The 268,476-nt window shown below is 35.2% G+C and overlaps 3 protein-coding genes across 17 annotated transcripts; all 3 read left to right on the plus strand.

Moving 5' to 3' along the window:
* The first annotated feature begins 37,944 nt into the window (after window positions 1-37,944).
* On the plus strand, window positions 37,945-127,977 carry LOC141405657 (uncharacterized). 7 transcript variants are annotated; one of them, XM_073990381.1, is made up of 10 exons: window positions 37,945-38,037; window positions 119,315-119,595; window positions 121,972-122,192; window positions 122,274-122,446; window positions 123,628-124,368; window positions 124,727-124,960; window positions 125,034-125,475; window positions 125,535-126,563; window positions 126,631-126,951; window positions 127,024-127,977. In XM_073990381.1, the coding sequence occupies exons 3-10, from the start codon at window positions 122,150-122,152 to the stop codon at window positions 127,827-127,829; spliced, it is 3,789 nt and encodes a 1,262-aa protein (XP_073846482.1). In that variant the 5' UTR covers window positions 37,945-38,037; window positions 119,315-119,595; window positions 121,972-122,149; the 3' UTR covers window positions 127,830-127,977. The 7 variants fall into 7 exon arrangements, with proteins under 7 accessions (XP_073846482.1, XP_073846641.1, XP_073846901.1 ...); XM_073990540.1 differs by lacking the exon at window positions 119,315-119,595 and having other exon boundaries at window positions 37,945-38,065; window positions 121,925-122,192; XM_073990800.1 differs by lacking the exon at window positions 119,315-119,595 and having other exon boundaries at window positions 37,945-38,065.
* Window positions 127,978-134,791: 6,814 nt separating this feature from the next.
* On the plus strand, window positions 134,792-139,526 carry LOC141390292 (uncharacterized). The gene is made up of 7 exons (XM_073963206.1): window positions 134,792-135,168; window positions 135,222-135,394; window positions 135,591-136,331; window positions 136,392-136,628; window positions 136,692-138,162; window positions 138,216-138,536; window positions 138,595-139,526. Exons 1-7 carry the CDS (start codon window positions 135,078-135,080, stop codon window positions 139,398-139,400), a joined length of 3,840 nt encoding a protein of 1,279 aa, XP_073819307.1. The 5' UTR covers window positions 134,792-135,077; the 3' UTR covers window positions 139,401-139,526.
* Window positions 139,527-141,092: 1,566 nt separating this feature from the next.
* LOC141406446 (uncharacterized) lies at window positions 141,093-148,916 on the plus strand. 9 transcript variants are annotated; one of them, XM_073991945.1, is made up of 8 exons: window positions 141,093-141,292; window positions 143,805-144,337; window positions 144,400-144,572; window positions 144,635-145,372; window positions 145,428-145,661; window positions 145,725-147,692; window positions 147,754-148,231; window positions 148,304-148,916. In XM_073991945.1, the coding sequence occupies exons 2-8, from the start codon at window positions 144,298-144,300 to the stop codon at window positions 148,492-148,494; spliced, it is 3,822 nt and encodes a 1,273-aa protein (XP_073848046.1). In that variant the 5' UTR covers window positions 141,093-141,292; window positions 143,805-144,297; the 3' UTR covers window positions 148,495-148,916. The 9 variants fall into 9 exon arrangements, with proteins under 9 accessions (XP_073848046.1, XP_073848403.1, XP_073848137.1 ...); XM_073992302.1 differs by having other exon boundaries at window positions 141,119-141,324; window positions 144,094-144,337; XM_073992036.1 differs by having other exon boundaries at window positions 141,121-141,324; window positions 144,061-144,337.
* The last annotated feature ends 119,560 nt before the right edge of the window (window positions 148,917-268,476 follow it).

Raw genomic sequence — 268,476 nt, forward strand, 5'->3', positions numbered from 1 at the left:
ATCACATCACAGAAAATGGAATTTGCTGTGTACAGAAACACAACAGACAGTGTCAATATTGTGAGTTTTCGCACGGCGGACACACGCACATTAACTCATTTCGATTATTGAAACGATTGAGTCATTACTGCGAACAGTGTTGCGCAAGAAACAACTAAGTAGTCAGTGCTGAAAGTTTCTTGAGACTGTTTTAAAAATAAACATCTAACGACAAAATGAGTGGGAATAAATTGAAAAATAAGACATTGATTATTTTTTCCCTTTCGGAAAAATGCTTTATTTGGGTTGTGAGTTTTACAAGGAACACAATTTGTGCCACTGTATGTTGTTATGCATTTTACATACAATGGTGAATGATGCAAATATTCGTTGTAATTATGCAAATTTGCTATAATTACATCGCTGCAACCGATTGTTCACAGCAAATGCACATTTAAATGGTCTGGAAACCCGAACACCGGCAAAAAGAAAGGGTTCTGGGAAGGTAAAAGTCATATGCTAATATTGTATGTTTTGTAAATATTTGAAAACAATATGATTGAAATATAAATTGATTCGGGCATGGTTTGGACGATTATAACACAATTCAGGCAAAAATATTCAATTTCAATTTAAGAGAATCCCATCAGACGAAAACTCGCGTCAGTCAACCAAACCCCTCTCAACTTGAAACCAATTTAACTTCAGAGAACCGTGTGACAAGTATATTGCGTGTGCTTCCTATTCCCTCCGCATTGCGCAATGGTTGTCTGGTTGGTGGGTACGCCAGTCAATCAATATTATCCATGTCTCAAACATCAGATATAAATATGATCTTTAAAATGCTCAACGCCATCGGAGGGAATTCCTGTATAAAATGACAGAGGGAATGACGGACGGACGCACGGAAAGATGGCAAGACGGACGAAAAACAACAGTCATTTAACCCTTATTACAATCGAATTTGACAGCTGATTGACATTTCGTTGACAGTACATAAGCATTTGAGTTTTTATGATTTTGTTTATGGCGATGTTACCTCACGCTACTCACAAAATTGTGACGCACCACGTCAGATCACAGATGTCACTACATCGATTTTTTTGTTTTGTTTGAGTAGGGAACATTTTAAGGACATTTGGTTCTCCTTGTCGCTCGGAGTGGGATTATGGCTATAAACTGTGATGTGTTGCTAACAATGCTTACGATTGTGTGTTGATGATGCGAATTTAAGCGAAAGAATGGTCCCTTGTAATTGTTATTCATGCACACAAAAATCGCTTACAAGAATTATTTTTAAATTTTATTTCCCCTGTGGTCGTTGGGCGATATGAAATCTGTGAATTTGTAAAAAATGGCCTCCAGTGAACAACAGACACTGACTTTGAAAGGTTGTTTCTCTTTTAATAAAACATTGTTTGTTCTTTTGTTGCTGATAAGCGGCCTGAGCTTTGGCACTGCCACAGTCGGCAGCCAACAGCATGAAGCCAAGTGTAAATTTACAAAGCAGCAACACTACTGCCGCCACAAAGCAACAGCACCAAGAAAAACATGACGTCGATTCGGAACAACAATGAACAAACAATGCAAATGGAACGCCTACAAATTGTTTATCTTTCTTCGCATGAAAATACTCGCAAACAACAGCAATGGAAAATCGCAAAATAATATACAAAAAATTAAGGAAATCAGTTCGAGTTGTGACGAATATAGAATGCCCTAATCAGTATAATAGAATATAAATATTTGCAAATATAAATATTGTATATGGTTCTAGCTAATATGCATCTCAAACTGAGTGATTTGATTTTCGTTTCCGAAATAAATCTACAAATTTCTAAAGTATGTGTCGGGTCACAGAGTCATGAAGAGTAGGGCACGTCGCAATAATAAACCAGATCAAGACCAGGTATTTTGGTATTTACTCCATGGCGACAACTGAAACAATCAGCTTAGTTTACTTACCCAATTAAAGTCCAATTGACCCGGAAAAAATGATGCATACCAGCCAGTTAAAGAGCATTCATTGTATTCGCATGCATGCGAATAAGTGAGTATGTTTGTTTACGTGTGTGTCTGTATGATGTTTTTGCAAAGCAAAAGTTAAATATGCCTCAAATTTGAAAGAACTCTTGTTAGTATACATATATACATAATACATACACACACATTTACATGTGTATAACCATGAATGCTCATTTTCCTTGTGGAAGCTTTTCAACAATAAATTGTTTGCTAGCGGTGTTTTTGTTTATGAGTAGATGTGTTCTTGTAAAACGATTCACCAAAAAAGTTAACATAAACAGGAAGTGGGTGTTACAAAACATCATCGGCAACAACATCTTCTCATACTCCCATCTTGGAAGCCAATGGTAAGTAACATCACAAGGCTGGAGTGTAGGAGGCGACAGAAGCAACATCAACATGGTAGAACATGGCTGCAAGAAACATTGCCAACTCCGGCACATAAGGGACAATTTGCTTGCAACATAACACCAGGGAAGGGGTATTCAAGTAGATATGGCGTTTAGTTTTTGCTATTTTTACGCTTCGCCGATTGTGGTGGCAATTCCCTGGTGTTGAAAACACAGACAAAGGGTTAGTCCACGTTCGTTGTTGTCCATGGCAATGTGGTGAATTGCGTGTCAAAGTGCACTCCATTTTGCTGAGCTGTCGATAGGAGGCGAATCTAAAACAACGCTGCATTCCATTTCGTATGCACACAGTCTGCCAGGTATTTCTACACCACTCCCAATGACTCCGACAGGTGGATTCTTTCAGAAATGGCCGGCGAAGTACTTCAATCGACTTGAAATATTGCAACATAGGAAGGGGTAGGTAGCAGGCAAGATTGATTCATACTAAGCTATTTCCATACAACAAAAATTAAAAAAGGCAAACAATTGAAATTATAAGAATAAACTTGCAAAGCCGTTTGGAGTATGAAAGGTAATCAATATCGTAAAGAATTAAATATCCACACAGCTGTCTTCCATGAGCATTTTTATGGATAATGTTGACTTTCTATTTCAAATCTTTTGATTTCCTCTGTCCCAAGAAACAAAAACTTAACAAAATAAGATTTTGAGAATAAAGAATTTTATTTACATACATATTGGTCCTTGGCTTTGACAGCATTGTTCTGTGAACAAACAACGCAGATACAAAATTTGTTCTCTGGTATAAAAACCACAAATTATCGACAACACAATTTTACGATATTTTACTAAATTGTACCCTACCCACTAATTTTGAAAACCTCATTCAAATTAAGGGGGCACCAAGTAAGTATAGAGCTTTTTTGAAAGTTTACTGCACAATATGTAACTTATTCTCTAAGGTCTGATATAATGCTTCCAAAATTTTTGCTAGTTTTTTCGAACTTTTTGCTTTTTGGACTAAATATTATATGACTAGAAGGTTTAGAAGTACAGACAGATGGATGGCTTTCCTTAGGCTTAGGCTTGTTCACCCTTGGAGCTCCACCCACTACGAATATTATAAAGATCCGATAAAAATTGTGACTATAGCGTGGTTAGAAGGTTTAAAAGTACAGTTAAAAGAACAGACAGACATACATTTTTATAAATATGAAAATATTGACTTATAAAAATGCCAATTTTTAGTAGGTATCAAACATTTCATTCATATTATTATGTCGCTTTAAAAGACTGCTTCTTCTCTCTTTCTTCATTTACATCCCATTCCTTTCGGAAAATGCCATTATATTGAGAAATAACAACGAGTGATAAATCTGCAGTGCCTGCAGCAATGAAATGAAACAACAACACAACGCTTGTCTTGAATTTTATTTGTTGGGTGGTTGCATCATCCAGATCCTCCGTTCTTGCCAAAGAAGTGAGTATATCTGCGAGTCTGTTTCGTTTAGTAAATTTTAAGAATGTGCTAAGTAAATATTATGCAATATTCGAAGATAAATACACGGCTACATTCCATATGTTTATACATATACACTGATGTGCGAAATAATAGAGCCATAGTCGTTACATGGCATTAAACGTTAAAATAAGTTCTGGAAAGTGCGTTATGGCGCATTTTGGATTTTTATAATTAAACTAGCGGACCCGGTTCAAGCTTGGCAAGTGACTTTAATAAAATATCTTCAGAAATGTTGTTGCAATTTTAACATACCTCTAAAGAACTGATGACTCGAGGCATACGTTTATTCCATCTGCCGGAATAGTATAACTCGAAGTGTTTGTCTGAAATCTAAACGTGCATTGCTTCTTAAATCCTTCAATAACACTGTGCAGTGAAAATTTGCAGGGGTTCTGATGCATAAATTCGGTATTGTGGGAGACCATGGAAGACGAAAATACCTTTGGTTTCTTTGGGTCACTTCGTTTTTATACCCTCAGCCTTTAGGCTAAAGAGGGTATTTACACTTTGATACGACCAAAAATGTGCCTCATCGAAATAATGGTTTTAGACCCCAAGTATGTTTGTACGATATCCGTTTCAGACAATTTTGAGTAGATCTAGCAATGTCCGTCCGTCTGTCTGTCTGTCTGTCTGTCCGTCTGTCTGTCTGGCTGGCTGGTGCGCACGATAACTCTCGAACGGATCAATCGATTCGGTTCAAATTTTGGGTATCGAAATATTTTGTCTAGATTCGATTTAAGTTCGAAGATGGGCCATATAGGTCCACTCCTTCAGGTACCTCCCCCACAAATGGTCAAAAATTGTCGCAAAACTTGTGCGCACGATAACTCTTGTAGGGAATAACCGATTTGGTCCATACTTTGCACATCGTGTAATTTCTACCAAACTTAGATGAGGTTCGAATATGGACTCAATCGGTCCACTCCTTCGGGTACCTCCCGCACAAAATTTCGGAAAATTTCAGTTTAGGACCTGGTCTCGAATCGCTTTGATTTTTGTTTACTCAAGTTGTATTTGCTGTCCTCTTTACGACGCTGTAAGTTTCTTAGGGGCAAGTCCATACTTCCTCAGAAAATAGCCTGAAAGTTACAAAACAACCCTATGACACCGTGTGTAGTGGTTGGAGCTCATGATAACTCTCGAACGGACCTGCCGATTCGGTCCAAAATTTGGCTTTCGTAATATTTTGTCCAAACTTAGTTCAAGTTCAAAGATGGATTATATCGGTCCACTCCTTCCGGTACCTCCCCCACAAAAGTTCGAAAATGTTCGGATAACTCTTGAAGGAAGTAACGTGCGATAACTCTCGAAGGAAGTCACCGATTTGGTTCATACATTGCACATTATTAAATTTCTACCAGACTTAGATGAGGTTCCAATATGGACTTAATCGGTAAACTCCTTCGAGTACCTCCCACACAAAATTTCGGAAAAGTTCAGTTTAGGACCTGCTCTCGAATCGCCTTGGTTTTTGTTGTAACATTTTGTATTCACTGTCCCCTATACGAAGGTACAAGTTTCCTCAGGGGCAAGTCCATACTTCCTGAAAAATAGCCTGAAAGTTGAAAAACAAACCCTATGACACCATGTGTATGGGTGGAAGCGCAAGATAATTCTCGAACGGAAATGCCGATAGATAAGCGATATCGGTCCACTCCTTCAGGTACCTACCCCACAAAAGTTCAAAAATATTCGGAAAAATTGTGCGCACGATAACTCTTGATGGGAGTGACCGATTTGGTCCATACTTTACACATTCTCATAATATCTACCAGATATAGATCAGGTTCGAATATGGAATATGGAGTGGACAAATATCCACTCCATCCCGTACCTCCCACACAAAATTTCGGATAAGTTCACTTTAAGACCTGCTATTAAATCACTTTGATTTTTGTTGAAGCAACTTACATTCGCTGCCTCAATTACGATGGTAAAAGTTGTTTCAGGGGCAAGTCTGTACTTCTTAAGAAAACAGTCCGAAGGGTGTAAAAACCCCCTATGGCACCCCCATGGTCTATGTCGGTCCATTCCTTTAAGTACCTTTTCCGCAAAATTTTTGAACTTTAATCCTAATCAAGATTTTTGTCGGTTCATACGACCAAAATTTTGAAACCCCCTAAATACATAAGTTTTTTTGTGAAAAAAGTGTTTCAATTTGTACAGGCTGAGGGTATATCTCTGTCGGCAAAGCCGACTGATACTTTTTAACTTGTTTGTATTCATAAGGGTAAATATAGTGAAAACGGGGTTTCTTGGATTTTCAAATTAAAACGGACATAACTTCTTTTTTCCACAACGGACTTTTACAGCGTATTTTTAATTTAAAAGGTGAAAATCTTGTCTTTCGAACAAGCCGTAATTTTAAAAAAATCGGTTAACAAATGGTTGATTTATAGTGACTTAATTGTGACAAAAACGCATTAAAAACAGGAAAATGGTTTTCCTCGTGCTCTAGGCTGCGTAGAAGACACCGAACTGCAAAATTATTCACTTTTATCAAGAAGGAAATTTAGTTAGCTTTATAAAATGGGGAAAACCAATGAAATCGGTTGAAAAATGCTTGAGTTATGCCATCTTTAACGTTTTAACTTTGTGGTTTAACTCATAACTCAAGCATTTTTCAGCCGATTTCATTGGTTTTCCCCATTTTGTAAAGCTAACAAAATTTCCTTCTTGATAAAAGTAAATAATGTTTTTAATGCGTTTTTATCACATTTTAATCACTTTAACTTAACCATTTGTTACCCACACACTTTGATACGACCAAAAATGTGCCTTATCGAAATAATGGTTTTAGACCCCAAGTATGTTTGTACAATATCCGTTTCAGACAATTTTGAGTTGATTTAGCAATGTCCGTCCGTCTGTCTGTCTGTCTGTCCGTCTGTCTGTCTGGCTGGCTGGTGCGCACGATAACTCTCGAACGGATCAATCGATTCGGTTCAAACTTTGGGTATCGAAATAGTTTGTCCAGATTTGATTTAAGTTCGAAGATGGGCCATATCGGTCCACTCCTTCAGGTACCTCCCCCACAAAAGTTCAAAAATGTTCGGAAAAATTGTCCGCACGATAACTCTTGAAGGGAGTAACCGATTTGGTCCATATTTTGTACATCGTAAACATTCTACAAGAGGAAGATGAGGTTCCAATATGGACTCAATCGGCCCACTCCTTCGAGTACCCCCCACACAAAATTTCGGAAAAGTTCAGTTTAGAGCCGTCTCTCGAATCAGTGTGATTTTTGTTTTAGCAACTTGTATTCACTGCCCTCCATACGACGGTACAAATTTCATTAGGGGCAAGTCCATACTTCCTGAGAAAATAGGCTGAACGTTGTAAAAAACCCCTTTGACACCGTGTGAGGTGGTTGGAGCGCAAAATAACTCTAGAACGGATCTGCCGATTTGGTCCAAAATTTGGCCTTAATAATATTTTGTCCAAACATAGTCTAAGTTTGAAGATAAGCTATATCGGTCCACTCCTTCAGGTACCTCCCCCACAAAAGTTCAAAAATGTTCGGAAAATTTGTTCATACGGTAACTCTTAAAGAGAGTGGCCGAATTGGTCCATACTTTACACATCCTAATATATCTACTAGATATAGATCAGGTTCAAATATGGACTGTATTTGTCCAATCCATCCGGTACCTCCCACACAAAATTTCGGATAAGTTCACTTTAAGACCTGCTATCGAATCACTTTGATTTTTGTTGAAGCAACTTGCATTCGCTGCCTCAATTACGATGGTAAACGTTTTTTCAGGGCAAGTCCATACTTCTTGAGTAAACATCCCGAAGTGTGTAAAAACCCCATATGGCACCATATGTAGTGGCTGAAGATCCACTTCCATAATGGTCGATGTAGATTCATTCCTTTTAGTATCTCCTCAGCAAAATTATTGATCCCTAATTCTAATGAACATTTTTGTCGGTTCAAATTCCCAACATTTATGAAAACCCCTAAATACATACATACGTTTTTTTGGGAAAAAATTGTTTCAATATATACAAGCTGAGGGTATATCTCTGTCGGCAAAGCCGACTGATACTTTTTTACTTGTTTAAAAAGACATGATTTTCACCTTTTAAATAAAAAATAAGCTGTAAAAGTCCGTTGTGGAAAAAAGAAGTTATGTCTGCTTTAAGTTGAAAATCCAAGAAACCGCGTTTTTCACTACATTTGCCGTTAAAAAATCAAAAAAGGAAGTGACCCAAAGAAACCAAATGTATTTTCGTCTTCCATGGACTCCCACGAAACTGAATATATGCATCAGAACTCAGTGGAAGCTATATCTATCGATATGTTGCCTTCTAATCTAAACACTTGCTTTCCAATAAGATCGTTATGCATAACATCTAGCAGTTCCATTGATTTGTCACATATTTAATAAAGTGGGAGTGGTGGGGTCTTGAGGCCACAAATAAGTGCCTCGGGTCGGAGACACAACCACCATTGTCTATCGAATTAATTTTCGAACTCCTCTCCGCCGAAATTCAACAAAATATATAGTTTATTTTCACCAGGTGACATCTCTTTACATCATCTGGAAATTACATTAAAATCGGTCCAGAAGTTTTGGAGATACAACATACTTAAAAAAGGCATGATCCTAAATAAGTGTCTCGGGTCGGAGACACAATGTGGCCCCAGCCCGTGACAAAAATACTAAAATCGATGTCTACAAATTATGATTGTAACTATTCAAATCTATCAAAGGCACATCAAATTTTAGTATTCCGGCTTTCTTTTTACAAATTCTAACGCTACTTGCTAAAGCAGAGCCACAGAAGTGAGTGAAATTTTCATTAACGTAGTGACAAGTTACAAGTGATGTCACAAAAAAGTAATGTGTAAAATTAAGGTAAGAAATGGAAGTTAATGATATTGTTATTGTTTTTAATTGATAACATCATAAAGTTGCATCTTTATTTTGAAGTAAAATTGATCTCTTTTGAAATGTATTTTGTGAGTGTTTTTTATTAAATACTGTGAAAAGAAATAGACTGTTAGTACCTTGGATCCTCGCGGATTCTCACATTATTTTTATTTAAATGTTCGTGGAAGTGTCCAGAATTAGAAAAAAAATATCTCGTTTGCCGATAGTTGCCGAGCGGTGTTTTGTAAATGTTTAGTATAGGGTTTTTGGGTGTTTTCAATCAATCGGTGTTGTTGTATTACATTATGTTTCGATCTTATTTTATAAAAAAATTATGTTTTTAGGTGAAAGTGTGTTTTCACATTTGTATGTGATGGACGGTATTCGAAGAAATTGTAGCAAACCTTCAGGTGGATGTTGCGGGATATGAGTTCTCTAAGTTGTCAGATCGTATACACTATCTCTGCAAAGGAATTTCAAAAATCTTTATACAGAACAAAAAATTGATAAACATCATGCAAATTGGCTTGCTACATTATTATTTTTGAAACATACATGCCACTTCAATAATTATCTGCCATTGAAAATAAAAACGCCTGCCGTAAATTGAAGCTCCACACAGAAAACTAAACAACGTAGAATGGTTAAATGGGCAACCAGGACCACCTGTGTGATCTTGTTTACTGTTTATATATCCTGGTACATTTAAAGTCGATCTAAGAACTCTCCTAATCGAGTATTAATTGTAGTAGATCCGAACCCATCCTCGCGAACTAAATACTCATAAAACATCTTAGTTTCCAGATATTCCCTGTCTGAGACCTATAGGACATTGTTTACATCTAATATAATCTGGTACGCCTTGGTCCATATGTTAACCTTTCTAGTAAGAATATTCTGTGCCTCATATTGTTGACACTTGTTATCAGTTAATCATTCATAAAATGTCATGATTTTTACAAACGTTTTTGCAAAAAATTTAGGCCAAATACTTAAATTTGCCAGGGATTATCCCGGTACATGCTCTGAAATTTTTAGGAAAATCGGTTCAGTAGTTTCAGAGATATAACATATCGACGCCTCCAAACAATAGTATGCTAAGTCGACTTAGCATGTTTTCAAGTTCTTTACATTTTTATATTTAACGTCCTTTAACTTAAGTTCTGTCAAATTTTGCTAATGATCGGACAATCCGAACAGAAGTTATAAACAAATATTTACTTAGCATAGTACTGAAGGTCAATGAAATTTCCAAACTTTAAGAGCTTGTCCTGCAAAACTCGCTTTTCAGAATTAGCGAACTATTATTTGGAGGTGTCGAACGTCCTTTAACTTAAATTCTGTCTAATTTTGGTAATGATCGGTCAATCCGAACAGAAGTTATAAACAAATATTGACAAATATTTACTTAGCATAATACTGAAGTTCAAAAAAATTTCCAAACTTTGAGAGCTTCACCTGCAAAACTCACTTTTTAGACTTAGCTTAGGTGTCGATATTTAAAGAGGAGATGTGATCGAGTCTTTAGGCCCCAAATAGGTACTTAGGGTCGGAGATTCAACTACCATTGCCTCGCAAATTAATTTTCTCACCGATACGTTCGCCAGTTTTCCTAAAATAGCGTTTTTAAAAAATAGGACATAGGAGAGGTTCCCTGCCCCTCCGAAATTCAACAAAACATATATCCTATTTTCACCACGGCCCTCCTTGTACATTCTCTGAAATTTTCAGGAAAATCGGGTTAGTAGTTTTGTATATACATATAACATATTTAAAAAGTGGGCGTGGGCCTCTATTTAAGTTTTCGTCGAATTTTTTTGGCAAGTTCTCTATGGATTTGTAGTCTAGAGGACTTCAATGGGTGATCCGATATACATAGGAGTCAAATATAGTAACATGTTATTAATATATATAGTCGAATGCCTTTTATCTCTGCCCGTATGTTACGTAAACCTTTGGTATTAGCCTCATTCCTCTAGGCTAGGGTCGGAGCGGTGTGGTTCGAAGGCTGGAAGTTCGGAGAGAGGAAGTTCATAGGGGATTGTTTTGGACGTCCGTATGTTTTTCAAAAATAGCGTTTAAAAAATTCAACAAGATACACTAGAGGTCATCTGAATAGGTTTGATTTTTTTTCTTTTTAAGTGTTAAGGTATCTTCTGATGTGTTTGTATTGCAGATCCATACTACTTACTTTTTGAGAGTCCTATACTTTGCCAACATTCCCAAGAAAAAACTTGACGGTGTTGCCATATTTTCGGAAAATATCACAATTATAATAAAAAATGTACAAAAAAGTGTCCAATTTTTGCGATCATCAGAATAGGTTTGAATCAAATAAAATTGAAAAATTGTACTACGCATGCAAATATTGCGCAGTTTTTTGGTATAGTTTAGTAAAATGGAACATTCTGATAAATCTTACAACAAAGTTGACCCGCTTTATTAGGAACGTGGTTTCAATTCTCAACCTGGAAAAGTTTCCAAGAACTTTCAGATAAAATCAAGAAATATTCCAACAAAAACGTTTTATAAACCTGCTTTAAATGACTTTTTGATTTCGTTAGATCTCTTCTGAGCTTCGAAAATTGTCTGAAAGCAAATACGAAGTGTTGCCATATTATTATAAAAGTCGGCGATATCATGCCCCTTTGACTTAAGTTTGATTTACAATTTTCTACTTTATTGTCGTCGAAGAAACATTCTTCCAGACCAATTTTCGAACATTTATGATACATGTGGTCAACTATGGTGGATTTGTGAGCATGATAATACTTAAATTTGTACTGCAAGGATAGTTAAAAAATGAGACTTGAACTAAAATACCAACTATTTTCAATGACCTTTCCAATTTATCGATCATAATAATATGGCAACACTTCGTATTTGCTTTCAGACAATTTTCGAAGCTCAGAAGAGATCTAACGAAATCAAAAAGTCATTTAAAGCAGGTTTATAAAACGTTTTTGTTGGAATATTTCTTGATTTTATCTGAAAGTTCTTGGTTACTTTTCCAGGTTGAGAATTGAACCCACGTTCCTAATAAAGCGAGTCAACTTTGTTGTAAGATTTATCAGAATGTTCCATTTTACTAAACTATACCAAAAAACTGCGCAATATTTGCATGCGTAGTACAATTTTTCAATTTTATTTGATTCAAACCTATTCTGATGATCGCAAAAATTGGACACTTTTTTGTACATTTTTTATTATAATTGGGATATTTTCCGAAAATATGGCAACACCGTCAAGTTTTTTCTTGGGAATGTTGGCATGGTATAGGACTCTCAAAAAGTAAATAGTATGGATCTGTAATACAAACACATCAGAAGATACCTTAACATATAAAAAGAAAAAAATTCAAACCTATTCAGATGACCGCTAGTGTATATAGCCTATTTTCACCACGGTTCTTCCCTGTACATTCTCTCAAATTTTCAGGAATATCGGTTCAGTAGTTTTACATATGTAACATATTTAAAAAAGTGCGTGTTCTAAAATTGCGTTTTCAACAAAATATGTTGTCTATTTTCACCACGGGTACTCCCTGTACATTCTCTGAAATTTTCAGGAAAATCGGTTCAGCCGTTTTTGAGTCTATAAGGAAAATACAAACATGCACACGTTGTCTTTTATATATAAGACTAGCAAATGCCCGCTACTTCGTATGCGGAAAGGGAACAAAATATATATATATATATATATTAACAATATTTAATACGGGAATGGTGAATACTGGAGATTCTGTTGTACTAAGACCTATTTTTATTGCCAATATTTTCTCGATTGTGGTCAGAATTAAAAAAAAAAATTGCCGTATCGCATCCCTGCACAGCTACCATATTTTTTATTTCGAATTTAGAAAACAACGTATCATATTTTTTTTACCCCTTCACTAACACAGCATTCCCTTGCAGTACGAATTTCCAAACACTAAACTTTATCACACCCCTTCGCAACAACAATAACTCACATTCACAATTCAAGGTTCTAGCTTTAGCGGTTTCGCCCAGAAGCCGAATAGGTCCGTTAAATTTTCGGCATTCAAAATGGCCATAAAATTCCACGTTTTCGTATATCCCCATATAACGGTACCTCTCGACTTAGTGTATTTTAAAAGAAGAACAAATCTATATTGTCCAATTTTCTTTAAATTTGGACATTGAATACTCAGAGAATATAAAAGTTTTATTTAAAAAGTGTCCACTTCAATCCACGTTTATTAGAAGAGATATTTTGAAGATTTAGAGTATTTTGAAGATATTCTGCACATTTTCTAACCGAAATTCGGAATTTGTGGCATGAAAGGTTAGAAAAACTTTTTTACAACAAATTTTACTTAATATGCACGGGTTTGTCAACCGTATATAACGGAATATCACAAACGAGATATCACAAAGCTACATATCCCAGATTGGGAAAATACAGCAGCAAATAGAGAGGATTGGAGATTTTTTCTTAGTTCGGCTTATGGAACAAATGTTCTGTAAAAGGCCAGCTAAGTAAATATAACGGAATATTAGTTTAGAGGCATTTCAATTTAGACATTTTTATTATCAGGGGGTAAATACTTTCTAGTTAACAAAATTGTCGCATTGGACCACGTTTTCAAATTAACATACCAAAGCGGTCAGAACAAACAACATTTTTTGAAAAGATAATTAACGTTTGACTACTTAATTTCAGTACATTATATAGAAACTCCTTGGCGTTAACATCAATCGAACAATATCCAGTACAATTTTTCAAACTCAGAACTTTGTCTCAAATTTTAGAGTGATCTTCATAACAAATATTTTTCCATTTCATATTTTTGTACAAATAGCGTATTTCCAAATTATATAATCCCAGCATTGTTCCTACACCCAACACTAAATTTAGTACCTTAACTGTTTACACAATACCAAAATGGTTTTGGTACCAACATGTTACTCAACTTTTCGTACACATAGGTAAACGTTTCAAAAATTACTTCCTTATATTCAACATATATCCTAACCCTAATTCACTTTTCCAGCTTTACCAGTTCCCCTGAAACCCATATGAGGACTATTTAGTACTTTTTGTATAAATAAGTACGAATTTTCAAAATCTCCTCCCTACTTCCACTCTAAACACCAATTGCTAATGTAATACCGAATTTCAAAATTCCAGTTCTACCCTTTACAAAATCACAAATTGAACAAAATTCCATACCATATAGCAAATACCAAAAGGTACCAATTTTGTACCATTTAGCGCTTTTCGTACACGATTTCCCAAAATGTACTTTCATATCTCAGCTCTATCCGTTCACCTAAACCCGAATTATAGCCAATGTAGTTCCATTTAGCACTTTTCCATATGCACGAATTTCCAAAACTACCTCAATCCTACACTCCAACAATAATCTGTTCACGCAAATACAAATTATTGCGAATTTCGTACCATTTAGTACTACTTCGTGCACATTAGTACGATTTTCCAAAGCTACCTCCATACCTCAATTCTATATTCAAACTTAATTCCAAATTTCAGGATTCCAGCTCTTCAAATCCAAATCATACTAAACTCACTACCATTTAGGACTTTTCGACCTTTGGTACATCTTTCTTACTCTTCATAAGTGACCCCCATTCCAAATTTCAGGATTCCGGCCCTATTCGTTAACCCATACCCAAATTGTACTATATTTAGTACCATTTAGTATTTTTCGTATAATTTTAATTCGAATTTCCAAAAACCTTTCTTTTTTACTCTCCATCAGTGACCTTCATTCCAAATTTCAAGATTCCAGCTCTATCCGTTCACCCGAACCCAAATTGTACTAAACTTACTACCATTTATTACTTTTCGTACACTTATAGTTCGAATTCCAAAAACCTTTACTTTTTACTCTTCATCAGTGACCCTCATTCCAAATTTCAGGATTCCAGCTCTATCCGTTCACCCAAATCCAAATTGTACTAAATTTAGTACCATTTAGTACTTTTCGTGTACTTTTAGTTCTAATTTCTAAAAACCTTTCTTTGTTACTCTCCATCAGTGACCCTCATTACAAATTTCAGGATTCCAGCTCAATCCGTTCACCCAAATCCAAATTGTACTAATTTAGTACCACTTAGAACTTTTCGTGCACTTATAATTCGAATTTCCAAAAACCTTTCTTTCTTACTCTCCACCAGTGACCCTAATTTAAAATTTCAGGATTCTAGCTCCGTTTCAGGATTCTAGCTCCGTTCACCCAAATCCAAATTGTACTAAATTTAGTACCATTTAGTACTTTTCGTACCCGTGTAGTTCGAATTTCCAAAAACCCTTTGGTACATCTTTCTATCTCTCCATCAATTACCCTCATTCCAAATTTCAGAATTCTAGCTCTTTCCGTTTGCCTAATACAAAGGGTACCATATTTAGTACCTTTTAGTACTTTTCGTACACTTCTAGGTCGAATTTCCAAACACCCAGCCTTATCTCACCCCTACACACCAACAGCAACCTACACCCAAAATTTCAACTTTCTAGCTTCAGCGGTTTCGTCTGGGCGCTGATGAATCAGTCAGTCAATCAGTCACTCACTCACCTCACTACTCTTTTATATATATAGACTAGCTGACCCGGTCCGCGTTGCTGGCCCGTTGTTTGGGTTCTCCTTGTAAACGTTAGTTATCTATCCAGTATTGATACACCCATAATTAGGCATCCCTCTAGAAACTTGATAATATAAATCAATGTTTTGACATAAATTCCATATAATGGTATCCCCCAAATTTAAGATATAAAATCTCTTTTATTATACCCTTCACCATAAATCGACATTTTAAAGCACTTTGTGACCCACATATTATTGTCGGTGCACGTCAATTGACATTGCTATACATTGGATTGTTGGCCTCGGTTGGGGTCGTAATTATTACTGCAAAGAATTGTTGGTATAGGTCCACGTTTTGATATAGCTCCCATAGAACGGTACCGACTGATTTTCGCTATTTTTGAGGATTTAACATCATTATCACACCGAAATGGCTGAAATCTGGTTTTAATATATTTTAAAGAGGAGGGCATAAATATTCGTATCGACCGAAAGACACGCCTTTTTATTTGCGCTCGGTATGTAACAGTAATAGGTTCACGTTTTGATATAGCTCCCATAAAACAGTACCTCCCGATTTTCGATAGTTCAGAGATATAGCCTCTGTTCAGTATACGTCCTCGTTTTGATATAGCTCCCATAGAACGGTGGCGCCTGATTTTCGCTATTTTTGGTGGATTTAAACTCATTCAGGCCGATCGAACGCAACGCTTTTTTTCTTCGCGCTCTATATGCAATATTGGTAAAATACCCCTCAGCGCAATGTATGTTCCTTTGGGATATGTATGGCAACATTTATATAATTCATAAAAAAATTACTTCTATAAATTGTAGTTGTTATTATCGAGATTTTGCTGTATTTAAAAAATGTATCTTTACCTAGCTATTCCAAGGACTGAAATCAATGCTCATGAAGTTTCACTTCCCACATTTTGAGATTTTATCCGTAATTATAATGTTTCCAAAAATCGAACACGATAGCGGTATTCTGATTCCAATGATGATATTGTATTGTATATCAATAACTTTGTATGATTTCCAATGGATCTTTCTGGAATTTCGATCTTGTGACATCTCAAGTTATCCGGATTTTACTGTATTCCAAAATGTGGAGTTGATCGCGCTGTCCCACTTATTGTTTAGTGTTCAGCGTTTATAGCGTTTTTTACGCATGCTTACAAAATTATGTATATTATCTGAAATAATAAATGTTTGCAAATTTTGTGATGACCGCGATATTTCATTTTCGCGATATTTCACTTCCGCGAAGACCATTCAGGGTCAAGACAGTAATTACAGTAGTATTGCAAACAATCTGTAAACAATACGTTCAAAAATATAATGGACTTCAGATTTAAAAAAAAAAAAAAAAAATTGAAGGAGAACCTCCGGTCACTACACTTAGCCGTATTAAAATAGCTCGCGACCGCGCTATCCCATTTGTTCAAGCTAGTGTTTACATCATTTTTGTGTCACGCTTACTAAAATTATGTATATTAATTGAAATAATACATTTTTGAAAACTTTGTGATGACCGCGATCATTCAGGGAAAACATTCTGTAAACAATACGTTCAAAAATATCAAAGATTTCAGATTTTCTTAAAAACATTGTGGGGGAGGACCACCGGTCACTACTCTTAGCCGTATAAAAACAGCTTACGACAGTTCTAATTAATTGAAATAATACATTTTTGAAAATTTTGGGATGACCGCGATTTTCACTTCCGCGACGACCATTCAGGGTCAAGACTGTAATTACCATAGCATTGCAAACAATTTGTAAACAATATATTAAAACGTATCTTGAATTTCGCGGTTTTCTTAAAAAAATTGTGGGGAGGACCACCGGTCACTACACTTAGCGGGATAAGAAAAATAGATTACGACCTATTCTCAGACCTAAAAACTCCACATACAAAATTTCATAAGATTTCCCAATCGATTTTTCGGAATTTCTATATAGTGACATCTCAAGTCATCGGGATTTTACTGTATTCCAAAATATGGCGTTGACCGCGTTATCCCACATATTGAAGCCAGTGTTTTATCGGTTTTGTAGTCACGCTTACTAAAATTAGGTATATTATCTGAAATAATAAATTTTTGAATAATTTGGGATGACCGCGATATTTCACTTCCGCGACGACCATTCAAAAAAATATATAGCCTATTTTCACCACCAGTGTTCCCAGTACATTATCTGAAATTTTCAAGAAAATCTATTCAGCCGTTTTTGAGTCTATTCGGAACATACAAACAAACAAACATACTAACATACACACATTGCCTTTTATATATTAGATGATAGTTTCCCATAAATAAAATGCAATCAACATTTGTCCAATTTCGGGTTCAATGTTGTAGGGAAGAGATATGATCGGGCCTGTAAAAAGGTGTGAAAAATAATAGAGCCAACTGAAGTTAACGAGAAAATATCTTAAGAACATTTTAATTTTACCATTAAAATCTTAGTAAAAAAGTTAGTTATCCTCCTTAGCATTGTTCTATATATGTTATATCAGCACCACTATTTACACTTTAGACTCCGGAGTATGCCCGGACTCATAAATAAAGAAAATGGCCTATAAGGACCTCAAATATACCGAAATTGTGTTATAATATTTTTAATTGTGAATGGAATTGGCTTTGGGAATTGAAATCTTACCGGAAAAAAATATTGGGTATAAATTTATCCTTACATTAATTATTAACCAGTTTGAATGAATCATAAGGATGAAAAAGCTATTTTAAGGATTCGATTTTTTAAGTAAACAAAATATGGTAATCTTGTCATTTCTTGAGCTAAAAATATTTTTCATGCTAATATGGAACATTTTTAGAAAAGTGGTATTTCGCTACGCCACATGAGGGGAATCTGAATATGTTTTGACGGCAGTCAATAGTACTTTTACCAAAAAATTCTTAAAAAAATGCATTTCAATTTTTAATTTATGAAATGATATGAATTTAGTGTCCCTAATTAACTGGTCACCACTGTATGTTCAATAATAACCGGGAAATGAGAAATGGTGTTTATTCTGCAAAGAAACGAAATATATTGAAAATGTTCCATGGAGTAAAACGAAACAAACTCGAGATACAAAGACTGCTTCTTCATTGGATGCAAAGAAAGAAACTAAAAACAACAACAAAAATTGTCAGTAAGCTGTCGGCCAAAATAATTTAACAATGTTTTTATTTTTTATAAAAACTTTTGATTCACAAATTTACTGATTTCTCTCGGTAACGGTATAATATGTTAGATCATCGAAGTACATTTAAAGAAAATTCCAATAAAATACCATCCCTTACGACTTTATAACAGAATATAAGTAGTAGAACACCAAATTCCCCAACACAATAGAGCGTGTTTTACGGTCGTCTTATCAAAGCATGAGATAGAAATTGAAAAATTATAACATTCACAAAAATAATAAACAGGCTCCAATATTTCAATAGCACTGATCCTGACCAATTTAGTTTTAACGTACAAAAAATAACGAAATACGAATTTTCAAAGTATAAAATAAACATTGAATTTTTATACGAAGTCCTATTTGGGAGAGATTCATTGAAATGCCTCTATAATTAGACAACTAAATGTTTTCAAAATATAACATCGTTAATAATTTAATATTAATTACTTAATTGTGGTAATAAACTGATGCAAAATGACTTTGCTTTGGGTACGAGGTAAATCTAATTTCAAAATATTAACTAAATTCTACAAAATGTATTATTCTTCCCTATCAAATGAAAATTCGATTGAAATAGAAACCCAAATGTTTTAAGGATTATTTAGATTTTTGTGCACACTGGTTTTATTTTGCACGATAATAGTAACGGGTACTTTCAGACTGCGTACGAGTTCCCTACCAACTCGTCTGCTTTCCTGATAACTACACTCTCTGCTTAAAGGACGCTTCCGGTCTCGTTAAGCTTACATGCGTTGTTAATGTCCTTGAGTTTATTCTTTTCAATAAGTAAATTGATTTTTTACATAAAAATTTACACCCGAATTTTATATTATTCCATCGCTACAATCGCTTTAAAATGTCCCCAGTTTAATTTAAAATATACATTCAAAATATATTTAACCACAAAACAACACAATTGTGTCATTTAGCAGTTTTCAGTCGACTGCGTCTAGATACCCATTTAATATTGAAAACGCAAAACACAAAGACCCAAAATGCATTCATTAGGGTCAATTAAATGTGTTGAAGTTGCACAAACAATGGTTGCAACTGCAGCATTTGACTTGATTTATGTTCGAAAGCTGAGCACTTGAACGATTCGGTCGGTAAGTGATTTTGCATAAAACAAAATAAATGAATGGCCCACCGAAAGAAGGAAAACCTACTCGTTTATGGCCTTCGATGGAATAATGCTGCCAGTGATAATGACCACTAGATAAAGGGACCATAAATCAATGGCAACTGAAACACAAAACAAAATGCCGCATTGAATGCTTAGCACCAATTTTGATTCTCATTCCCATTGGCAAGCGTAGCTTTTATCGTTCTGCCACCTGTCAGTCGACATTAATTGCATTTAATTGCATTGTCAACATTTCCTACTGTTGATTAAATTCAACAGCGTTCAACATTTGATCACTAACTGCACGCCGAATGTCACAACTCCTCAAGAAAATCATTTGTCTCGGCCATAATTGCAGGCAGCACATTTAAGAGGCTGTGGCTTTGATGATAAAACTTCGAGATGAAAGCGATTCCATAGATTCTGCTGGCAAATTCGGAGGGAGAGCATGTGTTCTGTTGCTGTCGCTGTTGCCACTACTCTTAAGGGCAAATGAAGCGTAATTTGGCATATCGGATGTCTTAATTAAGAACGAATATGCGCTGCACTCCTTACATAATTAACAAAATGTGTTGTCGCATATTTTTCTTATGGATGCCAAAGAACATGGGACTGCAGCGTTCGCCGACGGGCTGGCTAATGGTTGTAGATGGAAATGCGATTGTAGCAATGCATGTTGCGATAATTTGCATATTTTCACATGTCAGTCTGTTCGCTGACAATTAAGTACAGAAGACTGAACTAGAGAACATCAATTTCCCGATATTAAAATGTAATATATATTTCGAAAGATGTGTTGGATTGCTGTTCCAAATGTAAGTGTAGACCGTATTAAACAAAAAAAGAGAATGTCATAATTAAATATTCACGACAGATTTAATTTACCTACACACCCAAATATTCAGAGAATTTATTATCCTTATAGTTAGCTTAAATATGATTCGAAAAACTAAATTGAAGATATAAAGCTATAATGCAGCATAGCCTACAAAGCAAACGAATGCATTTCCTGTAGGACACCCTCTACAAATTTAGAACAAATGCACCAAGTTTGTACGAATTTCTATCTAATTGTGTAGCAAGTTGTTCAAATAACAAACTCAATAGGATAAATTCGTATGGGTGATGTAAACGGGAAATAATTAGCTGAAAGTGTAATCATTATAAATATATCGAATCGTATTCTATGAGGCGTATATATACATGACATTGCCTTATCTCACCTCATTGGTAACCCAATGACAGCGCCCTTTTCTTGGAAATCTAGCAAATCTTACCATAAAACAGAGTCGTCTTAACTTGAATTATGTTTGTACCTCATTACCTGTTACTTGTTCTTCATAAATGCCTTGTAATGATTTGTCATTAGGTTAACACCAAAGCTGCATACCAACCAACGAGCCAGAAGACAAACCACCGACCGACCGACAAAATAACAACCATCAGCATATGTTTATCACTCACTGAGTAACAACATTCTTGTTAACAAGAACAATAACTGAAATCGTCGGACACACAGACATGGAAAAGTGGCAAGTGTCATTAATTCTGTATGCATGACACCTTCTGGCCCGTCAATAACACAAAGAGATCGCTTCTTTAGCCTTTAATACTTCGAAAAAAACAAAAAAAAAGACGAAACCCCAAAAGTTAAGCCGAGGAACTGAAGCCAATTAACCAAGAGTATCCTTTATAAGCCACAAAGGCGGCGGTTAACTTCAAAAAACCATTAGGCTTGTTAGATTCGACAACCACAACCACAACAGTAACAACAATAACAAAATAACCATACAACAAAACACAGTGATTATTAAGGCCATTTGAGGAACAAAATGTAAGCTAATAAATAATCATGGCAACCGAAACACACGAGACGTGAGACTCAACTCATCCATCTTTTCTATTCGCCCCAACCTTTACCCCAACCCAACGATCAGTTCAGTTCGAGGAAATCATTGACCAGGCTGGGTCGCATCAACATCGATAGCGAATAGTGTACATGGCCAGTGGCGATAAAGGGAAGTGACTCGCCTCTTTTTTATATCAAAGGTTTGAACTATGACTTTATTAATGTTAAAAATGCGGCTTAATATCAAACGGGACTATGCTGACTTGCATAGTCATTGCCTACATCACCTCCACAGAATGCTTGACTAGCTGGTCGACCGACCGACCGTAAGGCCGACCTTTTGTGATTAAAGAGACATTTAACACATGGGCTTTTTGATACATTTGCTGCAAGTCGTCGATCGAAATCGTCCCATTAGTTAATAACCGCACTCAACTCCATTTATTTATGAAAACATGACTTGTTTAAAAGCAGCCATACCGATGTTATGCAGTGCATGTCCGTCCCATCATCAGCTGCAACGCAGCTATGACAACAGCAACACTAAACAAAAGAAAGCGGATGTGTTCACTTTCTAATGGTGTTGCTGGGCAGGAAACTGCCATCCAATCCCAAAGGGAGTTGAGTCTTCTAATTAAGTAATTATTGGAGGTAATTGAGTGGTCTATCAGCAATACATCAGGAATTAAATCAAATGAATATTAATTCGGGATGTAGATTTGGATGTTTGCTTTATTCGTTAGCGTCCACAATAGGGACGACGCGTCATTCACCCCTTGTTTTGTTGTCCAACAACGGTTGTAGAGGCATTTTAGCTAATGGCATTTTAATTAAGTGAAATTTAAAGAAACATCATCAGCCATCCATCCATCTACTCGTGCACTGTTGAATTCATTCAAGAACTCGCATATTAGTAAATGTGATACGAAAATAAAGTCGTGTATCTAATTTATCACAACACTCTGGCCAATTTTCGCATCTCTACATAGACACTCACCCTATAGAGGCGCATACATGGTTTATACTGGGAGTCGATGGGGATGTATGTTGGTTGTTGAATGTTGCAAAAGCTTTGTACGCAATAAATTCACTTCAAAACGTATTAAAATTTCATTAAAGTCATTAGAATTAAGCAATAACTCTAAGCAGCACTAACACGAAATGTAACAAATCGGTACAAAACATCAGCATGTTGCTGCAAAAACGTTTACAAAAGGCCACTTATCTGAGCCAGACAGTCAGCCATATGATGGGTAGATACATATATGCATATGTATTTTTCTACACGTATGTATGTATATTCGAATGGGTATATTCCAATAAATAATAAATTGGATCGACCACATACTCACACTTCCGATGATGTATGCCATGAAAAACTATGTTCGGCCAAAAACCACTTTATGAACTAAGGTAGTATAAAAAGGAAATGGCATCTATTTAGTACAGACTACGGAAATAAATGAACTTTTCTAAAGAGCTCATAATAGTAACTAATCGGTTCTGAACTTCCAATGAATTGTATTTGTATATCTAATATTTCTAGTTATCCTTGTACCGTAGTCTTTTCAAACCTTATACCAAAATGTAACTCAATCCGTACTTTTACTACTTTTGGAATTTTAATCATTGAAAAAGCAAACGATCGGGCAGTAATTGTTTGAGAATTCAGTGTATGTAATTATCGGCAACAGAAATACTTCTGTTCAACGTTCAAATAAATTGATGAAAAAATCAATTTATAAAAAATCGTTGATTTGGTTGGACCTGCTCTATTAAAAACACATGAGTATGCCGCAGAGTGTATGCAACATCATTGTTATGGCAATTTCATATTGCAAATTATGCCATATTGTCTGGTCTCGTGGAGTGTGGATTTTACCACACAGTTGCCCTGGGTCTGTGAAACCGACAGCATGTATGAATTGTACAAATGACGAGTCAAAAGCCCTAATAGACGAAAAGTCAGTCCATCACAACACTTATGTACACTAATTGTACTAGTTGTATGTATATTAGGATTATAACTTTTCAAAAATACCACACCACTTTAGACATGAAAAAATATTGAGAAATGTGGTGTCTCGTAAAATAGTTCCTAAAATTTTTTAATACTTTTTGTATTATTTTTTTTTAATCAAACCAGAAAAGAAGAAAAGATTTAAGAAGTCTATTCTGGTGCAGAATTTTTTCAGCAAATCGATCAAGAAACGGGTTTTTATTGTCAGGATATTATTTCCCACATGGTGTTTTTTCGGTTATAACCCTAATGCATAAATGTGTGTACATTGTTTCAGTGTACGATGCTGCCAGTTGCACATTTTTTCTGCCAGCGTACGACTAGAAATAAATCTGGACTACTTTGCCAAAGTTGACTTTCCCTGTCACACATAGTACATACATACATATATTCAATTCGTGAAGGATTTCAAAATACGTAATTTCATAATTTGAAGAATAAAATTATTGAGTTAATGTTTTTTCAATGACCAATGCATTTCTCCACTATTCATGGAATAGATATATTTTTATATTCATTACCGACGAATAAAAAAAATCATTTGTACACAGCGCGCATTTCAGATTTAGTAATGTATTTGCTTTGCCTGTATCGAAAGACAGATTCGAATAAAAATAGTTTTTATTTCTATTTTACTGCCGCCGCCCCAGCGGGTCACTTATTGAATCTGCTACCGCTGCTGTGAGACAGACAAGATGATGCCATAAGACTTTTCAATTGCTACGTAAAATGTAAACACGAAGGGGAAACCACATGTTGATAACATTTGCAGTGGCACAGACCTTCGGTGCTGGTATCTTTGATTCGGATTCAAATTGGACACTAAAAGTGATATGAATATGAATTCTTTGGATTTCTTTTAGTCGAATATTTAGCTTAGTTTTTGGGTTGTAAATGATTAAAAAAACAAATAGGTATGTTTTAAAAAATTGCAATATTCTCAGGAAAGCAGAAATTATTTTTGTAATATGTATCTACTAAAGTTCGTTGATTTGTATCATTTTTATTTGAGAAAAAAGGGTCAGTAAAAACGTTTTTTTAACAAGAACATTTAATTTTTATTTAATTGAATTAATTGAGATATCATGACCTAAGGAGTTTGTATTGAAAAAGTGATATCTAGCGAAGTCCACAGGAAATATTTATTATGTTTTGGTTATTAAAAAAATATCTACCCTATTTCTACATATTGATTTAAATATATTTTGTGATACAAATAGTGAATATTTTTAATAAACTTGAAAATAAATTGAATTTTCAAAGCGTAGCTCAAGACGTTCAACCTTTTCCAAAAACGAACTTTTGTTAAATCTCATAACAAATACAACAACGAAGTACCTATTAAACAATTTTGAACGAGTCAACTACAGTCAGATGTAAGCGAATGTGGTTTGATTTGATTTTATACATTCTTCGGTAATAAATATCTCTCTGAATACACTATGCAACACTGAAAAATGCAAACAACTTCTAGTATTCATTTTCTGAGAGTACATATTGGGACTACAAGAAATCTATTTGGGTTTTGTCCTATCAGATCCATTTCGTATTTTATGGTCTCATCTCGCGATTTCACCACATTATTGACATACTTATTAAATGGTCGTTGAAGAATATACTAAAATAAATGTGATAGACTCATGTGACAACAATGTAATATTCTGAAGAGTTGTATATTACATTCCAGCGAAAACATTAAGAAAAAATTATCATTTTTGGAGATATGTTGAGAAATGTAGACAAATTTTGGAATTTTTAGATATATTATTACATTTGAGGTAATAAATGTAGTTTTTCGGGTTTATTATTTCTCCAAATATTTATTGTTGCGCTTATCTACAAATTTCCTTCAAAGGTCAGAAGAAGTTTCGCATTGGTGTCAGGGATATATACATATATAGCCCCGAATTGCTTTAAAAGTTCAATATTTAACCATGGTGGTTAAATATTCAAATTATTTGCACAAGATTACCTTAAAAATGTTATACAGTGGTGTCCTAATTGTTAAGATTTAAGTACCAATAACCAAGCTAGCAAGCTCCCGCTAAGGGATTTTATATACATATACATACATTTTTACGCCCTTGAAAATGTTGCTATGCCAAAATTATTGATCATATGAGTTATCTTAATATGACTAAGCGGCAACATAACATTTTGGCTATCCACACACATAGGAACATACATACATACATAATTAGTGCATCCCATCAGACTATCAAAATTCATATGGAATTCATGAAAATATTTGATATGTCGTTGCTTATATTTCAGAATATTTCGTTATACAAAAACATGTCTAGCCTATCTCTTAGCCAATTTTCTTCCGGCCAATAGTTTTGCATTGACAGACGAAACAAATTCTTTGTTAATATTCCACTTTGCCATGGATTTCGAACAGACGATGAGGCAGACAATTGTATTCAATATACAATTCGTGTTTTTGGCAAGAACACGACAAACAGTGTGAAACAGGCATAGCATTGTTGCAATGCATTGAAATTGCAGGTCCCCCACTTCTGTTCTCAAGACTACTGAGAACACTGAAATGATTGATGTTTTCTTGATGACTTCATACGCGGGACTTTATTTTTGGAGCATGTGCCGCTGGGGAGATGAAGCTGAATGACTGCGGTGCAATTTGCCATTCGAGTTCCAAGAATAATATGACTTAATTAGTCAATGCTTTGGAGTGGGTCGTATTCTTCTGCTAGACATTAGGAGCATCATTAAAAAGTGTCGCTATCATGAAATTTTACGCAGTATGCGTATCATTGCAAATGTGTGTTTGTTATTGTTCCTTTCTAATTGGAATTTCTTGGAAAAATTGGGAATATTGTTGGATTTCAAATAATGCAAATTCATATTTTGAAAATACAAATTCTCTCAGTTAACGATTTTTTTGCCAATCAGAGACTGACGTGTCAATTATGACATTTGGGTGTTTTGATTAATTCCATAACATACAGTGTGCGGGATAACTTTCAAAACTTTGAATGTAATTTTAAGTTTTTTACTATAACGATTAACAATTGCCACTTATTAATTAATTTATATATTGGGGGAATGTTTAGTAAATAAAGTATTTGAAAAAATAACATCATCACATACATCTAAACACGAATTTGGACCGACATTTTGATGAAATTTGGAAAATGTGACGCAATTTGGAATAGAAAAAAAAAATACCCCAAATTAGGTGTAGTGTATCACATAGTCAGTCGACCTGTATCCTTTGCTTACTGGTTATTTTCTTATTTTAGTTCAATCAATCCAGTTCTTTGATTAAACGTCTATTGATTTACATTAAGCAATTTTACTTGTCGCAATTGTTATTGATTTTCGAATAGATTTACAAACTTTTAATTATCTCAAAGCTAAACGTGATAATTACATTAAAATTACATTTAAATGTTAAAATCCGATTTATAGTAAAAATCAGTGTGTAGTAATGGCCGTAAGTGCAATAATTTGTTTTCTATTTAAAGTTTCCATTATTTTTTCCCCACACTGTATTTCCTACATGCATATGATATCATCGATAAGTTTCTTATTGGTATGATCATCCATCATATGAAACAGACATTTAGTATTGACACATTTAGGTGTTGTATTCGGTTTCCAGAAACTCAGTTTCTCTGAAAACAGAGCAAACAATACGCTTGATTGACAAACTAAAGCTACATTTCATTAAGTTTGAAATTTTTCTGTTCTGTTTGATTCACCATTCAAATTTTTGAGCGCCACAGTTATGAACTTTACACATGAAAACAGAGTCTGCATAAAATACTGCTAAAAAACGTCAAAGTATTATGATCATTATTCCCTACGTCTTCCTCCAACACTGGGTTTCGGTTAAAATTATGGAATGGTGAAGAAAACTGTATGCGTTACTAATTTCTTAGTGATTTTACGTGAATGAGTTTGCGTCATTTTTGCTACAGAAAGCATGTTAAAACAAGCATATACGTTGTGTTCCAGAATCAAAAGTTCTAGTTTTCAAATGTTTTCCACAAAAGGGTTCCCATGCCCCAAAATGTTGCAAAACGTTCACTTCTCTTTAAACAACAATTTATGCTGAATAGAGACCTATTAAAATATTTTTTTAAAAAAATTAACGCTTAAGATAGTATACTCAAACTGTATTGTGAGTGGTCTCTGCCATTAAAAAATAATATATAATGAAATTTCAGTTTTTGTTTCCGAAATGTGTCATAATTAAATTCTATACCATCCCCCTTTTCAAAAAATATCGCCACTAATGGATTATTGCAACGACAATATTATAGAGGAGCCCGTTTTGTGCTATATTGCTATTTTTTATGCAGTGTCTTCCTTGTCGTTTCGGAGATGTTTGTGGGAATGTATGTATGTATGTTACGGTGCTGTGTTTCATTTTTATATATGCTCTGGAATTATCGCTGAAAGCTGTTTCCACGGAGCACCGATTTGGTTGTATCAAGTGATATTCCCATTGAGATTTCTTGGAGATTGATTCTATGTCTGTGCTAAGTTTATCGTCATCCATTTGAATTTAATGGAACAACCCGATTCTGTCTAAAGAGGCAACTTTATTGCAATTTTATATGTCAACTGAACAATTTCACAAAAATAACACTTCAAAAGTACCTCCGCGCGACCTTTGGACACAAATCACCAACTAATTAAGTAAGCTGCTTCATGATTGACAAGGCAATTCACAGAACTACACGCACACACTTTATTGAAGACACATCAACACATTCGAAATTCACTCTCCGGGGAGCCATCAAATTCATCAAGTCCTCACCCTGTCCAAGCAAGGCGTTTTATTTTTGTATCACCAATGAAAAATTATTTCCAAAGCAATTCTAAAAAGGTGAAATGTGTATTCAAATGCCGTGCGGTATGCGGAATGTGGAGGGGTAGAGGTGACACAAAGTTGCCTTAAATTAAATTGACAGTAAACAAGAACTTGGCAAGATCGCACAAACGACCAGACATTCTCCAACTCTTGATGTATGGCAAATACGCCCCAAAATACCCCCCTTCATCACTTTGTCCGCCTTGTCATGCAAATCCAGGCGGCCAATAGCAGTGATGTTCACTAGAAGATTCAATGAAAGCAACTCGTTCACCGTGTACTCGAGTAACGCCCATTTTCGACACCAACATGGAATGATATTCCCACTGATCGTACGGAGACTAGACATTTCAACCAACAGTCCATTATTTTGGCATATTTCAGTTCATCTACATTCCTTTGCGCTGTATTTGTTTTTTTTTCGAGGGGCAACTCTGAGGGCGATGATCTTCTGCTGTAGTCAACAGCTCTCGCCGTCGTCAACACATCTGGATCTGGTGGGGGAATGGGCGTTTCTTGTACTTCGAATTACATGTTCTTCGTCGTAAATTACCACATTGTTGACAGTAGTCGGTGGCGGCTTTTAACCACATTTATGTCGGATTGTCATTTAAAATCCCATTAAGTGTTGCTCACCCAAACACTGGCATAGATTCAATGGAACAGAGAGCTGAAAATGAAAAATTATGGAAATATTTAAGAATTAATAAATGTGTGAACAAGATTTGGTTGTTTTGCTACCAACGATTTATGATTGTTTCGGGTGTTCCCATATGACCTCAAACAACAAGAGTTGATTGGGTGTGTACAGTGGCCCAGAATCAGTTTATTTTCCATATTGACGAAGACAACAATAAACAATTTATAGGGAGTCAATTTTTGTTTTTAAACACATACATCATTCCTTTCTTTATATAGGTAAACATTTTATATAGGCAAGCAAAAAATTCCGTTGCAGTACGCTAAGTACAATAAATTTATTTGTTATTTTAGTTAATTTGCTTAAATACAAGTGGTCATTTTTTAGACATTTTTTGTATATTTCAAATCAAATTTTGTTCTTTGGGACCCACCACTATTGACCCCTAGATGGAACTTACGTCAGTGTGGTGGTTAGATAACAGGATTGCTGTCTAATATATAATTGGGTTCCTTTATTTCCTTGCTGTATTTGTAAATAACTACATTTACTTTCCATGCTACAAAATGTCGCAGTCATGGTAAAGAATTTTTCACATCATGATAGAGAAATTCCAACAATTTAAATTGATGCCGATTATTATGATGTACGGGGTTTTGAAGTTTTTCTGTTAAATTTGTTCCAAAGTAATGTAATACCTCGAAATACTGCTCGTACATATTTGCATATGTCGATTCTGTAAAAATCAACAAAAGCTATTTCTTAAGATCATTGATATTTTTTCTTAATACAAATTTTGTAGTTGTAGCCAAAACTATCCGTCTTTCCATTATAAATTAACCGAAAAGTCTTACGTTTCCAATAATGACAGTGTATGTATGTGCTATATCTCCGGTAAGTTATCGTGTATATCAACTTATGTACAGTCACGAAAACAATATTTCGTTAAAATAGGCTAAGTTTATTTGCAATTTATAAATAAGAATTACCTGTTATTTTTAGGTGACAATAAATGTATTGCAAAGGGAAATTTTTAAAGTCATTATGCATTTTTATGACTTATGCGGCTAATAATGGATTAACAGTATTGAATGTTATAAAGTTCAGTGATAAAAAGCCGTAATGGAGGCTTCATACAGGTAAAAAACGCTTGAGAACATATTAACAATAAACAATGACGAATCGGCCACAGACAAGTAAGCAAAGAATAATTATTTGACTCAATATGTATTGTCGAGTAACGGACAAATGCAAAACCGTCAGATTTTGGCTTTGAAAACATCAAAATACCTCTGGAAAGTGTAGGGAAAAATAGACCCTCAGTGCAATATTTAGAAACGACCTACAGCAGAGCAGTATTTCCTCGGAATAGTATTGGAATGGCTTCATTTTTACCAAATGGATAGATATTATCCTCTATTATTATCCTCTACGATAATAATAAATCCCAAAAAATGTGTAAAATCCAAAAAAAAGTGAGAAAAGGCTATAGTCGGTACGGGGCCGACTATGTAATACCCTACACCACTACCTCTGTGCATAATCTTTTCACTCTAAAACATTTATTTTATGGAGACACGACAGTTTTCATATATCTGGCTTTTATACCAAATGACTTAAGGCGAACTGAACCAAAATAATTAATATTTAATTTTATATTTGACTACATACTATCGACATCACCAACATCGATATGCTTCTATTTCTGTGAGAAAATTTTGTGATGATCCGATCAAAATTCCGACCTTTAGTGTGATTGCAGAAAAAGTGGAAAAAGGGATGTATTACCGGCTATTGCGATATATCTATTATTTGACCACCTACGCCAACCTTTTAAAGATGGGATTTTCTACTTTCTTAGTCAGGCGTTGGTTTTAGATGAACCCCAACCAAAGGTGTGATATTCATTATTATTATTAAAATCGCAAAAATGAAAAGTTGGGTTCTATTAGCGACTATTGTGATATCTTCGTTGTTTGACCACCTACAATAACCTACGTTACATCATTGTAAAGGTGATATTTTCTACTTTCCTTTCTTTTTATATACCCCTTATAGACGCTGAGATATTTGCTTTGGAATAAAATGTTGACTATTTCTCCAAATAAATTTTTTGCTCATTCCGACCCCTAAATATTATCCGACCATCACCAAAATCAATAGGCTTCTTCCTCTGTGAGAACCCCATTAACCCTCAAAATTTCGTTACGATCCGATCAAAATTGCGACCTGTAGCGTGATTTCCAAAAAATGGATAAATAGGATGTATTACCGATTATTGCGTTGGTCACCTACGCCGACCTAGTTTGCATCATTTTAAATATGGAATTTTCTACTTTTATAGTCAGGCTTTGCTTTTGGAAAGTCCCCAACCAAAGCTGTGATATTCGTCATTATAATTAAAATCGCAAAAATGAAAAATTGGGTTTTATTTGCGACTATTGTGATATCTTCGTTGTTTGATCACCTACGAGAACCTACTTAACATCATTAGAAAGGTGATATTTTCTACTTTCATTGTCAGGTTTGGTATATATATTGGTATACCCCTTATAGATGCTGAGATATTCGCTTTGTAAAAAACGTTGTCTTTTTTTCCAAATAAGTTTTTTGCCCATTCCGACCCCTAAATATTATCCGACCATCACCAAAATCAATAGGCTTCTTCCCCTCCGGGGCCCCCATCAACATTACAAGGTTTAGATGGACAAACGGACGGACACACATAGCCAGATCGACTCAGCTCGTCGAGACATTCATTTTGGTATGTATAAGTATGGGTCTACGACCATTATTTCGACGCGTTACAAACTTTTTGGCCAAAACCAACTTTTAATACCCTCCCGACATAGTGGTCTAGGGTACAAAAACATAATATATGGAAATTAAACCCCTACTGGAGAAGCTGGAAAACCCTATGTTTGGGTACTATATTTTACACCAAGCAAAATAGTAATCGAAAACGAGTTCACGGACATAATAATGATTAGAAAAACATCCCCACTGACATCATTAGGAAATATTTAATAGTCATTATTCTGGATGTCACTAAAAGGGATCGAAAAAGCTCCAACATGTTCAACTACCACCATTTCAAAGGCCAGATCATGGCATAAAAATCTTATTTGTGTAAATTGCTGATGTAATATAACAACACTAAACTTATAAATACCTCGGGCTAAAAGCCTAATATCAACACTTATAAAATGTGTGGATCCATTTTAAGAAAAAAAACTCGAAAAAGATCCTCCAACGAAAGATTAAGATTTACTAAACATTGGGGAACCAGTACCCTTAGAGTGTAACATACCGAACCTTAATTTTGGTTTAACTAAGCTCATTAAAGCTTAAATAAATGTCCAAAGTGGGTAGACAACTCATTAAGGAACACAACTTTAGTAATTTTCCAAGAAACCATAGATTTGGTAATTTTTGTAAAACATTTATTGTCACCCCCATGTAGCAGGTAATTCTTATTTTTGATCGTATTAGCCTCTTTTAACGGAATATTGTATTGAGGACCAATAGCAAGAGATTAGCACAAAAAACCGGACGGTTTTTACATAATTTGTTGCCATAAAAGTCCAAGATTTATCTTGGTCCCTCCTTCATCTCAAGTGGACACTGACCTCCCCGTGGTGTCACCTGGGGTAGCTGCCTTTAACATCCGTTAAAGGTAGTGAGCTTAAATGTGCCGCGCGTTCACCCTTGGATGCTTGGGTTTTGGTGAAAAAACAAAAGAAAAGAAAAACAAATCTCTCAAAAGTTGACGACCCCCGCAAACGTTTTAAGGACCATGATCTGCGAATCTGCACCTGGAATGTTCGCACTCTTTATAGAAAAGGTGCAGTTTACGTATTGGCAGATGTACTTGAAAAGTATAGGGCCGACATTACTGCCATACAGGAAATACGATGGAATGGGAAAGGCGTCACAACAACACGCTCATGCTCCCACTGAAGACAAGGACTAACAGACCAAAGATATATTTTATGAGTGCTTAGACGAAACATATGACCGTTGTCCTGCCCATGACATTAAAATTATTCTAGGCGATTTTAATGTCAAATTGGACAGGAAAATATCTTCGGCCCAACAGTCGGAAAATTCAGTCTCCACAGTGAAACATCTGACAATGGTATGAGGATGATAGACTTCGCGCCGGCAAAAAACATGGTAGTTAGCAGCAGCAGATTTCAACATATCGACATCCATAAGGGCACCTGGCTGTCTCCAGATCATAAAACAAGAAATCAAATTGATCACGTTGTGATAGATGGAAGACATTCATCGAGCGTGTTGGATGTGCGTTGGTTCCGAGGAGCAAACATAGACTCGGACCACTACCTTGTTGCAGCCAAGGTACGCACCCGGTTAAACGTAGCAAAAAAAGTACGAACAGACACAACACGAAAGTTAGACATCGGTAACCTGCAATCACAACAGATAGCCACAGCATATTCCACTCAACTAGCCCAATTGCTTAATCAAAGCACTCCTCATCCCGATAACATATCAGCGTAATGGCAAAGCATTGCCCACTCCATGCAATCAGCCGCAAAATCCATACTTGGATACCAGAGACCTCCACCAAGGAATCCATGGTATGATCAGGAGTGTCGTGCTGCCACCGAAGAGAAAAATGCGGCATATAGGGCTACTTTACAATCCGTAGCAACGCGTAGCGCACGAGAGAGACACAGGGAGAAAAAGGAGAGAGGAGAAACGTCATTTCAGCAGGAAAAAAAAAGCGGTGGAGAAGCGGGAGTGTGAAGAAATCGAGATATACAGGAGCCAGAATGAAGTCCGAAAAGACCAGCAAAGTAATTTGGTAACAGATACAGATAGTGTGCTCAGGATATGGAAAGAACATTTTTCAAAACTGTTGGTATCCAATAACAGCGAAGACGACGAAGATACCACAGTCCCAATCCCAGAAGATGGTATTGAATGTATACCGCCCAGCCAAGATAAGGTAAAGACAGCAATAAATCGGCTGAAGAATAACAAGGCAGCAGGAGCCGATGGCTTACCAGCCGAGCTGTTCAAAACCGGAGGCGACACGCTGATAAGGTGTATTCATCAGCTGTTAGCACCACCTGGCAGGAAGAACGAGTACCCGACGATTGGAACCTGAGTATCCTGTGCCCCGTCCACAAGAAAGGAGATAAGAATGTATGCTCTAACTATAGGGGCATAAGTCTACTCCCTATTGCCTACAAGATCGTGTCAGGGATATTGTGCGAACGACTAAAGCCTATGGTCAACGAGATAATTGGGCCCTACCAATGCGGCTTTAGACCTGGCAAGTCCACCATTGACCAGATATTTACTCTGCGGCAAATCCTGGAGAAGACCCAAGAGATGCAGATCGACACCTACCACCTTTTTGTCGATTATAAAGCAGCCTTCGGCAGCCCGCTGCGTTCAAAGGTATCCCAAGCCATGTCTGAAAGCTCATCCGGCTTTGTAAAATGACTTTAACTGACACGAGATCCTCAGTTAAATTAGGAAGGAACCTCTCCGAAGAGTTTTGTACCAAAAGAGGTTTCAGACAAGGAGACGGCCTTTCGTGTGATCTCTGGCAAAATCTACACCAATAGCCACATGTTACTTGCTTATGCTGATGATATAGACATAATGGGACGATCAGTAAAAGGAGTAACTGATACCTTTATGAAGGTCGACGGAAAATGTGCTAAAGTGGGTCTGGAGGTATACGGTGAGAAGACCAAGTTGATGGTGTCGACGCGCAATGCGCCCATTGAGCTCGGACAACCTGTGAAAGTTGGTTCCTATAATTTTGAGGTAGTAAAAGACTTCATCTACCTCGGCACCTGCGTAAACACAACAAACAACATAAGTTGTAAATTAAAAAAAAAAAAGAATTGTATTGGCCAACAGATGCTACTTTGGTTTAAGTAAGCAGTTTAAAAACAAAGCCACATCTCGTCAAACAAAAATAACACTGTACAAAATACTGATACTACCCGACGTCGCATGAACCAGGAGCTGTATCTGCTATACAACAACATCAGTACAGTTAAACGTATCGAGATACTGCGATTGCGTTGGCTAGGCCATATCATAAGAATGGGCGAAGATGAATCCGCTAAAAAGGCGTATAAATACGAACCGCTTGGCGGTGCACGCAGAGTTGGCAGGCCAAGGAATATATGGCGGAAACAGAGTGCGAAGCAACAAATAAAGAGAATTGGAGATTTTTTCTTAGTTCGGCCTATGCACGGTGGTCGAAAGCACTGATCTAGCGGCGCGAAATTCATAACTTGCAAACGAATTGAGATACGTCAGTGAAATTTTGCACAAACTCATCTTGAACCTGTGGGTAATAATGGGCCAAATATGAACAATATCGGCTAATGTTTTGGTATAGCCCCCATATAACGCTACCTTCCGATTTTCGGTGTTTTGAGGATTTAAGCCACAATTTCGTAGCAAATTAGCTGTAATTTGGTACTTAGGGTTCCTAGTGGTCATAAAATATTTCCACCAAAAATTATGAACATAGGTCCACGTTTTGATATAGCCCCCTTGTAACCGTACCTCCCAATTTAAGGTATTTTGAGTATCATGACCACATTTTTAATTCAACTTGGCTGTAATTTTGCATTCCGTGTTCTCACTGCGTATAAAATCTTCTTCCAAAACATTTTCAATACGGATTTATGTTTCGATGTAGCCCCTTTGATGGTACCCCCGATTCGCTGAATTTTTACTTGTTATCCCATATTTAATAACATATGTATTTAGCTATAATATGGTGTTATAGTGTCTCCGGGGGTAGAACTCCTCCCTGCCAACATTTCTCAAGATAGGTCCATATTTTGATTTAGCTCCCATACAAATGCACAGCTAAATTTGTATGAATTTCATGCAAGATCCCTTATTTTAAAAGTGCAGTCATCAAAAGATTTGCAAATATTTGCAGCCCGAATGTGGTTATTCAGTATCCAGAGAGTCCAATTTCATTCCCCAAGAAATAATCGGACCTAAGTTCGGCCAAGTTTACAAGATGCACTCTATGGAACAAGCGCGTACAACCCATAAAAACACTAAAAAATTAAATTTTTTGAAAATTTATTGCTATATAACTAAGTACCTCCTGACCCCAAACTAATTTTTATAGCTTAAATCACACCCTCTGCTATTAATTAAAAATACATCTTGTCCATTTTCATTACGAATTTATTTAACATTTAAACAAATATGAAGTTAACTTTTTTGCAACAATTTTGCAAATCGATACAATGGAAAATATTTCGCAATTTTATAGTTCGATTTTTTTACTTTTGCGCCGCTAGATCAGTGGTTTTGACCAGTGTGCTATGGAGCAAATATTCTGTAATGGGCCAGCTAAGTAAGTAAGTAAGTGGTGTAGGGTATCACATGGTCGGCCAGGTCCGACTATGTTCAATGTTCATGGAAGATCTTCAATGTTCATTAAAATGGACATTAAAAATTTTTAGGAATGAATATGGGTTTTTAGAATGTTTCAGAGCTGGATAGAATTTCTGAAACACTTAACCAAGTTAACATTTTCAACCACACGAATTTGCTTAGAATTTTAAAGTGCCCTCGAAATTTGTTTTGAATTTATTTATGACTGGCAAATATTTTTGTTTATCTGTGTTTATTTTTAGTGAAATCGTCAATCGTATGGCTCGAGTATTCAGTGTCTTTCAGCAATTGAAGTTCCTCAAATACATTTATGTTTAACAAGTTCATATTGTCATTGTAAATGAATCAGTCTGTATGTGATTGTGGGAGTACATTGGGAGTCCCCATAGATATATTCTATTAACGCCAAGTTGAATAATACACTTTGCAACAGCCGAAAGACTTTGATCTCTGACTCTTAAATTTTTCATTAAAAAGTTTACAAAAGAAAGATTTTCGTTTCAATGGAAAATTGCTAAAGCGGCTTATTTGGCACGTGTGACCCAATCGATGAATGGAAATTATCTCTCCAGTTTATGACTTCTTGAAGTTCATCTTTCACACAAACTTGTCGTCATTATTATTACCGTCGTAGCCTTCCTTCATCATCACAATTCATATTGTTGTCGTTATGTATTGACATTGTCTCCTTTGCACTCTCGCACTCTGTTGTCTTTGCAGCTCCTTTACGGACGGACGGATGAATGAAGCTCAGGGTGTTGCTTTGTTGTGAAGTGTCAATGTTGGCATCGTCTTTACATTCGTCTCGTATTTATTTAAATAAACCGTTGGCCATTGTATTGTTGCAGAGCCGTGGTGTTGCAGCGTTGTGCTGGTGACAGGTCTTCCTTTTTGATATGTTTATTATTGTGTGAAATTATCATTCAGAAATTGTTTGCATTTCAATAAAAAACAATTATCCCCCATTTTGATTTTTAACAATGAACTCGACAATCTCTGCTCGCCAGATGACAAACGCTTTTGTTCAATCATTCTCGATCTCGCTCTCCATGCCTGTCTCTCTTTCGCCTAGACGATATCGTCGTGCCGGGATGGGTGATGAGGATGATATGAAGTGGATGGGTGTCACAGGATGTCATATAGGATTAAATCGTTCACAAATGTTCGAGTGTCTGAGTGGAAATGACATTGAGTGTATGTCAATGATAATGTCGTTTTACCTCCCACACCATGTCACCCGGAATCTCGAATTGTTTGGTTCCCATACTTTTATGAGTGTGTGTACGTAGAATAGACAAACATCCAAATACGTTTACAAATTATTTATTAACAAGTACGTAGGTACTCGTCGTTTAATAAGAGGCTGTTTACATGATTCCGAAATCCCGTTTATACAAAAATAATACATATTCAAAAATGATTTATCGTACATTCACATACATATAGCAGCACGCATACATACAGGCAGCATATTCATTTCTTAAATCGGTGGGAGATGAAAAAAAATGTATAAATCAATTTAGTGCTTAGATAAATATTCAACAGAATGTTTTATAAATCCATTTAAGTGAAAAATATTCATCAGCCTCCTTTTAAGCAATCGAATGTTGCACAGTGAGTGGAAGTGCGAAACAAATCAGAAGTAACAGTTAAAGTTAAAATAAATAAGTGAAAAAGTATCAGTCGGCTTTGCCAACAGAGATATTCCCTCAGCTTGTGTGAATTGAAACGTCCAGTTATTGGCAATATCGAATCTATGGATTTCGGATTTTGTGGGCCTTTTTGGAATTTGCCGACAAAAAATATATTGGGTTTGAAGCTCGAAAGTGTTGCGGAAGATGTACTTGAATGAATGGATCGACGTAGTCCATTGTGGAAGTGGATCTTATTTTGGGAGTCATTCCATTTGATAGATATTGTACCCAACAGTCATTTCAGTTGGTCTGAAAAACGTAATATTGGGCGTTTTTTTTCGGGCAATTTTCTCAGAAAGTATGCACTTGGCCCTAAAAAAATTGTACCGTAGAAATGGCATCGAATTAAAGGTTTTTTCAACAAAGATCAAAGCGATTCGATAGCAGCCCTAAACTGTATTTTTTTCGAAATTTTGTGTGAGTGGTACCCGAAGGAGTTGACATATGTAACCGATTTTCGAACATGATCTATGTCTCGTAGAAATATAACGATGTGAAAAGTATGGACCAAATCGGTTACTACCTTCGAGAGTTATCACGTGCACCATTTTAGTGAATAGTGTTGAACTTTGGTGGGAGAGGTACCTAGAAGAGTGGACCGATATGGCCCATTTAGAACTTGATTTAAGTTTGAACAAAATATTACGACTGCCAAATTCTGGCCCGAATCGGTTTATCCGTCCGAGAGTCATCGTGCGCTTCAGTCACTACACGAATATTTAGAGGGTAATTTTTCAGGAAGTATTGACTTGCCACTGAAAAAAACTTATAACGTCGTAATGGGGGCTGTGAATACAAGATGTTACAACACAAATCAAAACAATTCAAGAGGAGGTCTTAAACTACACCTTTAAGAAATTTTGTGTGGGAGGTACCCCAAGGAGTGGACTTATATAATCCATATTCGAACTTGATCTATGTCTGCTAGAAATATTACGATGTGCAAAGTATGAACCTAATCGGTTAGTTCCTTTCGAGAGTTTCGTAGCCCTTTTTGTACATTTGAAATTGCCGGCAAAATGTGGATTAGGATTAAAGTTCAAAAGTGTTGCGTAGGAGGTGCTTCAAGAAGCGGATCCTATTTTGGGAGTCATATCTTTTCGGTTGATATGGCGCCCACTAGTCATTTCGGTGGGTCATCATATAGCTTTTTACCAGTATGCCAGGAAGCATGGAAATGTCCACGGAAAACATAATATCGCTGTAAACAGGACCACAACGAACGACATCGGTGTACATTTCCAAAGGATCTTCGAACAGACACTAAACTGCACTTAGGCACAAATGTTGAACTTCTGTGGGGTGGGTACCCTAAGGAGAGGACCGATATGAGCCATTTTAGAAGTTAAACTAAATATTGACAAAATATTACGAGATCCATAGTTTGGACCAAATTGGTTGCCCCGTTCAAGAGATATCGTGCCTATCATCGAACTGAAACTAAGTTTGGACAAGATATGACGAAGGCCATATTTGGGACAAAATCGGTTGATCAGTTCGAGAGTTATCGTGCTCTCCAGCCATTACCTATGGTGTCATAGGGTTTTTTACACCTTTCGGCTGTTTTCTCAAAAAGTATGAGCTTACCCCTGAAAAAACTTTTACCGTCATAATGGAGGCAGCGAATACAAGTTGCATCAACAAAAATCAAAGGAATTCGAGAGAAGGTCTTAAAGTGAACTTTTCCGAAATTTTGTGTGAGATGTACCCGAAGGAGTGGACAAATATAGCCCATATTCGAACCTGATCTATATCTGGTAGATATATTAGGATGTGAAAATTATGGACCAAATCGGTCAGTCTCTCCCAGAGTTATTGTGCGCACAATATTTCCGAACATTTTCGAACTTTTAGGTGGAGGTGCCTGATGGGGTGGACCGATATGGCTTATCTTCGAACTTAAACTAAGTTTGTATAAAATATTACGAAGGCCAAATTTTGGACTGAATCGGCCGATCCGTTCGAAATTTATCATGCTCTCCAGCCACTACATATGGTGCCATAGGGGGTTTTGAAACTTTCACGCAATTTTCTCAGGAAGTGTGGACTTGCCCTTGATGGAATACAAGTTCTTGTTACAAAAATCAAAGCTATTCGAGAGCTGGTTCTAAATTGAAATTTTCCGAAATTTTGTAAGGGAGGTACCCGAAGGGGTGGGCCGATTGAGTCCATATGGGAACCTCATCTAAGTTTGATAGAAATTTAACGATGTGCAAAGTGTGGGCCAAATATGTTACTCGCGTCAAGAGCTATCGTGAGCATACATTTTCCGAACTTTTTTGAACTTTTGTGGGGGAGGTACCGGAAGGAGTGGACCGAACTTAAATTAAGTTTGGACAAAATATTACGATATCCAAAATTTTGTTCGAATCGGTTGATCCGTTTGAGAGCTATGGTGCGCGCCGGCCAGCCAGACGGATATGCCTAAATCAACTCCAAGTTGTCTGAAACGATTTAGTCCAAACATACTTGGGGTCTAAAACCATTATTTCGAGGAGGCACATTTTGCTTCGTTAGCATAAATGCTGGTATAAACAGTGCAACAGTTATAATTCAAAAAATGCTAATGTAAGTTTATTGAAAGCACAATTGAAAAATCTGACCCGAATTATGGCAACATCTTAATCTGTTATTTTTGTGTTTTACTAATTAGGGTTATACCTCGAATCTCTGAACGCAACCTGGTGGCAAGGGTTAAAATTACCGTTTTGCACACTGATTGTGTTCGATTCCCTGACCAGTTAACATTACATTTTTCCACGTTGGTTATAAACACCTCAGCATATTTCTAGTCAGAGTTTCTGAGTATTTAACTGCTCTATTAAGTGGTGCCCGAGGTGTGTCCCAAATTTCAGATACATAAAGCTTACACTGTGCTACAGGGAAAATTTGCAGGGGTTCTGATGCATAAATTCGGTATTGTGGGTGTCCATGGAAGACGAAAATACCTTTGGGTCACTTCGTTTTTTGATTTTATAACGGTAAATGTAGTAAAAAACGGTGTTTCTTGGATTTTCAACTTAAAACGGTTATAACTTTTTTCCACAATGGACTTTTACAGCTTATTTTTTATTTAACAAGTATAAAAGTATCAGTCGGCTTTGCCGACAGAGATATACCCTCAGCCTGTGTATAATGAAACAATTTTTTCCCAAAATACGTATGTATTTAGGGGGTTTTAAAATTTTTTGGGCGTTTGAACAGACAAAAATGATGATTAGGATTAAAGATCAAAAGTTTTGCGGAGGAGATACTAAAAGGAATGAATCGACATTGACCATTATGGATGTGGATCTCCAGCCACAACATATGGTGCCATAGGGGGTTTTTACACTCATCGGGATGTTTGCTCAAGAAGTATGGACTTGCCCCTAAAAACTTTTACCATCGTAAATGAGGCAGCGAATGCAAGTTTTCAAATTCTCCGAACATTTTTGAACTTTTGTGGGGGAGGTACATGAAGGAGTGGACCGATATAGCTTATCTTCAAACTTAAACTATGTTTGGACAAAATATTACTAAGGCCAAATTTTGGACCGAATCGGCAGATCCGTTGTAGAGTTATCTTGCGCTCCAATCACCTCACACGGTGTCATAGGGGTTTTTTGCAACTTTCAAGCTATTTTCTCAGGAAGTATGGACTTGCCCCTGATGAAACTTGTAGCGTCGTATGGAGGGCAGTGAATACAATTTGCTAAAACAAAAATCAAAGCGATTCGAGAGATGGCCCTAAACTGAACTTTTGCGAAATTTTGTGTGGGAGGTACCCAAAGGAGTGGACCTATTGATACCATATTGGAACCTCATATTACTCTGGTAGAAAGATTACCCTATACAAAGTATGGACCAAATCGGTTACTCCCTTCAAGAGTTATCGTGCGCACAAACTTTCCGAACATTTTCGAACTTTTGTGGGGGAGGTATCGGAAGGAGTGGGCCGATGTAGCTCATCTTCGAACTTAAAGTAAGTTTGGGTAAAATATTACGAAAGCCAAAATTTGAACCGAATCGGTTCATCCGTTCGAGAGTTATCGTGCGCTCCAGCCAGCAGGACAGACAGACAGACCGACAGACAGACGGACGGACATGGCTAGATCGACTCCAAATTGTCTGAAACACATTTCGTCCAAACATACTTGGGGTCTAAAACCATTATTTCGATGAGGCACATTTTCACCGTATCAAAGTGTATATGGTAAATTTCAAATTTCCTTTACAATTACATAGAAAAAAAATTAAAAACTTTTTTGGCGAGCACATCCGCCATTTTTGGTACATGGGTTAAGAAAAAAATCGTGGTTTCAAATCTATTCGCGTTCATAAAATTGGATGCTGCACTCAAAAGTTATATGCGGTTTTACTCTCTTGTAAAAAAAAATATTTAAAAATTCCTATTGAGTTGTAATAAGAACATGTATATATGAATCGTTAGCAGAATGTGATATCTATCCGTAGATGCTAAAATAGTTGCTAAATTTATTTTTATTTTCGCGGTAAATCAAAAAATATTGAAGAAATCTTGGAATAAATTTTATTTATTCTAAATCAAAGTCCAAAAAATCTCTAAAAAAATAATTTAAAAATACGTACAGAATCTAGACAACGCGTAGAAAAATGTGAGACCAAAATTATAAAGATCGCGTTTATAACTTGCATATTACAGCAACAACAAAGAACGGAAACTTATTGTTGGAAATTATTTCAAAAATATATTTTTGGTTAAATACGAAAAATTTGAAAAATAAATGTTGGGAGTTATTCTATTATTTCGCTAAATTTTGATCCAAATCCTGAAGTATTTTGCTTTAACTTCTACGAGAAAAGTAATTAGTCATCGTGAAAGTATATTTGCTTTCTGTGATAAGCTATAGAAATAAGAAGTAGAGAGTAATATTGAAATTACAACCAAAGAAAAAACACAAAAATTAAAAGGCGTGTAATTCGCGAATCCGTTGAAATCAGTTGGGGTGCATGTGCTTTTCGGATACAGTGAGTCCATGTCTATCAATATGCATGGATTTTCCCATGTTTCATTCAGCGGCCAAAGTGTGCCATCAGTTGCATCTTACTATTCAAAAAACCTTCAAGTGGGCAAAAATTACGCGATGTGCATATGATTATAAGGTGCATCCGATTTCAATGGCCACCTATTAAAAATACGTCAATATAAATTATTTTAGACAGATTCGCCAAGAACTGCGGATGTGCCACCGCATTCTATTTTGGGATAAATAGGGATATTACTCCTGAATCTTTGTAATTTGTGACACACCTTTTTGGCAAATATTATAATCGCGTATAAAGGATTACATTTATGCAAAAATAATCCATGAAAATCGCGTTTCAATTCGCGGAATTGTCAAAATATATTTTTGCAGATTTTCCTACTTTCAAGGTATCTATATCCGGCGTTTTAGTGGATGGATTTGACCGCGGAAGAGCTCATTAGATCCGGCACGTAAAAAAACTAAAATCACGCGGGGTTCAGGGGTACCTGTACGACAGTTGTAAATTTTAAAGCCAAAAAATAGGTTTTTTCAGAAAATTTACGGACCAAATTTTCGCCTTTGGACTTCTATTACTAGGAAGCTGTACGGAGCACACTCATGAGATATACATCGAACGACGTGGAATCGCGATTTCTACAATCCTATAAACTAGTTTCGATTATTATCTAGTTGCACCATCTAATTATAAGAAAAATTCGAAAAGCACTGAAATCAAAACTTCAAAATGTCAGCATCGATTTTAGGGGGATACAGTGTATATATCGAAAAGTCATACACTAGAACCATATTGCCTAAGGGGTATTCTTTAGTTCTTTCTTTGAGCATAGGTTTGAATTTTCCGTGGTTTGGCCAGAAATCAAGAAAGAACACAAAAAAACTTGTAAACTTCAACACATTTTTCCCATTTTTTTTATATTACCACCAGCGCAGCTTCCACGAAAATTATTTGTTATGGTCCATATTATGAGATCATAGCTAAAACACTTCAATATATATAAATGTATTCATATTTTATAAAATATATTAACAGTTCGCGACTTATTAAATGGTGAACCTCAACTTCAACGATTGTAAAACTTTTTTGAATATTACCATATACCCTCCTTAGCCTAAAGGCTGAGGGTATAAAAAGTGAAAAAATCATGTCTCTCGAACAAGCCAAAATTTTTAAAAAGGTTTATTTCAATAACATTGTATGGTTAGAAATATAAATTGTTTGGTCTGTTTTCCAGTTAATATTCATGAACCTTTTTTCAGAGAAGTCCAGAAAAGTTCCGAAATTTTTGTGGAGTTTTATGGTTTTAACAACGCTATAGTCTTCAAATCAAGCTGTCACAAATTAAAGTTGACCCAAAGGTCTACACGCAAGTGAAATATAAACCTGAACTTATCGATAACATCCTTTTTTCCTATATTTACCAACAATTAATTGACCAATTGTTTGTATATATGTGTATTAACTTTCTATTACAAACATGGAATCTGAATTAAAAAACATCTTAAAAATGTTGAGATTACAGGATTCCTACCATATGGCAATAAGCAGAGACAGCTTGTTGTGACTCTCATTCTTTTAAGACATTCCTATGCAGGCAATTGTCAAATGGCGGAAATATCCACAGGACATATGATTAGCAACATTTTCAAATAACAATAAATTCTAGCATTTTTTCGAAATTTAATTCTTTAAAGAACCGACAATGCACCGGTGTCTCAGGGATTAGATTTCGATTTGAATTACGTTGTGGACAGAGTGAAGTGGTGTCCTCTCAGCTCGTCACTCATGCATTTAATGCATACGGTTCATGAATGTAATTTCTGCCTCAAGCTTGTTGTTGTCCAATCCACTCTTGAACATTTAAACAAGCGGCAGTGACACAAGGATAATCCTGCTTGCAGCTTGTTATGAGTATTTGTGTATATTGTTTGATGAGCTGACATTGATGCTGTTGACATTGGTACGTTGCTTTGAACAGCATTACCTGAATTTTCTGACTAGGATATGCCCAACGTGCCAACGAACCAAAGACTTTACTTAGTCTGAGAAGCAGGAATCTCTAATTTACAAAGATATACACACATACTTTGAAATTTCTGAATGTGAACATGTGTGTTCAGAGGTATGTATGACATGTATCGAAACGAAGAGTCTGTACACACTAGTAAGAGACCATTGATTATCGCCTCCGGACACTATACGTTCGATTGACAATATTTCCAAAATAATTACTAGTGTTGTGGTTGTATGTATGGAAATAGCATCTGTTTAATTCCTTGCCAATGTAGGGATCCCCAATGATAGACCCGTCATCAAATTTGTGGGAATAACTTTCTGTGTTGATTAACAGCAGCAAAGCAAGTTCTTTTGTGGTTCCATGAATTTTCACACATTTCCTCGATAGGTGGGTGCCCATTTATTTTCCTATGAATTGTGAGGGGCGTCATGTTTAAAAGCTGAGTTCATACCTACAGACATCAGAAGTCGTTGTAAAATCGTATGCATAAATCCATTATACATATGATGTAGATTTGTATGTGTGTGGCGATATGTGAATATACCTTGACTACAATTTTTTCTAATTAATGACCTCGGCAGGAGAGTAAATATTTAAGAGAACTTCCCGAAAATCTCTCACATTGTGTTTTGTGACGTTTGTTTATTTGCACAATAACTCTGGCTGGCACAGATGGCCTGCCTTCGCGTGAGTTTGTTTTTCCAAGATTTATTTGCGTTCGCATAGAGATGTTATTTTGTGTTGGTTGTATTTGTTTATGTTTTTCTTATGCATTTCCCGGCGCATGTGTGACTTTTGGTTAAACCAACGATTATTTGCAGGGAATAAACAAAGGAGGGAACATCAAGGGTCTAATCATACGATTTAATACCAGTGAAGATAAGACTTTGTAAATTCTGTATAATCTCATAATTGGTAAATAATATGCGTAGAGTATTTAGTTTTATTCGATTAAAATTACCAAAAACTCATTAGAGCAAAACGACTATTGCTGTACATCTAACATTATACCACTTATTCCAACATCATAGGTAGTGAATTAAAGCTAAGACAGTTTTCTTTAATACGTATTGACAAATTTTATTGATATTCGTGATTACAACTTAAAATGCAAAAATTCTCTTATATTTAACCACCTACAGCAAATCATCTCTTATCGTACGATGTGTTACAAACTTTTAACCAAAAGCAAGTATTTATGTAGGGTATTAACTTTGTAGTAAAATGTAGATCTTATTTACGTTAGTGTTTTTAATTCAGTCAGCAACGTTCCCGACAGGGTTAATATCACAATCCTTTTTTGTAGATAGCTAACTATTTTATAATTTCTATAGTAAAATTGTATTAACCATTATTCCAATTTTTACTTGTTAAATTTAGAATTAAATTAAATTTTAAAATCATTTATGAAATAAACATGAACACTCCATTACAATTGTATAATCCACATTTGAAACAGCTTTATGGAAAACTCTATTAAAAATTCTTGCCGCCCGTTTTAATGTATTTCTTCAGGTTACGATGAACTGCAACTAGAGTTTGGGGTCGGGAATTCCCGCCCCGATAATTTGTAATTCTCGATAATTCGTAACTAACTGCGGGTCTCATTTAAATTGGTTTTTTTTTCTGGAATTCGAAGTTTGTATAAATTTCTATGTTTGACGCGCCCTTCATCATATCGGTGATCTAAAATATAGAATCGGACAGCCCTCTTCGATATTAAGGAAGCTTTTGATGGTCGGGGGTAACAGATATCTTATACAGCCTCCGCAAATTGGTCAGAAAGAATTGGTTTTATACATATAGATGTCCTTGAACAGCTGCCATATACCCAGCAAAATTAAATGGAAGTGATTCCATGTGAAATCATGAGTTCACTGGTTCTTTTGCATGAGTGCGAAAGGAGTCGTGAAAGATCCGATCTTTTTCTTCGAATTTTCATGAGTGCAATTGAAGTCGTGAAAGATCCGATCTTTTTCATCGAATTTTCATGAGTGCAATAGAAGTCGTGGAAGATCCGATCTTTTTCATCGAATTTTCATGAGTGAAATTGAAGTGGTGAAAGATCCGATCTTTGTCATAATATTGTCATGAGTTTAAATAAATTGATAAGTACCCGCACAATAAATTATCCAACACTTATGTACCCGAATAATTGTGTACTTGCAGAAGTAATTGTTAAAATGAAAATAAAAGTCAGATGAAAGTGATCGATAGTGGCAAAATTTATATATTTTAATTAAAAATTCAATGTAAATTGATATAAAACAAAAGAAAAATATATGTATTTTGTGTTTGGAAACCTGTTTCGTTTTGTGGAAATTAAAAAGAAGTATAAACCACAAGCTCCACCAGCCGACCAACACCGATTTAATATGTTTTTAATAATGTATCGAGCTGCAATTATTGGGTTGGTTGGGCCATGTTAACAGGATGGATAAAGATGCCACCGGCATATGAATACGAGCCATTTTACCTTACGCCACCCGATGGAAGAACAAAACTCCAATGGAAAGACCAAGTTGAATATGATGTCACAAAACATTGTATCCAAAAATGGAGAAGCATAGTAGAAGATTGGTGCATTTGGAAATATATTCTTAGTTCGGATTATGTAACAACATGTTCTGTTTAGAATAAAAGCCATCTAAATAAGTATAAATGGGACCACCAAAACATGGTAATGATGAGCCTGATGCGAGATTTACACATAATTTACCGAATACACTGTGCGACAAGGTTTCTGTGCGGTGGACAATTCCTTTTGGAGATGAAAGCCCTTATTGAGTAAATTAAGAACCCAAAAGGAAATTATCCCCATAGGTCAAGTTTCTGAGATATAGCGCGATGAATTTTTTGAATTTTCGCCTATGATGCTTGAGAAAATAGTTTTATATCTCTGTTTGCCGTTATTGTAGCTTCGTTTTGAGATTACATGTCTTCAGTCAAATCGAATGGCGAATCTTTTTGTAGAACATTTCATTCTTCTAACTCAATTCCTTTCATGTCCTTTTCGTCCTTTCTTTCTTGAACCGTAGTAAAAGTACCACAAGATGAGATTTTACAGCATCCAAATATTCCACAAAAATGTTGCTCAGAGAATTTTAGGTACGGTTCTCATTGACAACTAATCGATATTGTCACGTTTTCATTGTCTTTTTTGACATTTACCCGGTTTTTGTTCAGAAAAAAACTATGTTTTGTTTTTCTGTATATTCGTTTTTTGTTATGTATTGGTAGGTAGACATACCCATTGGTTATCACTTATATTGACATCTGGGATGTATCTGAAATATTTACCATATATAGCTCCCGATATGCTGAACACGTTAATGACAAATTTTCTTGGAGAATAGATCCGGTTATCTTATATTTTGAACCGGATATAGCGATATAAAACCCGGATTTTGTACCGATTTTGAGTAACCGATTAAGCTTATATGTATACCATTAGAAAGCTAATAAAATTGCCAATCAGGGAAAATAATTTTTTTGACAGCATCTTACCTGAGTTCGGTGCTAAAACAAAAAACCTGTATTCTTGAACCGTGTTTAAGGAAAAATATCACTGCGCGTAATTATGAAGATAAAAGCTTGGTGGGTGAAATATTCTTTTTGCCGATGAAAGTCGATGAAGTTAATATTTTGAACCCGGAAGGACAGTTATGCCATAGGTCAAACTTCTGAGTTATAGCGAAATGGAATTTATGTTACGGGTTTATTGTCGTGCTCTTAAAGTTCATCAAGAATGTATGCATCACGCCATAACTGAACAAAAACCGGGTAAATGTCAAAAAAGACAATGAAAACGTTACAATATTGATTAGATGTCAATGAGAACCGTACCTAAAATTCTCTGAGCAACATTTTTGTGGAATATTTGGATGCTGTAAAATCGCATCTTGTGGTACTTTTACTACAGTTCAAGAAAGAAAGGACGAAAAGGACATGAAAGGAATTGAGTTAGAAGAATGAAATGTTCCACAAAAAGATTCGCCATTCGATTTTACTGCAGACATGTAATCTCAAAACGAAGCTAAAATAACGGCAAACAGAGATATAAAGCTATTTTCTCAAGCATCATAGCCGAAAATTCAAAAAATTCATCGCGCGATATCCCAGAAACTTGACCTATGGGGAAAATTTCCTTTTGGGTTCTTAATATACTCAATAAGGGCTTTCATCTCCAAAAGGAATTTTCCACCGCACAGACCTTGAGTTCCAATTTGTGGCACAGTGATATTGGAAAAACGGAACCTCAAATTGAAAGAAATATCTTGCAGTCATCGGAAGAGATAAATATGATATTGCAGATTAATATAATATATAATTTTGAAAATTACATACAAAATAAAGAAAAATAACATCTGGCGATACAAATCATCTGTGCATTGTATTCTTATTAATTCAACAAATTACATAATTGTATTGCAAATTTTTTTTATGATTGGCGAAAATCCGAATCCAAAGCATTGGTGCAAGAAGCCATGACAATGAATTGGTGGTAGAAGCCATGACAATGAACTGGTGCAAGATGCTATGATGATGAACTGATGAAAGATGCTATGACAATGAACTGGTGCAAAATGCTATGACAATGAATTGGTGAAAGTGTGTGTCTCTCCCTTGTAAATGTCATTGGTGATTCAACTAATTTTTCACCTATGACATGTCACTTGCACCGATGATTCAACTCATGATTTGTCATCGATAATTTTGCTGTGTAATATTTATCGGTGCTAGTTTACCCTTAATATTGTTCATAATAGATAACTAATGATACAACTGTATATAGAAGGATTAGGTATTTCATTTTTGTTTTGCACTCTGTCACGTCTATGCCCCACAAATTCGATTTCCCATAGTCGCGGGAATTAGAAATGTTCATTCCCGATTTCCCGAGAATGACAAATGTCGGGAATTCCCGAACTCTAACTGCAACCGAATTTCTTTTCTCAAATCAATGTTACTACTGTTTGCTTCTACGGTGTGGCATATCTCTGTAAATATGTATACATACATAAAGTTAGTCAACTAAATTATTGCAAAATCAAAATTATTGCAAAATTTGAAGTAAAACAGCGTTTTATTGGTATTAATAAATAACATTATTAATATATAAGTTAACTGTTTAATCCTTACACATGTTCATTAATAAAATAAAATAAAAAATTAGACAAATTCCACTCAACATTTTCCTAAAATGAACAAAGAGAAAAACAACTCATTCCTTGTACTGTCAAATATTTTTTTTGCACATCTTTTTCAATCTTATGCCAAGTTTACACTTGCGCTCTAAAATCCACTGGATTTCACGAAATCCTGAAATACATCCCGGTGTTTACACTTATTTTTTTATTGATTTCAAACATATCACAATGATCAAGGTAGATGCATATGCGCAGCTGATCGAACATGAATTTTCAAAACAAGTTGTTGTAAATTGAATTAGTCATAAAAAATATACGACAATATAGAACTTTACAACTTTATTTCGAAAACTATCGTAAAATTATCTATATATCGTATTAATTGTGTATAGTAATAACAAATGAAAAAATAAAAAATGATTTTGAGGCATCATAATAATAAATTTTGATAGATAAAAGTTGTGTTCAGAACTTGCAGCAGTTTTCCCGTTTAGTGCTAAAAATGCGTTCCCGTACTCCGAAGTTTAGCAAGACTTGCGCTTCTCTTTAAACAAAAACAGCGCCGAATAACACCCTATTCTCCTGTTTTTTGCCGTACAATTTTGGCATAGTAGAAACTAGCAACATGTTCATTATCATCTAAATACGATAGCTGATACGTTGATTTGCTGCAGTTTTTGCAATTTCCGTAATTTTTTCGTTCCATTATTTTTTAAGAAATTTGTATGGGGAATCAATTTTTGACAATTCGCTCTTTTTTCTAACATGGCATTGTGGCAAAGTAATTTAATATTTTTTTCACATTGTTTACAAATTTTGATACTAAAATTCTTTGTTGCATCAATTGACCATCTACCTTGTTTATTGTGATACGTGAAAAGTGTTGCAACTTTTGGTACTTTTTCAGGCAATAACAGGGTTGTATATCATGTGTACTGCGATTTCGATGTTGATTTCCCTGAAATCACGAAATGAGATGATTTCATTTTTGTATTCGAAATCATGATAATTTTTGCTTGATTCCGCGCGAAATCACGAAACGCCTTCGAAATCACGAAAAGACGCCGAATGTAAACCAAACATTACACGGTATTTCTGGAAAAGTTGATATTAATATTTCCTATGCCCACCTCGAGCTTCTATTACAGCCTATAAAGGTTTGGGAATTGAATAACATAATTTCGGAATATATATATCAATGGCATTTTTTCATCCTTCTCTAACGAATTTTATTAAGTTGGTCCTATTATTGGGCGACCTTTTCCCGACTTTTTTCGTCAGATGGACGCATTATTTTTTGATGGGGTTAATATCTTTGGCGCTTTGGCGCAGTGGTACAACAACCAGGTCCTATATAAAAAAGTTTAATGTACAGGGTCGTTATCTTGGTATTATTTATATTACATTTTGTTTCAATGTTCAGGGTCAAAAAACCAAAAATTTTTGACGTTGTTGGTTAAATCATTTTTAAAAACATCCCAATAAAACCCCTTTGTCATTGTTTATTCCAAAATTCGGATGTTACCAATGCCTCTGCTTCATATACTATCCCATACCATAACTGACAGTTTTCCGAACCTTACGGTATGCATACAATTTTTGTTTTCCAGGGCTTTGAGAGATTTTCGGAATACTTTTTGGGATCCATCGTGACAGTATAACATAATATTCGTTTCATCAGAATATATAACGTCATCCATACAACAGAGGATGTGAAATATTCTCTGTACCAAATCTGAACTGCTTCTCTATATTTTGCTGGGAGAGCAATGTCTTTTTCCTAGCATTCAGTTTGAGCCTTTCTTGTCTCTCGGCGCGGTATATGATTTTGCACTCCGTTCTTAACTTACAATAGGTGATTTCAGCGATTCCCGGGCGGATTTACCATTTTTATATTTGGAATAGGCCAAATGTATAACATTTTCCGAGCAGCGTTTACCGGTCATTGGGGTTTTCCGAATATACCGCATTTGTTGCACGCTGCTAATGACAGCACATTATGAAGCGTCAAGAGATTATATCACAATACACCGTAAAGGTCATAAAAAGCATTAATTACAAAAAATTGAGGGGAATTGCGCGATGTTATTGTACGTTCATTTATTTTGCAATTATTTAGTTGACACCAAAAAAATCAGATATCTGTACATTTTGCCTGTTGTTTTCGTTATTTCCCAGAGAATTTCTTATGGTAATTCCTAATTGAAAATCATAATTTCGAAAAAGGAAAATTTAGTTGACTAACTGTAAGTTTTTAATTGTTTGTCAGTGGCCTAATTTATATAGGCATTTATTTTATACTCACCTGGAAATATATTTCACAAATCGCCATTTGCTTCTTTGTTACTGGTAATAAAAATGTAAATTGTCTCTTATTAGAGAAACTGTGAGAAAAAAACTGAAAATATAAAACGAAACGAATAGAAATTTAGCTAAATATTATTTACACATAACAACTTTTTTGAGGACTTAATCTACACTATCGAACCAAACAAAACATAATAATATGCTCTTATAAAAATAGATATTTATTCTGATAAAGTCAATTAGTGCAACATGTTTTTAATGTCAGTTCTATCAACAAACAAACATTTCTTATGCGGAGATAGATTGTTAAGAACTTTTCCACCCTTTCGCTTTTTTCCGGCCCCAGGTGCACTGCAAAAATCTTATGCAGCCCAACAATTCATTCCCTTACTATTGTTGTTTGTATATCGAATGCAGTAGAAATTTGTATTAACTTAATTATGTGGCTCGGTAATTAAAAGTTCGTTTACATATTAGTTCACCTAGATATAGATCAGCGTTTTATTTCTGTTTCAAATTCTTGGAATTTCATTTCCATTCCATGGAGAAAAACAAACCAAAAAAGTATTCCTCGGAAAATACATCATCCATCCACAAAACAGAAAAAAGAAATTCCATAAAAATTACGCTCAAATAAAAACGAACTAAAATACCATAAAATCCACAATTAACAGAGTGTCAGTTGTATAAAAAGTGGAATCTCCTCCGTAAACAAAAACACACACACTCACTGTATATAAATATATTTGTAAAACATTTCGGGTGAACATTTTTTGATGATAACGCAGAATGCCATGATGATAACTGAACGACAGTGCTCTGTTGTTTGTCTTTGCATGAATACCATGGAGTGGGGGGAAAGCAACCTGAACATAGGAGAAAAGGTAATGAATGAAATGATGAAAAACATTTTAACCATTTTAATGGCCAACTTAACGAGGTTCTGACCCTACAAACGACGACATCAGGTGTAAGTATTAAACGACCAAATTAGTGAAATTAGTACAACTACCAATATTAACATTCTTGTGTTACGACCATATACACATGCAGACATACATATGTTTGTACATACATCATATGCGGAGTTCGTATTTCGTATCGGATTAGACCGGCTCATGTTTAGAAGAGTTTAAAAAAGGCGACATAGAAGAAAAGTTGAGCAGCGAAGTCCGTACGTTCAGCAATATTTAGTCTGCATGTTTTAATTTAATAATGTTAGCATTCAAAATCAATTTATATTCAGACTTATGACAAATAGTAGTACTTTAATCACTTATTCGATGAATCATTACGAAACTTTTGTGAAATATCCATATTTGTGCCAGTGGATCTAATCTTTTAAACAATTATATTGTACCTGTATAGGGGATCACGAGAGTTTGCCTTAGATAAAACTTGAGCCCCCCTAAGGTATGCTCGTGAGCTGAAACGTTTGTGGATCGTAAAATTAGCTATAAAATATTTAATATCTTTCCATGAGTGTCCACGTTTTTGATGAATATATGTATGTATGTATATTGATTTACGTTGGTTTTTATATTTGTTGTAAGTTTCAGAAGTAATGATCATTACATTTTTTCAAGCTAAATACGTTTGGAAATCTCTTTGGTAAAAAGCTGAAATGCCTTAAAAATATGGAGCAAACCACGTATGTGCTACGCGTCTCAATTAGAAGGAAATTGAGGTGTTCATAGCATCACAACATGCCGTTAAATTCTTTGATGATATCGCGTTTCCTGCGTGGACAATGGTCAGATGTGCTGCCCTGAATGTTTTATGTCCCCCGGGTAATTAAGTCGTATTTTCATAAGTGAAGCTAGTAAATTTTTTATTTCCCGTGCAAGAGTGTATGCTGGAATATTTGATAAGTTAGATTTGCAAGCAAGTGAATGCTAATAATAATTTTACGATTTGGTTGAAATATGACAAAGCGTTAACAACATATCACAGTATGAATAAAACAAATTTTACCTAGCGAGTTTTCACACCTCAGCGTATTTCTATTTTTTTATCCTTACAGAATCGCTAAAGTATGACGTATGACATATTATCCTCAGGACATTTACTTCTTGCGTTCACACCAGTAAAAAGGCAGTAAAATTATTTGTCTTTATTGTCTGTGGGGGAAGATATGGCACATTTTTATTTCGGTAAATATGACATTGATGGCTCGTCTGAATTAGGTCCACGTATAGGTGAATATGTTGTGCAAACACTTGCTGAATTTATCATATTGTAGAAAAAAATTATCAAATAATGTTTTCTTATATAAAACATCAAATGGTATGTATCAATCAAAAGTCATTTTATTATGGCAAAGATTGGACTGAACCGACTTTTGGCATCCATTGAAACAGCAAAAAATAGCTACATAATTGTGGCGACATGCCCTTGTTTAAATAATAGGTTAGTAAGGAGATTTGTAATAAGTTTTGTTTGCTGGTATACAATTATGCTCATGAATTATATAATACTTATTTCTGTTGCAGCTGTATGTTTCAATAGGAGAATTGTTTAGATATTACGAGTACGATACTTATTTGGGAATCTTGCTCCCCTTGTTCACAATAGTAATAATAACAATGTTCATAATCAGGATAGTAATTATGCTGCTAATGCTTAGATTGTACATACATTATTTTACAGCATCCTTTTATGTGACCCGATGCCCACCCATCAATGTCTTAAATTTCTATCAAAAAGAACTTTAGCTAATTCAATTTTATGCTCCAAATGACTTGTTCGTTTTCAGCTTTAGTCTTTGTCTTACAGCTACACTCGTCGATTCTCTAATACAGTACCACTGACTGCAATAGCTGCAATAATTTCTGAATGTTTACGTACATATTTTTAGTGCTCGGCAGGAGTGTTGTTTACAATTAAGGAAACTCTTGAGTAAATGAGAATGACAAGAACTTTTAAGCAAACTCTTCGATGTCAGGACCCACAAATACCACTACGGGCCTGGGGCTACATATAACATGAGAGCGTATGTGTGTGTTTTGCGTTTGTGCGTGTGAATGCGAGTTTGTATGTTTATGTTGTTCTTTCCCATTCTAGTTTGTCAGGCATTTCATTGTCTGCACACAATGGATATTTACTCCCCATTTCTTGATGTACAAGGATATAATCGGTTGTTCATGTTGCCAGGATAATGCAGTTTTAAGGAAATTATGGAGAAAATTAATGTTGACAAATTGTTGTTTTAAATTCAGACTAAAACTACTTACATACATAAATACTTCCTACAAGGGCAAACAACTTTACATACATATTTCAATTTATGCTTACACACACATATACCGCCTGAAACATATTAAAACACTGATATGTAGCACATGTATTGCCGAGGTGATTAATTTAATAAAATAAAATTATTTTCTTTTGTTCAGATGCCTTGTTCGGGGGAGAGTGGGTAAACATTGCAGAATAAAATTATTATTGATTAATAATCCCAAGGCATGATGGATACGAAGGGTGAATTGTTGTGAGCATCAGATTAAATTTAGATTCAGTAGAATTGACATTTGTAGATGGAGAAAAATGCTTGGTTTAGAAGGCTTAATGTGCAATAGATCATTTCTGCCAAATACAAGAATACCATCGATCATTAGCATTCGTACAGACTACTTCCATTATAAAGAATAAACCAGAGCCTACCCCTTAGAAGATGTTCATCACAAGCAAGGTTAATAACAAAACAACAAGTGAGATAATTCCCTTCAATACTGACAAGAAATTAAATGAACAATGTGCCACAAGTCAAAATCATATATTCAAACTGTAGCTTATTTTTAATAAAAATTATGATAGATTAAAAAAATACATTCTGTGAAAGAAATATACATTTATCATTAAAGACAACTGTAGTGCGATTCTCTAACTCATTTTTTGAGTTACCGACAATTGTCGGTAACATTAAAATGCTTATAAATTCGGTAATTAACGATATTTTTCGGTAAGTTAGCGACCAAAAGAAAGTAGTGGTAAAGTTCTACAGATAGCAACAGTGCTGTCAACTTTTATTTGAACTTTTCATTCATAATTTTGCGTTTTAATTTTACCGATATTTGTCGGTAACTCAAAAAATGAGTTAGAGAATCGCACTACTGAAATAGTTTCGATTCGACAAATCGGTTTCCAGCACATACTAGTTTATTTTCAAAATAAAATAAAGTTCATAGAGAAACAATAAACATGTATTGCTGAGATCCATGTACTTGCATGTACTACTATCTTGCTTTGCATGCTAAACCATTATGACAGCACAATTTCATTATGAATAGTATTTTTCTGGAATAGTATTTTCTTACATCATTAGCTAATATTTCATTTTAACACAAGTGAAGTGCAAAATAATTATTTAAAATATTATATTATATTAATATCAATATTTAAAAGAATATTTCCTAGCACGGACAACGCATTTAATGTAACTCATCACCTTTCACAAAAACCTATATTTTGCAAGTTTAAACATAAGTTACACTTGGTGGAACATACCAAGTAAATGAACATCGAATCGAATGAATTGTAGGAAAAAAGTATGTGACAACAAAAATTAAAGATTAGGGTAATAGTATAGTAGGGTAATATTAGGCAGCTCCGCCATTGGTGCGTCTTCGCCAGAAGCAATTTTATTGTTGCTTCATAAAGATTGTCCAAGGCAAGTTGTGAGTTGATAGAAGATCTACAACGTTCCCTTTGATTACCTACATAACATCAATAAAATCGGCGTTAACTAAGGCACACCAGTGGTGAAGCTGCGCCATGTTGCCCTACATGATGATATATGTACATATGTACGAGTGGTATAGAAAACTTAACTGTACCGCCTATTATATATCTCCACTGTCATATATATAATTGTTCCACAAACATCCCAGGCGGGACAAGGGAGACTTCTCTCATATCAATGAGTGCACCCCGATTCATATTAGCTCAATGATATGGGACCTACTGTTTATCGCCGAGTCCGAACGGCGTGTCCTAAGACACCACTTGTAGAGAAGTTTTACATGGCTGAAATACTCAGGAAATGTCGCCAACATTGCTGAGGGGTATTTCGCCACCGTTGAAAATTTGATGTTGCCAAGCCGGGGAATCGAACCCACGACCTTCTGCGTCCAAGGCGGGTGTGCATACCATTGCACCACGGTGGCATCCTCACCGACTCTCATATACTGTCCAATTTTTTATAATTACTCTTAACTCACCACCACGTACTGTAGAGAACTGCTTAAAACTTGCAGTTATTTTCGGCTTATTTGTGAATATCTACAATTTATTTTAAGTGTCTGTTTGCAGTTTTGCAGGATTTATTTAAATATTCATTTATTTGCTTTTACTGTAAACATCCTGTCAGAGATAAGAAATTAATTTATTAATATTTAATCTTTGTGTTAAAGTGTGGTTTACAAACCACACAACCAAACATCACATTTGATGATTGCAATGTGTGAATCGCAAATAATACAAATCTTAGAGCAATAGTAGTAGCTACAGTAGAAGTTTTGGCAGTGGTAGTTTGTTTATTTATTTATATGCTATGTATTTACATATTTGTTTATAACCTCACAACTTTGCGTAAATTTAAGGATAGAACAAAATCACACCGCCACAACAACATTTAATGGCAACTCAAGAGGATAATCAAGGATATCTGAAACTTTGTGTACATCAGTAAATTGATTTGTACAATTACAAAAATCTATGTCAATATTTTACAAGACATGGCACAAACAAACAATGACACTCCTTTTAAATCAATAATCAAGTCATTTCAAAATCACAGCTATTCAGCACGGACAACAATACGACAAATAAGTTAGCTACTAATTCTAGTATTCGCACCATTAGCCAATAAACGTTGGAGATATAAAGTCTAGGCAATCTGGTAAAAATTCCACTTGAACTCCACACTCACTTTCGCAAACTATAAGTGTTTTTTCGTGTAAGTATTGTTTAAATACAAGACCATTCATCATCACAGGACTACTTTCGAAGAGGTGGTATTTACAATAAAATGACGGCACGCGTGTTCGATATTTTGGCGATAAGCGGCAAAAAGGAAAGCATATACGCACTCCCCAAAGGGAAGCAATCATATCTGCAAAATGCGTGAGATCTCAAGCAAAGGAAGATTGAAGTGCAGCCAACAGAGTATGGTTGTGACCAACACTTTGCTGATCCATGAGTGTGAATTGCTTCCGCCATTCTTGTTTTGTACAAGCATAAGATTCTCAACAGCAAAACAAATATGTTTTCCTAAAAGCATTTCCAAACTTCCTTCTGCCTGGGAACTATCAAAATGGCAAACAAATCAAATTCGTTGACAACAAGCCAACCACTATTTGCGGCAGTAGTCCAGCGAAACAAAACGAAAACGTCATATGACAATTGGTGACAACAATTGGCAATGGGAAAAAAGAAAAAAAAACTACCCTAACTTACAATCAAAGTGCATTAAAAATATGGGAACCCATGTCTCTTATCTCCTCAAAACATATTGAGGAGCTAAATGTGATGGTTACAAATGCCATTTACGATAAGGTATACCACACATTATCCACTTTTGTGTAGTTCAATCGAAAGTGGCAAAACAATGCATTTTTTATTTTCTAAACTGAATTCGCATAAGGACACAATAACGAAACTAAAAATAAGATTTTCTATAGCACACACTTTTCGTGACCATTCATGCATTGAAGTTATCAGATAAAAAAACACTGCTTTGCCGAAGTATTGTTTCGTGTTGAGCAGTCAAAGTTTACAAGAGTTTTGGATATCGTTCAATATTGGAGTACTGATATCTTGCTGGAAACATTTAAAGCCAACGTCAATGTCTTTTGTCGTAAATATAATTAAATAAACACATAACTACCTCAATTCTGTGGAAAACAATGCGATATCATAAAACATTCTGAACCGAAAACAGAACGACATAGCAATTAAATCGGTGTAAATTTCGGTATACATTACCAATGACATGTATCGGCACCATATCTGGCGAGCCCAATGGACAACATTTATACTAAAGCTAGTAAAATTTGTATTATCCTTTTTTTGGGTTTGAAGCTTATAAGACATCGCAATAATAGTACAGTCAATTTGCCAAGCGATTAGTAATCTTAAACTTACCGAACGTGCTTTTCGTAGAAAATGTGTAAAATTTAGCTGCACTTTTATTGCAGGTTGTATTAAAGCGTTAACGGATCTCAATAACAAATTACACCCAGACTTCGCTTTGTGTTGTTTTCTATTCATATTCAATGTGCTTAGTTTGATTTTCGATGTTGCGTTGTTTTTGGTTCGAAGCTTCCTTTTTTAAAGTGGGGTTAAAACTGTATCAGTTTTAGAAAAAGTTCCATAAGTTTTTCCGAATCATTTGAGAAGCTTTAACCCTCGTGCATGCATAGTGGTTGTCGTTAAATGGTTCCGTTCTATAGATATCTTTAAACAAAATTGAACTGACAAATCTTGTTTTTGACTGAAAAAGGATTTTTAAAGTTTGCCAGACATTTGTTCCAAATATACATTTTTATTTATTTATAGAATTATATGTGGCCTATACGAAAAAATGTAAGGAAGTACACAAATAACTCAAGAATTTATCAAAAATGTTCAAAATGTATAAATCCAGGGTTACTGGTATATTGGGGCCATATTAGAATAGAATTTTAGCAGATGTAGCAAAGCCATGAAAAGCTATCGGTGTTTTCAATTTTCTTAGTTTTTTTGTATTTGACATGACTTTGAAATTAAAAAATGTTAAAAAAACTACCTTTGTAAAATGATCTAAAATATTGCCGCATTTTATTTTTAAAGTAGAAGATTTTCATATATAACTTAATAAAGGCAGTCATAAAAGAAAAAAAAATTGTTTTTTGTGGTTATGCCTAATGTGGTGTAGTATTAGTTATCTTGCTTATGCGCGTTTTTCCTTGAGGGAGGATAATTACTATTTTTTATAGTTTATTTATATTTTAGGTTTAGCTTAATGCGTACATACATATATTGTAATTTTTTTTATTTATGGGCCCCATCGCCTCAAATTACATGTGAAATAAATGAAATGAAATGAAATGAAATATTTCTGATATTTTTGGCCTTTTATTGTTCATAGTGCTTGAAATAAATTTTTCACAAAAATATAAAGACTGGATTATTTTAATTTAGTTAGCTTCATCAACCTATTTACCTTATAACTAAATAGTGCATTTTTCAGAATTATCCATACTACCTTAAACAATACTTGAGAAGCTTGATAACGTGACAGAACAAATGGTGTGGAATTTCACACACTAAAACGCTATTTTTGTAAAACTTACGAACGTATCGTTTAAAGAATAAATGTGCGAGGCAACGGTGGTTGAATCTCCGACCCTAGGTACTTATTTAGGGCCTAAAGACCCGACCACTACTGACCCGATTTTCCTGAAAACCTCAGAGAATGTACAGGGGGTGACCCCTATTGAAAATAGGATATATATTTTTTAAATTTCGGCGGTAGGGGGTACATCCCCTAGGCCTATTTTTGTAAATCGTGCGAACTTATCTGTTTGAAAATGAAGTTGCAATGGTAGTTGTGTCGCCCACCCTAGGTCCTTATCTGGGACCAAAAGTCCCGACCATACCTTTTTTAAATATGTTGTATCTCCAAAACTTCTGAAGCGATTTTCATGTAATTTTCAGATGACAGGGATGTCCCCTGGTGAAAATAAGCTATATATTTTGTTGAATTTCGGAGGAGTGGGTTACCTCTGTGCCTTATTTTTTAAATGCGCTATATACGTAAAACTTACAAACGTGTCCGTTTCCCCGACCCTGGGTACATATTCCAGCCATAAGACACGACCACTCCCACTTTCTTACATATGTTACAAATCAATAGAAATACCAGATGTTATGCATACGGACTTATTGGAAAGCAAATGTTTAGATTAGAAGGCAACATATCGACAGCTATAGCTTCATCAGGTATATAAGACACATTATAAGAAGTTGCCACTGAACATTCATTTGAAGGGCATATGGAATATTAAATAGAAGTTCACAGCTGTAACGAATGTAAAATTTCCCGAAAAGCTTTAGGTCGATTCTTGAAGAATTTAAGAAGCAATTCACGTTTGGATTTCAGATAAACACTTCCAGTTATACTACTCCAGCAGATGAAATAAATTCATGCCTCAAGTCTTCAGTTCTTTAGCGGTATGTTAAAATTGCATATCGACACCAACATTTCTGAAGACTTTTATTTATAGTCACTTGTTGATCCCTACTAATTAGCGATGCAAGAAAAATATACAGTATAGTCTCGATAATCCAAACACTCGTTAATTAGAGTTTTGGTGTATTCGGGGGCCTATAGTAAAATTGTACGACAAATAATTTTGTAGAATATTTTGGTCTGATACGATCACATGTTAAAGGAGTTTTTAAACGATTTTGAAAAAAGAGACCAAAAAGACTCGTTTAGTGATTCGCATGTGGGTTAATTTTTTTCATAAAAAGATACCCGCATTGTTGTCAGTAATATTGCCAAAGACACTTTATACCTAAAATGCAAGGATTCCGAGGAATCTGATGTCGAATATTTCAAAACCTGTAGAAATGGGCGGAACTTGTCACGCCTATTTAGGTTACTTCCCGACGTAAACTTTCAAAACGCCGATACACGTGTCTTCTTTTTTTCGGTCTTCTTTTATAATCTGGCCGAATTATCTTGTAATTATTTTTTGTGTTGTACAGTGTAATTTTCCCATAGTTCAACCATTTATGACTGGCTATGAAAATCAAGAGTATTTAAAACCTAGGGTTGGTTAGCCTAGTTCTCCGAAAAATCGATGCTGCGTGTTCTTTTCCTCTAAAAGAAATAGCTCATTAGGCCTGTGATTAGTGAGAAAGTCCTTTGGGACATACAATGTATTCCAAGGTTAGTTTACTTATAAATATTTTAATTATTTAAAGCGTTGGGATTAATAGCTTAGTTTTTATTTGGGATTTTTAGCTAAACGATGAAACGAGTAGAAATCTTCATTCCTATGCACAGTGTCCGATTTTCCGAAAAACCTGGCCAAAACTCTAAAAATGAATGGATTTTGACCTAACCTTTGGTTCTTATGTTTTTCGGGCCGCTGATTACATTTTTGATATTATTTAACCCTCAGGCGGTCATTTAAGGCGTCTTTTTGGTCCCTCCTCCTATAAAATGTGATCTTATCGGATCAAAATATTCTACAACTTTCTTCGCCATCAATTTTTACTATAGGTCCTAGAATACACCAAAACTCTATATCTTACCTTAACTCCAGAAATATCCAAATTACAAAAACATTTTAGGGTTAATGTCGTACTCCATCAAAGTTTTGGCAAAATTGTCATACAAAGCATCATTTTAGAAGAATGGCGTCAAAGACAAAAATGTTCTCAGCTAAATTTCACTATAAGTCACCAAAGAAATGATATCTCTATTTGCATCACATACCAAGGAAATATTGGTATCAATTTGCCAAAAAACCAAGAAACTAAAATATGGAAGCTTGCACCACAATTTCTACAGTTTTGGAAATATTTGAGTTAAGATCACTTGGAATCCTTGCACTTTAGGTGTATAATGTCTTTGGCAACTTTACTGAAAAGAATGCAAGGAATATTTGTCTTAAAAAAATTAATCCTTGTGCGAGTCATAAAAGGGGTCCTTTTGGTCCCTTTTTCCACAAATCTTTAAAATCTCCTATAAAATGTGGTCGGATCAGACCAAAATATTCTAGAAATTTGTTCGCCATAAAATTTTACTATAGGTCTTAAAATATATCAGAACTCCAAATTATGCCCAAACGCCAGGAAGTGACCCTATACTATATTCTGACATTCTGAATGAAAGAAAATCTGTATATACCTGCAAGACAAAATATCGCATAAAAACGAAAAGTGCAAATATGTGCAGGATGTTTCGATGGAAATTGGTAAAAAACCCTTCCTTTTTTATGAAATGATAAATTACACGGCCCAACTCGATCTTACTCACAACTATTTTCATAATTTATTGTGAAAATTGATCTTGAAAAAAATTAACAAGTACGGACATCAATTATTAAAGAACGCACAATTCATTGGCGACACTGAACATCTTAAATACGTTTCACATACCATTCATTACAATTACAAAAAGAAAATATTTAATAACCGTTGTTTATTTTGCATATTATCATCGATTTATAAACAAATTAAATATTAAAAAAAAAAAAAAAATTCCAAATAGGGTCACTTCGACCTGCCTTATACCCACTTATTAAACAAGAAATGTATATATTTTTTCATAACTACACGCACTGGAATCCTATAAACAATATCTGAACCTTTTTAGTGTAAATTGATATTTTTTTCGATTTTTGGCCAGGTTTTTTTTTTTGAAAATCGGACACTGTGCTATGGCTAGAAAAAAATCCTACAAAAATGTATGTAAATCGGGTAAGATTTTGATATTGCCCCAATAGTATATTTGAAAAATGTGGGCCCCAGAATACAGCGTTATATTAAAATCCGAGCAGATTTTCACAATTTTGTGTAGGATTACTTTTTTCTTTTTCTTTTTTCTCTTCGATTGGACAATAAATGTGGCCATAGAAATTACTATGGAAACTTTGAGGCCCCAGTGCCACGTGTTAACATATTCCGATTGTGCTCAAACTTTTGCAATCGTAAAATCTAACAAAACTAAACACTTTAGGGGGTGCAGCATAAAAAAAGTCTGACATCTATTTTTTTCTTTGAGTTAAAACCAGTTTAATGTATATGGATTACGATGTTTTATCCTTAAAAAAAAAACTACGAATTTTCGATTGTTTGAGTGGAGTATTCCCCCATTGGCTCAACTTCGTTTATTACCCTCTATTACAGAGAGTAATGTTTTTCAAAACGAACTGACAGTGTTGCAAAATTTTACTGATCGCTACCAATATCATGAGATTGAACTTCAACAATAAACAAAACAAACAAAAAACTACGAATAAATATTCAGTAGTTGTTGATGGTCGCAAGCTGCGATATTTGCTTAATATGCATTTGCTTACCTTATATGTCAGGTCATTATCTAGTAAAAAGCCGTTATTAATGATTTAAATGTACAAAACTATGTGGTGTCCTGATTATCAAGATTATACTGTAATTAACTTAAGAAAAGGTAATATAAAACTGTTTCAACGGCCAGCAAAGCGGACCGGTACGGCTAGCTCTTCTTAAAAATTGTATCATTTTACATTTCGATCACCTAATTTTCAATATGCCAACTGAATATTCACTTCCCAACTTAAAAAATATTATTGCACAAAGCCGGATATAAGTGCATAATCCATCTGTTGCTAGCTAACTAGTTAGATATGAGTGCCTTGTTCCTACTAATGATCAAGGTGAGTTGTCTTAGTGGTCTATACAAAACCTCAAGTAAACGAGCAGTAACTCATTCTGTTTTCATGGTATTTTATGCAATTTTGACACAACAAAATTAGAAGAAACTTTTTCAACACCTAACCATTCTTTATAAATCTTAAAATACATATTCTTTTTTTACTTAAAATAACGCTATTGTTTGCAAATAAATGTTTGGTCAAAAATTTAAAATCATATTTTTTATAGTGAAAAATTCGGTAATTTTTTTCACCAGGTCGGCCGAAGAAGGGGGGGTTTATTGTCAGACGAATAATCTTCACATGGTTAATCCACAACATTCGACTAATATTCTCAACAAGCCTTGAACTTATTATGATTAACTCGAAGTCTTTAAAATTCAAAACAAGTTAGAAATCCAATGTTTTTTATTTATTATCAATTTATACAATGTAATTACGCGCCAAGTAATGAATATTACCACAGAGAATGCATTACCAGTTATCCTCTTTGTGAACTCTAATTTCCTGCTGTAATTTCCGCAGTTTTTAATAAAATTATCAAAATTAAATAATTCATTAACTTCTAATATGACATTCCTGTTGCATTTATGAACTTTAATAAGTATGTTCCTGTGCCACATCGTTACCCCTACTGCGCTTCATCACGAAACCATGACATTCATTGTACGACACAATATCATCATTGCTGACAGTCAACATTAACAATGACACATTAAACAAATAACTTACTCGCAGCAGTAACAACAGTTTAAAATGCTACACTTTCTCGTTTACTCAACATTGTGCGTACTCGTCGCACACACCAGTGGCAAGCTGACGGAGGGAAGGATAGGCATACGGACAGACAGCTGGCTGGATAGACTGATAGATACTCTTACTTGTACTGGCTGTTAAAAACATCTCATATTGCATAAACACAACAATACAAACATTTGACAAGTACTTGTCAGATTTATGACAGACATGGTACTCGTGGGACGTTTGGGGCCGAAACAAGTCTCTTAGTGATGCATAGTACAAGAGTACACCGTTACCGCTCCCAACCCGACGCCCCCGGCATGCAAAGTACAAAAGGACTTGTACAGGATGATGATAATGGCAAAGTACGAAAATAACAGTCAGCGTGTTTATACAGCACAAGAAAATGTAATATTTCAAGCAATTTCAGTGACTGGTGTTCACATCCAAGGATACTGGGGTGCGTTTTAAGGATGATAAATTGAAGTAACTCCTCACACAAGTGTTTGAACAAGTCAGTGTTTTAATGAAATAATCCTGAGAAGATCTTCCCCAATCCCAGACAATATGCAGTTATTTGCAGCACTTCTCCTGGATGCAACATTTCATTTCGTCAAAAACAACAGCAACAACAACTATCACTTTGCAGCGAATTAATTGTGTTTTGGCTTTCAATGTAATAGGATTTTGAAAGGATACTCAAATGTTTGTTTGCTACTTGTCAGTTTGGGGTTCTTTGCAGTATGGGGCTGAAGTTCAGATGAATATCTTTCATCATGAACTTAACTTGGGATCATTTTGATGATTTGCAATACTCAGTGTGAATGAGTCTTTTTGCCAAATCTGCACTTGGGGCAAAATCTACTAGACAAATTTGATGCTGGTTGCCTGCAACTACGAAGAAAAACCGTTATGTAGAAAAATGCAATTGCACCCTCTTGAATTCCCATAACAGCGTACCGTTCCATCACTAGTAATTAATACAGATACTTCACTACGTCGTCGGACACAGTGTCATCAAAATCAGACCGATCCATAAATAGATGGAAAAGTTCCAGATAGACGTTTCGAACGTGCTTCTTTGTTATTTTTGTCATAAAAATTCATCATTAGAAATCATTAGACTTATGATATGTAATAATTACACCTGTGATGATGATGATTAACCCCCTGTTTTTGTAAAAAATTTTATTCTTCTCACACAAATTGTCAAAATTTGTAGATCGATTTTCTCGCCTCAGCGCAAATGTAGAGCTCTGATTTTTAAAGGTGGAATTCTTAACTATATATGGAACGGGTCTACGAAAAATTAGTTCCGTATGTCATCTGGGGGCTGAGCTATGGATGCCTGAATTATTACGAGTATAGACGAACGAACAAAAAATAGTTCAAAAACAGGGGGTAAATAAGATTTAAATAAAACAAGTAAGAAAGTATAGGTCGGCTTTGCCGACAGAGATTTTTTTCCAAAAAAAAAGAAATGTATGGGCGTATGAACCGACAGAAATATGGATAGCATTAAAGCTCAAAAATTTGTGGGGGATATCGATAGATAGGACTTTTGTACCCTACTAGCCTACGAAAAGCATAATATCGGGCCACTAGGGAAACCTTCAGTAAAAATGTCCAAAGGATCCTCGAACAGACCCTCAACTACAAAAATGTGTTGAACATTTGTATGAGTGGTACTCCAAGTATTGGACCGATAGGGCCTAACGTTGAACGTTGAGCTTGGACAAAAAATTTCGAGATCGAAAATTTGGACCAAATCGGTTGCTACGTTTGTGAGATATTGCGCTTATAATTTTAGCAAATATTTTCAAACAATTGCACCCTCTTGAATTCCCATAACAGCGTACCGTTCCATCACTAGTAATTAATACAGATACTTCACTACGTCGTCGGACACAGTGTCATCAAAATCAGACCGATCCATAAATAGATGGAAAAGTTCCAGATAGACGTTTCGAACGTGCTTCTTTGTTATTTTTGTCATAAAAATTCATCATTAGAAATCATTAGACTTATGATATGTAATAATTACACCTGTGATGATGATGATTAACCCCCTGTTTTTGTAAAAAATTTTATTCTTCTCACACAAATTGTCAAAATTTGTAGATCGATTTTCTCGCCTCAGCGCAAATGTAGAGCTCTGATTTTTAAAGGTGGAATTCTTAACTATATATGGAACGGGTCTACGAAAAATTAGTTCCGTATGTCATCTGGGGGCTGAGCTATGGATGCCTGAATTATTACGAGTATAGACGAACGAACAAAAAATAGTTCAAAAACAGGGGGTAAATAAGATTTAAATAAAACAAGTAAGAAAGTATAGGTCGGCTTTGCCGACAGAGATTTTTTTCCAAAAAAAAAGAAATGTATGGGCGTATGAACCGACAGAAATATGGATAGCATTAAAGCTCAAAAATTTGTGGGGGATATCGATAGATAGGACTTTTGTACCCTACTAGCCTACGAAAAGCATAATATCGGGCCACTAGGGAAACCTTCAGTAAAAATGTCCAAAGGATCCTCGAACAGACCCTCAACTACAAAAATGTGTTGAACATTTGTATGAGTGGTACTCCAAGTATTGGACCGATAGGGCCTAACGTTGAACGTTGAGCTTGGACAAAAAATTTCGAGATCGAAAATTTGGACCAAATCGGTTGCTACGTTTGTGAGATATTGCGCTTATAATTTTAGCAAATATTTTCAAACATTTGTGGGAGAGGTATCGGAAGCAGTGGACCTATAATCACTACCATCGAATTTCATCTAATATTCGAAGAAATATTACGATATCCAAAGTGGGGACGAACGTAGTATTCGGTTCGAGCTCTACAACCACTACATATGGAGCCATAGGGTTTTTTTTACAACTTTCGGGCTGTTTTCTCAAGAAGTGATTCGAATTTTTCCGAACATTTTTGAACTTTTTTGGGGGAGTGGACCGAAATGGCTTATCTTCGAACTTAAACTAAGTTTGCACAAAATATTACGAAGGTCACAGTTTGGACCGACTCAGTAGATCCGTTCGAGAGTTCTCTTGCGCTCCAACCACTACACACGGTGTCATAGGGGGTTTTTTGCACCTTTAAGGCTAGTTTCTCAGGAAGTGTGGACTTGCCCCTGATAAAACTTGTGCCGTCGTATGTGGGGCAGTGAATACAAGTTGCTACAACCAAAATCACAGCGATTCGAGAGCAGGTCCTAAACTGAACTTTTCCGAAATTTTGTGTGGGAGGTACCCGAAAGGGTGGACCGATTGAGTCAATATTTGAACCTCATATTACTCTGGTAGAAATAGAAAGTTTACGCTATACAAAGTAGGGACCAAATCGGTCACTCCCTTCAAGAGTTATCGTGCGCACAAACTTTCCGAACATTTTCGAACTTTTGTGGGGGAGGTACCGGAAGGAGTCGACCGACGTAGCTCATCTTCGAACTTAAACTAAGTTTGGGCAAAATATTACGAATAAATAAAATAAAATATTACGGTCACTCCTTCCGGTACCTCCCCCACAAAAGTTCGACAATGTTCGGAAAATTTGTGCGCACGATAACTCTTGAATGGAGTAACCGATTTGGTCCATACTTCTTAATATATCTACCAGATATAGATCAGGTTTGATTTCTCCACTCCATCCGGTACCTCCCACACAAAATTTCGGATAAGTTTACCTTAAGACCTGATATCGGATCGCTTTGATTTTTGTTGAAGCAACTTGCATTCGCTGCCTCAATTACGATGGTAAAAGTTGTTTTAGGGGCAAGTCCATACTTCTTGAGCGAACAGCCCGAAGGGTGCAAAAACCCCCTATGGCACACCCATGGTCTTTGTCGGTCCATTCCTTTAAGTACCTCCTCCCAAAAACTTTTGAACTTTAATCCTACTCAAGATTTTTGTCGGTTCATACGCCCAACATTTTGAAACCCCCTAAATACATAAGTTTTTTGGGAAAAAAGTGTTTCAATTTACACAGGCTGATACTTTTTTTACTTGTTTTATTTACATTTTCTTATTCGTCCATGTCATTCGTTATGCCCTACATACATACTGTTCATATTTACGATATTTAACACACGGCCGTTGTTACATGTTATATTTTGCTATTGGTTGAGCAGATAGCTAAATTAAGGGGGGGGCCGTCTTAAGTTCACATTTGAGTTTTAAGTTTAATTTTAAGAATTTCCAAATGTCTTTATTTTGAGTTTTTAACTCTTACCTATAACAAAAAGATAACTTTATATGATGGAGTCGGATTTGTTCATGATTCCGAAGGTAATTTCCAATACCACGAAAAGTAAATCATATAAAATCAAGTGTCCAATTTTTTCCTATATATTGGCTTTTTCCTCAGGAGTTCCATGAAACTTTAAGATGATGTAAAATATATATTCCACATTGTTTCTGCTGCATTTTACGAAAATTAGTCTTCTTATTGATATACAATTGGTACAACTGGAAAAAAAGAGTGACTTCTCATTCGACGAAAAACTGACTAGAATATTTGCTTGCCAGAATTTAGTGGATTAATTGGATCAAAAAAGTTCTCAATATTCATTTTGTAATCAATGTAAAGATAAAAATAGTAGAGATCAAATGATATTAAATATCCTCTTCATCGTCATGTAAGTGACTATAAAATAGTTTTACCTTATATGTTTTTTTTTTTTGATGATACAACATTCGGAGCCCGGAGTAGAGTTATTTTTTTTCCTGCTCAGACTTCGGTACCGACTCCACGGAAATTGCTCGACTCTGGGTCATAGACTCCGACTTCGAAAACCTGGTATTTATTTATATCCTTTTATATGCAACGAATGGGGTGCCACCGTGGTGCAGTGGTATGTACCCGCCTTGCACGCTAAAGGTCGTGGGTTCGATTCCCAGGCCAGGCAACATCAAATCTTCAACGTTGGCAAAATACCTCTCAGTGACGTTGGCGACATTTCCTGAGTATTTCGGCCATGTAAAACTTCTCTACAAGTGGTTTCTTAGGACACGCCGTTCGGACTCGGCAATAAACAGGTCCATGGGTCCATATCATTGAGCTAATGTGAATCGGCGTGCACTCATTGATATGAGAGAAGTCCCCCTTATCCCATCTGGAATGTTTGTGGAACAATTATTATATGCAACGAATCACAAACATTATTAGATTTTTTACCTTTATCAAAAAAAAAACCCCGATTCCCTGAATTGTAACCACTGTTATATCAACATGAAACCAATGTTTATTGAAGCTCTTCATTTTATCTTCTTTATATGGGCAAGCAATCTCTTGAAGTGGATAATAAGAAGCATTTGGCCTAAAGTGAAAATAGCAATAGAATCTTTGCGCTTTATGAGCTTAATTCAAGTAAAATTTCCTCTCCAACCACTTACCGCCACAACAAAAATCGGACATAGCTATATCAATACTTCATATTCAATTAGCATTCCATAAAAGTCAAATTTTGTTGCACTTCATTCGGGTTAAAGGAAAGTGGAACATACATACGTATGCATGTATATTACCGGATGAAGCTAGTCTTAATAAAAATGTTTTGCATAATTTAGCAAGACCTTAACCAAAGCTATTCGGAAAAAATAACCGCACATACGTATATGTTCTGACGAAGGAGCAGAGGAGGAAAACTTAATTAAATTCAAATCGAAAAAAATCTTAAATGTCAAGAATGTCATACATGTATACACATAGTTCATATACAGTTGTGTGTATGTGGTGTGTACACACAGCGATATACATGGGCAACAGGAATACACACAATTATCCTTGTAAAATAAAAAAGAAAATATTTGTCCTGCCATAAAAGACACTTGCCAACACACACCAACACACTTTATTATCTATCACCACTTTACCCCTCCCCTAAACCTTGACGTAAAGCCAAAGCGGCATTAAGTCATTTTATAAGCTAAAGGAATTTCTCGTTTTTGTCTCTTCTGGCTCATGGAATTTTGATGATTTTATGCAATGTTCTTGATGTTGTTGCTATTCTAAATTGTGTCCTTGTTATTGTAATCGTATTTGTTGTAAAATCTTATCTCAAGCTTTACAGTAGCTATCTGATACTAGAATTTGAACTTAATAACATAGTCACTTTGGAAAATAGCAACAGGCCAAGGCTTTTCGAATATTCAAATATGTTCATTATGGAGGAAAAGAAAATATAAATATTTCTCAAAAAAAAAAAAAATATTTCTCAAGTTAGGTAGGAAGAGGAAGAGAGCAAAAAATAAATAAATCGTCTTTAATGTTTAATGTGATTCCACTGAACTAAATTTTTTTGCCAAATATCAATAATCGTCCCCATGTACTATTGTGGATGCATACATTTTCGAATTAACAGGTACATGACATGGCTTGGCGCTTTTTGCAGCACATTTTCATGCGCTCCGACCAATTATCGAAGCACTTTTTCCACTCCGATTAAGACATCTCCAAAACATGATTTTTCGTTCATGCATAATTTTTTCATTGTAGTGAGAGTTTATAAAGGGTGGTTTAGTATCCCAACGCCCAAACCCATGGATATTAACTTTCTCATAGCTGGACGTAATATTGGGTTTTTAAGGATATTTACCCCAAGACTCTTCCACAAGTTCCACCAAGTTGTCCGCGTTGCCCTACCCAACTATTCAGTATCCTATCCTGTGGACGCACCCAATATCATTTGGCCAGGATACAATTATAAATCTAATATACCTTTATATTACTACTTTATATCCCTTACGACAATCATCTATAGGAACATTGCTATATAACAGAGACACGTAAATATTCAGCTTGATCATGAATATCAGCTCCCCGTGAGTTTTCTCACTCTCTCCTTTAAACAGTATGACATAAAATACCACGAAAACAACATGAATTAAGTACTTTATAATTTAAAAATGTTCTGAAGAATTGCAGAGAACATTATTTTGAAGATATTTGAAAATGCTACTTGGTTGGTACTTGGTCCCAATAGTTTAGTTGCTACTGAGAAGAATTCCAGAAATTATGTAAAATATTTGATCGATTTTGATGCACTAAGTGCAGTTTTGCCTAGTTCCTCTGTTGCTGAAGTTTATAACGCTAAACTGCTACTAGTTTGTGACATAAAGCAACGATCATCGCAAACCACGGTTGTGTTAGCCTGGTTTAGATGAAGCCATAAAATCCAAACTAGGTCTAAGAACACAAAACCCAACAAACACAGAAAAAAGGACACCCCGAACATTTTAATTAAAAGTTTCATCACTATATTTTTGTCGCATGTCGATAAAATATTACAAACATATTAGGAAATAGTTATCAAACATGAAAATGTCACTAGAAAGCGACCGATAAACAATTTCAATCAAAAAAATTTGTTGAAGTTTTTTAATCAATATTTGTTGTTATAATGGTTTTCAACGTTTGTGACATGGTTCCCGCTCTTAAGAGCGAGAGAAAATAATTTTTTATGGCACAAAGAGATTTTCCGCTACAACAATGCGCGGTGTTTGTGTGTGTCGTTGCTATGTTTACTTCAAAGCAGTATGAGACATTGTGAGTTTTGTGAGCGAATTGTTTTGTTCTGTTTCGATAATGTAAGACAGGGCTGCTCACAATTGTATTTAAGAGAAGTCTATATTTTCGTTTTTAATGAGTTTTCATTAGATATTTTACATTTTTAAAGCATAATTGTAATTCTAAAAAAATTATGATGAATTAATTCAAATATTACAAAAAACTTCTATATATTGCTGGATTTTACGGTAGCGTAAAGCCGTGAGCAGCAATAATGTAACAAATATTTATTTTTTAACCAACAGTTTGGGCGCAATGTGTTTAAGACAGCATTCGGCACACAACAACAATTTGAGCAAACACTGTTGTCAGTACATGGTTTTTCAATTAGTGAGTGGAGAGAGAAGCTCTCTTTGCATGCTCGCGAGTAAAGAGGTGCCGCATTCTGGTTTAAGATGTTTGTTCTGCGCGGATCGAAAGTGTGAAAATAAATCAGTGTCTGTGTGTACAATAATGGTGCTTATACAATCTATGATTGGAACCAAATTTTGAAATTTAATCCAAAAATCGGAAAAAGGAGAATGGGAATATTTCATTGAACGGAGAGGCAATCGTATGGTAATACTATTTTAAATATTTGAAATGTGATGTACCTGTTTATTACATTTTATTCCAGATGCCCTCCTTTCGCGGATGATTTTTAATTTGACACGAGAATTTGATTTATTTCACAACTAACGAGAAGCGTTAAACGATGTTTCTGTATTTTATAGTTAAAATTGTTTTATTTGTTTTCTTCTATTTAAACTCAAGTGTGACGCAATATTATTACTTTCGTTATAAATTGTTCAATTCCGTTTTTCTTTCTTTTGTTATTTCTTGTACGATTTATAATTGTGTCGGATGTTGCCTTTATGTTTGGCATTTTTATACATTTCAATAAAAGAAACAACCACTAACATTTATTAATTCGTGTGTATGTATCTATTTATTGTGGCTTTTGGGTTTGTATTTAAAAAAATCAACAAAATAAATGTAAATATGAACATATTTTTATCGACATTTACTTCGATATTTAACAAACTTTTTTATATATGTGACAATTTTTTTTATCAAATAAAAATTAAAAATTCGATAAACCAGTTTGTTAATATGAAAAATATTTTATCGATTGAAAAAAATAAAATTTAATAAAATTCTTAGTTAATATGAGAATTGCTTTATAAAAATAAGTTCTAAAGAAACTGCAATTTTTTTATCGACGATTGTCAATATGAACATTACTCTTATCGGCAAAAAATCAATTATTTTTTTATTAAATTGGTGCAATTTTTTTCTGTAAAGGTTTATGTAATCTCAATATAAACATTCTTTTCTTTTATTTTTGTCGAAAGATGCAATAAAATTTAACTTTAAAATAAGGCAGAATTGATTTAACAAGCCTCACTCCATCCATCACTCAATGATTGACCACATAAATGTGCCAAACTAAATTTCCAATATATTTTCAGACAAAGCCTATCTAACCGGACTTGTGCCTAATATTGTGGCCAGAATTTGTAACAATAGATGTTAATATTCATTGACACAGACATACTTACAAACTAGATGCGTACATATGTATGTAAATATACATATGTACATATTATTATACTCCTGGTTGCATGTCCATATTACTACTATTATTTTGATTTACACTTATGTACATTTCCATTCAGGACATACTTGTAAACAAACAACATTTCAACCTGCTGAAGATTTCTCCTGTTCCCAGACGAGATGTTTGCCAATATGTACTTCTCACATTGTAGAAATATTGATTAGTAAAGTCGAAGTCTAATTGAGTGGTCAGTCGACCACACAAATACACACATTAGACATATCATTGGAAGAGGATTGACTACCTAATGGCGAGAGTAGAAGTGACTTAACCAGACAAGCCGATAAACAATTTTACTAGAAATTACATTTATCAATAATAGGAAGAAACAATGATTAATTCTAAAACTATTTACAGTATGTCGGGAGCACTTGACGTATTCGTAAAGTGCCGATTTCCCCAAAAACTGGGTCAGAAATCTAAATATAAATGGACTTTGGCCTAACCTTGGGAACTTATTTTTGGGTCGATTATTTCATATTTCTTAACTCTCATGCTAGTCATTAAAGGAGTATTGATGATCCCCTTTTCCAAAAATTATTAAAATCTCCTATAAAATGGATATTCTACAAATTTGTTTGTCATACAATTTGTCTATAATTTCGAGAATACATAAAAGGTCTACATTTTACCTAAACGCCAGGAAGTGTCCTTTAACTATATTCTGGCATTCTGAATCAACGAAAATGCAGCTATTGAACCAAATAACTATTTTTTGTTTGAAAACAATATGCAGCGGACAATTTTGAACGACATTTACAAGAATTTAGGGTACATTTTTTATTTTTTTTTTTTCGATTTATTGCCAGAGTAAATTTTCAATACAATTCGTCTGTTAATTTCAGAGATTCACCGTTTTCTTAAGAAGCTACATTGAGGAGGTATACCGTCCTTCCTCTACTAAAGGGAATACAATCTAACTTACAATCTGTTATCTGGCCTACAGAATCTGCACACAAAATGTTGTATCAAATTCTAACCGTTTTGGAGCTAACATTATGGTAAGAGACTTATGCAGTAGTCAATTAATGAACATAGAGTCTGTTTTACTTCTTAACATTCACTTTTCTCATACTTCAAAACTTACTCAAATTTAAAACCTGTCTCCTACTCGATGTTCGTATGTTTGTAAGATATGTACATGTTTGGTAAATATTGATTGAATGTTCTTTTTAGTTAAATAAGTTTCCTAATTTGATTTTATAGATATTTTTCAATTTCTTCAACCCTTTATTGTGTTTGCAAAGAGAGTTCGGTATTTGTGTGGTGTACAGTTAGCTGCAACAACATTCACTAGCACTCAGTGCATGAGTGCCAACTTAACAACTTTTGTTTGGCAATATATAAAATATTCTTTGGCCAATGTCCACAAGTCATCCGATGAAGTTATTCTGTCCGTAGTAGTAAATGAACAAATACCTACAAACACAAAAACAAAGACATTGATCAGCAATTATAAAAATGAAATTTGTACAAAACTGAAGAAATTACATATTTACCAAATCTATATTGATTTAGGAGTAACAATTACATACAAAACGGCAATCATGGTAGGAATCTTGGAATTTTGAAATGCGTACGAGTACATCAGTCAAAAACGAAATGGTTAAAGTAATTGTAGTTGCCAAATACAGATGTATGTACAAATGTATCTATGTACAATATTTTAAATGCATACAACACCAACATACATACATAGTATTACCTTCATTTATACCCCCATCCACACCAGAAAATGGTAACAAGATGAATACTCTAATCAGTCACTTTTAACCAAATCAAATTTGGCCACCTTTAAAAGACATACTGTAGAAGATGTTTGGCAGGTAATGGTGTTTTTTGCAAAGGTTGTCGACTGGATACCTTCATTGTTATAACTTTACAACATTGTTAGGAATAATTACATTAGAAATAGCTGTCTTTGTAAGCGAAATTTCATTTAGACTTCAGGCAACATAAGAGATGTTAATGGCTTTCAACAGTGACTGCAGCACTAGGGGAATTCTTAAGATTGGGATTGATGTGAGAAGTACTCCCATGCGGAAGAGTTTGGCTTGTTAGGTGGATTTGATTGAAAATAGTCATATTGATATAATTTAAAATTGTTCAGTCTTCGAATTTGGCAATGAAAACGTCTTTTCAATTTATTGTTGCACACCAAAGCTGACACGAAAACCAATCTGATCTTCTCGTACTTTGTACAGACTATATTTGTGTTTGTAGGATATATATTTTTTCATATGCGTCCTTCCCTGCGAGCATATGTAAACTGACAGTCTAACATCCAACATATTTTGCTGTCATACACGTTGCAGTTTTTTATTCAAACAGCGTATATTAGGGTGTTGTTAATATCATCCATCAAGGTACATTGTGTAAGATAGTGACACATTGTAAACATTTTTAAACAAGGCGAATACAAAATAACAAGCATTTATTACAGGATAGTCTTCAAAAATCGCTACGTGAATTTTAATTTTTTTGTTACCTAAATGACATTAAATTGAAAAATGTAGAAGCTATTGGTCCAGTTTTAATTATCTATATACATATATATCTCGAAAAACACAATATATAACCACAATACCTTAAATGTTTAGGAACATTTTGCAAAGTAATTTTACATAATCACCTGATAAAAACAATAACCAGGGGTATAATATTACCATTCGTTTTTGGTATGTATATGTCGAAAAAATCAATATACCCCAATATACGCTGAAATGTAGACGAATAGCTATGAACAAAAGCTTCATTAGTTACTATCATTGTACCTGAAAATGTACACGAATATGAATACCTTTCAGATGCGAGTACATTACCTTAAATGTAAACCTATGACAGTTATACGAAGCGCCAAAATCTTCCCGCTTGGTGCTTCGCGCTGAAATAAAAAGGACCTGCTTTGCTCGGAGGTGATAGAACGTTGGAGGTGTTATAACAATTTACCTACCTTTCCTTTTGATTTTCATTCAAGAAAGTAATTTTACTCATGTACCCATGCTCCAACTACCACCAAGACACACGAGTGGTAGTGTCACTGAAGTAGAATAGAAACACACGCATTATTATTATTGTAGAGCTTCATGTCATTACAGACATGATTGTTATAGGGCTTTGTCAGTCATTGAAGAAGACGAGTATCATGAATACATGCGATGAGTTGGTTTTTTTATGTGCCTTTATATTTCATAATTAAATTTGGAATAGAAATTTCGTATATGACACATAAAAAAGTACTTTGCACAAGAATAGATGGAATACGTAAATAATAATATATAAATAACATACATATTTAGTTAAAAATAGCACAATATATTTCACATTCAACTTAAGTAGGTAAATTAGTTATTTAAGAATAATATGAATAGACTAATATTGTGATGAAAGGATCCTGAAAGGATACTAATTCTGTAAAATACGGTACTAATTTTGAAAAGTCCAATCCAAAACCTACGAAATTACCCTACGAATGAAGAAATCTGGTCAACATGTTGCGTGTATATGCTAGATTAAGTATATAGGATCCGAATTCCAGAGAAATTTATGATATTTTTCCGAATAAGGTAGGACTTACGTAGAAAATATTGTAAAGGTTAATATATTTTTTTTGAAAAAAATATAACTTTTTATAATTTTGTTGTCAACATATTAAATATGTACATTAGGGCTATAACCAAAAAAATACCACCACATAGCCGTGTAGAGCATGGAAAACTATTATGAAACACGGTGTCAATTTTTCTCTATCGCGAAAAAAGTTTCCGCACCAAATGCATTGAAGTTCTGTAATGCATTTTGTTAATTTTATCTGTCATAAGAACATATTTGCTTTTCATTAAAATTTTTATTTTTTTGTAATCTATTTTAAAATCATTATCAAAGCGTTCTGGACTAATTTGTTCACAAATCGCGCCATTTCGCGAAAGTTACAGGCTGTTTTTGTTGACTTTGCTTGTGAGAATCGTATTTGTTTTCTACAAAAATACAACACCAGTACCATGTGGGGAATTTTGTCCTAATAATGAAAACGCGTTTCTAAGATCGATTCGGTGAAAAAAGTCTCCGCACCAACTTTGATTACTAAAACCCTTTTGATGCTTTTTCTACTTATAATTTTAAATTTGCTTTGTTTGAATAAATATTTATAAAAAAATACAAAAACAGCCTGTAGCTTTCGCGAATTCGTTGCAAATGACCCCATATTCTCTTGTCCGATAGGTTAAAAAAATATAAACATAAAATTCACGAGTTTATAAAGAAAAACCAAAAATTGCAATAGTGTCAAAAAATCCTAATATGGTCCGAAATGGCGCGATTTGAAATCTAATTGGTCCAGAACGCATTGATAATGATTTTAAATTAGATTACAAAAAAATAAAAATTTTAATGAAAAGCAAATATGTTGTTACGACAGATAAAATTAAAAAATGCATTACAGAACTTCAATGCATTTGGTGCGGAAACTTTTTTCGCGGTAGAGAAAAATTGACACCGTATTTCATAATAGTTTTTCATGCTCTACACGGCTATGCGGTGGTATTTTTGATATTTGCAAAAAAGTGCAAAAAGTTATATCCCTAATGTACATATGTACATATATTTCAAAAACAAAAGCTGCTATTAACTCCAAGTATTTTTAATTGCCTGAACCTATTCCGTTGTTCAAGAATAAGGTTACACAGAAAGTGAATTCCCCTACATTTGTTGTTGCTGCAAAAATATGTATTTTCGTCATGATTTTGTTTGTTGAAAGTTCCATTCCTTTTGATTTGTTTTGAACCACACAAAAGACAAAATGAAAAACTCAAAGCAATTCTTAGTAAATAATTTATTTTTCGCAGAATGTCGTATTAAGCTTACACGACGCGCCTGAAGAAGATTTGGCGGATTCTGAAATAGATGAGAAAAATAAACAAAAAAAACAGAAAATTCTATATCTCAAAAACGGTAAAACCTATGAAAATATCATAAAAGCCAATCTTGTAGGAAATTTTTACTGCTACAACATTTTTTCAAATCCCATTTCGACCAAACAAAATCGTGAACACCTAAAAAACCCTAAAAGTGTGAACTTTGACCACGATTTATTTAAAAAGCGCTCCGGCGTTTTTTTTTTTTTTTTGTTTTCTTATCTGTAAACATTGTAGTTTCAGAATCCGCAAAAACTTAAAAGATGGCTCAGGCGCGCCGTGTTTAACATTATTCACATTTATTTAAATAAAAAATATTTTCATTTATATTTTTGTAATGCAACAATGTATTTTCACAGCAAATTTAGTTACCAGCTGGTCTTACTGGATGACCTTATAGATGGGCCCTAGGTCTAGTCCTATTGTAGGGAAGTAATACAACAAAAACAAAATAGAAAAATTACTTGGTTCATTCGTGAATTTGGCCGATGCCAAATTTATTCCTTTTTTAATTTTATTACACAATTTCATCTCTAGAACGTACAAAGAAATTTAGCCTGTAGAGGCATTTATTGCTGTATTAGTACGCACAATTTTATACACTTACGAAATGATTGAAAAAAAATCAAAAAATGCAGTGTGATAAACAAACCAGGCTATTCCATATTGGTCAATTACTACGACTTCTTTATGAACTAACTTCGAAACAAAAAAGTTTTCATCAGTCAATTATTGGTGATATGCAAATGAAACGACGTGTTTTACTGTGTGTGTTATATGAAGGCTCCTCGAATGAAACCCATAGACAAACGAAGGAATGTTGAAGAGAGACAAACAGAAAAAGGATACATCCTGGAAGTCAAACATGTTACAAATCGACATATTGACAAGTCAAATGGAGTTAACAACTTTTGGGGTTTTGGGCTGTAAATCATGTCCATGACAGACAACAGAGCCATATATGTATACATACATACATATGTACATATGCATGAGTGGCACCACATTCTTTTTGGTCAATAACGCACTATTAGAAATGTTGTCCCAAACGGGAAAACTATAACAGAGTAGGAAAAGTATTTTCCAAAATGTTTGTTTTCACCATTTCCATTCACTCGCTACATCATTCAGTCGCAAAGGTCCAATGGTCAGCAATCATCTTGCCACAATATAAACTACCAAATGTAAACGGACAATTTGCATATTTCTTAATTCACTAGAGATTTGGTTTACAATTCCTTGCTTTTGATAAGGTCAACATAAGGGGAATTGTTGTTAAGCACTCCTTTTGTGATTTTCTAAAGTTTTTAAATACCAAAAGATAAAACATTATACAACCAATAGTTCAAAGTTTGAAGAAAAATCACGGTCTCAATTTAGAATGGTCTTAATTAGGGTGATGGATATGCATCACCTACTAAGCGGACAGCGGAATCCTTTGCAAATGTATATATGGTTAAGATGGTCGTAGAGGAAATCTTAGACAGAAACTGGTTTTATCACAAAATAAAACGAATTAGGCAAGGATTGTTTGCATATTTTGCATATCGTGCATATTTTGTCATATTTGCATAAAATGAGGATATGCAAATCCATATGCAAAAAGATATACAAGGATTTGTGGTCTAAAAATTCCACCGAAATGGCTGAAATGTGGTATTAAGTCTTCGTTAGGCGTATACAACTTTACACCTGAAATTTGTCCGCATGGGTGCACGTCTTCATATAGCCTGAAATTTGTCCGCATGGGTGCACGTCTTCATATTGTGGCCTTAATATCCCTCCGAAATGGCTGATATAGGTCCACGTCTTAATATAGCCCCCATAGAAAGGTTCCTCTGGATTTCTGGTATTTTGAAGGTTGTGACCTCAATATCCCTCCGAAATTGCTGAAATTTGGTATTAAGTCTTCCCTGGAGGTATAAAACTTTCCACCTGAAATTTGTCGGTATAGGTTCTCGTCTTCATATAGCCCCCATAGAACGGTACATCCGGATTTCTGGTATTTAGAAGGTTGTTGCCTCAACATCCCTCCGAAATGGGTGAAATTTGGTATTAAGTCTTCCTGCGGTGTATAAAACTTTACACCTGAAGTTTGTCGGTATAGGTCCACGTCTTCATATAGCTCCCATAGTACGGTGCCTCCCGATTCCCGATATTTTGAAGGTTGTGGCCTAAAATGGCTGAAATTTGGTATTAAGTCTTCCTTGATGGTAAACAACTTTCCACATAAAATTTGTTGGTTTAGGTTCAGGCCTTCATATAGCGCCCACAGAACGATACCTCCCGATTTTCGGTATTTTGAAGGTTGAGGCTGTGGTTATACATTTCTCTATTTTATTGACTTGTCTGAAAAGAATTTTAAACAGAAAAATTGTACATACAAAAATGTTTGTACCTATTATTGAAATATTTGTTTTTTAAAGATTTTTTCTTATAATCAGAATCAAAACCGCCATAACTTTTGCGCGCAATAACCAAAATTAGCATTTCCAGCAGATTTGAGATTGGGAATTTTTTCTCAATCCATGTACCAAAAATCGTTCATGTAATTTCAAAAAAAAATATATATTTTTTAAATGGAATATAAAAAAGTATCCACTTATTATTATTATTTCGATGAGGCACATTTTAGTCGTATCAAATGTGCCTAATCGAAATAACGGTTTTAGATCCCAAGTATGTTTGGACAAAATTCATTTCAGACAACTTGGAGTCGATTTAGCCATGTCCGTCCTTCCATATGTCTGTCTGTCTGGCTGGACTCTCGAACGAATCAACCGATTCGAACCAAATTTTGGGTATCGTAATATTTTGCCCAAACTTAGTTTAAGTTCGAATATCGGCCATATCGGTTCTTTCCGGTCCCCACAAAAGTTCAAATATTATCTGTAAAATGGTGTAAACGATAACTCTCGAAGGCAGCAATAGATTTGGTCCAAACTTCGCATCGTATTATTCATTCAAGATATAGTTCGAGTTCAAATATGGACTATATCGGTCTACTCCTTCGGGTTTCAGTAGGTTGTCGTTGCGGCTCCCTTTGCGACGGTAAATTTTTTTTCTTGCGCAGGTCCATACTTCCTGAGATATTACTAAAAATCTTTCCTATATATCAATGATTTGGTGTAGCACCACATTACGGTACCTACAGATTTTAAAGCAAACTCGTGATACAAAATCAATATATTTTATATACCGCATAATTATTGTTAGTTGTTTTTTTTCTGTGGCTGAGGGTATATCTCGATACTTTCTTACTTGTTGTTATATACTCTCAATTTTAAACAATTTTTTGTCTCTATTGAAAAATATAAAATTTTGACCTACTACCTTTTTGTTGAACAGGTGCGATATATACAAATTATGTTATTTAAAGATATATTATAAAATGTAAGGTACCTCCCGATGCCAGGGATTTTTAACTTCTCGGCAAAAAAGTGGACATAGGTTCACGTTTTGAAATAGCCCCCATAGAACAGTACCGTTATTTTGAAGTTTTCAGCTTAAATTTTCATAGTGGTCAAACAACTTCTGGATCATCGGTCTACGTTTTCGTATAGACCCCACATAACGAGGTCGACCGATTTCCGGTATTTTGGAGTTTTTTTCCTCTTACCTAATTTGGCATTTAGGGTTCTTGGTGATTAAAAAGGCAAACGTTTTGAAATAGCTTCCATATAATTGTACCACTTGATATCAGGTTTTTTCAGGGCGAACTAAACGCTTTTTACTTGTTATTAATCCACCATTATCTTCTGGGATAATAACAAACATACCTATATTAATTTATTTCTTTTTCTACTTAAAGGTGCTATTTTGTTAGTCCGCCAGTAGTAGCTTCTTAGCTAAATGCAAACTTTTAATCAAATAAAATTAGTTTGCTTACTCTGAATATAGTGATAGAGAGTGAGAACACGAAGCAAAGTAACCGATAACAGAATTTGTTATTTTGTTTTAAGAACGTTTTGTTCTACTGCCTTAGAAGCAAAAAAACTAGGATTATATCGCATTCTTTTCCATGAGCAGTTGTCAATAAGAAGACACAGACACACGTTTCCAAGAACATCTGAGAATTTTATTTATTGGAACATTTGTTCCTGCATTCCAAACAAACAATTCCAAACAAACTATTTTTAATCGTATGAACGAGAGAAGTAAGTTTTTTCTTAAGAATTTACGGTTTCGAGAAACCACCGCAACCACAAATTGGACGAAGACAATGGCGGTGGCGAGTTGAAGCTAAATTATACGGCTAACGTCGAAAATATCACGCAAATAAATGACTTAAGGAAGATGCCACGCCGCCTGTGTATCTCCGCTCTCATATATTAGATGCATAACTAGCCCTTACCGCTTTGAACCGCATAAACAACAGCCCAATGGAAATTGCTATCGAAACAAGTATAATTCCAAATCTTTCCTTTGTTGAATATTTCGTTCATCCTAGTGTTCTTCAATATTTTTATACCCTCCACCATAATATGGAGGGTATAATTAAATTTGTCATTCCGTTTGTAATACATCGAAATATTCATTGGAGACCTTATAAAATATATATATTTTTGATCAGGGTAAAATTCTAAGTCGATATAATCATGTCCGTCTGTTGAAATCAAGATACAGCTCGCAGTTTTTAAGATAGAGCTTTGTAATTTGGTATGGAAGTTTCTATTACTCCTAGGATATTTGGTATTGCAAATGGACTATATCGGTCCACGTTTTGATATAGCCCCCATACTACGGTACCACCCGATTTTCGGTATTTGGAAGGTTTTAGCCTCGTTATCACACCATAATTGCTGAAATTTGGTACTTAGTCTTCGTTGGTGGTATAAAACTTTCCCCCCGAATTTTGTCGGTATAGTTCCACGCCTTCATATATCCCCCATATAACGGTACCTCCCGATTTTCGGTATTTTGAAGGTTGTGGCCACAATAATGCACCCAAATGGCTGAAATTTGGGGTATTAAACTTCCCCCCCCAGAAATTTGTCGGTATAGGTCCACCCTTTATATAGCCACCATAGAACGGTACCTCCCGATTTTCGGTATTTTGAAGATTGTGGCCTCGGGGTTAAAACTTTCCCCCAGAAATTTGTTGGTACGGGACCATGCCTTAATATAGCTCCCATAGAATGGTACCTCCCGATTTTCGACATTTTGAAGATTGTGGCTGCAATAATCCATCGAAGTGGCTGAAATTTGGTATTTGGTCGTAGTTAGTGGTATAAAACTTTTCCCCAGAAATTTGTCGGTACAGATCCATGTCTTAATATAGCGCCCATAGAGCGGAATTTCTGAATGAAATTTGGAATTTTGTCTTCTTCATAAACGAAAGGAAACTACTTGTTCCATTTTACTTCAATGCAACTCGTGGTGGAGGGTATAACAAGTTCGGCCCGGCCGAACTTAACGCCGTTCTTACTTGTTTATTTAAACATGGATATTAAACTGGATTTATTTTTAATATTGTGCAGCACTTTGAAAGCAGCAATTAAAATTTTTACATTTCATGTATTGGCAAGATCATTTTTCTAAAGCATGACTTTAAGATTAAACTTGGCCATGAACTTACATAAGTAATCTTAGTGCGGACTAGAGTTGGGCAATCTAGTTCTTAGTTCACTGTCCTAGTTTCAAAACGTATGAATAACGTCATACAATTGACCTTGCGCATTTTGGTAATAAATACATAGATAAATTAGACAGTTTTTATATCAAATTGTTATTTTCTGAATATCAAAATTTCAGCCACAACTAAACGACTTCACGATATATAGAAAATCACCAAGGTTCATTGGATATTCCAGAACTTCTACCATTTTATGTCACGTATTGTATAGAATTCCTTAGGATGAAAACATTGCATGTCTTTTTCTTTACTTTTCTTGGACAAAAAGTTTGATTGAAATTTTATGGGATTTGTCAGAGGAAATCATTGTAAGCTCTTTATTAACCAACGCTTAAATGGTTTTAGTGCTAATTGCGGTGTGTGTGACCAGACCAACAGTGAAATCGCCCGCTTGTATCTGGACCAGTCCAATACGCATTCACAATGAGTTGTCTAATTAAATGAAAACTTTCGACCGGAGGAGACAATTGTTTTGTGCCATTCCAAGCAGCAAAAAGACAGAGTGGGTGTTCTTTCTCTTGGTTCAACAGGACAACTTAATTCCACTCTAAGTTGTTCCATCTAATTTCTTTTAATAGGTACTCCAACATTCAGCACACACACTCACCCTCAATTACCTAAAGCTGACAGTCAGACAGACGGAAGATAAATATAAAAGCTTAGATACAGTGCAGTGCTGTTATCTCCATAAACACAAATTAAATTATGGCCCTAAGCAAGAGGTAAGTTGAGACAACAAAAAATCCGAATTACTTTACAGAGAAATGGGTGGTACGATTGCTTTTACAGCTTTATCATCATAGACGCCTACACTCGCAACCCTTTTTTAGAAAATTTGCAACCTGCAGCGCAAGAAAATAAGTGGCAGCTGTCATTAGCAGGCAAAGTAGACAACAAAATCCGAAATTGAATCTAATGCTTGTGGAGGAATAACGGGGAGATTTTTATATGTTAAATCCAATACAAAACAAGTCTACTCCATCTAAATTGTATAGTATCTTTTAAAACGGAAGATATATTCAGAACGGGAAATAGAGGTTGATATTCGGGTACCTATTTACACAATTTCAAATGCCTCTCTACTTCTCATTGTGATTAGAGTATAAAATTCCGATATGCCAACATTGTTATATGGTATTGATTTACAATGGCCAATTACAATTGCCGCAGCTTTCAGGAATTACGATGTGAGGTCCCACCCTTACGTAAAAATATTGCGATTTAAGACAGTTATGTTTGTCCAGTGTAAACCTCGACTTGTTCTATTCTGATGTCTTAAATGAAATTTCTTAAATCGTATTTGCATATGCAATGTACAATAATCATATAATTGCCGACTTAATCTTTCTAAAAACGATTAGGGTTGATTTAATTCACAAACCACGGATATGGATACCGCATGAGCCGTTCATAACTTCAAAATATGTTTCAAGTGTTATCATTACTTATTCAAGATAAGCTTAAAAAGCATATTTTTGCTTGTAAACACAATAAAGTATCCTTCTGCAACAAACAGGTATACTCATACACTCAAACATTTATACGAGGGGAACAATGTTTACTGCTAAACTGAAGGTGTGGGCTTGTGCGTATCAACAAAGAATAACAAACACTTTGCTTGAGCATATGTCCTTGTCATTTACATGTATGCACGTTCAAGTTTACAAAGACCAAAGGAAATACTCAGCCCTCAAGGTAAATATTTTCCACATTTAAATTCGAGCATTGCTTCTCCCACACCTAAACGAATTGCGATACATGTACGGGGGGCTTCCTACTCCACTTCTGCAAACATCTCCCGGGTGCAATAAAGTAACGTCAAACAGCATTTCCCAGTGACAAACTACCAAAATAAACTTCTTATTCTTTATGTATATACATATGTACATATGTATGTATATACTACACACATATGTGGGTAGGAATCATTATTCCTTTGTACACTGAGAGTCAAGATAGAATTCTTTTATTTATGTCAGTTGCAACTAGTCATGTTGCCACACAGATTTAAACGTTTGACACAATGTATATTTATGTACATATAAAGTACCCCGAAATCAACTTCGCTTCATACTATGAATAATTGTACAGAGTCGGGCCGAAAAGCATATTGTGAGAAGTGATCATATCAATGACCAGATGCAATTTGTAGATCAGTGATTTCCTTTTTATACCCTAGTCCGAACATAGTGTCGACTATAGTGCGTCACTACTTTATACGGAGAAGATATCCTCTTCCAAAATATTGAAAATATGAGTATGTGGCCTGTATTTTCTGAGGGGTTTAGGATGTTGGCTGGCCTTGGCCTTGAACTCAGGTATTCTCGAATCATTGTCCCACGTGATACCCATTGTACATACTTATACACAGTTGGCTAACTAACTGTATACTTACAAAAAAGCTAATGACGGTCTACTACTATAAAAAGTTAAGCTGTAAAATCAGCCTCTTTCGACTTGAAATATAACTTCAGAATTCAAATGCACTCATCCCATTATGGTAAATATATTTTAGCCATTTCTAATAATAAGACAATGGAATTTAAACCTATTGGTTATATAATTATGATAATACAATACAACAATCAGTAGTTGCCGGTAATTCTGTATATCAAAGAATGAAAATAAAAGTAGTCATGACTTTTTGACTGAAAAAATCGGTAAAATGAAATTTCTTATAATTTCGATAATTAACGATATTTTTCAGTAAGTTAGCAATCAAAAAAGTAGTCGTTTAGTTCTGCATATAGCAAGAGTTCTGTAATCTTTTATTAAAACATTTTATTCATAATTTTGCGATTTAATTTTAACGATTTTTGTCGGTAGCTTAAAAATGAGTTAGAGAATCTTAAAAATCTACAAAAAAGCTGTTAATCCCAACGTTTTAAATGTTTAAAACATTTCTAGATAAAATATCATTGGAATACATTACACAGTTCCAAGGGACTTTCTCACTGATCGGAAACTTAATGAACTAATTCCTTTAGAGGAAAGGAACAACAAACATAGATTTAAGGGAACTAGGCTACCCAACACTAGGTTTAAAATAGTGTTGCTTATCATAGTCAGCCATCAATGGATGAAGGGTAGAAAAATCATTTGACAGATTAAAAAGTTAATTCCATATTGAATGTATAACTGAGTCAACAGTGGCTGTGGACCGAAAACTTTGAAAAACTTAATTATTACACCAATTTCTATTGCTAAGAACCAAAATGTCATGGAAATAAATAAGAAACTAATGCTCAAGATAGTAAACAATATCGATGTTCGGATTATCGAGATACAATGTAAAAAAATTCTAGTGTCCGGATTATCTAGATTATATTGTAGTATGGGAAATGTAGTGCACGGGCAAAATAATTAAAATAACATAAATGTTTTATTTTTATGTTTATATATTATGATCGAACTAGAGGTTAACAACTTTTTTAAAGAAACAACACAGAAAATTCTAACTGAATTGTAAATGTATTTTATCATTTGAAAGACCATTGTTTGGCATTTATTTTTTAAGGTTTATGTCTATCAAATGTTGGCCGCGCCTACGTCTTAAGTGCAGTACACATTGTCAGTTTTGAATGAAAATTTTTTGCAATTATCGATAACTGTCCAACTGTCCAACCGTCCAGCAACCACAAAATATTTTGTGGTTGCATGATGAATGACAAAAATGAACGGCCACACTAGGAAGCAAAAACAAAGCTGTCATTCAAAACTGACAATGTGTACCCAGCTTTAGAGGTCTGTCCGTAGAGTCCAATTTTCGCTGAATCATTTGAATATGTCTACTGGTAACTGACGAATGACACGCGTGATGTTTTGCACCAAGGCCTAAATCGAAGCGGGAGTTGTCCGCATACACTTTAGATTTTACATATCCCCACAGAAAAAGTCTAACGGTGCGATATCACGCGATCTTGGTGGTCAATCGACCGTCCCAAAACCAGAAATTGTCTGCTCATCGAGGTGTTCTCTTAACAAATTCATTGATACCATGTGGGGAAGAAGCGTTGTCTTCTTGAAACCAACATGTCGCCGAGATCACGAGCTTCATTGTCAGGCATCAAATAGTCGGTATCATGGTCGCCATTGAAGGTTACGTTCTCACCGACATAAGTTTTGAAGAAATATGGGCAAATGATTCTACCATTGTTTTTTCCGGATGAAGTGACACCTCTTGAATCTCTTTAGGTTGCTCTTCAATCAAATGCTGCTACTTTCCTTGTTTACATACCCAGAAATGAGCCTCATAGCTGAACAAAATTTGTCTCGAAACACATTTTTAAAAAAACGTGATTTTTCGTAATAAAGTTGAACGATTTGTAAACATTGTTCAGTCGTAAGTTTTTCCACGATAAAATGCCAAACAATACTAAACAAAAAAAAAACTTGACAGCATAACATGACTCACATGTGATCTGTCACAAAACTTCTACTGAAAAAAGTACCTCTAGTTGGATCAACCGTTGCATGCATACATATTTCTCACAGTGCATATTACTTCAAGAAACATTATGACTTGTTTGTTATTGGTGTGTGCTGGAGGACAATCATACATTTCCTTTAAAATTCACCATGAAGTGTTGCTCGCGTTAGCCTTCTTTTTTACCGCTTCAACACTATGAACACTTATGCATGTACAGTTTGACAACTAAATGTTTACAAACGATGCAACAATGAATCGATTTTCAATTAAAAATTAAAATAAGAAAATGTATCAATGAACTTAGTTTTTCACATAACCGTTGCCATGTCTGTTTAAGACAACACCAAAGCAAAAACTAGGACAGTATTAATAGCAATAGTCCAGAACTATATCTCTTTCAGTCCATACTCCTGATATTAACAATACCGAACATTTATGGGTATGCTTTTAAAACAAATTCCGAAGCATTTGCAAGGTCCAGTTGATTATCAATGTTTGCATTAAGGTTATGATTTTTTTGACCTTATTTCAAAATATCTATTAATATCTAAAATAAAATTCTTAAAAACATATTTCCTGTTGCACAAATGAATGATCTTTTGACTATTATTGACTATAATAACTTTTATTACATTTATATATTGAAAAAGGTCCCGCACAAACCACTTTTAATTGATATGACATATGCAATAAAATTATATATGATATGAAATAATATGTATGTAATGATATGACGATAAATTTATTTACAAAAGGTAATGTATTTTGGTTATGTCGTGGGGCTCCAAAGCTTATTTTTAGTTAACTATCTGCTCATAGTGACTTCAAAAGTTTAACAAAAAAGCTCATATAGAAAAATCTTCAAATGACTATTTGTGTGAGCTTTTTATCGAATCACCTTATAATTAAGATTTTATCCAATCTTAGGAAAAACTCATAATAATATGATACAGGGATACGATAAAAAAGTCATATTAAGCATTAAGACTAACTCATGCAGAAATACTGGGTAGGACTAGAGGGTTGTGAATTTTGCAAACATTTAGTTTCAGACCAACAAAAAAATTAATGGTTTACTCTGTCTTATTTTAAAAACATTGTTTTTATTATAAAGACAAAATCAATTTGGTTTGTTTTATTCGACCTTTATAATTGCTTGAAATGAAATAAATTGATCAAGCTCGCAATCTAGATTTGATAAATTTTTATTGATATTTCGCAATTACATTGAATTGAATTATGAATAATTCTGATGATGCAATTCAATGTAATTGCGAAATATCGATAAAAAAAGATATTTTATCAAATTTAGAACTCGAGCTTGATAGATTTATTTCATTTCAAATCATAAAGACAAAACAATGTGAAATAATAAATAGATTATGCTATGATTTGTAAAAATAAAATTGCGTTTCATCACAAATCGTGAAATATTATATCATTTGCAGACATTTAGTTGTTAAACTGTATGTATGTGAGGTGGGCATGTATGCGTTTTGACATGATTTTCACAGTGGCCCAATCAGACTATTGTACTTGTGTGCATTTTGTATTGGGGAAATATCCATGGATGGAAATTTTCGTTGACGAAATAATTTGAGCCATTCAGAAAGAAATTAACTACTCTCTCCTTATCTCTTACAAATGTCTTCTTCGCATCGGAAGCGAAAGAGACGCTTTGTTTATATCCAGAAATAGGATGTTAGTTTCAGTAATATTTCTTTACAATACACAACCATAGAGAAATAGATTTATAATCTTATCAAAAATTTTGTATTTGTAAAATATTGTGTCGTAACATTTAGATATGTAATTTGAGTATCTAACATGATATTGTAACCCGAATAATGTTTCCATTACCCTGACCTTTATTTGTGTCATTCGCATGTATATTGTATATTCCCAATTTTGACAGTTAGCGAAAAAATATGCAACAAGCAGAACACTTCCGTATGAGAACAATTAAACCACTGTACATTACTTACTCCACTTGCTGTCATTGTTATGGCGTGTAGTTGGTGTTTTATTGCGTTACTCATTTCTCCCAGGGTACATGAATGGAAACAATGACAACAGCACATATAAACTTGTACTTGATAAGGATTTCTTACGCTATGGACATCTCCATCCTCCATCCACATGTTGTTGTGTGGTGACTACCTTCCTCCAATATAGTTCTTCCGCATTATTCGCCATGAATATTTACTTGCATCCGTATGAATACATACGAAGTGTATTTATATATGCATATGACCGGGTATAGGTGAACATCTGTGTATGTGTGAGGAAAAACACTTGATTCGTTACCCCCACCCTAATGACAACCAGCAAAAAGTACTAACGAACACGAAAAACGGAACATTTCACATAAAAATGACTCGACATTTCAAGTTGTTGGTCATAATTTATTTAAGCCATGGCATAAACTTGAGTGCACACGTACATATAATGTTCTGAGTTACACTCTTCCCATGCCAAATGCCTGGCAACTAACGGTTCGCTCAAGTATGAAATGATAAGTTTTTTCAATGCTCCTTGGCGGCTTCGAAGTCTGACTGCGGAAAATCGGCACACAAATACGAATAAAATACCATTTTGAGCCAAGTAAAATTTGCAGACTAACTTGTGACGGGACGACACGTTGCCGATTGATTTTTAGACAGTTCTATAGCAAAAATGCCTGCCCGAGGTAAGGTATGGCAACAATGAAACTTCATATGAATTTTATGAGAGTAAACAAGAACCGAGATATTTTTAATTATCCCAACCATAAAACGTTGGTAGACCTGAACGTAAATCTTTAAAGTAATGAAAATAAGCCCCAAACTGCCAATATTGTTGTTATTACCAATGTTGTTGTTGTTATTTTTATGCTATTTGTTAGCCCCCAAAATGCCTTTAAAAATAAACATCGAACTGCTGTGGCTGCTGTTTTGTTTCTGACGCAGTTGTTGTTATTGTTGGTGTTGTTTTATTTTATTAATAATAAACTTTTTGCCTTGGAAGTTTCCCGCAAGTAGTGTGGCCCAACATCCCTCCATAAAGACCAAAACAGAAGATCTTATTCGAAATGCTAAACGACCACATGGCAAACAAAATTTTAATCAAACTCTATGCATAGAAGTTTGTAGGTGTGTGTGTATACGACAGATACACAAACACACAGTCGCACAAATACAATTTCACAAGTACTCGCCTTCATGATATGAGTGTTAAATAAAATAAACATAAAAACCTGAAAGATCAAGCGAATAACAAACAAACCAAAAACCCCAAACCAAATATACGGACGGACGCACGCTTTCAAAGGCTCTGTGCAAATGTCGGTAATGAAACTGAAAGCACTGCAAAGAGTTGTTATGAAACGGGACGTACCTAACAGGGACTGTCCCATAGGTATTTACTAAAGAACATCATCCATTTTGAAAATATTTTCTCCCATACATGAATTAACCCCAGAGCGACCCAAGATCCATATTCATGCCTCGGCCGGTACAAACTTGAGAGCATACACATAAGGCCAAATAACAACAAGTTGTTAGCTACAGGGTGTGGTAATATTAAACTCATAAAAAACACAAACAAATTCAATAATTCAATAAAACTGCCTCCTCAGAAAGCAATAAATGGAGAGCTGCTTAAAACATCTTATAAAATATGCTCATAGTTCGAAATGCTCCCCATTAAGGTAGTGACATGAGGTACACCTTGTCCTTAGAGTTAGCTACTCTGCAAGCAGTGCAAAGTACTCGTTTCAGATTACACCCATCACTTAACATCCCCTGTGATTTTGCTAGCACTCAACCAAATTAAATGAAATTACTACAAAACAGAAATCATAAAATTTATCTTTAAAAGAAAATCTGCAGAGTGCTTGCTTCTCTTTTACATGTCAACCCACCTTGCTGATGTAGGACAATCCCCACCCTTAACACCCAAACTATACACAGACACACACTCAATCGTATCCACTATTCAAAGTAAATGACCACAGAGCTTTTTATACTCAGCATCTCAGTTGGACAAAGAACACAATGTGTGATTCGAGTTTACACATTCCCGAGGTGCTAATTTCAGCATAATAACCCCAAACTCAAGTACGTGATGTAGGCAAATGACGCAATTTATATGCACCCATCAGCCCACCAGATAGCAAAGACCACCACCACCATTGTCTCTACCAGCAACAGTATTTACCTCTTCCTCCAGTTGTTCTATCATCCATCCGTTGTGTATCATCCCCATTTTTCTCGAAGGAAGCTTTTATGAGTATTTATTTATAGAAAGACAGCAACAAACCTAATTACACGTTGGCCAAATATTTAACGAATATATCAGGATTCAAGTATCTAATTACGTTTAATCAGGACAACTCCAGGCTACGGTATATAGATAGTTTCTCATACATACATAATAATTATGGTTTTTACTGGAAATACACAACCCACACACACTCATTTGCTCACGTGTGTCAATGGTTTATGTAATTCGGTAATTAGTAAATGGGCTCATCCTGAATTGTTCTATTACCTGTGGGAAATTTTCTACAGTTTTAGAAAAAAATGGAATCGAAGAACAGCTAAGTCTTAATAAAACAATATTCAATTTTATTTAAATCTTTTCGACCTTTTGGATTTTTATTTATGTTTTTTAAGACTTCATATAAGGTCTTCGTACTCAATGAAAATAAGGGCTATTTATTTCATTTTTATATCCCAGGTACACTGCTCGAAACAATTGATCTAGCAGCGCGAAAGTCAAAAAATCAAACTATAAAATTGAGAAATGTTTTCCATTGTATCCATTACAGACGGTGATTAATATTTTGTTTTTACTTTGTTGTTGTAAATATTATCTCAGCTTTCACTAGCTAATACAAAAAACTTTGCTGCCACAGATTTTAAGAAAATTGTTGCAAAATCAAACTTCATATTTGTTCAATTGGTAAATAAATCTTCTATATATATAAAAGAGCAGTGAGGTGAGGTATTCACTGACTGATTCATCAACGCCCAGACGAAACGGCTGAAGCTAGAAACTTGAAATTTTGGGTGTAGGTTGCTGTTGTTGTGTAGGGGTGAGATAAGGCTGGGATTTTGGAAATTCGACCTAGAAGTGTACGAAAAGTACTAAAAGGTACTAAATATGGTACCCTTTGTATTAGGCAAACGGTAAGAGCTAGAATTCTGAAATTTGGAATGAGGGTCACTAATGGAGAGTTAGAAAGATGTACCAAAGGGTTATTGGAAATTCGAACTATAAGTGTACGAAAAGTACTAAAATTTACAAAATTTAGTACCAATTGTATATTTTGAACGGATATAGCTAGAATCATGAAATTTGGTATGGAAATCAAGGTTGGGAAGTGGTGTTGATGTAATTAAATGTTTTTGGAAAATCGTACTAATGTGTACGAAAAGTACTAAATGATACTAAATTTAGTACAAATTATATTTGGGTGAACGGATAGAACTGGAATTAAGATTACTGTTGAAGTGTATGATAGAGACATGAGGGTGATTTTGGAAATTCGTACTTATGTGTACGAAAATTACTAAATGGTACTAAATTTAGTACAATTTGGATTTGTGTGAACGGATGGAGCTGGAATCCTGAAATTTGAAATTACGGTCAATTGTGGAGAGTAACGAAGAAAACTTTTTGGAAATTCGAACTATAAGTGCACGAATAGTATTAAATGGTACTAAATTTAGTACAATTTGGATTTGGGTGAATGGATAGAGCTGCAATACAGACATTTGGAATGAGGGTCACTGATAAAGAGTAACAATGAAAGGTTTTCGGAAATTCCAACTATAAGGGTACGAAAAGTACTAAATGGCACTAAATTTAGTACAATTTTGATTTGGGTGAACGGATTGAGCTGGAATACAGACATTTGGAATGGGGGTTACCGATGAAGAGTAACAATGAAAGGTTTTTGTAAACTCGAACTATAAGGGTACGAAAAGTACTAAATGGTACTAAACTTTGTACAATTTGGATTTGGATGAACGGATAGAGCTGGAATCCTGAAATTTTAAATTAGGGTCAGTGGTGGAGAGTAACAAAGAAAGTTTTTTGTAAATTCGAACTATAAGTGCACGAAAAGTTCTAAATGGTACTAAATTTAGTACAATTTGGATTTGGGTGAACGGATTGAGCTTGAATCCTGAAATTTGTAATGAGGGTCACTGATGGAGAGTAACAAAGAAAGGTTTTTAGAAATTCGAGCTATAAGTGCACGAAAAGTACTAAATGATACTAAATTTAGTACAATTTGGATTTTGGTGAACGGATAGATCTGGAATCTTGAAATTTCGAATGAGAATCACTGTTGAAGAGTAAAAATGAAAGGTTTTTGGAATTCGAACTAAACTTATACGAAAAGTACTAAATATAGTACAATTTAGATATGGGTTAACGAATAGGGCCGGAATCCTGAAATTTGTAATGGGGGTCACTGATTAAGAGTAAGAAAGATGTACCAAAGGTCGAAAAGTCCTAAATGGTAGTGAGTTTAGTATGATTTGGATTTGAAGAGCTGGAATCCTGAAATTTGGAATTAAGATTACTGTTAGAATATAGAATTGAGATATGGAGGTAGCTTTGGAAAACCATACTAATGTGCACGAAGTAGTACTAAATGGTACGAAATTCGCTATAATTTGTATTTGCGTGAACTGTTCGAGTGAGGATTGAGGTAGTTTTGGAAATTCATACTTATGGAAAAGTGCTAAATGGAACTACATTGGCTATAAATTGGGGTTAGGTGAACGGATAGAGCTGAGTACGAAAAGTGCTAAATGGTTCAAAATTTGGTACCTTTTGGTATTTGCTATATGGTAGAGAATTTTGTACAATTTGTGACTTTGTAAAGGGTAGAACTGGAATTTTGAAATTCGGTACTAGATTAGCAATTGGTGTTTAGAGTGGAGGTAGGGAGGAGGTTTTGAAAATTCGTACTTATTTATACAAAAAGTACTAAATAGTACTATAATGGGTTTCAGGAGAACAGATAAATCTGGAAAAGTGAATTGGGGTTAGGATATATGTTGAATATAAGGAAGTAATATTTTAAAATACACTAAGTCGAGAGCTACCGTTATATGGGGATATACGAAAACGTGGATTTTTGTGGTCATTTTGGATTTTTATGGCCATTTTGAATGCCGAAAATTTAACGGACCTATTCGGGTCCTGGGCGAAACCGCTAAAGCTAGAACCTTGCATTGTAAATGTGCGTGATTGTTGTTGTGAAGGCGTGAGATAAAGTTTAGTGTTTGGAAATTCGTACTGGAAGGGAATGCTGTGTTAGTGAAGGGTTAAAACAGGAGTCAAATCTGAAATTTGCAATATGATACGTAGTTTTGGAAATTCGAAATAAAAAATATGGTAGTTGTGTAGGGATGTGATACTTCAGATTTTTTTTGTAAATTCTGACTACAATCGAAAAAAATATTGGTAATAAAAATACGTCTTAGTACAACAGAATCTCCAGTATTCACCATTCCCGTATTAAATATTGTTTATATATATTTTGTTCCCTTTCCGCATACGAAGTAGCGGGCATTTGCTAGTTCTTAATAAAACTAAACAGAGTTTATTTTTAATTAATAGAGGAGGGTGTAAACTAAATGAAAAAAATTGTTTGGTGTCTGGAGGTACATGCCCAGCAAAAATTCGGATCCATTAGTCATTACGTAACCCATTACAAAGTAATGTAAACAAGCTTCTTTTTCCCATTACAAGTAATCTGAAAAGTAATGGGATACTTCTAAAAAAAATTACAAGGCAAACCTACTTACTTTGCTCCTCACTAAGTAATGAGGACGGTGGCACAGTGAGTGTGTGTCCGACTATAAATCCTAGGGTTGTGTGTTCAACGCTCACTGTCGGCACGCGAGTTTTTTTAATTAAAAAATAACAGTTCGTGGTGCACATGTGCACTGCACATTTAAGCTCTTAAGCAACCCTTAACGTTTGTGTGCGTGGCATAGTATGTAGTGTCTTTGGCTAGAAATCAGAGGGTTCGTGTGTTCAACTCGCACAGCGAGCGAAGTAAAATAAAGTAAAATAAAAGTAAGAAGTGCGATGAAATTAAAAAAATCTCTACATCAACTGTTCTAAAAATAGAATTTTTTTCAACTTACTTTTCAACATATAGTGGCCACAGAATAACTAGTTATTCTGGTGGTCATAAAATAACTACAAAATGAGTGCGACATGCCCTTGTAAAAATAATGGGGAAGAAAGGGGGTTTGCGAGTAGTTACGGCTGCCAAAAATCCCTTACAAAACCCATGATTTTGGGAGGACTTTTTTCTGGGTAGTTATATAGCAATAAATTTTCAAAAATTATTATTTTTCTTGTATTTTTAGTGTAATATACTTTTGTTAAATGGAGCGTAACTACAAAAGTTCTCTAATGGCCAGTCCAATTCTTTTTCGACAAATTAAATTGGTTGGCTGGCTGATAAATGCAAATACCAAAAATCGGTACAGTTATATGGGGGCTATATCAAAACGTTGACCTATGTTCACAATTTTTGGTAGAGAATATGTATAACCAACCTCCAATGCCAAAATTCAGCTCATTTGGTCTGAAAATGTTGACAAAATCCCCAAAATACGAAATATTGGAAGGTATCGTTATATGGTGGCAATATCAAAAAGTATACCTAATACCCTATACCCTATACCATAATTCTTGGTGGAGAATGTTTGTGACCACTGGGAACTCCAAATACCAAAATTACACCTAATTTGGGCGGAAAATGTAGATTAAATCCCCCAAGATACTGAAAATCGGGAGGTACCTAAAAAGGGGCCGATACCCAAATTTGGATCTGCTTCCACAATTTTGTGGAAAGGTTTAGCGACCGCTAGAAACTCTAAGTACAAACTTGCAACGTATTTGAAAGGAAATGATTGCTTAAATCCTCAAAATATCCAATATCAGAAGGTACCGTTATATGGGGCTATACCAAAGTCGACGAGTCGTATTTTTAATATTTTTTTAATAAAAAAATATCCCTGAAGATGTTGGAAAATCCCAAGGAAACGTCGGATAGCAAAATAAAATAGTATAAGACGAAGTCTTAAACAATCATAAATATTCAATTAAATTCAATGTCCAATATTCTACATATATATTGGTCCAATGCATGATGAAAAAGTGTTATCGGGCGCCTGGAGTTTCTGATTCTTGGGATTGTACTGAGCAAAAAAGTCAACTAGACCATATGTCTACGGTGAAAATCGAGCCCCCGGATTTTGACTTGAAGTTTTTTTCCAAGGATTTTTGGATATTTTGGCATATAACAGCCAAACCACTGAGCTTTGAACGATCCAACACAAAGACAACAATTGTAGCCAAGACAATAATAAAGAACTCTCTAGTACATCGCAAAAGCATTGGAATGCTCCTTCAGACAGTTATGGTCTCGAGAAGGTGCACATTTTTCGGAAAATATCGATAAATGACACTGTGCTACAAAATGGGACTCAAATTCAGTGGGTAGAAAATTCCTTTTGGAGATGAAAGCCCTTGGTAAGTGTACTAAGAACCCGAAAGAAAATTTTCACTATAGGTCATGTTTCCGATATATCGCGTGATTAATGGTTTAATTTTGGCCCCTAATTTGCGTGAAAATAGCTTTATATCTCTGTTAAGCATTATTGTAGCTTCATTTTGAGTTTACATGTCTTCAGTCAAATCGAATGGTGAATCTTTTTGTAGAATATTTCATCCTTCTAACTCAATTCCTTCCATGTCCTTTTCGTCCTTTATTTTTTGAACCGTAGTAAAAGTACCACAAGATGAGATTTTACAGCATCCAAATATTCTACAAAAATGTTGTTCAGAAGATTTTATGTACGGTTCTCATTGATGACCAATCGATATTTCCCCGTTTTCATGGTCCTTTTTAACATTTACCCGTATTTTGTTGAGAAAACTATGTTTTGTTTTTATGTATATTCGTTATTGGTCTGTGGTGCATCTGAAATACTTACCATAAATAGCTCTTGTAATGACGAACACGTTAATAACAAATTTTATTGAAGGATAGACCCGGTTATCTAAATTTTTGAACCGGATATTCTGATATCAAAACTGATTTTGGAACCGGTTTTAAGTAACCGATTAATCGTATATGTATATCATTGGAAAGCTAATAAAATGGTCAATCAAATGACAGCAAGTAGCTGATTACATGATTACATCTTTGTTGGTTCCGAAGCTAGAACAAAAAACCGCTTTCTTAAACCGATTTTTTATCAAAATTTTTTTATCAAAATCGGTTTAAGAAAGCGTTTTTTTTTTTGTTCTAAATTCGGAACCAACAAAGTTGTAATCAAGTAATCAGCTACTTGCTGTCATTTGATTGACCATTTTATTAGCTTTCCAATGATAAACATATACGATTAATCGGTTACTTAAAACCGGTTCCAAAACCAGTTTTGATATCAGAATATCCGGTTCAAAAATTTAGATAACCGGATTTATCCTTCAATAAAATTTGTTATTAACGTGTTCGTCATTACAAGAGCTATTTATGGTAAGTATTTCAGATGCACCACAGACCAATAACGAATATACATAAAAACAAAACATAGTTTTCTCAACAAAATACGGGTAAATGTTAAAAAGGACCATGAAAACGGGGAAATATCGATTGGTCATCAATGAGAACCGTACATAAAATCTTCTGAACAACATTTTTGTAGAATATTTGGATGCTGTAAAATCTCATCTTGTGGTACTTTTACTACGGTTCAAAAAATAAAGGACGAAAAGGACATGGAAGGAATTGAGTTAGAAGGATGAAATATTCTACAAAAAGATTCACCATTCGATTTGACTGAAGACATGTAAACTCAAAATGAAGCTATAATAATGCTTAACAGAGATATAAAGCTATTTTCACGCAAATTAAGGGGCCAAAATTAAACCATTAATCACGCGATATGTCGGAAACATGACCTATAGTGAAAATTTTCTTTCGGGTTCTTAGTACACTTACCAAGGGCTTTCATCTCCAAAAGGAATTTTCTACCCACTGAATTTGAGTCCCATTTTGTAGCACAGTGTCATTTATCGATATTTTCCGAAAAATGTGCACCTTCTCGAGGCCATAACTGTCCGAAGGAGCATTCCGATGCTTTTGCGATGTACTAGAGAGTTCTTTATTATTGTCTTGGCTACAATTGTTGTCTTTGTGTTGGATCGAAAAGCTCAGTGGTTTGGCTGTTATATGCCAAAATATCCAAAAATCCTTGGAAAAAAACTTCAAGTCAAAATCCGGGGGCTCGATTTTCACCGTAGACATATGGTCTAGTTGACTTTTTTGCTCAGTACAATCCCAAGAATCCGAAACTCCAGGCGCCCGTGATGGTGTTCAAATCGCCCCACTCTAATGATTATTACGTAGTGTTTATCCAAATGATCATTGAGAACCCTGCAAAATTTCATGGAAGTGGTTATGAATTCCATGAATGATAAGCAGAATTGGGGAAACATTCGATCTTTTCTTCAGTATTATAACAAATTCCACGAATTCTAAATACAATTCGTGAAACATCGGATATTTTCTTCAACATTTGAACCAATTCGATGAATTCAATAAGAATACCTTTGTTTTTATTTGGTTGTTTAATTGAAAATGTAGAATTGTTATTCCATACTTTACTTTTAGAAGTTAAAGATAAAGAAAAGTTAGGAATGATGACATCCCAAACGGTTAGTGAAAATACTATTCTAGAATTAGAATAGATTACACGCTGAAAATTAATTGCATATGTTGGGGGTCAGAAGATGCTTCAATAGCATCTTTATCATCGTACATTTTGCTGGGATATTTTACATAGACCCCTATTGTGATGATAATAATATCAAATAGTATTATGTTAGTATTCATCAGCGTCAGCGATCAATTCTGTATAGCATTCATGGAATTGGCTCAAATGTTGAAGAAATTATCGGATCTTTCACGACTCCATTGAACCAGTGCAAAAAAACCATTGAAATGATGGCATTGACATGAGCATGCAGGAACAAGTGAGTGAGGACTATAGGAGAGACGGGCCGATTATGTGATTTTTCTTTCTTTTGTTTTCTTAAGGTGTGACCCCCACATGTAAAACCCAAAAAGTTAATTTTTCATGATTTTTTTCCAATAAAAACTACCAAATTTTTTGGTAGATTTTTTTTATCTGAAAGAACGAGAACATCCTAATCTTGTGTCTTTTATTATTTTTTTTTTTTTTTCAAAAATATTATGTCATTTTGTGGCAAATGGTCGTCCACGAAATCCTTTTTTGTGAAAGCATTTCCAGTGCCCACAAAATTGCATGACAATCGGTTCATTACCGATTTCAATATGTTATTTGGAGAAAAACATGTTGTGAGTTTCTATGTTGCAAAGTAAACACAACAAATTGTTCCCTTCGAAAGTTCATATCTCAGGCAATATTGTTCTGATCGAAAATTTTACCACATATTCTATGCTACATCAACTTTAAAATAAAACAATACATTTTTTCGATTTTCTGAAATTTACAAGTGGGGGTCACCCTTTAATAAACCTTGTAGAAGAACGATCGAATGTAACGTAGACATTAGGAATGCACATATCAAAAGGTTTACGTTGACATCGGCAGTATTCTTGACAGCTGTTACCATATAACTGGAATCAACAAATGCGCTTCGCAGTCATAAATTAAAAATATCAACATTATTTATTAAATAATAGCAAAATACCCGCTACTTCGTAAGCGGAAAATGAATAATATACAAATAAACAATATTTAATATGGAGAATACTGAAAATTTTGATGTACTAATACCTATTTGAAATGATATTTAATTTCTTTCAAGTACTGCTCGCATACGTTTTGTTCGAATTTCAAAAGAAAAGACCTCTACATTTCAACAGCGGCCTACATTTTAAATTCCAGTCCATGTTTTATTAGAACGATATGGGTATTTTGAAAATTGTATCCACATTTTCCAACCGAATTTTGGAATTTATGATATCAAAATGTAGAAAACCATTATTCAGGTCTCAGTTAATTTTTGAGACCTTTTATTTTAGGCCTTTTTTCTCAGGTTGTAAAAACCTTCTTGTAAAGCATTAGCCGCATAGATCTACCTTTTCAAATGAATTACTATAACGTTTAGAATAGACAACAAAGGTAAAAACAATTTTGTTGAAAAGGTACGTTTGACTGGTTGATTTCAGTACATTATTTAGAAACCGAATTCGTGTTAACCTAGAAACAATAGTACATTATTCAGTAAATTTTTTAAAATCCAGGACATTAGCTCAAATGTCAATGGCATTACATGTAGAAACCTTCCATACATTTAAAGGCGGATCCAATCTCAACAGTTATCCTCATAACAAATTTCATTTATCGATTCACCCAATACCAGTGCTTCAATATATAGTATTATTTAATACTTCTAGTACACTTATTACAGTACACCTCTAACAACGAACCTGACAAATCAATAATATTTCAGAATTTCACTTCTATTCCTTAGCCCAATACCAAATTTATTGCAATTTTGTACTTTTCACGCACTAATGATATAATTCCATCTTACATTTCGTACTGCTCAACAAATCATCCAGCCCTCAGCCTAATTTAGAGTTTGTATGCATTTAGAGTTTGTATGACGTAGGGGATGAAAGATACCAAGCAACGGTCCTGACCGGTTTTAACATGGCAAAGCCCAGGATTTATCTTGGTCCCTCTTTCATCTCAAGTGGACACTGGCCTCCCCGTGGTGTCACCTGGGGAACTGCCTTTAACACCCGTTAAAGGTAGTGAGCTAACATGTGCCGCGCGTCCTCCCATAAGAACGCTAAAAACTTGGATTTGGGCGTCGGGTTAGTAACCCTCCCCTAAAAAAAACAGGATACTATGAAAAAACGAAAGAAAAGAAAAACAACCCCCTCTAAAGTTGACGAACACCGCAAACGTTTTAAGGACCATGATCTGCGAATCTGCACCTAGAATGTTCGCACTCTTTATAGAGAAGGTGCAGTCTTCACATTGGCAGACGTACTTGAAAAGTACAAGGCCGATATTACTGCCATACAGGAAATACGATGGATTGGGAAAGACGTCACAACAACACCTAAAGGTGACGCACTGTATTATAGCTGCCATGACGTAAAGCATGAGTTTGGTTGCGGATTTTTAGTTAGTCGGAGACTAAAACATCTGGTATTCAGCTTCACTCCAGTGAATGAAAGACTTGCTGCAATTCGAATAAAAGCTAAATTCTTCAACATCAGCTTTATTTGCGCCCATGCTCCCACTGAAGAAAAGGACGAACAGACCAAAGATATATTTTACGAGCGCTTAGAAGAAACATATGACAGTTGCCCTGCCCATGACATTAAAATCATTCTAGGCGATTTTAATGCCAAAATTGGAAAGGAGAATATCTTTGGCCCAACAGTCGGGAAATTCAGCCTCCACAGTGAAACATCTGACAATGGTATGAGGCTGATAGACTTTGCAGCTGCAAAAAACATGGTAGTTAGCAGTACCAGATTTAATCATCTCGATATTCATAAGGGCACCTGGCTGTTTCCAGATCAGAAAACAAGAAATCAAATTGATCATGTTGTGATAGATGGAAGACATTCATCGAGCGTGTTGGATGTACGATCGTTCCGAGGCGCAAACATTGATTCGGACCACTACCTTGTTGCAGCAAAGGTACGCTCCCGCTTAAACGTAGCAAACAAAGTACGAACAGACACAACACGAAAGTTAGACATCGGTAAGCTGCAATCACAACAGATAGCCACAGCATATTCCACTCAACTAGCCCAATTGCTTAATCAAAGCACTCCTCATCCCGATAACATATCAGCGCAATGGCAAAGCATTGCCCACTCCTTGCAAACAGCCGCAAAATCCATACTTGGATACCAGAGGCCTCCGCCAAGTAATCCATGGTATGATCAGGAGTGTCGTGCTGCCACCGAAGAACTGATACAGATAGTGTACTCAGGATATGGAAAGAACATTTTTCAAAACTGTTGGTAGCCAATAGCAGCGAAGACGACGAAGATACCACAGTCCCAATCCCAGAAGATGGTATAGAATGTATACCGCCCAGCCAAGATGAGGTAAAGACAGCAATAAATCGGCTGAAGAATAATAAGGCAGCAGGAGCCGATGGCTTACCAGCCGAGCTGTTCAAAACCGGAGGCGACACGCTGATAAGGTGTATGCATCAGCTAGTTAGCACCATCTGGCAGGAAGAACGCGTACCCGACGATTGGAACCTGAGCATCCTATGTCCCGTCCACAAGAAAGGAGATAAGACTGTATGCTCAAACTATAGGGGCATAAGTCTTCTCCCTATTGCCTATAAGATAGTGTCAGGGATATTGTGCGAACGACTAAAGCCAATGATCAACGAAATAATTAGACCATACCAATGTGGCTTTAGACCTGGCAAGTCCACCATTGACCAGATATTTACCCTGCGGCAAATCCCAGAGAAGACCCAAGAGATGCAGATCGACACCAACCACCTTTTTGTCGATTATAAAGCAGCCTTCGACAGGTCGCTGTGTTCAAAAGTATTCCAAGCCATGTCTGAATTTGGTATCCCCGCAAAGCTCATCCGTCTTTGCAAAATGACTTTAACTGACACGAGGTCAGGTCGAGGAAAGAACCTCTCCGAAGAGTTTGGTACCAAAAGAGGTTTCAGACAAGGAGACAGCCTTTCGTGTGATCTCTTTAACATCCTGCTGGAAAAGGTTATACGAGAGGCAAACGTCAAAAGAAGTGGCACAATCTACACCAATAGCCACATGTGACTTGCTTATGCTGATGATATAGACATCATAGGCCGATCAGTAAAAGAAGTAACTGATACCTTTATGAAGGTCGAAGGAGAATCTGCTAAAGTGGGTCTGGCGGTAAACGGTGAGAAGACCAAATTGATGGTGTCCACGCGCAATGCGTCCATTGAGCTCGGACCGACTGTTGAAGTTGGTTCCTTTAATATTGAGGTAGTAAAAGACTTCGTCTACCTCGGCACCTCCGTAAACACAACAAACGACATCAGTTGTGAAATAAAAAGAAGAATTATATTGGCCAACAGATGCTACTTTGGTTTAAGTAAGCAGTTCAAAAACAAAGCCACATCTCGTCAAACAAAAATAACGCTCTACAAAACACTGATACTACCCGTGCTGATGTATGGCTCCGAAGCCTGGGTACTTGCGCAAGCAGACATGGCAGTGCTTGGTGTGTTTGAGAGAAAAATTCTTCGAAAGATCTACGGACCAATCTGCGTTGACGGTGAATATCGACGTCGCATGAACCACGAGCTGTATCTGCTGTACAACGACATCAATATTGTTAAACGTATCGAGATGCAGCGATTGCGTTGGCTAGGCCATATCATAAGAATGAGCGATTATGACACCGCTAAAAAGGTGTATAAACACGGACCGCTTGGCGGTGCACGCAGAATTGGCAGGCCAAGGAATAGATGGCGCAAACAAGTGGATGATGAGATGAAAAGGCGCAGTATTCCAGAAAGCGAAGCAACAAATAGAGAGAATTGGAGATCTTTTCTTAGTTCGGCCTATAGAACAAATGTTCTGTAATGGGCCAGCTAAGTAAGTAAGTATGCATTTCAAAAAATCCGTATCTAAACACAATCCCTCATACAACAATTCGAAATTTCACCTATATCCCATCATGCAACGCCAAACTGGTACCATATTTAGTACTTATAGTATGTATAAGTTTCAAAAATTACTTCCTTTTATCCAAAACAATGTCCCAACCGCGATTTAGTACTTTCCGTACCCATAAGTAAGAATTTCCAAAACTATCTCAATCCTTCACTCCATCAGTAATCTTACCAAATTGTACCAAATTTGGTACCATTTAGTATTTTTCGTACACAGAAGTACGAATTTCCAAAACTACCCACATATCTCAATCGTACACTTCAACGGTAATCTAAATTCCAAATTTCAAGTTTTCAGCTCTATCCGTTCACCCAAATTGTACCAAATTTAGTACCATTTAGTACTACTCGTACACATAAGTACGAACTTCCAAAATCATTTCCTTATATCAACGCCACTTCCCAACCTTGATTACCATACCAAATATGAAGATTGTAGGTATATCCGCTCAAAATATACAATTGGTACCAAATTTACTAACTTTTCGTACACTTATAGGTCGATTTTCCAAAAGCAGTTTGGTACATCTTGCTAACTCTCCATCAGTTACCCTCATTCCAAATTTCAGAATTCTAGCTCTTCCCTTTTGCCTAATACGAATGGTACCATATTTAGTACCTTTTAGTACTTTTCGTACCCTTCTAGGTCGAATTTCCAAAAACCCAGCCTTATCTCACCCCTACACACCGACAGCAACCCACAGTCAAAATTTCAGCTTTCTAGCTTCAGCGGTTTCGTCTGGGCTATGATATGTCAGTCACTCACTATGCTCTTTTATATATAGATAGATTATTTCACCAGGATTTTACAAATGAAAAGAATATTTTCAGTTTTAAAATTGCGTTGCTATAATGGCCATTAAGGAATTCTCTAACTAATTTTTTGGCTACCGACAAAAATTGGTAAAATTAAAATACTTATAATTTCTGTAGTTAACGAAATTTGTTGGTAATTTAGCAACCAAAATAGAGTTGTCGCTAAGTTCTTCTAAATTTTAGTAGCTAAAATCATATAATACGGAAATACAAGTTTTTGTTGTGTACATGAAACTGTCGAATTTGTTGCCATAACTTCTTTCTGGCATTAACAATTAAAATCTGACTACTTGCGTGTCACCACAAAAACCTAATTATTAAAAGCGACAGAACGTGATTTGACGCATTTTTGAGTTATTGAAATCAAGAAGACATATCTTCCTAACAAACTGCACCTGCTGCATATCATGACATTGCCATGGGAACCAATTGTTTAGATTTGTTAGTTGCTCTGTTGCTTCCAGCCACTAAAATGTATTGTATGTAAATCATTCATCCAAATAAAAGCATATCAGTTTTTATTGTAACATTTCTATTATTCGAAATGAAATTGGATCAAAGCAAACAAATAAAAATGTTAATAACCACTAACTAACCAATCGAACTCCCGACCCCTCATGCAAGTTCACGAAATGTAGAGCAATTCGCCTAATTGCAACAAACACGCGAATCTTGTCACCCAAGCGTGAAACCAGTTAATAAAGCCAACAATGTCAAACCCCAAATGTGTGATGCAATGGGGTTACGCTGGCTTTGGAAGCAGAAACAATAAATGCGGCAATGACCAAATGTGCAGCAGACACACAACACAGCAGTTGGTTAAGCTCACATATTGAATTCTTTGTAGAGTTCTGATGCATGGAGTGCGTCTTGACAACAAAGCAATATATTCAAGGGAATGTTTCTGCTTTTTGGGAAATCGTGTGACAACTTTTAGTGAATTGGAAATTGGTTTTGTCTAATAAAATAATTAACTTTTCTGGCGGAGTTGGCAACAAAAAGAATTATGGGTATGGGATGTTTAACCCACAACATCTGACAAGTGTTTCTTTCGTCTGGTTATTTATTTATTTTTGTGATTGAACCATAGGGATAGAGAAATAGTTGCCTACTCGGATTTTAATACAAGTACCAATCTAATATTTAGTTTCTAAATTTTAGGTTAATAATAAAAAATTGTGACACATTTAAAAAAACATAAAGTATAAAACGTAGACTTATCGGGACGAAAAGAATGCAGATAAATTATAGGGTCCTACTACATATGGTAAGTTTTCCACGTTTTATGATTGTTTTTTTTTTTTAACTGCCTGTGTTTTTAAAGCAAAATGTGCGTCACTTTAACGTTACATTACGTTTATCCTAAAACGTATAGACTTGAAGAAAATACGTATAAAACCAGGGATACCAACTGTTCCGAGTTAAAAGGTACAGGTCTGTAGCGATTTTTACCTAGGAAAAGTTGACATCCTTACTTAAACAGTGGTTATTGTAAATCAAAAATCACCAGAAGTAGCGGGAAAACCACCACCTTGGCATCCCTGTATAAAACATTCATTATATAAAAGATACTGTTTTCCTGTTTTGCTAACAAAACCGGACACCATTGCCACTCTTTTAGCAAATTTTCACATTGCGTTTTTGCTTCGTTATATTCGAAGCTCACGATAAATTATTTTCAAATTAAGATGACTTATCAAAGCCACAAATGAAGTGTTCACCCGGCGGAGAACTTCGATGTCTTGCCAAAACAAGATGCACTTTCATGCCGAAGATATTCATTGGTCACGGCACTCTCTCCTACTCCATGCCAAAAGTATCTGCAACTCGTGAATGTGTGAAGGCATGGCAATGCCAGACAAGCCAAAACAATTTTTCAACACATGCGACAATTAAGATTTCTGTCAGTTTCGTGGGCGAATGCTTAAATGGAATTGAAATAAGATATCACAAGGTTTAAATACACTGCGTGAGTGAGAATCAGTAGAAGTTGAATTCTTGTGAAGCAACCTTAACAAGGGATATGTATCAATATCAATGGATGTGATGATACTGCTATGGGCAGAATGAAATCCAAAGTGTAGGACGAAGTGTTCGGTCTGTTCAGAGAGTAGACAGCAAAATGCAAAATAATTAAAGTGCATACCCACGCATACACACACAGGGAAGTTGCAAGATGGTTGATAATATAACCATATACGAGGCAAGCATCATCGTATGCACCTGTCGTCTCTTGTGTCCTTCGAAATTCAATTCCCTAATGAAAAACTCCATTAAAATTTGGTCAAATATTTAAAATATAAATTTTAAAATTCTAAGCGTAAATAATTTGACCACCTACGCCAACATACTTTGCATCAAGGTGATTTTATAAGTTTTTCGCCAATTTCGACCGCTGAATTTTATCCCACCACCACCAAAATCAATAGGCTTCTTCCTCTCTGTGCCCCCTAAACAAGATCCGATCAAAACTGCGACTTGTAGCGTGATTACAAGGTTTAGATGGACAAGGAGCGACAGACGGACATCGACCATTATTTTGATGTGTTACAAACTTTTAGGCCAAAACACAAAAACTTCTAAAACCTTCCCCACAAAGTGACGTAGAGTATAAAGACACTGAACTAATGAACGTTCTTTTTAGTGACTTTTTACACGACAAAGTTTTACTATTAAATAAAAAAGCAATGCAACGGAGCATTTGCCTGTATATGTACGAGTATGAAACTTCTGGTACTAAAAAAATAGTTATGCCACTTGTCATGCACAAATCAAATGTCTGATTTGGTGCAGTTTCAAAAGAACCGAAACAAAATGTTAAACTCATCCTTAAGTAGCGTGCTGTACTCAGTGTAAACTGAACAACCTACTTCACTTGCATTCCTAACTAAATGCCTTGTCATGCAACTTTTTATACTTCTATAATATCCACAAGTTGTTATTTTAACTTTGTTTCTTGTGATCACACAAAACAGATAGTCAATTAATTGTCCTTCACATCAAAAGCATACAGTATTGGCATATTTTCTTTATTCTTTACTCCAAAGCTGCATAAATCTTGAGCGATGCGTTTATTGATAGGACACATAGTCGTGTTTGGAAACAACGTGGTGGGTCTGTTCTTTCGAACTTGAATGAGGAATTTGATGACTCAATTAAGGGGAATCTGGCCGTGAATAGTGCAATCACAAAACAGGTAAGTAAGTGACGAATCTAGTGAATGACGGTGTGCGACTTTTGTTCTCAATTTTCGATTTATAGTAAAGTTGATCTTAGTCACACATTTGCCAGATACACTGTATGACTAACAAGAATGCAATGCTTTTCAAAGTCACAAATTAATTTATTTTTACAAAAGCCAGAGGCAAGATGTTTCCAGGGAGAACTGATACATCATACACTCCGGTTCATCTGAATAGAACCAGCCAATATTTGTCTACAAATACCATTATATCTGACGAAAGGAGAGGAATTGTAAATTATAATTTTGTGGACATGTAGAGTATATAGTAGCCGATATTTTCAATACCTAACATGTTTCACATATGCGTCATAACGGTACTTTTTACTCGCTTTATGAAAAAATGTCAAAATATTAGCGTTTTTTAATGGTTCACCAGGATAGAACCACCCTAAGAATTTACACAAATCCTTTGTTAGATGTGGTAAACTTTAACAAAAAACTATTTATAATTATAAATAAATGCCGTGAGTGTTAATTGCTATCAAATATTGTGCAAAAATTTGTATTAGGGTCTTGAAATTTGATGAAAATCGATGATTAGAGCTCCAAAAAATATTTTTATGAAGAAATCGGTAGAAACAATTTATAAAGACAAAATTTTATACTGAATTATGTTCAAAATTTTCTATACTACAATGAATTTACAAAAAAGTCACATTTGATAGGTTTAAGAGTCCGAAGCAGAGGAAATATGGTAAAGATAACTCAAATTTCTACCTTTCCAATCCAAAATTTGTTATTTTATCTCAGGAAAGTGAATGCAAATCGATGGGTTCCACCCAGTTTCGTTGGCTGTGGACATCTAGAGGTCCAAAAAATAAAGAAAATTCCACAGCCGAACGCTCCATGTCACCATCAAGTCCTTGGAATTTCAAAAGGTTCTAAGACATTTGATGTGAAGAAACAGCTTAGCGATAGGGGAAGGCAGACGTTAATTTTTTCGAAAAGGGTTTAATTTTGATGGTTATGATGTTCACACATCTTTTCCTCATAGTATAAGTACCGAAAAAATATTTCTGATCCGTTATTATACAAAAAAGAGCGCCTATGTTTCTGTGCTTTCCATGTCATGCGATATCTTCTAAATCAAAGCCCTTGATGTTGACATGGAGCGTTTGGCGGTGGAATTTTCTTTATTTTTTGGACCTTTGGACCACAGCCAACGCAACTGGGTGGAACCCAGTCTGTAGACAATTATTGGTTGGTTCTATTCAGATGAACCGGAGTGTATGTTATTGTTACTGAATTTCTGTGATTTGATTCTGGTTGACCTTTTCTACTCTTACGAGTATATTTTATGAAAAAAGGGTTTACATCTTAACTATGTATTTATTATCTATTAAATGTATGTAAAGCGAATCAGTGTATTTAGTTGTTCACACCACTATTCTATTTAGTGAAAAATGTTAGGTGAAACCATATACTCTCATACATGCTGTATAATGTCATGGATTCAAAGTTAAGTCATGAATACGGTATCCAAACTTTGTCATTTTGTAAACTGGATTGACATTGTCAGTGACTTGAAATGGGTTCGATAAGACACATGAACTTGCCAAATTTAATGCGTTAAAGGATTATGTTTGTCATTATAACCAATAATTTTGTATTGGACACAAAAGATATGAGCCTGTGAAAACTTGTGAAGTCATGTCATACACACCTGCACTGTCAGCCAGAATTCATATGTCATTAGAATACGAGTATTTGGGGCTATTTAATACCTGATCTTCGCTTCTCCTGTGTATGCAAAGTCCATACATAAACGTAATAAATCTCTTGATTGGTAATATGTTCATTAGGTTTATGAAGTTTTTACAACCTCGTATCCCTATATCATATAATGTTAAGCTTTTACCTAAGATTACATAAATATTTACTTTTTAAGAAAAAAACCTCACGCACAAAATCATTTCATCATCAATCATTTTATACCCTACATCACACTGTGGCAAGGGGTATTATGTATGTATGTATTTGTACATTTGTTTGTAACATAGAAAAGGGAACGAGATAGGTTCATAGTTCCTTCTAGACATATAATACATAGAATTGTTTTCGGATATAGATAGCTACCATATATATTTTCGGCCGAATTCACGGGCTACATCAACGATTTTTGATATGTAGGTTAAGAAAAAAATTCCCAGTACGAATCTGGTCGCGAGACAATTTTTGGTTGTTGCGGACAAAAGTTATGGCGCTTTTATTTAGCTTTTTAAGAAAGAAAATATTATAAAAACGCTAATTATTTTAATGAGCACAATTGTTACAAAAAAGTCCTCTCGAAGCGACTTCAGCGAGTAGATTTCATAATACCAGCAAAATGTTACAAAGAATTCGCGGAATGTACATAAAATTGATCAATTATAGAATATAAGTCAACTTTTTTCAAAATTAAGGCCCATTTAGTGGTCATAAAATTACACAAAAAATTTTTGTGGATCAAAACTTCACGGCGAATCAAATGAGACTACAATCATACAGATTGGTGTTATAGTTTCGATGTTAAAGCCAAAATAAGCACATATTTTGGTCAAAAAAATAATTTTTTGTTTGAAAAAATATTTTTTCACATGCATTATGAGTAGAAAATATTGTAAAAATCTATATGAATACTTCCTTCATTTTGCTTAAATCTCTCAATAAAATAGACGGATTTTGCTTTATTGACATTCATATTAAAGCTTTCCCATTAGGGAAGGTAGTTGGGTTGATGAGGATATATCTCAAAGCTTCTGAAATGGAAGTAGAGGTCAAATAACCCATTTTAATTTATATGCATTTTAAAACACGTGTAAATCGCGTAATTATCAAAATCATTTTGTCCGCATGTGATTTTCATGTACAGCAAGACCATATCTATTAAGTTGTATATATTTTTTGAAATATAATTTGTACTCTAAGATGTAGCATCGGCTGCATCTTACCATTAAAAACCCTATAAAATATCGCTAATTTGCACAAAGTGCATACAATTTTTGTCCGCATCCGATTTCAGTGTCCACCATGAAAATCTACATCGATATATATATACTTCAAGGCGATCAATCAAGACCCGTGGATGTAGCATCACACACTGTTTTTTGGATAAAATGAATGTAGCTTCCTTATCAGTGAAGTTTTGAAATCTTTGTTTCCGCTAAAACGAAGATGCTGCGCTAGTTTTTTCATTGCAGTGGAAACGATCCACAGAAAACGCGATAAACTACGCGATATTTTCAAAAACAATTTTAGGTGATTTTTCTACTTTGGAATTTCTCGTAACTCGCGTTTTAGTAGATGGATTTTCACGAGGAATGATTTATTGGATCCGGAACGTAAAAAACTAAAATGTACAATAGAGTACGTGGTATTCTAGAGACAATTGCAAATTATACAATTGCAGACTATATTCACAATATACGTTTTAAATAACTCAGAATCGCAAGTACTACAATCCTATATATGATTTTTTGAAAAACATGTTTGCGGAAAGAAATTAATTAATTTTCAAATTAATTTTCAAAAAAACACTGTAAATCTGGCTTCAAAATGTGAGCATCATTTAATGGTAGAAGCAGTTCAAATTTTGAAAAGTAATACATTAGTGAGGTTATCCTTATTTAGTTTGCTTCTACTTTTACTTTGACAAGAAAATCGAGAGAAGTGTGGTTTACTCACAAATCGAGAGAAAACAAAAAAAGACATGTTGGCTTCGACCCATTTTTACCCACTTTCTATTATAAATATAGCCACAGCTTCTACGCAATATTTTTTGCCACTTCCAAAAACATTTCATTTTATCCACAAATATTTAATTTGTATAATATACAATCAAAAGTCGCGTGTTGTAAAAGGGTAAACCTTGGCTTCAGCTATGTTAAATTTTCAAAAATATTGGTGATATATATATATATATATATATATATATATATATATATATATATATATCGATTTCGATGAAATTTGGTATGTGTGACTGAATGCGGTCTAAAAATAAATGTGCCAAATTATATCGATGATATAATCGGTCCAGATTTGGATATAACTCCCATATATCTGTCCGATTTGGATGACATTTGGAATGTGTGACGGAATTTTGTCTAGTAATAAGTGTACCATATTATATCGAAATCAATTCAGATTTATATATATCTCCCATATACTACACATTCACAGTGGTGTAAGGTATCATATAGTCGGTCCCGCCCGACTTTGATCCTTTCCTTACTGGTTTATTTATGAGGATGTTTTACAATGTTGCAAACAGTCACTGTAACCAGAGAGCTTAACATAACCAAAATAGCTTGACCGTATCTATGTTTCTTACTAATTCCTATTCTTTATGAATATAATAAAATCCGTTTGAAACAATCACACGACATCTTCTTAACAAACTCATGTTTAAAAAACACCGCAAACATATTTTTGGTGACCTCGGATAACGAAAATCTGGCCGAAAATCGTAAAATGGGGTCCTGAGCTATATCTCAAACAAAAGCTGATAAAGAAAACTTGCTTCCAGATTTGAAAATAATTCGCCAATTTGACCGGTGTAATCAATTCCTATTCATTATGAACTCCATATCAGAATCCTAAAATATGCGTCTAAAATCCTCATCAAAATCAAGGGAAGTCTTCAAAAGCGTTTTATTTTAAACAAAACAAACTTTGATGTGTTGCTGGATTAAAAAGAACGGTGTGTAAGTACACCTTCAATTATCTTTTGGTTTTTGTTGAAACAGTAATAAGTGAACATTTTTTTATTTTTTGTATTTTTTTTTTTTTTAATCTATGTATTACTTTTTAAGATCATTTAAGCTCAAAAATGAATAAAAATCGAATGAAATGTCCAAATAATCTTTTTTTTCTTAATTTCTTATGTGGTGCCTTGTTCTCTGTGAGCAGGTCTGATTTATGGGAACAATTTATATTAAAATTAAGAGAAATTAGGAAAACTCTATTTCATCAAAAACGATTCCCTAGACACGGTGCGCCTTAACTAAATTTTCTGAAATAAAGAAAAATAAAAAAAATCGCCGGATCGATTTTTAAATAAATCGCGGTCAAACTTGACATTTTTAGGGGTTTTTTAGGTTTTCGCGATTTTGCTTGGAAACCGCAAGCCCTATCGAAATGGGATTAAAGAAAAGTGGAAATTATCTACAAGATTGATCTCAATGGATTTTTACAGGTTTTACCATTTTTGAGATTTAGAAGTTGAAATTGGGGCAATGTACCGACTGTATGGCCCCCTATTAAACAATGTCATGCAGGGTGCACCTTAACTAACTTTGAATGAAACCCGCTTACACCTGGGAAGTTTTAGCGGATTCTGAAACAGCAATGTTCATAGAAGAGAAAAATCCAAAAACAAGCAAAAAATCACTGGAAGGATTTTTAAATAAATCGCGGTCAAAGTTCACATTTTTAGGTTTATTTTAGGTTTCCGCGATTTAGCTTGGAAACCGCAACTCCTATCGAAATATGTCTGTAGCTGTGAAAATTCTCCAGAGGATTGACCGTTATGATTTGTTCCTTTGTTTTATCATTTTTGAGATATAGAACTTCAGGTAACATTTTTAGATTTTTTTGTTAGGCTTTCACGATTTGCTTAAGAACGGTAAGGCTTATGGAAATGGGACTAAAGAAAATCTTATAGCTGTAAAAATTTTCTATAAGTTTGGGTTTCGTAATTTTTTCCTAGGTTGTACCATTTTTGAGATATATATGTAAGTATAAGTTGGGAAATTGCAGTCATGACCTGATTTTATAAGGAGACGATATAGTCAGTAAATTGTCAAAATTTGAACTTCTATGTTTCAAAAATGGTAATATCTACGAAAACATCATAAAGGAAATCTTGTAGAAAATTTTCACTGCTACAACACTTTATTTAATCCCATTTCGATAGGGCTTGCGGTTTCCAAGCAAAATCGTGAAACCCTAAAAAATCCCTTAAAAATGACCGCGATTTATTTGAAAATCCCTCCGCGATTTTTTTTTTGTTTTTTTGATTTTTCTCATCTATGAACATTGTAGTTTCAGAAGCCGCAAAAACTACCCAGGTGTAAGCACCTTTCATTTAAATTTAGTTAAGGCGCACTGTGTAGATTAAACAATTAAGAAAAACAAGTAAACATACCCTCAGCCTGTGTGAATTGAATCACCCTTTTCCCAAAAACATATGTATTTAGGGGGTCTTCAAAATAGGGGGTCTTCAAATAAGATTTCAAAAGTTTTGCGGTGGAGGTACCTAGAGGAATGGACCGACATAGTCTATTTTGAAAGTCTGTCTTATGTTGGGAGTCATTCCTCCCGATAGGACCATTATATCAGGAAACATGGCCCACGAAAAACATCATATCGCTGCAAACAAGGCTACTAGGAGTACCTTCGGTAAATTGCCATAGGATTCTCACACACATCCTTAACCGCACTTAAATAAAAATGTTTACCATTTGTGTGGGTGATACCCTAGGGCAGTGTCGCCCATAATATTTCCATCAATACTAAAGCATGTTTGTATGCATGGATGAAAAAAACAACAACCACATGATATTCATCGTTTGTTTATGTACACGTACACTGTACGTGAGAGAGAGAAGCAAATGCAAAAACAACTCAGTGGGCGCCCACACTATACAAAGAAGCAAAGAAGCGCGCCCCTGCCCTAGGGAATTGACCGATAGAGCCCACTTGAAAACCTAAACCAAGTTTGAATAAAGTATTATGAGATCCAAAGTTTCGGCCAAATCGATTGCTCCGTTTATGAGATATTGCGCTCACCATTTTAGTGAATATTTTCGAACTTTTGTGGGGGAGGTACCGGAACGAGTGGACCTTTAAGCACCATCTTCGAATTTCATCTAATATTCGAAGAAATATTACGATATGCAAAGTGTGGATAATCGCAATATTCGGTTCGGGAGTTGTCCTGCGCACTAGCCAGCCAGACAGGCAGACGGACGGACATTGTTAAATCGACTCCAAATTGTCTGAAACGGATTTCGTGCAAACATTCTTGGGGTCTAAAACCATTATTTCGGTGAGACACATTTTGCCCGTATGAAAGTGTGTATAATTAAAAATATTCACTTATTTGTGTTTCAACAAAAACCGAAAGAGAATTGATGGGACAAATTTCCCCGTTCTGAGCAGAGCTGCCATAAATGAACAATTAATACATATGTAGATAGTCAAAATTACTCTTAAATACGTTTTAAGGGAAAAAATTAAACAGCCTTTTTTGTTGGCATTTTTTACGTTTTTTAATATTTTTAAGACACAGAGGGCATCTAAACAATTATAAAAAAAAAATTGTTTAAAAACAATAACAAAGCAATCCGTAAATGTTTATTTATGTTGTAACAACGAAAAAGAGAAACAAACCATAGCAACGCTGGCGTGCGAGAAAGCCCATCTATGAATTAATCAGGGCAATCATGAATAAATATTCCGTGCGGAATTTTTTCCCTTCCCCCAATTTTACAATTTTTAATTTCCATATTTATGTCCAAAAAGGGAATATTTTTGTCGATTCGGCGAAATATTCCATAATTAAGTGATTCTAGTAGGTTTTCAAGGTTTTTTTTTTTTAAATTATGTTCCGCGCGGAAAATTCCGAGGGAAATATTCATGGCTGCCCTGAATATGAAACAATTCTAAATATTGGTTTTTGCAATTCTTAAGTTGTCTAACTGTATGTACTTTTTTACGCACTCAAATTAAGAGAGAATAGGTTCGCTCTGTTTCTCTCTTCGTCTTCTCGTAAATAGTAATAGTCTCAGGGTGTTCAAAAAAAAAAACAAAAATGCTTTTTAGCATGTTTTGGTAAACTATTATCGCAAAAGAACAACAAAAATAAATATAAATGTTTTCTCATTACAATCGCAAACTTACACTTACGGTCAAAAATATGTCTACTCTTTAATAGACAGGCTGTAGAGTGAATGGAACAGCTTTAAAAAGGACTTTAAATATTTAATATTTATCAAGAAATAATTAAACAACAGTTCATTGCAAAAAAAAATGTTTAACATTCCAACATTATTCAAGTAAATGATTCGCGCATAGAGTTGGAGTACAATTGAGGATCACTATAGTATTTTTTTTATGAAACTATTTCAGAATAACTGTGCTTTTCTTAAAAAGCTGAATGAGTACCAGTTTGTTTTTTTAAGATGACAAAAATACAATTTCCTGAGTTCTGATTTTTTATATAACATTAGGCCATAACCGGAGAGGGTGTTTTAGAAAAATATTATATTCATATTGTTAATAATTTCAACATGGGATATGTAAAACAATATTTGTTTTTATATTTCAAACATAAGTCGTTTGTAAAAATTGTATCACTTTTACCTCTGACTGTTACGACGCTGGGACATTTGCGTGTATGTGTGCATAGATACAGCTGATATAAAACAATTTTGTAGAACACGCATATCAGTGCTGACAGTGGCCCAGAAAAATTATGAGAAGCCTAAGTGAAATATTTGAAAGATAACATATTTTTGTTGTTGTTACAAATGATTTTTTAAATAATAACAAAAAACAATATTTAACTACCGTAAATCATTGTTATTATGAATGAGTGATGAGTGATTACACTAAAGTTATTGTTCTTTTTTAACAGACTTTACTTTGGGACACCGTACCAAAATACATACTTTGGCAACTTCAGATGCCAAAAACTTGTTTGGCGGCAGTCTTAAAATCAATGTCTGCTGAGACTGACCATTTTGGAATAGTAAAACGTGAAACGTTCGTCTTGTTGTACTTAAAAAAAAAAGAGAAAAATAAAATACACAATTGAATATTCCGCACCTATAGCTTTTTCGTCGGTTGTGTAATTCATTCCAAAAGGAGAGCGTACGGTTGCCAAAATTCTTAGCATTGAATGCACGTGGAGCGTGGGTAATTTACATTAATTATGTCGAATAGAAGTAAACAACACAGAAAATGGAAGCAAAACAAAAATAATAAATCTGATCAGCTGAAATATATTTCGAGTTATGTGTGAATGAATGAAAGATGATTTATGAAAAAAAAAACAATAATTTGTTTAACGATAAAAATGTAAAAAACACTCATTCACTAGTGCCGGCGATTGGCAAAACACTAGCAAATAACTTATTGCTGAAAGAGCAAAATAAGCAAAGTACAGATTGCTTGCACAGTGACAAAATGCTTTAAAAATGTTTATTACATATTGATTACAAATCCACTATTAATTTATGGATATTGAAGTGTTTTACCTTTCTAACTTTTTTGGTTCTACAAGCGTTTGTATATGAGAACACACCAATACTTTGGAACGAAAATTCCTAGAAAGAAAAAAGTGAAATGACAAAATGTCAAGTAGTTTCCATTTCACATTCTTATGGAACAAGAATTCAGATCCAGGACCAAAGAAATATATACGCTTAATAACTTATACAGTGTGTAAAGCTCATATTCGAACACCGTTCAATAGTGAGCAAAATCGTTTTTATTACAGATTTGGCAGAAACAAATGTTATGCTTGGCTACACTTTTGTTGGGCTTAGTTTTGAATTATACAAAAATATGTTATTATTAAAAGTTTGGATAAGATATAGGGCCATTATTATATGCTTTCTTTTACTGTTGGATAGATTTGAAAAAGCAAAATAAACCAATTTGGAGGCTTTAAAAATATAAGTTTCACATTAAAAGTTAATGGTAAGAATGTCCTCCTTGAAAATTAATGATCACTTTTAATTTTAAGTTAACCAGTACGCTAGAAATCTGATCGTAAAATCCAAACTTTATAAAAAGAAGACTTATAATAATGGGGGATAGTCTAGTAAATTGTGTATAACACTCAAAACATCGTTATCGATATGAAAAAGTTAAAAATTAATGTCAATTGTCCAAAAAGTGACAATTATTTTTAAACATTTTCAATCTAATAAATTCTACATTTGAGTGTGCAAATGCGCAAATGCGATTAATAACAAGTTTACAAATTTTTGATGTTCGAATTGGAGTTTTGCATACTGTATTTTGAATAGATGATTAATGGACCCTAATGTTTTAAGAAATGTTATTGCGTGAACAAAATACAAACAGTGACTGTGCAAAATCTATAAGATAACATTCTATTGCTGCACATTGATATCGGAAAAAATATTTTTCCAAAGCTGCACAATTTACATTCTTTAATAAGGACAGTAATAGCACGTTTACATATAATCTGATTTAATAAACCAACTTGGTTTCAGATTCCATTATGTATACGTCAAATAAATGCTTATAAAGAAGGATAACCCGACAAAACTATAATATGTATAAGCAGGCTATAACAGTCGAAGTAGTAGTTTTCGCGCATAATAAGTAAAAATTAAACAACTTGTATCGATCTTCTTGATTCAATGAGGGAAAATTCAATGTTTAAAATAAATGCAAAGATATAAGTTACACATTTTTGGTAGCATAGTATCAAGGCACATTTATAGAAGGTAGAAGTGACAATCAGATGTTTTTTTTACTTTTTTTGTAAATTTGGTTTTCAAAATGTAATAGGGTCTACTCGTGAAATTTGAAACTTCGAAATTTGCTACCATAAAATACCACTTCTCATCATAAACGTCTAATAAAAATTACCTACGAGAGTTCTGAATGCGTTATATTAACATTTTGATTCAAATTTGTTCTATTTTAGATGATTTTCAAAATGTATTCATGTTTTTCCTGAAAAAAAAAATGTGGAAGACCCCATTATTCAATATTTATTTTTGACAATTGATTTTCAATAACAACTATATTGTTTTTGTAAATTTGTTAGTTGTTGTAATTCATGCACATACCTTATATGAATTTGCCTTGCATAGTATAATTACTACAAGGTAGGACAACGTGCTGATACATTTTCAAAAAAAGAACCACCTATTGCATATTTATTTATAGAAATTCTGACAGAGCAAATATTTTTCCTATTTTTTTCGAAACTACCCTAACTTCTAGATTATTGTACCATATTAAGTACTGTGTAATTACGAGCTATGTGTGTATAAACTATAATAAATTTGTTGCAAAGTATGTAGTTTTGCAGTTTTGCAAACAACGCAAAACGGTGAAATGGATGACGTGATGCATTGTAAATGGGAGACCGAAACTAAATGTACACATTCATTGCCACAAAGGAATACTATGTATTTTGAGTTTAGTTAATTTTGCGAATAAAATACCCAGTGTGCATTCATTTTCCGTTTGTTTACAACAGAAATGACATTTAAATTAAAAAAAAAAACTAAAGCTTGAAGTTTTTAGCTTTTAGTTGTTTAGTTTTGAAGTGAACGTTCAACAAGCAAGTACCAACGCAACTAACCAACATCCCATCGGTTTTGTGGCATTTTTGCGGCTAAAATATCTTTCAGATAATAACAACAAGTTCCAGCTATTGTAGCAAACGAAATCGCAAACCTGGTGCTTGCACTGAACAGTGAAGATGTCAACAACTACTTTTAAGATAAATGGTGTTCCATACACAGGTTTGTGCGATCAATGGTTTTGAGGAAACAACTTGCTGATGATTAAATTTTTTTGCGTTTGACAATTGTTTCCTTTTGTAGTGAATCTTTCAACGCTGGCTCCTGACATAACATTGAACACGTTCATCAGGGACCATGCTCAATTGACGGCAACGAAATTTATGTGCTTGGAAGGAGGATGTGGTGCTTGTGTTGTATCGGTCAAGGGTAAACATCCAGTTACGGGTGAAACGAAAACATGGGCAGTAAATTCGGTGAGTTTTCTTCTTTACATTATTTTTTTACCAATCTAACTAAAGACTTTTGTTGAATGTATCATGAAATGAATTTAAATCTTGTTTATTAAATCTACTATGCACCTCAACATGGTTAAATAGACCAAATTTCTTCGACTCCATCTCATATTAATTCGTATGATAAAAATCTCCATCGCTAATAAAGCGGTTAAATTTCATTCAAAATAATAGTATAAACATTTTAATGAAATCCTATATACAGAAACACATACAAATGCAAGTACTCGACATGCAATGCCGTTTCTCTAATTAAAAAGTCTGGTTGATATTTTTCAATTACTAAGAATCGAATTGATGTTATTATATTTGAATACAAATTGAAAATACGGAAAATTATAGAATAGAAGAAAACTGAATTATATAAACTTTCCTTTATATGTATATGATTTACGTACGTACATACGTACAAGGGAGACTTCTCTTATATCAGTGAGTGCACTCCGATTCATATTGGCTCAATGATATTAGGCCTACTTTTTATACAGAGGAGTCCGAACGGCGTATTTTTTATGGTTGAATTACTCAGGAAATCTAAGGCAATGCAACACTGAGGGGATTTGCAAACGCTTAAAATTTTGATGTTCTGGTCAGGTATTGAACCGCACACCATCTGAGTGAAGACGGCGGATGTGCTTATATGCACCACGGAGGATCACAAATAATTATGATTTGACTATGTTTGTTTTTAAAGCGTTATATTTCAAATGTAAATTACTTTGATGTATTAGAAATAAAACTTTAAAATTTGTGTTCCATACGCTTGATTTTATATTGAGCATATTGGAACACATTAACACCTGAATATTTCTAAATTTAAACGATAATTGGATCTGATGAAATTTCAAAAATGAAAATGTCAAAGTGATGTATGGAACACTTGTGCTTGCACCGAAACAAGTAATTTTTCGCAATTTAGAAAAAAATGTTAACGTTATTTGTGAGTTTTTTAATGATTTAGCTCAGGCATTCGCCTAAGCAAATTGAATTTGTAAACAATAACTACATACATATAAATTAATTGAGAATAGAAATAAAAATAGTAATTATTGTATTGGCGTAGTAAACTCTTATTGGCATACATACCCGCATGTGTACATATGTATGTATTACAGGGAATATCTAATATTTCATCATTTCAGTGTCTTACTCTGCTGAATACTTGCAGCGATTGGGAAATTACAACTTGTGAAGGAATTGGCAATAAACGTGATGGCTACCATCCGATACAAAAACGAATGGCCAAAATGCATGGAACCCAGTGTGGATTCTGTACACCAGGTTTTGTCATGAACATGTACAGCTTGTTGGAATCGAAAGGGGGCAAAGTGACCATGGAAGAAGTGGAAAATTCTTTTGGTGGTAATATCTGTCGCTGCACTGGTTATCGACCAATTTTAGATGCAATGAAATCCTTTGCCTCGGACAGTAACATAAAAGTACCCGAAGAGTGCCAGGATATTGAGGATCTCTCAACGAAGACATGCCCGAAAACAGGGCAAATGTGTGCGGGCTTATGCCACAAACCCTTACAAACTTTAAGCTACGACGATGGCAGCCAATGGTATTGGCCCAAAAATCTTGATGATTTGTTTGAAACTTTGTCAAAAATCGACTCTAATCAGGATTATATGCTTGTTGCTGGCAACACAGCCCATGGCGTTTATCGTCGATCAGAGTCGTTGAAACATTTTATTGATGTTAATGCAATCGCTGATTTGAAGAAACATGATTTGTCTAAAGATAAATTGACATTGGGTGGCAATCTTAGCCTCACAGAGGCAATGGATATATTTAAGGAGGCTTCGCAACAATCCGGATTTGAGTATTGTCAACAACTTTGGCATCATTTCGATTTGATAGCCAATGTTCCTGTACGAAATGTAAGTATCCACATATACATACATCGATATGAAGCCGTTGTTTCGTTACCGGTTTTGCTAGCATCAGTAGTTGTAGACAAAATAATAACGTCGATCAACTCAAATTGTTGCTTTCTAATATACATTCACCATTGATAAAACTACAGCCTTTTGGTGAATTGAAATCAAAAACAACAAAGGAAGCAATCAATTATTTTTATTTTGTTGGTCAGTGTAATGAGCTGGTAATGACAATGCTAATTAAGAGAAGCTTTAAAGTGAATATTCATAACTAATATTTCGCGTGTTGTAAAGTGATTTTGAAACAAACGTAATTAGTGGCGTAAATTAATGTCAAAAATTGTATCTTTACTGACAGACGGGCACATTAGCTGGCAACATTTATACCAAAAAGGAACATGAGGATTTCCCATCGGACATCTTCTTGACCTTTGAAGCACTAAACGCACAAGTAGTGGTAGGTTATTCAGGTGAGAAGCATGAAACGATTGCCTTATCTGAGTTCCTCAGGGACAAAACGGCGAAGACTGTAATCCTTTCATTCCAATTGCCAGCATATCCTAAGGAAAATTTCATTTTTAAATCATACAAGGTAAGTTAATATCCTTCAATTCTGTCTCAATTTTCCATCCGTCCCTACTGACACCTCATTTTCTGTTGAATAGATAATGCCACGTGCTCAAAATGCACACGCTTTTGTAAATGCCGCTTTTCTATTGGATGTCGAAATGTCTACCGGGAAGGTGAATAATTGTCGTATCTGCTTTGGCGGCATACGTGCTGAATTTGTCCATGCCTCAGCAGTAGAGGAGATTCTTAAGGGTCAGTGTTTCTATGACAAAGATGTTGTAGGAAAAGTTTTCTCCGAATTAGCACAGACGCTTCAGCCAAATGAAGTCTTACCCGATCCATCTCCGGATTATCGTCGCAAATTGGCATGCGGCCTCTTGTTGAAATTCCTCTTGGAGAGTGCACCTGAAGATAAAGTAAAACCGGAATATCGGAGTGGAGGTCCTATCTTGAAGAGGGAGCTATCATCGGGCATTCAGACTTTCGAAACTCAGAAAAAATATTACCCAGTTACCGAACCAGTTGGGAAAATAGAAGGTGGAGTAGACACACTCATTACAGCGAAATACTAATTTAAGCCTAATCTATTTGCACAGGTCTCATTCAGTGTTCCGGTGAAGCTACATACATGAACGACACCCTAACACCTCACAATGCTGTGTATTGTGCATTTGTTACTGCCACAAAGGTAGGCAGCACCATTGAACAGATCGACGCCTCTGAAGCTCTTCAGGTTCCCGGTGTTGTGGCTTTCTATTCGGCCAAGGATATACCTGGAACTAATACCTACGTTGACGAGGGTTTCGGTTATGAGAAAGAGGAAATATTCTGTTCGCAAACAGTCCGTTACTATGACCAGCCCTTAGGTATGATCGTGGCCTTGAGTAGTGACATTGCCAACCGCGCAGCTTCCAAAGTGAAAGTAATTTACTCCAAAGGGGCAGACTTGATAATGCCCACTCTACCAGACGTATTTGCAAATAATTGCATGGAACGAGTACACAGTATTAGCCCATCAAAACTAGAGGACATAAAGCTATCCGATGTAGCAGACATTTCTGGCAAGGGTATCTTCGAAATTGGTCTGCAATACCATTTTACAATGGAGCCACAGACTTGTGTGTCCGTACCATTTGAACAGGGACTTCAAGTGTGGGCCACAACACAATGGATGGATCACACACAAGCTGTGATTTCTAAAATGCTTCAAATAAAGGCAGCAGATGTGCAATTGAAAGTGAGACGTCTTGGCGGTGGGTATGGCAGTAAAATCACTCGAGGAAATCTTGTGGCCTGCGCTGCTTCTTTGGCTGCTTATAAACTAAATCGTCCCGCTAGATTTGTCCAAACCATTGAATCGATGATGAACTGCAATGGCAAACGATGGGGTTGTCGTTCCGACTACGAGTTCCACATTAAAGCTAATGGCAAAATTGTGGGTTTGAAAAATATTTTCTATGAAGACGCTGGTTGTACTTTGAATGAAAACCCCATTAAGGGTCATTCAACATTTTGTGCAAAGAATTGTTATGCATTCACATCAGACAACCTTAAGTTGGAGGGCAATGCCGTAGTGACTGACGCTACCAGTTCGACATGGTGCCGTGCCCCGGGATCAGTTGAAGGTGCGATCAAAAGTTATGTCCCTTCGTTTTTAAATCACTAATGTTTCTTCATGTCGACTCTTTATAGGCATTGCAATGATCGAAAATATCTTGGAACACATCGCATTCGAAGCTAACATAGATCCTGCTGATGCTCGCATGGTCAATATAGTGGATGGCAGCAAACTGAAAGAACTGTTACCTCGCTTCATTGCTTCTACCGAATATAGAAAGAGACGCCAGGAAATCGACGATTTCAATTCCAAAAATCGTTGGTTGAAAAAAGGTCTCGGTATTGCTATTATGGATTACCCCATCTTCTACTTTGGCCAGTATCCAGCCACCGTATCAATTTACCACACAGATGGCACGGTTGTTATTTCCCACGGAGGCATTGAAATGGGGCAAGGTAATTTAGAATGTTCACCCCCAGAAACCCCATTTCCCACTTCCTAATTTTTCTTTATTTTTTTTTGTCTAGGTATGAATACTAAAATAGCTCAGGTGGCCGCATATATATTGGGCATACCTTTAGAATTCATAAAAATCGAGTCAAGCGATACCATTAATGGTGCTAATTCCATGGTAACTGGCGGTGCTGTGGGTAGTGAAAGTTTGTGTTTTGCCGTACGTAAATGTTGCGAAGTACTGAACAACCGCTTGAAGCCTGTAAAGGAATCCTTGAAGAGCAAAGCTTCGTGGGTTGAGATCGTACAGACAGCTTGGGGTAAGAATATTAACTTGATTGCGAGTGACCACTACAAGAATGGTGACATGCAGAACTACCACATTTACGGCCTGGCTCTTACCGAAGTAGAGGTGGATATATTGACTGGCAATCATTTAATCAAACGAGTGGATATATTGGAGGATACTGGTGAAAGCTTGAGTCCCTACATTGATATTGGACAGATTGAAGGTGCTTTTGTAATGTGTCTGGGATACTGGCTAACCGAACAACTGGTCTATGATCGCCAAACCGGCCAGCTTATGACTAATCGCACATGGAATTACAAGCCACCCGGTGCTAAAGACATTCCCATAGATTTCCGTATTGAAATGTTGCAAGGTTCTGCAAATCCAGCCGGTTTTATGCGTTCAAAGGCCACGGGTGAGCCGCCTTGTTGCCTGGCCATAAGTGCCATTTTCGCTATCCAACATGCCATCCAATCGGCACGCAAAGATGCCGGTCTTAAGAGGGAATGGGTTCGTTTAGGTGCTCCCACAACGCCGGAAACAATTGTTTTGAACGCGGGCAATGAAATTTCTGCCTACGCATTGGAATAATTACATGCTCACTTAGGATAACATTTAGAATAGATACACAGTTGGTGACTGGGTTCATAGAATATATTTAATTAAATTAAAAAACAACTCAATTCGCACACAACTGTTTGTTAAACACTCGTTATAATAAAAAATTCCGTACATAATACACTGTTGTCTTTTTTAATTCGCCTAATGGAACAATAAGACTTTTGATTGATGTGACGATAATTTTTTGCAAAGATAAGAAAAAATCCTTATCTTATCTGATGACAAATCTATCATTCGCGATTACTACGTTACAAATGTTGTTTTAGGTCTTGTTTTATGTGTTTTTTTTAATGTTGGCAAAAATGTTCCCATATTCGTGTGGTTTTACTTTTACAGTCGATATCGCTTATAACGATTGTCAATGATAACGACATATTGGTTATAACGTCGAAATCCTACATGTACTGAATTCATACACTGAATGGCCAACACAAACAAATGTCGCCTTTAACGACTATTTTTTTTTGCCAAAAATTAATTAAGTTTGCTATCGGTTACAATCAGGGCATCGAAATTGAGCCATTTTTGGTTAGACTCCGACTCCAGCCCTTTTTTTCACGACTCTGACTCCATGTCCGGAGTCGACTCCGAAAATAAATTCCATGTAAGGTCAAATCCATCTACCAAATTGTGCCTGACGTATGTATCTTACATCGGAAAGTAGCAAAAAGGCATGTTATATTATTATAGATTAGATTAGTGGTTGTTGTATAACATCCATACATAATGTTTTCTTTTTACAGAATCCATAAAAAAGGTCCCACATCTGTCTATGTGACAAGAAAATGGGGCTCGGATAAGTTCAAAGAAAGTTAATCGGATGATATTCAGGAACTAATTATGAAAGTAATACCCCAGACAGACGGCAGCGTTAATTTGCATTAACTGCCTTAATTCAAATTAATTCGTGCATTATCCACATTCTTAATGCACAAAATCGAGCTGCATTTAAAAGGCATTTAGGTATTTCAATATGGCAATGCCGTAGAAGAGAGCCCATATTCATATGGAGGAGAGAACATATTCATGCTCTGAGACACAAGGAAAACAAAAAATACATTGCAAACAACAACAAAACAGCAATCAGCTGTTTCGTAAATGCAGAAACTGTCGTCTGTCAGGCCAAAATTAAATACTGTTATTAATGCAAATTAACGCTGCCGTCTGTCTAGGGTATAAGATTCAATTTGAGAAATTATGTTTGTTTTTTAATGTCATAAAAATAAAAATTTAACACACGACAACAAAATTAAATTGTGTTTTGTGGGGGCGTTAATGACAAATAGCAAGACATTGTCTGTAAAGCTGTCGTCGACGAAATTACGGGTTTTTTGTCTTACAAGTCGTCATCGACGACATCTTTGTTTACCTTGTCGTGCATTAATACTAGGACACTAGTGTGAAAAAGTCGTCAACGATCCCAAAGGGCTGTCTGCAAGGAGTCGTGAACGAATTGGAAATGTCGTGCACGATTCATGAATGTTGTCTTAAAGACACTTTCTATTGGGACTTTCTGAGTCGATTTAAGCATGTCCGTCTGTTTGTTCATGTATTTCTGTAAGCAAAGTACAGGTCGCTTTTATTATCCGATTCGAGTGAATATTGGGGAAAATATATGTATATATATATATATATATATATATATATATTGTTTTTGACTAAAGGACGAACACTATTTACTTTGGTAAAAATCGGTTCAGATTTCGATAACTCCGATATATATTTTTGCCCGATTTCAGGTATTTGGTGCACCAATCACGCTATGTATGTCCAATTTCATAAAATTTTAATTGTGTGACGGAATTTGGTTTAGAACAAAGTTTGGCATGTTATATTGATATCGGTTCAGATTTGGATATAGTTTCTATATATGTATGTTCACCCGATTTCATGTATTATATGCACCAAACAAGCAAATTCTGTCTAATTTAGGTCAAACTTGGAATATAACCAAGGGTTTGACTAGAAATAAATTTGCCCTATTAAATTGATTCTGATTTAGATATAACTCCAATATTGTTTTGCAATTATGCAATTAAAATACAATTTTTTGTGAGCATATCTACGATTTTTGGTATAGAGGTTAAGGAAAAAATTTGGTTTCAAATCCGTTCGCGTACATAAAATTGGCCGATGTGCGTAAAAGTTTTAGTGGTTTTTATTCTCATATATTTAAAAATGTCTTGTTTTCATGAGAAAATTAATACATAAATCGTTAACAGCTTTCCATATATATTTGTAGATGTTTAAGTACATATTTACAAAATTTATTTTTATTTTCGAGTTACTAGAACAAAAAAAAACATTTCTTAAACTGTTTTTAAGGGAAAATATATGGAGATCAAAGGCTGGGGGTCGAACAATTCTTTTTGGTGATGAAAGTCGATGAAGATAATATTACGAACCCAAACTTTTGAGTTATAGCGAAATGAATTCTTTCTTGACAAACTATACATACCTACACGACAAAAAACATAACGAAATTTGATCGCACCATAACTCAGAAGTTTGACCTACGGCATAGCTGTCCTTCCGGGTTCGTAATATTATCTTCATCGACTTTCATCGCCAAAAAGAATTGTTCGCCCCAAGCCTTTGATCTCCATATTTTTCCTTAAAAACGATTTAAGAAAACGGGTTTTTTGTTCTAGAACTGCCACTAACATAGTTTTCATAAGCGAATTAATTTAATTTGACTGACAACTCTATAAGCTTTTTAATGGTATACATATAAGTTTAATCGGTTACTTAAATCGGTTCAAAATCGGTTAATGTCGGAATATCCGGTTCAAAAATTGAGATAACCGGATGTAACCTACAAGAAAATTTGATATTAACGTGTTCGTCATTACAAGAGCTATTTGTCGTAAATATTTCAGAAGCACCCCAGATGCCTACATAAGCAATAACCAATTCTTATGCCTACATAACAAATAACGAATATACAGAAAAACAAAACATAGTTTAATTCTGAACCAAGTCCGAATAAATGTCAAAAATGACAATGAAAACGGGACAAAATCGATTAGTTGCCAAAGAGAACGTTACTTAAAATCTTCTGAGCAACATTTTTGTAGAATATTTGGATGCTGAAAAATCTCATCTTGTGGTACTTTCACTACGGTTCAAGAAATAAAGGACGAAAAGGATATGAAAGACAGTGAGTTAGAAGAATGAAATGTTCTACAAAAATATTCGCCAATTGATTTCACTGAAGACATGTCACCTCAAAACGCAAGAACGCCAAACAGAGATATGGAGCTATTTTCCCAAGTATTATAGGGAAAAAATCAAAAACTTCATCGCGCGATATCTCAGAAACTTGACCTATGGCGAAAATTTCCTTTTGGGTTCTTAGTATACTCATCAAAGGCTTTCATCTCCAAAAGAAATTTTCCACCCTCCAAAAATGCTGCTGCACAGTTTAATCAATTCAAATTTATTTTTCGTGTACGAATATAGGATTTTTATGTATTTCTTAATTAATTCATTTCGTAAGGTTATACAGGAGGCAAATTCGCCCTTTACTCTTTTCATCATGTCAAAATTTTTTGTAGCGAGAAATGCATCAGCAAAATTAGAACAATAAAATATTGTTGACAGACTTCAATGCAAAACACGACATAATGTACAACAAGACCAGGGAAAATGAAGACAAACCCCCAAAAAGCCAAAAAATGAGCCATGACTATTTTCACCTTTTTTGACATATGTAACTCAAAATGCGCAAAAAACGGCATGGTGTTTTAACGGAAGATCAAAGAGAACACTCAGGGGAAAAATACAAAAAAAAAATGCTCACGACCTTCTCGACACTCTTTTTTTCTATGCTTTAATACATTTCAAAATTGTGAAAAATTTGGACATATTTTGACGATTTTTTAGGCATATTTCTACAATAATTTCGTAAGAAAATTTTTTTCTAAAATATAAAGAAATACCTCTACTTCATACATCTATACTAAAATTGACAATTTTATATATTGAAAACTACGTTATCACCGTTCAAAACCACCCAAATTTGCGTTTTTTCAAAATATTTCTCAATTTTAACACAGTGCAACAAGAAAAGTAAACAACATACGGCTTTGCTATTTTGGATTGTGAGCTAGAATTTTGTACTCTTTAACCCTGTCAAGGCACATTATTAAAAAATTGTCTTTTAACTTTTCAATTAAGCGCCGTTTTTTGGAATTTTAACCCTACGTGCGTCGCACAGTGTTGCCGCTTCCATACAAATGTGGACAAAAATAGAAGGCGTTGACCTAGGTTGATGAATTTTTGCACAACTACTTATGAGGGCACAGGAATGAAAAATACCAACTTTGGTCCATATCGGTTCAGATTTGAATATAGCGCCCATATATATATTTTCCCGATTTTGCAATAACTCGGTCAATTTTAATCTAATAGCCTTCAAATTTAATATGTGATATTTTCTTAGGCTCCTGAGTAGTTTCACAAATTTTCGTAAAAATCGGTTCAGGTTTGGATATAGCTCCTATATATATCTTTCCCCGATTTTGCTATAAATCGCTCAGTTTTTGATGAATAGTCTTTAAATTTAACATGGGACGTTTCCCCAGGCCCCTTTTCAGTTTTACCGATTTTGATTTGATTTCGCAAAAATCAGTACCAATTTGGATATAGCCTCCATATATATCTTTCAACGATTTTGCTATAAATCGGTCAATTTTTGAAAAATAACCTTCAAATTTAGCATGGAATGTTTTCTTAGGCCTGTGCCCTCACAAGTACTTGTGCAAACATTCATCATCCCAGGTCAGCGATAAAACTGAACATGGGCCTGAGGAATCCCATGTTAAATTTGAAGGCTATTCATCAAAAATTGAGCGAATTATAGCAAAATCGGGGAAAGATATATATATGGGCTGTATCGAAATCTGATCCGATTTTTGCTAAAATCGGTGAAACTATTCAGGAGCCTAAGAAAATATCACATATTAAATTTGAAGGCTATTCGATTAAAATTGACCGAGTTATAGCAAAATCGGGGAAAGATATATATAGGGGCTATATCTAAATCTGAACCGATTGTTGTAAAAATCAGTGTAGCTACTCAGGGTCCAAAGAAAAGAACACATACTAAATTTGAAGGCTATTAGATCAAAATTGAAGGAGTTGTAGCAAAATCGGGAAAAGATATATATGGGGGCTATATAAAATCTGAACCGATATATCTCAGAAGGTTGCAGGGATGGGCAGAATGTTTTTACACATTTTGATTTGGAAGAGATGTCCAATTAACGGAAAACAGGAGCCAAGGTGGCAATAGGTGGCAATCAAAAGATCTGCTCTACTAAATATTAAGAATTTTAAATTTGTTTTATCAAATTTAAATTTTGATTTCTTGATAACAATACATTGCCCATATGCAGTTAATGTCACCTTTTTGTACTAAAACGTTATATTTATAGCCCACTCATCAAATCCCCATCCAAAACATTTAGTATTATCAACAAATTTTTGAGAAAATGTTATTTTGAATGACGTCTAATTTTCATATGAATATCGCCTTAGATCATCTGGGAAATATTTTTCATATTTAAAGAGCTATAACTTCATTATGGATGCAAATATCGACAAAATTCTTTCAGATTCCTTGTATCGGATGTGTTTACTGTAAGAAGAAAACATAAACATATGTAAAAGTTAACATCACATTTTTTGATTTTTGTCCAAGCGGCAACACTGTGCGTCGTTTACATGACTCTAGAGAAATGAGTAAAAACATTTTTAAGAATTTTTTTGTGTATTTTTGACCAATAAAATCGAATTATATAGCATAAAAGCAAAAAAAAATAACGATTCCTGTAGTGCGTTTCTGTAACTCATTTGTATAGTTACCGACAATAATCGGTAAAACTAAAATGCTTATAAATTCGGTAATTAACGATAATTTTCGGTAAATTAGCGACCAAAAGAAAGTAGTCGTAAACTTCTAACGATAGCAACAGTGTTGTCAACTTTTATTTGAACTTGTCATTCATAATTTTGCGTTTTAATTTTACCGACATTTGTCGTTAACTCAAAAAATGAGTTAGAGAATCGCACTACTGATCATGTTCTTGCGGATTACAAGTCTGTTTGAAAAACCTCTGTTTTCTACATTCGATAAAAACGATTATATGTATTTGTCATGAATCCCTAGAACAACAGAAGATCTTCTTTAAATTTGAGTGTTAATTAAATAGTGCCCTAAAATTGTATCTCTTACAAGAACTACATGTCTTTTCAGAGTAGAAGAATAGATTTTCTCTTAGAAGAGGATCATTTTATAAAAGACATTCTTTAAAAAACCATAAATGTTTTCTGAAAAACATTCAAAAAATTAGTAGTGCGATTTTATTAGTAGTGCGATTCCCTTATTTATTTTTTGAGTTACCGACAGAAACTGGTAAAATTAAAACGCAAAATTATGAATAAAAGGTTGATATAAAAGTTGACATGACACTTGCTATCGGTAGGACTTAGCGACATCTTTATATTTGTTATATTGGCTAAATTACTTGCTTAGCGAACTTATCTTTAAATCGAATTAAATTTTACAATAACAACATAACAAGATGGTTGTTATTGAAAGTAGTTCAGGGAAATATTCAGGAAATAACTACGGAAATTTACCATTGTATCTTAATTGCCAATTAATTAATTGGTTTCCATTTTAGCTTACCATAGACTTTATGTGATACTTTCTATACTTCATATCTTTACTGTGCGCCCTTTATAGAACAGATTAGAAATATATTTATTAAATTTATAATATTCTGCATAGACTCTAATGAATTTTGGTTAAAAAGTACACATTGTTTACTTTTCACAAATGTTACGAATTTTGGTTTGATGGGAATGCATTCTATCAAAACACTTAATTAGGGAATTATAATTATTTTTTATTGGAACAAATATAATTTATAAGAATGTAGCGAAGTCATATTGCCGTATCTAAATCACTGATCAGCGATTAAATGCTTATAATAGCTTAAGAACAAGTTTACTACGAGCTTAGTACGACAAAGCGTGTGTGGAAAAAATATATTTCTTGTTTTTTTTTTTTTTAATTTTATTTTGAAGAAGATTTTAAAATTGAATTTATCGAGTTTGTAATCATTGCGGATTTCAGTACTTGATTATTATTCTATTTGTTCACTTCTTAACGAACTGTGCACCAATACGCTTCTTAAAAGAACCTGGATTATGGGTAATGAAACAAGTAAACCTACATCACCAAATGCTGAGGATACCAACTCCTCCATTTCGTTTAAGATAAATGGAGTTTCTTATTCAGGTAATTTAGAGATGTGAGGCTTGGTATGAGAGAGTAATTTCTTATTGTTCTAGTGAACCCTTTGCAATTCGCTTCCGACACCACATTGAATACATTCATAAGAGATCATGCTCAGCTTACGGCCACTAAGTTTATGTGTTTGGAAGGAGGTTGTGGTGTTTGTGTAGTGACAATCAGAGGCAAACATCCAGTTACTGGAGAACTCAAAACATGGGCCAGCAATTCTGTAAGTACAATAGTGGAAATTGAATATATTCCTAACAATTCGTATGTCCCTTTAAAGGAGGGTTTTTGTCGTTTCCACTTTTGAGAATTCTGCTTTCACTTACGTGTACCCCTCAAAAACATGTTTTTTATGTTCGCAATGGAGAGCAAAATATATATTTTGTCCAAATCTCAATTTATTTTTGTATCTGTTGCAGTGCCTTACATTGCTAAACACCTGCAATGGATTAGAAATTATAACATGTGAAGGCATTGGCAATCAACGCGATGGTTATCACCCGATTCAAAAACGTTTGGCCACTATGAATGGTACTCAATGTGGATTTTGCACTCCAGGATTTGTTATGAGTATGTACAGTCTACTGGAATCCAAAAATGGCTATGCAACCATGGATGAAATTGAGAATTCTTTTGGAGGCAATATCTGCCGCTGCACTGGCTACAGGCCAATTTTAGATGCCATGAAATCCTTTGCCAGTGACAGTACAATTAGCATACCGGAAGAATGTCAAGACATTGAGGATCTGACGGAAAAGAAATGTCCCAAAAGTGGTGATCTTTGTGCTGGGCAATGTCACAATCCTTTTCAAACACTCAGCTATAACGACGGCACTCAATGGTATTGGCCCAAAAATCTTTCCGAAATATTTGAAATTTTTTCAATGTTGAGAGCTGACGCAGAGTTTATGCTTGTCGCTGGAAACACTGGCCACGGAGTTTATCGTAGGACTGAGTCCTTGCAGCACTACATTGATATCAATACAATTGCAGATTTGAAGAAATACAAAGTGTCAAAGGAGAATTTATCATTAGGTGCCAATCTCAGTCTCAGCGAAACCATGGAAATATTCCAGAAGGTCTCGAAACAACCAGGTTTCGAATATTGCGAACAACTGTTGAAACATTTCGATTTGATTGCAAATGTGCCCGTGCGAAACGTAAGTACTTACCAAATTGATTACTGTCGATTTCTGCCTAACACATCTAAATTCTTAAAGAGCGGGACATTGGCTGGAAATATTTCCATTAAAAAAATGCACCCTGAGTTTCCATCAGATATTTTTTTGACATTCAACGCATTAAATGTCCTGGTGAAAGTTGCGTCTGCCGCAGAAAAGCAAGAAACCATGTCTCTCTACAACTACACTTACACAAACAAGGCACCGAAAACGATCATCATAAGCTTCGAATTACCGGCGTATCCCAAGGAGAAGTTTATTTTCAAATCATATAAGGTATGTTGGCAAAAACAACAACAGATAACTACTAAATAAAATACTACAAACAATTACTACTAGATAATGCCACGGGCCCAAAATGCCCACGCGTATGTAAACGCCGCCTTTCTCTTGGAGTTGGAACCGAAAACGGACAAAGTACTTACTTCGCGTATATGTTTTGGTGGAATTAGGCCAAATTTCGTTCACGTCCCAACAATTGAAAGTATCTTAAGAGGGCGATGTTTCCATGACAAAAAAGTGGTGGAGGAAATATTTTCCGAAATGCAGAGTGCCATACAACCAGACGAAAGTCTTACGAACGCGTCACCGGACTATCGTCGTAAATTGGCTTCAGGTCTTTTGCTAAAATTCCTTTTGCTGACTGCCCCTGGAGATAAGGTAAAACCAGAATTCAGAAGTGGTGGCCCCACACTGAAGAGAGAGTTGTCATCGGGTATTCAAAGATTCGATACTAACAAAAACTTTTATCCTGTCACAAAAGCTGTTAAGAAAATTGAAGGTTTAATACAATGCTCCGGCGAGGCTAAATACATGAATGATACCCTTACATCTAGCAACACTGTCTATTGCGCCTTTGTAAGTGCTACCAAGGTAGGCTGCAACATTGAGATCATTGACGCGGCCGACGCTTTAAAAATCCCAGGAGTTATAGCCTTCTATTCGGCAAAGGATATACCGGGAATAAATTCATTCGTTGACCCAGCATTTCGTTATGAACCTGAAGAAATATTTTGCTCAGATTTGGTCAGATACTACGACCAGCCACTGGGTATGATTGTTGCCCTCAGTCCCGACATAGCTAATCGTGCCTGCACTAAAGTTAAAATTCTTTATTCCAAAAATGCAAATGTCGTTATGCCTACACTTGACGATGTCTTGACCAATAATCGGTTAGATCGAATCCACTGCTTACGACCTTCGGAACTGAAAGATATACAGCTCTCGCAGACGTCTGATATATCCAGCAAAGGTATTTTTGAAATGGGCTTGCAATACCACTTTACAATGGAACCGCAAACGTGTGTTGTAGTACCAGCAGAAGGAGGTCTACAAGTTTGGTCATCAACCCATTGGATGGATCACACGCAGGCTGCTATTGCAAAAGTGCTTGGTATTACGGCAGCTGCGGTTCAATTGAAGGTACCGCGCCTGGGTGGTACATATGGTTGCAAAACTACTAGAGGCAATGCTGTGGCATGTGCTGCCTCACTAGCCGCTTACAAACTAAATCGCCCGGCCCGATTTGTACAAACCATTGAATCCATGATGAATTGCAATGGCAAACGCTGGGCTTGCCGGTCGGACTACGAATTCCATGTAAAGGCTAATGGGAAAATAATTGGCTTAAGGAATACCTTCTATGAGGATGCTGGATATACTCTAAATGAAAATCCCGTTACATTGTTCGTCACACCACCCGCCAAAAACTGTTATGCCTTTGCAGCTGATAATTATAAACTGGAGGGCAATGCAGTGCTTACCGATGCCACAAGTTCCGCGTGGTGTCGAGCACCAGCCTCCCTTGAAGGTAACTATTCTCATGAGTACTTCTCCACTTAATTTCAATGCTCACACCCCTAGGTATTGCCATGATTGAGAACATTTTGGAACATATTGCATTTGAAGCCAACATTGATCCCGCCGATGCTCGTTTGATAAACATTGCAGAAGGCAACAAAATGAAGGAACTATTGCCATCATTTCTAGCATCCACAGAATATCGCGAAAGACGCAAAGAAATTGATGATTTCAATTTAGCGAATCGTTGGTTGAAAAGGGGAATTGGATTGGCCATTATGGACTTTCCTTTAGAGTATTCTAAGCAGTACAGTGCCACTGTGACCATATATCACATCGATGGCTCCGTGATTATTTCTCATGGTGGCATAGAGATGGGTCAAGGTAGGTGCTATTTGATGGGTCTACGATACATTTATCTGACTGAATATTCATCACGCAGGTTTGAATACTAAAGTAGCTCAAGTGGCCGCTTATGTCCTGGGCGTTCCGATGGATCTAATTAAAATTGAATCCAGCAATACTATTAACGGGGCAAATTCGGATGTAACCGCTTCATCTTTGGGCAGTGAGAGTCTGTGCTTTGCAGTTCGCAGTGCTTGCAATAAATTGAATGATCGTCTGAAACCTGTGAGAGATTCATTGAATACCGGTGCAAACTGGTTGGAAGTTGTTAGCGAAGCATGGCGTCGTTCCATTAATTTGATTGTTAGTGACCACTACAAAAGGGGAGACATGACGAATTATCACATTTACGGTTTAGCCCTTACCGAAGTGCAAGTAGATATTTTGACAGGCAACAACGTGATAAAACGTGTCGATATTCTAGAGGATGCTGGCCAAAGTCTAAGTCCATATGTGGACATAGGACAAATTGAGGGAGCTTTCGTAATGGGTCTCGGTTACTGGCTAAGCGAACAGTTGATCTACGACCGTCAAACCGGCCAACTTCTAACCAATCGAACATGGAATTATAAACCACCTGGCGCCAAAGACATTCCCATTGACTTTCGTGTGGAAATGTTAAAGGGTTCGTCAAATGCAGGAGGTTTTATGCGTTCCAAAGCGACTGGAGAGCCGCCTAGTTGTCTAGCGGTAAGTGTTATCTTTGCCCTACAACATGCTTTACAGTCAGCACGCAATGATGCTGGCCTGAAGAGGGAATGGTTGCGTTTAGGCGCTCCCACAACACCAGAAACAATTGTTTTGAGTGCCGGCCACGAAGTGTCATCGTTTTCTTTGGAATAAAATTGAAATGAATGTAATAACAAGTAATCAACAAGATAAGTAATAAATAACATATAATTCAATAAATAATGTATAATACAATAAATGTAATAAATTGATCCTAATAAAAGATGGGATTTAAAACTCGACCAGCTTTATACATATCTGTATTATTAATTTCAAGACAAAAAATGTCTATGTAAATAGAAATGCAAAACAATACATTATAAATGTTCTCAATAGAAAATTCCATATCAATATTAATATTGCATATAACTAAACTTTTTTTGTAATTTAATTTACGACATAAATGGAGTATACTAAATAAATATGTATGTATGTTTATATATCCCGAAGAAAAAGTCTTACAAAAAATTCATAACATATAAAAACTTCGATTTTAACATATTTAATAAAGTTTTTTTTGCCATGCACTAAAAGCTCAACAAGAATAAAATTATTAATTTCGCTATATATCATTTAATCAGCAGTCAGTTTTAATCAACGAATTAATTAATGACATAAGTTGAATCGGTTACTTATTTTTTTTTAAATGTCGGAATATCCAATTCCAAAATTTAGGTAACCGGATCTATATTCATAGGAAATTTTTATTAACTAAGACAATTGATGGTAAATATTTTATATTCTTTCTACATAACAAATACCGAAAATGCAGCAAAACAAAAAAAAAATTTTTTTTCTTAACAAGAACTAATTTATGGCAAAACTTTTTGGGTTCATAATATACTATTCGAAAAAGCTACACATTACTCTAAAGGAAGCAAGAAACGTGTTTTTAAGATACAAAAGATCGGTAAAATTTGTAGTTTTTATTAAAAAATCCCATCAACCAGAAGTGCCAAAAGTCCGACCCTGATTTTAACTTGGTTGAGTCCGAAGTAGAAAAATATTACAAGTATTACAATATAAGGCAACATTTGAGAAAGCGATGTCGTCTTGAATGGGACTTAAACTCCACAGTGACCCTCCATTTTTTGATGTACATATCGCTCATTTACTCAAAGAGAAACACATTTCAAAAAAGCTAGTTTCGAGAAAAACACTTCAATAGCGAACTTAACTATTGAAATTTGACATCCCAACTTAAAAAGATTATTACACAAAAACTAAAATAACTACTTGGTCTATAGTTTTAAAACAGCTAGCCAGATATCAGTGCTAAATTTCTGTTCAAGATCAAGCATGATTTGTATTGTTTTAGTGCTTCATAAACTCAAAAAACTGTTGTGTTGAATTATGCGAAGCTCGTAGTAAATGAGCTGTAACTCGTTGAGTTTTTGAAATATCAGCATGAAAATTTGACACAAGATAAAATAGAAGTCGTAGAAAAAATAGAAGTTGCTAACTCAGAAAACGCATTTTTTGACTTATGCCACTCTTTGAGTAAATGAGCGATATATATGCTTAATTGAAGCATGCTGTATGTTTATTTTCCAAATTGCAGATTTGATATGCCTCAAGAATGTTCTAATAAATATTATAAGCTTTGTGTAATTAAATTGTAAATATGTAGCTGCAAGTGTAAGTAGTGACTTGCGAATTTTCCTACTATGAATACAAATATTGTTTAGAATTTGTATAGCGTATCTGTGTTCTTAATTAACCGGACGATACCAGTATTTAGAGTGCACAACAAGTGTCGCGTTCAAAATAAACATTTTGACACTCCCATAGCAATAACATTGACATTCATTCAAGTTCTACCCACTCACGTTATCTCCATTAGTCTCTTGATAGTACCTCGAACGGATCTCACTTGCCGGTCAATTGTTTTGTTTAGAATTGGAATACAAAACACCGAATAAATGTGAAAATGTGATTAAAAACTATAAGTGGGAAGAGATGCCAGACTAGATGAAAAAGAAACTAATCTCAATCAATACATGTGTGTATGTTAAATACGTAGTGTTCCAATTTTTCTGTTAGTGATGATGATTTTTTAACAATTATTTACAAGTTAGCAATCAGCGTACTGATCCATTATTTTGATATGGGGAACTACATGTTTTATAAATAATTTTTTGCTGGGTAAATAACTTTTATTTTTTGTTACAAATATAACAAAAATCTCCCTTGCTATTGATTGTAATTGTCCCCGTCAGACTACTTTTAAGTGGTAACGTTGATTTTATTTCGGTTGATCGCGGGTTTCGTGCTACGCAAATATACCTACATTATACGCGTTTTATCATCACTATTAGAATGTAGGTGAAATATTAAACCAGACACATTTTAAACTAATCTATGCAATATTCCACCAATAAAACTTATCTTGACTTTGATTTTGTGACTTCTACACTTATATTAAACAGATAGTATTGTCATACGAGTAAATTTCTTCATAGTGTCAACACGGCTGCCAGATTTGACGATATTTGGTCAAAAATTGTTAAATGAAATTGAAATTATTGAAAAATGTACCATTTTTCGGCAAATTTATAAAGGACAAAAAGTTAAAATTTAAACAAAATAGTAGATTCTGTTATGCGACAAAACAATTAACTGCGTTAACTATTATATTGAGCTTTGTACAGAAATTTTAAAAGGTTAATAGATTTGATTTTGAAAACAATTTTATTTCATTTTGCGAACAAGAAAAAAAAAACAAAATTTGTTCTAAATCCAATTCTTTGCTTTTCCATCTTGTTCGCAAGGATGAAAATAAAAATAATAAAATTGTTTTTAAAATCAACTCGTGAACTAAAGTTTTTGGATTTTTAGGAAATGTTTGAAAATAATGAAGCGGATTTACTTCGCATTTGGAATATTTGATATGTAACATATACATATGCATGTTTTTCTTATAATAACAAAATTTTGAATGAAGACAATTATCGCATTCGTCAGCAAATAATGAACGTGTCAAGTAAATCTTAATAAAACGAAATATCGAAATTCTCTTCATTAGGATTCAATGTAGGGTACACTTAATGCCAAGGATTATTTGAAACTTAAACAATAAATTGTTTGACACATTGCACTATGGGACAAAGAACAGGTTTTGGGGCAACAAGTCACTGGAAACAGCTGGAGCTTTCAAATTTCATTTCGATGTTTGTAATGAGCATAAAAATACATCCTGTGCAATTTAGATATAATGCAATAGTAATTGTGACTTCTATCATAAATTGATGTTTTGGATGATGTTTTAGTTACTAAATTTAGAGATCTTGAACATAAAAGATTTCAATGCTCGAATAAGATTACTATCTAAGTCGAAGGTCACACTAGAGTGGTTTCATTGAAACTTTTAGGCATTTATAGATCGAGTTCCCCACTACAGCAACTTTATGATATCACTCTACTGTAAAACTCGACCTAGGAACCCTTGTTTTCATGAAATTGTTTCAATGAAACACTCTAGTGTGACCTTCGACAAATTTGACGACTTGTGTCATATTGACAAGTCCCATTCCCAGCCTAGCCCAAAACTTAAAAATATCCAAATGTTTAAGTGTCACCCTATTTATTAATATGTTATATAAGTTTTCGTTGCCATACGCACATACATTTTTTGCACATGTGGTATACAATATTACCTTCTACCACATATACAGTTGCGTTCAAAATAATAGGAGTGTCCATTCACTACCAACAACTAAAATATTGACAATTTTGGTCCTAAACTCAAATAAAAATATTTTTTATTGTCCTTTTTCTTCCACACTCCTATTTTTTTGAACACAATATTTGTAAACGATTTATAATGTTGGAGTAAATAGTAAATAATTTAAAATAAATTGCCATATTTCTGTTAATAAATTAACAGTTTGGGTGTTAACAATGTTAAACAAATACAAAATTGGCAAAATTTAGAAGTGTAACCATGTTTATTTGACCATTCCCTCGGTGTGTATGGGCACTCCTATTATTTTGAACACAGCTGTGTATAGTTTCGCGGATACGTAGAGTTCTATTCCAAAAAACATATAAACTACAAACATATAAACTAATTATGTTAACGGCGTTTTATTGTCCAGCAAAACAATTTTGTTCTTCTTGTGATTGAATTTTATAAAATTTTACAATGTAAGATGTACTGTCTTTGACAGCCCGGTATGTAATCATGAAGCGTTTCCAGGTTGAAATGTTTTTCTTATTATGTGGTCCAAAGTGCCAAGAATCTAATTCCGTTACTACTTTATTCAAATATAGGACTTGAAAAATAGACTCTTTGCCTCAGAATTAATTAAACATGACTTGTTAAAAGTGTTAAATCAAATATTTATTTAGAAAATGAATAACTTTTTCGTTTAATTTAATACTGATTTGAAGTAAAAAAATACTAACTTGAATATTTCTTTTAATTAAAAATATATTTAAATATAACCAAATGTGCGACTTTGCACCGAGATTTTTGAGGACATCTAACTGAGAAAAAAGAAACTATTCTCCTCCAAGCATAAATATTTGACCCCGCATCTGCATAAAATATTGATCCACTTTTGTTCATGGTGGTGCTATTATTGTTTTCGTAACTGTACATATGTATGTACGTACGTAGCTACGTAACACTCGACGAAATGCCATTATCAATTTTGCACTAATAAAACAAACCTAATATTTCCAAACAATACTTCTTTGTTATCTTGTGTGATATACTCATTGATACGACTATATGCCTCCCGCACTACTATTACTGAATAAATAAACTAAGCGGCACTTGATCGCGCACGATAACCAAACACAGTTACGTCTCTCCAGAACGCAAAAGTACTCATTCGACCAAGTCAGGAAGACATTTCCACATTTAGCGGTCATTCGTTACGGAGCACAGCTACACCAAAGTACCTACAGTTAGTTATCGCTTACGTTACATAAGAATCCATATAGAAATTGTGAAATTTCAAACGCTATTCTATTAACCGAAACCAAAAGCCATTAACACGACAATATGTCGACAAAGTTTTCCATAAACGGAAAAGCCTATAGCGGTGAGTATATGTTCGTCTAGTTTACAATGAAATTGGCTTCTAACAAGGACTATTTACCGCAGTCAATTTGGCGACGTTGCCTGCCGATATAACTTTGAATACTTTCATACGGGATTATGCGGGTCTTCCGGCTACCAAGTTTATGTGTCAGGAAGGTGGTTGTGGCGTTTGTGTTTGTACCGTGACAAGCAAGCATCCTGTCACCGGCGAGACAAGAACTAGAGCAGTGAATTCGGTAAGATTGACATTAGTTGTTCATAAATCGGGTTCTTTCATCAGGCCATTTCACACTTTCAGTGTTTAACTTTTCTGAACTCATGCGTGGACTGGGAGATCACTACATCCGAAGGTCTGGGCAATAAACGTGATGGATATCATCCCATTCAGAAGAGGTTGGCGAAAATGAACGGCACTCAATGCGGCTACTGCTCTCCAGGGTTTGTAATGAACATGTATGGCCTGTTGCAAGAGCGTAAAGGCAAGGTTACCATGGAGGAAGTGGAGAATGCATTCGGAGGCAACATTTGTCGCTGTACTGGCTACAGACCCATTTTGGATGCCATGAAATCATTTGCTGTGGACAGTAACATTGAAGTTCCTGAAGAATGTCGTGACATAGAAGATTTAAGCAAATGGATTTGCCCTAAGACCGGCCAGTCATGCAGTGGTTCCTGTAAGTCCAAATTACAGACCCTTACCTGCAGCAATGGTGAACAATGGTTTTGGCCAAAATCACTAGTAGAACTATTCTCCGTTCTGTCGCAATTCAAGGACGACAACTACATGCTTGTTTCCGGAAACACCGGTCACGGTGTGTACAGGCGTTCGTCACAAATCAATAAATTCGTTGACATGCACCTCCTCCACGAATTACAAGGGTACAAGATTTCACCAGATTCTTTGGAATTGGGAGCCAATATTAGTCTTTCCGACGCCATGGCTGCTCTTAGAGAAGCATCAACCGTTAAAGGATTTGAATACTGTTCAAGAGTATGGAGCCATTTCGATTTGATAGCCAATGTTCCTGTACGAAATGTAAGTATCCAACCCAGTCATTGTTATCACCTAACTGAGCCGGTCCCATTTCCAGATGGGAACTTTGGCTGGAAACTTGGCCCTTAAACACAAACATCCCGAATTCCCGTCTGATGTGTATGTGGTCTTTGAAGCTCTGGATGCCCATGTTGTTTTGCAAACTGCAGTCGACCGAGAGCAAACTGTGTCCATCTCGGAATACTTAAAAACTCCGATGAGCAGAAAAATCATTAAGTCGTTCGTTCTTAAACCTTACGACTCTAAAGAATACCTCTTCGAATCGTATAAGGTGAGTAGTGCAATAACAAAACGATGTTAACAGCAAATCATCAACAGATTATCATCATTACAGATTATGCCCAGGGCACAGAACGCTCACGCTTATGTTAATGCCGCTTTTCTGATCCAAGTGCAAAAACCCGACTTTGTTGTTAAGTCTGCGCGAATTTCATACGGTGGATTGTGTTCGGAATTTGCCAGAGCTGGAAATTTAGAAAAGAGTTTGTTGAATAAACCCCTTTTCCAAACGGAAAGCCTTCGATGCGCCTTTGCTGCTCTCGGCGGCGAAATAAAAGCAAATGTGGTCTTGCCTGAGCCATCCCCTGAATATAGGATTAAATTGGCACATGGCCTTTTCTACAAATTCTTATTGGCCCATGCACCTGCAGGTAATATTCATGAGTCATTCAGCTCCGGTGGTAGTATTCTAAAGAGACCTGTATCTACGGCAAAGCAGACATTTGAAGTCAACGACAGTTGTTTGCCCCTGAAGAAGCCCACAGTGAAGCACGAAGGTTTACTGCAATGCTCCGGAGAAGCTATGTTTTCGAATGATCTGCCACCTCAGGGCCAACAATTGTGGGCAGCTTTCTTCACGGCTAAGAAAATTGGTGCTAAAGTTGCGAAAATAAACGCCGATAAAGCTCTAAATTTACCTGGTGTTATAGCAGTTTTTACCGCCAAAGACGTACCCCCCGGAGGCAATCGCATCTCCATTAAGGACAATTTCTTCTTCATGGAAGATGAACAGCTATTTCTAGATGGAGAAATTAGATACTACGGCCAACCAGTCGGTATTGTGGTAGCTGAAACGAACGCTCTGGCAAACAGAGCTGCTGGTATGGTGCAACTCACGTATGAGGGTGGCTCTAAAGAAGTGTTCTCCACCTTGAAGGAGGTACTGAATGCAGGAACAGCTTCAGACAGAATTCGTCATGAAATAAAATCAGAGTCTTCAGAAGCAGGTACATCAAAGGATACACAAAAAGCCAATGTCGATCCCTTCGATGTATGCGGCAAAGGCGAATTGGACATGGGTCTACAATATCACTTCTTTATGGAACCTCATACGACAGTGGCCGTGCCAACAGAGGGTGGTCTACAATTGTATTCGGCAACGCAATTTATGGACTTGACACAAGACATTGTTGCCAAGATGTTGGGTTTGCGCAATAACGATGTTCATGTGAAAACTCAACGTGTTGGTGGTGGTTATGGTGGCAAGGCAACTCGGTGCAACTTCATTGCCTGCGCTGCAGCCTTGGCCGCATATAAACTGAACAGACCAGTACGTTTCGTTCAGTCTATCGAATCAATGATGGAATCCTTTGGCAAACGCTGGCCTTGCCACATCGACTACGATTTCTATGTACGCAATTCAGGAAAAATAGTCAAATTGATTTCATCCTTCTACGAAGATGCCGGATTTAGTCCCAACGAGTCGCCAATGGGCCATACATTGCTGCTTTCGAAAAACTGTTACGAATTCACCAATGACAATTTCATCTTGGACGGCTACATGGTGCTCACTGACAGTCCATCCAACATAGCATGTAGGGCACCTGGTTCCGTCGAAGGTATCGCCCTAATTGAAAATATCATGGAGCACATTGCCTTCCAGTTGGGTATGGATCCCTTGGAGTTACGCATGGCCAACATAATTGCGGGCCACAAGATGTCTGAAATGCTACCAAAATTCATTGAATCGACAGATTACAAAAGGAGAAGAGCCGATATTTTGGACTTTAATAAAAACAATCGTTGGATAAAGAAAGGTCTTGGATTGGCTATCATGGAATATCACGTTGGCTACTTTGGACAATTTCCGGCCACAGTTGCCATTTACCATGGTGATGGCACCGTTGTTATCACCCACGGAGGCATCGAAATGGGTCAGGGTATGAACACCAAAATTGCTCAAGTTGCTGCTCACATTTTGGGTATTCCATTGGAGCTAATACGAGTCGAGGGTAGCAATACCATTAACGGTGCAAATGCTATGGTGACTGGTGGTTCCATTGGAAGTGAGGTTGTCTGCTTTGTAAGTTTAAAAACTAACCACAACTGTCATCTGTCATTAATATCATATCTTGTGTTCCTAGGCCGTTCGTAAGTGCTGCAACACCTTACTTGAAAGACTTCAACCGTTCAGGGAGGAATTGAAGGATCCTTCATGGCAAGACATCATTAATTTGGCTCACTTGCGTTGTACAAATCTAATTGCCAGCGATGGTTGCAAAGCTGGTGAAATGGACCCATACACAGTGTGTGGATTGGGTCTCACCGAAGTCGAGGTAGATATGTTGACTGGCAATTATTTGGTGAAGCGTGTTGATATTCTGCAAGATGCAGGGGAAAGTTTAAACCCCAACGTCGATATAGGCCAAGTTGAAGGTGCCTTTATTATGGGTCTTGGTTATTGGACCACTGAGCTTTGTGTAACCGATAAAGCAACAGGACAACTCATGACAAATCGTACATGGAATTACAAGCCACCCGGTGCCAAAGATATTCCCATCGACTTCCGAATTGAACTTTTGGCTAAGAGTCCTAATCAAGCTGGTTTTATGAGGTCCAAAGGTATGTCAAAGAATTGCGGATAATTTTAATTTCGAAAAAAAAACACAATGTATATTCTTATCGATTTTGTAGCTACTGGAGAACCTTCTATTTGCCTGGCCGTTAATGTTACATTTGCCCTGCAACAAGCCATACAATCAGCACGTGATGATGCTGGGCTAAAGAAAAAATGGATAGTTTTAAATGCTCCCATGACACCTGAATACATACTCTTGAATGCTGGCACCAATGTCGATATGATGACTCTTTCTAAGAAAAATTAGACGAAATTGTAGATATGCCTCTATAACATATGGACATATCGCTCATTTACTCAAAGAGTACCATATCTCAAACAAAACTCATTTTTCGATTGAAAAAAATCAACAAATAAGTTTTCAGGATATTATGAACCACTAAAAGAACTTTAAATCAACCTTAATCTAGCAGCATATAAATTAGCAATGATATCCGGTTAATATTATATGATAGGTGAAATATGAAGTTGTTGTAATTTTTGGTGTAATTAATAACCGTTTTACGATAGGAAGTCAAAAAAAAATTTTTTTTTTGAGTTATGACTCTCTTGAAGTAAATGAGCGTCATGTGAGGACATTATGTGAATTGTACATAAAAAAAGAGAAATAAGTGAAATATTTTTAACCTAACTACCCACAACAATAAAGAAAAACAATTTTGCACTTTACACTTTCTTGAAGCTACGGGACAATATAAACGAATTATAATATGAGGACAATGTAATTGTGTTTCACTCGCTTAACAATGCTAAGAAGTGAACCGTAAGCAAAATCGTGGTCGAACATAGATATCTTTGATCAAATCCAAGCCCTTATTTGTTTGTATTCAAAACAGTTGTATGGAAGAAATTTGAATTTATAATGATTTAGAGTTTTTTTCTTTAAAAGGGAATTTATGCGTGCTAAAACAGAGGTGCCTCTATTAGAAACTTTTCATGTACCTCGGAACTAATAGCCATGTAAGTAATATTATCTTCATGTAATCGTGTTGTAGATATCGTACATACGATTTCGATTACTTCCTTTTTAACTCTTCAAAACAACACCATTCTATATCCACGCTCATTCTACTTTTGGGAAAACAAACACAGTTGCATGAAGCTTGTTGTACGCCATAAATCACAAAAGCCCAAAGTGATACAAACAACACCCCAAAACATAATCGACAAATTCTATCGGCAAACAGTTAGTCTCGACTTGTACGTCCTATGCAGCAATGCGACAGACACGACTTATCCAATATGAATTGCGTAGTCGTTTAGCAGTCTTTTATATGCGTTTAGAACATTTTTGGCCGATGGGCATGCGCAGCAGCAGGAGAACTACACGCAAAAATCATGACAGGAAACAAACAAATAAATTGTCGCCAACCAAAGCAAAACCAGGTCCAATCATTGCCTTTGCTTTGTAAATGCAACCATTCATATTTACGTTTCCTCAATCGTCAAAACTTGAATGGAGAACACTCTTTGTCAAATAGAATAATTCATATGCAATTGATAAACGCCCGTAAACTATCAAGATACGAATGGCCGGAGGTGCCGAAACTGTCAAATTGTGTGTGAATTTATTGCCTTTTGTGGGCGCCCAACTACATGGCGGCATAGGTATACTTCGAAGCTTATTTATTATGAATATGCGAGTGAGTGACTGAAAGTCCCCTGTGTCGGCCAAACAGAGGTTTGGTGAAAAGTTGAAAACTGTGTTAGGTGGACATGTTAGAAATTGTATGACTATTTGTAATGTTATTTTATTTATTGTGAATGTGTTGTTTATTCATTTTAATAGATGTCGAATTTTATACATTATAGTGTAGATCGATACATAATAAAACAGGAGGCGAAGATGAAGACATTAAGTCAGATTTGTACTAAGGTGTAAAAAGCTGACGTTTCAGCAACAGAACTGTTGTGATAAATGAATGGACTAAAATTTGAGTAGCTCAAAAAGCAGGCAACCGAATTTGGTTTAATTAAAAGGCAATATTATTCCGAAATATTATATTAGGAGACGAATATTCGCTAGGAATGTATAGGGTATAAATTTCGATAATTTCGATAAGAAAAATTTACAACTACCTATTGGACCCATTTCTCGTTCTCTTAACTTTTTCACTTTTTTTTCAAATCATTTCTAAAGGATAGAGCGGTTAAAATCCTGAAATACCCTAAAATCGTTAGGTACCATTCAACGGAGGCTATATAAAACGTGACCTATTGTAACGTGGTTTTCTCGTTGGCTGGGGTAGGGCCAGTCGCGTCCAGGATCTCCATAAGGACCCACTAAACCTTGTGGAATTATAAGACTTGTATTCTCCCTTTCCTGGGGATTTAATTCAGAGTTTATTGATCAAAACACTAATTTACAATTACTGGGGAATAAATACGATAAGAATATGTTGCATGGTTATGAATCAATCGTTGGCGTGAAGGTGACCAGGAGAGCTGGGCTTCGTGATGAGTGGACGTATCAATACAGTGGCTATCCTTACTCTGGCGACTCGTCGGGATCGGTTGTTGTTGATTTGCTTGTAGGTTGCCGAAGTCTGTCGGTTTTCCCCGCTAGTTCGTAGATAGTCGGGAACCTGGTGTGACGGTAATCAGAATAACGGTTCGTGGATAATCGGGACGGGTTCTGTATATAATCAGGAGGGCGGTCAATGGACGTTCATGGGATCAACGATCGATGCAATCGGTGTACTCGGTGCGGCAGCCGATTGTTGAGTTCGGCAGGAGACTGCTGTTGTTCGGGAGCACGATGGCATCGGCAGTTGGTTGCTGGTGCTCTGATACACGATGGGTACAGCGTTCGGCTGCTAATGTTCGGGCGCACGATGAGTTCGGCAGTCGGATGTTGACGTTCGGGATAGCGGTGTGTTCGGCAGTCGGCTGCTGGTGTTCGGGAATTCAACGGGTCCGGTGTTCGGTTGGTGATGTTCGGCAACACGACGGGCTCGGCAGTCGGATGTTGATGTTCGGGAGCACGATGAATGTCGGCTTCGGCGCTCGGATGTGGATGTTCGGGAGTACGATGAATGTCGGCTTCGGCGCTCGGATGTGGATGTTCGGGAGTACGATGAATGTCGGCTTCGGCGCTCGGCTGTTGATGTTCGGGAGTATGATGAATGTCGGCTTCGGCGCTCGGATGTGGATGTTCGGGAGTACGATGAATGTCGGCTTCGGCGCTCGGATGTGGATGTTCGGGAGTACGATGAATGTCGGTTTCCGCGCTCGGATGTTGATGTTCGGGAATACGATGAAGTTCGGCTTCGGCGCTCGGCTGTTGATGTTCGGGAGTACGATGAATGTCGGCTTCGGCGCTCGGCTGTTGATGTTCGGGTGTTAGTCTAGGCTACGATCTAGTATCTACCATGCGCTACTGAGTACGAAACAGCTGACCCGAAGGCCCTGTGGAACAGCTGGCACGAATGCCCTGTGGAACTGCTGACCCGAAGGCCCAGTGGAACAGCTGACCCGAAGGCCCTGTGGAACAGCTGGCACGAATGTCCTGTGGAGCAGCTGACCCGAAGGCCCTGTGGAACAGCTGGCACGAATGCCCTGTGGAACAGCTGGCACGAATGCCCTGTGGAACAGCTGACCCGAAGGCCCTGTGGAACTGCTGACCTGAAGGTCCAGTGGAACTGCTGAACCGAAGGCCCAGTGGAACAGCTGACCGGAAGGTCCTGTGGAACTGCTGACCCGAAGGCCCAGTGGAAGAGCTGACCCGAAGGTCCTGTGGAACTGCTGACCCGAAGGCCCAGTGGAACAGCTGACCCGAAGGCCCTGTGGAACAGCTGGCACGAATGCCCTGTGGAACAGCTGACCCGAAGGTCCTGTGGAACTGCTGACCCGAAGGCCCAGTGGAACAGCTGAATCGAAGGCCCTGTGGAACTGCTGACACGAAGGCCCAGTGGAACAACTGATGCGAAGGTCCTGTGGAACTGCTGACCCGAAGGCCCAGTGGAACAGCTGACCCGAAGGCCCTGTGGATGTATCAGCCACCACAACTTAATGGGTAGCTCTCAAAAAGTATTACCAACACTAGGCACCGAGGCGTAAGTTGGCGGACTTAGAGCAACCTTCTGTTCCAGCCCGTGTAGCAAACTCCCTGCAGTAGTAAGCTCACCATTCTCAACCATTTCTGAAATACTTCAGTGACCTAAAGTATGAAGTAAATGAGAATTATTAGTCGTAAGCACTGACGGCGGTCGTTGTAAAGTTACACCGGAATGCACTTATCCTTTGCATTACTTGTTATCCCCGAAGCGGATGGGTCGTAATGATGTAATGTATGTTGCATATTGGAAGGCTGGTTCGGTATGGTAAAGGTAGTTGTTGTAGAATTATGTACGTGAACATTTTGTCAGGTTACACCATGCTGACAAATTTCTGGAGGAAAGTTAAGTAGCCTCAAAAAAGACTAAATATGTATTAATTTACAGCCATTTCTGCAGGATAATGCAGCTAAATCCTTAAAATCTCCCGAAAATCGGGCGGTACCGCTCTATGGGGGACAATCCAAAACGTGTACCAGTGCTGACACATTTCGGGTAAAAGTTTTGTAGGTCCAAATGGATCTCAATACCAATCTTCAACCATTTTTTCATACAAAAATGGTGAAATAAATCAATAAAACGGCAAATAAATCAATTTTATTTTACTTCTATACATATAGCTTAAGCGCCAGTGTTCGAAATTTCGAACACCACTTTCCGGGAAAACGAAAAATCGGAAAAATTTTTTGAGTTGATTTTTGACATCAGTGGGCCCTAATTACCCTAAAAAAGTGTTTTGTTTTTAAAAAATAAATAAAAAAATTGTGTCGGTACGATATGGATTAAGCTCTACAGTGTCATATGTATTTGTTTAAGCAAGGGGAAAATAATGTCAGCATTAACATCGACGCCTCAAACTTAGAGAAGTAAAAAATAAATTTACTCTCCATGTATAACGTAGCTGCTGGGGAAGACAAACTACCAGGTCATGGAGCAAATTCCTCATAAAGAGAATATTTTGTGCGGGAATATATATTTATGTTTTATAAACCAAATAGTTATATATCATTTTTATTTATAGAAACATTCTGTATAGGGAAGTTCGACTGTATAAGGATTTTATTAACTTTGCATTGATATTATCATAGACAAAATATTGCTCGAACTCTTACTGAAATATTAAAGGTTAAAGGGATCATATAAACCTGTAAATTAAATTATAAATCTTTAATTAAATGAAACTGAATATATTGGAGAATAATTCGTTTGTAATCAACGAAAAAGTTAGTCAGGATATGTGTCACGTAACACTAAAAAATGCAGTCGCCAAACAAATTGATGTTTTTTGTTTCGAACAAATTATAATGTTGAGATTTTTTATCATAAACGGAGTTTGATCTGCTCTTGAAATCGGAAACGCTTTTTGGTAACAAAAAAGTTGATCATACCCATGGAAGTAGCGGTACACGTAAGCTAATATATATGAAGAAATTTGCAAAGAGGTGCCTATTGGAAATTATAACAAGTAAGAAAAGCGTTAAGTTCGGTCGGGCCGAACTTTTATACCCTCCACCACAATTTCAGCCATTTCGGTGGATTAATGGGGCCACAACCTTCAAAATACCGAAATTCGGAAGGTACCGTTCTATGGGGGCTATATGATGGTGTGGACCTATACCTACAAATTTCTGGGGGAAAGTTTTATACGCCTAAAGAAGACTAAATACCAAATTTCAGCCATCTCGGTGTGATAATGAGGCTAAAACGTTCAAAATATCGAAAATCGGGAGATATTGTATTATGGGGGCTATATCAACACGTGGACCTATATAAACATTTTATGGTAGAAATGTTTCTTAGCCTCTGGAAACACAAAATACAAAGTTACAACCGATTCTTTGGTAAAATGGGTCTAATACATTCAAAATATATTAAAATGACGCGTACTTTATAAGGGGCCTTATGTGGGGGCTATACCGAAACGTGGACCTATATAACCCAACTTTGGTAGGAATGTTTTCTGGCCTCTGAAGACACAAAATACCAAATTACAACCAATTCTGTGGTCAAATGGGTATAATACATTAAAAATATATTAAAATGACGCGTACTTTATATGGGGCCTTATATGGGGGCTATACCAAAACGTGGACCTATATAACCCAATTTCGGTAGGAATATTTTTTGGCCTCTGTAGACACAAAGTACCAAATTAGAACCAATTCGGTGGTAAAATGGGCCAAATGTCTTAAAAATTCCTTAAAAGGACGACGCGTCATTTTGTATGGGGGCTATACGAAAGCGTGGACCTACATAGCCCGCTTTAAATACCAAAAGTCCTACGTACATATAATAGATTTTCCCAAAATTTCATCCACCTACGTCAATCCGTTCGGACGCTAGAGTGATTTCCACAGACGGACGGACATGGCTATATCGATGTAGAATTGCACGCTGATCAAGAATATATATAGTTTGTGGGGTCTACAATGATTATTTCGAGTAGTTACAAACGTAGTGACAAACTTAATATACCCCAATCCTATGGTGGAGGGTATAAAAATGTATGTGTGTAGATTGCAAAGTACTAATCATTATTATCAACAGTACCGTCCTCAATTTGGCTTTCTATTATAATAGAAAATCTTGGTGGTATTATTGACTAGAATGTCTTGGGAAATGCAATAAATTTTCTTCTGAAAAATTATTGCTCATATCGCCAACTAAACTTACAATATTCACAGATAAAGATATAGAAATATACGTTACATATATACATATTAATTGCAATTGTATCAATTTGTCGACTATTTTTTTCATCGAAATTATTTAATTGATGCCAATGGCAAGCAATTTGCTGTAGTTCCCATCGACATGGACTTAGAGTCGATGCTATCTGTTGTTCCATTCGACAACAGTCATGCAATCGAATGAAAGCGAAACAATTCAAAATCTGGCTAAAATAAACACAAACTGTAACAAATTAAATTAATAACTTTGAAAGCTCACAGGACAATATGTCCTGGCTAGTAGCAACACACCCCTCACATTTCACAAAGCACTTTATGCGAGTGAGAATCGTTTGTTTCGACATTATACTACTGCCCCTTTCACAAAGTGGGAGTAGGTCTGCGAAAGGGCGAACTTTCGTGGTTACCATTCATTGTCCCATTCAGAATGCTGTTGCATGCAAATAACTTCAGTCCAATGTATTAATTACAGAACGCCACAAGGAACGTACTGAATGTGCAGGACACATCGATCTACACTGGCTCCAGAAGCATTTAAGAATTTTTTTCATATTTAAGTTAAGTAACCAAGACATATGTATATTAAAATCTTAAGGGTCTTGGTACTTGAAAATTGTAAGTATTCGAAGAGTATTACTCTACATTTATTTAGGAAAAAATGTGGGGTGAAAATATTCTGTGTCCAACCACATCAGGCTACTTAGCTAGTTAATTAAACCATCAAAGTTAGTTTATGGTGGCGGTAGGAAAATAAGTTCAAAAAATAAAGATATTAAATCACTGTCACTCAACCAGCTAAAGCAATAAAATTCAGGACAATGTTAAAGGAGTGCGTGATCTGCCCTTGATGTTGGCTGTTATTACTACCGTGGTGTGGTCATTGCCAATAGCCGTTGGGGTTGTTGGTAAAAATGTTTGAAATTCAATTTAAATACACTCATTGTATTCATTCCCGTCGCCGTTGTTTTTGCGCGTATTGAAACATTGTGGACTATAAAGGACACAACAATATTTCATAAGAGGCAATAATTCCTGCCCTCATCTGGATTTATTTGAATGCGGATGAAGTAGAGTACATACATATTGGTTACATATGCACCCACACAGCCATACATTTGTGAATCCAGACACGCACTCTACCATACCAGTGCTGGATAGGACGAATGTACTTCACAGGATATATGAATGCATAGTGGCGAAATTATCGACATTGTGTAACGTATAACTCTGTAATTATGTAAACAAATTGAATTAATTACATTTTGTCTCGATCATCAATGCAAGGCGACAGTGGAACAATGCACTCACTCACCCATTCCCCCAATACGACAGCACTTTCAATCCCATAACAAAAGTTGTGTTTTTTATGATTCTTATTGTCATGGTCGTCAATGTAGAACCAGGGCGTTCCTACATGTGAGTTCAACAAAATAGGTAATAACGTTATAATATGTTTGTACTGATAGATAACTTACTCTACAAGCGGTAAATATTAATTAAAAAATTGGAAGCAATTCATTACCATGATGTAGGGCCATATATTTTTGCGATAAAACAGAAGGAACCTCATACAGATTACTTTACATTGAAAATTAAAGCATTTGCTACATAATCGATCATAATTGTATATCAAGAATTATTCCAATTGACAGAGTTAGCAGGGGGTGCCTGTGAGTTGCTTCGAAATTTACCAATGACAGTTTTTATCAACGGCAATTTTAAGAAAGAATGGAAATTGACGAAGGCCATCCCATTATTGAGAAGTTACATAAATTAAGGCAGACGTCCCTTTAAGAATTATACCATTAACTCATCATAACTATAATTATAGCCATAAATAAAATGTGGCCAAGAAAAAAATTGCATTATCGCTTTTTATTAGACCAAACAAAAGTTATCATTGTTGACTTCTCTTTTTGTATCAATTGGTGAAAACACGCAAAATATTCAATTTCATGATTGAATTATAATGCCTGATATTGGCTTATGACTTTTGAAATAATAAATCGTCTGTATGTTCGTCCGTTCGTATGTCTGTCCACTTGTTTGATTGTTTGCTACACGTACTGGAAATTAACAAATGCCAACCAATCGATCTACAGGCAAACATGTGAAAAGTTTTTTTTTTACTTTTTTCCTCATTTCCCCATTAAAGAAAAACAAATTTAAAAAACGAAAATTACAAAATAAACATTCAGTGACGTCTATCTCCACCTTGGGGAATGCATGGTCAGAATCCATTCCATTGGTTTGGCATTTAATCGGTTTAAAACAAAAGTATCGAAAAAAAACATTGTAACATTTTTTAATTACATTTTATGAGTTCGACAATAAAGACGTGACCGGATTTACATATGAGGGGACAGACAATGTTGCGACAAGAGGACCACACACGTTCACATCATACAGCAAATGTCATAAGAATATGAAAACACACAAACGCAGATATTTAAGTACATAGCAAGCAAATAGGTTCAAATCACTTAAAGGTGTGTTCGGGCTGCGGCTGCGGCTGCGGCTGTTGCTTATGTTTACTGTGTCCCTTCAAAATATGCCCTAAAATGTAATCTAATAATCTCAAGAGCAGCCACAACAAAAAACAACGTCACTGTGTGTGTATGTGAGTGCTCCCACAAGAACCACGGTGCTCCAAATGTTTGCCTCAACTACTTGGTGGCCATCACTTTGAAAAGTTTTTCGTTTGGAAAATTTCTAATTTCTATTGAAATTTGAAATATTCATTATTTACGATGAAAATCGGAGATGAAAACTGAAAAACAAACAAAACCAAACTGTCGACCCTCGAAAAATTGTTACAGTTTCGGGATTCGTGACGAGTGGATGATGATTCAATACTTTTTTCCATTACAACATTTCATAGAATGGATGCAGAGCAGCGTCTTAAGAGCGAGACGATATGGAGTGTGTCTGTTGCCTGTCATTGCTACTTGCTTGGAGTGCCACTCAATCAATCACTTTCCCTACTATATAGAGCCTCTGTGCAAATTGGGAGCATAACAAAACAAGGGGATCATAGAGATTGGGGCTAAACGACATATCCACAAATCACTGAATATAGCCAAAGGTAGGTAAAAAACATATGGCCTGCACCCCCACTTACGTTGTTATGTTCATGTACATTGCACGTTGTTTAGAAATTCTTTATTATAATTTCAATACAAAATGTTTCTATAAATTACACAAGTATGTGTGGATGATATTACAACTTGATAACCTTGTTTTACAGGTCGCCATTTTAAGCATAACCACGGAAGAAACCTTTTAATTTTTCTATAGGAAAACAGAGATAAATGTTAATTTTTTGTTGTCTCCGATGTATTGTTGGACTGCAGAATATGTGTTTATTTCAGTTTAACTCCATATTTTGTTGATTCAAATGTTTGAAAAAGAAAATAACAATGGATAATGAAATTGATTACTGCGAACGGAGGCAGATTTTATTTTTTTTAACGCACTGACAGCCTGCAAAATTTACTGATCGCTACCAGTATCATGATTTCATCCCGGAGAAGGGAATTAGCAATTGGCTTTTCAGTTTTTGAAATGATGATTTTTTCTAGTGAAACCCTGAACTCTTTAAGCATCGAGTATTCTCATCTTAATGAGAATGATGCTCAGTTTTCGGCTTCCAAAAAAAAAAAAAAAAAAAAAAAACACCACAACAAAATATTTGCAAGCTGACAGCACGATTCAATATGAACTTTCAGAAAATGCCTATTAGAAGTTGTTTGCAGTGTTAACAGTTTTTAAGGAATAGTTTCAACCTTTTTGGAAATAAAATGGTCATCTTCAAAAAAAAGGAGTAATTTCTGCAGGCGGATGAACATTGCTAAATCCATGTATAATTATATGTTTGTTGGTCTCAATAAAAATATATAGAAAACGTTTGCATACTTCAAATGCTTTTTGTGCAACATCCATTTCTTAAGTTAGGACACTGCATATGTAATTGTTGTTGTTGTTAAGTAATTGTTACTTGGCGTAAAAAATGTAAGTCATCGATGTTGTTACAGATTTGAATCTACATTGAATCAAAAAAGCTCGATAATGCCCAAAGAAAATAATAAGAAGCGCATAGCTGGCATTTCATATCAGAAATCAAATCAGATTAATTTTGTTTAAATTATTTGAAAAAAAAAACAAGTAAAAAAGTATCAGTCGGCTTTGCCGACAGAGATATACCCTCAGCCTGTGTATATTGAAACAATTTTTTTTTTTCAAAAAACCCATGTATGTATGGAGTTTTAAAAATTTTGGGCTTTTGAACTGACAAAAATGTTGATTAGGATTTAATATCAAAAGTTTTGCGGAGGTGATACTAAAAAGAATGGATCTCCAGCCACTACATATGGTACCATAGGGGTTTTTTAGAACTTCAGGGATGTTTGCTCAAGAAGTATGAACTTGCCCATGAAACAACCATCGCAATTGAGGCAGCAATGCAAGTTGCTTCAACAAAAATCAAAGTGATTCGAAAGCAGGTCTTAAAGTGAACATGCATCCGAAATTTTGAGTGGGAGGTACCGGATGGAGTGGACAAATATAGTCCATATTTGAACCTGATCTATATCTGGTAGATATATTAGGATGTGTACATGGACCAATTCGGCCACTCTCTTCAAGAGTTATCGTACGTACAATTTTTCCGCACATTTTTGAACTTTTGTGGGGGAGGTACCTGAAGGAGTGGACCGATATGGCCTATCTTCGAACTTAAACTATGTTTGGACAAAATATTACTAAGGCCAAACTTTGGACCGAATCGGCAGACCTGTTCGAGAGTTATTTTGCCCTCCAACCTCCTCACACGGTGTCATAGGGGTTTTTTTTGCAACTTTCAGGCTATTTTCTCAGGAAGTATGGGCTTGCCCCTGATGAAACTTATATCGTCGTATGGAGGGCAGTGAATACAAGTTGCTAAAGCAAAAATCAAAGCGATTCGAGAGATGTTCCTAAACTGAACTTTTCCAAAATTTTGTGTGGGAGGTACCCGATGGAGTGGACCGATTGAGTCATTATTAAAACCTGATCTAAGTCTGGTACACGCTCCACGATGGGCAAAGTATGGACCAAATCGGTTACACCCTTCAAGAGTTATCGTGCGTACAAATTTTCCGAACATTTTCGAACTTTTGTGGGGGAGGTACCGGAAGGAGTGGACCGATATAGCTCATCTTCGAACTTAAACTAAGTTTGGACAAAATATTACGAAAGCCAAAATTTGAACCGAATCGGTTCAACCCTTCGAGAGTTATCGTGCGCTCCAGCCAGCCAGACAGACAGACAGACGGACGGACATTGCTCAATCGACTCCAAATTGTCTGAAACACATTTCGTCCAAACATACTTGGGGTCTAAAACCATTATTTCGATGAGGCACATTTTGCCCGTATGAAAGTGTATATACCCTTCATAGCCTAAAGGCTGAGGGTATAAACAAGAAATATTCTCCCTCAACGCTAATTTGTGTTTTTATGTGTGCACAAGTGGCCTTCCATACAAGGGTATGCAGAATTGTCGAGCAAGTTGTTGAAATTTAATAATTGCAAGGCCGGTGAGATTATATCACCAGATGTGTTTATGTATTTGTGTGGTTGTTTTTAATAACCACAAAAAGCATCATCAGTGGTTTTTCATTCATCCACATACAAACACACCTATAAATATTTCAATCTTAACCAGATTGCAACCATAAGTAATTGTGTTGGTATGGTGATTACACGCCATCATGTGCTATGCGTACTATGCACATTAGGGTTATGAATTTTTGCCTTTTTATACCCTACACCACTATGTGGTATGGGGTATTATGTGTTAGTGCATTTGTATGTAACATACAAAAGGAAGCGAGATAGACCCATAGTTCCTTCTAGGGATATACATAGAATCACTTTCTGAGTCGATTTACGCATGTCCGTCTGTCTGTCTGTCCATGTATTTTTGTAAACAAAGTACAGGTCGCATTTGTTGACCGATTTCGCTGAAAATTGGGGAATACCATTTTTTTAGCCGTCGGAAGATCAAGTTCGAAGATTGGCTATATCGGTCCAAGTTTTGGTATAGCCCCCATATAACGGTACCTCCCGATTTAAGGTATTTTAAGGATCTTAGCCGCATTTGTTGCCCAAACCAGCTGAAATTTTACATTTGAGGTTCCCAATGGCCGCGAAATTGCTCCACTAAAAATTGTCAAGATAGGTCCACGGTTCGGTATAGTCCCCATATAACGATACCTCCCGATTTAAGGTATTTTATGGATCTTAGCCACATTTTTTGCCCAAACTAGCTGAAATTTTACATTTGAGGTTCTCAATAGCCGCGAAATTGCTCCACTAAAAATTGTCAAGATAGGTCCACGGTTCGGTATAGTCCCCATATAACGATACCTCCCGATTTAAGGTATTTTAGGGATCTTAGCCACATTTTTTGCTTGAACTAGCTGAAATTTTACATATGTGGTTCCCAGTGGCCACGAAATTTCGCCACTTAAATTGAGCCAAATTATATCGAAATCGGTTCAGATTTGGATATAGCTCCCATATATATGTTCGCCCGATTTCACGTATTTGCTACACCAAACACGCTATATACGTCCGATTTTGATGAAATTTGGAATGTTTGACTGAATTCGGTCTAGAAATAAGTGTGCCAAATTATATCGAAATCGGTTCCGATTTGGATATAGCTCCCATATATATTTTCGGCCGATTTCACGTATTTTCTGTACCAAACACGCTATATATTTCCGATTTCGATGAAATTTGGAATGTGTGACCGAATTCAGCCTAGAAATAAATGTGCCAAATTATATCGAAATCGGTTCAGATTTGGATATAGCACCCATATATATTTTCGGCCGATTTCGTGTATTTTCAGCTCCAAACACGATATATAAGTCCGATTTCAATGATATTTGGAATGTGTGACTGAATTCGGTCTGGAAATAAATGTGCCAAATTATATCAAAATCGGTTAAGATCTGGATATAGCTCCGATTTATATTTTACATATTCACAGTGGTGATCCTTTCCTTACTGGTTTCTAATAAGTTATTTCTTGTAGCAGAATGAGTGAACTTTTGCCTATTAATGACCAAATTAATGTTTATTCCATTGAAGTATTAAAATTGGTCACACACAAACCACTTTCTACTGATATGATATATGAAATAATATTACATATGATATGAAATGATTTACATATATGTGTATGCGTTAAATATACAAAACAAATAAACAATATATAATATAGAATGGTGGAAACATTTTGTGTGCTAATACGTACCACTTTTGTTCGATTTTCGTCACGCCTACACATCAAGAGCAATCCACATTTTTTGAAATAGTTTAATTGAGGTTCTCAGCGCAAGTACGGCCTAACCCAACAACCGCCATCCTCATTTCCAGCACTATCTGTTCCCCCAGAACCAATTATAGAACTATTTAGTAGTTTACATGTAAATAGATAAATACGAACCTCCTCCTATTATTTCAAAATTCCCTTTACACAATAACAAATTGTACCAAATCCTTATTTACAACTTTTCGTATATTTATGGCACAAATTTCTTAAATCGGACGTTATAAGCAAATGGTAACAGTAATCTTAATTCCAAATCTCATGAATCTAGATCTATCCGTTCATCCAATACAAAATTGTACCATACATGGAACCATTTCGTACCCCTAAGTGTACCTAATTCCACATATTAGGATTCGAGCGCTATAATTTCACCCAAATCCTAATTGTACAAAATGTACAGTATTTTTTGCTTACCTGCACAATCAAAAATTGCACGACTTCTTTGCAGCAATCCCCAAAATGCAGGAAGCTTAAATTCGCTTACCTGCCCAACAAGGCCGATATCTTCAATATTACTTACGTGCATATGATGTGCAGCTATAAGCAATGTTGAAATAATAAAGTGAGAGACATTTCAAGTTCGGGAGAGAAAACGAAACAATATTTTCCAATTCATTATTTTTTCTTGTGTTGTATTTGTTTTGCACACTTCTTATCAGTACAAAATCAGAGTGGTTGAATTTTATCCATGTTTTGAGTTCGCAAAAAATTAAAATTTTTTTCTTGTGCAGATATATGTAACTTTTACAGCCAAATTGAAGTAATATCACCAAAATTTTGATGCAGCTATGCCGAAAATGCAGCTAATGAATGTGCACTAAAACATAATATATTGAACGGAATCTAGAGAATAATTTGCTTAAACAGATTTTTGGTCAGGTAACGCCAAAATGCATCTATGAATAATGCAGGTAACCAGAAATTACTGTAGTACTTTTTGTAAGCATAAGTACGCATTTCCAAAACTAACCCCAACAGTAATATTAACTCCAAAATTCAAGATTCTAGCTCTAACCGTTCGCTCAAATCCAAGTTGTACCAAATATAGTACCGTTTAGTACTTTTCGTACATATAAGTACGAATTACCAAAACTTTCTCAATCCTACACCCCATCAGTAATCTTAATTCCAAACTTCAAGATTCCAGCTCTAGCCGTTCGCTCAAATCCAAATTGAACCAAATTTAGTACTTTTCGTACTCATAAGTACGAATTTCCAAAACTACTTCCATATCTCAATCCTACACTCCAACAGTAATATTAATTCCAAATTTCTTAATTCTAGCTCTACCCGTTCGCTCAAATCCAAGTTGTACCAAATTTAGTACCGTTTAATAGTTTTCGTACATATAAGTACGAATTTCCAAAACTTCTTCAATCCTACACCCCAACAGTAATCTTAATTCCAAACTTCAAGATTCCAGCTCTAGCCTTTCGCTCAAATCCAAATTGTACCAAATTTAGTACTTTTCGTACTCATAAGTACGAATTTCAAAAACTACTTCCATATCTCAATCGTACACTCCAACAGTAATCTTAATTCCAAATTTCTTGATTCCAACTCTATCCGTTCGCTCAAATCCAAATTGTACCAAATTTAGTACTATTTAGTACTTTTCCTACCCATAACTAAAAATTTCCAAAATTTTATCAATCCTACAATTCAACAGCTATTTTAATTCCAAACTTGAGGATGGCAGCTACATCAGATCACCGAAATCCAAATTGTACCAAATTTAGTACCATTTAGTACTTTTCGTACCCATAAGTACAAATTTTCAAAACTACCTCAGTGCTATGTTCAAACAATAAGCTTAATTCAGAATTTCAGGATTCCAGAAATATCCTTCATCCAAATGCAAACTGTACCAAATTTGGTACCATTTAGTACTTTCGTACCCATGAGTACGAATTTCTAGAACTACCTCAATCCTACAAGCCAACAGTAATCTTAATTCCAAAATTAAGGATTACAGCTGCATCCAATCACCGTAATCCAAATTGTACCAAATTCGATACCATTTAGTACTTTTCGTATCCAAAGTACGAATTTGCAAACCTTCCTCTTTCAACACTCCAACAGTAACCGTATTTCCGAATTTCAGGATTCCAAATGTATCCGATCACATAAATTACAATTTGGTACCATTTAGTACTTATCGTACCCATAACTAAAAATTTCAAAAACTTCATCAATCCTATTTACCAACAGTAATCCTTATTCCGAATCTCGGGATTCCAGCTATATCTGTTCACCCAAATCCAAATTGTACCAGATTTGGTACCATTTAGTACTTTTCGTACACATACATAAGTATAAATTTTCAAAGCTACCTCAGTGCTATGTTCAAACAATAAGCTTAATTCCGAATTTCAGAATTCCAGATACATCCGATAACTCAAATCCAAATTTGGTACCATTTAGTACTATTCGTATCCATAGTACGAATTTCTAAACCTACCTCTATCAACACTCCAATATCAATTTTAATTCCGAATTTCACGATTCCAAATGTATCCTATCACTCAAATCCAAATTGTACCAAATTTAGTACTATTTAGTACTTTTCCTACCCATAACTACAAATTTCCAAAACTTTATCAATCCTACACTCCAATAGTACTCCTTATTCCAAATCTCGGAATTTCAGCTATATACGTTCACCCAAATCCAAATTGTACCAAATTTGGTACTATTTAGTACTATTCGTACCCAAGAGTACGAATATCCACAACGACCTCAATCCTACACGCCAACAGTAATCTTAATTCCAAATTTCAGAATTACAGCTGCATCAGATTACCGTAATCCAAATTGTACCAAATTTAGTACCATTTAGTACTTTTTGTTCCCATAGGTCCGAATTTCCAAACCTACCTCTATCCAGCACTCCAAAAGTGATCTTAATTTCGAATTTCAGGATTCCAAATGTATCTGATCACCCAAATCCAAATTGTACCAAATTTGGTACCATTTAGTACTTTTCGTTGCTATAAGTACGAATTTCCAAAAGTATCCCAATCCCACCCTCCAATAGTAATCTTAATTCCAAATTTCACTATTCCAGCTCTATCCGATCACTTAAATTCATTTTGTACCAAATTTGGTACCATTTAGTACTTTTCGTACCCAAAAGTACGAATTTCCAAAATACCTCTATCCTACACCCCGACTGTAATCCTAATTCCAAATTTCAGGGTTCCAGCTCCATCCGTTCCCCCAAATCCAAATTGTACCTTATTTGGTACTATTTAGTACCTTTCGTACCCATATGTACGAATTTCGAAAACTACCTCCATATCTCAAACCTACGCTCCAACAGTAATAGTAATTCCAAATTTCAGAATTCCAACTTTATCGGTTCGCCCAAATTCAAATTGTACCAAATTTAGTACCATTTAGTACTATTCGTACACATAAGTACACATTTTCAAAACCACCTCCTTATATCAACTCATCTTCTAAACCTTGATTTTCATTCCAAATTTCAAGATTTTAGATCTATCCGTTCACGTAATACCAAATAGTACTAAATTTAGTAACTTTTAGTACTTGTCGTACACTTATAATTCGAATTTCCAAAAACCATTTGGTACACCTTTCTAACTCTCCATCAGTGAACCTCATTCCAAATTTCAGAATTGTAGCTCTACGCGTTTGCCAAATACAAAGGGTACCATATTTAGTACCTTTTAGTACAGTTCTAGTTCGAATTTCCAAAAATCCAGCCTTATCCGACACCTTCGGACCAAGAGTGACCCTCACCCAAAATTTCAAGATTCTCCGTTTAGTCTGGGCGTTGGTTATCAGTCAGTCAGTCAGTGAGTCAGTGAGTCATCATTACTGAACTCTTTTATAAGTATAGATGATATGATTATAAAAGTTTGTAACAATTTGTACACATTGTTACCGAAAGTTGTAGGTACACAGTACTTCATTGATAACTAATTGCAAATTTTTGCTGGAGAATTTTTTTTCCAGCAAGAACTTACAAGTAAACAGGCACACATAACATTAGTTAGAAAAGAAAGGTTATGTCGTAAGACTCTAAAGCTCATTTTCAGTAATACATACATTTATTATTCCAAAGTGCTGATTAATACAGATTTTAAAATCATTTTGTGCGGAAGTTTTTTCGTCGAATCCCTTTATAATTAAGATGTTATCTAATCATAGGTAGAAGGTCATCAAAATATGATACACGGATATGGGGTTGTAAAAAAGTCATAACCCTAATGCACAAGCATACAGTAGTAGCACACATCCTGAGGTCATTGAACAATGAAAAGCAATGGCATTAAATAATTCTCTCTTCCCTTTGTCGATTGCACTACAGTACAATAACTAACGTGGAGCCACAACCGAAAAATAATCCATTCTCGTTCTCTTTCATCCATGAATTCCCTGCTAATGATTGATCGATTGAAGCCTTTATCCATGACCCTGTCTGTTTCCGCATTGTTGTGCCTCACACGGTGTCATCTCATGTTAAATGGACTATTCATAATAAGTTTTATACGCAAATGATTGTGAATTAACTCATAATGAGGCGATTAATGTGTCGTTTAAGTTGCGGACAAACATCAACAAAAGCACACTGAAAAACAGCTAGCCAATGAAAATATGTGGAGTGTAAATCAGCCACATTTTTAACATATTTTAGTGGTTTAGTGACATATGTATATAACTGTAAAAATTAGCTGATTGTTTTAGGAGAATTAACTGTGAACATAGGAGACTTCTCTCATATCATATTAGCTCAGTAGTATGGGATCTCTTTTTATCGTCGCGTCGAAATACTCAGAAATGTCACCTATATTATGCTGAAAAGTACGTAACCTTTTGAGACAACTATATATAGGAATATTGTAAGATTACCGATAATATTTAAACTGCTATGAAAACAATATGTGAAATATAATATTTTTTCTTCATTACACTGCTCAACAAAATTGAAAAAGTTAAATGTTTCAACCGAAATTTTTGTTGTTTCTAAATGTATTAGTTCGAAAAATCCACAAAAAAATTTTGTTTGTATCCGAAAATAACGAAATTCTGGGTAAAACTCGTAAAAACGATTTTGAGCTATATCTCAAGAACAAGGGCTGATGGAGAAAAACCGAGACCGGATTTGAAAATAACTCGCCGATTTCAATTAGAAACGATAAAAAATTCGGTTGAAACAAAAGTCGTGTTGACCACTGTTATATAGACCCACCTTGTGTGAATAATGTATAATGCTGGTAATGTTCTTGCCTTTATCATCAGTATGAGTGTAAAGGCTTAAGACTGAACAATGTTTCCAAATCGTTCAACTTTATTACGAAAATTCACGTTCTTTGAGTAAAGTGTTTCGAGCCAAATTGTCTTCAGCTATGAGGCCCATTTCCGGCTTAATGGGTATGTACACAAGAACACATTTGGTTTAAACGCACCATAAAGCGATTCAAGAGGTGAGGTATGTCCGGTGGTAGGTATCAGCCCATATTTCTTCAAAAATTCTGTCCGTGAGAACGTAATCTTCAATGGCGACCATGACAGCCGAATATTTGATGCCTGAAAATGAAGCTCGTAATCTCGGTTATTAAGAGAAGAGTTCGATGAGCAGACAATTTCAGGTTTTTGGACGGTCGATTGGCCACCAAGATCGTGCGATATCACACAGTTAGACTTTTTCCTGTGGGGATATAAGTAAAGTCTAAAGTGTATGCGGACAACGCCACATTGGCATTGGGGCAAAACATCACGCGTGCAATTCGTCAGTTACCAGTCGAAATGTTCGAATGATTCAGCGAAAATTGGACTCTACGGACAGACCGTCTAAGACGTAGACGCGGCCAACATTTGATAGACATACGTAAACCTAAAAAAATAAATGCCAAAGAATGTTATTTCAAATGATAATAAACATTTCCCATTCAATTAGAATTTTCTGTGTTTCTTTAAAAAGGTTGGGAACATCACCCTTTATATGTATATCCATAACCCAGTACATACATATAAGGTGAGTGCAGAGGCATACCTTATTAAAGGTAATTTTACAACAGATGTTAGTGGCGGGGGCCACCGTGGTGCAATGGTTAGCACGTCCGCCTTGCACTCAGAAGGTCTGCGGTTCGAATCCCAGGCCAAGCAACATCAAATTTTCAACGGTGGCAAAATTCCCCCTCAGTAATGCTTGGCGACATTTCCTGAGTATTTAAGCCATGGAAAAACTTCTCTACAAGTGGTGTCGTAAGACACGCCGTTCGGACTCGGCAATAAAAAGTAGGTCCCATATCATTGAGCCAATATGAATCGGCGTGCACTCATTGATATGAGAGAAGTCTCCCTTGTCCCATCTGGGATGTTTGTGGAACAATTATTATTATTATTATTATTATTATTATTATTATTATTATTATTATTATTATTATTATTATTATTATTATTATTATTATTATTATTATTATTATTATTATTATTATTATTATTATTATTATTATTATTATTATTATTATTATTATTATTATTATTATTATTATTATTATTATTACTATTATTATTATTATTATTATTATTATTATTATTATTATTATTATTATTATTATTATTATTATTATTATTATTATTATTATTATTATTATTATTATTATTATTATTATTATTATTATTATTATTATTATTATTATTATTATTATTATTATTATTATTATTATTATTATTATTATTATTATTATTATTATTATTATTATTATTATTATTATTATTATTATTATTATTATTATTATTATTATTATTATTATTATTATTATTATTATTATTATTATTATTATTATTATTATTATTATTATTATTATTATTATTATTATTATTATTATTATTATTATTATTATTATTATTATTATTATTATTATTATTATTATTATTATTATTATTATTATTATTATTATTATTATTATTATTATTATTATTATTATTATTATTATTATTATTATTATTATTATTATTATTATTATTATTATTATTATTATTATTATTATTATTATTATTATTATTATTATTATTATTATTATTATTATTATTATTATTATTATTATTATTATTATTATTATTATTATTATTATTATTATTATTATTATTATTATTATTATTATTATTATTATTATTATTATTATTATTATTATTATTATTATTATTATTATTATTATTATTATTATTATTATTATTATTATTATTATTATTATTATTATTATTATTATTATTATTATTATTATTATTATTATTATTATTATTATTATTATTATTATTATTATTATTATTATTATTATTATTATTATTATTATTATTATTATTATTATTATTATTATTATTATTATTATTATTATTATTATTATTATTATTATTATTATTATTATTATTATTATTATTATTATTATTATTATTATTATTATTATTATTATTATTATTATTATTATTATTATTATTATTATTATTATTATTATTATTATTATACCCTACACCACTATCTGGGGAGGGTATTATAAGTTGGTTTTGGCCAAAAAGTTTGTAACGCATCGAAATAATGGTCCTAGACCCATACTTATATATACCAAAATGAATGTCTCGACGAGCTGAGTCGATCTGGCTATGTGTGTCCGTCCGTCAGTCCGTCCGTCCGTCCGTCTGTCCGTCTGTCCATCTAAACCTTGTAATCACGCTACAGGTCGCAATTTTGATCGGATGGTCACGAAATTTTGCATGTTGATGGGGGTCCCGGAGGGGAAGAAGCCTATTGATTTTGGTGATGGTCGGATAATATTTAGGGGTCGGAATGGGCAAAAACTTAGGTGGATAAAAAGACAACGTTTTTTTCCAAAGCGAATATCTCAGCTTCTATATGGGGTGTACCAAAAGCAAAACCTGACAATTAAAGTAGAAAATATCACCTTTCTAATGATGTAAAGTAGGTGCTCGTAGGTGATCAAACAACGAAGATATCACAATAGTAGCAAATAAAACCCCAATTTTAATTTTTGCGATTTTAATTATATTGACGAATATCACAGTTTTAGTTGTAAACTTTCTATGACTATGAAAATAGAAGATCCCGTCTTTACAATGATGCAAACTTGGTCGGCGTAGGTAACCAAATGACGGAGATATCGCAATAGTCGGTAATACATCCAATTTTTCTATTTCTTTGAAAATCACGCTACAGGTCGCAATTTTGATCGGATCGTCACAAAAATTTGAGGGTTAATAGGGGTCTCACAGATGAAGAAGCCTATTGATTTTGGTGATGGTCCGATAATATTTAGGGGTCGGAATGAGCAAACACTTATTTGGAGAAAAGTCAACATTTTATTTCAAAGCCAATATCTCTGTTTCTTTAAAAAGCATATCAAAAGCAAAACTGGGCAAGGAAAGTAGAAAATATCACCTTTACAACGATGTAAAGTAGGTTATCGTAGGTGGTCAAATAGCAGAGATATGGCAATAGTCGATAATGCATCCCATTTTCCGATTTTTTTGTAATCACGCTACAGGTCGCAATTTTGATCGGATCGTCACGAAATTTTGGGGGTTAATGGGGGTCCCACAGAGAAGGAAGCCTACTGATTTTAATGATGGTCGGATAATATTCAGGGGTCGGAATGGGCAAAAACTTATTTGGAGAAAAGGTCTACGTTTCAAAGCCAATATCTCTGTTTATTTAAGAGGTATATCAAAAGCAAAACCTGGCAAGGAAAGTACAAAATATCACCTTCACAACGACGTAAAGTAGGTTGTCGTAGCTGCTCAAACAACAGAGATATCGCAATAGTCGGTAATGCATTTTCTGATTTGTTTGTAATCAAGCTACAGGTCGCAATTTTGATCGGATCGTCACGAATTTTTTGGGAGTGGATGCGGGTCCCACAGAGGAAGAAGCCTATTTAGTTTGGTGATGGTCGGATAATATTCAGGAGTCGGAATAAGCGAAAAGCTTATGTGGAGGAAAGTCAACGTTTTTTTCTTATGCGAATATCTCCGCTTCTGGTTGGAGTATTCCAAAAGGAATACCCGTCAATGGATGCAAAGTATGTTGGCGTAAGTAAGCAAACCGAGATATTGCAAAATTCAGTAATAAACCCAATTTTTCCATGTTTAGTAATCACGCTACAAGTTGGAATTTTGATCGGATAGTGACGAAATTTTTGGGGGTAGATGGGGGCCCCACCGAGGAAGAAGCCTATTGATTTTGGTGATAGTCGGATAATATTTAGGGGTCGGAATGGGGAAAAACTCATTTGGAGACAAATTCAAAGTTTTATTCTTTGAAAATATATCGGCTTCTAGTAGTGGTATTCCAACGGCAAAACTTGTCAATGGAAGAAGAAAATATTACCTTTACATTGGTGTAAAGCAGGTTGGCGAAGGTGGTCAAACAAGGGAGATACCACAATAGTCGGTAATGCATCCAATTCTTCCATTTTTTGCAATGAAGCTATAGGTCGTAATTTTGATCGGATGGTCACGAAATTTTGGTTGCTTATGGGGGTCCCAGAGAGAAAGAGGCATATTATTTTTGGTGGTAGTCGGATTATATTCCCTAAGAGAAATGTTTACCAGTGAAAAGCTTATGCACAGGAGTAGTGGTGTAGGGTATCACATGGTCGGCCCCACCCCGACTATAGCCTTTGCTCACTTGTTATTATTATTATTATTATTATTATTATTATTATTATTATTATTATTATTATTATTATTATTATTATTATTATTATTATTATTATTATTATTATTATTATTATTATTATTATTATTATTATTATTATTATTATTATTATTATTATTATTATTATTATTATTATTATTATTATTATTATTATTATTATTATTATTATTATTATTATTATTATTATTATTATTATTATTATTATTATTATTATTATTATTATTATTATTATTATTATTATTATTATTATTATTATTATTATTATTATTATTATTATTATTATTATTATTATTATTATTATTATTATTATTATTATTATTATTATTATTATTATTATTATTATTATTATTATTATTATTATTATTATTATTATTATTATTATTATTATTATTATTATTATTATTATTATTATTATTATTATTATTATTATTATTATTATTATTATTATTATTATTATTATTATTATTATTATTATTATTATTATTATTATTATTATTATTATTATTATTATTATTATTATTATTATTATTATTATTATTATTATTATTATTATTATTATTATTATTATTATTATTATTATTATTATTATTATTATTATTATTATTATTATTATTATTATTATTATTATTATTATTATTATTATTATTATTATTATTATTATTATTATTATTATTATTATTATTATTATTATTATTATTATTATTATTATTATTATTATTATTATTATTATTATTATTATTATTATTATTATTATTATTATTATTATTATTATTATTATTATTATTATTATTATTATTATTATTATTATTATTATTATTATTATTATTATTATTATTATTATTATTATTATTATTATTATTATTATTATTATTATTATTATTATTATTATTATTATTATTATTATTATTATTATCATTATTATTATTATTATTATTATTATTATTATTATTATTATTATTATTATTATTATTATTATTATTATTATTATTATTATTATTATTATTATTATTATTATTATTATTATTATTATTATTATTATTATTATTATTATTATTATTATTATTATTATTATTATTATTATTATTATTATTATTATTATTATTATTATTATTATTATTATTATTATTATTATTATTATTATTATTATTATTATTATTATTATTATTATTATTATTATTATTATTATTATTATTATTATTATTATTATTATTATTATTATTATTATTATTATTATTATTATTATTATTATTATTATTATTATTATTATTATTATTATTATTATTATTATTATTATTATTATTATTATTATTATTATTATTATTATTATTATTATTATTATTATTATTATTATTATTATTATTATTATTATTATTATTATTATTATTATTATTATTATTATTATTATTATTATTATTATTATTATTATTATTATTATTATTATTATTATTATTATTATTATTATTATTATTATTATTATTATTATTATTATTATTATTATTATTATTATTATTATTATTATTATTATTATTATTAGTTGTTTGTAATTGAAATGTTATCAAAATTTGTGAGTTTTGTTCGTTTGGAGTTATATCACGGCACTCTACAAATCAATATACGAACCTATTAATTTAATAAAAATGACATAATGCAGAAAATAATTTGTTATATATTTAATGGTTACAAAAAGTAGAAAAACACGTTAATCAAAAGCATTCGCTCAATTTTTAGCATATACAGTATAGTCTCCATAATCCGGACACTACATGTTTCGGCGATGTCCGGATTATCGAAATGTCCGGATTACCGATTAGATACAAAAACAGATAATTTTGTAAGTTGAAATCATTACTAGATAATAATTTGACATCTTAGGTAAACGAACTCCAGCGTAATGAAGGTGACTTTTCCAGTGTACTTCAGAAGTCTAAAACTTCTCTACAATTGGTGTATATTTATTCATAGATTTTTTTCAAGGATATACACTTCGTAGCCCATGTGTCCATGGGACATGATCCTCTTACGACTTGAGACATAACTTCAGAATTCAAATTTACATTATGGTAAATATATTTTCGCCATTTCTATAAACATCAGCAACTGACTTTATCTCTTCGTCGAAACCAAAAAAGGTATTGTTTTATATAAAAGTTATAGCCTTCGAATAAGACAATATGGAATTTAAATCTATTGGATACATAATTACGAAAATACAATACAACAATCCGTAGTAGCCGGTGATTTTGTGTATCAAAGAATGAAAATAAAAAGGAGTCATAGAATCTTTTTAATAATTTATTGAAATTTCTATACAGGTAGTGCGATTCTCTAATTAATTTTTTGCGTTACCGACAAAATTCTCTAAAATAGTCTTAAGTTCTGCCTATAGCAGGAGTGCTGCAGAGTCTAAAAACGAAGCTATTAACCCCAACGCTTTAAATGCTTTAAATATTTCTAGATTAAATATCCTTGGAATACATTACATGCTCACAAGGGACTTTCTCACTAATCAGAAGGCTAATGAACTAATTCCTTTAGAGGAAAGGAATACGCAACATCGACTTTTAAGGGAACTAGGTTACCCAACACTAGGTTTAGAATACTGTTGATTATCCTAGTCAGCCATCAATGGTTGAACGATAGAAAAGTCATTCGACAGATTCAGATAGTTAATTTCATATTGAGTCAACAGTGGCTACCCAGCAAAATATTCGATGCCAAGGATGTTATTGAATCATGGGTGCAAGTGATCTGGCATGTCATCTTTTTAGCATTTTCATTCATGAATTTTATATGAGCGTGACCACCATAAGATGACATTAATTTTGGGATCTTAAGATGACATTCATTGTCGGATCCTAAGCATGTCATTTTGACCAACGCTTTGACATGTCACTTTCACCAACCCTCTGGCATGTCTTGTTTGGAAAATGGAAAATTCTGTATGGAAATATGATTTTCATTACAAACCAAACTCTTTATTAATTCAAACTAATTCATGAAATAATAATAACTAGAACTAATTTATCAGCATAAATTTACACCCAAAATTTAAATTTAATCACCGCCGCTGCACCGCAACAGAGTTTACTTCGTCCACTCTCAGCCACTGATTTTGTTTCATCTTACAAAACCTTTTCTATTATCTTCTCATCACCAGTTCAGATTTTGACATGGACTCCAACAGCACTCATTTAATTTGTAATTTTGTAATTTTATAACAACAATTTTGGAAATGTATACTCTTTTGTTTTGATGTCGCTACTTGTAGGGATGTACAAATCGACTAGTTTGTTTGTTTGTAGTGATCTGTACAAATGACTCAAATGCTGATGAAAATATGGGACCTTTCACGACTTCCTTTGCATGGGTTTAAATGCTAATGAAAAGATCCGATCTTTGACGACTTGCTTTGAACCAATGCAAAATATGCCATAAAACACGTCATCGCATAGAACCCCTTCTTTCAAATTTTGCTGGGTAGCCAAAAGGACGGGATGTGAACCGAAAACTTTGAAAAACTTATTTTTTCTTATTTATACACAAATTGCTATTGCTAAGAACGAAAATTTCAATGAAATAAATAATAATCTTATGCTCAAGATACATGCATAAGTTCCCACAACATCCCCGAAGGGACAAGGGAGACTTATCTCATATACATATAAGCATATGATTTATTCAATTACACTGTACAACTCTGAAAATGCCAACAAGTTATAGTATGCATTGTTTGAAAGTACATATTGAGACTACAAAAACACTAGTTGGGTTTTGTCTTGTCAGATCCAGTTTGGATTTTATGGCCCGATGTAAACCGGTCTAAAACTACATTTTTTGCACTTATCTCAGAAACGAATAGGAATTTTGCCTTGCAGTCCTTTGTTGCCCTAAAGTAGTAGAAATTAAGTGTTGAACAGACACTTAGGAAATACTCCATGTAGCGCATCAAAATGATAAAATATAGAAAATTTAACATAATTTCTGGTCAGTAGCTGCTAAACTATTGGGAGTTAAACGAAGTAACCTGTTGAAAAAATCACCCAAGAAATGTGAAATCTTCGGAGCAGTCTGAAATTCGTATTTTATGTTGTTTCTTTCAAGAACACGCATATCAAACAGTGTTCACGACATATTTATTAAATTGTCCTTGAAAAAATTAGTAAAAACGTGATAGAGGCATGCCATTGTTGTGGGATGTTCATTTTTGCAAAAGATAACATTGGGTGCCACCATAATGCAATGATATGCACACCCGCAATGAACGTAAACAAACAAAACGATTCCCGTACCAATCACACAAAGCCACAAACTTTACAGCTTCTCTGAATCGTTTCATTCTCATAACCAAAACAAAACCATAAACTTTTCAATGTAAAACCATGGAAACCGTACGATTGCTGGAATGCAACATCATCTATGCTTTGCCGAGTTGTTTCATTCACCACGGAAACAAAAAGAATTTTTGGGAAATGTTTGCCATGTATTATGGTCAATGACACCCTCAGGTACACACACACACACACACATGTGATTGCTTAACAACCCTATAAACTAACATTAACATAACACAGTGAACATTTTATCAACCACCAAACGTTTTTGATTTATTCACATGTGTTTAGTACTTGCTCTTGTGGAGTTGAGTACTTTTCGCTTTTTGTTTTGTTCGCACTCACGAATTTAAACAAAACGGAACTAAACAGCGAACTCCGCCAGTGTGGGTTATGTTTCGTTTTGTATTGTTCCTATGGAAAATACGAAACGATACGATTGGAAATGTTATTTAAAGTATTTTTACGTACGATGCACACCCGCCTTGCGCGCTGAAGGTGGTGGGTTCGATTCCCCGGCCAGTCAACATCAAATTTTCAACGGTGGCAAAATATCCCTCAGTAATGTTGGCGACATTTCCTGAGTATTTCTGCCATGTAAAACTTCTCTACAAAGTGGTGTCTTAAGACACGCCGTTCGGACTCGGCGATAAACAGTAGGTCCCTTAACATTGAGCTAATATGAATCGGGGTGCACTCATTGCTATGAGAGAAGTCTCCCTTGTCCTGTATGGGATGTTTGTGGAACAATTATTATTTTTATATAACATTAAGAAAATTGTATACAAATTATGGAATTTTTAGATAAATTATAAAATTTGAGGCAATAAGTACAGTTTTTTTTAAGTTCAATATTTCTTTAAATATTTTCTTTTTAATCTTATCTATATGTTTGCTTCAGAATTCCGGAGAACCGATTTGGTTTCAATGATATAGCCACGAAATGCAATGCCATAAAATGCTAGCTGGATCTGACACAACAAAATTATTAACAGCTTCAACACAGAAAAGATCATCTTTTAATAGAAGACAGTTTGTTTTCAAGACTCATATACCATTTTTCTTACCTACTGGTAAGATCAGCTGGTCGTTTCAGACTTGTGGGTGTTCCCATACATACATATATAATAACAAAATACATACACAGTATTCCACATACATATACAATAGTCCATCACTACTTTGCTCTGACAATTTAACATTTCAAAAAGGTTATATCTATCTCAAAGCTATATATATAGCTCACAGAATATATTTTCAAATGTGTATATGTACATTCATAATAACATGCATGCCTTTTTTATTACCTTTTATGGCTCAAGACGAAATTTAGCATTTTCATCTATCCATCGCACCACCCATGACTGGCAGTATGTTAAACCATATTTGCAATATGAACTTGAACTTGACACCGGTTGTTTGAAGGGTGTTTTGTTGTAATGTCACATGTCCCTGCTGTATGTTAACAAGGCCAATTTGCGTTCTTCCTTCCACCCATTCGGCCCAGTCACACTGGTTCATTCATATCAGTTGCTAAACCCATCCAGCCAGAAGAAATGCCGCCAGTCCGACCATGTCCTTATCTATTCCTTTGTAATTTGCATTTCACAACTACTGGCATGCATTCGTGTGCTAAGCTTTTATAGTTGCGATTGTGATGGGGTTGTGGCGTTTCGTTGTTTGATTTACGTTCCCAACATTAGCCTTAGCCTTTCTACTATTTGGCTACGTCATCATAACCACGATTATCTCGCTTGTCTAGACAATATGGTGCAGACTACGCGCCCTGAGTTAAACGCTTAAAAATGCTTACTTTGACTTGGATTTGAATTCAAATTTGCCGCTTGCGTTGTAGTATTTTGGCCATAAAAGAACAGTTGGTTATCTTATGTGTGTGTAATGACATCGAATAGAAAGAAGGTTTCTCTCTGTTTTGCTTAATTAATGTAAATTGAATGGAATTGCAATGTTCAGTGAATACATATAAATTATTGTGAATACATGATAATTATTGTATATACAGAACAGCTAATCCCATACATGTCAAAAAGCTGATGGTCTGATGGCGGCCTTAATGGTCAAAACATATGCAACTGGGCCATATCGCATGCAAAAATCTTCAATATTTTGTAAAATATCATTTTTAATATGATTTAAATTATTTGGTGTAAAACTGATATCAGTCATACGTACATCATAGTGGGAGTGACGGGTCTAGGGCCAGGTCAGGCAATTAGGCGCCCGTGTTCAACCCATTGAAAAAGCATGCACTCACACAATGACGCCCCGTAAAGTATGCAATAGAAAAGTATGGTGCCTGACACTGGTCTAGGGTAGGGGCACGAGCGTGGGTGCTAAGGTCAGAAACTTAGGAAATAATAGAAATTTCTTCACATTTAAATTTTGGATTTAATAAAATTCATAGTCCATAATGCAGTTATTAACAAAAGTCAGAAGTCTGGGTGTGAAAAACATGTGAGCGTAGGGTTTGGACCCGTATCGATATGAGTACTACTGATCTATTGACGTTATAACGGGCAATATCATTGGAAATTCGGGATTCTATAAAGGCAAAAAGTTTTAGAAAGCCCGTCAGATGATAATTTGCCGCACTTATTTTGTATATACACATTTCCGGGAAGAGCACAGGCTTCCCAAGAAATTTTAAGACGTTTTATGTATTTTTAATTTTTTTATAATACTTGTTGGATATCGTGTCAAAACTTTTTATTATACCCTATACCACAATGTGGAAAAGGGTATTATATGTTTGTTTTGGTAAAACTTCATGTAACACCGCGAAATATTCGTCGGAGACCCCCAATGTGGTATACCAATCTTCATATTTCGACGAGATAAAGCGATTTTGAGATGTGTCTCCGTCCGTCTGTCTGTCTATTATAAATTGTGAACACGCTACAGACCGCAATTATGGACCGCTCGTCACGAAATTGTATGGAGGTCGGGTTCAGGCCAGAATAGATCCCTATTCTTATTGGTGATGATCGTGAAATATTTAGCGGGTGAAATGGACCAAAAACGTAATATATATCCAATTTTCTAGCGGCTCTGTAGGTCTCAATAATAGTCCGATCAACGCGTAATTTTAAATAAGGTAAGAGTATCGGAAAATTTTTAATTTACAGCTTATATCTTAATTCCTGGAAGTGACCTTCCGGACAAGTGAGATATACTTGAAAGTGGAACGCTTGACCTTTCAATTGATGCCAATTATGTTGGTGTGCAGGATCAGATAACAGAGTTACAGCCTAATATATTCCGTTATTTGTTTGTAGTGTAATAATAAACTCGCTAGAAGTCGCCATTTTACATCAAATTTTGCACCGGGTAAGAGTATAGGTCGAAAAAGATGCCTACAATTTTGAATACTGATCTGATATTCTTTAGCGGGTGAAATGGACCATTACTTTTGTATGAAAAATATAAACATTTTATTTTTGGTCGATATTTTAATTCCTTGAGGACATCTATACTTATAAAAGAGTTCAGTAATGATGTCTCACTGACTCACTGATTCACTGACTCACTGATTCACTGACTCACTGACTGACTGACTGATAATCAACGCCCAGACTAAACGGCTAAAGCTAGGATCTTGAAATTTTGGGTGAGGGACAATCTTGGTCCGAAGGTGTCAGATAAGGCTGGGTTTTTGGAAATTCGAACTAGAACTGTACTAAAAGTACTAAAAGGTACTAAATATGGTACCCTTTGTATTAGGCAAACGCGAAGAGCTAGAATTCTGAAATTTGGAATGAGGTTCACTGATGGAGAGTTAGAAAGGTGTACCAAATGGTTTTTGGAAATTCGAACTATAAGTGTACGAAAAGTACTAAAAGTTACTAAATTTAGTACTATTTGGTATTACGTGAACGGATAGAGCTAAAATCTTGAAATTTGGAATGAAAATCAAGGTTTAGAAGATGAGTTGATATAAGGAGGTGGTTTTGAAAATGTGTACTCATGTGTACGAATAGTACTAAATGGTACTAAATTTGGTACAATTTGAATTTGGGCGAACCGATAAGGTTGGAATTTTGAAATTTGGAATTACTATTACTGTTGGAGCGTAGGTTTGAGATAGGGAGGTAGTTTTCGAAATTTGTATATATGGGTACGAAAGGTACTAAATAGTACCAAATAAGGTACAATTTGGATTTGGGGGAACGGATGGAGCTGGAATCCTGAAATTTAGAATTAGGATTACAGTCGGGGTGTAGGATAGAAGTACTTTGGAAATTCGTATTTTTGGGTACGAAAAGTACTAAATGGTACCAAATTTGGTACAATATGAATTTAAGTGATCGGATAGAGCTGGAATAGTGAAATTTGGAATTAAGATTACTATTGGAGTGTGGGATTGGGATACTTTTGGAAATTCGTACTTATGGCAACGAAAAGTACTAAATGGTACCAAATTTGGTACGATTTGGATTTGGGTGATCAGATACATTTGGAATCCTGAAATTCGAAATTAAGATTACTTTTGGAGTGCTGGATAGAGGTAGGTTTGGAAATTCGGACCTATGGGAACAAAAAGTACTAAATGGTACTAAATTTGGTACAATTTAGATTACGGTAATCTGATGCAGCTGAAATTCTGAAATTTGGAATTAAGATTACTGTTGGCGTGTAGGATTGAGGTAGTAGTGGATATTCGTACTCTTGGGTACGAATAGTACTAAATAGTACCAAATTTGGTACAATTTGGATTTGGGTGAACGAATATAGCTGAAATTCTGAGATTTGGAATAAGGAGTACTATTGGAGTGTAGGATTGATAATGTTTTGGAAATTTTTAGTTATGGGTTGGAAAAGTACTAAATAGTACTAAATTTGGTACAATTTAGATTTCAATGATGGGATGCATTTGGAATCGTGAAATTCGGAATAAAAATTGCTGTTGGAGTATCGATAGAGGTAGGTTTGGAAATTCGTACTTTGAATACGAATAGTACTAAATGGTACCAAATTTGGATTTGAGTTATCGGATGTATCTGGAATTCTGAAATTCGGAATTAAGCTTATTGTTTGCATAGCACTGAGGTAGTTTTGAAAATTTGTACTTATGTGTACGAAAAGTACTAAATGGTACCAAATCTGGTACAATTTGGATTTGGGTGAACGGATATAGCTGGAATCCCGAGATTCGGAATAAGGATTACTGTTGGTAAGTAGGATTGATGAAGTTTTTGAAATTTTTAGTTATGGGTACGATAAGTTCTAAATGGTACCAAATTTTAATTTATGTGATACATTTGGAATCCTAAAATTCGGAATTACGATTACTGTTGGAGTGTTGAAAGAGGAAGGTTTCGAAATTCGTACTTTGGATACGAAAAGTACTAAATGGTATCAAATTTGGTACAATTTGGATTACGGTGATCGGATGCAGCTGTAATCCTGAAATTTGGAATTAAGATTACTATTGGCATGTAGGATTGAGGTAGTTGTAGAAATTCGTATTCATGGGTACGAAAGTACTAAATGGTACCAAATTTGGTACAGTTTGCATTTGGGTGAACGGATATAGCTGGAAACCCGAGATTTGGAATAAGGAGTACTGTTGGAGTGTAATTGATAAAGTTTTTGGAAATTTGAAGTTATGGGTAGGAAAAGTACTAAATTTGGTACAATTTGGATTTCAGTGATAGGATACATTTGGTATCGTGAAATTCGGAATTAAAATTGATGTTGGAGTGTTGATAGAGGTAGGTTTAGAAATTCGTACTATGGATACGAATAGTACTAAATTGTACCAAATTTGGATTTGAGTTATCGGATATATCTGGAATCCTGAAATTCGGATTTAAGCTTATTGTTTGAACATAGCACTGAGGAAGTTTTGAAAAATTTGTACTTATGGGTACGAAAAGTACTAAATGGTACTAAATTTGATACAATTTGGATTTCGGTGATCTGATGTAGCTACCATCCTCATGTTTGGCATTAAAATACCTGTTGAACTGAGGATTGATAAAATTTTCGAAATTATTAGTTATGGGTAGGAAAAGTACTAAATTTGGTACAATTTGGATTTGAGCGAACGGATAGAGTTGGAATCAAGAAATTTGGAATTAAGATTACTGTTGGAGTGTAGGATCGAGATATGGAAGTAGTTTTGGAAATTCGTACTTATGAGTACGAAAAGTACTAAATTTGGTTCAATTTGGATTTGAGCGAACGGCTAGAGCTGGAATCTTGAAGTTTGGAATTAAGATTACTGTTGGGGTGTAGGATTGAGGAAGTTTTGGAAATTCGTACTTATATGTACGAAAAGTACTAAACGGTACTATATTTGGTACAACTTGGATTTGAGCGAACGGTTAGAGCTGGAATCTTGAATTTTGGAGTTAATATTACTGTTGGGGTTAGTTTTGGAAATGCGTACTTATGCTTACAAAAAGTACTACATTTTGTACAATTAGGATTTGGGTGAAATTATAGCGCTCGAATCCTAAAATGTGGAATTAGGTACACTTAGGGGTACGAAATGGCTCCATGTATGGTACAATTTTGTATTGGATGAACGGATAGATCTGGATTCGTGAGATTTGGAATTAAGTTTACTGTTGTCATTTGCTTATAACGTCCGATTTAAGAAATATGTGTCGTAAATATACGAAAAGTTGTAAATGGCACAGGATTTGGTACAATTTGTTATTGTGTAAAGGGAATTTTAAAATAATATGAGGAGGTTCGTATTTATGTATTTACATGTAAAGTAATAAATAGTTCTATAATTGGTTTTGGGGGGAACAGATAGAGCTGGAAATAAGGATGGCGGTTGTTGGGTTAGGCCGTATTTGCGCTGAGAACCTCAATTAAAATATCTCAAAAAATGTTGATTGCTCTTGATGTGTAGCGAAATCGAACTAAAGTGGTACGTATTAGTACACAAAATGTTTCCACCATTCTATATTATATATTGTTTATTTGTGTTGTATATTTAACGCATACGAAGTAGCGGGCACTTTGCTAGTACATATATATTTCGCAAAGTAGCCTACATATGGAAAAAAACTACTGACCTTTCCTCTGATGTAAATTGCAATAAAGTGATTGCTAGATAACGGGCCTACTGCCTAATATATAATGGGTTCTGTGCAGAGAACCACATTTTTATCCCATTCTACTTATTGTCTCTCCAAAAGTTTATGTAATACCACGAAATATTCGTCCTAGACCCCTTATTTGGTATGCCGAAATTCATATCTCGACGATTTAGCGATTAAAAATTGTAAACAAGCTTAAGGCCGCAATAATGGACCGATTGTAACGAATTTGTTAAGGCGGTTGGGTTCGGGCCAGAATAGAAATGATTAGTTTTTGGTGATGATCGTGAAATGTTCAGGGGATGAAATGGACCAAAACAAAATTTTAACCAATTTTGTAGCGTCTCTGTAAGTCAAAATAAAAACCCGCAACATTTTAAACAAAGTTTGAGTTTATGATGAAGAAGAAGCGTACAAACCAATGTGAAGATCAGATAATACTTGGTGGGTTAAATGGACCGAAACTTTTGTGTGAAATTGGTAAAAATTTCAATAACGTAGCGGTTAAACAACGGAAGTAGTAGTACTACATAAGTGGGTTTCATTACATTTTAGTTTGTGTGAACTAAATTTTCCTTTCCTGCTACAAAAATGTCTTTGTCAAGCTAGATAACTTTTTGGTTTTGGTCATAAGTATTATGCATTACATCTCTGATATTTGATAATTAAATTTTCACAATCATTGAAAAGAAGTTCAATGGATATCCCATGGTCGGCTCCGTCCGACTATAGACTTTTCTTACTTGTTTTCTTATACTTGAAGCATTGAATAATAATCACGGTGCTCTTGAATCAAATTTAAATGGAAGGTGCTTACACCTGGGAAGTTTTTGCGGATTCTGAAACTACAATGTTCATAGATGAGAAAAATCAAAAAACCAAAAAATCCGCCGGAGCGCTTTTTAAATAAATCGCAATTCAAGTTGACATTTATAGGGGTTGTTTAGGTTTTTGCGATTTTGCTTGGAAACCGCAAGTCCTATCAGAATGGAAATAAAGTAGATGTTGTAGCTATCAAAATTCTCTACAAGATTGACCTTAATGGTATTTTCGTAGACTTTACAACTATTGAGATATAGAAGTTGAAATTGGGACAATTCAAATTCAATTCAATTCTGTATTGTCTCCTTAGAAAACAATGTCATGACTGCAATTTCCCAACTTAAACTTATATATCTAAAAAATGGAAGAACCTATGAAAAATTACATAAGCCAGTCTTGTAGAGAACTTTCCCAGCTATAAGATTTTCTCAGGTCCCATGTCGATAAGACTTGCCGTATTCATGCAAAATCGCGAAACCCTAACAAAAAAACCTAAAAATGTAAACTGAGCTTCTTTATCTAAAAAATGGTACAGCCTAAGAACAAATCATAAACGTCAATCCTGTAGAGAATTTTCACAGCTACAACATTTTCTTTAGCTCCGTTTCGATTGGACGTGCGGTTTCCAAACGATTTTTTCTTGTTTTTGGATTTTTCTCATCTATGAACATTGCTGTTTTAGAATTCACAAAACCTTCCCTTGTGTAAGCGGTTTTCATTACAAGTTAGTTAAGGCGCACCCTTCATGGCAGTGTTTTATATGGGGTAGATACAGTTAGTACATTGTCCCAATTTGAACTTCAATATCTCAAAAATGGTAAGACCTACGAAAATACCGTAAAGGTCAATCTTGTAGAGAATTTTAATGGCTACAACATTTTCTTCAGTCTCATTTTGATAGGTCTTGCGGTTTCTAAGCAAAATCGTGAAAACCTAAACAACCCCTAAAAATGTCAACTTGAACCGCGATTTATTTAAAAAGCGCTCCGGCGATTTTTTTGTTTTTTGATTTTTCTCATCTATGAACATTGTAGTTTCAGAATCCGCAAAAACTTCCCAGGTGTAAGCACCTTCCATTTAAATTTGATTCAACAGCACCGTGTAATTGCAAAAAAATACCTTAATTCTTTTTCAAAAAAATACTTTACAGACATTTTTCTAAAACGTGCAATTTTGTTGCAAATGTATTGACCACCACTGTATATATGAACAACTCACTACTATCACGACTTTAAAGCTATTTAGGGTACATCCTTTCCTTGGAGACAATTGGACGCTCTTATCCACAAACCCCCTCTTGACGATTGTTTATAAAATTGGTCTTTGTTTTTATATCCTCCACCATAATATGGAGGGTATAATTAAATTTGTCATTCCGTTTGTAACACATCGAAATATTCATCGGAAACCCTATAAAGTATATATATTCTTGATCAGGGTAAAATTTTAAGTTCATATAACCATTTCCGCCTGTCCGTCCGTCTGTTGAAATCAAGATACAGCTCGCAATTTTTAAGATAGAGCTTTGTAATTCAGTATAGAAGTTTTTATTAGTTTTTATTACTCGTAGGATGTTTGGTATTGCAAATAGGCTATATCGGTCCACGTTTTGATATAGCCCCCATGAACGGTACCACCCGATTTTCGGTATTTTTAAGGTTTTAGCCTCATTATCACATCGAAATGGATGAAATTTGGTACTTAGTCTTCGTTGGGGGAACAAAACTTTCCCCCAGAAATTTGTCTGTATGGTTCCACGCCTTCATATAGCCCCATTGAACGTACCTCCCGATTTTTGGTGTTTTGAAGGTTGTGTCCTCAATATTTCTCAGAATTGGTTGAAATTTGGTATTTGGTCTTCGCTGGGGGTATAAAACTTTCCCCCAGAAACTTGTCGGTACTTGCCCGCCCCTTAGTATAGCCCCTATAGAATGGTACCTCCCTACTTCCGATATTTTGAAGGTTGTGGCCTCAATATTCCAGAGAAATGGCTGACATTTGGTAATTGGTCTTTATTTGGGGTATTAAACGTTCCATATGAAATTTGTTGGTAAATGTCCACACCTTCGTATAGCCCCCATAGAACGGTACCTCCCGATGTTCGGCATTTTAAAGATTTTAGCCTCATTATCACACCGAAAGGTCTGAAAATTGGCACTTAGTCTTCGTTGGGGGCATACAATTTTCTTCCAGAACTGTGTCGGTATAGGTCCACGCATTCATATAGCCCCCATAGAACGGTACCTACCGATTTTGGGTATTTTGAAGGCAAGAGCAACCCACCGAAATGGCTGAAATTTGGTATATAGTCTTTGTTGAAGGTAAAATCATTTCTGACTGAAGTTCGTTGATATAGGTCCACGTTTCGATATACCCCCATAGAACGGTACCTCCCGATTTTGTAATTCTGAAGGTTGTGATGTCAATATCCCACCGATAGGTCGAAATTTTTATTTAGTCTTCCATGAGTTTATAAAATATTGCAGAAGAGAATTACCATAGAAGCGTACCTCTTGATTTCCGGTATTTTGCAGGTTTTTTTCTCCAGAAATTTGTAGGTATATCTCGACGTTTTGATTTCGGTATTTTGAAGGTTAGCCACATTGTTTTACCGAACTTGCTGACATTTGGTATTTAGTCTTCTTCATAAATGAAAGAAAGGTAAAGCCCCGGTTACACTTTACCGGATTAACCCAGTGGGTTTGGGTTTCAAATGTCAATTCCATAGCGAAAACCTCAAATAAATCCTCATGAAGTGGGTTAACCCGGAAAAAACTCTAATGTAACCGTACTATAATTGTTCCATTTTACTTCAACACAACTCGTGGTAGAGTGTATAACAAGTTCGGCCTGGCCAAACTTAACGCCTTCTTACTTGTTTCTCTTATTTATGACATTGACTTACCAAGACAAATTTGTTGTGGTCTATAAATTTTTTGCGGTCAATGATTGCAAAAACCCAATTTTTGAAAACTGAAAGCGACTAGCATATCGCAAATTTATGAGTTGTTCGAAACTTAAACAGGTTCATAGTAATGGCCCACAAGCCTCTCGTTTTGGGCCAGCATCAAATTACTAAATAGAAAATAAATGACTTTGAAAGAGCAACAAAAAAAACAACAAGGGGAAGTAGCGTCTCCCTTTGCCAATTTGGCCAAATGAAACGTAACTTAGTTCTTACTATTGCTACTGTGTGTGTATGTGTGTGCGTTTCGATGTGTGTACATCTTTAGCCGTATTTATGTTTCAAGTCTTTAATAATATGTATCTAATTTCATGGACCATTAGTGTGTTATGTTACAGGCGGCGGAACATAACACCATCTTTAGTGCTGGAGCAGACCAGACAAAACCCACCCAGCAAGACGTTAGCTTTTGGCCATGAACTGATAGGTCAGCAGCTAGCAATGATGGTTTTCGTGGCCAGGGGGTGGAGACTTTGAACTAAACCACATTGGTATAGCAGTTTACAACACAGCACGGCTAACTGTGATAGCCAATTATGAAAAATTATATTTGTCCTAAACTTTTGTGGCAACTTTAAGTGGGCCTGTACCATAGCTACAACAGCCTTCACTTACCTTTTGAACATGTTGTAATCATGACGTGTGATGTTGTTGCCACTAAAGCTTTTTCGTCCGTAGGCCACCGAAACATGTCGTGTCTTTGTCCAAAAGGCAATTGTGGGCTTGTCCACCGAACCTACACTCGAAACCAGCAACAAAACGTTTGCGATTAAATGCAAATCTTACTCTGGGACAAATTGTTTTCGGTTTCTGTTTTCTTGTGTGGACAGACACAAGTGCATCTTGCGTAGACCAACGTTAATGGCAAAAACTGTCAACAGAACGTTTGATATGACTTCAGCAAAAGCAGTATGCGGTACTGTGATTCTATGTGATGTCGTATAAATAGTCGATAGTAAATGTCAGAGATGTCAATACCCATGTGCCGGTCTGCCGCAGTGACAGCTATTGCTAGTTCGCTTGACTGCACTTCGCACCAATCCTGCTGACCCAGGCGAAAAAGTAAATATTGATAAATGGCATGCTGGCAGAGACATATCGATGATATTTCACCAGTTTAAATGTACATGACCAGCGATCGTTACCCTCCATAGGCGAAGGGTTTTGGTGTGAAACTGAGGCCAGGTCGGAGGCAACAGTAGTTGTGGTGGTGAAAGCAGGTGATTGCATGCTAATGAAGCTTTATTTTCTGATTTATGGATATTTTTGCCATTGCAAGTGGAGCCCAGCGTCACTGGGCACTAGACCCTTTCACAAGATATCCTGACATATGCAACAATCCCCAGCAGAAAGAAGCCTCTGCTGGTGGGCTAAAGCAAAAAAGTCGTCTGTGTCATTTGTGTTAATTCCGCCACAACACTTCCGGGCCCACAATCAATAAACATTAAGTTCGTTCATGTGCGCTCCCCCTCCATCCATCGACAACCGAGCAGAGTAAATTAAACAAAAAATATTGAAAAAACAATCATTGGAAATCATTGCCGACATAAAAACAACGAGTTCCCGGACTACGAGGCCAGTTGGCCGGTATCCTTTATGTGGTCGGTCGGTAATAATCATCACCAGCATCAGTGAAAACCGCACACAATGCAAAATTATCATCACAATTCACGATTTATTTCAATGATTACACGAAAAACAAAAACAAACTCATGCACGCAAATACAGCGACAGGCTAACAATGCGCCGGCATTGTACTCCCAGGATGCAGCAACACTTGCAACAAAAGCAATCAAAGTGTCCAGAAAACCCTTTGTGAATATGGTTGCCACACGGAAACGGAAACCAACACTCATTCGTACACGCACGCTCGTCCTCAGTGCTGGGCTGTCGTGTGCGTGCATTAAGCAGCCAGCCGGCTAACCCACAACACATGGGACCTTCGGTACAACGCCGTAATAACAGCCAAACAGCATTTAAGCCAACCTCCATCAGATGTGTTCGGGGGACACCACGACCACCGCCACCTGCGGATTGTAGAGCAAATATGAGTAATTATAATTTTAAATATGGCTTCGATTCTACTCCGAACTTTAAAACTTCTTTCGTGGGAACAAGTGGCAACATTAAAGCCGTCAAGCGAAAAGGCCGTCATTTTGTTTATTTGGAAGATCCTATCAGTGAAGAAATCTTTGAGATTACCGTGCACAAGTGCAACTGATGGATTAAATTCCCATTAGTTTGAGTTGGGCGTTTGTGTTCTCCGTTGTTGTTTCTTTTTTATTTTATTTGTGCATTTATTCATTTGTCCTCGCTCATCTCCTAGCTGGATTCCAATTCAACTGCATCACTGAAGTGGAAATAAATAATATGGCGACTATGAATGCCGGCTGAATGCTGTTATGGAAATGAAATTTTATGTTCATCTGTATAAAATATCGTCGAATAGTTGTGGGACACACACACACACACACGTGTGTATATGTGTATGTTGGAGCCAATGTCTGTGTGGCTTGTAGTCGTCGTCGAAGGTAGCATGTGGAGAGTGTGGATAGGACTTGGATCCCAGCGTTTGTTGCAATTCCTCTGAGCAGGACATACATTTAATTTCCGTTTTTGATATTGAATGAGGAAAAAATTGATACCGGCATATACATACATACATGCTTAAATACAAACGTATTCAAGCAGAACAGGTTGCGATTGTTCAATTATAGAGATAGAGAGGTGCAAATTTTTTTAAACAAATTCGAGAGTTATCATACGATTATGTTTTCCTTCTTATTCGGAACTTTAAGACATATGATAGAGAATATACAGGTTTGCAAGTCTAAAATATTCTACTAACAGTTATTCTTGCCATAAAATACCTCCTAATGAATGTATGAAAATCCATAAAGGTAAATCAAACTTCGTCTTAGGCGGAGAGAATGGTCATTAGATAACAATGTAGTACATAAAAACTTTCTAACATAAATAAAAATTCGAATTGTTTTATGTGTTTCTGCAACAACTTTTGTTAGATGAATCAAACAGAAAAGTTAAATAATTACAAATAAAACAAATACAACTTTGAACTTGTCAATAATTGCTTTACCTTGCGATTCTATAGCACTATAGATCTTTTTTAAGACAAGGATATTGACAATAACCACTGCAGGGACTATCTTAAACCCCACCGTCAATATAAAATGCGCCACAAACTTTTCACCGGGCATCGTGCAGCATATTTTATACGTCGAGAATGTAAAATAAACAAGCAAAAATGTACATACCGATGTACAGATGCACATACAATCAGTCATAATCAAAGGCAAACATATTTACAAATGTAATGTCTTTAAAAGAATATCGGAATGAAAGCGGCTATTAAAGTGCTTTTCATTTATTGAACATTTCATTTTCACAACCAATCATGCCGAGTACCAGGGGCAATGATAACAATCATCCGACAACGATTCAGTTTTAATTACAACCATATTGCATCTGACAAACAGCAATATCATCATGACACATCCACACGGCAGGGGCCAGCTATGGTGCTCCACTCTAAAATTTAATATTCAATATTTGACAATATCCAAATAAATCGAATTTAAATATTGCCAGTTATGATACTTCTGTGCAAACACCCCGAAATTCGAGCAGAATTTTCCAACTGGATAAAACAGACAGCAATTTAAGCCTGCAAACCGCCAATCTCACACCACCGACACCCACTAAATGAGCTTCTGCCATAGAATAGCGCGACAGGAAACAACTACACCAATTCGGGTATTTTTTTTTTTTTTTTTTTTTTGTTTCAATTCCCTATTAGAAAGGCAGGCTGTTGGGTAAAGGGATTTGGTATGACGTTCTCGTACAACGTTTGGTGATACAGCTATCTCTGAATCACATCGCACTGTGGCTGCAGCAACTGCAATGCCAACAATATCACCAGCTACAACTACTGACAAGGCAATGCAAAGCAATGCCACGCCACGCATAAATTTAAATGCCGAGCACATTTTCAACACTATCGCACAGACACTATCACAGACTTTGGCAATCACCAACGGCATCCGCATCAGCATCAACATCAGTAACACTTCAGAAGATTTAACATTGCATAAAAATTGGAAAAAGGATCAACAAAAAGACGACGAATGGCAGCATATATTCATCATTCACCAAGTTTAAGTTTTTGGAACTGGCTTGGCCCAGCCACTATTGCCCTACCAGGACAACTACAATATTCACTTTGCATGGAATCCTTTTGCGGGTACATTTCGATTTGAACGTATGCTCGCTCGTTGCAGGTTCATGACAGTCGGTATCGCTCGATGAACAAATCAAATGACAGGGAAATAACATCATTTTGTGTTTTTGTTCCTTGCCACTTTTATACAAATTCAGCACCTTTTTCGCTAAAGGGTGTTAAATTATGTGACAGAATGTTATTTTGGAAAAGATTTGCGGTGGCTGTGATAAGTGCAAGTTTCAACTTTGACATGAAATCCTGATGTGGTGGGAGAGGAAGGCTTCACAAAGGTTTTACCACACGAAAACATTGACGGTCATGTTTGAGGTTGAGTATTTCAAATCCTTCGTGACACAAAGGATAATTATTGGTATCCCTTTTTTGGTATCTAGCCGAGAGCAGAATTTACGTCAACCAAACGATTGTTCAGATGACAGAAAAGGGATTTGTTCAACTATTTGCCAATTTATTTTAGTTACGACAACGTTTGTAGTGCTGATAAACTATTTCAACAATCTCGTAGCAGAGTTCATTGTGTTTTACGAACATCGAATCTAAATATAAATGATGTGTCCAAAATTTTAGTTTCTTTTCTTGGTGTTTATTATAAAAATCTTTAACAAATTTACAAAGTCAATTCCAATGAGGAATCCATTAGATTGTCAAATAGTTTCCAAGGAACATGGAATTTATCAACTTATATATATGTCCAAATGTATTTTCTCATTACATATTTACAAAAATGAAATGTTTACATTAATGGATACATTCGTACATCAAACAATGTAATTTGTATAAAACTGCCGAGGAATATGTATTATTCTACTTTTGTTGATTACATAAAGCCAATGTATGTAGATTTAACAAACATTACACTGTGCAACATTTTTAAGGTGATCTTGCGCAAACAATTCGAACTGAGGATTTTTTGAAAGTGGAGACCCAAACGACAAGAAACCCTAGTTGGGTTTTGTTGTGTCAGATCCAGCTCGGATTTTTTGGCCCCATCCAAACATGGTTAAATTCTGAGTTTTTAAAGAGATTCGGGGCTATATCTCTGAAACCAATGCGAATCTTCTTCTGACCTCTGAAGCAAATTTGTAGATAAGGACAAGAATAAAATATTTGGAGAAATAATGAACTCGAAATACTACATTTATTGCCTCAAATTTCAAAATATATGGAAAAATTACACAATTTTTATACATTTCGCTCCGTATCTCCAAAACCGTTAATATTTGTCTGAATATTTTCTTTTGGAAAAATATTCCCTGGAATGTAATACACAACTCTTCAGAACATGTCATTGTTGTAAAATGCCTCTATTCCGTTGTTTTCAGTACATTTTTCAACGACGATTTAATAAAAATGTCAATAATGTAGTGAAATCCGAAATACGAGAATAAACTGTTGGTGTGAACTGTGTTTAAAATACGTGTTGTAAAAGATATGAAACAACATGAAGTAAGCATTTTAGAGTTTCAGAATATTCTAAAGAATTGTTGAGAACTTTTGCAAAAGGTTTCTTGGTTCAACTCCCAATAGTTTAGCAGATACTGACCAGAATTTCAGCAATTATGTACAATTTTCTATATTTTATCGATGCCCTAAATGGAGTTTTTCTTATGGAGATGGAGTTTTTCTTAAGTTCTACTAGTTTAGGGCTACAATATTGCTAAAGACAGCAAGGCGAAATTCCTATTCGTTTCTGAGATAAAGGCCTGATAATTGCAAAAAAGTGTAGATTAAGTCCGGTTTAGAGGAACTGGATCTGACAGGACAAAACCCTACTAGGCAAAATTTCGTAACTATTGCGCTACAATTTTGATCTATAGCGGGTTTATGATTACACTACAAACAAATAACTGGATATATTAATCTGTAACTCTGTTATCTGACCATATACACCAACACAATCGGCATCAATAGAAAGGTCAAGCGTTCCTCTTCCAAGTATAGCTTACTTGCCCGGAATGTCTTTTCCAGGAATAAAAATATAAGTAAAGATACAAATTTTCACAATTTTCACACTATCTCAAATTGAGATAGTTAGTTAAAATTTTGAGGCGATCGGACTATTATTGGGACCGACAGATCAGCTACAAAATCTGACAAAAATTATGTTTTTGGTCCATTTCACCAGCTAAATATTTCACGATCATCACCAATAACAATAGGTGTCTGATATGAACCCGACCTCCATGCAAAATTTCGTGATGATCGGTCCATAATTGCGGCCTGGAGTTTGATTACAATTTATAATGTACAGACGGACGGAAGGACAGACACATATCTCAAAATCGCTTTATCTCGTCGAGATATGATGATTGGTATACCACATTGGGGGTATCCGACGAATATTTCGCGGTGTTACACGTATTTTTACCAAAACAAACTTATAATACCCTTTCCACATAATGGTGTAGGGTATAAATATGTTTTCAAATTTATTTTGTGAGTTAGTTGAAGAAAATGTAGGAAAAATAGGTCGCAGTTATTCATCATCACAATAATCACTTCCCGAATACACACTAACATCTTGCGGAAGATATGGAAGGCTTTCAAATAAATTTTGGGTTCCTTTAAATGGAGAATAATTTTGAAGGAAAACTGTATCGGGTAATATACTTTTTGAAATGCGTGTAAATCGCGAAATCCTCAAAATCACTTGATGCTCATGCGGTTCCCCGATAAAACGAAATGTTTCCTTTTCGTTTGTATACGAGTACATGTACCAAGTTTTACTTTGGCGGCTGCGATGTAGCATCGTCTACAGTTTAGTGTACATACACTAAAGTGCATACACTTTTTATGCGCATCTGATTTCACTATCAACTGCGAAAAAATTCACGGATCTAAACCTATTTCAATAAAATCTATCAAGAACCGTTTATTTTTGGGATAAATCGGATACTGCTCCCATTCCACAAAATTTTTTAAACCGATGTTTTCGCAAGAACGCGAGTGATGTGTCAGTTTCTTCATTGAAATGGAAACGATCCACAGAAAACGCGATTTAGTCCCCCATATATTCAAAAACATTTTTCGCAAAATTTTGAGTTTTTGCAGTAGCCGTTTCCGCTTTTTTAGTGGATGGATTTTCACGATCTATGATTTATATGAGACGGACCGCCGAAAAACTAAAATATAGCGGGGTACTAGCATACTCAAAAGGATATTGTAAATACTGTATTCAAAAAATAGGTTTTTCAGAAAAAAATAACACTAGATTTTGGCCTTTGGCAGTCGATTACTGTAATGCTGTGTCATTATACTTATCAAATTATGCGTTACCGCGAGTACTTTAATCCTATGATTGGTTTTTTGAAATTCCCGTGAGCGCGTCCAAGTTAAATAAAAAATACAAAAAACACCTAAAATCCGGTTTCAAAATGTCAGCATCCATAAAAGGTGGATGCAGTGGAAATTTTGAAAAGTGGTACATAAGAAGTGTAATCTTCATTTTGTATTCTTCTACTTTTGCTTTGGACAGATGTCCGTCATTTGAATAGTTTAACCAGCAATCGAATAGCAACGTAAAAAACCTCGCGTTGAAGCTAGTGTTTTTGCCAATGTTTATTCAGTTACGCTGTCTTAACTTGCACGCAAATTAAATTTTTTGCTACATTTTGAGCTTTGTTCAAAAACACTTTACTTGATCAAGTAATAGTCATAGTTACTGGTAAACTACAATAGTTCGCTTATAATAGTGCAAACCTTGGCTTCATGGAAACTAATTTTTTTTGTCCTTCACTCATATACACTTTCATACGGGCAAAATGTGCCTCATCGAAATAATGGTTTAGACCCCAAGTATTTTTGGACGAAATCCGTTTCATACAATTTCGAGTCGATTTAGCAATGTCCGTGGTCTGGCTGGGTGGTGCGCACGATAACTCTCGAACGGATGAACCGATTTGGTTCAAAATTAGCTTTCGCAATATTTTGTCCAAACTTAGGTTAAATTCGAAGATGGATTATATCGGTCCACTCCTTCCGGTACCACCCCCCAAAAGTTCGAAAATGTTCGGAAAAATTGTACGCACGATAACTCTTGAAGGGAGGGACCGATTTGGTCCATACTTTACACATCGTGAAAATTCTACTAGACATAGATGAGGTTCCAATATGGACACTATCGACCCACTCCTTTGGGTACCTGTCACACAAAATTTAGGACAAGTTCAGTTTAGGACCTGCTTTAGACTAGCTTTGATTTCTTTTGAAGCAACTTGCAATCGCCGTCTCAATTACGACGCTAAACGTTTTTTCAGAAAGTTGTAAAAAACCCCTACGGCACCATATGTAGTAGCTGGAAAGCACAATAACTCTAGAACTGATCAACCGATTTTGTCTAAAATTTGGCCTTCGTCATATTTTGTCCAAACTTAGTTTAACTTCAAAAATGGCCCATATCAGTCCTCTCCTTAGAATACCTCCCCCACAAAAGTTCAACATTTGTGTCCACGTGCAGTTTAGGGTCTGTTCGAAGATCCTTTGGAAATTTATACCGATGATGTTCTTTATGGTCCTGTTTACAGTCATATTATGTTTTCCGTGGACAAGTCCATGCTTCCTGGGATACTGGGGTCCAACAGTTGTACGATAACCCACTGAAATTACTAGTGGGCGCAATATCCATAGAAAATATATGACTCCAAAATAGGATCAACTTCCGTAGTGCACTATTTCGGTCCATTCCCTCCTCCGCAACACTTTTGAACTTTAATCCTAATACACATTTTTGTCGGCAAGTTCAAATGTCCAAAAAGGGCAACAAAATTCTGAAAAGACCCTAAATACATTGGATCTGTCCGTATATGAAAGTTCCAATTCACATAGGCTGAGGGTATATCTCTGTCGGCAAAACCGACTGATATTTTTTTACTTGTTCAATAGTAATTCAAAATTTATTTTTAGTAATAACTATTTCAATTAAACCAATGAAAAAAATGTATTTATCATCGCTTGTGGTTCTCTCTACTGTGAGCAAACTAAGATCCAAATATCTTTATTTTCTGTTTTTATTTGCTTCACAATTCAATGCAATAATATTTTAAAGTCGTATTAGAATAACTGTGGAAAATACCATCTCAGGGAAATGCATTCATCAATTTGTTTAACAAATGGGATTTAGCACTCACTATTGTGGCAACTATATTTTCCATTTGACTGGCGTAGAACAACTTAACTACTCTCCTGTAATAGTGGCAACTGCACTGAAATTGCATCAGACACCATAATAATGTTGTGAACTTTCCTCCTAGTAGAGACATTTAGACGGAGTTCCGTTAAAAGACTTCAGACAAATGCCTTGAATGGTGGAACTTGAGCTGAAAAATGTCATGTCAAACAAGTGTCATCTTTTGTTGCACTCATCATATTTGCCACTTTGCGTACATACATATGTATGTATGGATGTACATACGTATGTACGACTGGCTGAATGTTTTCCCTCCACAATGCCATTGTTTCAGAGACTCTGTTGTGTTACGTGTCAGATAGAAGGAATCATTCCAAATATATGTATGTACAATGTACATACATGGTAATGTGAATGCATCTTATAAAACCAAGAAGTCTGTGTCAAATTTTGTTAATATGAATGAACATATTTTTGTATAAGTATCTGTGTACATAAGTCGAGAGCAAAAGTGCATTTTTATACGAGAAAAATGTATCCAAAACAAGTAAAAAAGTATCAGTCGGCTTTGCCGACAGAGATTTACCATCATCCTGTGTGAATTAAAACGCCCATCTATTTTCAATATCGAATCTGCGGATTACGGATTCTGTGTACCGTCGTAATGGGGGCTGTGAACACAAGATGTTACAACAAAAATCAAAATGATTAGAGAACAGGTCCTAAACTGAACTTCTCCGAAATTTTGTGTGGAGGTACCCGAAGGAGTTGGTCGATAGGGTCCATATTGGAACCTCATCTATATCTAGTAAAAAATTCACGATGTGTAAAGTATGAACCAAATTGGTTACTACCTTTAAGAGTTATCGTTCGCACAATTTTCCGAATATTTTCGAACTTTAGTAGGGGAGGTACCTGAAGCAGTGGACCGATATGGCCTATCTTCGAACTTAAACAAGTTTCTACAATATATAATGAAGGCCAAACTTTGTATCAAGTCGGTTCATCCGTTCCAGAGTTATCGTGCGCACCAGCCAGCCAGACAGACGGACATTGCTAAATCGACTCCAAATTGTCTGAAACGGATTTCGTCCAAACATATTTTAGGTCTGAACTATTATTTCGATGAGGCACATTTTGCCCGTAAGAAAGTGTATATACCCTCGTTAGCATAAATGCTGAGGGTATAAAAAATGACATAACTTAGTATTGTTCTGTTCTGTTCTGTTTTTTTTTTTTGCAGATTTTAAATTTAAGCTAATAGCATGTGCCCGCTACTTAGCGAAAAGTTGTCATTTATAGAATATAGGATGCAAACAGACCCTCTTCATACATAACGAAATTTGAAAAAATTATTCAAATTACAAAATTCGATTCTTAACCTTCCCAATATCAACGATACAACATTACTACTTTCGGCACCCCTATGGCCGGTTTCTGTAACACGATTCGAATTACTAACTGTTATGTACAATTTTTTGTTTGTTTGAAAACAAAAATGAGTTTAAACATTTTTCAAAAAAAAAAAAGACAGAAACAGTGGTCTTATTGAAACAGGTCATTCGAGTAGAGAAGTTTTTTTCATGTTAACCTATTACGCTCAGAGTATTTAGTATCACTAATTACAAAATTTGCCAATCCTTCACTCCAACAGTAATCTAAATTCCTAATTTCAGGATTTAAGCTCCATCCATTTATGCACATTGTACTAAATTTGATACCATTTAGTACTTATCGTGCCCATAAGTACGAAATTCCAAAACTACCTCAATCCTAAATTTCAACAGTAATCTTAATTTCAAATTTCAAAATTACAGCTCCATCCCATTACCCAAATTTCCAAAACTACCTAAAACCTACAATCTAACAGTAATCTTAATTCCAAATCTCACGATTCCAGCTATACCCGGTCGCCCAAACCCAAATTTGACCAAAATTAGTACTTTTTGTATCCATAAGTACGAATTCCCAAAACTACCTCAAGTCTACAATCCAACAGTAATTTTAATTCCAAACCCCAAATTTAGTACCATTTTGTACTTTTCGTACCCATAAGTAGGAATTTCCAAAACTACCCAGAAAAATTTTATGGAAGTGGTTCCATGAGATCCCATGATTTCACTGGATCTTTTGCATTGGTTCAAATGAAGTCGTGAAAGATTCGATCTTTTCATCAGCATTTGAAACCATTCGAAGGAAGTCGTGAAAGATCCGATCGTTTCATCAGCATTTGAACCAATTCAAAGGAAGTCGTGGTAGATCCGATCTTTTCCTTAGCATTTGAACCCATTCCATCGATCCAATAGAGATGCATTTTGTGTTTTTATTTTTACACATGTATATATTCTTTTATTTATCTAAATATGTACGTTTAAAGCAATGTAAGATTTATTATGCTAGGAAGTCCCAATCATTGGGCTAAAAGTAGAGTCGGACTGCACTCTTTGGTATTAGTCGTGTTCCTTTACGTGCCTGAGGTTACCAGTTTTTACCCGCAAAGTGTTTCCTTACTTTTAAAAGCATACAATTTATATGAGAGCAGTTCACCACTTTTACCATTTTTGCAACAATTACCATTTTTAAAAGTAAAGGAACATAACAATTATAAAAGTTTCCTTGCCTGCTCTAGAGAACCATGCTCAACAAGTCGATTTGTAGATCCCTACAAAACAACAAAAAATTCCAAAACGTCGTAAAATAAAATTCACGAAATAGTAATCTGCAGTTGGAGTCAATGTCGAAATCTGCACTGCACTGATGGGAAGTAAAATCCTTTTGTAAGATGAATCAAAACCTGTTGCGGACACCACCCCCACGACACACGGCTCCTTTTCAATTGCCCTACCAATCCTGCTAAGAAACTTAAGTTTGCAGCTTTGTGGTTACAAACCATTAGATTAAGCAGAAAAATGAGAATACAAACATATTAACTATTGTTACAACAACGAGAAGAAACTGCAATTATAGATGTAAACTTTATGATGATAAATAAATTATAGTTATTTCATTAATTCCTTTGAATTAATAAAATAAAAAGATTAAAATCATTTTTCAATACAGCATTTTCCATTTTCCTAACAAGACGTGAAAATTACATGCCAAAAGGTTGGTGAAAATGACATGCCAAAGATTAGTGAAAATGCTATTCTTGGGAATTGGTTAAGATGGCATGCCAAAGGATTGGTATAGATGCCATGCCAAAGAATTCTTGAAGATGCCATTCCATCGAGTTAGTAAAGATGACATGCTTAGGATCTGAAAATGAATTGCATCTTTTGGGGGTCACGCTCTTGTAAAAAGAATGAGTGAAGATGCTGAAAAAATGACATTCCATTTCACTTGCACCCATTCTTGAATAGCATCTTTGGCATCGAACATTTTGCGGGGTACCTCAAACCTACCACCCAACAGTAATCTTAATTACAAATTTCAGGATTCAAGCTCTATCCGTTCACACAAATCCAAATTGTACCAAATTTAGTACTTTTTGTACCCATAAGCACGAATCTCCAAAACTACATTAATCCTAAATTCCAACAGTAATCTTAATTCCAAATTTCAGAATTCCTGATGTAGCCGTTCGTCCAAATCCAAATTGTACCAAATTTAGTACCATTTAGTACTTTTCTTAAACATATGTATGAATTTCCAAAACTACCTCTATATCTCAATCCTACACTCAAACAGTAATCTTAATTCAAAAGTTCAGGATTCCAACTCTATCCGTTCATCCAAATTCAAGTCGTAACAAATTTAGTACCATTTAGTTCTTTTCGTACACATGTGTATACATTTCCAAAATCACCCCTTATATCAAACCTACATCACAACCTTATTTCTCATTCCAAATTTCAAGCTTTTAGCTCCGTTCATATAATACAAAATAAAACTAAATTTAGTACATTTCGTACATTTTTAGTTCGTGTCCGTTGGTACATCTATCATACACTCCATCAGTGACCCTCAGTCCAAATTTCAAAGTTCTAGCTCTACCGGTTCGCCAAATACAAACGGTACCATATTTAGTACCTTTTAGTACTTTTCATACTGATCCTCACCCAAAATTTCAAGATTCTAGCTTCAGCCGTTTCGTCTGGGCGTTGATGAATCATAAATTCAGTCAGTCAGTGAGTCAATCACTTTACTCTTTTATTAATATACAGTCAACCAAAAAAGTCTACATACACCCTATAAATTTCGAATTTTAAGAGTAATAGTACGATTATATATAACCGGATTTAACACACGCACTGGGTTTCAAATGTCAATTTCATTGCTTATATTTCAAATAAATCCTCATAAAGAAGGTTAACCCTGCAAAAGGCCCTAATATAAACATTTTTATGAAAATCCAAATACTTAGTTCTATTTCATATCCCTAATGGACAAAATTAAATACAACAAAAATATATTCCATAATACGAATAACGGTAAATTCTAAAAAATTAATAATGAAAAAGTGTGCATACACCCCAATGAAATATTGAGAGTACCGTAAAATTTATGGAATAAGCAATACAAATTTTTCATTTTATTGCTTTATCGAACGTCTTTGCTTGTCCATGATATCTTTTTGACAAACTAGGAACATATTTGTGGATTAATTGCCTTTGTTTAACTTCAGACTTCGCGTATAGCTCGTTAAAGCGGACCTTTGCAAATTTCTTTGAGTTTTTCAGTCTTGCAGTTTATAAAACCCGAGAAAATACAGCGGGACTAATAATTTTGAGATCCTACAGCGCTTCGAAGTTGTTATTGTGGATAATATATTCTCCTGAGCTTCACTAAATATACGAATTCCTGAGTTTTCTCATAAATTTTATAGTTCTCACAGCAAATTCCCTGCAGACGCCTTGGAATTGCCTTGTAATAAGGTCTGATATAACTTTTGGACCTTAATATACAACATTATTCTATGAAGCCGCTCCTTCCAAAGCATCAAAATAAAATCACCACCAAAGAATGCATGAAATTGGTATAAAATTTGCACTGTTGACTACTATGGTCTCGTATTATGATAGTTAGGGTCATTTAAGCCCTATAAATGACGCATAATTTTACATTGCTGATTCAATGGATGCTCGAGGATTGTACAAGACCTTAGTTCAAGGTAATTCCAAGGCTTCTGCATGTAATTGGCTCTTGGAATGCTGTGAAACCTATATACTTTATGAGAAAAGTCCGCAATTCGAACATTCTGCGATGTTCAGGAGCATGTAATGTCCACAAGGACAACTTCAAAGCGCTCTAGAATCTCAAAATTGTCAGTCCTACTCTGACCTGAAATAACGGCAATTAATCCACAAATATGTTCCTATTTTGCCTAAAAGATATCGTGTACAACCAGAGGCATTCGCTAAAGCAAGAAAATGTAAAATTTGTATTGCTTATTCCATAAATGTTACGGTAATATCCATATTTCATTGGGGTGTATGTACACTTTTTCCCTATTATATTTTGAATTTTTTTTATAGAATTTACCGTTTTTCGTATTATGGAGTATATTTTTGTTTTACTTAATATTGTTTATTAGGGATATGAAATATAACTACACGCAAAAAAAAATCGGCCTCTCTAACATATGTCCCAAACATATTTTGCAGCAAACATATATATGTTTGGGTCTGCAAACAAATATATGTTTGGGTGGAAACAAATATATGTTTGGGTGGAAACAAATATATGTTTGGGTGCAAACATATATATGTTTGGGTGCAAACATATATATGTTTGGGTGCAAAGATATTTATGTTTGGGTGCAAAGATATTTATGTTTGGGTGCAAAGATATATATGTTTGGGTGGAAACAATTTTATGTTTGGGTGCAAACATTTTATATGTTTGGGTGCAAAAAAATACAAACCCAAAAGGCAAAAAAAAAAACAAACACATGCACCAGTGGGCGCTTACTGAGAGCAAGGGAGCGAAAATTCAATGTAAAACACTTTGAAATGTGTGCTCACCTGCTCTCAGTAAGAACTCACTGGCTATCTCTATAGTATACACACAAATGTTGAGGTTGTTTATTGAAGGCAAAAGAACAACAAACGCATAGGTACATACAAAATTCCAAAGAAATACATAACACACTTTAATAAAAGAAAAACTGATTGAAATAATTTGTAAATAGTCACACTTTTAAAAAGGAAAAATATATAGAAACGTAGTTGAACGCTTCTCCTTAGTTGTGAAATAAAACAAATTGTCCTCATAGTTGAAATCATCAGCGGGGAATCGGCATCTAGAATCAAATGATTATGTAATGTAATAAATAAATATGGATATGCCATATTTCAAATATACATAAGTATGTATGTAATTACCAATATTAAATGCGATTTCTTCCTTGTCCAGTAAAATAATTCCATTCAACTTTCCTATTCAATTATAAAATGTATTGGGCATTTAATTTACTAAAAACACAATTTCTTTAAGAAAACACAAAATACTGATTCACTCACTTTACCGTCTTGACTCTACAAAGGCAACTAAAACACTGAAGAAAGAAAGAAATATAATTCATATCATTTCTTCTTCGTTGGTTAACAACAACAAAACAAGAAACACACGAGTTTGACGCATACATGCCACCAAAGCCCCCTTCTTCGCTTCTACGTCTTCCATTATACAATACACACAACTCTTTATTATAAAGCAGCATTCCACAGCCGCGAGAGCACTGTTATTACTCTCGTTGACAAACATCCTCTCTCCACCCATGAAAAAAATGTTCTAACATAAAAAGTATGTTTTACCCAAACATATCAAATTGAGATATGTTACAAAATGTTGCAAACATATATTTGTTTGGATCCAAACATATTTCTAACATAAATTTTTCTGCGTGTATGTACTTGGATTTTCATAAAAACGCTTCCTTACCCTTAAAACTCGAGATTTATATGATGTATGTAGACTTTTTTGGTTGAGTGTAGATTATCCATTTATTACCATGGAGTTTTGCATTTTTGTCTTCAGTAAAAAAGTCAATTGCCTGCAAGTGTATCAATCAATATACACATAAATTATTGTACAGAAAATTAAAACTAAAATCAAAATACGTATTATAAAGAAAACATAATAAAAAGGCTTTTATAATTTCGACCTAAATAAGCCGCTTTCCTTCCCACGTTCCAAAAAGTAAACAATAATTTTTATGCGATTGTTCCGATAATTTTGCGGTTCAGTATAGGGTCTTTCATAATTACAATTACCTAAATCTTTGATTATAAACTTAAAGTTGTGACGTAAATGCCACACACTTTACGGATTACAGTCTTTCGATTGCTATTTCTGATGACCTTGTACTTGTCAGATAATATTTATTTGTCGCCTTATATTGTTTCATATCATTAATACGCATTGGTTGCAGGACTGCATACATACTTATGCGACAGACTGTATGCACATATGCCAATCACACTCAGTTGTCGCTAATGCATTAACCTGCCACTTGAACATTTAATTCAAGATATGTATTTAGATTAAGATCTATTCTCCAACGAAGGCATACACACATATAACTCATTTTCAAGTCTGGGTGAATTTTCATCCCAGGTACAAACTACAAATCAATTTTACAACACGTTTAAGTTGAGACGCAAACAATCATCACTTTTAAGCCTCACAAGAATTAACTACAATGTGTACCGTTAGGCTGTACTAACGAAATCCCTATCGTTTTATGCAAGAAGCATTACTGCCGTGGCCCAACCAAGATTTGGCCAAGTACAAACATAAAACTTGCCTTTTTGTTATTACAAATATTTTTTGGTGTTTTTATGACAGTGCTTTCCCTCCGCATCTCTTCATTGTTTAACTTGGCCTTCGATGGTGGGGCGAAAACTTCCTAAGCCTGCTGCATGCATTTAACTTTATAATCCTTTTCCCGAAACTTTTCACTTTTATGAAACACAGAAAAAGTGTGTGCGAGTACAACAACAATAAAAAAGTTAACAACATTCAACGACCGCATGCGCACCATAAATTTAATGTCCTTCTGCCCAGAGGCGATAAAGTTCTTTTTTTTTTTGGGTTTTACAAAGGAAGAATAACGAACGTAAAATTCTTTGGTAAACTACTTAGGAAGACCAACTGAACTGAAGCATGAGTTTATGTGTGTATGTGTGTGTATCTAGACGAATATCCACCAAATACAACTACACACATACTCCTTTCGTTTGAGAATAAAATTCATAGCAATGTGGGGTATGGTGGGAAAAACAAACATTCTTTATCCCAAAACCAAAAAATCAGAGCACTGGGGACTCCATATTCACCTGGACAAACATTTAGTTTTTAGCTTTTAACTACACTTGTGAGACGGGCTGAGAACGACTGGTTTATTAGACAACGGCACGTCCATCGGTAATCCATCATCCTTAGTCGAGCAGCAGATTTGAGGTATTTGTTGTCCTTGGCAAAATTGTCATGTTTTTGAAATTGGCTTTGGAACTCTTCATTGGTGTGGGACCAGGCAATGACACGCGTGCCATCACAGGACGTGTTGTCTTAAAGTCTCATAAGTGCCAAATGTTGCAGTTTATTTATGAAATCTCCTTCCATCGCAAATTCCACATAAATGATGTGCAGCCAATGGCATTATTGCTGCAGATTTTTTTAAACAAATATTCCAAGCAAACAATTGTCATTAATGGTGCAAAAAAATGCCACTTAGGAGTTAAAAATACTGAAAACCATAAGAATAGATTACCTCTATATGAACAGCTTTGTATAAGGATAGTCTAGCACCGCAGTACTAGACGAAATGACTTCACACTGCTGGTCATCTCCGTATACAACACCCTCTGAGTTGCATTGAATAAAAACGTCTCAACAAAAAAACAACTTTGAGAAAATGTGTTTTTCTTTTCAAATACTTCGAATGAACTTTGACCTTAGTTTGAAGTCAACCCATAATGGGGCATTGTTTTAGTTTTATGGCAAACATTTTCCTATTTTTCAAGACACCCCCTGACGGTTGTCTCTATGCTATCCAAATGGTGAAGGGAAGATGAGAATTCTTTATGCCACCATCAAAGTGATGTAGTGGACTTCTACTACACTACACATAACTAGTGTAGTTATGAGTCCGAAAATGGAAAGTGTCCAAAATAAAAACTTTATTCCGCATTAAATTCTATGCTTTCGCATTGTAGAGACCCGAAGTGTTTTGGCGTGAGTATAGATCCAAATGTTAATGGCTGAGCTTACGTTTGGAGTTTCGTAATATTTTATTGCTTAGCGAAATAGTTTCACTTAGCATTAAGGTATGGGAGGAACAATGTCCAGTTGTGTTATGATGCCATAACTTTTCAAGAGCATAACATAAGATAATGGCTAAAGTTTGTTACGGCTACCCAAGTGTGTGTCTAACTAAGGGCGAATGTGTGTCTGTGCATGTAATTGCTGATACGATTTCACATAAGAAACAAAAGAGGAATTTTTAATCTAAAAACTTATATTGATCCATAAAGGAAATAACTTGAATGCCATCATATAAAATGTCCCAGAATTCACTGCATTTTTAAACGACAGTACTTATATTCGGTCAATTTGAATTTAATTCAAATTGTTTTCTTCTTGAGATTGAAAATTGAATAAACTTTCGAATGAGACTTTTGTTGAATTTTGGTGAGCTATGGTATGAATATATATTAGCGCTATAACAAAAAAAAAAAAAAACCAAAAAAAACGAAAAAACGGACGATTCGGTCAAAAAAAGTTCTCGCGTTGAAACCGATTTCTAATTGGTTTTCTTTATAAAAAAATTTCATTATATGTAATTATTTTTATTTTTTTAACAAACACATTTGCTTTATTTGACTTGAAATAAATGCTTAAAACATCACGATTTGACGAAAAAAAGTGCATTAAACTTATGCAGAATTTTCCGATATCGGAGATTATATTCAATTTCAGTAAAGAAATAGCTTATTTACAAACTATTTCCCGTCGTAATGAAAAATTATGAGAAATAATTGCAATCGAAAACCATGCAAATGGGCGCGAAAACTTTTTAACCGTAAAGGAAAAGTAACAACATATAACTTAATGTTTTCCATGCTCTTCACGTCGCAGTCGATTTTACCATTTCCGTCTGTCTGTGTGGCTAGAGCCTCACTATAGCTGTCGAAATTTGCATCGTAAAATATAAAATGGATTTCTGTATATACATTAATTAAAGCAGCATCCAGCAGAAAGAGGCAGACGTGCCCTTAATGAGAGTAACAACAGAACAACCACCATTCAGTCTTCGTTCAGAAGTCAATGAAGAAGGTTCTGCTGCCGCTTGTTTTAATGATTTTTTATTTTAGCAATGCATTAACGCACACGCTGTTTGTGGAGAGAGAGTCGTATGCGTGAGACCGAAAACAATGCGTTTGTATTAGTGCCGATACCTGAATTAAAGTGTCCCAAAAAACAAAATTTCGTTTTTTTTACTCCTTTTATGGCGGTCAGTTAACTTTAACCCGTGCCAACTTAGCGATCTTTGTTTTCATAGTAATTTGTATGGGGCCAAAGGTACATTTTCACGAAAATTCTCTAAAGGTCGTAATTAGGGCCGCCCAATCGATGAAAAAACTTTACCAGTTTATATTGTGGCTAAAAATGATTTATACAAAAATGTATGACGACCGGTTAAGGATAACACGTGCGCCTTGACTGATCTTTATTTCCATAGTACTTTGTATGGGGGCCAAAAGCAAATTTTCAGGAAATCGCTCCATGTGGCCAGAACGAATCCTATAGAAATTTGTGAAAATCGGGTCAGATTTTAATATAAATCGGAATACAATGAGAAGTCAGAGAAGTCTCCCTTGTGATTTTGTCCAAACTTACCCTCGGGTACCTCCCCCACAAATGTTCAAAATATTTCTCTAAAATGGTACATACTGTGCACCTCGTAATATTTCTACCAGACATAGATCAGGTTCATATGGACTATATCGATTCACTCATTCGGATACCCTCCACACCAGCTCCTCTCGAATCGTTTTGATTTTTTGCAACGGGTTATCTTCGAGGCCCCTATTATGACGGTACAAGGTTTTACATGACAAAATAGACCGAAAGCTGTAAAAAAGCAAGTGTAGTGGCTGGTGCGCCCGAACCCTTTCGAACCCGACCCTCCGTTAGTCCAATCATTGCATCTCGTAATATTTCTGCGAATCTTAGATAAAGTTTGAAAAAGTTCCAAATGATCTAAAATCAGGTAATTTTTTGTCCAAACTTAGGGTACACAAACGTTCAACATTTTTGTTCGACGATCATTTGGGATGTTTTACCTTAGGTACTCCTTGTGGTACTGTTTACAGCGATACTATGTTTTTCATGGGCTCTACATTATACGTTGACCAACAGAAATGACTGCTATGGACGATATCTATCGAAAGGAATGACTCCCAAAATAAAATCTACTTCCACAGTGGACTATACCGGTCCATTCCTTGAGGAATCTCCTCCACAACACTACCTAGCTTTAATCCATATCCATATTTTTGTCTGCAAATGTAAAAACAAAAAAAAAACATTGTTCCACAACATCCCATACGGGACAAGGGAGACTTCTCTCATATCAATGAGTGCACCCCAATTCATATTTAGCTCAATGATATGGGACCTACTGTTTTTCGCCGAGTCCGAACGGCGTGTCTTAAGACACCACTTGTGGAGAAGTTTTTTCAAGGCTGAAATACTCAGGAAATGTCGCCAACATTACTGAGGGGTATTTTGCCACCGTTGAAAAATGTTTGATGTTGCCTTGCCGGGGAATCGAACCCCCGACCTTCTGCGTGCAAGGCGGGCGTGCATACCATTGCACCACGGAGGCACCCGCAAATGTATACGCCCAAAATGATGATTAGGGAAAAGGATGTTTGTTGTATAGCCAGCATTCGAACTATCTATACGAGGGCAGTTCGGAAACTTCTTAGCCTAGCACAAAAAGCGCGGTATAAACAGAAAAAAGTTAAGTGTTTTGGAAACTTCCATCTCTGTTATGAACACATGTTAAATTTTGTTTCGATCTGGCAACTCTTTCATATAGAAACAGGTGTTCAAAAAAGACGCATTCGCAATTTTTTTACAATGGAAAAATTAGAAATGCGTGCTGTCATTAAATATTTACATAAAAAAGGTTTATCGGGACAAGAATTTCATAATGATATGGTGAATGTGTTAGGTGAAAGTGCTCCTTCATATGCAACAGTAAAAAATTGGGTTGCTGAATTTAAACGTGGTCGTACAAGCATTGAAGATGAGCCACGTAGTGGACGTCCAAAAACAGCAACAACAACAGAAATTGTAGCCAAAGTGCATGATATGGTATTAAATAACGAATAAAAGTGCGTGAAATTGCTAATATCATGGGCATCTCAAATGATGGAGTCCATTTAATTTTGCATGAAGAACTACAGATGAAAAAGCTTTCCGCAAGATGGGTGCCGCATTTGTTAACACTCGATCAAAAACGCATAAGAATGAACATTTCTCAAGCTTGTTTGGATCGTTTTGAGCGAAATAAAATGGATTTTAAGCGTCGTTTCATAACTGTTGATGAGACATGGATCCACCACTATACTCCAGAGACAAAAGAACAATCTAAACAATGGACTGAAGCTGGAAGAAGTGCCCCAAAGAAGGCAAAAACAATTCAATCGGCTGGTAAGGTTATGGCAACGGTTTTTTGGGACTTCAAAGGTATTTTATTGATTGACTATCTGCAAAAGGGTAAAACAGTAAAAGCAATATTTTTAAGCTCTATATTTACTTTTAACTTTATTACAAATAGTTTTTATCTTAAAACTAGTGAATTTTATGTTACCAGAACCCATCAACCCCAGTGTCCAAAGCAATATATTCCGCGTCAGCTTAAATTTAGGACTCGATTAACTAATTTACAATGAACCTAATCAATGGTGCGGCTCCGTCTAACTATTTCTTTAAATTAGGACATTCATCCATTATTTGAAAATAACAGAATAGTAGAACTTCTCTATACATTATCAGGTCCATGGGAATAAATATTTCAAAACGATCCGTGCTGGTCACGGTACTGGCCTTAAAATAAACTGCATAAATGTATGAACAAATTTAGGTCTTTTGCAGACAGAGTATCTACAAAGAGTCTTCTATACATGCAATACTTTCTATAGGTCGTCTACAAAAGGAATACCTTCTGAAAGCCTTTTACAAATATAATCCTTTCAGATGTATTTGACAACTTAAGCACTCAGATGTATTTGACAACTTAAGCACTAACTAACTAATGCCTAGTATTCATTTCTGCAGCTAAATTAATTGTCTGCAAATGTTAAACATAGTCTTCCCAATCGATTTTTGGCTAAAATGCACGCAACCACTGAAAATCGGCATAACAAAGTTTTTGGACCATTGTAAAAATGTGCAATATGTTCAGATTTGAAATAAAAAACACAGCATTGCAACAACATCAAGGTTGACACCCACACTATTTGGTAGGATTCGATGTGATGATGGTGGTGGTGGATGAAAATGCAAACAGGATGCTGTGATTAAAAAGCGCGACACATGGATTTGTTGTTATTTCGAATTATAGCGTTCTTATGGCAATATTTGTTTATGATTATTGTTTGCTTGCTGTCGATTTGTAGAACTGATGCCAGTGTCTGTGGCGAAATGTACCCGACATCTCCACCCCTTTTATTGTCGTACCATACCATAAACATATACATTGTAGAGTGTTGCCAATGTCAGTTGGCATCCCAATTCCGTAAACAAAATATAAACGTTTTACTGAAAGATGTGATATGACAATACAAGTCCGTACAAATGTCACCTTAAAAGAACACACTTAAAATTGAATACTGACTGAAAATTTCAAAAAAAAAATTGAAATTTGAGGTATAGGTATTTGATAGCTACAATGTGTGATAACATTGTCTTATGCCAGACTATGAAAATTTTCATGAAAATGTTTTGAGCTTATGGGTAAGAAGGGAGAAAGGGAGCTGCTTCACCTCCGCTTTCTCCTAAAAGCTAAAATATTTTCATGTGTTATTTTCAGTGTCTGGCACAAGAGATTTTCAAGTCGATCGGAATAAAATTGACTAATATATTAGAATTGAAAGTGTAGTATACTTTGTATTTTGTTGTGAAATAAAAAGCTTAAAGGTGTTTTTCTTGAAATATCATTTTGAAATCGGTGTTCTCTCTAGTATTTAAAATGATTTTAACATAAATGTTTCCTTCAACTCCATCCTTTATATAATTAATCATTGTTTTACAAATTTGCCTCATCCATGTACTATTCGGTCCTCCACGGCATTCGTGCGAAAGTTCATCATATTGTATTTGTAGTGTATGTTGTTCTTATTTTGACTTTACGTCCAAGACCTGATCTAAGAGGAAATTACTGGCATATGTATACATAGACCCACCAGTGTTTGACCAAAAGTTCTCTATGTTTTGGGACAGTCGTTTTTTAGTGTTAAAATTGCCATGCACTTCCACCGGTTTCTTTTGAGTTCGCTTTGCCCTAATCGCTAAGTACATCCTTGCCCAAAATAGTAAAACTAAATTCGAATAGTATACGACTTATTTTCTTTTTTATGCCATTTCAATTTGTTTTCATTTCGATAGTTTAACGATAGGTTGGCATCACTTTACGAATGTTAGTCTATCATTATCCTTTTATTCTACTCGAATGAAAACAGCGATTTGTATGAGAATTCTAACACATGAAATATGGAGATTCCCTAGTGATTGTGAATTACAGTGGCATACAAATGCCTGCATACATACGTATGTATGTACATTCATATATACATATCTATTTACCTTGTACTCATGAACAACTTTATCACGAAAACATTTATTTTGTGAAATAAATATTTGAAAACCTTTGATTTTTTTACCCTAAATTTAACTCGTTCTTCTTCTTCTTCTTTTCGCCCGTCCTGATATCAAAAGTAAGAAAGTGTTATTGTTCGATTTTGTCCGGGTATTTTTGTGGAAAAATATTTGTATTTATTCGTTAAATCACATTTGTTCGAATATGGATTCACACATTCATATACCCACCCGTTACCCGTAAGTCAGTGCCTGTGTACATTAGGGTTATGACTTTTTTACAACCTCATATCCCTGTATCATAGCGTGATGAGTTTTGCCATAAGATTACATAAAATCTTAATTATAAGGTGATTCGGTGAAAAAACCTCACGCACAAAATGATTTTAAAATTTGAATTTATCAAAATTATGGACAATTTTTTGAAGTCACTGAAAACAGATATATAATTGAAAATAAACTTTAGAGCCACATGAGATAATTAAAATGACATAAAATTTATTTCTCACTATTTTTCTTCAATTCTGAGAATCGTAAAAATGTCGTAAACGCTTTTATTCAAAAATATCAATTTTTAACAAAAAAACAAAAAATTTTAAATTTTTTCAAAATGACTTTTTTCGCGACTTTTTTAATATTTGAATGAAATAAACGTTATTATAGTTATTAGTAACGTTTATTTCATTATTTCATTATAGTTATTAGTAACGTTTATTTATTATAGTTATTAGTAGGCTTCCCTTCGGGGAACCTGTAACCCCTATAGGGCGCGTCCCCAGGTGGCGGATAGGGGAATGCTTCCCAGATATGGGTGGTAGGACGGAAATCAAATACGTCCCGCGGACCAACAGGTTGCTGCGTCTGTCCTTAAGTAAAGCGGCAGCAAACAGCGTCTGAACTCCATGAGGAGCGGCTGAAAACTAGATGGAAAACTGTAAACCCTTCAGAAGGCAACGGGAAACCCCTGGAGTACTATCCCATGAAAATCATGCAATTTATGAATATAAATAATGAACGGCCCTCAGTCTCCGGCCAAACGAGGGTGCTAAGAATCCCCGGAGGTAAAACAAAAAATAACCTGAATATTGGTACCTGGAACGTACGAAGCCTATATGAATCTGGAAAATTAGCTAACACCATTAATGAGATGAATAAACTGAATATTGATATACTTGGAGTTTGCGAAACATGGTGGCCTGATAATGGAGAATTTGCATCTCAAAACGTCAAAATATTTTACTCAGGAAACCTGAATAGAACTCATAGAAACGGAGTAGGTGTCATTTTAAAAAACCACATAGCACAATGCGTAACAGGATTTGTACCAAAATCTGACAGAGCAATGCTTATAAAGTTAGAAACAAAACCCTTAAAACTAAATATTATACAAGTATATGCGCCCACTGCAGACAAGAGCAAAGAAGAAGTGGAAGATTTTTACGAAGATGTAAAATACCTTATAAATATGACAAAACCCCATGATATAACTATCATCCAAGGAGACTTTAATGCCAAAGTTGGACAAGATATTGTACCAGGCATAACAGGCAAATTTGGACTAGGCGAGAGAAATGATAGAGGTGACAGACTTATTCAATTCTGTCAAGAATATGGGCTGAAAATTACAAATACAATGTTCTGCTTGCCAAAAAGAAGATTGTATACCTGGAAATCCCCTCAGGACAAACCAACAAATATAATACGGAACCAGATAGATTATATTTTGATCAATAAACGCTTTTCTTCATGTGTAATGAAGACATCCACATATCCAGGGGCAGATGTTCCATCGGATCATATCCTGTTAATGACAAAAATAAGAGCAAAATTGAAGAGAAACGCAAAGAGAAAAACACGTGGAAAACTCAATACTGGAAAACTGGAGGAACCAAGGGTAAGGACAAGAATGAGGGAGATCATTGATCAAGAATTTAGAAAAATTGAAGCTGCAGATAGTGAACAGATGTGGAATTCTGTTAAAAATACGCTAAAATCCATAGCGGACAATAATCTAGGAATCACAACAAAACCACAAAAGAATGAATGGATGACAAAGGAGATACTTGATCTGATGGAGGAACGTCGAAGACATAAAAATCGAAACTACGAATTATATTACGAATTAAATAGAGAAATACAATCCGCAATCAGAATTGCGAAAAATAATCTCATAAACAGGCAATGCCAGGAGATTGAAAGATTGCAACAATTAAATGACGATTTCAATCTTCACAAAAAGATCAAAGAAATGGCAGGTGTATACCGCAAATCAATACCTAAAATTCTATACAATAAGGAAAATGTACCTATTTTTGATATATCAGAAAAGATGATAATATGGAAGGAGTACATAAAGCTCCTTTTTGCCGACCAGAACCGATCAACATATGTGATGATGACGAATGAACCGCCAGAAGGAACATCTATAACCAAACAAGAAATTGAGTCAGCAGTAAAATCCTTAAAACTTAAAAAAGCATGTGGTCCTGATGAGATTCCATCGGAAATATTGAAGTTAATAGACGGAGATAACATTAATATCCTGAACAAGCTATTTAATTACATATATGAGACCGGGGAATACCCAAATGACTGGCTGAGATCAAAGTTTATAACTATACCAAAGAAAACACAGCCGAAACACTGCAGTGACTACAGACTTATCAGTCTAATGAGCCATGCATTGAAGATTTTCCTAAAAATAATTCATGGGCGAATATATGAGAAGTGTGAAAAAGTTATGGGTGCTTCCCAATTTGGTTTTAAGGAAGGCATGGGAACCCGCGAAGCTCTTTCTTCCCTACAAATCCTGGTTGAAAAATGCAAAGCTGTTCAAAAAGATGTATATATATGCTTTATTGATTACGAAAAGGCTTTCGATACAGTACAGCACGACAAGTTAATAGAGATTCTTACGTCCATTGGTATCGGGCAGAATGAAATTCGATGTATAAAAAGCTTGTATTGGCATCAGACTGCACATGTCGACGTAAACGGAGAATGCACGGAAGACATAGTAATATCAAAAGGTGTCAGACAAGGATGTATATTATCCCCCTTATTGTTCAATGTATACTCCGAAAGAATATTCCAAGAATCTATCAATGATGTCAAAAAAGGAATCCTGGTTAATGGTACTTTTCTCAACAATATTAGATATGCCGACGACACAACCATACTAGCCGATAGCATTGCAGGGCTGCAATACCTACTTACTAGACTAACAACGCACAGTGAAAGATATGGTCTAAAGATAAATATTAAAAAGACTAAGTACATGGTTATTTCCAAAGAAAATATGAGTAATCAAACACAATTAAAAATTAAAGATATGGACGTGGAAAGAGTACATAGCTTTAAATACCTCGGCGTCACAATAAATGACAAGTGGAACATTTCAAATGAAATAAGAAGCAGAATCGAAATGGCGAGAGAAGCTTTTGTAAAATACAAGAAAATTTTTTTAAGTCATGATATTACTATAAAGTCAAAACTAAGATATCTGAAAACATATGTATGGTCTGTTTTGCTATATGGAGTCGAAATGTGGACCCTGAAGGCAGTTGACATGAAAAAACTTGAAGCTTTCGAGATGTGGACTTACAGGCGAATTCTCAAAATACCATGGACCAAGTTTGTAACGAACGATGAAGTACTGCGAAGAATACACCAAGAAAAAGAGCTTATACGTACAATAAAGAAACGAAAAACAGCATATCTTGGACACATCATGCGAAACAGCAAATACAAACTACTCCAAAACATCATCCGATGCAGAATAGAAGGCAGACAGTCCAGGGGAAGAAAAGAGAAGTCTTGGATTAACAATATTCAGGAATGGACCGGCATAAATGATGCCTCAACTCTACTCAGCAGGTGCAGAAATCGACAATCTTTTGCTGAAATAATAAACAACTTATAAATACATATAATCACTTAATATAATGTAATATATTTTATGTAATTGCACTGATCGCCATAAATTCGTAAAACGAATAGGCAAATAAAGAAGAAGAAGTAGGCTTATATTTATTCATTCGTGCAACAAAAAATATTTTTTTTAAAAAAAACAATTTTTTTCATTTCATATATTTTTTCACAAAATTATTTTTTTAAAATCGATTTGTGCGTGAACTTTTTTTATATTTCAATCGAATAAACGATAGCATAGTGATTAATAGGCAAAAGTTTATTCATCCCTGCTACAGGAAATCATTTTTGAGGAAAAATGTCAAAAAGTCATAACCATAGTGTACATCTATTCATTCATTCTACAATCTTTTCCATCACATCTAGATCGAAATCGTGGTAGGATTGTAATGTATGGTAACATGGGGCGGCTTCGCCACTGGGGCGCCTTCGCCAGCGCCGATTTTCTTGATAATTATAACTGCTACAGAAATGCCGTTAAAGGGAAAATTGTGAGTTTAACGAAGATCTTTCATCTCCCAAAAATTGGCATTTCTATCAAATATATGATTGCTGACGAACGGGGTTTCATGTTTTTGGGGTATTGCGAAAAATATTCATGGTAGGAATATTTTGTGATATCTTGTATACCTTTTGTGATATCAAAATTATATTTTATACCGTTAATAGACAACTACTGAAGAATATAAATCCAAATAATTTGCATGATAAAAGTAATTATAAATGTCATTATATTCATATTATGAACTATGTAGGAGGTGGGGCGGCTACGCCATGATAGGGGTGTTGTGGGTTAATGTGAGGAATATGTCAGGTTTAACTTAAATTGTTTATGCTATTGATATACCAAGCTATAATGTGAAGTTGAAATCAAATATTGTGCTTAACCTATCTAATTTGGCAAAAATTTAATTTTTATGCCTAAATTCAAGGTACCTACTTCAGTTAACGGCTGGAATATGTTTCTTTTTGTAAATTTTAGAATCATTTTTGATTATTAAATAGAAAACAAGATCCTTTTATGCATAATGTTGATATTTCGGGAGGAAGTATGGTAAATGCCAGTTTAGAGTCCGTTGATATATGTCCTATGTCGATGGCGAAGCTACCCCATGGGTGGGGAGGTTTCGCCACTTTTTAGACATTTTGTAAATTCTCAAAAATAATATTTTAAAAACAAAAATATAATCATTTATATATCAAAACTTATAGTCAAGACATGCTAATATTCTTACCAAAAATAATATTTGGAAAAACTTTAATGATGTCGATATGAGAACATATTGAACAAAAACGTGGCGAAGGCGCCCCATGTTACCATACTTCTTCTTCAGTTTTTTTTTTCTCTGAGCAGTAGCAGCAGAAATGATGACAAAAGTCACCCCTTGCACCAAATTGATGAAATTTTCGCGACATTTGTTGCGTGAAATGGTTGTTGTTTGTTCTAACGCTCGTAGTTCGTACTTACAACCGCCACAGTATCACAGAATAAATAACAGAGTATTGTTATTGTATTCGAGCTTTGTTATTTTTATTATTTTTTTTTGGAAATAAAAGACGAAGGCCCGAGAACCTTTGCTTCTGTTTATTTTAGATAGACACAGGGGGAGGAGGACTAATTTTTTATTGCGTTTATGGAGTTGCCTCCTTAGTTCAATATGTCGCATTCATTGTTAGTGTTGCCTTTGTTTGTGTGTTTGTCAATCTGTTCAAATTTGGAGGGATTTGCGATTTGCAAAAGAAAAACAAAACAAAAGCGCGAGTAATTGTGATTTATCGAAGTGACAGCAACGCTAAAGTGAACATGTACAGAGGGTAGAGGACAAGTGTCATGCATTTGCACATTCGTGAATCCATGTTCACACACACACTAACTCAAGCATACAGAAGACAGTATATGCATGAATATTATATTTACTTTATAGATTTGTCTGCGGATGTTTTCATATTGACTTCCCACGAAATGTTGCGATAAACAAATGAAAACGATTTTTATTTTGCAAATTTCCCGTTAGACTCCATTAGATTGGCCTCTTTGTATTGATATTAAATACAAATTTAATTCAATTCTTTTTCTTTGTGAATGATATGAAATTCAAAATTTTGAGTCTGTACCAAGTGAATTCTCAAAGAAAGCAGCAGGATTTTAATAAATTGAGTTGTTTCATTTTCGTATTCAGATTGGGGGTTCAGTGTCCAGCTCACTATTTGCCGATAAGTTATCTTACAGTCGATTGAAAAAAATATAATGTGTGTCCGTGTTGAAAAGCTGATAAACATTATTAAGAAAATTGGTTCAGTAACACTTATTAAGAACAAGGACAAAACTAATAACTGATGTCATATACATACATACAAATCAACATGACGATATCCCAAAATGTAAGACAAACAGAGCCGTGACAACTAGTGCTGTAGTTTTAACTCAGATCTAAGAATCTATCGAGTAATGCCATGAGTGACATTCTGAGTTGGTAGTATACAATTGATAAAATTTATATTTCATATTTCTACAAGTCATCGTTTCTTCATTATTATAAATTTCCCCCATATCAACAAAAATGTATCTTTATATTTAAAAACCAATAAGGCAAGGATCAAAGTCGGGCGGGGCCGACTATATGATATTCTACACCACCGTGAATATGTTTAATATATACGGGAAATATATCCAAATATCGAGCGATTTCGATATTTATAATTTGGCACATCTACATGTGTCTAGAAATATGTATAAATTCCGTTACACATACCAAATTCCATTGAAGTGCAACATAGGTAGCGTGTTTCGTGCATCAAATACATTAAATCGGCTGAAAATATATATGACAGTTATATCCAAATCAGAACCGATTTCAATAAAATTTAGCACATTTATTTCTAGATCAAATTTCGCCACACATTCCAAATTATATCAAAATTGGACTTATATAGCGCGTTTGGTGCATCGAATACTCTCAAATATGGGAGCCAGGGACGTACGCAGGATTTCATTTCGGGGGGGGCCCAACTTGACCAAAAATCATGAAAATTAAATATGTTGTGTATCGTTATGTAAAGCTATTTTAAAGTTTTTTTTACGATTTTATGCATATTCAATATTGCCACAAAGTTAGAATTGAAATTAACCATATCAGACCACGTTCGTTATAGTCCCCATACAGAAGTTTTTAACCAAATTCTCCAAGGAAAATTTCAAATGAATACTGCCCAGAATTCAACCACATTAGCTCTTATTTGGCATTTTGGGTTCAAAAGCTTTCGAAAGATTTTCTATAATTCGAGGCTATTAGAATAATTTTTAAAAATATCGTCAGTAATATGGATTTTGGAAATCCTTTTGGTGGAAGAACTTCCATGCAAAAAGTGCGAATATGTCGAATAGATATATACAGTGTTTGGAGGATATAAACAGTTCGACTCGAACATAACGCCGTTTCTTCTTTAAAGTACATATATTATACACTAACTTCAGGGCAATTAAACAAGTTTTGTATTATTGTAAGAAAATAATATTCTTTACTATTTTACCAGAAGTGATATAGTCAGTGAAAACCAACTGAAAATTTAGAAAATTATATTAAAACAAGTAAGAGCAGGCTATAGTCGGACAGGCCGACCATGTGATACCCTATACCACTATAGATTTGCAATATCTTTCCTCCATGGATAAAGATATAACCTGTACATTACAAATTTTACCAATTTTCACACAAAAGTTTTGGTCCATTTAACCCGCTAAATATTATCTGATATTCATGTTGGTTTGCACACGCCTTCTCCATCATAAACTTAACCTTTGTTTAAAATTTCGCGCCGATCGAACTATTATTGCGACCTACAGAGCGGCTACAAAATCGACCAAAAATTTTGTTTTTGGTCCATTTCATCCCTTTAACATTTCACGATCATCGCCAAAAACTAATCAGTTCTATTCTCGTACAACCCCGACCTTCATACTAAATTTCGTGACAATCGGTCCATAATTGCGGCCTGTAGCTTGATTACAATTTTTAATGGACGGACAGACGGACGGACGGACGGACGGACACACATAGCTAAATCGCTTTATCTCGTCGAGATATGAAGTTTGGTATACCACATGAGGGGTCTACGACGAATATTTCGCGGCGTTACATGAATTTTTGGGAAAACAAACTTATTATACCCTTTTCCACATTGTGGTATAGGGTATAAAAAGAAAAAAAAATCAGGAGCCAGGCGATGCAATCTACGACTCATAGACTCCGAATCTTACTCGCAGTACTGTTTGAGACTTCGCAAACACATGATAGAAAAAATATCTCTAAAAAAGCTCGGCGACATTTTAGCTAAATCCTGAAAAAATAGAATAAGTCGAAAAATTCGATCTGATACATCAATGGTTTCCAACGACCAATCCCTTCTGTCGGCACAGCGGAGGCAAAATTATGAAAATTCATAACTTTTGTTTTCTGGAAAACAAGAAAAAGTAACCGTCGGGTTTGCCTTAGCTGAGACTTTTATATAGACTGATCGAATACGGGCTGCATAGCCAAATTTTTTTCTGTAAATGGTAGCCAGGAAGTTTCAGAATTTCGTCTCCTTTTTTGACGTATAAACTTTTTGACAATAATTTCGAAAAATTTGGGGTGTACAACTTCTCGATTGTTGGCGTTATGCTAAAAAATCTGACTTCGGTGAAAGCGCAAAAGTTTTGCACTTTTGTACAGACTATACCTGAAAGAATCGACTGATGAAGTCCATTTTGGAAGTGGACTTAATTTTGGAAGTCCATTTAGTTGGTCGGCGTAAGATTTAGAGCTTTTGGACCAATCCTGACAAAACCGTGGACTCACCCACGAAAAATACAATATCGCTGTAAACATGACCTCAAGTAGTAACATTGATCAAAATGTACAATGGCTCCTCGAACGGCCTTATACTACTACACTGAGGTTGGACTTTTGTGAGGGATGTATCCGAAGATGTTGTCTCAAATAGATCCTCTTGGTACTTGAAATATGAACGTTTGGAAGTAATTTGAGGATGTTTAAAGTTTCGGTCAAATCTGATAATTGAAATTTTGTGTTGGAGGTGAAGGAGTGAATCGATCCATATTCGAACGTACTCTAGGTCTCGAAAAAATCGAATTGGACTTTGCTCAAGATTTTAGGGAAACACTTTGAAGTCTGGCTGGGGAAGTGTCCAAAGGAAGTTTGAGCAAAATATTGCGAGATCCAAAATTTTGACAAAATCTGTTAACCTGTTCGAAAGTTATAATGGGCTCGAGTCAGACAGACAGACCGACGGACTAATTGGGATAAAGCGACTCCAAATTGTTTGACGCGTGTTACATTTTTATCATTAGCCGAACGGCTGAGGTTACAATATCACGGTGCTCTTGAACCAACGTTAAATAAAAGGAGCTTACAACTGGGAAGATCTTACCGATTCTGGAACAGCAATCTTCATAGATGAGAAAAATCCAAAAACAAGAAAAAATCGCTGTAGGGATTTTTTAATAAATCGCGGTCAAAGTTCACATTGTTAGGTTTTCGCGATTTTGCTTGGAAACCGCAAGTCCTATCGAAATGGGGTAAAGAAAATGTTGTAGCTATGAAAATTTGTTCCTAGGATTTCCCATTTTTGAGATATAGAAGTTCAGGTTACGTTTTTAGGTTTTTTGTTAGGTTTTCGCGATTTGCTTCAAAACAGTAAGTCTTTTCGAAATGAGACTACAGAAAATTCTCTACAAGATTGGAATTCGTAATTTTTTTCCTCGGTTGTACCATTTTTGAGATATATAAACTTAAGTTGGGAAACTGCAGTCGAGATTAATTTATAAGGAGGCGATACAGTCTGTGAATTGTCCGAATTTGAATTTCTATATCTCAAAAATTGTAAAACGTACGAAAATATCATAAGAGAACAAGAATTTTCACTGCTACAACTTGTTCTTTAGCAAAACCTAAAAAAACCTACAAATGCGATTTTTTATCTAGGGTGTAAGCTTCTTTCATTTACAAATAACAGCGGATTTTAATACAATACCAAATAACCAAAGTTTGGGCATTAATTTCGTTTACGGTTGTTTTTAGCTACAAATTTGTTACTGATAAGGAAAAAATCAGATGGACATGCTATTTATAGCAGATATTATCACTTTATGATGCACAATAATAAATTTGTCTCCATTATTTTCTCCCACTATTTAGCAACAAGTTGATATAAAATAGGAATACAAAATGTTGATTAAGGCAGTAAATCAATTTTCTAATTGGTTTTCGAGATATACTCCACTGAAAACCCTTGATATGTCGTACATATTGTCCAATAGACACTTCATTTTATGTACTTCTAATTCGCACAACACTGAATTTGTAATCATTTTGAAAACAAAATGAGTTTAAAGCCTCAAGATCTTTATATTCATTACAGAATTCCAAAACACTGGCATGGAATAAAGAAGGAATTTAGTTTTACTGGAAGTTTCTCTCAAAAAGGGTATTCAAACAAAAATATTTTAAATATTTTTTCAGACAACTTGTTGATAAAGTACATTTTCAATACAGAACCTTCAGAACAATATCAGTTTTCATTTGAAATATCAAAAATAATAATTATTTTAGGGACAAAATCGTAATAATTTGTTAAAGTAGCTCAAAAAATTTTGTCGGACCAAACCATTTCGGAGGGGGCCCGGGCCCCCCGTGCCCCCCCCCCCTGCGTACGTCCCTGATGGGAGCTATATTCAAATCTGAACCGATTTTTCAACAAAAGCAATAGCATTCTTCCTATGGCTATGAAAATGATGTTCCTCAATTTTTAGCTGAATCGGATAATAAATACGACCTGTACGTTGCGAGCGGATGGACGAACATGCATAAATCGACTCTGAACGTGATTCTTTGTATATCCCTAAAAAGAACTATGGGCCTATCTTATTTCCTTTTGCATTTTACATACAAATACACGAATACATAACACCCCTTAACATAATGTGGTGTGGGACAATATCTATTTACCAGGTCACATAAGTAGCACAACAACAACAACACTATTATAACACTATATACCTTTTGAACTACGTACTGCTTAAAAAGGATATTCCGAAAATCCAGCTGATTCCAGTTGCTAAGAAGTTAAGATACATACGAAAGGAATTGTCGGCTTCGAATCAAAATTCATACCAAAAATGGCATTATATTGTTACCAGTTAACAGTGGGGATGGACAGATAAGGTTAAGTGTTCATGTTATGTTATTCTTCCGTTATTCTTGAATCTCCCCCTATTCTGCCGCTATTGCTGCTGTTTTTTCTAAATGACATTTGTGTGAGCTTTAGACGGAAATGAAAAATGGCTTTTTGTATGGTTCATAATGAAAGTTAATTGTTGCTTCCGCAGTGTCGTTGTATACACACGTTGAAGGAGTCCTGCTTTGTTTGCAATGCGACGTTTCCGCCACCCCTTTGCCACGCACAGCTTCCATATGCACACCAACTCTCCCTTATGATGTTCTGTTTTTTTTTTCTTTCCCTTTTCGTTTTTGTTCCCAACAAAAGAACAAAATTAACATTTATTGCGGCATTCACTTTTTGCCTAGCTAATGCGGGACAGTGTTGCGTTGCTTTTTTTTTATTTAATGTTTGTGATTGTTTTGAATGCTCCTGTACCGGAATACGCACCCCCGTGTGTTGGCACTTCCATACACACACAAGCACCAACATCAGAAACAACTTGACTTATAGACACGCTGTCATGACAAATCTCTGAGGATTTATGCCAATTTATACTTGATATTCCCAATACCCAAATTCCATGTTTAAACAGGTCTTTTTGCTTTATGTTCACAATGTTCTCAGGCTAGAGCCACAAAATGGTGATGAACACAATCATACAACAATGGAAACCTAATGAAACCTCTGACAGGTATGGAAATGAGTTCGTGGCATTTTAAAATAAAACCCACTTGAAGATTCTCCAAGGACTTACTGAGTGGTATGGCGAAGAAAAGTCATTGTTTGGCTACAGATTGAATAGAGCCTTTGCTAAAGCCACAACTCTCGCTCTCCCCCGCAACCAAACGTATGAATACGTCATTCATCATAACCTTCAGTCACCAACAGATCAATCACGGATTCAACAACTTTCATTGACTAGCGTTTCTTTCTTAACATTGTTAAACCGTTGCTATTGGCTTTGTCAAATCCAAATCATTGTTATGAACAAGGCAACTAGCAGGCAGACAGGCAGCTTCATTTAATTGGCAATCTTCTACAGAGTCCTTATTTAGGTCGCTGGCATATCATCAAATGCAGAGTGCGTCGAAATCTTTATTTGGGCCAAATCTAATTAGGAGTGAAGTCTCAGGTATTGTTTGATGTAATGGTTCATTTGTTAGCAAGAATACTGCATTTTCTTCAAATACATACAGTTTGTCAAATAAATCTTTTCGATAGGGAACATTTTTAAATTGGAAGCATTTGATACAAAATTGTGTGCATAATGTCAGTTGATCTGTTATATTGCGTCAATAAATATACGTATAACAACAATTTCGAAACATCATTTGTACATTTCCTAATCTGTACTTTTATTGTTCTAGTACTTGTGTTGGTTGGATAAATTTTGACTTTTTAGCACAATAATTAGATCACTTAATTTTCACAATAAACCACATTATGTTTTCTCAATTTTTATACCCTCCCCCATAGTATGGAGGGTATATTAAGTTTGTTTTTCCGTTTGTAACGCATTGAAATATAGATTTGCAACCCTATAAAGTATATAAATTTTTGACCAGTCGATATATCCATGTCCGTCTGTTGTAATGTGTGTGTAATCACTCTAGCGTCCACAATAATTGAGCTAGAGCGCTATATTTTTGTACCCGATTGTCTTTTTTCAATACGCAGGTCAAGTTTGAAGATTGGCTATATCAGCCCACGTTTTGATATAGCCCCCATATAACGATACCTCCCGATTTTCCCTATTTTGAGGATTTTAACTACAATTTTTAACCATACTACCTGTAATTTGACAGTTGAGGTTCCTAGTGATCACAAAACATCTCCACGAAAAACTGTGAACATAGGTCCATGTTTTGGTATAGCCCCCATATAGCGGTACCTTCCGATTTTCGTTATTTTGAGGATTTTAGCTACAATTTTCGATCAAACTATCTGTAATTCGACATTTGGTCACAGAGGTCACAAAACTTCTTCACCAATAATTGCCAGCATGTGGACATATAGCCCCATTTGATATAGCCTCATATAAAGGTGCATAATATATAATTGTTCCACAAACATCCCAGATGGGACAAGGGAGACTTCTCTCATATCAATGAGTGCACCCCGATTCATATTAGCTCAATCATATGGGACAAACTGTTTATTGCCGAGCCCAAACAGCGTGTCTTAAGACACCACTTGTGGAGGAGTTTTACATGGCTGAAATACTCAGCAAATGTCGCCAACATTACTGAGGGGTATTTTGCCACCGTTGAAAATTTGATGTTGCCTGGCCTGGGAATCGAAGCCACGACCATTGAATCCACGATCACGGTGCCACCGTGGTGCATTGGTATGCATCCATATAAAGGTCCATACCCATTGGAGATATTTTATATGCATTTTTACCCTATTTAGGTATCAGTGGTCATACAATATCTCCACCTTAAATTGTGGACAGGAAAGAAAATAAATATTACGTGTTAGTTAAAAATATTTTATGGTGGATGGTATACAAAATTCGGCCCGGCCGCACTTAACGCGTTTTTATTTGTTTTTTTTTTTTTTTTTAATTTTACGGTTTGACAAGTTTATACCTACTTGACAAACGGTACTTCGAAAGTGTTTTGTCATTCTTGATGCAGTTGAGAGAATAAAAGCGGGTATAATCACATATAGAAAATTCACTTAGGGCAAGGAGGTTAGAGCATGCCCAGAATCCAGTGCTGAACACACAGAATACAATCGATACTCATGAGCTTAATTATCAAGAAAACAAGTAAAAAAGTATCAGTCGGCTTTGCCGACAGAGATATACCCTCAGCCTGTGTATATTGAACAAATTTTTTCCCAAAATAGGTATGTATTTAGGGGGCGTTTGAACCGACAACATTTTTGATTTGGATCAAAAATCAAAAGTTTTGCGGAGGAGATACTAAAAGGAATGGATCGACATTGACCGTTATGGAAGTGGATCTCCAGCAACAACATATGGTGCCATAGGGGGTTTTTTACACTCTTCGGGCTGTTTGATCAAGAAGTATGGACTTGTCCTTAAAAAAACTTTTACGATCGTAATTGAGGCAGCGAATGCAAGTTGCTTCAACAAAAATCAAAGTGATTCGAGAGCATGTCTTAAAGTGAACTTATCCGAAATTTTGTGGGGGAGGTACCGGATGGAGTGGACAAATATAATCCATATTTGAACCTGATCTATATCTGGTAGGTATATTAGGATGTGTAAAGTATGGACCAATTCGGCCACTCCCATCAAGAGTTACCGTACGAACAATTTTTCCGAGCATTTTTGAACTTTTGTGGGGGAGGTACCTGAAGGAGTGGACCGATATAGTTTATCTTCAAACTTGAACTATGTTTGGACAAAATATTACTAAGGCTAAATTTTGGACCGAATCGGCAGATCCGTTTGAGAATTATCTTGCGCTCCAACCACCTCACACGGTGTCATAGTGGTTTTTTGAAACTTTCAGGCTATTTGCTCAGGAAGTATAGACTTGCCCTTGATGAAACTTGCACCGTCGTATGGCGGACAGTGAATACAAGCTGCTAAAACAAAAATCAAAGCGATTCGAGAGATGGCCTTAAACTGAAGTTTTCCGAAATTTAGTGTGGGAGGTACCCGAAGGTGTGGACCGATTGAGTCCATATTGAAACCTTATCTAAGTCTGGTAAACGTTTCACGATTGGCAAAGTATGGACCAAATGGGTTACTCCCTTCAAGAGTTATCGTGCGCACAAAATGTCCGAACATTTTCGAACTTTTGTGGGGGAGGTACCGGAAGGAGTGGGCCGATATAGCCCATCTTCGAACTTAAACTAAGTTTGCGTAAAATATTACGAAAGCCAAAATTTGAACCGAATCGGTTAATCCGTTCGAGAGTTATCGTGCGCTCCAGCCAGACAGGCAGACAGACAGACGGACGGACATTGCTCAATCGACTCCAAATTGTCTGAAACACATTTCGTCCAAATATACTTGGTGTCTAAAACCATTATTTCGATAAGGCACATTTTGCCCGTATGAAAGTGTATATACCCCCGTTAGCATAAATGCTGAGGGTATAATAAACATATGATGGTAAATGTGCTGACATTTATAGTTTCACGGGTGCGGGTCATGGGCAATGTTCCCCATGTGTGGGACATCATCGTAATGATTTAAACATATCGTCTGCTACTCACGAAAGTGTCGTAGGTCCACTTTTTTGGAAATCGCGTTTTTGTTACAGAATGATAGTACAAGTCAAAACACGCCGTATGATATAAAATGGTATTATGTCGCGTTTTTCAAAAGTCGGAAAAGGTCGTAAGTCCACAAAATGGAGAAATTTAAGTACGAAAAGGTCGTAAGTCCACAGGAAAAATTACATTTGAATGAATGCTACAGCTAATGTTTTTCAGATATAATGATAAGCATCATCCATTGTTGGGGTACATTGCAAAGAAGCACCTCACAACTTTAAACGATAATCGCATGATATTTGACGGAGCCAAAGGACCGAACTAAAAATATGGTAATTTATATTTAAAAATTTAATTATTTTGTAACGAAAATTTACACTTGACAGCTATATTGCTTTATAAGTGCACTGATTATGAAAGGTGGACTCCTGGCCTTTTCATTGATGCTGGATGTGATGATGTATGTGTTCAAATACCACGCATATTGCAACATTTAAAAAAATGTTTTTTATTGTTTTTTTTTGTCGTATATCTTACTTAATATTATTAACACAAAACAGTCAGTCATAATCCCGAGCCGTATGATCATACATTTGTATGCATTTGAATCATATTTTCTTAAGTTTTAAAACGTTCCATTCTTTAAAACTATTCGATCTGGTCGATGATGATATGTCCTGCATAAATTAAAATATGCATCAAAAATTAAACTTGGATAATTTTAACACCATATGCTCGTTTTTAAATGCGTCCTCTGGCGTGATTATGGTTACACTACAAACAATTTAAACTTTACGATATATATTAGGCAGAAACTCTGTTATCTAACCATGTGCATCAACATATTTGGCATCAATGGCAATATTAAGAGTTTTTCTTCTAAATATATATTTTATGGGCATGGAACATATCTTCCAGGAATAATATATAGTCATTATACTAAAAATTTTACCAATTTTCCCACAAAAGTTTCCGTCCATTTAACCCGCTAATTATTATCAGATCATCATTTTAAATTTTAAGTTTCTTAATTTGAATTTCGTGACGTTCGTTCCATAATCGAGGCCTGGACGTTTCTATTGAAATTTTAATTGACGGACAGAGATACATATTTAGTTCGCTTTATTTCGTAAAGATATGAGATTTCGTCGAGGTGGCCTGCGACGAATATTTCGCGATGTTACATGAATATTGGGAAAAATAAACGTATAATACCCTTTCCACAATGTTGAGTAAAATATAAATATTTTTTAATCCGTAAATTGAAGGAAAAGCTCGTTAGTCACAACAAAAATTCAACACTTTACGAGGATAAGGTCGTAAGTCTAAAGATATCCAGTTATCCCCCAAACGCGATGGAATTTGATAAAAAAAATACAGGTATTGAAGCAGAAAAATAAACTAAGAATACTATTTTTACTTTAAACCAAGAATGCTCTTTTTACTAGCATAATAAAATCCTTAGTGAAAAATTTGCTAAATATGGACTTACGACCTTTTCGTGCGTAGCAGACGATATGTATTTTGTCACATTTTTACATACATATATACAAACTCAACATGTTTCTCATCTTGCACATCCCCTTTATGGTATTAGTTTCAATGCACTTCTGAGTATAAAGTCTCTATTATTTTTGCATAAAATTATTGTTAAGCTGAAACCAATATGTAGAATCGCGATAATTCGTAATCTTCGATAAGTCGTAACAAACTGTCAGCCCCTTGAAAAAAGAGTAATTTCGTAAGAATTACACGAATTTTGGTTCCCTCTAAAATTCGTAAAATGTTTCTTCTCAAAACATTTTCTTATTTCATAAAATTTGTAAAATTTTGTTGTCAAAATCTTTTTGTAACAAATTTGTACATAACAAAAGGATAGAATCAAAAATTCTTGCGAAATTACAAATTCACTAAGCTTTAAAATAGCAAACCAACAAACGAACAAAACTTTAACTTTGTCGCAAAACAAAGCATTATTTGAAGCCACAGATAATGGAGAAATTGGAGAATTTTGGTGGCTGAATAATTTGAAAATGCTCCATCAACGCTTACTACAATTTTAACAGGTAAAAAAGTACCAGTCGGCTTTGTCCGTACTTTACACCTCCTAATATATCTACCAGATGTAGATCAGGTTCGAATATTGGCTATATTTGTCCTCTCCTTCGGGTACCTCCTACACAAAATTTCAGATAAGTTTACTTTAAGACCTGCTCTCGAATCACATTGATGTTTGTTGAAGCAACTTGCATTCGCAGCCTCAATTACGAAGGTAAAAGTTTTTTCCGGGGCAAGACCATATTTCTCGAGAAAACAGCCTGAAAGGTGTAAAAAACCCCTATGGCACCATATGCAGTGATTGGAGGGCACGATAAGTCTCGAACTGATCAACCGATATGGTCCAAAATTTGAACTTCGTCATATCTTGTCCAAACTTAGTTTCAGTTCGCAAATGGGCAATACCGTTCTACTACTTTTAGTATTTGCCTAAATATTTAAAAAAATTCACTAAAATGGTATGCACGATATCTCTTGAATGGAGCAACCAATCTGGTCCAAACTTTGGATCTGCTAATATTTTGTTCAAATTTAGTTTAACTTCTAAAATAGCCCATATCGGTCCTCTCCTTAGGGTAATTCCCCACAAAAGTTCGACATTTGTGTCTATGTGCAGTTTAGAGTCTGTTCGAAGATCCTTTGGAAATGTATACTGATGCTGTTCGTTGTAGTCCTGTTTATAGCGGCATTATGTTTTCCGTGGACAAGTCCCACTGAAGTGACTAGTGGGTGCCATATCTATCGAAAAGATATGACTCCCAAAATAAGATCCACTTCCACAATGGACTATGTGGGTCCATACTTTCAAGTACCTCCTCCGCAACCCTTTTGAACTTTAATCCTAATACACATTTTTGTCGGCAAGTTCAAATGTCCAAAAAGGGCCACAAAATTCTGAAAAGTCCCTAAATACATTCGATCTGACCGTAGATGAAAGTTTGCAACACAATGCGAAAAAACGCAAATCGAAACACATTTTTTAATGTATTTTTATGAAGAATTTTTTAATTGCTTCCACCAACATTATTTTGTAATATCACATTAAAAATGTGAGTACATATCGTTGTTGTTTGAAACTTTATATATTATATTTTTTTTTTAGTATACAAAATCAATCTAAGAAAAATCTAAACTCAAAGTACTAAAAATTTAGTCACATATATAATAAAATATATGTGGGTGCCACCGTGGTGCAATGGTATGCACACCCGCCTTGCACGCTTAAAGGTCGTGGGTTCGATTCCCAGGCCAGGCAACATCAAATTTTCAACGGTGGCAAAATACCCCTCAGTGATGTTGGCGACATTTCCTGAGTATTTCAGCCTTGTAAAACTTCTCTGCAAGTGGTGTCTTAGGACACGTCGTTCGGACTCAACAATAAACAGTAGGTCCCATATCATTGAGCTAATATGAATCGGGGTGCACTCATTGATATGAGAGAAGTCTCCCTTGTCCCATCTGGGATGTTTGTGGAACAATTATATTATATGTTTTTATACTACTGTTTAGGCGTACGATGCAGAGAGTTCTATTTCTTTAAAAAAAAAAAACTCTTTATTATTAATATATTTGGATGAGGCAAATCGAGGTATTAGCTGTAATTATAAGATGTATCTTGAAAATTAAAATGGCAAGAATTTTTCTATTGAACAAAGAAAAAAATGTTATACATATGTAGTGCGATTCCGTAACTAGTTAACGACATATTAACCGACAATCGTAGTCACCTGCAAATTTGTTGTTATCCATACTTACTTAGGACCAAGTATTTTTGTACCAGATGTAGAGTAATTCTACAAAACAAAAAAAAAAAACCGAAAAATAACTAAAAATTAGAAGAATTTTTAAATTTGGTAAGACATTCTCATATCTTAGCCTCTAAGTGCAAATGCATCTTCAGTAAGTGACCAGCAAACCAAATGATGAATGTCCGACAATTTCTGATCTATTATACATACCTACTTTACTCAAGCAATGCTTTATTGTTCTGAAACCTATCTATCCATGAACTCCTGTACAATTTAACGGGATTCCTTAACAATGGCTTTGGGGCAATTGTAAACAATACTTTGAACAAACATTGGTTGGGTGGTTAGGCAAATACCAAATATGAGATGTTTATTTGTACGTGGTGATTGTTGTGACATGACCATTGAAACATGGGTGGATGGATGGGCGGATCTGTTAACGTGTAATGGGGTCGGTCGGTAATGGTATCAAGTTTCCATATCCAAACATTGATTGAACTTAAAAAAGAAAAATACATGTTTCAAAAGCAGTGATTAGCGTCTTAGAAACACTTGGCTGTGTGTATGTGTTTGTGTAAATCTCTTTCAACGAATGCATTTTGGGTGCAATGACAGTATTTTGACAACTAAATCACTATAAATAATAATTATTATCACTGTACCAACATTGATGCCAGTATCCAGACATTCATGCTATCTTGCCTTTGACGGCAGCAGCCGAAAGGAAGAAGGTAATGAGGCATAGTGGAAAGTTTTGTCAAATAATTCTTTGACTAAACTTTATGAGAACTCTTCATTGAGACTCTGTTTGTAGTTGGCACTCGAGCATCATTGCTTGCGAGCTTTATTTGTTTTCTTTGAGATTTTTCTAATTTATCACCGTCTGTCGCAAATAATTTTAATAACTTTTCTAAAAACTCCTGTGGCGTTTGCCGGTTTGAGAAGGGTGGTGCGGGTCGCATGACAGACAGCAAACAGCAAATGCACATCGCCAGCCCATCAACGATTGGCTTGGCGGGCTGTTAGCCATACCAGACGCCAATTCATGCTGTTATCCAGAGATTCCTTGTCGTAGTTTATTAGCAATGTTCGCAGTGGAACACAGTTTGCAAATTGCAAAAATTACTTCCACTTTCATTTTAAACTGGCTGCCTGACTGCATCCCCCCGCCCCTTTCAATAGTGTCAATGGCAGTGCAAACAAATGAATGAAGCAAGTTTCAACAGCCGGGAATCCATCTCGAGCACAGCCAAGGTTATTGCCATAGCCTTAGCGTCACCTGGCAAATGCTGCTTATTTGCTTTGAGGAATGTTGTTGCACTCATTTTGTAGTTTTTCATTAGACTTTCTTTTCCAGCTTAGGTAAGTGTGCGTGGCAGATGAAAACATAGCTTCAGAATTTTACAATGTTGTGGGTCGTCGCCGCCACCATTGCCACATTACGAACTAGTTCCCAGGCGGCAGATTCCGAGCAGTTGCATGTCCTGGTGTGGCAAAACGTATGAACGGCAAAGGAAAGAACTTTTTGGTCAGATCTAATCAAAAATTCACTTAAAAAGTTTTTTCTTTACAATAGTTTTCCATTTGTTGGCTCGGCGTGATCTACGAGTAGAGTATATCGCACACACACACACTTGTACAAATGCATCTTAATGCAACATTGTTTTCTAGGCAGGGTATACTTCAAGGGCAGTGACAGGAAGTGAGGTAAGTGTGAAGGTTGAGGCGGAAGAATTGGCACGAAAGCCAAGCAGCAACAGCAATGTTGTGACAGACATTGTTAGACCCGTTTGTGTTCCAGTTGCGATTTCATTGCACTTTTATGTTGTACAATATCTTACGACAAATAAAACTACGATACGCAGTGTAATGAAACGGAATGGCTCTTGCCACGTCCTTGTCCTTGCAAACTCTACTCCCGACTCGAGACAATATGAATGTCGACAAGAGCAGTTTAGATGAACCCCCATTCTCCCCCGGTGCTCTTATCTGAGCAACAATGCTGCTATGGAAGGAAGCACTTACTCCTTTGCCAGGATGTCTGAATGTTTGTTAATGTCCTAGACCTAAAAGAATCCCTTTTTGTCTGTCGATTTGAGAGTGTGTCGATGTGAGTGTGCGAGTTCATTTGTTCGTTGGTTCTTTCGGCTGAACCTGTTCGTGGTGTTGCCTTCGTCCCATCTTCTGCTCTTCGCTGACAAGGAAATACAAAGTAAATAAACAATTGTTACAAAGTATTTTGTCAACAATTTTATCAAAGTTAGTCAAACAATTCCAAAGGAAAACTGCAGAAAATACTCGCACTCACATATTCATCGTCCTTTTAGCCGTAACGAAATAAAATTAAATGGAATACGACAAACGGAAGCGAACTTCAAGTGATAGCCAAACGTAAAGATTTATAGAAAATTTATATGGCATCTTGTCTGCCACAACTATTTAGACTGACTTTTTTATTCTCAAAATTCTTAAGGTTTTGTTATTGTTGAAAAATTAATTCTTCCAAAATTATATGTACATGTTTTTAATGAATAAAAGAAATCATACAATAGTGCAATGGTTCTCGTATTGGTATTTTAAGATTAACTGAAAAAATGTTTTATGCCGATATGTATTTATATAATTAACTAAAAGATTAGTAAATCTTTTGGCGGTACATGGGTACAGATAAGAATAATGTTGAAAATTTGGCATTTATCCAAATTGATGTAGGCTTTCATCTAACTGGGTGCATCCAGCGACAAGGTGTTTCAATTTCATGTCTACTTTCCATCTATAACATAATGAGTGTTGTTGATACGCCTTTCCTTTTTTATTGCCCTCCTATATATTCCTAAACATTTCAAGTCTAGGCTATTTATTTGCATAAGACCTGCGTCTACATTAAGAGGATTTTTCTATTTATTTGCTTTATCATAACATCAACCCAAGTTTTTACTCTTTTTTATTTTGTACGCTTTTATCTCTACACCACATTGTGACATTGTGGTAAGAAAACGTGATAAACCCATAGTTCTTTTAGGGATACACATACAATCATCGCATCAGAAGATTTGTGCGTTTCCGTCGGTCCGTCGTTCACAACGTACAGGTCGCAATTATTGTCCGATTCTGTTGAATATTTCGAAGATCACTTTTATAGCCATAGGAAGAACGCTATTGCTTTTGGTCAGAATCGGTTCAGATTTTGATATAGCTCCCATATATATTTTCGCCCGATTTGAGGTATGTGGTACACCAAATTTCAAATTCAATTTTGATACATGTTTGGCATGGTTGCCGGCGTCTCAGCGTTCTAAGCTGTCATATTATTTATAAGAAATCATTGAAAAGTAAGGTTACCAGCCAAGTAGGACTATAGGAAAAGTTTGGAATTAAATAAATACAGTCGAAATCGCTTATAACGTCGGTCAAAGAACCGACTAAAGTCGGACGCTATAAGCGATAGAGGTGAAATTATATTATGTATAGTGACTTTTGGGTATAAATACGTTGTTTTATTAAGTAAACATATGAATTCAATTCAATTTTGTACTTTTTTATTCTATATACATACATAAATACGTATATTTGACTTAAAAAAAATAATAAAAAATAAGGACATTAAATTCATTCTTCTTACTTACTTACTTAGCTGGCCCATTACAGAACATTTGTTCCATAGACCGAACTAAGAAAAGATCTCAATTTCTCTCTGTTTAGTGCTTCGCTTTCTGGAATACCGCGCCTTGTCATCTCTTTATCCACTTGTTTGCGCCATTTATTCATTGGCCTACCAATTCTCCGTGGACCACCATGTGGCTGGAATTTATACGCCTTTTTAGCGGGTTCATCATCGCTCATTCTTATGATATGGCCTAGCCAACGCAATCGCTGCATCTCGATACGTTTAACAATATTGATGTCGTTGTATAGCAGATACAGCTCGTGGTTCATGCGACGTCGATATTCACCGTCAACCCAGATTGGTCCGTAGATCTTTCGAAGAATTTTTCTCTCAAACATGCCAAGCACTGCCTTATCTGCTTATGCAAGTACCCAGGCTTCGGAACCATACATCAGCATGGGTAGTATTAGTGTTTTGTAAAGCTTTATTTTTGTTTGACGAGTTGTGGCTTTGTTTTTGAAGTGCTTATTTAAGCCAAAGTAGCATATGTTGGCCAATACAATTCTTCTTTTTATTTCACCACTGATGTCGTTTGTTGTGTATACGGAGGTGCTGAGGTAGATTAAGTCTTTTACTACCACAAAGTTAAAGGAACCAACTTCCACAGTTGGTTTGATCTCAATGGACGTATTGCGCGTCGACATCATCAACATGGTCTTCTCACCGTTTACAGCCAGGCCCACTTTAGCAGATTCTCCTTCGACCTTCATAAAGGTACCGGTTACTTCTTTTACTGATCGTCCCATGATGTCTATATCATCAGCATAAGCAAGTAACATGTGGCTATTGGTGTAGATTGTGCCACTTCTTTTGACGTTTGCCTCTCGTATAACCTTCTCTAGCAGGATATTGAAGATATCACACGAAAGGCTGTCTCCTTGCCTGAAACCTCTTTTGTACAAAACTCTTCGGAGATGTTCTTTCCTATTTTAACTGAGGATCTCGTGTCAGTTAGAGTCATTTTACAAAGCCGACTGAGCTTTGCGGGGATACCAAATTCAGACATGGCTTGGAATACCTTTGAACGTAGCGGGCTGTCGAAGGCTGCATTATAATCGACAAAAAGGTGGTAGGTGTCGATCTGCAACTTGGGTTCTGCAGGATTTGCCGCAGGGTAAATATCTGGTCAATGGTGGACTTGCCAGGTCTAAAGCCGCATTGGTATGGTCCAATTATTTCGTTGACCATGGGCTTTAGTCGTTCGCACAATATCCCTGACACTATCTTGTAGTGTCCAACCGTCGGGTACGCGTTCTTCCTGCCAGATGGAGCTATCTAGCTGATGCAGCGTGTCGCCTCCGGTTTTAAACAGCTCGGCTGGTAGGCCATCAGCTCCTGCTGCCTAATTATTCTTTAGCCGTTTTATTGTTGTCTTTACCTCATCTTGGCAGGGTGGTATACATTCAATACCATCTTCTGGGATTGGATCTGTGGTATCTTCGTCGACTTCGCTACTATTGGATACCAACAGTTTGGAAAAATGCTCGTTCCATATCCTTAGAAGTATGTGCCAGTTCCACAGCCATCAATTTGATGTTTCACTCTTTGGTAGAATTTTCGGACTTCATTCTGTCTCCTGTACATCTCGATTTGTTCACACTCCCGCTTATCCATTTCTCTATTTTTCCTGCGGAAAAGACGTTTCTCCTCTCTCCTTTTCTCCCGATACCTCTCTCGTGCGCTACGCGTTGCTACTGATTGCAAAGTAGCCCTATATGCCGAATTTTTCTCTTTGGTAGCAGCACGACACTCCTGGTCAAACCATGGATTCCTTGGTGGAGGTCTCTGGTATCCAAGTACAGTTGATTCTTCAACAGACATATTACGTTAATATAGGATTTGGTTTTATTTAAAATAGCCTGTTTTTTAGTTTTTGCTTTTTTGGAATTCAAAAGTTTAAATTTAACTCAGATCTTAGTTTTGGAAAGATTTCCAGAACATATTCTTTGTTGTAACATCTTCTGAGTAAATAAATTTTTAAACAGTTTCTACTGCTAGGCATGCATCTGACATTGGCTGTAATTGAAATTCTGGTTCTGTAGTATCCTAAATTTCTTCGCCTTCTTCTAAAACTACCAATATTATGTCGTCATTATACATGGCATTGATGGCAACTAATTCATCAATATCTTCTACGTGTTGGGAAAACTGAGAATGGAGACAAATGCCTTCAGAATCGTTCAAAGGACCATTAATCCCGCATAAAGAAAACAATTAGCAATGGCGGAAGACGCTAAATTTTCCAGGGTTTATCTAATAATAACACTGCATGCAACACATTTAATTTCGTACTTTCATCCTTTTCTATTCATGCCAGGATAGTGGATATCTGTCGATCCCGGTAATGCGATTTTGATGATTTTATTACTCCTTGGTCTATGGGTTGTAAAACAGATGTAGCATTGGGTGGTTAAAAGTCAATCTTAATTGACTTGAGACCGCCTACATGACAGTCGTGATTCAGTTGTCTAACACGATCTTCGAACATGTTGCGTAAAAAAAAAAAATACATACAAATATTGAGAAAACATTTTTCTTCCTCGTATGGTTCGACGTTATAACCGATAGCAAAATTCAAATATCTCACAAAAATCCAACGTTACAACCGATATGACGCTATAAGCGATGACCTCATAAGCGATATTACTTTGTGTGGAATATAAAGGACAGAGATTCGGGACTTTTGGATTTCGTCGTTATAAGCGATATGGCATTATTAACGATGACGTTATAAGCGATTTCGACTGTAATTGGCAATGACAGAAGACGTTAAATTTTTCAACGCTTCATCTTCATCCAACGCATTTAATTTCGCACTTTGATCCTTTTCTATTCTTGCCAGGATAGTGGATATTTTCCGATTCCGGCAATGCGGCAATGATCTCATTGCACCTTGGTCCATGGGTTTTAAAAGAGATGTGACATTGGGTGGCAAAAATGCAAGCTTAATTGTCTTGAGAGAGTCTCCATGTGAGTCGTAGTTCAGTTGTCCAATACCATCTTCGAACATGTAGCGCATATGTTTTATTTTGTTGTTGTTTGAGTTTGAAAAATATACATACAACAAAATATAGAGAGAATATTTTTTCTTTATATGGTTCGACGTTATAACCGATAGCAAAATTCAAATATTTCACAAAAACCGACGTTACAACCGACATGACGTTATAAGCGATATTTATTTGTGTTGAATATAAAGGGCAGAAATTCGGGACTTTTGGATTTCGTCGTTATAAGCGATTTCGACTGTAACTGACATTCACTAAAATAACATTCCAATATGCCTGATGCTCGGAAAACGTGAAACGAAGCATAATAGTTGAATATGTGGAACTTCGGTGGATTCCTAATTTTTCAATGCACCTCTTAGGTCATAACAGCTCAACTCGAAAGAGAATTAATTCATATATAGAAATAATTTCAGATTTGAATATATGTAGCTCCCAATTTTTAAGAAATTTGAAATATAGTTTTCCCAGTACTCGTGACAACTGTAATGTTTTGGAAAACAGTCCATACTGATTTTGCTTCTTTTCATTATGTTACAGGCTGAGGGCATATCTCTGGGGGAAAAACCGACATGCTGACTGTTTTCATTTAATTTGGTTTGACTCTTCATTCTCATTTACTAGACAATGTACTATTTTCTGTACGAAATTATGTCAACATCCATTTTGTATTGAAATTGATTATTATTTACAAAAAATGTGCAATTTCTAAGTTCCTAAGTTTTTGGCCCAAATTACCAAAAATGGTCAAAAATCATTACACAGTGGGGCTCCATTGTATGGGGTATAAACCAAGACATTGGCATATGTTAATATTTTTGGTTCGAAGGATTCATACCTTCCAAAAATTCGAAATAGCAAATGACAGCGGTTATAAAATGTCGCTAAAACCCGAAAATATCTATCGTTCAAAACAATGTGACAGACTTGTTTTCTACAATCTCGAACCTCTAGATATAAACCCCATTATTAATATACATAAGTATTTAAAATACAAATTTTGAAACTTCAATTTTCACACTTTAACCACAAATACTTAGCCATTTATTAACTGATTTGAAAAAATAATAACTTTTTCAAAAGATATTATTCACCCATTTAAAAGGAAAGAGGATCAATAGAAATCCGCTGTGAAGAAAGATGTTCTGCCCGTTTAAATTTGAAAATCTTAGAAACCCCGTTTTTCATTACATTTACCGTTATATAACAAAATATACGAAGTGACCAAGCGGAACCATCCAAAACGATAGAATTTTTACATCAGAACGCTTGAATGTTATTCTGGTCAACTTTTGTTGCACAGTGTCATTTATCGACATTTTCCGAAAAAGGTGCACTGTCTCCAGGCCAAAACTGCCTGAATGAGCGTTCCAATGCTTTTGCGATGTGCTAGAGAGCTCTTAATTATTGTCTTGGCTACAATTATTGTCTTAGTCCATATCTACATTAGGCAATTTTCCTTGCGGCAATTGTCAGTTTGAAGGACAGAGAGGTGAGGCATATGGTAACCCTTTGCCTCCCAACACACCAACACCCGACAAACTGGCAAGGAAAATGGCCTAATGTAAATATGGACTTAGTGTTGGATCGAAAATCTCAATGGATTAGCAGATAGAGTATCGGACAAAACATTTGCATCTGACACGTACAATTTAATTTTAGCGCTATAATTTTTGTAAAAACCAACCTTTTGTTTAGTTTTTCGGCATTAATATGTTCTTCATACTCCGAAGAAAACACCCACAATTAGTTTTTTGGCCCACTTTTAATACTACTTTCAAATTATGATTTTTACATTATTTTTGTGTCACATCAAGATTTTTATTAGCTAAGGGTCTCCTCAAGACTAGATACATCGATTTATAGAGCTAGAAAAGTTACATTATGAATAGGACCAGAATATTTGAATCTTATTTTTATTTGGCACTAGATAAGCTTGGAAAAGGCCTAAGAAATCATATAACAGATGAATATAGTCTAGAATCATCCTTAAAAATAGCCTATAGTTGAATACGAAGCCCATAAAAAATAAATTATATGTATGTTTTTACATTTTTGAGTGATTCAGACTGATGAAGTCTATAAAACGTGGGCCTGCTGTGAATAACGGCCACATATCAGACACATTTATGGAGGTTTTTTAAAACGACAGAAGTGAAAAAATTTAGTTTTGTATCGGAATTAACCTTAGAAAAAATATTACGATTATATAATAACATTCGGACTGTATACAGACTAGAGTTGTGCCAATCTAGTTCAATAGAACGATCTAGTTCACTACGCAGGTCCAATCCTCCACATCATGTGTATGAAAAAACTGGGTATACGTAATTGCACGCGTTATTTTGACATTACTCATACTGTTTGGAACTAGGACAGTGAACCAAGTGGTATTATATAATCGTAATAGTTTTCTACAAATCGTCCTGGCCTAATGTATGTGTATGTGTATTAGGGTTATAACTTTTTTTCAGCCTCGTATCGCTGTATCATATTTTGATGTGTTTTTAGACAAGATAAGATTAGATAAAATCTTAATGGTAAGGTGATTCGATAAAAAAAACTCACTCACAAAGTCATTTGAAAATTTGTCCATATGGCTTATTCGACAATATTTTGAGGGCCACACGACATAACCATTTGTTTCTCACTAATTTTATCATAAAATCATTACATAAATAAATTAAATTTAATATCATATATAAATTTATTTCAACGTCATATCAAATAAAAGTGATTTGTGGGGGACCTTCTTCAATATTTAAATGGAATAAACGTTATTTTCCTTTTTAATAGGCAAAAGTTCATGCATTCCCGCTACAGGAAATTATTTCTAAAAAAAGATATCAAAACAGATCGGTTGTAATTATTTTTACTGTACAATGCAACGAATAATATTTGGTTTTATATTCTAGGAATAAAAAAATATTGTGTGTATTATACTCTGGTAAAAAGATATCCGCTCTACATACCTCAAAGCAAGAATAACTTCATTTATAACAAATACTGCGTTTCGTTGCACCTGATGAAGAAACGAAAATACTGCTGATGCATACTAAACAATTTAGTTAACAGCACAAGAAACTCACCGACAACGACCTCACAATATATCCTTTCTGTACTTTGCGCATATGGCATATGTAGAACAAGATTCGCCAAACACAACCATATATACATACATGCATGCATATATGTACATATGAATATATAGAGAATGAATGTGAAGTATATAAATAACACCAGCATATTTCAGGGCGTTATACAGCGTAAAAGTTGAAAAATGGACAAGATCTGCAACAATCATTGCATAGCAAAAGGCAAAGATAACCCAGCATAATAAACACATGCACTAATAGATGGATTCCTTGAACACACACTCACTGTTTCAAAATAGAGAAAGAAAAATTCCTAACCCAGTTTTGTTTGGTAAGAAAAAGAGTCGGGCAAGACCCAGAGTCATACAACTGCAATATTGCATTTTCGCTTGATTGCTCTACAAAGTTCGAGCAGCTTGCCCCGTTGGGTTCTTCATGGCAAACTGTGTTACATACACACATTGTAAATAGCCGCTTAGTGAATATTCGGATGCATTTTCTAGACAAGTATGTATTTATATGCACATGTGTGTGTATTTGATTACCTGAGGATAAATGCACATTGCTCAACACATCGTAATACGTTGAGCAACGTATTCAAAGCTTGGCTATTCATTTATCTTCCTCAAGCCATTTTTGCTTTCTCAGACAGTTCAGGTTATTAATTGTTGCCAAAAAATGCAAAACAGAGTGTTTTTGCCATAATCGTGAATGCGTAAAATCGCATCTCAAAAACGACGAAACGACAACAGGACTGTGATTTATGTATCATTGTTTACAGCAAATGCAAATCTCCTGCATTCGCTCTTAATTGTATGACGACGTTTTCGAGTAGAGGAAGAGTGATGGTTTTGTCCGTAGAAAGATAATAAAAGCTATTAATAGGTCCGCCTTTAAGAAACATAACAATAAACACAGCAACAAAATCGAAGATTCCAAACAACAGATGGCGATGCAGATGGAAACTAATGGAGAAAAACGACAGATTATTCTCACAAGGAAAGTCAAAAAAAATTGCAACTGACATTATTAGCTAAACAAAACAACAATGCCAACATTTGAATGCTTATTTTTAAGGTGATTTATCGCTAAACAGAAAAGCCCATCAAGCATTTGACATGAAATATCAATAAGTTGTCTATAATGAGAAATGGATAATGATTTATTAAATATTGGTTAATATTTAAATTATGCCTAAATTGTTGATACGATTTGTTGGAAATGGCAATTTTGATACTTCGTTTGTAACACCCTGAAATATATTCAGAGTCCATTCCCATATTGTAGTGTAAAATTCTGTGGAAATTGTGATATCCTAATAACAGATAGAACCTTGTAATCTTTACAAAGGGGTTTCTTGATACTATTATACAACAGTAACCTTCAATTTACGAAGGTTATTATATAAATATGGAAAGTTTGACATTTTTTGGAATAAACGAATTAACTTGTGAACATTTTCGTGCGATCATCTTTTACAACTTTCGACGTGGTTTATGACGACACGAGTGTGTCGATGAACATATATCTTTGTATCACGATGAAGCACCATCCTATCGCACTGTGAAAAATTGTTTAATGAATTCATTCGTTGCCTTCGCTAGCTCAAAAACCGCCGGAACGCTTTTTAAATAAATCGCGGTCAAAGTTTACATTTTTAGGGGTTTTTTAGGTTTTAACGATTTTGCTGGTAAAATATTGTAACAGTGAAAATTCTCTATAACATTGTCCTATATGATATTTTCGTAGGTTTTACCATTTTTGAGATACCGAAGTTCAAGTATCCTTATAAAACAATGTCATGACTGCAATTTCCCAACACAAACTTATATACATATATCTGAAAAATGCTATAAACTAGGAAACAATTACGAATGCCAATCATATAGATAACTTTCACAGCTATAAGATTTTCTCTAGTCCCATTTCGATAAGATTTACTGTTGTCAAGCTAATCGTGAAATCCTAACAAAAAAACTAAAAATGTGACTTGAACTTCTATAACTCAAAAATGGTAAAACCTATGAACAAATCATAACGGTCAATCCTCTAGAGAATTTTCACAGATACAACCTTTTTTATGCCCATTTCGATAGGACTTGCGTTTTCCAAGCAAAATCGCGAAAACTTAAAATAAACCTAAATATGTGGACTTTGACCGCGATTTATTAAAAAATCCCTCCAGAGATTTTTTCTTGTTTTTGGATTTTTCTCATCTATGAACATTGCTGTTTCAGAATCCACAAAAACTGCCCAGGTTTAAGCGGTTTTTTGTTTTATAAGGAGGCGATACAATTTTAACTTCTATATCTCAAAAAATGGTAAAACTTACGAACATATAAAGGACAATCTTTTAGAGAATTTTCACTGCTACAACAGTTTCTGTAGTTCCCTAAAAATGTGAACTTCGACCGCGATTTATTTAAAAAGCGTTACGGCGATTTTTTGTTTTTTTGATTTTTCTCATCTATGAACATTGTAGTTTCAGAATCTGCAAAAAAAAACTTCTTAAGGGGTAAGATCCTTTCATTTACAGTTGGTTCAAGAGCTGTTGATTCATACGGATAATTCAAGATCGTCATGCGAAAATACGTGAGATAAAGAATCCCTGGACATTTCTTCCACTAGCATACATTCGATATAGCATGAACACCTGTCCGTAAATAGGGTTTGTTCTCATTGGATCAAGTTGTACAAACAAATTTTGAAAAATAAGATCGCGGTCCTTTTATAGACGTTTATATGATTGTCACAGGTGACGTATGAGACCGTGTGGGTCGCCGAAAACGAGCCAAATCCAAGCAAAGTTGTTCGTGGAAGAAGCAATTTGAAGCAAATCTTCGCCATAAACTGGTTATGTGGCGACAGTTCCGCTTCAGCAACGTAGGTCGGTCAATTTCGAGTTGTACACAACCACGTGTTTGTCTGCAGTATTCAAAAAAAATTTCTAAAAACCTACAAGACGAATTATTGTGATCCATATCAAAATCCGATCCGATCTTCACAAATTTTTGTAAAGCTTTTGAACTGGTAAAGCTTTTTTCATCGATTGGACCATAATTGCGGCGTTTGGGAATTTTCCTGAAAATTCACCTTTGGCCCCATACAAATTACTATGGAAACAAAGATCGCCATAAAATGTGATATATCAGGTTGTAAGATCAAATGAAAATATTTTGGGGCCAGGAGTTCCAAAAATCATTCTTTTGTTAGCCCTAAAGTACATTCAGTGCTGGCCAAAACATTTGCAACTCAGATGCCACACTATCACATTCAATCTATTTTTAGGAACATTTTGAGTTTTGAAAAATATTTGTTTTTGTTATTTGATTCTTTATTGACGCTATTTTCAAGATTTAAAAATGATTATTCGGTTATGAATACTTATGATACAAAAAATGTGTGAAATATCGGAGGAAGACTTGTTTTAGCCTGCTCAAAACATTTGCAACTGCGTGGTACGAATATCTATTAGTTCATTTTTGACGAGTTTTTGTATTGATTGGCATCAGATTGTTTTAAATCAGAAGAAAGGGACAAAAAGCTTTCATGAGGAGTACATTTTATCCCACCTACGTTTACTTTTGACGGACAAGTATGCCGAAAACAGGACACGTCTAATTTCGCCATAAAATGGGAAGGAGGTTTAAGGAAAACAACTTTTCCTGCAGGGGGATGTCAAATAATTATACGAATTATTAAAGAGATTTCTCAGAGGTCATCAACAGATGTTAAAATAAGACTTGATACCAATACATCTACACAAACCCCTCCTATATGTATATACCAAGGATACCGGTATACCAAAATAGGCAAATTTTGGGAAAACAGTACTTTTCAGGAAAAATGAAATTTTCATAGAAATTTTGCAAAAAAAAGTGTGGTATTATTTTTGGAGTAGTGAAAGCGACTACTTCTCGTCGATTTAAATCAATATTTAAGTTATATGTCTTGAAAAATGTACTTGGCCCCTTATACAAAAACGTTGACCCAAAGTGTAGAAGGTGTTTTATATTGCCCTCGAGGTATTTTTATGGACAGGAATGGTAGTGGATGCATGAGATATTTATTAGATCCAAGAAGTATCAAAATATCAAAATCGCACCATGTACACACCAGAAGTGTCGTATAACAGGGTGCTTTGGCGTAATACCGCCTCCAAACATATATATATAACCACGTAAAACTAGTATTTTTATACCCTCAGCATTTATGCTAACGAGTGTATATACACTTTCATACGGACAAAATGTGCCTTATCGAAATAATGGTTTTAGACCCCAAGTATGTTTGGACGAAATGTGTTTCACACAATTTGGACGATTTAGCAATGTCCGTCCGTCTGTCGGTCCGTCTGTCTGTCTGGCTGGTGCGCACGATAACTCTCGAACGGAGCAACCGATTTGGTCCAAAATTAGGCTTTCGAAATATTTTGTCCAAACTTAGTTTAAGTTCGAAGATGGGTTATATCGGCACACTCCTTCCGGTACCTTCCCCACAAAAGTTCGGAAATATTCGGAAAATTTGTGCGCACGATAACTCTTAAAGGAAGTAACCGATTTGGTTCATACTTTGCACATCGTGAAACTTCTACTAAACTTAGATGAGGTTCCAAAATGGATACCATCGGTCCACTCCTTCGGGTACTTCCCACACAAAATTTCGGATAAGTTCAGATTAGGACCTGCTCGCGAATCGCTTTGATTTTTGTTGCAACAACTTGCATTTATTGCCCACCATACGACGGTACAAGTTTCATCAGGGGCAAGTCCATACTCCCTGAGAAAGTAGCCTAAAAGATGCAAAAAGCCCCTATAGCGCCGTATGTAGTGGATGGAGCGCAAGATAACTCTCGAACGGATCTGCCGATTCCAAAGTTTGGCCTTCGTAATATCCAAACATAGTTTAAATTCGAAGATAAGCCATATCGGCCCACTCCTTCAGGTACCTCCCCCACAAAAGTTCAAAAATGTTCGGAAAAATTGTGCCCACGATAACTTTTGATGGGAGTGACCGATTTGGTCCATACTTTACACATCCTAATATATCTACCAGATATTGATTAGGTTCGAATATGGACTATATTTGGCCACTCCTTCGGGTACCTCCCACACAAAATTTTGGATAAATTCACTTTAAGACCTGCTATCGAATCACTTTGATTTTTGTTGAAACAACTTGCATTTTCTGCCTCAATTACGACAGTAAAAGCTTTTTCAGGGGCAAGTCCATACTTCTTGAGAAAACAGCCCGAAAGTTGAAAAAACTCCTATGGCACGATATGTAGGGCTGGAGAGCTCGAACCGAATACTGCGTTCTTCCACACTTTGGATATTATAATATTTCTTCGAATATTGGATGAAATTCGAAGTTGGTGCTAATAAGTCCACTCCTACCGGTACCTCCCCCACAGTAGTTCGAAAATATTCGCTAAAAGGGTACTTGCGATTTCTCATAGACGCAGCAACCGATTTGGTCCAAACTTTGGATCTCTAAATATTGTCGAAACTTATGGCCTGTTTCACTAAACGATTCGAATACAAATTGGTTCGAACTACTATAAAACTTCAGTTTTTTTTAATATTTGAATTGTTTTTATTTTCAATCAAACAAACGTTTCCTACAACAACAGGGGTTTGGTAGTGATTCGAACGAATTTGAATTCGATTCGTCTTAGAAAAACAAGCCATTAGTTTATGTTCAAATTTGGTCCTATCTGTCCAATCCTTGTAGTACCACCCACACAAATATTCAACATTTTTGTGTGGTAAAGGGTCTGTTCGAGGATCCTTTGGACATTTTTAGCGAAGGGTTTCCTGGTGGCCCTGTTTACAGCGATATTATGTTTTTCGTAGGCTAGTGTGATAAAAAAGCCCTATCTATCGTTATCCCCGCAAATTTTTGAGCTTTAATCCTATCCATACCTTTGTCGGTTCATACGCCAAAAATTTTGGAAACCCCCTAAAAATATAATTTTTTTTTGGAAAAAAGTATTTCAATCCTCACAGGCTGAGGGTATATCTCTGTCGGCAAAGCCGACTAATACTTTTTTACTTGTTGGAAATATGTTTAAGTTCTTATCGGACCCGATCAGCTTAAGCAATCTAAATTCACATAGGAGGTTCCGGAGCTCTAATCTGGACTCTACACTGTTAAATATCGAATAAAACATTGGTATTTAAGAATTATCCTTATAACACAGGATTCCAAAGGATATATTAACCTATTTAGGTAACTGGTTTCCTTTACGATATCTCCAGATAATAAATAAAATGCTTAACTCCCAATATATCATCAAAAGAAAAATAATTTCTTCAGATTTTGAATCAAATCTTCTCAGTTGGAAATGTTTTGTGCAGAACCAAATGTGAGTTCGATTTCGTTGCAATTTTTGCAAATTAATTTTTAAATCATTAAAGGGACCCAATAAACATTCAGCCTACAAAAATATTTGCATTGTAAATCCACAAACTACCTTAGAACTATATAAAATATGAACTAGTCATTCCAGTTGCAAATGTTTTGAACAGCACTGTACATGCATACATATTTCTCTCAGTATCTTCTATACCTAATGTTGCCCTTTAAATGACATTCCCTTCAACAATATTGAATATTATTTCATTGCTAGCTCTATTTATTTGTTATCAACATCAAAAAGGATATTGACATATTAACTTAGCACCAGAAGGAGTTTTGCATGCGGTCTGACATGTGAAATGCCCTGGAAAAGTTTAAGACACGAAACTAAATTTACAAGACACCCGAGTTATGCGACAATGTATTTCTTTCGTTGCTTGCCACATAAAAACTTTTCAAATTATTTGTTCAGTTATAAAAACTAAACTTTTTGTGAATAGATTAACAGCAAATCTCTGTTTGCTAATAAAACTTGAAGACAATCATTGGTAGAAAACATAAATACATATGTACATACATATGTATGTACATACACACACCTACGAAATATACCTACGTATGTATGTACAGATGTATGTAGGTATTTATGTAGAAAGTTGCATGGAAGAGAATTGTGTTCGTGTTTATTTCAATTCGCCGTGAATGTGCAGAGGGAGGTTTATACATTAGGCGAGAAGAAAATTGAAATGGGAGGTGAAATTTGTTTGTTTCTCAATTTTTGGAAAAATCGAAAACTTCGCACTTTCTTTCTTTGCATGCACAGAAAAATACACTTTGAAATCCTTTAAATGTATTCGGATTATGTTTAACGAAAGTACTTTTCTTTGCAGCCAACTGAAACTCTCACATGAACAACTTTTACAGTCACCGCATTTTTGTGACTTAATGTGGGGAAACATTTGAGAATAGGTGAATGACATATTCTGGACTGTAATTAAATAGATAAAAATCAGTATTACATTAGTCAGATCCTCTTGCTAACGTTATAGAAAACGTATATCGTATAAACAACAAAGTGATCTGATTTTATTTATCAATATTAACAATTCCCATAATAGTTGCCTGAACCAAGGCTTCACTATAGTCTGCTAATGGTATGAAACGAGTTTTTGTTTGCAGTTTCTTTACCCACAATTCTGCAGCTTATCGTTTCTATGATCACTACTGAGTCCATGTATGTTGACATCTTTGAATGAATACGAAGCCTCAAAAATGATTTCGTTTTTGCTCCCCAAACTGGTGTATGGAAATGTGTATTTGTCTACTCACTCACACACACCCCAACATGCGTAGTTGTGAGCGTATGATTTTTTCAACAAGAAGCGATTTGTGTGATGATTATCAAACAAAAGTTAAATGTGATTAAAAAGTTTTCCTCTTCTCAGCTACTGTATAATTCACTTGGTTTTGCTGCTGTGCTGTTGCTGCCGGCAACGTTGTTGTATGTTTTTTAGCTATCATTTAGCACTTCATTGTCTGTTTTCATGAGTAAGGATACGAAAGATTGGGCAGGAGAAGGAGCAGGTCCTGTCATGACGAGTGCAAAATAATAATAAAAAGTGACATTTTATTAAAGAGAAATGAAGTAATAAAATTTAACAAATTACATTCACATTCGTACTCAGAGATACATGCACACACATACACACCAACAAAGCCATTTGCAAAAGCAAACAAGTTGGGCAGATTTAGCAGCATTCAAATAAATTGCAATATTGCAAAAATGACATCTGTAAAAAAGTTGTTTCAAATTGTCTATTGTAACTATAAAATCACACACACATACACATTCACTTCAAAATAGCAGTGCTACTTTACGGGTTTAAAAGTGAATATTTGTTTTTTCAGTTCTCTGTGTGTGAAGAAAAAAAAAACAGAAAACAAATAAACAAAATTACAAACAACTACGAATTCAAATGTCAAATTAACGTCCACATCGAGCACAGAACTTTTCTCATACAAAATGGATCATTTTGCTGTACTCTATAAACGGCATTGTTTAACGAAAGAAAACAAATTATACTCCACGGTTCTAGAATAAGGAACAAAATACTACTCTGCACCACTATATCAAAATGAATTTTTGGAAGCAAAATGCTCAAGAAGTATGTACATATGTACATATGTATGTATCTGTAAAATGTTCATTTGCGCGGTGAGTCCTGCGGGGACGGTTAACCTACGGACGTCTATGATGAGTCCTGCAAGTAACAATAAATATATAATTTGTATTTTAAACGCGATGAACAACTATCTGTTCTTTTGAAAAATATTCTTACCGTAAAGCCTAAACATCACGGACTGGATAGGTTACAGCAATGAAACTGACAATAACATAATACAAAACTGAAATGCGATAAATGTTAGAAAAAATATATCGTACGATCACTTATTTCCGGATAACGGATGAGTAAAGAAAGAAGAAAGCATTTTAATTTGCAACCACAACAATGTCAAGTTGAAATCAACTATCCAGAAATCTCCATTATCCAGGAGAGAAAATACAGTTTTTTTTCTTTATTCTGCATCGATCAACAGTGTAACCTCTATTATCTGTATGATATTAAAAAGTTGTAAAAGGATATTTGAGAAATGCAATGTCGTCAAGCACGCATAATTATTTAATTGAAATACCCGAAAAAAATAGTTTCTCGAGTAGACCGGAAATCCGAGTATCTGTAATGGGTTCGGTTTCGACCATCACGGATAATCGAGGGGCAACTGTATTTAATAATTTCTATAGCTTTGTTATGATCTTCCGTTTTCACATTTTAGGGATCCCACAGTTCGTTTTTTATCTCAAACAAACTTGAAATGGATTTCGTTTTGTTTTTCGATTTATGTTCACAAAATAAAAACTATGAATGTCTGTAATTTTCAATACACGTTAACTAATGGAAAGTGTGAAACTGTAAACTTGGTGTTTAAAATCTACATTTATCCATACGAACGTGAATAAAAAAGAAACATGTGTACATACATGTATGCATAGTTTTGGTATGTTTTATGTATTTACCTTAGTAAAAGAAGCATATGTACATATATGTATGTATGTAAGAGTTCATATATTTATTGCAAATCCATTGCCGAGCTGTGCATACAAAAGTGCTGGAAACGCTTACAATCGCATATACAATTCAAATAATACACACAAGGATAAAAAACAGAACATAACGAGAAATAATCATAAAGTAATGTTCATCCCCTTGCCCAAAGTCGTCCGTCATGTCAATACATGTATCTACGTATACATGTCTGTGTGTAGATACCATGCATATATAGGAAAGAAAAACTTTCTTGGCGAATATGAACGAATACAAATAACCAGGACTAACTTTTCGTGGGCAAATGGACATGTAAAGAGTTGTCCTGCATAGGGCACGGGTTATAAAAATCTACATGTAACAGCTGTACGCCGCTCTATATATGTAAATTCATACATATATACAAACAAAAATATGAAAATTGATTTTAAATTTTATATAGAAAATGTACATAAATATTTACTCATTAAAGTAAAGACATATCGTCAGTATGGTTAAGAGAACCACAAACCATTTTGAGACAAAGTCTTCTCCTTAATTTTTTTTATTTTTATTCTATATATGTTCTTTTGCAATTCCGTTGTTTATCTTGAATTTTCAGTTTTTATAGTTACACATTTTGTAGTATCAACGTAGAAAGTTATTAATTTATCATATGACAAATCATTTAAAAAATCTAAACAATCTGTCAAACTCCAAAAAAAATAATTCCGACCCGAATCTGATGATTTTTTGCTACGGGATTTGTCATGCATAATCCCTTTTTATACCCTCAGCATTTATGCTAACGAGGGTATATACATTTTCATGCGGGCAAAATTTGCCTCATCGAAATAATGGTTTTAGACCCTAAGTATATTTGGACGAAATCCGTTTCAGACAATTTGGAGTCGATTTAGCAATGTCCGTTCGTCTGTCTGTCTGGCTGGCTGGTGCGCACGATAACTCTCGAACGGATGAACTGATTTGGTTCAAAATTGGGCTTTCGTAATGTTTTGTCCAAACTTAATTTAAGTTCGAAGATGTACCATCGGTCCACTCTTTCAGGTACCATCCCCACAAAAGTTCGAAAATGTTCGGAAAAATTGTGCGAACGATAGCTCTTAAAGGTAGCAACCGATTTGGTCCATACTTTACACATCGTGAAATTTCTACCAGACATAGATAAGGTTCCAATATGGACTCTATCGGTCCACTCCTTCGGATACCTCCCACACAAAATTTTGGAAAAGCTCAGTTTAGGACCTGCTTGTAATTGCTGCCCCCATTACGACAGTACAAGTTTTATCAGGGACAATTCCATACTTCCTGAGAAAATAGCCCCAAGTTGTAAAGCGCATGGAGCGCACGATGACTCTCGAACGGATCAGCAGACTGGGTCCAAAATTTGACCATCGTAAAAATTTGTCCGAACTTATTTTTAGTTCGAAGGTGAGCCATAGTGGTACACGATAACTCTTGAAGGGAGTAGTCGATTTGGTTCGTAACTTGCACATCGTGAAATTTCTTTCAGACAAAGATGAGGTTCCAATATGTACTCTATCGGTCTACTTCTTCCGGTACCTTCCCCGTACAACTTCGGAAAAGTTTAGTTAAGGACCTGCTCTCGAATCGCTTGGTTCTTTTTGCAAACACTTGTATTCGCTGCCCCCCATTATGACGCAACAATTTTTTCAGGAGCAAGTGCATACTTCCTGAGAACATTGCCCGAAAGCTGTAAAAAGCTCTACGGTAGCTTGTGTAGTGCCTGAAATACACGATAACTCTCGAAAAGAAGAGCCGATTCAGTCCAAAATTTAGCCTTCTTTATATTTGTTGAAACTTAGTTTATGTTTAAAGAAGAGCCATATCGGTCCACTCCTTCTGGTACCTTACCCCAAAAGTGCATAAAAAGATGAAAGTTTCAATTCACACAGACTGAGGGTATATCTCTGTCAGCAAAGCCGACTGATACTTTTTTACTTGTTCAGAAAGAATTAACTTTTTTGCCGCAAATATAAAATGTATATCGTGCTTCATTTCAAATAAGTCAGACTGTTCCCCACAATACACTTCACTGTTTGTAGGTGTACATATCCACAGCACGTGATTCACTTAAAATCCAAATTCTAACAACGATGTATAGAACGTGCATTATAAGTGAAATGGAAAAGAAATGCAGCGGTAATTCCCACAAATGTAAGAAAACTGCACACTTAGAATTAACATCCAATTTAATATTTTGTTGTTCACATAAATGTAAACGGGGTTGAATACCAAACCCCTATTAAAATGAGAGTTATTAAAAATTTAATTTTACAAGAAACCTATTTGCTGAGGAATTGGGTCCAAATAGGTCAAAATATGTGAAGTTGTGTCATACCGACATCATAGCAGCGCAATGGCAAAGAATTGTCCACTCCATGCAAACAACCGCAAAATCCATACTTGGATACCAGAGATCTCGACCAAGGAATCCATTGTATGATCAGGAATGTCGTGCTGCTACCAAAGAGAAAAATGCGGCATATAGGGCTACTTTACTATCCGTAGCGCACGAGGGAGATATCGGGAGAAAAGAGAGAGGAGAAACGTATTTTCCGCAGGAAAAAGAGAGAAATGGAAAAGCGGGAGTGTGAAACAATCGAGATGTACAGGGACCAGAATGAAGTCCGAAAATTCTACCTAAGAGTCAAGCATCAAACTAATGGCTTTGGTGCAGGCACATCCTCCTGTAGAGACCAGCCAGGTAATTTGGTAACTGATACAGATAGTGTGCTCAGGATATGGAAAGAACATTTTTCAGAACTGTTGGTATCCAATAGCAGCGAATACGATGAATATACCACAGACCCAATCCCAGAAAATGGTATTGAATGTATACCGCCCAGCCAAGATGAGGTAAAGACTGGAATAAATCGGCTGAAGAATAATAAGGCAGCAGGACCCGATGGCTTACCAGCCGAGCTGTTCAAAACCGGAGGCGACACGCTGATAAGGGGTATTCATCAGCTGGCAGGAAGAACGAGTACCCGACGATTGGAACCTGAGTGCCCCTTCCACAAGAAAGCTGTGCCCCGTCCACAAGAAAGGAGTTAAGACTGTATGCTCTAACTATAGGGGCATAAGTCTACTCCCTATTGCCTACAATATCGTGTCAGGGATATTGTGCGAACGACTAAGGTCTACGGTCAACGAGATAATTGGGACATACCAATGCGGCTTTAGACCTGGCAAGTCCACCATTGACCAGATATTTACCCTGCGGCAAATCCTGACGAAGACCCAAGATATGCAGATCGACACTTACCACCTTTTCGTCGATTGATATTCCAAGCTATGTCTGAATTTGGTATCCCCGCAAAGCTCATTTGGCTTTGTAAAATGACTTTGATCCTCAGTTAAAATAGGAAAGAACCTCTCCAAAGAGTTTTGTACAAAAGAGGTTTCAGACAAGGAGACAGCCTTTCGAGTTGTCTCTCCAACATCCTGCTAGAAAAGGTTATACGAGAGGCAAACGTCAAAAGAAGTGGCACAATCTACACCAATAGCCACATGTTACTGGCCTATGCTGATGATATAGACATCATGGGACGATCAGTAAAAGAAGTAACCGATACCTTTATGAAGGTCGAAGGAGAATCTGCTAAAGTGGGTCTGGCGGTAAACGGTGAGAAGACCAAGTTGATGATGTCGACGCGCAATGCGTTCATTGAGCTCGGATCAAATGTGGAAGTTGGTTCGTATAACTTTGAGGTAGTAAAAGACTTTATCTACCTCGGCACCTCCGTAAACACAACAAACGACATCAGTTGTGGAATAAAAAGAAGAATTGTATTGGCCAACTTTAGTTTAAGTAAGCAGTTTAAAAACAAAGCCACATCTCGTCAAACAAAAATAACGCTCTACAAAACACTGATACAACCCTGGGTACTTGCGCAAGCAGACATGGCAGTGCTTGGTGTGTTTGAGAGAAAATTTTTTCAAAAGATCTACGGACCAATCTGCGTTGACGGTGAATATCGACGTCCAATGAACCACGAGCTGTATCTGCTGTACAACGACATCAATATAGTTAAACGTATCGAGATGCAATGATTGCGTTGGCTAGGCCATATCATAAGAATGAGCGATGATGAACCCGCTAAAAAGGCGTATAAATACGGGCCGCTTGGCGGTGCACGCAGAATTGGCAGGCCAAGGAATATATGGCGCAAAAAGTGGATGAATAGATGAAAAGGCGCGGTATTCCAGAGAGCGAAGCAACGAATAGAGAGAATTGGAGATCTTTTCTTAGTTCGGCCTATGGAACAAATGTTCTGTAATGGGCCAGCTAAGTAAGTAAGGTGTAGTTTTACTGTTACTTCGATGTTGGAGCTGGTTGGAACTGCGGATCAAATTATGTGAAAGTTAAAAGTGGTCCCCATATAAAAAGAGAATTAACTATTGATATTTTATTTAATAACTAGCAGACCCGGTCCGCGGTCATAAGTTTAACAAATATAGCGATTATAAAACAATAGGCCCCCGAAATTCGTCTACAAATATATAGCATTTTGTACTACGGCACATTCCTCAACATTTTCTGTGAATTGCATGACATTAGGGTCAGTTTTCAAAATATAACATATTTAAAAAAGTGGGCGTGGACCGTTAATTTGGATCCAAATATGTACCTGGGTACACACAACCCCATTGCCTTCCAAAATACATGCTGTAAAAGTGGGCGTTGTCAAATTTTCTTTTCATAAAAACCTAAGTTGGGTTATTGCGAATATTTCAAAAAAAAATAATTATCCAAATCGGTCCAGCCGTTCTCAACTGATGCAATTACTAACGAACGACATTTGATTTTTAAATATGAAGATATTGAATTTTAAAAAATAGGGTATAGGGGAAGTGCCCGTTCCCAAATTCATCAAAATATGTAGGGTATTTTCACCGGGGGAAATCCGTGTACATTCCCTGACAATTTCAGGAGAATCAGTTCAGTAGTTTTTTAGAAAAGATTAAAATAGAAAATTCTTGAAATCGAAAAAGAATTAGCAAAATCAGTCTAGCCGTTCTCAACTGATGCAATTACCAACGAACGACATTTACATTTTATTGATAAATGGTCTGTTCCTTTACTTTTGAAAATGGTAAAACCGGCAAAAGTAGTAAAAGCTGTAAACTGCTCTCATATGAATTGTATGGTGTCAGAAGTAAAGGAACGCTTTTCGAGTAAAAAGTGGTAAAACTTGAAGATTCTTTAACGTAAAGGAACAGAGCTAAAGATTATATTCAATTTCGAGAGTAGAACGGGAACGCATTTCTAGCACCAACATAGAAAAGTAGTACTATTTTGCGGGTTCGGGAACATAAATAAAATTTTTAATGTGAACTTAGTGTATATAAAAGTAACAAGTATACTGGTGACCCATACAATGATAATGATGCTTAGAGAGATATTCCTACCATGGCAAATGTTTACAATCAATTATTTTCGTTAGCTTTGTTCGTTATAACAGGAGCAATTTATACAATTGTTCACAATGAAAGATCGTTTTCCAGCTACCATTGGAAACACTTGCAAGTATAAAAAACATATGTCCGCTATAGCTAGAACACATTGCCTGACGTACGTTTGCTGACATAAATCATACCAACAAGCAGTATGGATGGTATCGTTCCAACTCAAAGTTTTTCTAGCTAAACGTTTTATATACAGACAGATACTAAGGCTACACCGTAACCTTTGTCTTCCTATGGTTTTCGCATTTAATTAAAGATCCAGAAAGTATGCCAATTTATTTATTCGACTCTTCCATACCAGAAACGCACTTTAAATTGAAATGAAGCACCTTGCCACCCGGCAACGGTCGACTGTCATTACATCCAAATTGAATAACTTTTTTCCAAAGGATGAGAAGAGAACAAAAATAATAACAACGGCGCTTAAGTGAATTACAAATGCACACGTCATGACACACGCTTTGCGCCACATCCACTCTTTGTAGTCTGAGGATGCCATCTAAGCTTTAATAAAAATGTTGCGGTTACCATGGCCAATTCTAGGAATGCATTACCGTGTGGAGGGTTGGAGTGCTTAGATGCGTTCGTCAGTTTTTTTTTTTACCAAAATGGGGGAAAACCAGCCGCAACATTTCATGCTTGGATTGTTGCAACAACACATGAGAAGTACAGGCGATTTTATGAAATAAGCAGCAGCAAAAAATCTAAACAAAGCAATTGTACAGCTTATTTGAAAAAATATGCAGTAAATATGGGAACAAGGATTCCAAACTTGGCCCCCATATACATTTGTTCAAAAGCATGTACAACTTTGCTGGGGTGATGCAAGCTACTATTACTTTTCGTAATAGAAACATTATCCGTTATTTTATAAATTATACTCAAATAAACATTTACAACCTGGAATTCGATACCATTCTTTACAACAGTTGCCTATATCCTGGGCAACAGTTGCCTATATCAAACTGTTCTCAAAGTGAGTATGGAAAATTTAATGGCGGGAATATTACATTTTAATGAAAGAATGCGGGTTAAGATGGATACAAGCCTTTGTAACGTATAGTAGAATACCGGTAAGTCGTACCCCGGCAGCTCAGTAATTTTTAACAAACTCCAGGCCCTTTTCCTTCTTCTTAAGCTACATAATCACTATATCATTTAACATAAATATAACAAGTAAAAAAGCTTTAAGTTCGGCCGGGCCGAACTTTTCAAACCCTCCACCATAAAATATTCTGAACTAAAATGGAATAATTCATTTTCATTCCTGTCCCCAACTTTAAGTGGGTACGTTAAAATGTCAGATAATGTACATAAAATGCTTCATTCGGGAGGCCCTTTTTTATGGTGCCTATATCTAACTATGTATGTTGACAATTTTTGGTGGGCTAGAAATTGGGAGGTGCCGTTATATAGAGGTTATTATAAAACATGGACCTATGTTGACAGTTTTTGATGGGAGCGTTTAATGTCAAATAACTCCTAATTCGGTTAAAAATTTTAGCTAGAATCCTCAAAATACCGAAAATCTGTACATAACGTGGGAACTTCAAATGTCATTAACAGCTAGTTCGGAGGTATGTTGGCTATACGAAAATATGAACTTAAATGAACAATTTTTGTTGCAGAATTTTTGTTGGATTTTAAATTTCAAATTACAAAAAGTTCGTCCAAAAAATAAAGCTAAGGTACGGAAAATCGGGAGGTTTGTTTTGGGGCTATACCAAAACATGGACCTACGTTCGGTTAAACATTTTAAGTAAAATCCTCAAAGTACCGAAAATCGGGAAGTATCGTTATATTGGGGCTATGTTGAAAATTGTTGATGCAGATGTGTGGTGACCACTACAACCTTCAAATGTCAAATTACAGTTAGTTCGGTTAAATTATTGAAAATTGGAAGGTACCGTTATATGGGAGCTATATCCGAACATGGAGTTATGTTGACAATTTTTGATGGAGAGGTGTTGTGATCACTAAGAACTTCAAATGTCAAATTACTGCTAGTTCGGTTTAGTATTGTAGCTAAAATCATCAAATTACTGAAAATCGGGAGGTACCGTTATATGGGGGCTTTATCAATACATCGACCTTTCTTGACAATTTTTGGTGGAGAGGTGTGGTGACCACTAAGAATTGCCAACTGCCAAATGTTCAAATTACAGATATTTCGGTAAAACTTGTAGGTGAAATTCTCAAAATACCGCAAATCGGGAAGTACCGTTGTATGGGGCTATACCAAAACATGGACCTACGTTCATAATTATTTCGAATATAAGTTCTTTGGTCACTAAGAACCCTATATATGAAATTATAACTAATTCGGTCTAGAAATGTGAATTTAAACTTCAAAATACCTAAAATCGTGCGGTAACGTTATATGGGGGCTATTCCAAAACATGGACCTATGTCTACTAGTTATTTAAGTTTATTGACATTTAAGAACCCTATGTGTCAATTTATAGCTAAATCGGTCTGAAAATGTAACTAAAAACGTCAAAATGCCATAAATCGGTGTTACCGTTATATGGGGGCTATACCAGAACGTCGACCTATGTCCACAACTTTTGTTATACAAGTTTATTGACACTTAAGAACCCTAAATGTCAAATTATAGCTAAATCGGTCTGAAAATGTAGCTAAAAAGGGCAAAATACCGTAAATCGGGGGGTACCGTTATGTGGGGGCTATACCAAAAAGTGGACCTATGTCCACAACTTTTGTCATATAAGTTTATTGACACTTAAGAACCCTAAATGTCAAATTATAGCTACATCGGTCTGAAAATGTAGCTAAAAACAGCAAAATATCGTAAATCGGGGGGTACCGTTATATGGGGGCTATACCAAAACGTGGACCGATGTCCACAACTTTTGTTATATAAGTTTATTGACACTTAGGAACCCTAAATGTCAAATTATAGCTAAATCGGTCTGAAAATGTAGCTAAAAAGGGCAAAATACCGTAAATCGGGGGTACCGTTATGTGGGGGCTATACCAAAACGTGGACCTATGTCCACAACTTTTGTCATATAAGTTTATTGACATTTAAGAACCCTATGTGTCAATTTATAGCTAAATCGGTCTGAAAATGTAGCTAAAAACGGCAAAATACCGTAATTCGGGGGTACCGTTATATGGGGGCTACAAAACATGGACCTATGTCTACAACTTCTGTTATATAAATTTATTGACACTTAAGAACCCTAAATGTCAAATTATAGCTAAATCGGTCTGAAAATGTAGCTAAAAAGGGCAAAATACCGTAAATCGGGGGGTACCGTTATGTGGGGGCTATACCAAAACGTGGACCTATGTCCACAACTTTTGTCATATAAGTTTATTGACACTTAAGAACCCTAAATGTCAAATTATAGCTACATCGGTCTGAAAATGTAGCTAAAAACACCAAAATACCGTAAATCGGGGGGTATCGTTACATGGGGGCTATACCAAAACGTGGACCTATGTCCACAAGTTTTGTTATATATGTTTATTGACACTTAAGAACTCTAAATGTCAAACTATAGCTAAATCGGTCTGAAAATGTAGCTAAAAAGGGCAAAATACCGTAAATCGGGGGTACCGTTATGTGGGGGCTATACCAAAACGTGGACCTATGTCCACAACTTTTGTCATATAAGTTTATTGACATTTAAGAACCCTATGTGTCAATTTATAGCTAAATCGGTCTGAAAATGTAACTAAAAACGTCAAAATGCCATAAATCGGTGGTACCGTTATATGGGGGCTATACCAAAACGTGGACCTATGTCCACAACTTCTGTTATATAAATTTATTGACACTTAAGAACCCTAAATGTCAAATTATAGCTAAATCGGTCTGAAAATGTAGCTAAAAAGGGCAAAATACCGTAAATCGGGGGGTACCGTTATGTGGGGGCTATACCAAAACGTGGACCTATGTCCACAACTTTTGTCATATAAGTTTATTGACACTTAAGAACCCTAAATGTCAAACTATAGCTAAATCGGTCTGAAAATGTAGATAAAAACGTCAAAATACCGTAAATTGGGGGGTACCGTTATATGGGGGCTATACCAAATCGTGGACCGATATAGCCCATCATCGAACTTGACCTGCCTGCAAACAAAAGACGCATTTTCCCAAAATTTCAGCGTCCTAGCTCCATTTTTGTGGATGCTAGAGTGATTACCACAGACGGACGGACGGACGTGCACAGATCGACTTAGAATTTTACCCTGATCAAGAATATATATACTTTATAGGGTCGCAAATGAGTATTTCAATGCGTTACAAACGGAAAAACAAACTTAATATACCCTCCATACTATGGTGGAGGGTATAAAAATACTAGGAAGTCAAGCAGAGATCCGGGCTCAGAGAATTATATTCCTGAATGAGTTGTTAATGAACTGTCATAAAATTTTTTTTAGGGACAGAGTTGTACCTCGGTAGGGGGTTCCCCTCGGCATGTACCGTGCAAACTCTGGGAAGTTTTAAGCTACATTTAGGTCCAATAGTTCATACCGAACAAACTTTGTGCTCTTTGAATTCCGTGTCAACATAAAATGCTATCTTAGAAGGAATTTTGTTTCAAAAGAATGTTCATTACAAGGTATGTATTTTCTTCACTTTGTCAAAAAGTTTGTTAAAAAAAAAAACAAAACAGAACAAAAATTATTTTCCATTTCAGATTTATCCTGCGTGATAATCAACAAATTTATTTAACTTTCAATGACACTCAAATGTGTATCCTTTGTCAAATACCAACTGCAAATGAAAAAAATGAGTTCAGACTGGGGATTTAGGAAACTCGTCCTCACATTTCAATTTTGTTTCTAATTTAGGGGTGGAAAATTTTAATTCAAATAAAATCAAACAAATACGAAGTTTGTGTTTCAGATTAAAATATGGAAAACATGAACTTTGTGCGCACATAGAAAGTACATGTATGAATGTATGCTGTGCATTCATGATATATTAGCATGTTCCATGATAATTGTGATTTTATGAATTGCGTAAATACAAATCATATGTGCAAAATTATGTGGAAGTTGTAATTTTTTCTCTGGCTTAATAACAACGAATGTATATTCGTATAAAGTCAAGTCTCCATTTACTAGCAGTATTTTTTCAAATTTAAAAACACCCTAATGTACTCCGAGATTTGTTCACATTGCCGTATAAACATGTTTAATTCAATTAAAATTCGACATGAGAACCACTTGAAAAAGGTTTTTGTTTTTGTTTTTATGTATTTGTTTTGAGATCGGCCAAAATGAATTGAATGTCAGCATCAGACACTTTGCAAGGGAGGTCTATGAATTTATTGGCAATAAACTAAATTAACGCTATGACACGTGGCTCATGAAACATGCCAAGATAAATAACAAATAATATTAACTAAATAATATACAATGGACGTCATACTCACCGATAAACAATAGTCATGACAGGGTGAAATTGTCATTCGCAATGCATTGCCACAAAACGCAAAAACAACAAATTTAGGACAAAATAAAAAAAAATAAACAAAAAAGGAAAAACATCTTCGTATTGAATATGTGTGTGTATTGAAGAATGATTCTAGGAAGACCAGACACACTAGGTTGACTTCATAGTAAAAAGGCTTCAAAAATACTTCACAACTGCAAATTTGCAATAAATTTAGTATATATACACGTTTTCAAACTCAGCCTTGTCTAGCACTACATCTGATATGCCTGATTAGCTGAATTAAACCAACAGCGAAACAATCCTAGCATATTGGTAGGATGCGTGTGGACTTCGCTAGATATCACTTTTTCAATACAAACTCCTTAGGTCATGATAGTTTAATTAGTTCAATTAAATAAAAAAGCGTTAAGTGCAGGGCACTTTGCAGTGCAGGGTTGCAGTTTTTATACTCTTCACTATGAAATATTCTATGCTACAATATATTAAAGAAAAAACCTGAAATCGAATGGTACCCTAATATGGGGTATATTCGTTATTTGTTATGTATAGGTACGGTGACCAATATTTTTGGATGAAAAAAGAGTACATATATACGTTGATGAAAACTTACAGGTCAATAAGTGGACGGGAATTTTATGATATTTTAACAAAAAATTCTACTAATTTTAAGGCGTTATAGCCAATTGCAAATTTAAAAATATAAATATTTTATTAAATCTTTTTAAAGTGTAGGTAGAATAGAATATGTTGTCCGCGCCAATCGGACAAAAATTGTCCGATGGTATACATATAAGCTTAATCGTTTACTTAAAACCGAGTCAAAATCCGGGTTTTATATCTGAACATCCGACTCCAAAATTTAGAAAACAGGAACTATCCTCTAAGGAAACTTGACATTAACGTGTTCGACCTAACGAGAGCTATTTATGATAAATATTGCAGATGCACCCCATATGTCTATATAACCAATGACCAATAGGCATGTCTACATACCTAGAGATGGGAAATGGGTAAATACCCAAATGGTAAATACCCATTAAAATGGGTAAATTGGGTATTTACCCAATATGTGGGTATAAACTACAGAAACTAAAAACATCCAATTAGATGCGAAAACGCAGCGTTTTAGCAAATTTTAACTGGCTATGAATAAAATGACCTTTTTTAGATACGGGGCAGCGTTGGTCCATATGTTGGTAAATCTCTCATACATTGTGACAACATAATTTTGATATTTGAGAGCTTTTCGCGCGGTTTATTGTTGTTCTCAATGTAGAAAAACATATAAGCCGGATCGAGATCCGAACTTTATGATATATCAGATGGATTAAACCAAGATTTCAGTGGATAATCTTGAGATTTAAGTCCTCCTCGATAAGTTATAAATTTTGCATTTTTTGTCAACTTTTTCGCACAAACAACTGCAACGATCGATTTGACATATAAAAAGTGTAGTCCGCGTGGCTAAACCGCTTTTCTGGTATTCTTTATGATTATCTGTTTGACAGAAAAACAAAATTTTGATTCAAAATAAAATTTTATTTACCCAAATAAACACCCAAAAAAGAAATTTATCGGGTATTTACCTGGTATTTACCCATGTTTTGGATAAATACCGGGTAGAATCCCATCTATATACATACCTATACACAACCAATAACGAATATACAGAAAAAACAAACCATAGTTTATTTCTGAACCAAGTCCGAATAAATGTCAAAAATTACAATGAAAACGGGACAAAATCGATTAGTTGTCAATGAGAACCGTACCTAAAATCTTCTGAACAACATTTTTGTAGAATATTTGGATGCTGAAAAATCTCATCTTGTAATGCTTTCACTACGGTTCAAGAAATAAAGGACGAACATTACATGAAAGGCATTGAGTTAGATGAATAAAATGTTCTACAAAAAGATTCGTCAATCGATTTGTCTGAAGACATGTCATGTTAAAACGAATCTACAACAACGCCAAACAGAGATTTGGAGCTATTTTCCCAAGTATTATAGGGAAAAAAATTAAAAACTTCATTGCGCGATATCTCAGAAACAGAACCTATGGCGGAAATTTCCTTTTCGGTTCTTAGTATACACGCAAAGGGCTTTCATATCCCAAAAATGTTGCTGCACCGTGTAATTGAGGCATTTGGGGTATCCATGGTCGAAAATTTTTTCCACTTAAAATCGTGAAAGGAAGCTTATTATTCCATTTTAATTAAGACTATTTTATGGTGGAGGGTATAAAAAGTTCGGTCCGGCCGAACTTAACGATTTTTGTTCTTTCTTTTTTTCTAATCAAACCAAAAACTACACGGTGCGCCTGAACTAAGTTTAAATGCCTGGGAAGTTTTTGCGGATTCTGAAACTACACTGTTCATAGATAAGGAAAATCCAAAAACATGAAAAAATCCCTGGAGGGATTTTTAAATAAATTACGGTCAAAGTTCAAATTTTAAGTTTTGTTTTAGGTTTTCACTATTTTACTTGGCAACCGCAAGTGTAAAGAAAATATTGAAGCATTGAAAATACTTTACAACAATTTCTTTTCTCCCACTTGCGATACAGTCAGTGAGTGCATTGTCCCAATTTCCTCCAGCGACTTTTTATTTTTTTTTCATCTATGAGCCTTGCAGTTTCAGAATCCGCAAAAACTTCCCAGTTATAAACAACTTTCATTTAAAGTTAGTTCAGGCGCACCGTGAATATTTTTTCAAAAATATTCCAACAATTTTATAAATCTTGCCATTCGTAGATGATTTGTCGAATATATTCTACATTTAACAGTGTTTTTACATGGGCAGACATTATTTTTGACACTGAAATGGTTAATCTTTATACAAAAACTCGTAGACTTATATATATATATATATATATATATATACAGTCGAAATCGCTTATAACGTCGGCCAAGGGACCGACGGAATTTGTCGTTATAACCGATATGTCGTTATAAGCGATAGGGCTATAAAGGGCCCCAGAGATTTGGGACTTTTGGATATCGTCGTTATAACCGATATGACGTTATAAGCGATTTCGACTGTATATATATATTTTAAATTTTATACAAATGAATTGAAAAGAACTCGGACATTCAGAGTTCTGTTAACAACTTTTGACAACATAAATGATTTTATATTATTGTGATTTGAGTTTCTTTGTATTTAAATCACAATAATGTTATTTTTTTAAACAAATAAACCAATAAGTTGGGCCTAGTGTCCAACTGTATAAACTATTAAACTATGGTTTTAACCATATGTACTTTATTTTTTGTGTTGTCAAATCCAAATTTATTAAAAATCATTTTATTTCCAATATATTTTAAGTTTGATACGAAAATTTTGAGACAAAAGTCAAGGACATACAAATATTAAAATGGAACTTTAATGTTATGATTTCGTTACATAAAAGAAAATATTTGGGTAGTATTTGGTTGGATTTACATCCCCATATGAAAATATGCAACAAAATCTTGCAATTTACACTCAAAAAATGTGAAATTGTGTCTACACTTTTATTAGTCTATACTGATACTAATATCTTTGAGTAAATTTTAATGCTAAATTTAAATGTTCAAAAACTTTACATTTTCTATATGGTGTATTAAAAAGATAGCATACAGAAAAATTACCAACAAATTATTCAAGGGTTCTGATGTAATCTAAGAACTCATCATCATACATCAGAACCCTTAAATAATTTTCGTGTAGCACAGTGCAAGGATCCTTTGAATTGACTTTGAACCTTTGTTTTTTATATTCTATAAAAAAAATCTCATTCGTTGAAGCTATATTTTCTTATATGTATTCACATACCCACAGTCCGTTAAAGGCGCAAATTACGTTCATTTGGGTCATGAGTTTGCAGCAAATTTAAGGCACAAAAATGTCGCCAAATTATTCTTCGCACATCCTCAAAATTATAAATCATGTTGCAATTTAATTAAAACTAAATCTGTCACAACTGCCCTCCCTTAAAACAACAAACATCAGCATTACTGCCAACCACCACCACAGCAACAATTTTGGCCAACAAGTCATGACGTTTGGCACAACCTTTGCTGTCAGGGTTAATTTCAAAATGTTAATATTCATTCATCCCACTTCAAATGAGAGACCTTCGTCGTTTTTATTGTTGTTTCCCAACTTTGCTTACCAGTGCCGCTTGAACAAACCTTCATAAATCACCTGCTTTGAGTAAGGATTTCTTTCTGACTTAAAAAACGACCGAATTCCACTCATACGCATACTGATACATACAAACATCATGGTTCTTAACTTGTTCCTTGCCACAACAAAAGGTGAAAATTCCATTTCCCATTTTTATTTAAACATTTTATTTCGAAAGTACCCCATACGTACCATAAAAATGGTCTGGCAAGACAATAACACCCTTGTCTGTCTCACCGTCCTCTTACGAAATCATTTTTTAAATTGTATTTTCTTAGCATCATTTTACCTCCTCCCCAGGAATTATCATAGCTACATATGCCACAGCTAGAAAAGGACGTTTGAGCTTTTGATGGGCACTTGGGGAAATCGGAGGAAAATTTAACACCGTCTGCAGTTAATTTTTATAACAATGACACTACTTATTTGCGGAACATAAACGTTGCGTTGTCTTAACAACCCTTAAGAATTGGCCCAGGAAGGAATATCATCATCTTTATATTCATAATGGCCAACCACCATATTTTGCCATTGCAAGCCCGGTCGGGTGATTTCGTCGGCACAGACTGTTCGACTGACTGTTGTTGAACATTGTACAAAATATTAATTTTTTACATTAAAATAAACCGACAACGGCAGCAACATATTGTTGCTACAACCCTTACAAATGAAACGAACAGACTGACTGGCTGACTGAGTAACTGACAGCAAAATAACACTACCAACAAAGAAAAACAACACTTAAGACCATATGACGCTTTCTCCCCGATTCCTATAGAACCATTGTTATCACAGCGATAGGAATTACCTCAAAACAAGAATTCAAGTGGAATACTTTCACTCTGTTGTTCTATGATTATCGTCATCGCCAGGGATATCGTTGACGCCGCCGCCGTCGTCGTCGTCAAAGCGAACTCAAATCATCCCTGCTTTGGTAGGACTCAAATACTGGATGTATTTTCCTCCTTAGTTGTAGACAAAAAGCCACATTAAAAACATTGTCTGGCCAAAAAATCTAATTACCATAATATAGTTGACAACATTTGAATGTTGAGAGAAACGGGGGGCAAAACCATTCTGCATAGATGAAGAGTAATAGTCGCACGTATCCTTCTATTATTATTATAATGCACGTCATCATCGACGACCACTGCAGCCTCCAGCATGGTCATTTTCCTTTGGGACAACATATATTTTAACGTACTTCATCTACAAAAACAAGTGGATTGCATCCGAGGGAAAGAGCAGACGGATATTATTGTGAAAACAATGCACACATAATACTTATTCTGTTCATCAAGGAGTGCACCCTACCAGGGTTAAATAAATTATTAGCAACTAAAATTCATTTAACGTATTTTATAACATCAATTATGGGATGGAAAGTAATGACTAGAGAGCATAATTTTATGCAAGCCCTATTTTTGGTCCGATTCATGACAAATTTTTTAATTGCAATCGAAACATATGACATATGCAAAATGCATCAATTTTTGCATATGCAAAATTTATGCATTTTACATATTTTCTTATGCAATAAATATTTCAATAATAGGTACTAAAATGTTTGTGTGTACAGTAAAATAGAGAAATGTATAACCACAGCCACAACCTTCAAAATACCGAAAATCGGGAGGTATCGTTCTATGGGAACTATATGAAGGCCTGAACCTAAACCGACAAATTTTAAGTGGAAAGTTTTTTACCCCCAAGGAAGACTTAATACCAACTTTCAGCCATTTCGGCGGGATATTGAGGCCACATCCTTCAAAATACCAGACCGGTATGCAAAATATGCAACAATTTCAGGGCTTAATTCATTTTATTTTGTAATAAAACGAGTTTCTGACCCATTGTTTGTGATATTTGTTAAATAAATGGGAGCAGGAAAATGATAAGTTATGCTTAGAAGTGACATGTGTATATCGTTCATTTACTCAAAGAGTGACACATCTCCAAAAATCAAGTTTCGAGAAAAACGCGTTTTAAGTTGGCAATTGAAATTTGAGTTCCTAACTTAAAAAGATTATAACACAAACAAGTAAAAAAACGTTAAGTTCGGCAGGGCCGACCTTTTTATACCCTCCACCATGAGCTAACATAGAGTCATTAGTTTTCTTTCTCCTCAAGGTGGAGAAGTTACTTGTTACACCAAAATACCTCAAATCGGGAGGAACCGTTATATGAGGGCTATACCAAAACTTGGACCTATATCCATATTTTTTGTAGATATGTTTTTTGACCTCCATGTATCCTAAATGCCAAATTATATCTAATTCGGTCTGCAAATGTGGCGTAAAAACTCAAAATACCTCAAATCGGGAGGTACCGTTATATGGGGGCTATATCAAAACTTGGACCTATATACATACTTTTTTGTAGATATGTTTCATGGCCTCCAGGAACCCTAAATGCCAAATTATAGCTAATTCGGTCTGCAAATGTGGCAAAAAAAACGTGAAAATACCTCAAAACTTGGACCTATATACATAATTTTTTGTAGATATGTTGTTTGGACTCCAGGAACCATAAATGCCAAATTATAGCTAATTCGGTCTGCAAATGTGGCGAAAAACGTGAAAATACCTCAAATCCGTAGGTACCGTTATATGGGGGCTATACCAAAGAGTAGGCCGATATAGCCCATCTTCGAACTTGACCTGTCTATGGAAAACAAGTGGGATAAGCGTTAAGTTCGGTGGGGCCGAAATTTTTATACCCTCCACCACAAATTTCAGCCATTTCGGTGGATTAATGTGGCCACAACCTTCAAAATACCGAAAATCGGAAGTTACCGTTTTATGGGGGCTATATGAAGGCGCGGACCTATACCTACAAATTTCTAGGGGGAAAGTTTTATATCCCCAACGAAGACTAAACACCAAATTTCAGCCATCTCGGTGTGACAATGAGGCCAAAACCTTCAAAATACCGAAAATCGGGAGATATCGTCCTATGGGGGCTATATCAAAACGTGGACCTATATAAACATTTTATGGTCGAAATGTTTCTTAGCCTCTGGAAACACAAAATACAAAGTTGCAACCGATTCTGTTGTCAAATGCGACTAATACATTCAAAATATGTATGTTAAAATGACGAGTATGGGGGCTATACCAAAACGTGGACCTATATAAACCAACTTTGGTAGGAATGTTTTTTGGCCTCTGGAGACACAAAATACCAAATTACAACCAATTCGGTGGTAAAATGGGACAAATATCTTAAAAATTCCTTAAAACGACGACGCGTCACGCGTCATTTTGTATGGGGGCTATACGAAAGCGTGGACCTACATAGCCCACTTTCAATACCAAAAGTCCTACGTACAAATAAAAGATTTTCCCAAAATTTCATCCACCTACGTCAATCCGTTCGGACGCTAGAGTGATTTCCACAGACGGACAGACAGACAGACGGACAGACGGACAGACGGACGGACATGGCTATATCGATGTAGAATTGCACGCTGATCAAGAATATATATAGTTTATGGG

Source organism: Musca autumnalis, unplaced genomic scaffold (assembly GCF_047663935.1).
Source record: "Musca autumnalis isolate F117 unplaced genomic scaffold, ASM4766393v1 scaffold_1, whole genome shotgun sequence".
NCBI lineage: Eukaryota > Metazoa > Arthropoda > Insecta > Diptera > Muscidae > Musca > Musca autumnalis.

Coding starts and splice junctions, on each gene's coding strand:
- LOC141406446 (XM_073991945.1), top strand. CDS start 144,298: ATGTCGACAAAGTTTTCCATAAACGGAAAAGCCTATAGCG. Junction 145,373..145,427: donor CCAATGTTCCTGTACGAAAT/GTAAGTATCCAA, acceptor TCCCATTTCCAG/ATGGGAACTTTGGCTGGAAA. Junction 147,693..147,753: donor GAAGTGAGGTTGTCTGCTTT/GTAAGTTTAAAA, acceptor TTGTGTTCCTAG/GCCGTTCGTAAGTGCTGCAA.
- LOC141390292 (XM_073963206.1), top strand. CDS start 135,078: ATGGGTAATGAAACAAGTAAACCTACATCACCAAATGCTGAGGATACC. Junction 135,169..135,221: donor AAATGGAGTTTCTTATTCAG/GTAATTTAGAGA, acceptor TTATTGTTCTAG/TGAACCCTTTGCAATTCGCT. Junction 138,537..138,594: donor TGGCATAGAGATGGGTCAAG/GTAGGTGCTATT, acceptor TTCATCACGCAG/GTTTGAATACTAAAGTAGCT.
- LOC141405657 (XM_073990540.1), top strand. CDS start 122,150: ATGTCAACAACTACTTTTAAGATAAATGGTGTTCCATACACAG. Junction 124,961..125,033: donor TCATTTTTAAATCATACAAG/GTAAGTTAATAT, acceptor TCTGTTGAATAG/ATAATGCCACGTGCTCAAAA. Junction 126,564..126,630: donor TGCCCCGGGATCAGTTGAAG/GTGCGATCAAAA, acceptor GACTCTTTATAG/GCATTGCAATGATCGAAAAT.